Source organism: Chiroxiphia lanceolata, chromosome Z (genome assembly GCF_009829145.1).
Source record: "Chiroxiphia lanceolata isolate bChiLan1 chromosome Z, bChiLan1.pri, whole genome shotgun sequence".
NCBI classification, from domain to species: domain Eukaryota; kingdom Metazoa; phylum Chordata; class Aves; order Passeriformes; family Pipridae; genus Chiroxiphia; species Chiroxiphia lanceolata.
In genome coordinates this window covers 11,173,703-11,462,060 of record NC_045671.1, presented here as the reverse complement: position 1 = coordinate 11,462,060, position 288,358 = coordinate 11,173,703, and the positions used below count along the sequence as shown (strand labels likewise).

Sequence of the window (288,358 nt, the reverse complement as noted above, 5' to 3'; positions counted from 1 at the left end):
TTGCACATTCTGAGGCAAAGGGGCTCTGCAGGAGGTACAAGAGATTACATTACCAGGCTTGTATCCTTCATGCTAAAGCATGCTGATTTTCAAGATCCACGTGAATTGGAGGATTTTTCACTTCTTAGGAGAACAAATACTAGAACTCAGTTCAAAAGCAGGTTCCTTAATATGTTAAATACTTTACAGTTAGTTCTTCTCCAGTGTGATTACTCAACCATTTGACTCAGAAATCTGTCCATAATAGAGATAGATTTATCTACAGAGAGTTGGAAGGAGGATGGAGTTGGGGGTGCTGCCACCAGCTGTGTGCCCTGAGGAGCCATGAGCTGGGGCGGAACTGCAAGTTCTTCCTGCCCTCTGCCTAAGCTCTCTGGTGCAGGTGCAAAGCCTGGGAAATTTTGGGATGGACTTCTTGTGCATCTGCTTTGCAACCATCTCTGAGACAAACTGTGGTGCGGGGAAACAGTTTTCCCCCCCTGAAGTTATAAAATAGTAAAACTCCAGGGGGTGGTAACCCTTGAAGTTTTGAGGTTTTACCCAATGAGCACTTCTGCAAAATATAAGCATATCACAAGCAGAACAGAAGAGAAGGTGGTTGTAGCTGTTGTTGAAGAGGTAGCCACATTGTGAAAGCCACGAGGAAGAGGCTCGGAGCCCCTTTGGGCCTCTGGGCCCCCCCAGCCCTCGGCAGAGGGGCTACAGAGACTTGGAACAGTTTAAAGACTTGGGCTAAGTATCTGTAGCTAAGAGCTGGGGGATGTTTCTTCACTGTGAGCAGCAGCAGCAGCAGCAGCAGCAGAACTGCACTGACCGAAGAAACAGTGGCAGAGAACCAGAAGAGATAAGACCAAGCAACAACGACAGGCATGCAGCAACACAGAGAGAACTCCTGGAAGGAGAGCCGAGAGAGAGCCAGCAGCAGAGAGAGAATTAGGCTCTACAGAGAGAGAGAGGAAGTTGGGGTAAGAACTGAAATAAAACCCCATACCTCTCTGAGACCTCCAAGAAAGGAGGAGGATGATGAACTCTTACTTGAAAGAGTCTTGAAGTACTACAGCACTTGCAGAAGGGAGCTGTAAAGCTCAGAAGGAATGTGGAGGGGGTGACCTTGGCCCCCCCGCTGCTTGAGACAGAGCACAGAGCTCTGCAAAGGGGACTTGAATCCCCTGAAGATAAGGACCGTCACAAAGACCCCTGTGCTTCATGGTATGATGTGGTGACGCAACCGTTGTCTGGGTGAACACAGCCCACGAAAGAGAAGACCCTCGCTTGGAGATGAGTGGCTGAGGGGCTTGGATACCCTCTTGTGTGTACTGGCAGAGATCTAGCTACAGCTGCTGCATGGAACAGAGAGACAGAGAGCCTGCTGCCTTAGAGACATTGCTGCTCTGAGAGTGGAATGGGATTTTTTCCTTCTTCCCTCCTGGACTTTTATTTGGAAGGGAGAAGAGATTTGATCCATTGTAAATACTTTTATGTCATGGTAGAGATAGTTAAGATTGTATATAATGTATTGTAGTATTTATTTTGTACAGTCATTATAATATATATTCCCTTTCCCCCATTTTGAGTCTCGTGTAGTGTCTGGAAAAAACCCATCTCACTTTGCATTGAGATGTGGGAGGGGGCTTGGACTAGGGAATTGGATTTTGGAGCTCTCAAACTATGACACAAGCCTGCTCTGTTTCCCCTTGTTCTGTGCCTGTAAACTCCTTTTGACTGACCTTAATGCTGGATGGTAATATTCTCAGTCTGAACAGTTAATAATACCAAACTGGGTAAGGTTTTATCAGTGCTTTGTGGAACATCTTTAACACTTTCCACTCTTGAGGCTGCACCTGTGTGTTCATGCCTGCATTACACTAATGACTTCTACCTGTCTCATCATGGCTAGGCTTCGCAAACAAAGATTTGGGAAGGCACTATCCACATTTGCTGCAGGCACGCTGGTGGCTTATGAGGCCAATACGTGACAGACATATCCGATTGCAAAAGGCGCAGCAGAAAGACTCCTTAGATGGTGTATTTTGCAAGATACGGTTCTTTCTGTGTTGCCTTTTTTCCTCGAGAGTGATCCTGCGTGAGTTCTCAAAGGAGACAGCAACGTTATAGATGGTGTGTCTCCAGGCCTCCCGATTGGAGGCCAGAGTAGACCAGTTATGGTGATCAATATGGCCAAGGCTGAGATGTTGTTTCAGGGAGTCCTTGTCTAGTGGCTGGCTATTATACCCAAATCCTTCACTTGCTCTGCTTCCAACACCCAGGCTCTCATTTGTAGAGAGGTAATGGATTTTATTTTCCTTTGGCATGACTTTGCAGTTAGTGGAGCTGAATTTCATCCCTTATGCTGTTGTGTCATCCTTGGAGCTACTAGTTTTGGGCCAGCTGTCCCCTTCCTTCTCTACAACAGTGATAATATCTAACAAATCTCAAACCAAAGGATCCTGCTTTTTGTGCTGAGGTCATCCAGGAACACATTAAATGAATCTCCAAAGTGATCCTTGATGTGTTCAGTGCCTTGTTTTGCTGAGCACCCACCTCTTGTTCAGCAATCCTGATGTTAGTTCACCTGATTGCTGTTTCTTCTGAGAACAAACTGTGGCTTTCCTGTGCCTGAATCAGAAGACACTAATGATACTGAATACCTAAAATGTTTTTAACAGAAATGTCTCAAGGTAAAGCAATTGCTAAAAAGGTCCTCTTCACTGTGATCTCATGGGGTCCCTCTGAAATAGGCAGGGTCAGCAAGGCTTGTAATCAGTTCATGATGGTAGGACAGTCTACAGTGATCACTTCTCCCTATTGTCATGTTTTACTTAGCTCTCAAACACACAGTGCAATCAGAGTAAATATCATAGATTCATAGAATATGCTGAGTTGGAAGGGATCCATCAGGATCATTGAGTCCAACTCCTGGCTCTGCGCACGACAGCTCAAGAATCCCACCATGTGCCTGAGAGTGTTGTCCAAACTCTTGAATTCTGTCAGGCTTGTACTGTGACCACTTCCCTGGGGAGCCTGTTCCAGTGCCCCAACCACCCTCTGGGTGAAGAAACTTTTCCTGATATCCAGCCTAAACCTCCCGGACTCAGCTTCAGGGCATTTCCTCAAGTCCTGTCCCTGGTCACCACTGAGTGAAGAGATCAGGACCTGCCCCTCTGCTTACCCTCGTAAGGATGTTGTAGACTGCCATGAGATTTCTCCTCAGTTTCCTCTTCTACAGGCTGAGAACAAACTGAGTGACCTCAGCTGCTCCTCACAAGGCTTCCCCTCAAGGCCATTCACCATCCTCATGGCCCTCCTTTGTACCCTCTTTAATAACGTAATGCCTTTTTAATTGTTTTTATTTTTCTGTGTGTCGTTGATTCAAAGAATGATCTACATGGTTCAAGAGTTAAGACATCACGAGAGACATGCACTGTTCATCTGCTAATTTTATCCTTATTTTTTGTAATGGTCATTTTAAAATGATTCCACCTCACAGTACCTGTGAAAGATATTCAAAACCCTTAGGTATTTGAAAAAGTAATTACTTCATTAAGTGAGACTTGTTTAGAGCAATGATATTTTCTCTCTATGGGTAGATATAAAGTTCTGAGTTGTCTCTGGATTGTATCAGAAACCCCATCCACCTTTATTAATAGTAACGCAAAGAATCAGATCATATCGTCCCTGGAAAAAAGTACTTTAAAACATCTGTCTTCCTAGGCAACAGTGATTTTAACTTTAGTTCCTGGTAATGTTAGTGAACTTCACAAGTTTCATGTCCATCCAAGTGTTCTGTAGGACAAGAGCTCATGTCTAGCAAAGAGGTGAACTTAAGCAATTTTTCTGTGTCTTTTTTGCCTCCTGTTTGATTCCTTTTTGTTAGCAACAACACGAAATAGCAGATGCTCTGTTTCCTAAAGAAACACCTCCATGTGTGGTTTTGACTTATAGCATTAAAAGAAAATATTTGTTTTCCTATTTTAAATCTCTCTGTCTCAGGTCACAACAGAAGAATTCATGAACTACTATGCAGGAGTCAGTGCTTCAATTGATTCGGATATCTACTTTATCGTCATGATGAAGACTGCTTGGAAACTCTGATAATATGGTTAAAGAAGCAAAACTTGACTTCCACCTTCGGTAGGTTTCTTTGATTAAGTGTATGCACAACAACACCCTCATGTTCCATAACAACAGTTTTCAGTAACTATGCCAATTACAATCAATCTGCAGAATTAATTCCCAGATGCTTCAGTAGGCTCAGCTTCAGGGGATTGGAGAATAATCAGAGAGCAGATCTGGCATCCAGCCACCCCACACATCTGTCCCTTTTCTCCCCTACATCCTGGCATGTCTTTTCTTTTCTCAGATGAGCTGCTCCTTTCTTTTCAGACAGCTGCAGTAGGTCCCTGAGGCTCCTGAACATATCCCCTCCTCCAGTGTTAGATACAGCTCTCTTTGACAAGAGGAGAAAACCAAAATATTCTGAAAGTGTGGTGGTCTTGCAGGAAAAATCCTTGCTTCCAGTTTAAGAAAACGGCAAAAATACCTGCTGGAAAAGGAAAATTACAGCAAGAAGTTCTTTATTGTAGCGCTGGATGCAATCCTAAGTCACATGGGCCTGGAAAGCACACCGCCATTTGAAAAATGCGCCTTTTTGTATTCTCTTGGTTACATAAGCTGTTACATATTCAGTAGGTGTCAGGTATTTTACCTTAAAAGGTAATTTTTCAGACTCAGGAGGGGGTCTTACCCTCCCTCTTGATTGATTTGTGATATACACCCCCGTACATTGTACAGGGGGGGTTTCTCTGGACACAAAGACCGTCCACGTGGCCGAGAGTACATTTTTATTTTTATACTTTTCCCTATTCCCAGCCACAAAGTTTCCCTGGTGCCAGGCCCAGAAAGGACCTTCCACCTTACAGCTTTCATGATACGCCTAAAAACACCTTGGAATTAAACGAAAGAAAAGAAAATCCCACTCCTTTCTGTTTTCCACTAAATTCATTTTGCTTATAATAAAACCAGATTATTTATTTCTCATAATCCCTCCTTTTTATCCTTTTTCATGGTTTTATTATAAGTCTTTTATGTCAACTGTCTCTGGGCCTTTCGAGTCCATTCCCATTCGGTAATACATCTTGTGCTTCATCCATTCTTTCTGTTTGTTTGGTAAGTTCCCACTCAAGTAATGCTTTCTGCGCCTTTTCCATGACTTTAGTTTGCTTGGGGGCCGGCCGCAAGATCATGATTTTTTTGGATTCCCAGGCCTCTGGTTGTAGTGGCCTTTGGATCCACTGGCATGGCAGTTAATTGCATTCCTTGGACAACACTAGAAATTAATCTCATAAAACATGAGATTAGATTGGGTAGAAACAATAATCCAGAGATAGCACATAATGAGAAAAACCCCACTTGCTTCCACCATGCCCCTCTGAATAAGTTAGTCCACCACCCTCCATCTACTATGGAATTCCATTTTTGGACTGGTACATGGCCTATTTTCTGGATGTTGGAGGCTATTTCCATTACGGCTTCATAATTATCCTAAATCTGTAAACAGCAGTCTGAGGTGTTAAATTGTTCACAGACTTCTCCTTCTTCTGCTAAAAGATAGTCTAGGGCTAATTTGTTTTGGTATATGGCTGCTCTGCTTTGACACTGTTGTTTGGCTATTAATTCTAACCCCCTTGCAGTCTGATTTATGACTATTTCAACTACAGTTTGTAGCCATATGATTCGATTGAGCATATAAATAGGTATATGATAACCTCATGTCTCGTCCTGTGCCCATGTAGCTGGTCCATAATAATCAATAATTCTCTCAGGATGCCACTCCTCCTCTCCTCATTTTTGGGTTCCTCCTATTGAGTATCCCTTAATCCTGATATAGGGTATTTTCTCTTTAATTTGTCTTTTTTCTCAGTTAAGGGAGTCGTATAACAGGACTCCTAATTTGTCCCCGCTTTCTAAGGGTAGTAGGAAAAATCCAGGCAAAATTATTCCTATGGCACAGCAGCCTTTCCAATTTTCTGGTAAGATTGTGTACACTCTTTTTCCACAAATCCAAAAGAGCCCATTGGATGCCTTCAAAAAGTTTTTGGACATGTTATCAATGTTATCCCAAAATTTCGATATTTCTTTTATTCTGGAAAAAGGGTTTATTTTGGTTTTGTTGCATTGGTAGAGTTTCTGGTTTACATCCCACTCACAGCTGGGCTTCTTTTTCTTGACCAATAGTCAGTTGGGGCTTGTGGAAAATACTCACTGTGAGTGAAATTAGTCTTTAGAGTTCGTTTGCACAGGGTTTCCCCAACTGGATGTACAAAATGAGTTTCTGTTCTCAGTGTACAATCCCTTACTATCACTGTGGAGCTTAATATCCACCCTTCTGGCCTATTTGTTTTATTATGAGGGAATGTATAATTTCCCTTGAGTATCTCTCGAGCATCTAGACTAAAACCTCTCCAGGGCCATTCTTCTGCCATTAAAGGTCCCCCACAAACCAAACAGTGATTCACTCTTAACCCTTTAGCAATTTTCTCTGCTAGATGAACAAGCAAATTCTGCCCCACTGCGGGGAGTTCAAAATCTCTGTTCTCCTCTCTTGTTAGTTCAGAATATAAATCACTCAACTCTGACAGTAGTAGGTGATCTTTAGATGTTTTTTGTTCAGTATCTGTGATGATTTCTTCTATTATTAGGTCAGGGACTCCTGACTCACTGATGATGTCCCAACAAATCCATACCTCACCCACAGGGCAGTATGATCCTAATCGTGCTCCTTCTGACCCTAAATTCTTTGCCACTCCATAGCACCTGTTACCTACTACACAGGTTTCCAATTCTTTCTTATCATAACAAGCTTTGTTCACGTATTCATAAGCCATAAGGGTGGTTACCACACCTGTCTCAGTACGCATTTTGGTAACACTTCTCGCAGTGGTCATCTTCTTGTTATAGTGTTTGTTTATTCATTTCTTTAATGGTAGCCACCATTATTTCGATCTTATTTCTCTGTCTTTCCTCATCCCTTCGGACATGCACCTTTTGAGCTTCTTTCAACAACTCGTTCAACCCTTTTTCATTCCAATCCTCTGTCTTTTCTGATTTCTTCCTAATATCTGGCCAAGAATGAGTTACAAAACAAACTTTTAATAATTCTTGTCCTGCTCGACTGTCTAGCTGTATTCCTGAATATTGTTGTATATGTCTCTTCAGTCTTTTCAACCATTTTGATGGTGACTCATCTTTATTTTGCTCTTATCCAAAGCTTTGGCTGTGTTTTGCCCCCAAAGGACCACTTCTTTAATTCCTTTAATGATATAATTACAATAATCGATCATATTTTGCCTTCTTTGTCCAGCAGGTATTTTTGCCGTTTTCTTAAATTGGAAGCAAGGATTTTTCCTACAGTCTTGGGCAGGCTGTTATAAATGGGAAGTCTGTCCCAAGAGGGTCACATAGCCCTTTCACCTGTAGCACTGCAGGCTCCTGTAGCTCTTGGCTCCTTGAGGAATGCAGCAGCTGCTTATCTCTCTCCTGGGAACATTTGAGTTCCCAGTGCTGGGAGGCTGAAGGGAGAAACAAATCAAGAAGGGGAGACATGGACCAGAAGTGCAAAATGCTCTTTAAAGCCCTGTTTTCTCCCTGACTCACAACTAAACATGCAGGCATCTTTCCTCTGCATACTTTTTTTCAAACCCCTGTGGGCCTGCTTATAGATTTCCACTTGCCTTCTCCTGCTTTGATTCCTTTATTTTTGTACTGTGAGATCATTTTACTAATATTTTTCTTAAAGGGGATAAACGTGTTACAGTATTTTTTTCTCTATGTTCCTGGAACATTTGCTGGCTTAGTAACTGTTGTCTGTACATACCTACACTGAAAATTGCTTACTACTTTTTTGTATTTACAGGGGTTTATGACCAAGCTGTGACTTCTGGGAAGTACAGAGCTTGTAACTTGTCCACCAGATGAAAATTCTTGAGATATCTTTGCTTTTCAGTTCTTTTTCTGATGCTGAATAAAGATTGGAAACCTGTCTTCGTAGTCACACCAATGAAGCTATCTTGGTTTGTCTTTTGTCCTTTGCCCATGGGGAAATCATGGCTGGGCTTCGCAAACGAAGATTTGGGAAGGGCTCTACCCACGTTTGTTGCAAGCAAGTTGTTGGTGGCTGAAAAGGACAATACGAGACAGGCATGTCCGGTTGCAAAAAGCACAGCAGAAAGACTCCTTAGGTGGTATATTCTGCAAGGCACGATTCTTTCTGCGTTGTCTTTTCTCCTCAAGGGTGATCCTGCCTGCGTTCTCAAAGGCATCAGCAGTGTTATAGATGGTGTGTCTCCAGACCTCCCGATTGGAGGCCAGAGTAGACCATTTAAGTTGATCAATGTGGCCAAGGCTGAGATGTTGTTTCAGGGAGTCCTTGTATCTTCTCTTGGGGGGTCCTCTCATGTGGCAGCCAGTGGCAAGTTCTCCATAAAGCAAGATCTTAGGGAGGTGGTGGTCCTTCATCCTGGAGATGTGTCCTGCCCAACGCAGCTGTGTTCTCAGCAACGTGGCCTCAATACTTGTGACTGCTACTTGTTCTAGAACAGACGTATTGGTCACATAATCTGACCAGTGGATATTTAGGATTGTATGAAGGCAGCGTTGATGGAAGCGTTCTAAGAGTTGCAGGTGGTGGTGGTAGATGACCCATGATTCAGATCCATATAAGAGAGTAAACAGCACTATGGCTCTGTAAACACTGATCTTTGTACTTTTCTTCAACATGTCTATCTCATATTGGCCTTATTAGCCACCAGCGTGCTTGTAACAAATGTGGATAGAGCCTTCCCAAATCTTCATTCGCGAAGCCTGGCCATGATGACTTTTCTTCAAGTGTTTATTTTACCAAACTCTTTGCTAACCTGTTGTCTATCTCTCTGTCAATCTTAGCATCCAAGGAGATGAGGCTACCTAGGTAATTAAACTGTTGGACTGATTTGATATGGTGCACATGGGAATGGTGCACAATGGTGCAATGTGAAATGCTGCACAAAGAAAACTGTTAAAAAACCAAACAAATAAACAAAAAGAACACTATGTGTGTGTGTTGTCTAATTATCCCTGCTTTAGTTCTGTTTTTCTTCTACTTTCTGCTTCTCTCTCGTCATTTGCTGCTCTCCCAGACTGAGAAGCTGCTGCTGTAGCAAAGAGTAACTGGCTTGTGCATGGCAGCATTTGCTCCATTTCAGGCTGGCAGCCAGCTAAAAGCAGTACAGGGTTATAGACCAGACTTTCAAAAGAGCCTTTCTGATGAAGTCTCACTCTTACTTGGTCTGGGTTGTTAACAGTTCAAACACTGAAGTCCTGAGTGCTTGCTGCAGTGATCCTGTGCAAACCCTGTTTTTGTTTTGTCCCATCATGATCTCAGTATAAGCAATAGCTGCTTGAAATTCCTTAGGGAAGGCTGTGCAAATTCAATTATTTTCTTTGACCTGTAAGCCTCCAGAAACTTGCATACTGGCTGACACTGGAAGCTTGTAGAAAAATTCTCCTTATGATTGCCATCAATCATAAGAGGAGCCTTTACTTGCAGCAATGCTGCTGAAGTGCCAAATACATAAAAAAACCCCTTACTATCAAATAGGAGCTGTACATGTTTTGGCAGCTTCAGTAGAAGCCATTTATTTCTCTTTTATTAATTGATTTTACAGCATGCTGTCGTGCTATCTCTCTTTCAAATAAAAAGAAAGTATTGTGGATGGACTGTGAGAATCACAAAATGAAAAAAACATTTCCTTTTGACATGCTATCTCATGTCTTCAGACCCCACAGTGATCTGACAGGCTGATATTTAATCAAGTGCAGTGGAAGTTTTAATCTGAATAACTGCAACCAGTTTGTCTTTGATTACTAATACCTTCCAGTTTTACTTAATTCCCCCAAAATATATATTTTCAGAAAGGAGGAGTAGTACATAAAGCAACTGCTCTTTTTTAAAACCAGCAGAAGCTTTGTCACTGGCCTCTGGGAGTCTTAGCAGAGCCTTTAGTGGCTGGGGAAAGCCAGTGCTGGGGAAAGTGCTGGGGAAAGCCAGTGCTTCAGGACAAGATCTCTACGCTGAGCTTGACTAACAGGGTTTGTGTGGGGATCTGAAGGACATGAACCAGGAGAGCTCAAACTCCCTCATCCTGGTGGTGTATCCCTGGTGCTTTCAGAGCAGTTCCCAGCTCCTCAGGTCTGCCTGTGCACGGACCTCATCACTTACTGGGTAAGTTTCTCAGCATAAGAACATTGTTCACAGACAAGGCATTTCAACATTTGTACAGAACCATGTTTCCAAGGGCTGATTTCAGATTCCTTAGAAGTCAGTGGCAAAGTTTCCTTTCACTTCTGTAGGAACAGAGTTGCTCTTGGAGCAGTCTGAATAAAAACTGGTAACTGCAGAATAGGTATAGTTTTTCCAGGAGAAAAATTAATTATCTGAGAAGGAGTAACATGATTTTTCACTCTTAATCAGATGATGTCGAAAACAAATTGGAATCTGTCCTGTACAAAGTGTAATTTGATTTATGTGTGTACAAATTCAGGGAACAAACAGAGGCATTGCATCAACTGCTAGGTAGGAAAATCTCTCCTGGGAGACATGCAACCATAATGACACACTGAGCAAACACACTGGAGTTTCAAAGGAAGCACTTTTCAGGGCTTAATGGTAGGTTAAAGGGATTTTAAGCAGACATGAAGGATTATCAGGCCTAACAGCAAGTGCCCTTCAGAACCATCCTTTAGCACTTCACTGTCCCTGTCTGCAATCGGGGAGAGCCAAAAATTAAGCTGAAATGCCTGTGTTCAGCTGCAGGCTGCTGTATGCTGGCTACAGACCCACCAGATGCAGGAGATAGGTGGAGATGCAGGCTGTCCTGCCAGCCTGTGGCTGCACAGCACACACAGCAGATTTTGGGAGATAGGTGGCAATGCACACCATCATATCTAGTGCTAACATCAAGATTGTAGATCTTGGTTGATGCTTCATGTTTGAAGCAGTGTTTCTTCTTTCTGATTGTGCAACAGATGCTAAACAGGATGGCACAAACCACAGGAGCATCTGAGTCTGCAAGGCTGTGGGGCAGTCCCAGAGGCAGAGGTTTCACCTGCACCTTGAGATCCAGCCTGCCCCCATGGTACAGTGCTTTGACAGGGATAAGTTCTGCCCTCCCCACCAGGCAGCACCAAAGCTTGCTCCAAAATTGCTGGTAGAGCCCTGAGGAAAAGAGGGAAAAGCCACCCTTACAACTCCCCTAAAACTCTGCCCCAACTCCCTGCCTCTGCCTGAGCCATCAGAGCATCTCTGTGACAACATCCGACCACCCCCAAAGAACACAAAGATTGAGGGCAAAGAGGTGTGGAACAGCCTTTTCTTCTGGTGTGTTTCCTGGGAAAGGTGGCACTTCTGTAGCATGCTTCACTGCATTTTGATTTTGCTCTTTTTGTGCTATTGGTGGCTTTGTGTTTTTGTCCTGGAGAGGAAATTTTTGGGTTGATATGGTACAGAATTGTTGTTTGGCTTATACTGTCTCCTGCAGCATAAAATTCTGCTTCAAGCAGCTGAGTTTAATGCAAGCCCCGCTCTCAGCCATATACTCTTAAAACTAGATCACAAGATATATTCAGTGATCTGATTCATTTCACTGCCCTCCTGGCACAAAGCTCCTGGCAGAAGCAAATGGAAGCAGCTGAAGTTTTGCAGATGAAACCACCTGTGCACACTGCTGTACAAAAGCCTTCACGTAACTCCTTCTACACAGTGCCTTCTCAAACCTCTGCAGATGCGTGGGCAGAGCACAACTTTGCCATTCCAGAGCTGGGCTCATGGCCTACCTTGTCAGCAGCTGGCAGAAGGAGTGAGACCAGTGCTTTCAGGGATTCTTGCCTTCCAGCTCCTGTCCTGCCCGCTGGGAGCAGCAGCAGCACCAGCACACTCAGCTTTCCCCAGGAAAACAGATAATGCCGAGAGCAGCCTGCCACTGTCAGCAGCTGCCCACTGCCCGTGGCTTTTGCTGTGATTACAGCCCACTCTGTTTCTCCAGCAATCCTCTCTCGCAGGAGGACAGGGTGAGCAGAAAACAGGTTTCCCGGTAGACTGTACTTAACACCAGGTCCTCGGGCGGCTCAGAGCAGCCTCACTACTCGCAGCAACCCCTCGACCATCCTGGTTTGCCTCAGCTAGGTTTGAAATCTCCGTGATTCCGAAGTGAGCACTGGTTTTGGCTCCAGAGGCGTTTCCACTCTCACGCTAACGGCGACTGCAGGAGGAGGGAGCGCTGTAGGGCAGAAGGTCTTGAGCTCCCTGGTCTGCAGCCACCCCAGACACGGCAGCCCCGTCTCTGCCAAAACCTGGATGTAGGTTTCTTCCCAGCTCACAACACTGCTGCTGATCCCAACAGGAACTGCAGCTGAAGCCTGGGGACAACATCCAGACTTTTTGAATGTCTTGACAAGTAGGAAAAAATGAGAAAGAAAGGAAGCACAAGGTATTATGGAAGTTAAATTGAACCTGTTTTTCTGTAGAAAAGCAGCGGTTGTGGTAAAATGTGAGAAGTGTTTATTTTCCAGAGATGAATCTCTTCTTTTTTTCATTGAAAGCATGGGGGTTTTGCCAAAAGCTGAAATACATTTTTTTTAAATTTCAAAATGTACAGATTGGTTTTTGGGTTTGGGGGGGTTTTGTTTGTTTGTTTGTTTTTTTAGCTTCTGTACGTTTCCTGGAAAACCAAATACTAGCTTGTGTTAGAGAAGCTCCAACTTTGTGTCAGAGATTTTTTCCTTTAGACATTTCCATCAATGCATTTCTGCTTTGTGTCTCATTTTTTTGTTGTCTGACAAACCTTTGAGGCTTTTTACATTCATTGTGATGGTGATGATGTTGGACAAATCTAATTTCACTGTGACATCTAATTTATGCAGTCAATATTTAACAATAACCGGAATAACTCTTCTTATATTATTTTTTTTTAGGACAAAGCAGCAGATCTGTTTCCCAACGCAAGAAGCTCAATCCTTTATGTGACGTTTTAGCTGGTTTTAAAGGATAGTTTCAGAAAGCCACAACTACAGAGATAACTAGCTTGATTCAAAAGCATATTGTCTAAAATCCAACTGCTGCTCCCCCCCAGGCTCCAGCACTGCAGCATTACTGAATTAAGTCAGGTCTTCGACTCAATAAACACTTCTGCTAAGTAGCTGAGAAGGGGCTGCACTCCTGCCCTGCAGAAACACCCTGTCAGCGTTGCCAGGTCCCTTGCTGACAAAAGAGATGGCTTCCTGGTCAGCTTCTGCCTGCCAAAAACTTACCGAATTCAGCCACATGTCCCTGTGGCAGTGGAGGTCAAGCCACTGCTACACCATTTGTTTCACAGCCTAGACTTCACATCACATGCATTTAACCATCCCTTCACCCTGGCAGAAGCAATTCTCCTGCCTCCCCACACTTATTGGTTTTGTGCTGCCCCACTGATACACAGAGCATTTCTGTGTGTTTTTTCAACCCGTCTGATGAACATGCACAAGAGGAGTATATTTGGTAAACAAACTGACAATTTAAGCAGGGGATAATGTAATTAACATTTTTCAGTATCATTAAAATTAGTCCATGACTCAGTATTGTAACTGACAACAGTCCAAGTTTATTTGTGTATAGCTAGGAGACATTTGCATAGTGCAAATGAGCTGAACATAGATAAGGGGAGAAATGAAGATAGGAGAGCATCTGTATTGTGCCACAACTGCAGAAGAGCTGTCAAATTCCATCAGGCACATGCAGAGAAAGGAGCAAGCAGCTCCTGTGTCATAAGGCAGCTACATACAAACCAGGGTCACCAACTTCTTTTTGGATGTGCAGCCGAGTAAGAGCACCAGAGGCAGAAAGTGGGGAGGACGAAGATTATGCTGAACTAAAGAAAGGGCATGGAGTATGTGAAAGCTAAGCAATACTCCTGTGTGGATACTGAGGCAGATGGGAGTTTGTGAGCAGCTATAGGAAAGCTCTGTCCTGTAGAATAAGGAAATTACTCAATAAAGTGTTGTCCTATATTTAGGACGTTAGACAAGAAATGCTTGTGGTGCTTCTGGCTTTGGTGCAAATTTGGCTTTATTTTTTTTCCAAAAAGTGATTATATCAGAATACAACCATCAAATTTGTTGATGGCTATAAAATTGAAGAAAGCATAGCACATACCATAGAGAATTTTCCTGATGTGCTTTTACTTCTTCTTCTTCTATCCCCTTTTTTGTTTGTCCCTGTTTTGCTGGAAGAAGATATCTTTCCAGTACAGTCTGTCTCTATCTACAGTCACACTGTGCAAGTCTACACAGTATGAGCATGACCAGCAGCTCTTTTGAAAAAGAAATATAAGCGTTGTAAACCAAATGAATGTCCAGGGCTTTCATCTTTTTCTTCTGCATCAACCAGTGCTTCATTCAGCAATAAACAGCAGTAAAAACCGTTCTGTAAAATGTCACTGGAATGCTTTGAGCCAAATATGAGGCCCCATTACACACAGTGACTATAAGTTCTCCCCGTTCGAAGGTTTTCCTGGTGCTGAGTGGAGGTGAAGAAGGTGGAGTACTGTCTTGGGAGGGCTGGTTTTGGCTTCATATGGTCCAGAATTTTTTGTATTATACTGTCTTCTGCAGCATAAAATTCTGATTCAAGCAATGCAGTTTAATGCAAGCTCCACTCTCTGCCATATCTTCTTGAAATTAGACCACAAGATATATTAATTTTGATGTTCTCCTGGCACAAAGCTGTCTTGGCAAAGGCAGATGGAAGCAGCTGAGGTTTTGCAACATCTCTGTGACCATTACCAGACAGAACAAATCTGAGCAGCTTTGAGCATGAGAGAGGACTCTTTTCACCCTTAGACTCTGTGAATACAGTTTGGTAAAGGAGAATTTCAAACAGCTAGAGGAACTGAGACTGCACAGTGAGGTGAACCTGAATCCCAGAGGGCAACAAAGCAGTTTGGATTTCCCAAGGCCACACTGCTCTGCTCTCATGCAATCATGTGGCTGTAGCAGCTTTATCTCCAAGTATGTGCTCCACAATATACAGAATCTAAGGAGGACTGTGAAGTGGCTCAGCCATAATGTAAAAGAAAAAAAATAAAATGTGATACTGTAAAAAAGAAAAAAGTCACAATGCAAAAAACCCCCACAAACCCCCAAAACCCCAAAACCAAACAAACCACACTCCCCCTCCAACAAGAAACTAAATACTATCTCCTGCCAATTTACAAGTTACTTTAAAAAAGAAAATAAGTCTTCTGATCACTGGCAGAATTCATGACATTCCATTCATTTTCCTAAGTCAGATGTTGCATGAGAACATTGCCTCTCCAAATTCATAGTATTCATATGCAGTCACAGCCATTGGGAATAATGCTAGTAAACAAACATGGTCAGCTCAGCCTCTGCCCTGAAAAGTACTTACATGCTGGACTAATGCCTGCACAAGAGCTGCAGAGAAAGACAGCACTGTGCATTTTACAGTCCTAATTCAGTTTCTAGGAAGAGAAAGGACTTCGATTTACATAGTTAGTACGTGAAATATTGAAAACGTTAAAAGTATTAGAAGTATCTGTGGATCTTGTAATTGGCTCCAGGGCAGATCTTTACCAACAGCAAAAAGCAGTGGCATGTAGAGTTTTGCTTTGTTTTGTGTCTCAAAAAAAAAACCCAACCAAAACCTAAATCAGCCTCAGGAAACATCTTTCTAAAGTGGGTCCATGTACCATTTCTCCTGAGGAGTCAGCTTAATCTATTTGTGGTGTTCAAGATCCTGAATCCCCAGGCAGCTAATGCTTGATAGCAACTCTGATTTACTGTCTTTTTGCAAACTCATGAATTTACTCTGACTGTAGAGGAATTACCCTTGAGTTACTACTGTTTAAAAGGGATTGGGTTCTGTTTAACTTGAATATGTTGCCATATTTCTTGCTTAGGCATTAGTAAGAGCGCAGCTCTGTAACCAAGAGAGTAAGAGAAGAGTTCATTAACTTTTACAAGACATGTTGTGGTCCTCAGCTGGGACTGCACTCTTGTTACTCCAGATTAATCAGATTTGAAGATTAAAGTCAGGTTGAATTAAATTTAGTTTCTGCTGCAGTGGAGACTGTGAGCAGTGTACTGAGTGCTGAAGTTAGGCTACTTCTAGCTGGAACGTAGGAGAACCAACTTTCTTGCAGATACAGCATTGCACTGTGAGCAGGGTGAGGGGAGGAGGAGGGAACTCGCAGGATACAGGAAAACAAAACAGAAAGCTTCAATGTCCTGCTTGTGTTAGAGAAAAAAAAAGACATGTCGTCATTCTTGCAAGGTTTACTGAATTTTGTAGAAGCTGGACATTGTTACATAGGCTTCCTCGTTGTTTGGTGATCTCATTTCACTGTTAGGCAGCATCTGGGATACAGTGTCATCATCTGGGGGCTCTGGACTGGGCTGGCCAGAGGGATCCAGGGGAGGAGCAGAGGAAAGGTTGGAACCTCTGCTGTTGTGCAGGGGCACGCTGTTGCCGTGGCACACCTCATACGTGCTGGAGCTGCAGTTTCCTTCCGTGACTGCAAACTGGCTTGTGCCCAGGAGTCTGTGTGGGGCCTCAGCCAGCCAGATGCCTCCATAAGTCACAGACAGATTTAGGTTGCTTTTGTCTGTCATCGCAGGTATCATCTTCAGGTCTGATCCCTTCCTGAATTTTTCTGGAAGACTTGTCTCTGGAGCAACTGATGGCTGCAGAAAATTTTCCAGTTCAGCTTTTGCCTGAATACCGTCCACTTTATGGATATGAACATAACCAAAACTCTCTGGGTTAAAGCTTATATCAAAATTCTGTGTGGCAAAGGGAACAGCACAGTTAGTTAACAATGGGTAATAGCTTAAGAGAAAAGGTACTTTGATAATTTATTTGTTTTTAAAAAGGTGTTCTTTAACTCTGGATGTAACCTTGAGCACACTGAACAGTAGGTTAGCAGAGAATAAACTATCACATGGCTGAAAATCTCTTTCCCTATTAATCTAGATCTATACTGTGTCCTCCTGAAGGCAGCATGTTTATGCTGCAAAGTGTTTCGTACTCTACATGATGTGGTGGGAACTGGAGTCTCAGAGACTTTTCTGACACACCCATCTGTTGCATGCCTGCCGTTTCACAGGACTGAGTGTGTCCACCCAGGCAATTTTTTTCAGTTTTACCTTCTTAACTTAGCAGAGAGGAAGTAAAAGTTTGCCATGACTTTCTGAAACACATCAGAAATCCCTGCATTGGGGAGCACAGGGGGTGGGAGAGTTGTCTTAGACCTCCTGTTAAATTAAGAACGCGCTGATAACGTACCAGCTGGAGAGAACAGCACTGATGACTTACTTTGCGAAAAAAATGAACTAGACATACAGCTTTAATGCAACAGGTTAAACCCACACCTTATGGTTTGTAGCGTTTGCCCATCAGGCTTTTAACTGGCTGAGCAGTTCATGTACTGCATGTATATGTACAATTCTGCTGACCATGTAAGGGTACATGGACATCACTAGGGATGTTTGCAAAAGGTCTCCATCCAGCCCTATGATCACAGTTTCACAGAATCAACAAAGCATCTTGATTGGAAAAGACCTCTGGAGTCCAATCTTGTGTGAGAAACGTGACCTGGGTTGGGTTATCCAGAGCCCTATCAAGCCAAGCCTTGAACATTTTCCCAAAGGATAATCTACCTTGTCTTTGGGCAAACTACACAATATTTAATTATTCTCATGAGAAAGATCCTTTACTTATATCCAGTTTCTATTAAAAAACCTTAATTATTTCAGCCTTTCTTCATATATCAAGTTCCCAAGCCCTCTGTAGTTACTTTGTATGAGTTGAAGCTCAGCCACTATTTGAATTGTCTGTTATTTCCATACCCTTGGCTGGCATCCGCCTGTGCAATTGTGGGCTCTCTTCAGTGAAATGTAGCAGAATTTCTGAAAGATGTCCTAATTAGTGCAGAAAATGCATGTATTGTCTCTCATGACTGTTAGTTTTGTTCCCAACATTCTATACTCAGGTGGAAAAAAACAGTGGAAGAACATACATTTTTTGGCTTCTTGCATAGTTTCTCCAGTGTTTTTTTATGATCAGAAAGGTTTGGCCACACAGCAGGCTTGATCCTGAAACAGCAACAGCAGATAAAAAGCAGCAAAAGAGGAATATGTTGAGGTATCAGAGGTTCATATTGCATCATTAGTACTAATTCTCACAAAGCTTTAGGGCTGGGTTGCATTACCCGGAATAACAACAGAAAAGTCACAGAATAAAACAGACAGGAGAAGAGGAGTTGTAAAGGCCACCATTGCTCTCTTGAGTGCACAAATTGTCATAGTTAAAGAAAGACACTTCACTAAGTACTGGAAAAGCAGCAAATTGTGCTGGCAAGGAGATTGTTTGCATCTAGCTGTGTTAACAGGGCTCTGTGTGGTGAAACCGGTTTCTGCCAGTGCAAGAAGATGCTGTGGTTAAAGTACAAATTTGCTGATATTTGCCGCTGCATGTTTACATAAGTCAAAGAACAACATATTGCCCTACTCCTTGGCCAGCTGTTTGTGCCTCAGATATCTGTTCTGTAGCCTTGTCCCACAGGTCTTATTTTTACTCCTTGATTAACAAAGTTCTCATGTTGTTTGTTCTGCTGCATACCCCCAGCTAGGATGCATCTAGAGAATATTGTCCAACTGAAATTCAGTGTTGCAACGATATAACTGTATGTGTATATGAATATATATTTCATTTTATTTATGTGTCTCTATACGTGGGTGTATATACACACATATATAAAACCCTCTTTTTTTTAACATGGAAATATCTGGGATCCAAAAGTCTCAACTGGTTTTGCTGCAGTTTTACATAAGCAAAACTTCTAGCAAAGTTAGAGAAGTACAGGTTGCCAGCAACAGTAAAATGCGAGAAATAGAAATCTCAAGCTACGTCTGTACTTGCAAATGAAACAGCACTAGGGCAGATAACTCCAGTGTCTAAAATGTTTAATTATTAAAATTGTTCTTGGCGTGGTTTGGCTGATGGCAAACCCCATATTTAACTCAGAAGTTAGCACAGCCCAAATGATGTCCCGAAAAAGCAGCTCCCACACAGCCACCTCTCTTGAGGTGGATGTTGTGGACAGGCTGCTCTGAAAGCCATTGAACAGTCCTGGGCTTTCTGCCTTGCAAGGAGTTAATCTTCTATATTTAAACTTGTATTTTTTCACTTTAGATTCTAGTGCCACCAGATTATCTGCATATCTGTTCACTTTCTTAAATTTGTCAGCTCTTAAAGCCCTATGAGTATAGCCGTGTGGTTGAAATTGTATTTACAGTTATCTGTCTATTACTGTATAGCAAATACATAAAGAAACCCCAATGCAGACAAAGGACTTCCTGGGTAATGAATCTATCTCCAGTCCCACTTCTGCTGTAACTGCTTTGGTGGAGGATGTGGAGCCTGGTTTCACCACATGGCTGGCTGGATGTGGATCTGACCGAGCTGGTGTCTGACACCATCAAGCTGTTTTTGCAGAAGGCTCTGCCCTGCTGCTTCTGAAAGTGCTGCAGAGCAAACACCCCGCTGACTCAGCCTGTGAAAGGGAAAAAGTCAATCTCCCTGGTATGCTGTTTTCACACCTCTTGGGACTTTACTAAAACCTGCAGGTCGCTTTCTTGCTCTGGATCTTGCTTTTGAGTCAAATCTGCCCCCAGCGGGACACTGACTCTATACATGTTTTGTGGTGACTTTGGCTTGCAAAAGTCCCAGTGTTTTGGGCTCAAGACTGAACTCTGCTCAAAGTGGCAGTTCATCTTCTGCCTGCCAACACTATCTCCTGTATTGCCCATTTCTGCTCTTGGCCTCCCTTCAGCCTGATAGAGAGGTCCAGAGATGGAGAGTGAATAGTTCACAGGTACAGCAGGGAAAGCAGTAAGACTGTCAGAACAGGATTGGCTTCCAACACCTTTTCTGATATTAAGAGAGTTAGATTACCTGTTTTCCCAAAAAATTATGATCAGTGCAATCATAACAATGCACAGCATGAATCCCAGGATGGAGAATATAGTCATGACCACGCTGCTATCTGAAGGAAAACAAAGAATATCAGCTAATGCATGTAAATGTCTTACTGTTAAGCCATTGTAACTAGGATGTCTTTTCAGATCATAAATTGGAAATTAATTCCAAGAATTGCACTTGCCTATCGTTGGACTGGTGCAATGATCCATTTCTCCTGTCTCCCTGGAGGAGAAAAAGGTAGGCTGCCAGAGTATCAGCACTTGGCTGAGCTCCAGACTGGATTTCCAGACTGGATTAAAGCAGTTTGAAGTCTGCTGTCACCTCCAGTGCATTGAAACCACCACTTGCTGTGTCCTGACAGCAGCACTGAAATGACTTCCAACACACGTAATGCTGAGGTGCCTCTGGATACTGAAGGGACCCAAAGGACTACAAGGATTATTCACATTTACAAGGGCAATGATGAGATTTTAGCCGGTGTTGCGACTGTGATTAAAGTGCCATGTTTGCACACAAATCCAGGGCCCTGAAACAGGTCATGTTTCACTGCTCTTTGTGCCTTACTCAAAACACTCAGTGCAAGATCTTCCTTCTCCTGCAAGCCAGCTGGCAGCAAACAGAGAATCAGCCTTCAGCTCCATCTGCACCCACCCCCTCCTGCGCTTATAGCAGCAACACCTTTGAATTTATTGCCCGTGAGTGAGATTTAAATTCACGTGGAGGGTCAGCCCCAGTCCAGAGCAATACAGCTGCTTTCTGAATCCCCTCCTCGGGGTGCCTGGCGTCTGTGAGGGCTGAACCTGCTGTGGCTGTGGGATCTTCCCTCCCCATGCTCTCATCCCTCCTGCTGCTGAGGGTGTCCAGGGAGCCCAGGACCCCCAGCTCTGCTTTCCTCCAGGTAGACCAAAGCGTTTTCTGCCCTTACAGCTCTCTGTGGAGTGCTGCTCTCTTGCTGTCCTGAAGTTCTTGGAAGTGCTCCACTCACTCCATGTGCCCTTAAAAAATTTTCCGTTGGGTTGGGAACGTACTTTCACCTCATACGATGCATTATTTTCGAGATTTTGTCCCAACAATCTTACGTGATCGTGTGGCGATTCTATTGTCTAAACACACAAAAAAATCCAGTTATTTTTCCAGCAGACAATGGAGAATTACCTTTGAGTTTCAGCAAAATGTGTGAGATCAGGTGCATCCCTGCAATATTGTGCTGTTTGTTCCATGCCTTTTGTTACTACACAGGTGTTTATCAGGGCATCAACCTAGTTTAACAGCAAGGTATGCCAGACAGTATTGACAAGAAGACAAATGCTAGGTAAAAGTTCTTTGGAAAACAGCTGGGACTATCAACTGTGCTTTGCTACTGTCGACACTGCAGTGGGAAATACATGCTTCCCTAAGAAGGCTCAGAAGAGAGAAAGGTGAAAAAGTACATTTGTGCAGTAGAAAAAGACAACTTCTGAAAGAGCAGTTACAGGGAACTCTGAAGCTGAAATCCCGCAGTACAGCTCTGGTGCTCTTCATTTCAATATATTTTGCTGCCTGAATCCCCCCCTTTTTTTCTCCTTCTAGTTACAGTTCTCCTGTTTTTGCAAAATGTGGAGTATGTAAAACTTTCTTAAGAAAGGTTGTCCTTTGATCTTTGTATATTTTCAGGCCTAATCAACAAGAAAGGAGACATAATCCGTGAAACAGGCAGCTAACAAGCTCTAAGTGATGCCCAGGTGTTAGAAAAACTTGTTGGTAGAATTGCCTTGTTATGACTTAGGGCTTGGCATGTTTGAATTATCTCAGACTTAGGAGGAGGTTAATAAAGCCTGGGAAGAAGGATGTACCACTGATAGTGGACACAAAGAATCCAGAATTTACAGCCACAAGGACATCTGGCAGAACTCCCAAGATAAGGAAGAAACTGGGAAAAACAACTCAGCAAGGGTGCTGAAATTAGCTCCAGCTGGGTAAAAGCTATTTCCAGCAGGGCCAGATCATGACCACCAAGTCACAAGCAACTAACCCAAGAAACTCACCAACCTAGAATAAGAGAAAGACTGAACACACAGATTAATTAAGAGGAGAAGTGAGAGAATTATTAACCAACAGCAAATAGAATACTAATTAATAAAAGAACTATGTAACTTGTAGTCAACAAACACTAATTCCTTTGTTTGCTAAAATCTGTAGTAACATAGTGTATAGTAATATAGTATATAGTAATATAGTAAAAGGGTAATATAAAATAGTTAAAAGTTTTGATAGTTGGGTGCTTGATTTGTGGAATACCACCGGGCATCCAGGCTTGCACAGTTCTGAAACAAATAATCAATGTCTCTCTCTTTCGTGTCATTATTGGCTCATTGCACACTGTGTAACAAATCCTATTTGTTCCCTCCGTAAAAACTGTGGACAACACTGTGTTCCCTCCATAAAAAACAGGTGTGGCCCATGCTTTTGTGACTTGTATTTGCATGGCTGCCTTTGTCACAGGGACACAGATGTCCCTGCAGCTGGGCAGCCCAAACCAGACCCAGTTCACAAGCAGCTGTAGCCTCAAGGAGTTTGAGGGTGGGAGAGCTGTGGGGCCACACCCAAAGCCTGGAAAGACTCAGTGAAAAGGGGAATGTGAAGAAACTTGCTAAACAAGAAAAGAGGTCATACATTTTACTGGCTGATGAGCACAGAAAATAAGAGCAAAAGTGCCACAGCAAAAATCAAACCATCGAAACACTTAGAATGCTTCACCACATTATGTCTTTTCTTCTCCCTGCAAAACCTAAATGAATGAAACTTTGTTAGCCCAGAGAGTGTCTAACTGAGAAGGGTGCTGCTAGCCCAAATTGTTTTGACTCATGAAATTTATAAGTGCCAAACATTGCACTTTTCCAAGTTTTCAGCTGGAGAACTGTAGAAATGTAGATTTGAAAATATTTACATGCTACTGGTAATTTTGATAATGTTTAATTTTGGAAATTAGTGCAAACCACAGCAATACATCACTTACCTTCCAAGTACCTTCTTTCTGCCGATAGGCTATTTGGTGCATTAATTTGCCCTCTAGGTATTTCTTCCCTGAGTGTGGTGTACGGTAACGAATAAGATATTCATTTGCCTCCCTTTGATAAGTGATGTTTATAGCAAATGGCACTTCAGGCTTAACTGCAAATGACAACAAACCAGGATACAACAGGAGTCGAATAATGTTACTAGAAAATAGGTTTTGAAAAGTAAAAAAAAAAGTCCACTTCAACTCAAAGCCCCTGCAGGGTGACCTATCCTGAGCAAGCAAGGGTTGTCCTGGGCCAGGCATGCTAAGCCCCAGCTCATCCTTACACCCTGATCCTGCAAGGGGCTTGGTTTTGGCCTGCTGAAGCAGCAGTTTGACTAGTAGGGAAGGTGCTTGTGATAGATGTGACATTTAGCCTTTGAAAGCAATTCCTGAGCGTGCCCACCCCTGTGGTAGCACTGCTTGAAGGCCTGAAATTCAGTCCCTCTAACCAGTGCTCTGAGATAGAGGCCCCATTGCAAAACCCATCTGGGAGGAAGGCACTGGGCAACAAAGGTTCCTGGGTACAGGAACCCTTGGGGCTGGCTGTGAGGGCAGTGGGTCTGAGGAAGGGACAAAGTCTGACAGCGTTAGAGCAGAGTGGGCTGTGGCTCCAGACCCTCACTATGAGCCCACACCCAACCTGGTCTGCAGGACACTGGGTCAAAGGCCATCTGTGCAAGTTCATCGAGTCTGATACACAGCCCTCAGGACTCTCCCCAGACAGCCTGAGCTGGATGTGCTTGAGATCTTTAGGGACCTTTGCTGTGACACTGAAGCTTCCTGAATTCAGCTTGTAAAGTACATCAGCTCTCACAGGAATGGAAATGTGAATGCCCACACCTCCCTCCTCTCAAGAAAATGCATACAGCCATAAATTGTGCTCACTGCTTCTACAAGCCCCAAATACTCAGTCCTTCCATGCAGATCCCACAGTTTCTAGAGTAGGAACCACCAGAGATGGTCCAGGCTGGTCCATAAACTGAGACGTAGTGTAAGATTATTACAAAGCTATTGAACTGAGGCAAAAATGTTTCACAAGAGAAGGCTGTTGCAGTCCTTATTTCAATGGAAGACAAAGCCATCTGGCACCAAAGAAGAGCAGAGAAGAATCTCTCCTACATGGGCTTCTCTGCAGACCTGGAATGAGACCAGTTCCCAAGAGGGGAACCTCTTCCTCTTGAGTTTCCTATTTCTTGGCTCAGGCAGGTCCCCAGTTGGTGTTGACAAGGCCATTCATGGGTTCTCAGTGCAGGGTGCACCTTGTTCAGACAACAGAATGCACCACAATGCAAGGTGTGAAAAGTTAGATCTTGCAACCCTGTGGTCCCTGTGCTACCGAGCTCATGTTGTACATGGGGTGATCAGTCCCAAAACTGCATAATCCCTAATAAGAGATGAACAAGATGTCCCTGCTTGACAGTTTATCTACACTCAGGAACAGCTGCTTCACCCATGGAGGGGATTTGGTCTATGCCCAGGTCTAGGCAGAGTGTCACAATAAGCCAGAGTTCAGCTGCACATTTTGAACAGACCTTAATCTTGTTTAGCTTTGAACCAAGGGAAACACCACACTCCGACAACACCCCAATCCAGGCTACATGCCCTGCTAAGACACTCCTTTATACTGCCTCTATGTCATCCAGATTGATGTTTAGGCTTTGTGCTGGGCTAATTTTGCCCCAGTAACCCCTATATCTTAAAAATATCCAAGATGTTAAGTGTCTTACCAATGTGAGTCACAACCAGACTCCTGCAGACCCTTCTCTTTGTCTCAGAGAACACGCAAAGGTCTCTATTTGAGAGTATATCAGTGAACTGTAAGAAGTATGCATCTTCCTGTTTCTTCATGTTGTTGCACATGTACTTGTTGTCTTCCTTGGTACTGTTGGCCAAAGTGATATGACATTAATTTCTTCTCAGTCTTACTATAAATTAACTACTTGCTATAAGGGATGAATCCTGATTGCCCATTTCACTTCAACCAAAGTGAGACTCTGTATGAAATAACAGAAAATGCCATGCAAATAAGGAGTTTGAGAGACTGATAGGTTTTTTCCTTGTGGTCTTCAAGCACAATAATCAAGTGATGTGAATCACATTAGGAGTCAGGGAGCTCTCAAAGAAAAAATGTATTATTTAATTAGAGATATATGTGTTTAAATATTTTTATCTTTAAAAATTATCGCACTGCTGCTGTGTTTAAACATAGGGCAATAGGTTTTGTACTCAGTGAAGATAAAGAAAAATTTCTTATTGATTTAAGTGGTAGCAGATACAGGGTCAACAGTCAACCTGGCCATGAAGGAGTCATATGGCAGTTTCAGAGCTGTGTTTTCTCATCTCTGTGGCTCCCATGTTTGAGGACTGTCATAAAATTTCAGCCAAAATCCATAATAAATCCCATGAAATAGAAAAATTCTAATAAACTGGGGGGGGGGGGGAGGGACAAAAAAAAAAAAGGAAATAATTAATGGTTAGAATAACAAGAGTTACAAAAAAATCCATTTCTTTTGCTTGCTGTCACAGAACTTTCCCTTTCAGGAAAAGGGAAGAGCAGAAGTATGCTAAAGAAACAAAATTTAAGCTTCTTCAGGTAGGTGCAACAGTGAAAAAAAAGGTGGAAAGAGTTTCAAGGATAAGAAGTGGAGATGACTGATTAGTGCTGTCACTGTTGGGGTTTTGCATACTTGTTCTAGTGTGTTTTTTGCATGTCTGTGTGTCCAAAGACAATAACTTAGTTTAGTCTTAGCCTAGATAAAGACATTTCCTGTGATGTGGAAAATTAACCTTCTTGCTAAAGAACTTCCTGTGGTAAGGATCTGTGTCTTCACAAACATGTTTTACTTTTCAGTTGATAAAGGCTAGGTTTGAGGTTTTTTCCAAATATCATTTAATTTAAATAAAAAAGTTCTCAGTTCATGCTGGGCTGCATTCATAATTACAGGTGTTCCAGAACAACAGAGGCAAGATAGAACTATTGGAGGTGTTATAATCCCCTTTAAAGACCGTTCCAGCTCTTCTTTTTTTCTTATAAGGGAGTTATGTTCTGTTTCAGTAAACTCTTCTTCCTTGCTGAATATAATATTCAAACTTGGCAAAACAGTCTGAATAAGAATTTTGTCTAGCTCTGCTGTCCCTGTTTCCCAGCATGTGGCAACATGACTCACTAGTGCTCAGGATTTCACTTCCCAGAAGTTTACCAAAGGACAGACTGACAGTACTTACCACAGAGACAGGGTATAGTTAGTGTTGTGAGGAGGCAGCTCAGTAAAATTGCAGGTCAGGCTGCTAAAGGGATCCTTAATGTCCAGCTGGCTGAAGCAATCAATGTCAAAATTGTCTGGTTCATCGTCTCCAAGAGTCCCTAAGGAGAGATTCACGGGATGTTACTGAAGCAAACCTGAGAGTGTATTTGATTTGCAGCTGCATTGTATAGGAGGTTGTTGCTTCATGTGATTGCCTAGAAGGAAGAGGATCAACCCACCTGCTTAGTAAGAAGAAAAAAACCCTTGTTTAAAATTAAGTTAAATCCATTTGCACTTTCCAAGGTTGCTCTCCCTCCATGACAGTGAAACCCACCCACTTGCAAGAGTATTTGGTGCCATGAGGCAACTAAGCCCCATTTTGATTGTACTGAACAGTTTTCTGAAATGTCACAAATTTGGGCTCAAGAGGGAAAGCTCAGACTTGCTGCCAGAATGCATGGTTTCCTGCCAATTTGCTTCAATGAGTAATAACACAATCATGATTTGACTAAGAGTATAAGTCTTGAGTCCTACACTTGACAGGTATAAGGTCAGTGACGCAAACACTGATGCTTCTGAGAGGAGTCCTCTCCAGCAGAAACTGCAGCTTCAGCCTCACTTCATAAAATCTCATCCACCACAGCAGAGTGGATGAGAAAAGGGTAATTGCCATGACCCCTTGAGTGGATCCTTGGGGCAGGAATGCCTCTGTCTTCTTTCACATAAACCTCTTCCTTGTGTCCAGGGACTATGCTTGATCCCCCACTCAGTGTTCTGCTACCCATTCCTCATATGTGTCCTTGCCATGTGAGGCACCTGATGCAGTGAGAAAAGAATCAAATCATAGAATGAGTGGATTGGAAGGGACCTTAAAAATCATCTAATTCCAACCCCTCTGCCTTGGGCAGGAATACCACCCAATAGACCAGGTTGCTCCAAACTGGCCTTGAACACTTCCAGATCTGGGGCATCCACAACTACTTTGGGCAGCTTGTTCCAGTGCCTCACTGCCCTCTGAGTAAAGGATTTCTTCTTAACATCTAAACATCTTCACTTTTAGTTTAAAACCCTTCCCCCTTGTCCCGTCACTGTCTGCTCTGAGGATATCAGTGACTCACACTCACAAACACAACAGGGAAATACTGAAACATTGAAATGTTTCCAATGGAGAATTTCTTCCAGAAAAAATGATGGTCAATGCTGCTGTAATCCAATTGGATCACTGAGATGTGATCACCTCTTCAGATACTGTGATTTATAGTCCAAATTGTGATATCCTATGAACCCTGGACAATCCTGACAGTGTGCAGGGAGACCCAGACCTTGTCTAGTGTGGAAGCATATCTGAAGATCCAAAAGCCATATGGTTTGACAGCAGGGAGGAAGCAGAGGAGAGTTTTTTGATTGCTTTAAAATGTAAGTCAAGAGCATCAGCAGTGCTTCTTTCTGACCTCACTGCTGAGCTGCATCTGAGGGGTTTTGAGTAAGAGAAGAAATTCGAAAGTCACTCAGGAATGCAGAGTAACACACAAAAGCAGTTCAGGCAGAGGCTACGGAGACTGCTGCCACCAGCACCCAAGATGGGCAGCAGAAGGGATGGGAGCATCTGATGCTGCACTAATGCAGAACCCACAGGCAGATCTATGCCCTGTGAGCTAAGATTTGGTGCCATTTGTTGCCATGAGCAACCAGTGCTGAGAAATTACTACTGATCTTCTCACTTCAGCTCTGGGAGCCCAAATCTCCCTGAAGGACAAGGAATGCAGTGTCTTCTACCAGTGTTGCTGCTTTGAAGGGAGAACCTGTGCAGCACAGAAAGCCTCAGCATTTGACCATTGTATTCGAGAGAGACACAGAAGTCAGCACAACTTTAGAGTAAGCCTTGCAGCAGTTTCACACAGCTGAGAGTCTTGTCCAATGCAGCCACATGGGCAGACATACATGTACAGAAACCTGTACCACACAGAGTTGCATATTTGTGGGTAGAAGTGCGGGCATATAAATCTATGTATATTCAAAACTCGTGAGATAACAAGTAAGCTCAAATGAATATGTGTAAAATGGATAAACCCCCCATATTTCATATAGATATATACACCCAAAGTTGACATGCATAGTTATGTCACATTTTAAGCCTGAGATTTTACTTGCAACTGCCAGGAGTCTTGCTAATGTATACTCCAGGCAATATTAAAATTTATAGATTAGGATGACTAATCCTCCTTTCTATAAGACTGCTTGGTGCTCTCTGTATACGCAAACTACATAAAGCAGATTTTACAAAAATACACAAAACAGATAATCATCCTCTTAATAAATTAATTCATCATCCTATTAATAAATGGCTTATCATAAAAAAATCTTTCAGCTGCCCACTCCTCCTTTGTTGAAAAGTTACAGAAATTGGAATTCATTCTCTATCAGGCTGGTTGCAAAATGAAAATAAAGATTTGGTCTCGCAGTTCAAACAACCATTTAAGGCTTAACCAACACACCACAGCTTTGGTGCCACACTGGAAGGAAAGCTTACTTTACCTCTTTGACACTGAACTTCCACATTGTGATTACATGGTTCCTTATTCATGGAAATAACATACTAATCGTAGAGTATATGGTAATTAAATCTCATCAATAGTGTGATGTAAGCAATTTCAAGTGTGTTTTCTGTTATGGGTTTTCCATGGGCTGACTAATTTTTTTGTCTGACATAAGTATGCATGCATCTTCAGTCATAATTCTTCCCTAAACCTCAGAACCACCATGCGCAAATGTGTTTGCTATGTGAATGGTTTTGATGACTCTGACATGACTCATACCGCTAAGGACTCTTCACTCAATTAAAAATTTACAAGATTACAATACTTGCCTTGAGAGGCCCAGATGAGGCAGAGCCATGAGCCCAGCTCTGCTGAAATCAAGGCAGGGCTCGGAAGGGAATGATTCTGCTGGGATAAAAGCTGCTATCATAGCTACAGCCATGACAGGTCCTTCACAAAAATGGCTTTGGACAACATCCAACAGGATAGTTCGAACTACAGCAGGAATCTCAGGAGCCTTTACCAAGAGTGTTAGCAGAGGCTATGGACACGCTTCAGCTTCAAGCTCTAAAGCTGCCAGGAGTGACAACAACGTGTGAAACGGAAGGCACTGTTAAGCACTGAAGAATCAGTGGCCAAATTTCCAAAGTCAACAAAGTGACTTTCTCCATGGACAGAATAATGTGGGATCTTTAGCGCTGATGTGATTCAGACAGAATTCATTTTAATCACAACAGTTTCAGTGTGGGTTGGACAAACCATACCAGTGTGCGTAGCAGGACCACTGAAGCCATGGGACACCACAGCCCACAGACCTGCTGCCTCCCACTCCCCCTACCCATGCCCTCTTGCCCCTCCCTGGCTTCCCTTTCTTAGCTCTGCTTGCAGCTCTCTCAGGTCTTTTGGGGGCCTCCACCACTTCTGCCAGGCTGGGGGACAGTGCTTGGGAGGCTCAGAAAAGAGGAGGAGAAGAAGACAAGTGCTGCCATTATTAGCTTTTCCCTCCTCTACCCATAAGAGTGTTCATAAGCGTTAAGTTCATGCCCAAGTTGGTGGGTGGCACTTTGTCAGAAGGTGGGGTGAGTCGGAAAGCAAAGAGTGAAAACTGAGCATCTGTCGATTTTACCAGGGTGATTTTACCCTGGATTGATTAGTTCATTGGCCAAACCTAGGAGATTCATAAAGAAATCGTAAAAGCTGGTAATTGCTCAGTAGGGATTTTCTGAATCTATTTGTCTTTAATTCTAAGTAAATTATGATTTACTGGAGATAGTGACAAAACATGTAAAGGTCTGATCATATCCGCTTTTGGGAAGCCCTGAAGATTTCAGTGACACCAACAATAAATCACTAGCATTGAACATCCTACTGCTTGCCAGAGGCTGCTTGCCAAAGCTGCCTCTAAGCAGCTGCAGATTGTATGGATAAAAGGCAAATAAAAAACCCAAGGTGGCTAGATGCAGTTCTGAGCCAGACCTTTTTTTCTTTTAATTAAAAAATCTGTCATGCATATCTTATCTATGTATATATGTACAATTGTCTACACACACGTATGTTACATGTACAGTACAGGACACCCAGGGAAAAATGAGATTCCCTAACTCATAGGAACACAGCCATTCTCTTTCTAAAAACCAAAAACTCTTTTGTCCCCAAACAATGGAACTCTAAACTGCTACTTAGCAAATGTCCGTGTCCTTCAGGCATAGTGCACAAACTCTGTCACTGATGTTTGTTTAGTATCAGACAAATAAAAGTTTAGCAGATCTGGGACTGAATCTCTAAATCATATTTTTCATCTCCCTTTTGAGAAAAGGAACAGCAGCCTGAAACAGTAGTTTTATTGCTGCTTTTTAGAATTTTGCATTTGATCTTGATGCTGCTAAATAATTTTCACTTCTCTAAATGAGATAATGAAATCTACAATAATTTATAATTATTTGCTGAGTAAGGAATGAAGACTACTAGTGATGGCCTGTGAGAACCCCCTGGCTGAGTTGCTGCATCAGCTGTACTATGAGGGAGACTGAAACTATCCCTCAGATCACACCTGATGTAACAGCTTAAAGAAAATGTAAAGGTTTGGCTTTTAGAGCAGAACAGTTTCGGTCAAGTTTGAGTTACATGAAGACATTTTATTTGGAGGAAATTGCCAAGAGAAAAGGAGGCCAGAATCTCACCCCTCTCCAATGGCAACTCAGAGTGACCATGAGCTGCAGAAGGGTGAAGTGGTTCCCTGCTCCCAGGCATATGTCCTCACATGAACACTAGATACAACAAGAGAGGATTAACAGGTCTAACCCTGCATGCCCTGTGCATACAGTTATAATCTCCCTCAGTTCATATGGATTTATAAGGACAGCAGATTTGGGGATAAAATTACATAGGTATCCTCCAGCTCCACCTCCACGTCAAGTTCTGGCACTGAAAGAGAGACTGGAAGTTAAAACATTAACATATTTAACCCAACAGTTGCATTTTGGAGCTCTTAACTGAGGTTTTTCAAGATCACCCAGGAGTGGAAAGATGAAGATGAAATGACTCACCATCACCGTCTGCTGAGGTGCAACCACTTTCCCCAAATGTGGTGTGAAGAAACATGGCAAAAATGCTCAACACTGTACTGGGCTGTGTCATTCTGAGCACGCTGCATGTGTGCAGTGCATGTGTGTGCGAAACCCGCACCCACTGCCTTTATACCCGGCGCTGAGCAAACCTATCGCCTGACAGAGAGACCTCAGGCGAGGGGAAATGTAAACATGCCTACGCAGAGGATGGCTGGTGGCAGAGGGCAGGAAGCCAGCCTGAAGATAATCACTGAGCTTTTACTTTGAAACTGGCTTCCCCACTTCAAAACTAAGGACCTTCTGGATCAGACCTGTCAACCTCTTTGGGCAAACCTGGTAAAGTCCAGCGAGAAGGGAGCATGTTTCATGGACAGTACTCCTGACTCAGCTACTGTGATTTGTGCTGCTGGTTTCCCTGAGTTCATGGTTTAGCCCTTGCATCCACTTTACTCCCCACAGAGGTGCACAGGTCCAAGAAAGAAAAATCTTCCAGGTATGAAACATTAAATGTGATTGCTTTTGTTTATTTTTTAACTATTAGTCAAAAACAGCACTGCCAGCAGCTCAAGGCAGTTGATTCTTTACTCTTTGAGATCCTGCCTGGAGTACTGCATTCAGCCCTGTGGTCCCCAACATAAGAAGGACACAGACGTGTTGAAGCAATTCCAGAGGAGGGCCACTAAGATGATGAGAGGGATGGAATACCTCTCCTGCGCAGACTGCCCGAGAGAGTTGGGGCTGTTCAGCTCAGAGAAGAGAAGGCTCCAGGGAGACTTTATTGTGGCTTTTAAATATATAAAGGATGCTCATAAGAAAGATGGAGAGAAATTACTCACCAAGGCCTGTAGTGACAGGACGAGGTTCAACAGTTTTAAACTAAAAGAGGATAGATTTAGATTGGACATAGAGAAGAAATTCTTTACTATGAAGATGATGAAGTCTTGGCACAGGCTGCCCAGAGAAGCTTTGGATGCCTCATCCCTGGAAGTGTTCAAGGTCAGGTTGGATGAGGCTTTGAGTAACATGGTCTAGTGGAAGGTGTCCCTGCCCCTGGCAGGTGGATTGAGACTAGATAATCTTCAAAAGTCCCTTTTAGCCTGAAACCTGCTGTGATTCTATGAAGTTCCGCATAAGGCAGTGCTGACCCAGAAAAGCTGTGATTTAAAAGACTAATCCTGCAAAACCTGGCTCCTGAGAACAAAGTGGTGCGTCTCACATTTGTTCAGGCTTTGGACAAAGCAAAGGCAGAAAGCGAGAGATAAAGAGGTGTTAAATATTTCCTTTGCACACTTTCTGTGGCTGTAAACACCAACGCACACCAGATCGTAAAGCAGAGCCGTGCACACAGCTGACTGATGTGGCTGACTACAAGTGAGCTGAAGACCTGAAAGAGAAGAGCAAGCTATGGCACAGGCCTGGCTACACCAAAAAAAAGCTTTAGGTTGGAGGCATAAAGGAAACTGAGGGCAAAGTTAGTAACAGTGCCCAAGCAAACAGAAAAGTGATGACATTACAATAAGAAGGCTCAATATGGAAGCTACATCAGCTTTCTCATTTGCAAGCAACTAATTCAAAGTGCTCACCAAAGTGATGAAAGTTCAGGACTCATGTCCAGAAGAGTGGCCTTGCCAGAACATCAATGACTGTCCTGCAATGTCAATTGCTACCCGAAGCTGGGGGCAGTGGGTTGTCAAGGTATTGCTTCTGGGCTCCCCTGCCCTTTTCTAATGGGAAGAAATTATCCCCTTTCCACAAGATTTCAAGGAGACTGCCTGGAAGATGGGCATCTCAAATATCTGCATCAAGCCCCTTGTGGTAGGACCCTAGGGCTCCCCACTGAAGTGTTCCCTGAAGTTGCACTAAGCCTAGGTAGACGCAGAAGAATGGATTTGGGTTCACTGGCCAGTGTGCAGGCATTTACGGGGTGTCCTGCTATGTTAGAACTCTTCATGCTGCGCCTCTGTCTGGCCAGTGAAGAACATGATTCACCTCATGCCAAAACAGACATTAAAAAGATGAAGTCTAAACCTCAAAATATATTTATTTCTCTCCACTGAATTTAAAAAGAGCCCAGGGCGTGGCAGGGATAGATATCTGCTTGGCAGACCTCTACGATACCTCCCACACACAAACAGGAGAGGGACCTGCCAGGCCACAGTGACCACCCACACAAAGAAGAGCAGGAGCTGGACATGGTATGGGGGGCACGGAGCCACTGACACTGGCACCAACGTGGCCTGACTGACCCTCAGTCAAGAGACTGACTTCACCTACAGAATTACTTGGGTCACTGTCAAATTCTCATAATATCCGTCCAAGAAACTCTCCCTTTCTGAGTCAGCTGGTGGAACTTTAGCAGGAGTTTGTCCTCGTCTCTCTCTCCCAAGTTTTCTGTGATTGATCCAAGCTCATTTCAGCCAAACTTGAATTAGTGAGGTTGGGCCCCCATGACTTTACATCACTAAGGCCTACCCCTCGCTTGCTTTAGAGAAGTTTAGTAAAGAATTTCAACACTTTCTTCATACTCTTCAATACCATATTCTTCTAGAAACCCTCAGGCTAATTTCTACCTCATTTTCAGCCAGAAATGTCTTTAAAGGAGGGCTCTCCTGTGCAAATTGACCGCAATCCAGAAATGACACCTTCTCACTTTAAATTTGTCTTGTTTATAATTGAGTGGGCTATCACTTTGATCTTTTTTTTTTTCTTTTTTCCTGTTTCAGTTGGAGCAAATTAAAAGTCTTTTCAGACATAATATTTTTCTTGAACCTGAACAATCTTATTATCAGAGCTGTACTGCTCAGGGGATTTCCATGTTGTCATGGTTGCATTTTGTCTGGGTGGGGAAACGAGGGACCACAATGAAAAGAAAAAAAAAAACAAAACAATTGTAGAGAAAAACCCTGAAGCAAAAGTACATTTTGTTTTACTTCTGCATCTCTGCTTCAGAAGTTGTTTGATTTCTAAGAGATATTTGAGTTCATTTGTCTCACCTTGTTGCCTTCCACTAATGCCCGGGAAATAGGAAATGAAATCTTTGAAAGTCTAAATCTTAGGACATCTGAAGGGTTAGTGCCCAGGAGAGGCTAAAAGAAAGCTGTATTACTTTTCACTTGCAATAAATTTACACTGCTTCTGCCTCTTGGTTCAAGTTTCCACAAAAAAAAATCCGAAAATAACAAAATCTTCTCACAACAAAAAACCCCTCCAATTTAAACAGATGAGTTTTGAAGGTCCAGAAAAACTACTTGTACTTCATCCAATGCTTTCTTGGATTATCATCTTTGTTACATCTGTTGAAAATGACTAACCAGGCAAGTCATCTACAAGTTAGCATTTCTGTTTGCCTTTCATACAGTTTGTTCACTTATTTTTTATTCTCCTGAGGACACAAAAGTATTTTTTTATTCTGTTTTGTCTCCAGAAAAATGCAAAAGGCTACTACACGTATGCTAAATTTAAATCTGCTATCAGTATCTATTTAGAAAGATGAAGTTATAGATCCCTTGCTTCTACCAACAATGCTTTTCAAATGTTCCAATTCAGGGAGTTCCCAGGATGTCTGTTGGAGACAAGCGAATTGGGTCCTCCAGATACATCCCAGTCTGCAGCACTGGAGACAGGATTGGTGCCTAAGACTAAAAAATGTGGAGATTACTATGTTTAGTATTACTTTCTATTGTTGCTGTTAGCAAAGAGTTTGGTAAAAGTTAAGGCAAGTAATAAACCAGAATCTTATTAGAACTTGTATTACATGTATGCTCAGATGTCATACTTAGATTTTTATTTTTTTAACCGGATATGTCAGGAAGCAGAAATCTGCCTGTAAGCTTCAGATGTGAGGAGGAGGACTTCTACCTCAAAAAGAAAAAGGATTCAGAATTTTCTTTTTTTGTTGTTTCCTGAAATTTCTTTCTCTAAACTGCTTTGTAAACTTTGTTCCACGTATCTTCTCCACGCTGGAGTCATCTCTTGACAGCTCCTCAGCTGAAGGTCTGTGGGTTGGCCTGAGGCTGCTGTAAGAAGTGTTTTGCTGGCCCAAGAGCAGCATTATGTGGGAGCCAGTATTGCTTAAGGCAACATAGCCATGGACAACATAACTTGAAGTCTTGGGTGGAGAGAGTGAACAAGAGCAGATACTGCAGTAAATTGCTGAGAAACTCCTCTCCCTAAGTAACCAGTACAGCAACAGCAGTAAAGAGAACAGTCATATTAACAGTTTTGGGCTTCTTTTGTTTGCTTGCTAGTTTCTAAGTCTTCTGGGTGCTCAGGATATTTTCTGCAGTTCTCTACATCAACCAGAGTAAAAGCACAAAGACATGAAAGCTTAGATTGCTTTCACATTATTTGTTTTAGGTCTGAAAGAAACATAAACTACTGCAAGATATGTTACTCACTGTCGAAATCTGGTAGGAGAGCATCTGCCAGTACTGCTCATACACATTTTTCAGGCGCAATGTTGGGCCAAACCTCTGTAATTTTGGTGACAGTGAAGTATTTTGTGAATGTATTTTAATTCTGTGAAATGTTCCATTCTGATGCTTGCAACTTTTAAATTAAATGTTTGAATTTTCATTCTTTTTAATGAATTTGGTTTTAGAATTGCCTTTAGTTTAAGAATGAGAATTACTAAAAACTGATTTGATTTCATCTGAATACTTTCTGTAAGAATCTGTCCATGACAGCTGTGGTTATTTAATATTTAGCCATAGTGTTCTAGCATGCAGACCCCATTCCAAAAATAAAGGCCAAGGGAATGTAGGAGGCTCAGTTCCAATGACTAGTCCATGACTCAGGCCTGGACTCTTTCGTAAGCTTCAGATGAAAAACAGGCATAGACCTCAACAAACAGGACAAAGGGAAGGAGCAAACAGAGGCAACATGGTGCCATGTCCCTATAAAAACAGAACAGATGGACAGCTTGAGAAGCTGAGGCTGGTGGCATGTATGAAAGAGCATGAGGAATGTGAAATAGCATTTGTAATATCAGTGTTTAATGTGCTCTGGATGTGAGGCTTCACCACCACCAGGTAAGTAGGAGAGAGGGACAGTGTGCACCCAGTGAGCGTGGCAGCAGCCCATTACTTCTCCCATTCCTTCCCACTTGGGCAGGCATATGACCCACATTTGGCTGGGCACAGTCCAGTATGCAAGTAGTGCCAGTAATAGCTCCTGCAGTTAGGAAGGTGGACAACAATGGAAACTGAAACTTCAAGGAAAACAACTGGTGTCAAACACAGGTGGTTGTGGCAAAGCCAGGGTGCCCATGGGCCCAAGGGAGCGAGGGATAGGTGGGATGGGAAGGACCATGGCTGCTGTGCTGAGTGCCCTGGCAAGAGGTTGGCACTGCCAGTGTTTGTCTTCTTGTGCCATTTCCATGGATTTTGTTCTGCAGTTCTTGAATGCCAACCCCAGGTCCTCACTGCTGTTTGTAGAGAGCCTTCAGGGAGAGGCAAGTCCTCCAGGGATGGGCTTTGAGGAGGATGATGGGTTTCTAAACCAAGATTTGTGCTGTTTAGGTGGATGTGAAGTGAACTCGGACAGCAATTTGGGTGGATCAGGCTGCTGAAGGCAACCTTGAATATCACCATAGATACCCTTTGCTTTTCCTTGCACATCTCAGTCTTCTAGTGGCGTAATGGGCAGCAATGAAGAGGCAGCTACAGCCCTGCTGACTGTTAGCCATAGGGATGACAGCATTTATTGGTTAAATTTACCATGGTTGAATGTAGCTTCATCAGTAAGATTGAACTCATTAGAATACTTCTAAGATTTTTTTATAAAGCATTTAGTGATGCTTAAGCAAATGAGGACTAGATAGACATTAGATAACGAAAGGTCACAAAGGAGAGTGATAGTTAAATGTTTTTATATTTCAATAGGTTTTAAAATCTCTTTCCTGATATAAAACTTATTTGAAAGTAGAGGAACTGAGAAAATCAGACAAGAAAATGAAATTGGAACTGAAAATAAGTATTGTAAACAGATATTATCAAAGGTAACAAAAAGATACATATTTAGTGTGATTTGTTTGGACCAAATTTTGTGCACTGAAATGTTTATATGTTCAAAATAAATTACGTCTATCTCATACCAATTATATAGGAGTAATGTTTCAGCTATCGTTAGATTGATGTATGTAAACAACAGGAACATATATGTGATCAACCTGAAAGATTATCCTCCTTTTAAAAAATGAATGTGGGGGTAGGGAAATCTCTATAACAGGGAAAAATAATTACACATTTTCTCTCCAATCATTATGCCAGATTAGCAAAGAGAAAAAGAAATATGCAAATAAGGCATTGATTGCAGAGGGATATATGTGAGATGTGACAGGACCCCATCTGGCAGAGCTGGCATGCAGAGCTTTATTGTCATTTTGTTGCTACAGTGAGCATTTAAAAACTACCCAGAGATGGTTCCACAATTCAAAAGAAGAGACTCCATCAGATTTCAAACACTGTCCAGTGTATTTGAATGGTCCCAACAGGGACCATTCTTCAGGCTTGCTCTCAGCCCAGCTACCAGCAACAAGCTCCACTCTTCCGTCCATGCCCTTTGGAAAATCTTTTTCTTTTAATCTCTATTAAAGCCTGTTGCTGGCTGCTTTTGCTGTCTCAAATTTTCTCCCTGCTCCTCATGCTCCATGTTTCTCTTCAGTCAAGCTCAGGGGCAGAACTGCTCTTCCCTACCACCTCCCCAAAAATAGGGTGTCACAACTGCCACAACAAGGCCAACAAGGCAGTGCTTTGCTCTGCTCCTGCCAGGGCAGGGAACAAAGAATGCTCTTCAATCACTGAAATAAAAATGGTGAGCTTCCGAGATAAGGCAGAACTGTTGGTCACCTCCTTCACCCCAAGGGACACATTCTTACTTGCTTTATATTTTTTGTTTCATTTTTAACTGGCTCCTCCTCTGTGCTGATCAAGGCAGTCTAAACCCCCAAACTGAGAACAATTGGCCTTGCCTTCTTTCTGTAGAGCATTAAATTTGTTAACAATGTGCAAAATGAAATGTGACCTAGGACTGAAATCTAGAGTATGGTGTCTGCTTAATGGAAAGCTTTGAGTGTGGAATCCACGGCACAGCAGAAGACTGACACATTATTATTATTAGCAGTAGTAATAGCAGCAGCAGCAGCAGCAGCATTTACATGGCAATTCTTTATGAGGGATTGCTGTGTCAGTGGAGTGTCTAATGTGTAGTAATGTAGGACTAAAAAGCCTTTCCAGTTCTTCTTTGCTTTACACTGAGGTACAACTGCAAAATGACCAAAGAAATAGAGGGAATTTCACCACAGCAATGTGGTGTAAGAAAGAATATAATCTGATTCAGTGCATTCTTATCTGACTTGGAAAACTGGGTGAAGGGTACAACGAAAAAAATTGCTCCCAAATAGGCTGAGCTAGGCTGAGCTTTCAGTATAACGTGAAAACTGCACTCTCTGGTCCAGCAGTATTCTCATGTCACAGTCCAATGAACATTATAGGTACAGCCACCATTCAGATGCTAAACACCTCTAGTTATGAAAGCTATATAGCATTATTAGCATACAGCTCTGATTCACTCAACCTGCTGTCATGAGAGGTGGGCCTAGAGGACTGTGTGTCAGCACAGCCATGTCACCACTGCTGTTCACTCCCTACATCCAGACGAGCTGTCTCTAGTACAGGCTGCACTGTGTGCTGTGAATGTAACCTGAGGTTTGATAAAGTAGAACAGATTGTCCTATTGCGTTCTGCCCTGAAGCACAACGTTGTCCAAAGAATATCTCTCTCTCTTTATCAGGTGTATTTGTGATGCCTGAGTTACTACGTTGCTTCTTCTCAGGACCTGAGCTGGAAGAGGAACTGCTGCACACCTGTAAGCTTGTTTAAACATAACTTTCAGTGAGCAGATCTTGTCTGCTTTGATTTATAAAAATAATTATGAGAAATCCTTTCTCATGAAGTTAATTGCAGCCAACAATGAAATTATCATTTTATCATGTTTTTTAACAAGTAAACTAAATATAGGGCCTTAAACTTCTCACTCAGTGAGATAGGTCTTCCTGACACCAGATTTTCCTTCAGCTTTTTCCTGAAGTTCTCAGAACCAGACACGATACTCTCGTAAGAGTCTCACTAATCCCTGTGTGCAGGGAAATTGTCACCATTGCAGTTCTTCATATTCTTGTGCTTATACATTAATTCTGGATCACAACAGCTGCTTCAACTGCTGCATTTACTGGTACCACTTGCTGAACTACATGGCCACAGCCTTACCTAACTTCATTTTGGAGCCATTACCTCCATAAACTCAGAGCTTTATCCAATAAAGGGGGTGAGAGAGTGCAAATATTGACCAGATGATATACAAAAACTGACTTCTGGGAATGTGAGGCTCAGTGCAGCTATTATAGTCAGATCCACTTGGGACACTAATTGCTTAATTTCATGGTGGTGTAATTTGACTTCCTCACATGCCTTCCCTACAAGCTGCAGTCAACCTTCCAGCTGCTTGGTCTGCCTACCTGGGCTGCCCAGCATTGGCTGAATGGGCATCATCATAGCTAAAAATTTAAATTGTCAGTAGGGAATACATTAACCAAAGTGGTTCTGATGAGCAAAGAAAGGGTCATTATTCTTTTCAATTTCAGCACTATGGTTTAACAGACCATAGTGGAGGGAGTAGAAGAACAAAAATGAAAGGAGAGTTGGAAATTATAATGCAAGACAGCCCTCAGTGCCTGCAGGGGCAGAAAAAGCAGGACAAAATGACCTGAAGTGGGACAGCTTACCCATCTTATAGTCCTCTGCATGACCAGCATGGTGCTTGTGGAGAAGTTTGCCAGGAACTGTGCAATGTCAGCCCCACCTGAATAGGAGCCAGTGTCCCAGAGAGAAGGAATACAAGAGACCTGACCAATTTTTGGATCCCTACACATAGCCATGGTGCAAAACATACTGCCCCTGAAGTTATGGCTTCTTGTAAATAAAGGGATGATTTCACCTCCAGCGTTATAGCACCTGTCCCTTGCTGTGAGTGCAGTGTAGGCCAAGAAGGAGCTCTTTGTTTGCTATTCACCTCCCTGAACAATATTATAGAATCATAGAATCATTAAGATTGGAAAAGACTTCCAATATCACTGAGTACAATCTTTGGCTGAACACAGACAATGCGAACTAAACAATAGCACCAAGTGCCACATTCAGTCATTTCTTGAACACTTCCAGGGATGGTGACTCCATCACTTCCTGGGCAGCCTGTTGCAATGCTTAACCAGCTTCTCAGTGAAGAAATTCTTCCTAATGTCCAACCTGCATCTCTCCTGGTGCAGCTTGAGTCCATTTCCTCTCATCCTGTTATTGGTTGCCTGGGAGAAGGGGCAAACACTCACCTGGCTACAATCTCCTTTCAGGGAGTTGCAGAGAGTGAATGCAGTTGCATTTCCAAACCGAACCCCCACAGCTCCCTCAGCTGCTCCACATAGGACTACTCTTCTAGACCCTTCCCTAGCTCCTTGCTATTGTCTTCTCTGGACATGCTACAGCACTTCAATGTCCTTCTTGTTGAGGGGCCCAGAACCGGATGCAGGATTTTGAGGTGTCAAGTACAGAGGGACAATCACTGCCCTAGTCCTGCTGGCCACACTGTTTCTAATACAAGCCACGTACCACTGGTCTTCTTGGCCACCTGGGCATACTGCTGGCTCATGTTCAGCTGGCTGATGACCAGCACCCCCAGTCCTTTTCCTCTAGGCAAATTTCCAGCCACTCTTCCCCAGGCCTGTACTCCTGCATGGGGTTGTTGTGATCCAAGTGTAGGACCCAGGACTTTGCCTTATTGAACCTCTTTCCATCTGGCCTCGACTCATTGATCCAGCCTTGACCCATCAATTCAGATCCCTCTGCAGAGCCTCCCTCCCCCCAGCACATCAACACTCCCACCCAACTTAGTGTTGTCTGCAAACTGACTGAGAGTGCACTCGATCCCCTTGTCCAGATCATCAATAAAGGTATTAAACAGGACTGGCCCCAGTACTGAGGCCTTGAGGAAAGCCACTAGTGATCATCCAACAACCAGATGTAAATGTCAATTCCCCTGGCAGGATGTCTTTGCAGTCAGCAGAGGTTCATGTGCTGCAGGAGGAGCCAGCCACCTGCAGACCCTCAGAGGGGCCAGACAGTTCCCCTCCCATCCCGGCTCCTGCAGCAGCTCCCTGCTTGCACTCTGTCTTTCACAGCATCACTACACAGCATCATTTCTATCACTACACAAAGCTGATTTCTCTCCACTATAATGCATACAGGGAAGTTAAGCATATGCTGGCTCTTACTCTTTACCATGGGCATGGATTAAAATCACATACTGCTGTCTGGACTTGTGGGAATGGCACTGAGTTTTGTATAGAAGACACAATTTTTAACTTGGCTTTCACTCCATAGTGGGTTATATGCAAGGAGTGTTTCCTTAAAAGTCAAGGAAATGTCAAAGCTCAGTCAGAAAATGTTCACAGTCCTGTGAACCTCTTCCTAGGCCTTTTAAGAAAGGTAAGCTGGCGAAAACAATAAACATGGATTGCTGGCAGGTAATGAAGGCTGCCCAACCTTTCAGTGACCTTGGCCTGAGGTTTGTTTGTTAGAACACGAAACACACATACCTCCCCTGGTTTCACTTTCCAAGGCAAACACAAGCCCAGCTCCAGGGCAGCTTAAGTATGACTGCCATGGGAGCCACCAGGTCAAGGTGTTTCTGTTCACAGCCAGAATGTTTTCTGCTAAACTAAGGCTGCACCAAATTGCCTCGTGCTGGAAAGGAAAAAAAAGGAAAAAAATTGGGAGGAAAGTAAAATTTTGAATATTGAGCAACCAAAGAAAAAGACCGAAAGCACAACAGACAGCAGCTGCTGAAATGCACACTTGTTAGAACCCGAGGTTCAAGTGATCAGTAAGGTACTAAGCGCAGCTACACTAGAAAACAAAGAAAAGGCTCTGACCCACTTCTGGACGGGACAGTGGTAATGTTAGTGTCCACTATTTCTTCCTGTGGTCATGTACAAAGGGAATTAATGAAGTGCATACTTCTTTTCCCAGGGAGATGGTGGTGAAAAGCATGGACCAGTTGGTGGTCTGGAGCCTCTGGTCTCTGCTTGCCACAACACAGCCAGTGAGAGGAGCCAAGCTGTTGCAGTGAAGGAAGCCATCTGCACCTGGACATAGAAGGAGAGCAGGTTCTGGCCCCTGTGAGGAGTAGGAAAGGCCAGGACTGAAGTGAGACACAGAGACACTGAGACAAAGGGCCTTTCCACCCAGCCTGTGTTGCTGCCTGGCCCAGGGCTACCCAGAAGGCATGTGCACCAGAGCGCTCATGGCTTGCCACCTGCTCTAGTAACAATACACTAAACTCACTAATTAGGGTGCAATATCAGTGTTCAAACATTTACCCATGTCATGGAACCCTAGAACCATAGGAGAATAGAACCACAGAAACCTTAAGGTTGGAAAAGAGGTCAACTTCAGCATTTGCATTTCCTTCCTTGAACATTTCCATTTCCCGTATGTTTCATTTCCCTTCGAGTCTCAGATCCAGCAAATTTTCCTAAACCTACCTCCATGGACTCAGTACACTCGAGGGAAAGCCAGAAGTTTTAACTGCTGGATACTCTAACTATTGAGAGTCAGGAGAGTATAGTGAGATCTTCCACAGCCACAGATACACCCCTTAGTGGTTCAAGATGATTATGTTTATGTGTACATGGTAATATTATAATTCTCTATGCAAACTGCATCACATTTACCAGTGAAAATCTTTAGTGCTTGCCAATGCTCCATGTGTTGGCTTCTCCTGTCAACACCCTTTTTTGCGTGCTAAAGCACTCATCATTTGTGTATACTGTTGCCGTGGGATTTAGGTGCTGAAAAAATCTCCAGAGCAGTTAATTAGGGGTGAGATAAGAAAGAGTTTATTTGCCAAGGCAGTAGATGTTACAAGACATGTGCCCCTGTGCCCGAGAGGTTACGTTTTATAATACCATCCATCCAATCCCAGATGTGTTCACCCTGTGGCCTTTGCTCTGGTCCACCCCGGGTCCACCCCCTTGAAATGGGTCTGGGGTGCATTTCGGGACCACCTACTTCATCATCTTCACCATCATCAGAGCACAAAGGGTACATAGTTACCTAATTCTTGACTTCATTCTGTAGTTTAGGCCCAGATATGCTGTTCTGTCAACTGCCTAGGCCTTGCCTTGACAAAAGACTAAACATTTCTATTAGATTTGGGGCTATGAGTGATACAGGGAGGATAGAATGGGGTAAGAGGGTTAAGGAATGTATAAACAAGGGTGCTAGAGAAAAAAGGATAAGGGACAAAGGACAAAGGAGGGAGGTTGCTGCTTTTAAAACTTACAAGTCTTACCAATATTAGAAAAATAAAAAAAACCATTAGGGGCTTAAGGCATCAATACTTATGTGAACTTTGCAGGGGAAAGGGATTTACATTGCCAATGGAGCTGGAATCACAACTTCACACCTCCTCAGCTGTTACATTTAAATTTCTCAGCGTTCTGATTATTACTGAGAAAAAAGTTCAAAGTGGTATCATCCAGTTTAACTCCAATTCTAGGAAAATATTTCTAAAGTCATAAATTAAAAAGAGGGGAAAAATAATTTCAATGGTATTTGTACTTCTCAGTCACTGGAAAGCTTTCGAAAGTCCCATGATCAGCCTTCTGTTACCTAAAGTTTATCTTGATTTTCACAGCTGATCAACAGCTTACATTTATCTGTTAGAAGTTGTTAATTACCTCTAAACAGTTGACTACATATTTGAGTAGCTAGAAATGGATTTCTGCACCTAACTTTAAGGAACTATTTTGGAATTGACTGTCCATATTTTCTTATGCAGAATAATGGTCCTTCCATTTCACAGCTCCTTTGCCTAACTATTGGGCTACATGGGGCAGTTTTATTTATTACTGTGGATTACCATTCAGTAATTAAGGGAAAATGTGTGCATAACATTTTGGAGAAATGCTCAGAATTGGGAGAGATAATATGTTCATTCATTCAGGACTTAGAATATGCACAAGGAGTACTGATTTCCTTCTACAAGAAAAGTCAGAAAAGGATCAGCAGTAGATGGAACTGGGTGCTCATTTGAAGTGTTAGCATTGGTAAGTGCAGCTTTGAAGGCACGCAGAGGTTGCAGCCATCCCCCATCCTAGGGCAGGTTGGCTGCACAGGTTCCCTGTGTCTGTTGCACTTACCTTCAGCCTCGCAGTAAAGAGGATGTAGGCACCATCAAAAGTATGCTTTGAAAAGACAAAGTGGAATCAAGCTGTTTACAGCATACTGATTTGGAGATATTGATAACAAAGCCCACAAAATCTAACTTTTTAAGATAAGTAAATAGTAGCTTCGTTTCACAGAGAGGAAACTCAGCCTGCAGTGTGAAATATGAATCCTGCCAGCATACTGATCCTTCTGAAACATTTTTTTTGTTCACTTGCCCATCAAATTCAAGTACCTGAAATGGATGAGAAACTTGAAAGAGGAATTGAACATTCTTAGTTAGAAAAGTAGATTGGAAAGAGCATCAACCTTTTAACAGAACCACATGGTCTGAAGGCCTTTGTACTTCTCTACTGGAAACTCAATGAAGGCAATCTCATTAACAGTAATTTGCAGCTGAAGGCACTAAATGAATGAATATGCATTTCCAGTGAAGTCATGGTAGCTGTCAAACAGTATTTAGGAAAGTCAGGGTTTTGGCTGACTGCAATGCTACCTCATGAACCATGATTTTATACGTTGAAAGTAAAAATAATAATAAAACCTTTCATGTCTTCTCCTTTCTGAAACCACAGAAAGGCCAAACAAAAAAAAAAAAGAAGTGACTTTTTAATCTTGAGAATTTTTCATTTGCACTTCTTTGCACTTTTGTTTCACTTTATTTTCTCTAAAATTGCTCACACATGTAAAACCATGATGTGAACTCTGGATTTAATTAAGTAACTGAGCCCAGCAGCAAGGCATGTAGGGTGGGAAGTGCACCAGGAATCAGAACAGCACACAGTTACATTCTGTCTCTTCTACAAATATGCAGCTCTGTGTCCTATATAGGTGTGCTGAATCTATCCCAGGCACCTTGCTATCTGACAGTGGTTTACACTGTCACAGAAGTGGTATTTTAACAAACACATGCAGAATCTAGAAGTTTCCTGACAATTGACTCATACGCACATACAAATGAGAAAATGGTGTTCAGATAGGAAGTTATCAAAAAACTATGCTTTCCTGTTTACACAGTGGAGCCAACATCTAGAGCTTGAAAAGTTTACTGTGGTCCTAAATACTATTGAAATGTTCTTAGTAATATAAAAATTACCAACACTTCATGTACACGGAAATTTTGTGTTCCAAGGTAAGAATGGGCAGCTGATGAAACATTAACTAACAACAGTGAACATACCAGCACTGGGGACTTATGGAGAGTTAAACAACTTTAACTGATTTGAACTGATTAGTTAGTTCAGCTAGAAAGCCTGAGAATAGAGATTTTGGAAAGAGAAACAGATTTGATATCTGATTTGTTGTTAGTGGTCAAGGTCTATAAATGTTGCTTCCTCTGCTCAGAGGCAGTGGAACACTGCTGCAAGGGGGATGTCTTCCTGCACAAGTTGGATTTTTGTCACAGCCACCAGTGAGGCAAAGGTAGCTTCCAGCAGTCCACCTCTCTTAATCTATTATTAACAAATACTTGTAAGAATAACGTTCTTTTTATATAACCACTTGAAAATTGCTGTTTAGTTTAGTTGCTACAAACAACTGTAATTGAATGTGCAAGGGCGAATTATTATTAACGTATGAATCAGAATACCTGTAGCTCATTTCCCTCCCTTTTGTCACCCCACATTAACAGGAGTGTTATAGTAATTTACATTATCCATGAGAATTACTAAAAATATACAGGACTGATATGTACAAACCTAAAATTTGTATTCCAAAACCTCAATTAAGTGTATGAATCATAAGTACATTGCCACATCTTTGGATCAGTGAATGCCTAGCAAAGATGAAAGGAGCTAAGTTTTTTTAAAAAAATACTTGAAAACAACAATTTCAATAACTGTGGCAATGAGTGATGGATTTGACATCAAGCTCTGTGATTGATGTTTGTCATGCAATTTGTTCTGAAAGCCTTTCATCTACTGTACAACCACAAAAATCTAGTGCCTTCAAATCAGCTGCAAGAATTTACTACATCTGAAGGGATAGTCTACAATAGCTATTTGAGATGATAAGCTCCAGGTGACTAAAACTCAGCTCTTATAGATGGTTTCCCATCTTCAAAGAGATACAGAAATCCATGTTTACCATTTCTTGTTCTATGTCTTCATTTAAACACATTACCAGATAGACTGTTTTGTTGTGTAAAAGTAAACAAAGGTACTTCTGAAAAAAACATTGACTGAGGTAGATTTTTTTATTTACCCTAAAGGAGCATGAGTGGTTCAGATAGGTGTGGGTGCGACGTGACACTTTTGCCTGTGGTTTATGTGCTAGAACTGTTTTATCTAATGAGCCACTAGCATGCAGGCAACCTGCTGCTGGCTGTACATGTTGGGAATGAATGATTGTGGTCTGCATGTTTCTCATAGATCAGCACTCTACAGTTGCTTAATCGCACAAGAGAAATCTCTGTCTTTTGAAGAAGTTTCACTTCTCACAGGTGAACATGGAAAAATCTAATGCTTGGCAAGATGCATAGTCCTTCCCCCTTTCCCCCTCCCCTTGTCCCCCTTCCCCATCCCCCTTCCCCTTTTCCCCCTTCCCCCTTCCCCATCCCCCTTGCCCTTTCCCCCTCCCTCTTCCCCCTCCCCCTTTCCCCCTCCCCTTTCCCCCCTCCCCCTTCCCCCCTCCCCCTTTGCCCTTCCCTTCCCTTCCCTTCCCTTCCCAAACCTTCCCTTCCCTTCCCAAACCTTCCCAAACCTTCCCTTCCCAAACCTTCCCAAACCTTCCCTTCCCAAACCTTCCCAAACCTTCCCAAACCTTCCCAAACCTTCCCTTCCCAAACCTTCCCTTCCCAAACCTTCCCTTCCCAAACCTTCCCTTCCCTTCCCAAACCTTCCCTTCCCAAACCTTCCCTTCCCAAACCTTCCCAAACCTTCCCAGACCTTTCCTTCCCTTCTGACTGCACAAAGGCAAGAATCTATGCAAAAAAATAAGTTACTAATTAATCTATTGATTCTGCAAACCACATAAGACTGTGAAAAAGAGGCTGAAGAGGTCCTCCAGCATTGCACAAGTCCGACAAACTATATCTTTGCATCTTTTCACATAGGAGGAAAAAACCTGACCTGGAGTTTCCTGGTGATATTTCAAATGTTTAAAACATGGGTTAAACTCAAATATGTAAATTATTATATCTGAGTCACTGCTGCTACAGCAATTACTGAGACAGTAATTTCATTTGTTTTGTTTGTCTGAAAAGTTTCCAAAGCCCTTCACTTTCAAATAAGCCTGACAATGAATGTAATGCAGGGACCTTTTAACCACAGTAACACGTGATGACCTAAATTAGGTCAGTTTATATTTGTGAGTGTGTTAGAAGTGCAACCTACTCAGATCAAATTAGGTCAACTCGCAGTGTCCTGCTTAGTGAAATGTGGCTCTAGAGCAAGAGATGCAAAACCTGTCGAAGCATTAACTGAGAAAGCCAGAGCAAGTTGGGAGTACACCATCTTCTGTTTCAGGTCAGCACACCTGCATTTGGCCCTTGTAAACAGAAATGAGAAAACATACAGTGACATACTTTTCCTTGGAAGTGTAATTATGTATCTCCCCCTCCAATACCATTTACCTGTTTATTTCAATTGTATGTCTGGCTGAACACAATTGTTTTATCAGCCGGGATATTCCAGGAAATTCTACAATATATTCTCTGTTTGCACAGAAAAAACCCCAGTAATATAAAACTTGCACTTTCTTCTTCATTAATTTTACAGAAGTATTCCAGTTTTTCCAAGTTATTTTTTCATGCCCATGCATTCTTTGGCTAAGGAGAAGTAATATACTGATACTTTCTTTTAGGTATACAGATTCTTTCCTTAAACATGCTTTTGTTTACCTAAATCATCTGTGTGCATGCTGTGCTTACTGTGTATTTATGTTATACTCTGTGTTCCTTTATTGATTAACACCTCTCTAATAATACATTTCTACTAGAATAAGATTGATTTATTTATCTTGCAGCTGCTGCTTAACTTCATTAAATCCCTATCAACACTTTTGATGCTGACACACCAAGTCTTTAGTTTATAAACAGAGGAATGCACTTCACTATAGAAAACACGTGGCATTCCTTACATGAAGGCAAAGTATTTAATATGCAAAACATTTTATGCCTGTGATAGAAATTAACAAAACCTTTAGCCAGTCATCCCAAAAACCTGCCTGGCTTCTGTATTGTGTATGCAACTCTCATTTGTGCTAATAGCCTTTTCAGGAGCAATAGTTTAACACAGCCAGCTCCACTAAAAGATCAATGCATATTGATGATTTCAATATCTTGAAAATCTCTGGTAAAATAGTTTTAACATACTGTGCAACTCCCGCCAAACAAATCTAATTCAACCTGATTTAATGTATGGATTTGTAAACCTTTGTTATGTCAGGCTGCATTTTCATTTCTAAATAGAGAGCAGGTAAGTAACTTTGTTCAGTACTGGTACCAACACTTGCCTGCAGATTAAAATGGGCAAATGAATAGAGCAGATCTGAAAACACAGTTTACAATTCCTAAATCCATGTAACAGCTTAGACTGTTCTCCAACTCTGAGAATGCTTAGACCACTTATATGAAGATACAAAACTAACATAGATGTGAGATCAGTGTTTCATAACTAAGCCTCCAAGAGCATTAAAGTAATAAAGATCAGCTGTAATACTCACTAGCAATGAATTAAACTGCTTTTCTACATTAAATAGTTTGCCTTCATGTGTTCGGTAGTGAAGTGCTGAGAATCATGCTCTCATAATACATTCCTGTATTTGTAAGCTAAAGACTTGTATGTGTCAGCATCAAAAGTCTTCATAAGGAATTAGGGAAGTTAAGCTGCAGCTGCAAGATACTAAGTCTTATTCTATTTATATTATATTATTAGACAGATATTAACCAGTGAAGGAACACATGGTATAACATAAATATCCAAAATGGCACATCTCGCAAATCCCCCGAGTCCAAGCAGAGCACAGCTGATGTCAATAGCATATCTTAAAGAAAACTGTCCATATTCTGCAATAATATGGACTCACTAATTTTCTAAGGGTGTTTTAAACCTTAGTAACATATTTGTTTGTAATTGGCTTTTTCTATTTTAAAAACACATCTGAAAGCTTTGTTAGCAATTTTTCGGGGAGATAGAGTAGAAAATGGGAGAGGAACAAGTAATACCTCATTTCTAGATAGGCTTCACATAAATTCAGTAAAGTCTGACCAGATGCCTGGGATGCTTGATTCCAGAATGTGAACTCAGTAATATAGAGAAAAGTCTATATAGGCATATGGTGAGAGGTATCAGAACTTGTTTCTCTATAAGTGAAAAATTAAGAAAACATTTGATCACTGCATCTGGCTTTCCAAAAGAAAGAAGGCTTTTCAGCTTAGAACACAAAGCGTAACAAAGGCATTGGACCATGCAGTTAGAATTCAACCTGAATAAGAGGGGAATATTTTCTGAAAGGAGAGCATTAAATTAAATCAGTGTCTGATGTTCTGCATGCTCTTTCTCATAATCTCTTGCAATCATAAATGAACACTTTTCTAAAAACTGCCAAGAATAATTACTAGGCTTTTTGTTGAGACCTTTAGGATGAAGTTTCTTGCAATCAAAGGTCAATCTCCAGATGTAGACTTGGTTTAGTTTGAAATCAGTAACAAGCAGTCCACTGACTTTAGTAGAGACAAAAATTCACCTTATGAATATAAATGCTCCAAAACAAACTCATGGTAGGAAACAATTTTTGATTTTATCTGAGTACTAGCTCTGTTTTTTTTTCTTTTTTTTGAGTTTGTCCTCATTTTGTTCCTTACCTTACCATTGTTTTTGTTGTTTGTATGTTCAGATGTGGGTAGTGGTAGAGAAGAGGAAACCTGTTTCTTACTTCTAATTCATCTGTTTCTGAGAAGCCACCTTTTAGCCCTTCCTTTGCTCAGTTTTGGATCTTTTAAGGAGTCTTGCATTTTAACCCTTTAGGTTTACAATTGAGCATGGAAAGACTGAAATAAGAGAGATTTTTCTTCTTTTTCCTCACAACCGTATTGAAGAAAGATCAATCCAAACTAGGATAGTTTGCCTGGGGAAAAGAAAACTGTGCTGATTGTTGAGTAGCCTCTGTTTGTGTTAGCAAGATTCCATTGTCTGAACCAGCTAATTAACTTGCAGCGAGTTTTGACACCTCCATATTTCTCTTGATTCCATCTCAGGCCCAGTGCTCTTAAATGTCTTCATAAGCTACTTGGACGCAGGACTCAAAGGGATACCAAGTAAGTTTGCAAACAATACTAAACTGTGAGGAGCTGTTGATTCCCTCAAGGAAAGAGAGGCCCTGCAGAGAGACCTCGACAAATTAGAGGTCTGGGCAATCACCAACCATATGAAGTTTAACAAGGGCAAGTGTTGGATTCTGCACCTGGGGTGAGGCAATTCTGGTTGTCTATACAGACTGGGGAATGAAATGCTGGAGAGCAGTGCTGTGGAAAGGGACCTGGGGGTCCTGGTTGATGGCAAGCTGAACATGAGTCAGCAGTGCCCTGGCAGCCAGGAGGGCCAACCGTGTCCTGGGGGGCATCAGGGAAAGCATCATCAGCCAGTTGAGGGAGGGGATTGTCCCACTCTGCTCTGCACTGGGGCAGCCTCACCTTGAGTCCTGTGTGCAGTTTGGGGCACCACAATATAAAAAAGACATTAAGCTCTAAGAGACTGTCCAAAGGAGGATAACAAAGATGGTGAAGAGCCTTGAGGGGAAGCCGTACGTGGAGCCACTGAGGTCACTTGGTGTGTTCAGCCTGGAGAAGAGGAGACTGAGGGGAGACCTCATTGCAGTTACAACTTCCTCAGGAGGGGAAGAGGAGGGGCAGGCACTGATCTTTCTTTCTGGTGACCAGTGACAGGACCTGAGGGAGTGGCCTGAAGATGTGTCAGGAAAGGTTTAGATTGGATAGTAGGAGAGGGTTTTTCACCCGAAGGGTCATCAGGCACTGGAACAGGCTCCCCAGGGAACTGGTCACAGCACTAAGCCTGACAGTTCAAGAACTGTTTGGATAACACTCTCAGCACCATGGTGTGACTCTTGGGGTGCAGAGCCAGGTGTTGCATTTTAATGACTCCTGTGGGTCCCTTCCAATTCAGGATATACTATTATTCTATGATTCTGTGAGACATATCCTTACTACAGAACCCTAACCACAGCCTCCCTTCCTCCCTTTTAGGCTTCTCTCAAAAAAAATGTGAATGACATATCCAATTAAAAAAATTCTGATTTCATCGTGTCCCTACTAATCATTATGAGGTTAAGAACAAAAACATGATGCTAAATCAATTGCAACATGTACTATCTGAATGTCAGCTGTCACAGTACTGCAAAGTTCTGTTGTATGTTTAATCTAGGCCTGAGTATACTAATCTTGAATTCCAAGAGATTTCAGCACATGCAGTTTTTAAAATACCAGCAATATTGATTTGATTTTTGTGCATGCTGTTATTTCCATTTACAAATTAAAAATGCCCAATGAAAATCCTACACTGACATAATTAAGTATTATTTATGTTGAACTGGAAATACTTCCACAGGACCAACTATGATCAAGACCTTCTCCTAAACCTACTTTATGGTAGTTGTAATAATATATGTGAAGTTCTCCAGTGGATCAGATTATGAGTTCAACAGTTACAATGCTGTACATTAAAAAAAAAAAAAAAAAATTCAAAAATCATCTTGAGCACAGAATGTCATTTGCTGGAAAAGCTGCAATTAATGGTTAATCAGGATGCAATTAAACTTCTTCAGGTGAAAATTTACTCCCATCTGTAAGTAGGCAAGGAAAGCTTTAGCTTTCTCTATGTACATATGTATTTATATGTGTGTCCATATATATATATGCATATGTATGTATAAATATGTACATATATGCTTATATATATATACACACACACACACACACACACACACACACAGAGGTTGGAAACAAAGAACAGATGAACCACTGTCATAAGAAAAAAGAGGAAAACTGAAGGTTTTGCCTAACTTGAACTATGAATTGTGCGTGGGCACATTCTTTGTTACTGACAGGTACTATTACTACTTTTTATTTAACAGGTATGACATTCACAGTGCAAGATAAGTACAAGTTTCTCTCAAAATACAGGCACACACTTTTCTTATGTTAATGTAGCAAGGACATGAGCTAGAAGCTTGTCAAGCCTTGCATTACTAAGTCAAAGCTCTGCTGTTCTGAAGGGTAAGGATGTCCCAAGCATTGTTACTGAAGCCATGACACTGAAAGGTCTTGAATGTAACGTCTTGAATGTAAATGAGAAGTCCTGATTGTGTCAATGTCTTTCTGGTAATGGGAGGTCCAGAACTGGACACACACTGTAAACATGATGCATGCTAACTGCTTGAGGATAAGGACTTTTCTCAATCTACTTCTAGTTGTGCTCCTGTTGATACATGCCAAGATTGCTCTTTGCTCCCAGGGCTCAAGTTCAGCTTGGAGTCCACCAATATCCCCTTTCCAGCAGAGCTGCTCCCCAGCTAGAAATGCCTCCAGCATTTATATTGTGAGAGGTTGCTCCTTTCAGAGGGACAGCCTTTTGCACCTTCCTACTTGAATTTTCAGGGATGTCCTACAATAAGGTGTTGAACTGCAGAATTTTCATTACACATAATATTTAAAAACAAACAGAAAATATTTGATTTCCCACTGTCAAGGACATTTTGTTAAACTGAGAATTAAATGCAATTGCTTTTCTACTTACAAATAAGAGTATTTGCTAAAGAATCTATCAGAGGTAATAAAAGTAGTATTAACACAGGTAATTTTTACTGATAAAGTGAACTATATTACATCTTTTGAATTTTTCAGATTGATATTCCTTTAATTTCATAACTATAATACTGCAAAGAAGTCTGTGCAGTATACTTGATTTTTAGATCATATCTATCATTCTATGCTTCTTTCAACGATTTGGAGAACTTCCCTTTAGCTGTCTTCACACATTAAGAAAATTCAGCAGACCTAAGAGGTTTTTAACGAAACAGCTGGCTTCACTTATGAAGAATACAAAAAGAAACCATGTCTGAACCTCATGCTCAGTGGAAATTTTGAGGTAAGGACCACAGAGCAGATTGAGGAACTTTTCTTGCTATTATGGTGACAAGGTGATATCACACAGCCTCATTTTAAAGCAAAAAAAACCAAAACCAAGCCAAAACAAAACTGTCTTTAAAAGTGTTTTGGTCACTTGCAAAATTTTGCATCTCCCTGTACCACACTCTGCTTCCTGAGGAATGAGCCTGGAGGGGTTTTACTTATGTAAAGGAATGGGTCATAGCCCTGAAACAGACTAATATGGAGCCTGAATTGTCTACAGAATGAAATGTTGAGATTTTATGCAAGTTAATAGAAGTGTAGAAAATATCCTAATTCAGCAGAATCCCTTGGTTTGGTGGATTTTTTGAAAGATTTTTGCAGGGATGGAATACAAGTAATTTTAATTATTATAAGAACACTGATAATGTAAGCTTCCTTGCAGCTTTTCTAAAGCAAACTATCCAAGCATTTCTATGCAGCATACACAAGAATACCTGACATAAGTGAAGTTAAAGAGTAAACAGAACATTAAAAGATAGCAGGCTGTGAAAACAGGATCAAGCACGTTGCATACAATTAACTGAAAGCAAAACTAATCTTTCAGGTTTAGTTTTTAATTATGTATTTTAACATCAAGTATGCAGTTATTTATTCTTTCAGTTCCTGTCACAACCTGGATCTAAAAGAATTATCTATCTTGATTTTATAACTCTGATGAGGAAAATGGCATGTTTAGCTAGTTGCTACAGCAGTCAATCTACTTCCTATTAAAAATCTGCTTGTTATTTTGAAACCTGTTATTTTTGAAGATGCCTCACATGGAATTTGTAAAAGTGATACCTGAAACCCCATTACATTCTCCTTTGATAAAGTAAGAAGACCAAGTTCCTTGAATTTTCTTATACAAAATATGATTTCCCGTAATTCTTGACATTATTCTCTGAACACTTTCCAGTTTCCAACATCCAGCTTGAACTGTAAACAAGAAAACTGAACATGATATGACAGTAACTCCACTGCCAAATCTGAATGCAAATCTACTCAGCATTCCCTCTTCATAAAAACAAGAACCTCTTTCACACCTGGGTACCAGCATTTGGCTGGGAACTCCAAGTCTCTTGAATAATTATTGTGATACTCAGTTATATTCAAGTAGTAACTGTTGACAAAAATGAGTGGTTATTGTCAGGGGATATGTCCTTTGCTTTTGAAATTATACCCTCCTTTTCCCATAGAGGAGTATGTGAGCAGTGCATGAAGTTTGACATTTCTTGGAATCCACTTTACCGTTCATTACTTGACACCGCACAATCTGTACTTAATTTCAAACTTTATCAGTAATGATCTTATGTCCCATTCTAGGCCATAGGTAAAATGTATAAATAGTGTATGACAAAGGAGTAATACTTGCAAAATCTTACCTAAATAGAAATTTATGATTTCCAGTAGCTGAAGTTCCCTCTTCCCTCATTCAGGTTTATGGACTGTAGGCAAGCTTTCTGAAAATAATGCCTTTTTATTTTCACATGGAAATGTCCGGCATGCAAAGTCAGAATCTAACACTTACTAATTAGAGCTGGCTTTCACTAAGAAACTATTTAGTTAGTTTCTTAGTTAGCCTTCTTTAGTTTTATTTGGAACAAAAGCACAATTTAAAGACTATGAAACATGCAAGAGGTAGAGAGCTGCATTGCAATTCTTTTCTATCCATGTAATATTTTCATATGAGCAGTAAAAACCCAGAGTCTTGTATGAATATAGATAGACAGATACATACAATTTTTTCAAAAATGTTGGGGACGAAATTTTGACCAACTTGTACATGTTATGTGAAGAAATGATTCTGGTAACAAAGCAGATTAATTTGTACGCATCATAAAGTCTGTTGTCACAAGTAAAATGAGGATGTTGAGGTTTCAGCATGGTTTGCGGGGGCACAACAAAGTTACATCTGTTTCTGTGCCGGTGTGGTTAGACAAAATAGGTAGAGTGAAGAGACACAACATTATTTGCCTGAAATGACAATCTCACTGGGTTCTATTCTGAGATTAGTATATCACATATAAATGCTTTGATCTGCTACCTGTAGACTAACTTTCCTTTCAAAATCTTACTCTCTTTAATCAACAAAGAAATAAACCCACCATTATTGACATCAGGTTCTAAGAATCCGACAAAATATTTACTACCAGATAAATTTATTTATATGGTCTGTTAGTCACTGTCTAACCTTAACTATGCCAGTTTATCTTTTTTTTTGTATGCTACTACTGTTTTTTGAATAGATAATTTTTTTACATTTCAAGAAGACAGTCTAGAAACCTCATAAGGGACATCAGCAACTGTTATGCAAGTACTACAGTATCATACATACTTGGCTAAAAACTAATAAAGACAGATTAAAAATGTAAAAAACATTCTCTGCAGATGGCATTCTCAACAAAGGGGAAAGGTTTGTAGTTCCCTATGTGACTTCAATGGGACTATTTGTATTCTTAGAGAACATCATATGCTTGAATGCTTTGCTGAATCAAATCAGGGAAAGGAACATTTAAATATTTTGTGCGATTTTTACCAGGGTAATGCTGAATCCAGAAAAAAGTATACTCCAGAATGAATGAGCAGTGTTCAGATATGACCAGGCATCTTGGAATTATTTACTTATTAACAACATTTCTAGGCTAGTAAAACAATGTAGAATGCCCAATGTTAGCTACCATCTTGGGCAGCTGACAGACTACAAATTAGATGCTATACTGAGTTCAGATAATCACAGGTACCTGTTTCCTATGTTTAGTCCTCAGAAAACTTGAAACGGTAGATCAGAAGAATGAATACCACTGAAAACTGAAGATTTATTAGATATCTCGATTTTTAATTCAGGAGTGTTCTGAAATGCATGTCACAAAGTTCCATGAAAAACTATCATTTTATAGTTATCCATCACCAGACACAAGAGAATGGGAAAGTTGAATAAAACTACATTGAAACACAAACATCCTAACAACAGGAAAATTTATTTGAAATCTATTCCAGAACAACTTCCAGAAAAAACAGTGTCACACTTGATATAGAAGAAGAAACAACCACTTCAGCCATAAATGAGAGCATTTGACCAAGACTCTGCTTAATCTGCCAGAGAAGGCAACATCTTCTAGGTGTCATGGTATGCCATAGAGAGTTTTAGACAAATATGCATCACACATGAAAATTTGCAACATTTGTCTGGAGAACACGGTGCCCTTGAATATACCATGTGAATAAAAAAAAAGGACTCTTGGTCAATTACTGAAAACAGTGGTGTGGAATCCCCCTTACTCTTCCAGCCACTGATGTGATGTGCAAAATTAGCAGTGGAACCACAAATGGTGTACGGCTTGCCCCGCTGCTGCATGTCTGTGCCACATGCTGTGAGGGGAGGTGATCCTGTGCCACCCACACCACTGGGCTCTGCCTGGTGCTGCAGTGGAGGAAGAGCCTGCAGATTTTTAGTACGTAGTAGCAGAACAGAGATGTAGTGGAAGGTTAGAAATAGAAAGGTTGAATAGCAAGGAGTCATCATCTCTGCTGCCAACAGGCACCCTGTTTTCATGCCCTTTTGGTGGTTGATGCTGATCTTTAAAAAAGCAGTGTTTTCATTTACTTATTTTATTCGCTACAAATTGCAACATGTTTTAAAGAATTGATTACAACATTTAATTAACTAAATATTAAACTATACACATAACAAAAAGTGAGCAGATATCTTAGTTTACTTAGAAGAACTGGACATCTCCTTTTCTTAAACCAACTCTTAATGAACACATTACCATCTTTATTTACATTCAGAAATTGGTTTAATTTTATTTAGAAATATCATTATACTATTTGACATGAGTAAACCATAACTTTTCCTGTTGGTGGTTTTGTTTTTTTTTTAAATTTAAAGTAACAGAAAATGTGTAATTGCAATGGGATTTTGCTCTCACAACAATAAACAAAAAAACCTCTCTCATGGAACAGAGGACTGGAGATGTAAGACACATTTCTTACTAACTTCAAAAAAATATTTCCTAATGTTCATGAACAACAGTTTTTCATACATTGACGTTTTTAATGTATGTTTTAATGATGTTTTAACGCTTTTCCCCCCCCATCAGTAGGATGTGCTTGTTTAGGTCTTTGGAGAAAGATTTTAACGTCCTATGAAAAGGAAAAAGAAGTGTTAAAAGGTCATTACATGTTGCAGCCTGATCCACCTTAAAACTTGTAATAATAACACCCTGGGGTGAGCTTTCTTTCCATGGGGTGAGCTTTCTAACTCGTGACTAGAAAATTGTGATGAAAAACTAACTTCAGTGGAGATAAGTTACATGTTCTCCAGGTTACAGAAGTTTTCTTCCAGAAGAGCACTAAAACCAATGCTGTCAATCAGCTTAAGTACTAATATCACTGAGATGATGTTTTCATATTATCCCCAGAATCTCATTGCCTTTGGTGGCTTTACAGAACTGCAATGTGCTAAAATGCAATTCTTAAAGTAAACAGAGATCTTAAACATCAGCTTAAACATGTCCCTAAAGAGAGGTATTAAAACTGTTGTTTAAACCAGTAAATGTTATTCAGAACATACAAAGACAAACTCTCCAATAAAGTTTCTTTTTTTTTTTTTCACATATGTCATATTTCAGGCTGAACTTAAACAATTCCAGAAAATGGATATAAAAGAAAATAAGTAATTAACATTTGGAAGAATACATACCCTCATTAGTTTGATTTTGTGTTCAGTTCTTTATTGTTCAGTTTGTTAATTTTCAATAATTTTGTATTAGCACAATCTCTTCTATTTCCAATTTTAGCAACTTTATTCACTGTCTTAGTTGGATGAACAAGGAATTTTTCATTTAAAAAAACCCCCAAGCTGAATGTTCAGTACAGAGATAAATAGTAATTTAACTTATTAGCATTTTCCAATATTGTCAATAAACATATTTTTTCCTTTGGAAAAATAATTAACAGTCAGAATTTTTATAAAATAAATTAGTTTAAATTCAGATATATAGTTCAATATATATTTTGTGCATATTTTGAAGATACAGCCTTTTTTCAAAAGCAAGAACTGCCTGTATGGAAAGGATGCTTCACAAGCTTGCAAAACATCAGAAGTATTTCAGTGAATACAGCAGAATCATGTTAAAAGAAAATTTTACCAGTCATTTGACTTAGAAGGCAGGACTAATGTTTATCTTTGACTCAAAGAAATACTTCAGTAGGAGAAGGCCCTTTTCAGCACATTGAGTCAGAAAAAGGAGTTTCAATTCCAGTTCCACAACAGTAAATATTAGCAAATGTAATCTTAAATACTGTCAAAACACTGGAGATACAGTAGTTCAACTGATTTACTTTATGTTTAATGAAGCAAACTTACTGTTCCAAAACAATTTTTTTTATATTTTTTGAATGTAAGAAATGATATTGTTCATGTACATTTCATTTTCTAAGATTTTTTAGTGATGAAATACATGATAAAAAGAAGCATAACACAGGTCTCCTCTTTAAACTAGGTATTTAAACACTGTTAAATTTTCCTTTTCTTGCACACTGAGACATTTAAAACACCACATGAAAAAAGCTTCTCAAGTTTCACAAGTATTACAACTACAGCCTATGACTAGACAGTGATTCAGCAGTGCTTTTTTCTGTCAAAGCATTGACTATGAACTATATGGTCCAGGTCATAAGATGTACTGAATATAATCTGTATGAACAGGTTACTTCGTTAAGTTATATGTGGAGTTCTGAATGTTTGTTGAGTCTTGTAACATCAAATGGCTGCTGTGAGTATAAATAGGTTTTGTAATAATTCCTCAGCACACTAATAAAACTTTTTGATATAGACGTGTTAAGTATACATTAATAGAAATCTTATTTCAGTGGAATTCCTATTTGAATAAATATCTGAGTTATGTTATTGAAATGATTAACAGAATTAACAACAATAATATGATAATTAATTTAGAAGGAATAAGCATAATGCAAGGGCCTATGTTAAATGTATTCAAAACACAGATGTATAGAAAGACAGTGCGATATCCCTATCTTCAAAGCCAGAGCTTTTTAAAAAGGACTACTCAGGATTTGAAAGCAGGATAAAACATGTAACATCATTTATCCAATGCATAATATTTCTATATCAATAAACTGAATTCTAATTATCAAGCTACCTTGTTATCCTCAGTAATTATAAGAAAGTAGTTCACTCAAATTAACAGATTCTGCACTAAGCATTACAAATTGGAAGAATATATCCCAGGCTCTTCCTTTAAATTTATTGGAATCAAAATGCAGAGTTACTGAAATGTGTGATTGTTTCTCTAGTTCTGTATCTGTGACAGTCTCAGAACAGATGAAACAATTGTAACAATAAATAATATAGGGCCTGAAGAAGACCCTTTAATTGAACAAACCAAATGGACAAACCCATGCAGTGGAAAAGGCAGAATAGCTTGTTTCTTCCTCCTGAATCAGTTGGTCTAATAAAAATATTGTCTCATTTATTATCAAAGGTATTTAAAGAAAATTTAATTTGGAATGTAATGAAGTGTATTCATAAACATACACATATAGGTGTCATCTAACTACTCAAGTAACAAATTTCATGTGATAAGCAGAAAAAATATGTGCTGCTAATGGCAAACCACTTGACAGCTCTAGTCAGGACCAGAAAGATTTGTAATCAGGACAGGAAAGACCAGATGAAAAAGTCATAGCATTTCCAAGCTTTTTCTTTGTTGGCATTTTTACTGAAAAGGCTGAAAGATCAGAAAGGTCATCATCATGTAGGATGTTGACAGCCCACTGGTACCTGAACTGAGAAAACAAAATCCCTTCAAAAGACAAGAATATATCTCATCTTGAAAAAATATTTTTATGAGAGATAGTATTGGTTAAAATTGAACAGATCATCAAGATCCAAAGGAATCAAGTGTCCTAACTCAAAAAAATTGTAAGCTAGGTATCCCACTTATAGCTTTCAGCAAAAGACTTTATTTTCTGATATTTCTGACTGCATTAGTAGAAACACTTTAACTTTAGAAACCACACCCTAACTTGCTATATTTATCTTGTAAATGATCTCAAAATAACAGCACTGCGGTTGAATTTCATTTTTTTAGACATCTCTCAGGAGAATTTCTGAAGAAATAATTGTTGGTAAAAATATTGTTTACTTACTTCAGCAATGTCTTGGAAAGAAAAAAAGTTTACCTGTTCCCCAAATATGGAATTGGCAGAGGAAGACTCTTCTTGGAGTTCATATGTTTTAGACTAGAATTGTAAGGTACTTTTAACAATGGCCCCTGGGTCTCTATGCTTGTTTGCTGATGAATATAAGACTTTGTAAACTTGATTTAAGAACTTGTGGTCATAACTCTTCACCAGTTAGTCAGAACTTGAAAGTAAGACTATGAAGTGTTGATTTCATGCATAAAACAGCAGTCTGTATTTAACAATACAGTCAAGGAATAAAATATTCTGGTTTAAGTATAGAAACCGCAGAGTACTGTATTTGAGATACAGTCAGCATAAGCCTTTTCAAGAGAACATTTTAAAGTATTACAAATGAGAACTGAAGCTCTGCATCACCTAACCGTTGAGTCAGGAGATACAGGCATCAAACAAACCTGCCAAAAAAGCGGAAAAATGTATTATTTAAGTGCAATGATACCAACATATAAACAAGAGGTGAAAACTCCTTTGGGCTAGAATATGTACACTGAAGCCCTCAGCTACTGCCAAGATTCATATACACTATCTTACAGTTTTTCTCACAGAGTGAAAATTTTTATAACTGAAGTGCTCTGAATATATCCTACCAGCCAGAAATAACATAGGTGATCAATGGTAGCTAATAAATTTTCAATGTGTACTACAGTCTACTCTTTAAGCTATATAACAGTTCCTCCTAAAAGTCGTAAAGAAAGATTGGAAATTTTAATAAAGAATAGATGCTGTGCTTTTTATTTGCAGCTCTTGGTTAGTATGAAGAGATTTCAAAAAAAGTCACCCTTGCTGTAAATAGTCAAGCATATAGATACGGCTTTTCTCAGTTTACACCTTAGTTAAGTATTATTTTAGGTTGCGTCACATTTGGTCTACATGAAGAGGTTGCATTATGTTAAATGTAACAAAGTCAGTGAGGTGTTTGTGTGAAGAACAACTCTTGAGATGGAACACATACAGACAACTGGTTCAAGAAATGCTTTGGCCTACAAGAAATTCAGTGAGGATGGAAAAAGAATTCAAATTAGAAAACAAAGTACTAAATAAATTAAAAGGGTCAGGAAGAAGGAATAAGGAAGGAAAGGGAGGAATGACCTAACATTCCATAGTGTCTATCTTCCCAAACTGGCTGAGATGTCAACATAGGCAGGATACCCACTGAAAGTTATAATCTTCAGTTGTGTTGTCTTTGTCTTACATTTTCTTTTTCTATCTCTTCCTATTATAGTAAATTAATTTTTAACCCTCACTTTGACTGAGTAAATATATTCTTTTATTCTTATATCTCATCTTTTACTGAAAATGATTATGAGTGATACAATAAATACCGGGCACTTCACATCCTACAAGTGATGAATATAATTCAGAAAAATGTGCAAGTGACCCCTGAAGTATAATTTATCTTATTCAGATTTTGTGGGATGCTATGTGCCCTTGGTGGTGATCATCTCAAACCTGTGAAGACTGTTTATATTTGAACTCTGGGCATGCAAATGCAAGCAACCTTTCATCTTGTCTCACATTATTTTCTTAGACCCCGTATATCGTGTATTTTTGCCATAGTTTGACACATTAAGTAGGGTTATACTCTGGCCCAAACCTGCCTTATGTGCAACTGTTTTAATGCATGTTTAAGCATAGGTGCAGGTAAGAGGGAAGCTCTAGAGAATGGCAGGGAAGAACACTTGGTCCTCTACTACCTCCGAATGCCCTTTTCCACAGCCTAGTTGGCCTGGGATGGAACACGACCTATCACATATCCTGTAGTGTCATGCAATATGATCCTGTTGGGAAGATAAAACAACCAGTATCCTTCCTATGGGTAAGGAGAAAGGCAATGCTGGATGTGACAAGGCAGTAGAAAACCTGTAGGCAGCTACAGGCCAGCCAGATGTGTACAAAAAATAGGTTAGAAAGCAGCACAGTCTTTCATGGACAAGAAAACAACCGATCTAACCTACAGCTGTACAGCTGATCTACACTGCAAATTGGTAGCATCTACACAAATTACATTTACATTTCTAGGATAAATTTAAATACATATGCTTACAAAGTTCTTGGTCCCAAAAAGCAATACTCACATGAAGTTTATATCCTTGATAGCTGTTGATCAAGTCTTTCATGAAGGAGTGAATCAAAAGGAGTTCAACTGGAATAGGTGTCAGATCTTCAATACCTAATTCTTTGTATATTTTGATAAAATGCTTAAAGAAAAAATAATACATAGCCAATTTATTGTTTAAAAAATTGGTGGAAAAGCAAAGATTATGGCAGGTATTTATATAATATATAATGCAAGCTACAAAACCTTCTTTGAATCAATCTGCCTACCTCGTCATAGTTGCCTGCCTTCTCCAGATCGCTAAATCTATGATTATCTTGATCTTTTCTTCCTCCAGTATGAAATACTTTGAATAGAGTTGCCACTGAAATTACTCCTTCACCGGTGTAATTCAAGACTTCTTTTTCATTTTCTTTTAAAGTCTTCTCATTTGACAATGTTTTGGGGTATGGAGAATCCTAAGAAAATTAATGTATAATACTTGGATATAAATAGTCTATCAGTAGATCATCTGTTTCAGTTAAACATTCATTAAGGATCAATGGATTACACTTCAGACTTAAGTTCCTGCAAAACAAAAATCATCAACTCACACAAAATTATCTACTGCACTGTAGGATGAAGGAATAGATCTAAAGAGTCCAGAAATATCCATAATGTTGGCATTAGTAGAAATTTAATAAACAGCTTTTTCCAGGAATGTGGCCAACATTTTACAGAAAAATTAATATTTCTCAGAGCAACAAAACATAAAAATATTTAATAGCTACAAATTACAATACCAAGAACTTTGTGTTTATATAAGGAGTAAACTTCAGGATTCTGGATGTTCACATGAAAAAAACAGTAGGAATTTTCTAGTCCAAATGAAGGAGTCACTGCAAGAACTCTATTTTGGCCAACAGTTAACATAGACTCAGCAGCTCCACAAAAAAAGATGAGATTTTCTGTTTTATGCAGAAAAATTAGAATTTTATTTAAGCAAGCAACGAGTTAGCTTTGTGGTGATATAAGGGCTGGCCAAAGAGAAAAAAAGCCCAAACAAAACCAAAACCAAACCTGCAGTAGAGATCTGTGAGCACAAAGATGAGAAAGGATCCCACACAGGTGAACAATGCTTTGACTAGATTATGCCACTGTGTAGACTAACAACTAAGAACAACAGGAAATTGCATTTAATTGAACAAACCATTTCTCTCCTCATTAGGAGGGAGAGACTGCTGAGATTGTCACACTTGTGCTACGTGCCTTAGGCCTTAATACATGTAATTTTGAACACAAGAGGAGCAGAGTCATTTATACAGTCTTTTTAACACACAATAGTTGAGATATCCGCACTGAAGTTTTTTATCTCCCACTGCATCATTTACATTTAGCTTTCAGACCTACATAGCCAACAACAACATTATTGAGACTTAAAAGTTAAGCATTTTAAGTGAGAGGGTCTGTGCTATGAAGTTAAAGAAGTCTCAAAAATATGTTTGTCTGAGCTTTTCTTATTAACAGCATGAAAGTTTCAGATGCATTTCTGTAGGCAGTTACCAATGAGAAATCATTACAATTATTGGCATGAAACAAGAAAAAGAGAAGAGACAAATGAGATGCAGCTATATAAATGCCTACGTATAAGCCAGCTACCTAAACTGTATTAGAAAACTTCTTAGAGGTAAACAGCACAGCTCTTTATATTTCACTGATGAATATTCCACTGATAATATTTACTAAATTTCCAGTACTTGTAGTGAAAACTGGGATATTTAGATCACATGTAAACACCCGCAGGGAAACAAAGATTTAGGTTCTTAATTTGGTGCTGAAAACCACTTTGGATGCCTTCAGAATTCTCTATGTTTGATGGAGCTTGGCTCAAACATGACACAATATCAATACACAATTTACTTTTTGCCTGCTTGTGTTTGTGGAACAATTTGCATGAAATGTTGCCTCTACTAAAATCAATGGAGAAAACTAATTTGCTTCAATGGAATGGGATTTCCTTTGTTCTCTTTTGTCTGTATTCAACATTATTGTTAAAGTGCACAAAGATGGAACACAAGGCATAAGAAGAAAGAAAATATTAAAATGATGTTCTATCAGTCCTGTGATTCTGAGCACCAACCTAAAATAGACAGTTCTAAAGTCAAAGAGAATCCACACAAGCAAGATTTAACATTTAATTCTTAGATATTCCCAGGTTTCTAAGAGGGTCCCCAAATGAACTAGGCACACAAACTGTCTGTATAATACATTGTGCACAGGACACAGCACAGATTCACAGAGCCAATGCCTTGAGTGGGAAATTAGGCATGAGGAAATTCTCAGGTTAGATGGGATATAACTCCTTCTGCTCAGAGATATGTTGTTCATTGTAAGTTGAAGGCAAACGTTCACCTTCACTTGTGACTCAGAGCCTAAAGAAATTGTTGACACATAGGTGGTAATGCCAGTGCAGATATATCTTACAAAACTTCAACCAAACAGATCAAACCCAGCAGAAACTGGTAAAGAGGAGAATAGGTTGTGTAGCTTTATATCCAATGAGATGAGAGTTAGAACTTTCCACTGAAATGTGGGAAACTAAGTTCAGGTCCACAGTATCTAATTAGGAGTACACTGGGCTCTGCTTCTTCCAATAAAGTGTGAAAAGGAAATTGTCTTATTCACTCTCTCCAATGTACAAAAACTCTGTTGTGCCAAATAAAATACAGGGAAGTATAATATGTTTTTGTCATTTGAAGTGATAATATGTTGTTATGCTTATGTATATGATTATACTGTGTAGTAAAATAATGCCCTTTCTTTACTGTTTCTAGAGATCTCAGCTGTACCGTAAGTATTGGGCAAATTCTACAGTCACTGTGGTTGTGACAGGGCGATGAAACATTTTATTATCTGGAACAGTATGTTCTTTCCAAGGTGTGTACAGATAAGTAATGTATGTCTCAAAAAAACAACTTGTACTTCAATAATAAGTAACTGATGCAAGCAGTGCGCTAATTGCAATTTTGAGACTTTAAGAATAAAAACATGCTCCAGAAATACCAAAAATGTTCAAAGGACGAGTTTCATTTGATGTGAGAATACATTCATCACAGCTGTAAAAATAATTTAAAAATTATTTTGTATGAAACTAATTAATCTTCTGGTTTACAGGTAAAACTAAACACTTGAAAATAACAACAAAGGTGTATCTACTTCTAAATACCCCAAAGAAACACAGTGGAAAATAAAGTAAGACCAGCAATAATATCAGGTGTTGCATCTGTAGATAACACTACAGTCACACTACAGTCTAATTCCTGGGGACTGACTGGTGGTCTAAGACTAGGCCAAGGAATTACCTTATATTCATATGTAAAAGGAGTAATTACTAGTAAATATCTTAAACTTTCACTATTATTTGGCAAGCAAATTTCCAGACTTTTGGAAGGATACTTCTGAGTATTACTACCAAAGTCAGTAAACTATTTGCAGAGTTCACATGAAGTCAGTGAGATTACTTGTAAGGACTGGAGATACCCAGGATAAGCAAATATACAGAAATATAGCTAATTTACAATTTGAAAGCACTACTACTTTCTCTAGTAATTTACTGTAATACTTTACCGCACATGGATGAGAGGCTTCCTTTTTTCTGTGAACATATGTTCCAGTAGCAATGCTAAGTGCTCTGTATACACCTTCGACTGGATCAGAGTGGGAGGCAAAATAAAGCAGCATCTCAGTATAGTCGAGCAGAGCAGGATCTTTTCTGGTATCAGCAAATAAACTGAAGAAAAACTATAAAAGGACAAAAATATGTAAACCAATTTCCATGAGTGGAATTTAATGGAATATAAATCAAGGACTGTAGAGAAAAGCATGAAATACAATAATTACTCCTAATAAGAGATACTGTGTTTAAAAGCATGTTAATGCTGTGTAAATCCAGATAAATCGTGTGTTTAAGTAATTCAAGGAAACAGAAATTGAATTTCACAGAACATGGAAAAATTAATAAAATCCTTTATCATGACAAACATGTTCAAAGCATTTTTTGTATTCAGGTCACACTATTAGCTCCCTCTTTCATGGAAAGGTCTATGCAGTGATCATTTGCCTCCCATTCTTTACAAAGCTGGTTACTGTGTAGCAAAATTAATGTTGTTCAACGAAGAGCACAAATAATTAATTCTGAATAGACTACTTTAGCAGGACAATTCTTAGATTCCTTTCTACATTATTCTGAAGCACCACCTGACCTCAAAAAACACTGAAACATTAAAGCAATTATGGAAAAAAAAAGACACAAGAAACTTTTGTATGAGACCTCTCAGGTTTGAATAGTGGTCTCTTCAAAAAAACTATGTTTTTAGTTACCTTTATGAGGTGTTTTAGTCTATCTAAAGGCACAGATTGTGTGCAACTTTTTGTTGTGCTTAGATCTTCATCTCCATTAAACCATAAGCCAACCTGATCAAAAAAAAAAAGTTTGTTAATTTTCACACATTAAAATAAGGTGGTCTTTAACTGTTCAACAGACAGGTTACTAAGAGCTTAATTCCTAAGTAGCTGTTTGTTCTTTATAACAGATACTTGAGAAATTACTGAAAATTAGGAAGGAGAGAAGTGAATTTATGCTCTTGAAAATACATAGTGGTAAACTACACTGCCGAAAAAGCAAAATGTGATGTGGAGTTTCAATGCATGTTCTGGTTTCCTCCTTTTAGGATACCATTTGCTACCTCCATAGCTTTTGTCTGAACTGTACTTTTAGAAGAAACTGCCCACAATTCAGGATGATGAAGGATGGAGTCATGGCTCTTCTCATGCTTGCCCTGCTCCCAAAAAGATAACTAATGTAATGCCTGCAGAGCATGTCCTCTAATGCCTACAGAGCTATAGCTACAGCTGTAAATTAAAAGTGCTCAGAACCAATTCTGTAATACTAGACTAGGAAATATCAACTAGATCTAAAACAGGATAGGCATGAACAGACTGTAAGATCCTGTGCACATTCTCAGTCTGCATGCCTTGTAACTGTTAGCTTATTTTTGAACTCTCACACTTCAGTAAAAATTACAACAATAGCAAAATAGGTGCAGATAGACCTGCACTTTTTGTGGAATTTTTGGCTTTGCAGAATTTGTTTCTTTGCAAGTCAGGGATGGGTAGGGATTGGCAGGCACCCCTACAAGTTTGAAATTAATCAAAGTAGTTCTGAAACTGACAGACTTCTGAACTAACACAGCCTTTATTTAGTTTTTGAAGAAAGCCAACACTAGGTGATTGGAAAACAAATTGCAATAAAGGTCCTACGAAATGTATTTAAAACAGTTTGAAAATTATTTTTAATATCAACAGACAAATGCAAACTGGCAGAACTGTACATCTTCTGTGTATACATGTGCACACATACACATATACCTATGGACACATATATATATGATATTCATAGTTAGTATGGACTAAAAGAATGAAACAGCAGTCATTTTAATTATGATTAAGAAAGCAGAGTAAAAGTAAGTGAAAATTTAATGAGCAGAATTTTTCTAAAAGAAGAAAAATGTATTCTTAATACTCCTTCATGAAACTTGCTCGCTGAAAAATCTCGCTAAACTATGTGACAATTCAAATAGAATCTATCTTCCGAGAAAAGATCAAAGAATTTTATAATTTTCCAGGTACTCAAGGTCTGAAAAACAATCTTAATTTGAGGAAATAATTAATGGGAAAAAAAAATCTAGAAATGTTTCAATTAAGTACAGCTGATGAGCTGAAACTAAAATCCTTATTTCTGCTTGAGCAAGTTTTCTGTCTTATTCAGTGTCAAATAAGCTAATAGTCATCAAAGTGCACACAGAAAGGTTTCTTTAAAACCAAAAGGGTTTTTACTTTAAATTAATGGTGAAACTAGGAAATGGAAGTAAAAAGTAAGCTTGATTTGTGGAAATATGGACATCATTAGGCCATCCATTTCCTGAAAACACTTTTTACCAGAAAGCACCCTCAACCCCAAAAACATTTAAAATTCAGACTGAGTTTCTGAATGTGAATTAACCCAATAATACACCATTCAGTTTAGAGAGTTTAGCAAAACAAAACATGATTCAAAAGAGAAAAGATTTATAACCTGCAAGTAGTCTTCCTTTGTAACGAAGCCTGATTCAGCTACATCAACAGCCTTGAAGCTATGCAGTGTTTTGAGGAGTTGTGTCACAGATGGCACTGGCCAAGGCTGTGCTGCTGCTACCAAGAATCTGCGCCAGTCAGTAAATTCTGCGTTCACTGAGAATGCAGATGCCAGATTTTCTAACTATAAAACCAGAATAATAAATATTGTCAAATACGTGCGCATAAACATATGAACATACTCCTTCAATATCCTGTGTATTCTTGCATCTTTTCCTGGCTAGGAAGCACAAGGTCCTGCAGAGAGATGTCACAGTTATATAAAAGGTATGTATCAGTAGAAAAACAGGCCACAGGCCACTCTGTGTCAGTTGATAGCCCTCTAAATAAATACTCTTACTCCCCAAATAGGGCTCTGTATATAAACTGCCTATGAGATATCATCCTGACACCCTAAGCCATGTCCTGTCTGCAAGAGCACCAAGAATTGAACTGACAATTCAGCAGCATAAGCACAAAATCTAGCAAATCCTTGGTCCCGTGCCTTGGCCCTGTTACTCTTAGAGGTGTTGACCAGGTGGCTTTCTCTGCTCCAGCATTATTGTCAGTTAGAAAAAAGCAGTGGTAGAAAAAATGCTTTGTGTCTTTTTACCAATGAAGACATTGCAGAGCTGGTTACAGGGAGAAACAAACAGGAGAACACTCCTAAAATCTCCTGAGACAGCATTAAAAAGGCTGTATTTGACAGGGGAAACCAAATCTGTCCAGTTCATTTCTGCACCGCTGGTATGGCGAGACCCTACTATGCACCTCTACAGAACTTTCTGCCCTACACCCAGATTTCCTTGTCAAGGGAAGTGTCTGGGTTGTTCCAGACCAGAGTTTGAGAAGAATGTATTCACAGGAAGAAGGCCCTGGGGCATCACAGTGAGACAATTTGGTAATACTGTACATGTCATCTGTGCTGACACTGGCTGGAACACTGCCGCTTATTATTAATTGAAAATTTACTGAGATTCTAGTGAGTCACACAATGATGAAATGGTGAGTTAAGCTCAGAATAGCTTGTGCAAAATAAATATGTACCTTAGCTTATGCTTCATGCATTTCCTTTTGTAAATAAGTTCTTGCTTTCATTATAAATTTAAAAGTCTCATTTTAAAATGGCGCTTTTAAAGAAAGAAAATTCAGTTATTAAAATAAAAATAGCATTTATAAGCACTAAAAGTTCTCAAAGAACACAGAACATGGGATACATGCACATGTGGTCTATTAATAGACAATATTTGACTTGCAGTTTTCCCCAAACAATTAATTTGCTGTGCTAAGATTAGATTTATATATACTGATGATGACAGCTGTGGCTAGTTTTCACTAAACTCAATGGAAATACACCACTGGGAAACTTTAAAATGTTTTACTCATGCAGTTCATCTGTGTGAAGAATATATGAATGAAGCTGTTTCCACATGTGAAATCCAGTAAAAATATAAATGTGAATCATGGTTTACTGTCAGAAATAATTATCAAAACATGCTAAAACAAGTAAATAATTTCATTCAATAGGCCTACCAGCAACACCTGAAAGTAAAATTAATCAGACGATTCAGTATGGAAGATTTGGAAAGACTAAATTCTAATTTTCATGTTCCTAAACCTGAAAATCTTAGATAAGTAAGTTTAAGGTCATACAGCTCCAGATTTTAATTTCCTGTGCTGGAATGAAGAACATAAACAGTGTTATTTTAACTCCTGGAAATGAATTTTCAATGGTGCCTAAAAAACCCCATGATTTGAAAATTGTAAATAAATATATTGCTGACAAAAGCATTTTATTTCTGGTGCAGTGTCTTCCAGAATCCTCTAGTGAAACAGAAGAATTTTAAGGAAAAACTGATAATGTCCTATAATAGCTATAATCTTGATTTTATCTTAATAAGGACAATGCTGCATCAATTGCACAATATTGCACAAACCAATATTCCAGTTGAAGAGAAAACAGGAGTTAACTTACATCTGGAAGTTTTAAGTTCATCCATCGATCAGGAAGGCAATTTACTCCACGATTCAAATTAACCAAGCGACTAAAAATGTCAATAAATACTTTCGTTCGTATAAAACCTAATAGAAAAGTCAATACCAAAAAATATATTTAGCATTTTAAATAGACTTCTTCTGTTAAAGGAAATCTGGTTTTTATAATTTTAATAGCAATGTGGGAAACTTATTTGTTTTGCTATTATGCACTATTGATAATGCTAATATTTTCAAAGCTAAACATAAAATTTCCTCATTTAAAATAAATCATGTGTGGCCTATCTAATAGCAAAATATCAAATATTCCAATGCATTGCATTTCTTTTGGTACTTGTTCTGATCTGCATTGTTATCACTAATCCATCCTCACACAGTCTACACTGACAGTTTATGAGCAGTTCAAAAATACCAATCACACAATTTCTTTGTGTTGAATACCTATCAATCTTTTCCCCCACTGTCCTCTATTTTAATCAATCATAAATCTATCTCCACACTTAAAAGCATGCATAAGTTAGAGAATAGGATAAGAAACACAGACCACTGTCTGTTGAAATTTGAAACAAAATCGATCTGTTTAAAAAGCTTTTCAGAACTGACTTGAGGGAGTTAAAAATAGCTCCATTAATTTTATTTTATAGAAATCATTAGACAAGTAAGTCCAACAAATCCTATTTGTTTTTTAAATAGGCATGGATTTGCTTATGAGCAAGCAAACTTTAAATGTTATACACAGTATTAAAATGCAAAATTATGTATGTAAAATGTAACAGACAGACAAAAGTCTTTTCTTCCAGAAACAGACTTTGCTGGCTCAGTGAGAATTCACGGCAAAACCTCTGCATTAACAAAAAAACCTGGAAAATAAGTTTCAAATTATTTAAATTTTGAGAGACAAAGCTGATTTGGTCAGGTTATGATCACATCCACAGCACCAAAACTGGAAGTCTTGAGATTTACTTTAAAAGCATATACAATCAGTGAAATACTGGTAAGACTTACTTATTTTTTTTTCTTTTTCCAGTCGAAAGTCTTGTCCTTTTGAAAAAGCACAGCTGTGCACATTTTATGGCTAAGAGACATTTTTGTTGGAAGCAAAAATGTCTGGAGTGAAATGTAACTTTATGAAAAAAGATGTAAGTGGTAGAAAAATTAAGAATGTTTGAATATTAATTTCATAATGTCAGTATTCAAAATCCAGTAGCCAATTTGAATTGATAGTCTACAGTCTCCATTTATGTCCAATCAGAAAACACAGGATTAATGCCTTCAGCACATCTTAGTACAGCAGAGGAATCCTATACATATATAAGCTTGGAGAGAAGAGGTAAAAAACAGATTTGGGAAGCTTAAATTCTGTTGGGAGAGAAAGAAGGAAGGACTTGAAGCCATATATCCTACCACAATTTCAGCATGAAAGCAAAGGCTGTGGAAAAAATACTGGCAGACTGGTAACAGTGCTCTGATGTCACCTTGTGAAAGTTTTTGAGTTATCAACATTGAGAAAGAATATCTTCTAAAAAACCATGTGATAAACCCTTTGCTGTTTACTGAAGCACTCTGGATTGCTGATGTAATAATTTAAGGTAACCAGAAATTTGTTTTCTGATGAAAACTTTATGCTACAAGAATCAGATAATTTCCATATGGCACAATAAAGCCTGCATAACAAAAGCATCATTACTGGGTGACTTCATAAGTAATTCAATAAACCACATAACATTTTAGTGGTTCATGGGGAGAATAGTCTATGGTCCATGAAGGAGTCAGTGTACACTTCATGTAAAAAACAACAGGAAAAAGTTTTACATCTTCTTTCAGTCTCATTTCTTCTTAGTGCTTTACCATGAAGAGAGCAGTTATGATAATTTTTATTGCATTTTTTGCTGAAATTTGCCTCTCCACATCTGATTACTGGCAATCTAACTTTTCTCACAATAGTTCAACTCCTAATATGATTTCCCTCTATGCCAATAAAGAATGTAGCTCCTGTATTTCCTATGAGCCTATGGTTTCCTGAAATGAAATTTAATTTTGTTTTTCCGCATAAAATTGTAAAAGGATACTAAGATCCTCATCTAATTTTTTTATGAGGCTACATGACTTTAGAAACATACATAAAAAGTATTTGAGAGACAAGGAATTTTAAGAACTTGTATCAAAACTAATGTCCGAAATAGGATTGCAAATCTAAATCATAGAACTTAGATTGGATTATAGAAAATGCTAGAATGCAGTTTTCAGGTAAATATTATGGCAAACATGAATTACTGTGAGATATTTAAGCTCTGCCAAGTGATCTGCAGTATCTACCCACTTTTCTTCCTGTGTGGTAAATGTGAAGAAACACATCCTCTTTCAATCAGAGCTAAACCATTTTCCATCTATTAATTATAGAATTGCTGATGTGCTGTAGGGCAATTTCTTTTACTTTATTACCTCCTCCTGAAACATCTGATGTGGGATATTTCCAAAGTTATAACAGTTCAAAAATTTCAAATGGACTGTGATTTAATTCCTCCTACTGACATATGTAGGAGGAATGATGAGGAAGTCTCAGAGAGACAGAGGAAATCCCTCATAAACATGTAAAAAAAGATAAGAAATACTTTCCTCACTGTGTTTTCAGGTATTTTGTCTCGATTTAATGTATTTGGGTATATATTACAGAGCACGGAATCATTTTTGAATATCTGATTATAATCTGAGACGAAAGGTGATTCACCATTTTAGTTCAAGAGCTGCTAATGCTTTATAATCACGGAGAGATGCCTGAGAGTGGGCAGCTACACAGATGGTACCGAGAAAAGAATACCGGTGTCTGCAAATGGCACTCTGCAAGTGGTAAAAGTAAATAATGTCTTCTAGGAAAGAACAAGGAAAACAATTCCCAGAATTGCCTTTGTCCACGTAACAGGACTCGTTTCAAAACAGGTATGCTCTTTATAAAATTTTTTTGCTAAGCCCAAAATAAAAGAAACCAAACCCAGTAAGTTTTAGTTGAATAATGTAGGAGAATGAATAGAAAATGAAATCATTAAATGTCCAGAAACATTTTTAATTAGAAGAGGTAGCAAGCACTGTGGAAAAAGAATCAGTATTCATGAAGATTTTGAAAAACTCAAGAGATGATGAAGATCAGTAAGTAAATTTCACCAGAAACAGATCAAAGTACTTTGAGGAAACAGACTGACAAACTGATGCATTTATTACACTACAGATAAAACAATTCAGGAAGGAATTTTAAGCATACTGGAGAATAATAGGATTAGAATTCAAAGTGAGCTTTACATGTTGGAGATACAGTCTAGAATAAAAGGACACTATCCAATAAGGATTAATGTCAAGTGTCCCACTGGGCTGAAACAATGAACTGCATAAACGGCACAATGGCAATCTTACTGACAAAGTAAAATTTGTATACAAAAGTATCTAGGGACTACAGCAGATCACAATATTACCAGAAAGTACACATAAAGACATTGGAAATAACCCTTTTTTTTTTTTCTCCCAGTTGTTAAAGCTTCTGCTAGCATACAATTTTGGAATTTGCAGATCTACAAGGATGTACATAAACTAAAGACTGCCCAGAAGAAAGTAGCAAGAATCATCACAGGCTTAGAAAATATGTCCCAAGAGGCAAGGTTGAAGGAATTCTCCTAGTTTCATGGATGAAAGGAAGATTATGAGAAAACATGCCCCCCTGCACCATGGAAGTGACTTCAGTGTTATAGATTCTAAATATACTTTCAGATTTTATTTCTTTTTTTTGTCTTCAGCTGTTGGACATTCTGGGAACACATTTTCAACACATTTTTCTAATCTCAACATAGTTAAAAATTTCCCATTTGAAAATTTAAGAGGGGAAAAAATCCTCTTGGCATTATCTGATTTAAGAGAAAACCCTTAACATCAGCAATGCCACATATCTAATAAGGTACCCTGTACAATATATATCCTGTTGCTTCTTAGGTAAAATATATCTAAACTTCTTTTTTTTTTTTTTTTTTTTTGGTCTGAGAAATCACAGATTAACATATTTCAATGATGGATCTTCTATAATCCCCTGTATAGTTCACAGTACTGATCCTTTTTCTGATCCCTACAGATTAACTCTTCTTGAATGGACTAAAATCCCTTCAGGAGGCACTCATTCAAAACTTACTCCATTTCTGACATACTATTTAGACCTAGATATATGCAAAACTCTAAAAATATATATATATGTGTGTGTATGTGTGTGTATATAGGGTAGAGTTACATGATATAGTATGGTATGGAACGGTATTGTGCAGTTTCTGCTATTATTACACACATTTTATAGCGAAAGTAAAGAGTTGATCTTGATTCAGAAAATGGGTTGATTTAAAGGTGAATGATCTCACATTCATTTCTCCCAAATTATCTCTAGTACATCTTCATTACTGTTAGAAGAAGTAAGAGGGGTCCTTAATGATTTAATTTTAGCTATCTTTTGATACAAATCATTGCTTTTTCTTTGATGGTAAAAATATATTCTGCTGGTATGTTTTATCTTGATTGGAAATTATCAAGTAGAAAGATGCATTTTGAATATGTAGAATTATGAAAATATGAAATCAGATACTTCTCTGAACTATACTTATTCTCAGCTCCTAGATAAAAAACCAAGATAAAGCATTCTTATTACAACTTTCAAAAATATTTTTACAGAGGGGAAAGAAAAGTGGTTCAAACTGTGAAGTATATTGGTCATATCCTGGCTGTAAGAGTACTTGTTATGGGAAGACTGATTTGTGCAATTAATAATCAGCAATGGATCTGTTCTGTCTCTGTAGAGAAGTCTTCAGAAGGATAAGTCTGAGAAAAACTGTGAAGGGTCATGTTAAAGCTTCTTTGGTTTGTAAATTTAATCAAGATCTACAAGGGGAGAACCAGATTTAGCCATAGCATGGTATGTTCTAAAAATATTTTCTACTCTCCCTAATGTTAAGGAGTTCATGCTCTTCAACATCTGCTCAGTAGAAGCTGTGTCTGGTGAAGCAGTACTGGCAGCTTCCATGCAGGTAGCCCAGGCATGAGCTTCACTACTCTGGTGTGTGTTTATAAATTCAAGCTTGAAATCATCAGTGCCAGAACAAAAATTATGAATGTTTTCCCCCAAATCCACGTTATGTTTACGACATGGTACACAAAACATTATTCCCCTTTCATCATCATATTTTAACCAGGAGTATTTTGTTAGCCATATTTTTGGAAATTGACGATTCGTCTTTCTTTTCTGATGTTCCAAATCTTTCTTCTCTTTCCCTTCGTCACCAGCTTCTCTCTTGCTAGAAGAATTACTCTTGCTTTTAAATTGCTTCAGTGCTCTTATGGCTATAATTTAAAAAGAAACAACTAAATATATAATAGTTATTATTCCATAAAATATCAATTGCATATTTTCTTTTTTTTGTCCATATTAATCTTTGGGACTAGACTGTGACTTGAAATAAACAGCCATGAAGGAGAACAAGGAAAACATCTGGAGACTACCCAGGATTCTTGTAAGAAATGGTCAGTTTTGACTTCCATTTCCTTTTGACTATCAGGGGTTTGTCAGAACACGCAATCAGTGAAGGGCAGCAGCATCAACACTATTTTGGAAACAAAGAAAAGCAGAGTTAGGAAGAGGAATTAAGAAGGGTCTTCAAGGAAAAATGTCTCCAGAAGATACTACTGAAGTCACAAACATTACAATGCCTATCATACCTGACATTAGCAGAAAAGTTAAGTTGGAGCAAGTCTGTAAATACATAATCAAAAACCTGACAAAAAAGCGTAAGATGCTCTAAGGCACATGTAGCTGACATGATTTTCTTAAGATGTATTTATACACAGAATGATTTTATTACTGCTTTCAGAACAAGCAACTGCATAAGTTTCTCATTTTGTTCTCCAAATTAAAACAGTCTTAAAACATTGACATTGTTCTTAACATTTCCCAAATTGTTCTGAAGATGGTCTTTCCTGTATTTCGTAGGAGAAAACACCATAAGCTGCAATTTTTGAAAATTTTATCTCTAGAGCTTATGAATCTCCTACTTTTGGCCAGTAATTTAATGATTCTTCTAGTACATTGTTGCCAGAAAGTTAGGACTTTAAAAGAAAGCAACCAGACAAAGATGAGAAATTACACGCAGAATGGAGGCAAGGCAACTAGAAATCTATTTATTCACTGCAAAATAGCAAAAGCAAAGTCCTGAGCAAATGACCTAAACCCAGTCTGACTCCCCGCCCTCCTTATTGTGATGTGTACGTCAAGAGGCAAAATTTGTGATTACATTAAGCTAATCATAGAAGGAAATGCCATTCCTGGTGCCTTAAAAGGTCTGAAGAAAACAAGTTTTTGTATGCCACTCTTTTCTATTTTACAGGAAGGAGCAAATTTTAATATATATTATACAATTTGTGAGAACTCTCTGTTCCCATTGTCGTAAAAAATGACAGTTTGATTGTTCCATTCTATTCTAAGCATCCTGAAAGGCCAAAATATTAAAAAAAGTTAGGAACATGCAGTTTAAGTACATTTGAGTGATCCTTTCAAAGAACTTTAAAACTGAGGTAGCAGCTGTGCTCCACATGGACAGCAAAACCAACTAGACCACAGAAGGTTTTTCCTACGTGCACAGGTACCGTACCCAGGACCCAAAAGATGGGCAGAAGTATTCTTAACATACAGTAAAGATTTAAAATCTTCCCTAACATTAGGAAGCCACAAACTCACAAGACTAGGTGAAAAAGAGTTGGAGAGATGGATTAATGGATCTGCAACTTCAGAAGTCAAAGGGTGGAAGGGACAAAATCATTGTAACATATTTATAGTGCATACTGCTTCTTGAGGGCTGTGGGCACCTGTAGAAATTTCCTGGTGCTTAGAAAATAAGGGTCAGAATAGACCTGTGATCCACTGCCAGGGATAATATTCTCTGTATGACGGACCTTCAATGTTACCAACATTTTTCAGTTTCCATGTAGAAACTGGGAACATAGGAAAAGGTGGGATCTGTTGCAGTAGTACTTTGGAAAGAACACAGGATACAAAAGGAAGCCAGCCTGTACTACTTATGAAGCAGCCTCTTTTTCACATAAAGTTTGTCATCAATGAAATCAAAAAGTAGGAAAAGCTACACAAGATAAAGTTGTTTTTCATTAAAAACCTTTTAAAAGGTAGTATCATTCCCTGATACACAAGGTGACATTAGAAAGCCTTTACATGTTTCAAAAAGCAGTGCAGAAACACCATAAACAAATGCAAAAAGTAATTAGTGAAGAAATTAAGACTATGACCGCAAATGAAATTGAAAACAGAAAAATTAAACATCCAAAAAGGAGCATTAAGAATGATAGTAGTGCAAGTATACACTGGATTTGTACCGTGTGAACCAGGACTGGGACATTTAACCAAAGAGCAATCACCCTGCACAGATATAAAAAAGAGATTTTTTTAATAACACACCAATCAGCAAAATATTTTCATACAGGCATTAAAATATTTCTCTAAACTGAGAAAGTAGTATATCTCTATTAAAGATTCAAATTATAAATTTACACAGGCAACAAACCTATACTAAAGATGAGAATTATGTTAACATTATTCCTTTTTCATAAAATTTTACCAGAACATTTGAACAGATTTTCACGGAGAAAAATATTTCCATAGTACTACCAAGAGGTTTAGATGATGATCCATGCAAATTATGTACCAGACTCTGTAGCATGAGTGAAATAAACCTTGAGGATGAATTATATTCATCTAACTTTAGTAGGCTAAAAGGCAATAATATGGGGTACTTCCATACTTAGATGAAAAAGACAGGCATTTCAAATATATGATTCTTTCCATCCAAGTTATTGAGAGACTCATCACTCCCTCCAGGCAAATTTCACTGTAAATATTTACATCATCTATTTACTAATTATTACTGATTCTGCTATATCTCCAATCCTAAATAGCAAGAATTGGGATTTTAAATTTAGAATCATAAAGAGTAAGGTATTTCTGGTGCTGCGCAGATGCAATGAGGGGTGAGGTCCTCTGTTGTGCTGACTGAAATCTTAAAATTGGAGAGATATATATATATATTCAAATGCACAGAAACATATACAACCATGTCAAATATGTTCCTACAAGTAATTAGATACAGAGATTTATAAACACCATAGGCTAATAGTCGCAAATTTCTGAAATTAAGTAACATACATGATTTAGTAAGAGATATAACAGCAGGTTTAAATGGAACTTTCAGTAGAATTACCAAGTTTTCATCTAGTAAAAGATATGTCCTCTGTCTACAAACTTAACCTTTCTTATTTTCAAGTTTTAAAAAGCACATTGAAAATAAATAGTCTCGAAAAAATGTAAGTTAGAGATGATGAACCTATTTCTATACTCATGTATGAACTTCAATCCCTACATACATCAGTCAGGTCATGATGATTACTAATGTAAGATCCTGAATTGCTTCTAGAGTGCTTGGGAAGAGAGAGCATAATCTATAGACATTATCCAGGGTCAGAATAAAATTCTGATTCAAAAAAATATTCTATTAAAAAGGTAACAATTCAGCTGAACTACACGAACACTTTAATATATCTATTTGTTCCAAATCTAGCAACACAGTAAAATTCAATTGACAAGCCTACAACTTGAAAAGAAATAGCAATACAATTTGGTTATAGGCTGTCCTTTATGTTCATATCTTAGCAGACTACTTAATAATTTCATAAATATTTTAAACTTTTTTTTGTTATTTGATATAGAAATATTTTAAACCTGACTGAAGTTTATTTCTGACGAATAATGGTTTCTATAATTAAATTGGAATGGTTCACAAAGATCATGACTATGAAAAAAAAATAAAATTTAAAATTCCCTTGTGTGATTCAGTCATAAGCTGGAGAACATAGTCTGGGACAGAATCCAATTTGATCTGCTTAGTAATGCAAAGCCATACCCAAATTGCATTTTCTGAAGCATCTTTAGAAGAGAACTAAGACATTCCATATGTATGCTAATTGTAATGACAAGAGATGTGGTCATACGAAGAACATAGTGCTGAAGGGAAGCAAAGGGGATGAGATTTTATAGATGGTTAGTTTAATTTTGTTGATAAGAAGAGCACACATCCAAAGAGACCATAGAAGAGAAAATAAAAAAAGTAAGAGTTAGTAGCTCTACATGCCACAGCTTTTCCTATAAAAAAGCATTCCTGAGGTAACATATTAGAGCACTGTCAACAACTTGATCAAAAGAGTTAGTGAAATCATCAATTATTGGAGAGTCATGTTGAGTTTGGGTAATGGTATGTGGAATAGTAAAAAAAAAAATAAGCATTTCCTTATCAAATGAAAGACTGTCAGTAGGTAGGAAGGTCCAGCATAAGCTGGTTTTTTTTTTGTCCATCGCTGCTTATAATGGAGAGTAATGTGCTTCCATGGAGAACCAAGTGTGCAGGACAGTACAAAGTTGTCTGTGGTGAACCGGCAGTTCTTTAAAACTTTAAATTCCTAGGAAACACAAAACTGTTTACAATTTTTATATGAATTCTTTTGTGAATATCAAAATTCTTTAAAGCATATTGGCACGCCAACTTCTAGCTTTAATTTTAGCAATTTGTTAAACATATCTTGAAAAGACTTTTGACATTTACCACATATCCAGTAAGAAGCCTGTTTACATGTTCACTTCTTCCAACATAATCACCCCTTCTTTGTTACTCTTTATGTGCTTGCTTTCTAAGTAAAAATCTGCTTCATGTAATCTCCATAATGCTTTAAAAAAGCCTAATATGCAATTTTGAGAACCACTTCAGGAATTTTACTATTCACATACTACAAGGAGATTGGCAGGTTTATTCTATTTAGATTTGCCTAATAGCCTATGCCTCATGTGCTTGTTTGAGTGGACTTCCATTAAACACTGAGAGACCTGCTTGGGTGGGTGAGAATAAGAAAAAATAAGATGTTTGGCAGCACATCTAGATCAGTTTAGAGGTTCTCCAAGGCAGGGATTTGTTTGTTAGTTTTTTGTATCTGCTTTAGAGCTGCCTGTCAACAATTTCACTGCCAGTGTGCTGGGTGCTTTAGTGTTTTCCCCTCTTTTGTTCAGTAGAGACTAACTACTAAGGAGGAATGTATTTTATGTCGAGCATTCTATTGAACAAGGAGAGATAGAAAGATATGAAAAATTTTCCTGATATTTTAGGAGAGAAGTGAGTTTATAATGAAGGGGAGCGGTTGCCTTAGGAAATGTAGGACACAATTTATGTCCTCTTAAAATAAAAAAAAGAATGGGAAGAAGTATTTTAAAGATGACTTGCACAACTTGTGATTTTCATCCTAATTCAGCTATCCAAAAAAGGTAAATATCTTGACTTAATAGTCACCAGACACTAGAAGAAAGCTTTCGCATGTTTTTGGGACCTTATTTTAAACAATAATTCCCTCCCATTGTCCCAGACAGCATGCACCACCATTCCTTTACTGTCTCAGGACTACTAAGTCAAGATATCTAGTTTTTTGGGTACCATGCAAGTCATGTTGGGTCATTTTAGTGAATATAATATTATCAAAATGACAAATATTGTAACAGATAAATATTTCAATTGTTTTCTTGCTAATTATTACAAGTATACAAGCAAAGTAGTTGGTCTGTCTTGAAGTTTGTAATAGACAAAATTTTTTGATTTTAAATATCTTAAGGAATGAGTGATTTAAAACCAAAAAAACCCTTTTTAAGTGAAAGGACCAGTCATACTGGTATCTGTGTTCCACCTCTCTGGCACTATCTAATGATTACAAACATACAGATTTTTTAGTTTTATGTGTCATAGTGTATGCAATACTATCTGCAAAATTAGTCTCTACAGAAGATTTTGAAATGCTTACACACACATCCACACTCCTCCACTATAGATGAGATGATATGCATCTCTCTAAGGGAAAACTGTAAACATCTTTCTGCCTAAAATGGTTTCATATGCAAAAGGAAATTGGAATTGCTCTATAAATATTCATAAAAGCATTTCTGAATAAAGAATTAAATTCAACATCATAGTGCCTTTGTGGCCTTATTACATTGGAAGAGTTAGATTTAAAATTGCAAGTAGTTGTTTACACACTGTATTTCACAATCTTAAGGGCAATCATACTAAAATTATAATATGGAACACTGGTAGTAACGAAACACTGCAAATATGTGTGTAACTACTTTCCATCTCAGTTTAAAAACTGCCTTACCTAAATTATTTTGTAACATTTGTACAGTTGTAGGAAGTTTTGCAAGTAAGTCCCTTCAAGTATCCTAAGCCTAAGGTTCCCATAATTAGCAGGCACCCATACAATAAGTGCACATTCAAAGGAAAAGAAAAATTACATATTTGAGTTAACAAATTACATTATCTAAGTTAAGATCCAAAACAGCAGGCACACATTGACTGGAAGAATATAATGGTTAATAGTTATAATAGACCCTTTATAATAGTTTCATAAAAATACTGATTTCTTTAAAACTGTGTTTTAAAATAAATACAGCTTCAGTGTTCACTGAGCTGTCATTTAGTAAACAAGTTACAGACTTGAATCTTTAGCAAGCACGAAACATACCCCTCTAAAAACATATTACAGAGGCAGCTGTTGGAGGAATATTAAATATGTGGTCCTGTGGATACAAAGCCCACAACAAAGCCATTAGAAGCTTTAAAGCGGTCTGGTACTTTACATTTTCAGTATTCTGCACTATGAATTTTCTATGTAGCGAGATCTTTAACTCTAGCACGATCTTCATCAATATGTTTAGTCATACTAATGTTTAGCAGCTCCCAGACAGTTACTCCAGATTGAGAGTAACTAACAGCCCTTTAGGAGTTAAAAGGAAAAAAAAATCTCCTACCTTTAGGTGCCACCTGTAGAAACTGCTTATGAAGATTAGTGAGTTGTGAAATAGTTAGAGTACTTCTAGAGGTTTTTATGCGTGGAACTTGTGGTGCAGGAGCAGGGTCAGGAACAGGGTCAGGAAACATTTTTACATCGCCATTGATGAAGAAATCTGTTTCTTCTAAAGTCATTTCATATTGGATTTTGCTAGAACTCTCAACATGATATCGTGCAACCTCAACCAGCTTTTCAACACTGTGAAAGTGCGAGTGAATAAAACCATGAGTACTTCTAAACACACAATGTTAATAACATAGCTTTAAATTTTAATGTGTTTACACTTATAGAGCTTTTCTGAAATAAGAATTACAAATCCTCTGTGCAAATCCTGTAATCAGCAAAATCATTATGAAGTCTACTCCCCCTTTGGCAGCATGACATCTTTTGACTACGGTAAGAAATTTATATAAAGTCAGATCTAGGACACAAAAGAGACCAGATGGAAAAATATGAAAGCACTTCCTAGGGCAGCATTGTGGAGAGGCATATGAACTCCCATTTCAAATGTAATGAGTACAATTTATACAGGGAAAGACATTAGCTGTCTGTAACATTCAACTAGACACAGGCTTGGAATGTCAGAACAAAGGATATGATGTTCTGTAAATACCGTGTCTTTGGTATTTGTTGTCAGGAGATCAAATAAAACTGGCTGGAAGGCAGAGGCTTTGCCTGCTTGAGCTACTGCCTGTTAAAGCCTTCACATCCTACATTCATGTCTTTCTTCTCGGGCATGCCCTGAGATGGATCAAGTAGCACTGTCCCAGGTATGATTTAAAATTTAGTACAGGGCAGAAACATTTTACAAAGGGAAAAGTGACCCCTTTTCTTTGGAGAGTAAAAGCTCTTTAATGATATGAACATAGGTCATTCTATGCCAGATGGTCTAAGTGTCATACAGTGGTTCAAAGTACATTTCAGTTACTCGGACAGAAAAATTGCAAAGGAGAACTTTTTTAATGGTCCTTGAAATAATTTTGAGAAATGTTACAGAAAGTGGTAATAACAGTAGGTGGAATTTTCCAACATGTGTAAAGCACAGGAAACAAAATGATCTCACATTCCAACGTGACAGAAGCTATGGAAATGATACAGAGCCTTCTACTAAATGGAATAACTGGCTGTCTGCTTGTAAATCTGCCAAAGCTGCAGTCCAATAAACAGACTAGAAATATATAAAAGAAAAATATCAAAACTGATAATTACCTTTACAGTTATCAGCAGAACCTTCTGGGAAATCAGTTATTACCACTCAGGTATTGAAGATAAAATGAAATTTCAGTTCATGAAATAAAATTATTATTTTAAAATTTTTTTCCCAAATTATTTCTCCTTACATAAACTACCATATTTACTACTATAGTCTAGGTAAAAAAAAATAAAATTGTTTAAAATTGGTATACATTACCCAGCCATTTCTGCCAGGAAGGTGGATCCAAGCCACTTTTCCATATCTCTGTAAGCCTCTTCCACTTTCATTTTTAGGTCTTCAAGAAATGCTAAAGCTTTTTCTTTTATAAGTTCTAGTCGAGATTTTGTGGCTGCCTCTGTTTAAATGGTAATGTCATAATGAGTAATATTCATAAAACTTTAGGAAGTTCTCAGTCTTAAGAACCTAAAATTTAGCATGACTGCCTGTTTTTAGGCAGTAAAACACTTAATTTCTCATATTCTTGAACAAGTTATTTTCTCACAATCATCTCTATTGCATCCTGTATTCTACAAAAGTGTGTATTCTATAAGCATCAGAATTCACAAGGCAAGAAATAGCTTACTAAAACTAACACAGTGGTGCAGGGAATGTCAAAGTAAAAAGTGACATTGAACAAAATTAATACAGCAACAGACCTAAAATCTTAATGATACAAGTGTGAGTACTCTGTTATGAAAAAATGTTACAGAAAACACACCTAAATCATTATGTATGTTAATCATAAGAAAAGTTTGCTTTTCTATTTCTAACCTCCAACCCTTTAAAATTAACCTCACTTGTTCTGCCCCATGCTTCCTACATATTCATTTTACACCTTCAAACTCAGGTTGCATTAGAAAAGGGGTTGGTTAGTGAGCACTAAGAAAATAATTCACCTCTACCAAATTATGCACAGAATATCTACATGAAAATTTTAAAAAGATTGAGAATTTAATGATAATATAGTTTAATATGGTCTGCTGGCTCCTCTGGCACCTTATAGGACCTTACAGTATCTAGAGGGGCCTTATTAGAAAGACGGGGACAGACTTTTTAGTAGAGCCTGAGTGAACAGACAAGTGGTGATGATTTTAAGGTAGAAGAGGGTAGATTCAGACTAGAAATAAAATTTAGTGTGAGAGAACTGGTTACTATAAAACACTGGAAGATGTTGCTCAGGGAGGTGCCCCATCCCTTAAAACATTCAAGGTCAGGTTGGGCAGGGCTCTGAGCAACCTGATCTAGTTAAATGTGTCCCTGCCTCTGACATGGGGTGTGACTAGGTGAGCTTTAAGGGTCCCTTCCTACCCAAACATGACACTGTATGATTTTAAGAACAGGATGCCAACTGCATGAAAAGACAGCTAAGGCAATATATTGAGAGGTATATGGAACTGGGAAAAAGCCTTAAAAAAAAAGGCTAAGGAAAGAAGACCAGTAGATAGTGATTATTTTCAATCCTTAAGGCAAATTCAGTATTCAATTTGGTTTTTCTTCATATTCAACCCTCTGTATGACAGAATCTTTTAAATAAATACTATTTTATAGTAATTGGTACAGTGACTTCAAAGTTAAAGACTGTCACATTATTTATATAACTATATTTGTTGCACATTCTATTAATATTTAAAAATACTTAGGTTTGGGAATGAAACCTTCTTTAGGTAACCAATGTAAAAAGATGGACTGCAAAAAAAACAAAAAACAAGGCATTGTTCTTTAAATGTGATATTGCAGTCATAGCATAATGCAACTCTGCACAATTTCTGTTTTGAGCAATAAAGAGTTGATGTTCAACATTTTAAACATTTGCGTCTCACAAAGGGTTTTTTAATTGACAGGAAAAAGTAAAGGTTCTAAGTTGAAAGTACCTTAGAGAATACTTTGTGCCTGTGTAGTCACCTTTCTACAGTACAGTTTAAGGCTGCCTTAATTGTGACTTCTCTGCACATTCTTTGTGAAGCTGCTATCAGTAGTTACAGATTTTTGTTTAGAAGTAGGCACTGCACAGTTCACCAACAAAGCTGCTCTCTTAACAGTAACAGAGTAAAAGGCAAGGTACTCTGATGCAACAGAGAAATCATACATGAAATCAACATTAAAAACTTAGCAACTATCCACAAGTAATGACTTTGCTAGACTCAGTGTAGCTATATAAGCAAAAGAACAAGTTCCCAAAGCTTCAAGTGAAACTATGATTCTCAAATGCCAACTACATGCCTGTGCAAATAGAAAATACAGCTCAACGTGTTTAGCGTTCCTTAGGTTCTTGGATTTTTTCAAATATAGGATAAAAATAAAGCAATGTAAAGAAAACAAAACACGTTAATGAATAAGATGCATCCTCATGCTACTAGGATCTTCAAAGTTATTACTATTCTTCTGCTCACTACTCCAAAACCTTGGAATATTTATTCTTAGACTGCTTTTGTATTAAAACATGTTGAAAGTGGTAGGTGTACAAGCATTTGATCTGATTGGAGCTGAAGAAGCCTTATGAATTTGTGTTTTGTTCATTAACCGCTGTTTGCCCTCTAACTTTCATAACAAAAAACTATGCAATAGTTAGCCCATCAAAGAGGTAACATTATGGTAATGGGCTTGCCAACTGCTGCCAGACAGAATCTGTAACAGCTAGGCTCTATCTTCCCTTTAGTGATAAAGAGGTATTTTTCTTTTAGTTTAAAAAAAAAATTTTCAAACCTCTTTCAATCTAGGACTTCTTTGTTTCAGACATCTACTTTTGGCTGAATTGGCTTGGAAGTTATTGGATAAGACAGACAAAGAGACAGAATAACTGAAAAAATATGCAGTTTTTGAAGAGTCTGTCTGTAAAGGAAGCTTGGAAGAATAAAGAAAATCTGTATCCTGCTGCTTGAATCCCATGTGGCTTGAAGAAGAGGGAATCAGAGAAGAATATCAAGGAAATATACAACTGCCAAAAAATTCTTTCCCATATCAAAATATTTCAAATACTGAACTCAATTCAATTGAACACTGAAAAGTGGCTAGCCACCAATGCTAAGCCTTTACTCTCATGGCAAATATTTGCTTAGTCATGCCAAATTAAATTAGATGAAAAGAAACAGAGAACAAAATGAAAATCACATTTCTACTTTTAATATTTTTATCACAAAAGCACTGGCAATTACCACCCCCAAAAAAATCCTGATTTCTCCAAACACTACTCTCTTCCTTTCTTTTTTCCTTCTTATCCATTCATTTTCTCTAGTGTTTCTGGCTAGTTTTGACTATTACACTACCTAAATTAGGAATAACAATCACCTCCCAATACAAATAACCAAATAGTAACATACCCTCATGTTTCAAGGCACTCAGATGTTCTTGTTTTATTTTAAGTGCCAGTTCTTGTTTCTTTAACTCTTCTGGGTCTAAAGGAACTACACTGACTTTCTTCCGCGATCCTGCAGGAAAACAGACCTTTCAGTCTTTGGACTTTGCTAGTAAATTTGTGTATCAATACACAGGCACTTATTAGCATATTTTTTTTAAAGAAAAATTACACTTTCTACCTTACTTGATGTGACCATTATGAGAATATGCAGGTGGGTGCTCAGCTATCAAATGTGATTTACATCTGCAAGTCATGCTAAGATTAACACTCCATAAACATACCCCAGCATACACAACTGTATTAAAATTGCTCAAAGGACATCCTAAAATGTATTTCTGAATGGAAAATCATGACTGAGTAGGTGTGCCTCTGTTTTGACCCTAGATGGTCAGAATGTCCTGTTTGACCCTAATATCTACCAATTTATCACAACCAGCAGATAAATAAACATCTTTTGAATAACACTTGTTCCTTTATGCCTTTCCAAACCATTCTGTAATCTGCATCATCAGCTTGTTTTAACTTGTTTATCTATGAACAGATACTGTAAAGGTATTTTATAATGTTTTTAGAGATTCTGTAGCCATGTCACTTTGGCTATTACTCAAAAATATTAAAATGTTTGTAATTGCTTTATCCTAGAAGAAGAGCAGATGGGGATGTTACAGAAAAAAAAAATAATGACATCTGCATGATACATAAGGTCAACATAAAGCAAATGGTCAAATCGAGAAATGACAAAACTGCATATGGTAAATTGTATCACTCAGTTACTAGCCCACAGCTCCTTCCCAGGGAATTCTTGAGTCACAGGAACACTACAGTAACATTGTGTTTGACATTAAATCAAAGTTGATACTTCAGTTACAAATCATCAGTTGACACTTCCTCTTCTATCAGGAGGAATGCACAGCTGAGTTCTCGTTGCAGTTCTATCACTTTATGGTTTTGTGATTTCAGGTAAGTTGTCTGGTACCAGGTAGGAACAAAAATTTAGTTCCAAGAAGCAGTCCACAAACTCCGACCTAGCCACTTAGCATACAGCAGGTGATGACTGCTGATTTTTTTCTCACAAAACTTTTCTAGAAGTCTGAACATCTGCTACTCTCTTGGCTGGACTAAATGCTAAACTAAGCCTCCAGCTCTCTGGGGCTCACAATTGGCTAAGTATTTGCAAGGCTATGCTTGTTCGACCTACTAAGGACAGAATCAACCAGAGGGAGAGAACTGAGCAGAGTGCAAATTAAATGTCCATAAAAGAAAAAAAGTCACCTGCTTTATGCACAATAACTCTGCAGTTACAGCTTTCTCACTTGGAAATGGAGTACCTGAATTTCAGGTTACCCTCACATCGCAGGGCATGAGCCCCTCTCTTGACGTGTAGAATGTCTACACAAAAGATAAAAGATTCAGGCTACTAGCCTTGCTTCCTGCTGAAGTTAGGACATTTTGCAGGAAAAAAAAAGTGGAAGTTAAATAAACCACTACCTGCACAAGGAAGTAGTTATGACAAAATGTATAAACAGCCTTGTATGCCACAGTCCCTTCCAGCAGACTGCCTGTTCCCCTTTTGCAAATACATTAGGACAGTTTCTTACCAGGCCTACATTTGAGATCTCCCTCAGTAGGAGTTGCTTTTTTTTAAGACTATAGATGATATTAGATTCTATGTTCTTTATTTACACCACATTGCAGTTACACATAAAAATTATGGACACTGATTGATCCATGCTACTATATGGCTACTAAATTAATTTCAGTCTATTTTAAGATACTGGATAATTTACTCCTTCCATTCCAGTCCCATTATTTTAATTGTTGAGGAATGCAGTCAGTGCAGCTAGTTTTGGGAGCTACAGGCTGAGTTCTGGGTGGTGGGAGCCTGAGACAAGAGGCTGGGAATTGGCACCAACCCTTTGCAGAATAAAGGGCCCGGGGCCCTGTGGCCCTGCCAGGGGACTGGACACCCAGAGACACAGCAGAAGACAATGACCCCAGACTTTTGTGAGCTTGGACTGTGAGAGCATAAGAGCCCAGGGTTTCCTTTGTTCAGGGTCCTTCCTTGAAGGCACCAGTTCATCCTGTTGTTGCACCATGATTAAATTATGTTAAGGATCCAGATGTCTGAGACTGCTGTGGGAAACCTGGGATGGAGCCTGAAAGGAAACCTGGACTGACTGTGCGAGTGTGGGCTGTGTAAGGAATCAGTTGGGGACCTGTCCATTCACTGGAGCCCCTTGCTTTGAAGGGACCTCAGTCCCAGCTCAAGTGGTGCAGAGTGTGACTGCCAGAGTGGCTCCTGGATGGTCAGACAGGGAAATTTCCTTAATATTAATATTTGAAATATTTTGACTTATAGCTGGCAAATAGGCAGAATTTAATAGAATTTTATTTAATTTGATAAACTAGTTCTAACTATTCCATTCCATTCCAATACGGAACATGGAGAAAAAATATTTATGTGCTATTCAGAATCTTTATTCCTACATATAAAGACAACATATATGTTTAAATAAATGCAATTGCCATTCAAAAACCTCTGCCCTTTTTTATCACTACCAGCTTTTTATACTGACATGTCACACTTTGTATTTTAAAAGATAAAGTAAATACAAATTAAATATCTTGGCTTATTCATTTCTGTATTACTCACAGATTTACATTTCAGTAATTTCAAGTACTGCTGAAACAAAGCCTGTATTTTAAATACCTTTCTTCTTAGTAAGTGATTTGGTAGAAGGCTTTCTGACATCTTTCCCAGCAGCTTTGCCTGAGCGTTTCGGATCTTCTTTTAGTTTTTGCTGCTGATGTTCTTCTTCCTCCATTTCTCTAAACTCTATTTCAGCTGTTACCTTGACACCATGTTCACAGAGAGTACAGCACATAGCATCAAGTCTGTGCAATTACTGTTTCAAATTGCCTATATTTGCTAAAAGTACTTAATGATAAGTAGACACATAAATAAAGGAGATACTTTAATTAATTGATTAAACTTTGATTATTTACCAAAAATATAATTGTACATCAAAAATGCAAGACAGAGACAGAGTGGGTTTAATTTTGTAATCATTCCCTGTGCTCAAGGAAAATGTGAGAAATGCAAGAATCAACAGTATAGGAAGCAAGCCTAAAAGTTATGTGGCCAGGGTGCAGAAATTCATTTATTTTTAAATGATCACAGAGAAAAGAAAAATTAAACCTAGAAACCAACCATTTTAAAAGCTCACCTAATTTACTTTTAGCTATATAGAAAAAAGAATGTAACTACAGCTTTTCAAGCTGTGAAAGTTTTGAGCAAACACTGCATCACAGGATTAAAATTCTCCATCTTCTCACACTTCTACAGAGGGGAAAGAGGAGAGTTTATCGTGGAAGTAGATAATACAGAGGCAACATTCAAAGTATTTCTCTCAGTAATGGAGTAAAAGGGTCAGTTATAAATACAGAGATGTTGATAACACACAGATTCCAACACTTTCCTCATAGAACTACAAAAATGTTCAATGGAAATATCAGCAGTAGAGCAAGAGGCATGAAACTGAGATACACAGTGCAAAGATGATGTGTTTAGGCTGCCTGCTGAATGGAGGCTTTGAATGTATGATCCAGAAAAGGTTAAGTAAATAAAATATTCCTTACCATATTTGATACTGCTGTTACTGCTTTTTGCCATGTATAAATAATAAGCCTTTCATCATTCCTGCAAGTAGCCAGTCCATTTTCAGAATTCTCAACGTTAGGACTTGCCTGCAGAGTTCCCTTGTTTTCTGTCCCAGCATTAATTTCTGGTGAAAACAGTTTCCAAGAAACCAGAGGAATCCTCAAAAATAAAATATAAGCAATAATTGACACATCCCTTTGCAAAAAGTGTTAGTAACTATATCAGAGGATATGCCAAAAAATTAGAATGCTGTTTTCAAAATTTCCAATAGCAAGAGAAAATGACCAAAAGTGAAGAAGAGCGTGCATGAGAAGAAAACTGTCCAGTTTTACGATTAACAGTTAAGGAATATGAACAGATGGATAAAACTACAGCAAATGACTCTGTGATTTTGCTGATGAATTCCACATGGGTTAGAAGTACAGTTTTAATACTAAGACATTTTCTAAATGCACTGCAAGTAAGTTAAAAAGCAGGTGTCAATACTGATGGCATTTTTTTATATTGTGAAATTATCTGATGCTATCCCTTACCTTTTAATATGGCATTCAGTTCTGTGCATCTTTGTAGGTTGCTTTGATTTACATTTGTCATTACACAACCCATTTAATTATGCTAATTGGTGCAAATTTTAAACCTGCTAATGTTCCAAAATAATATTTTAACTTACTTATGTGAGGATTGTGAGGGACATAGGAAACATTTCTACAGTAGATTTACTCCTAAGGCAGCCTTTACATTTTACAGTTCAGGGATGCATTAGGGAAAGTGATACAGGTAAATCAGTAAAAAAATCAGGGGTACATGTAATCTATAAGATGATATAAGATTCATCATTTGAGTATAATCCCTGGCTAAAAATTCTTGTTTCCCCATCCTTCTAAGTATACACACATATACTTCCACATACACCCACAAAGTTATCAGTGCATTGTATTTGTTCATATTTGTATAATTTAATAATGCATTTCTACCTTTTTGATTTGTCTTCATCTTTCTTCTGCTCTACAGCTTCCTTCTGCTCTACATCTTCCTTATCTACATCTTCCTTATCTATCTCTTCCTTATCTACATCTTCCTTCTGCTTTACATCAAAAATATCTAACAGTGGGATTCTAGTAAAATCTTTACTGTCTTCTGTTGGGATTTTTCCTTCCATTGACCTATAGTAGTCATGAAGAATTCTCTTTGTATCTTGGAAACGATCCATTTCAACCTCGAGAAGAAAAGACAGAAGAATTGTAATTCAAAATAGGACAGAACAAAGTTCTGTTACTTTTTTAAATACATGCTAGCAGAAACAATTCTAAATCCTAAGAGTTTGAAGGAGAGAAAGAAGCATAACCATTTATAGTGTACTCAATGCATACTTCTACTTGCATCTATACTGTATTCACACTGCTGTTTCTAAGGAGTATTAAGAATCTTGGTTGTTAAAATACCAAAAATAGGAAAAATCCTCTACAATAAATAATCATAGAATCACAGAATAAGCTGAGTTGGAAGGGGCCCACAAGGATCATCAAGTCCAGCTCATAGCCCTGCACAGGACTACCCCAGAGTCACACCATGAGCCTAACGTGTATTACAGTTAATCATAATATATTTTGATGTATATATATTTCTGTAGTAGCAAGTAGTGCCAGCATATTACATGGGTCTTCTTTTTCAAAGGAAATAAAATCCTTAATACCATAAAATAAAAAGGGCTATGGATGGAGAAAATTTTACAAGTCATACAGTTTTTCTGGATCAAAGAAATCAACAGACTTTACACACCTAAGTGTCTTGAAGATCTTTTTGTGTGAATCATCTCAGAAGAAATCAAGTAAGATTCAAGAAACATTTAACACCTGTCATGTTTTGATTTATTGATACAGTATGGTGTTAGTCTCTAACTGACAAAACAGCACTAAATATTCATGGGAAAATGCACAAAACCACATTCACAAAACAAAGGATAAAACCTTTGTGGTGTAAACCAGTACTCATCCATAAGTTAAGGAGGAAATATCTTCTATTATAACTGTGTGTACACAAAAAGATGGAATGAAATCTGATAAATGGCATTTATACAAATCTATATATTCATGCAGTTACAGAGCCACCTGGGGAATATATGTAACTTTCAACAGAAAAACCCAGAGATGGAGAGCTCAACATCAAAGAAGTCTGTTTCTGGCTGTTTCTTAAAAAAAAAAAAAAAGTCATTAAATAAAGTTACAGTTATTATATTTTTAGTTCTGCAGTTTTAGGATTAATAATTCAGTTATTTTGGGGAATATATACTAAGTAAAGAAAGAAATAATGTTTTCCTTTAAATTTTCCTTTATGAAAATAAAAGCTTATCTATGGTTAATACATGTGTTTGTAATTTTAAAGAGTTACTCTGCATATACACACAAGACAGATCAAATTAGATTCACAGTGAATCTCCACTGGACTGCATCATATCTGTCCATGAAATTCTGTTAGAATCAGGATTGCAAAGTTATATATGATTATAAAAGGAGAATAATAAAATATTTAAGCTCTGTAACATTACTTTAATTTGTCTCCTTTATGCACATAAATCAAGATGGATTTTTTAAATAGTCAGGCCTATAAATACCCTAATTACAGGATGAATGTGGTTCAGCTAGTCAGGAGTTATTTGATATTTCAACCTCTCTCTTTAGTCACTGGCCTTAAGTCTTTCTTTCGGGCATTACTTAGACTCTTCGAAAATGAAGTTAACAACTTACATACTGCAGCAACAGACTGTTTCATAAACTTTATATTTAAATTACCATAACACTCATACAAGATAAGAGAGTGGCTCCCTTGTTTATTAAACATATAAAAATCACACAGAGAATTAAAGGCACGAAACCCACCCTAAACTGCTTAGGTCTGCTTTTTTCAGCTAAATCATCATCACAAGGCATGTGTTTAAAGCATTGTTTTTATTGTCTTCTTTAAAGTGCCAAAACTTTCGCAGAATTTTCACTTCAGTTTACAGAAAAGCCTGTCTAGTCTAGTCTATTCCAGTCCAGTTCTAAACCAAATTTATGCACCTAGAACAGAAGTAACAGGGAAATCTTACTTTACTGCTCTTGAAAAATTTAAGGTTAGATATCTGAAAGCTGGGTCATATTTGAATGGGTTTTCTCAAGAGCAACAAATGACATCTCAATATCAAAAACATACCTTGCTTTTTGGTTTTCAGTGTGTAGGTAAAATTTCAAGCCACATTGGTGAAGTTACAACTGAAATAATTTTGAGATACAGGAAATACTGTAACATCAAGTAAGTCTACAACAGAGGTGAATTATGTACTTTGCAAATTAAATGGAGACGTCAATATGATTACAGAAGGATAAACATCTGTAACATTTCTGTTAAAAAAATCAGATGATTCACTGGAGTGATAAAATAGCAAAAAGTAGCACTGTATAATAGAGATTGAAAGTTCTGGGGGGTTGGACAACAACAATGGTATTTTTCTTAACCTTTCCTGCCTGTATGGAATGTCACCTTTTTGTCTCTCAGCTTCCTAGATAAATTCAGAAGAGACATGAAGATTTGCTTAACTAATTCTCAGTCTCTCACACATTTCTCTCAGGCTTACTGTCCTCCAAATCAAAGTCATTGTCCCCTTCCACTGCAGACTCTGTAGTGGTCTATACCTGCATAAGTGAAAAGAAATGGTTCATTGCAATTCCCCTGTGATCTGGCAGCCAGCCTTTATTCATGATATCAACACGTTCCTGCTCTGCTTCTTCCCTTCTGCTGTCACAGATATCCCAGAGAAGATCTCTTAGGTCCTAAAACACAAAATCAAATATGATAACTAACTATGAAAGAAAACTTAAATAACTTAATTTTATATATTTATTATTAAATTTTTCAGGGGCTGTGTATAGAGCATTGTCTCATTTGGGGTTTTTCTTTATTGCCATAAATATCAAAGCCTGGTAAAGTCACATGCTTATAGAGAGTTGACAGAAAGTGGCTTTACAAATGTACCACAGAGAAGAATACAAAGACCTGAGTTCAATGTGCAGGCTGCCTTGCTTTTCCTCAGGCAGAGATAATCTATCAAAGCTAGACAAACATGAGACTATGAATAGCTAAGCTTCCAACTGCACCAACTTTGCAGTCGGATGGTTTGCTAACCAATACACTAAGAATAACACTCTAAGGGGATGTGCAATATGAAAAATTCTGAGAAAATTATGCCAGATTTCAAGAGGTGTTCCAATTTGGATTGCCTCCATGCCATTTTTCTCCAACATTCTTTTAATTAAGGGCTCTTCAACTAATGTCTATATCTAATAGCAGCACTGTGTGCCTCACAGACAGCACTGAAGACCTACTAAGTATAAAACATCCTTGCAAATCCCTTGTTCCCTATTACCATCTCTGCAGGGAAATAGCGTGAACAAACCACTATGTTGTAAGAGGTCATGGGAAGAGATCTGTTAAATGCAATGCTAAGGTAGGACAAGATGACCTGTCTGTTGGGCTCCAAGCAGTTCCGCCTCACCTGACCTGTTTTGGGATAAAAAAGGTGTTCCAGACTACTAGCCCTGCCATGAGGAGCTTAGCTTCAGTTGAGGTGATTCCATATTCACCAGGCCTTGGTCTCAGACTATTATGTCAAATCCTGTTTCTCTCTCCCTGTCCAAAGACTTCAGACAAATTCACTCATCCTCTGTTGAAAAAAGCCACAGAGAAGCTGACAAACAGGAAGCCCAAACACATTAGTGATGGCTAGAAGGTACTCAAGGTGCAGACAATCATCGTTGTCCACATTGTAGAATATACAACTAAAGATATGCTGCTGAATATAAAAGTATATAAGCAGACAACTTATCTGTTTGCAGTGGTGGGTTGACCTTGGCTGGCTGCCAGCTGTCCACCAAACTGTTCTATTAGTACTCCTCACAGGAAAGGAGGAGAAAATATGATGGAAAAGTTCATGTGTCAAGATAATGATGGGGAGATCACTCATGTCTTATAATCATGTGCAAAATAGACTTGATTTGGGAAAATTAACTTAATTTAATGCCAATTAATAACAGAGCAGAATAATGAGAAATAACACAAAACTAAAACCACCTTACCCCACCCATTCTTTTTCCCAGGCTCAACTTCACTCCTGACCCTTCTACATCCCACCTCCTACCTGGCAGAGGGAAAATGGGGAACGGGTGTTTGTGGCGTTTGTGGCCAGTTTATTATACATTGCATTTGCCCTTTCTGCCCCTTTGAATTCTTTCCCTGCTCCAGAGTGAGGTTCCTCCCATGGGATACAGTCTTTCATGGATTTCTCCAGTATGGATTTCCAGAGAATTTAGTAATTGAAGAGCTGCTCCAGTGTGGGTCCTTTCTATGCGTGCAGCCCTTCAGGATTGCACTGCTCCAGTATGTAGACTCCATGTCCTGCCAGAACATCTGCTCCTGTCCGGGCTCTTCCATACAGGCCACAGTTTCTGCCAGGAGCCTGCTCTGATGTGGGGTCTCTGCATGCCCATGGACTGGAGTGGTGAATGAATTCCTTGTTTTTCTTGGCTTGGTCCTTGATTTTTGCTTTACCTGTTAAACTGTCTTTATCTCAGTCCACAAGTTTTCTAGCTTTTATGATTCTCTCCCCAGTCCCATTGGTGGGGGAGGGAGGGAGTGGCTGCATGGGGCTTAGATGCTGGCTGGGGTTAAACCACAACAGCATGTCAAAGGAAGTCTTAGCTGCCCTTTGGGCTTTAGGCCTTTAAGAAAGTTCTCCTACATCACAAGATGGGGTGGGATTTTATATTTTCCAGTTGATATTAGAGAAATTTTGTTTTCAGGTCTTACAGCTGGCCCTTTCTAGTGTTTTAGGAAAGGATCAGCTGAGATGACAGAGCTGAGCAGTCTAGGAGTTTGAGGAAAAACATTCTGAAGATTATCACTCCTTTCATTTCCTTTTTTTTCCAGCATCAAGGAAGGATGGCTGACAGAATTCTTACAGTCAGGGAGGTACAATGGGCATGGCCTAAAAACATAGAGGAGGTATCATCTTCACAATTACCCAAAGCTTTGGGATCTACAAGGAATAGAACAGGTCATTCAAAGAAAACAATTCTGAAAATCATATATTCACTCCAAAATGCTTAGCCTTATCACAGTATCTGAGTCTCACTGCATCATATGGGAGTACCACCTCCTCTTAACAGAATCTGAATTGGACAATGTCAAACATGGATTTCTGTTACGTACAACGGTCCAAATATTTTAATTTCACCTTTCTAAAATATAGCACAGAGTGACTCCAGTCTTTTTATAATTCCATTTAGTAGAAACTAGGACTATGGATGATGATTTTTAAGTCCTCTAATTCATTCTATTGAAATAATTCTACAGAAAAGAAGGTCCATCTAGTGTTTTTTCCATCTCAGTGAATTAATCCACAATTTCACAAATGTTGCCTTTTACTAGCAACGTTGTCAGTATTCTTTTTCCCCTTTTTTGGGAGCATTTTTCCTGATATGACTCAACTAAAAATCATGTCTGCTCTGAAGTGGGAATCTGATAAAATCAAAGATAGTTGTACTTTTGGCTTATGTTAAATCTGGCTGCGAACTTGTCAGAACTTTTACTGTCATGGATTTTTGTGAAGAAGAACACTCAGGACACGTATGACCTACAAAAATCTACCCGAATCAAAATATTTCAAAGAAATTCTCTATACTTTGTATGAATGTTTTAGAAAACATATATTACCATATATAACTTATGGAAAAACTAAAATCTTGCCAAGATTTGTTAGATTGTGATAGAAATGGCCAAATTTGTAAAAATCTCTGAAAACCATAAAATTTAAAGAAAAAAAGAGCAGTGTGCCAGGATACCACAGTGTAACCTAAAAATTGAAGCAAGACATAAGAATATTATGGTCAAACAACAGAGAAATAACTGTGAAGAACACTTTATGCACAAGAGTAAATTAAATAGTTTAAGAGGAGTCGTAAAGAAGGAAAAAGAAGTTAATATCAGTCATGTCATATCAAGCTTGTATACAATGAATAATAGTCTAGGATATATTGCAACTTTTGCCATTTACTTACAGTAACTCTTTGGTGTAGTTCAGCTTTTGTTTCCTCATCATCTCGCAAGTCATCAGAAATCGAATTAAAATCTGCTTGCCACTGAGATACAAACTCCTGCTTAAGATTTGGACGTTTCAAATAATCTTGGAAATTTTCTCTGTAAATTATGGTAAAAATAATTTTGTTGTTAAATGACATACAGAATGCCATAGGAAAAATAAAATACACTAATATTAAAGTAATAAGATACTATTACTACTCACCTAATATCTGCCATGTAATGAATCATCGCATACTGCTCATCCCTTAGGCATCTAAGTACAGTTTTGATGGTATTTATATACGCATTTTCTATCATTTCCCAGTAAGGTACTAAAAAACCAATTATCTCCTGTGAATTTTTTAAAAAACATCAACATTAAATGATATATTTCTTAGTAGCTCATTTATCTGTAGCATTAGTAAATACATGAAAAAATTATTTCATTAAATCATATTACTTTTTTTTCCACTATATATTTCTTTTGATTTACAACTGATCATAGACATTGTAACAGCATATAGTTTTATCCTGTGCATTTCTTTGAAAAAAGTGGCAGGTCTCAAAAGGAGTGGTAGGTTCCAGCAGAATACTCCAGTATCTATGGTTTTGGATATGCTCATAAACTAAGTGATGATACCGAGTGAATACTGAAGTATGAAAATTTGGTCATTTCTGTTTGAGCTTGTAAAGATCTAAGCTGACTGTCCAGTGTTACAAAAGTGACGTTTCACTGACTGACTGTCGTGAAATATAAATAAAGCCCATGGCCAGAGGAAACCAAGCATAAGCAGTCATGAAGGAAAAACTGGTAAATATTAAGACAGCAATTAGTAACAAAATTTCAAGTTTCATTGTCCACCCTCGAAATCTACATCTGAAAAACTGCATGCAGTCCCGGCTTCCCATCTCCAAAGACTTACAAGAGAATTAGAATGGATTATAACCGGACTGGAGAAGAAAAGCACCATTGAGCAAAATGAACATATAAGAGATGCCAGTGATACATCTTAAATACCTTCAGAGAGTGATTATAGAATTATTATTAATTGTATCTCACAATTCATGAATTAGGGTCATCAAATTCAAGCAAAGAATGGTTTAGAACAAAGAGAGAGAAACTTTTTTTCCAAATTAACATAATTATACAGCCTATTGCATGGAGAACAAAAAGCAAATTGCTTCAAAAAAGCAACTACAGCAACTAAAACACAGAATCATGAAAGAAAAGTTTATTGAGAGCTACTAAACATAAGATGCAGATACAAAGCAACTTCAGGGAAGCCCTAAACAGATCACTGGAATCTAGAAAGATGCCTTTGGAGAAAACAGGTAAGGAAAAAGTATCCTAGGAGAACGATTAGTGCACACACTCCCCATTCTTACTCTTTGCATGAGATCCACAGCTGCCCCTTGTCAGAGACAGAAAACTGATCTAGTGAGTCTGTATCAATATATCACAACAGTAAAATGGATTATTATTAAGAACACAGGCATCCGTGTTATAATAATAATTCTAAAGAACTTAGAAAGAAAAATCAAAATTTTAAAGTACGTTCCCTTATTTTATGTATTTTAGTACGAATGATTATTTGTATATTATTTATCACACAGTACTAGCATAAAGTACATTGAAAAATATTGAAGAAAATAATATGCACTGATGTAAAAAGTTTAAGTAGAACATACATAGAATACTAAGAAAAATATGTACTTTGATATTTAAGACGTTTAATCCTGAATTAACATACCTGGGGAAGCGGTTCATCTACATAAATCCATTCATCTGATCCTGGTTCTATTGGTGGTGGTGGTGTCTCAGGAGAGGGAGGAAGCAGATCATCTGTAACTGGTAAAGGCTTTTCTTCTGTAACCGGTAAAGGCTTTTCTTCTGTATCTGGTAAAGGCTTTTCTTCTGTATCTGGTAAAGGCTTTTCTTCTGTATCTGGTAAAGGCTTTACATCTGTATCTGGTAAAGGCTTTTCTTCTGTATCTGGTAAAGGCTTTTCTTCTGTATCTGGTAAAGGCTTTTCTTCTGCTGGTGCTATTTCTTGAGTAGACCCTTGATATAAATGTACAATTAGTACCTTCAAATGTATTTTAAGTATCAGTAAACAGAATTAGACACCTATGCTACTCTGACAAGTTCAAAATAATGGAACAGATTCACTATTTCATTACTTAGATGTTGTTAATCAGAAAATATACTCATGAAATCAGCAGTGTTCAAGGAGGACTGGGTCAGAGAACAGCTAAAACAAACTTGACATCCACAAGTCCACAGGCCCTGGCAGAATGCTCCATGAGTGCTGAGAGAGCTGGCAGACATCATAGCCAGGCTGCTCATGATCATCTTTGAAAGGTCATGGAGATCAGGAGAGATGCCTGAGGACTGGGAGAAAGCAAATGTCACCTTGGTCTTCAAAAGGGGCAAGAAGGACACAGGGAACTACCAGTCAGTCAGCCTCACCTCAAACCCTGGAAAGGTGATGGAGCACCTCATCTGGAGGCCATTTCTACTCACATGGAGGACAAGAAGGTGATCAGGAGTAGTCAGCATGGAGTCACTAAAGGTAAGTCATGTTCCACCAACCTGCTTATATGAACCTAATAGTGAAGGACAGCTTGGAAGCTATCAACATAAATATGAAATTAAACATTATTAATTGGCCACAGGGATTATTTTTCCATAGGGAATAAATAGTCCTTTACAGTACTTCTATACAATAGCTGGATTCTAACTAGAAAATCTCCACTCCATTTGCATCAATAGGAATTTTGCCACCCGCTCCAGCAGGGCTATTAATTATACCAAGCACGTAAAAAAACCCCAATTCCAACTAGGTAGCTTTTTGAAAACACTCCATCCAATTTTCTGTCAGCTGTGGTATTTCAAAGAATTTTTCATGAACTAGAGACCTTATGCATGAGTAGTGGGATAAAATTTTACTGTAAAGAGTACTTTTCCAGTTAATTATTTTTTTTTCCTTTTGGTGGTAGAAGACACATCAAGACTTTCTCATAATAGTTATGAAAAAAACCTTTGATTATTCACAGGTCTACTAATACTGGCCTACTTGATGTATTTGTTTCCCTGGATACTTCACCTTTTTTTCTTTTTTATTATTTTCTGCTTGATTAAGAAGAGAAATGGAATAAAGATGTACCCAAATTCATATCAAAACCACTCCTAGTTATCCATATTTTTATGCTGCTGCTGCTGCTAAAAGAATACATTTTGATAATGGCAAGTTAGACTTTCTTATACCATTATGCTATATACCATTGTATCATTTTCATAGGATGAAAATGCTATCTGTAATTTTTAATCCAGGAAGAAAGACTGAATTTGATGCTTTAACTTAAATTTTATGTGAAATTGGTCCATATCCTCTGAAAAGGTAAAAACACAACAGAAAAGTTCAGGGTTCTGGTGCAGGTATCACTAACTCACACAACTCCAAAGTCTTCCAGGGGCAGCAAAAATGCAGGTTGCCATATAGTGTTATACAGTAATCATTAATTATAGAGAAGAAAGTCTTTTGTTACTGACTTCTAGAAAGTAAGAACATGAAAACTTACTTCTATTCTGGTTTTTCGCAATTTCTTCTATTATAATTTCCTTCACTGTTTCACACACATGACTTTCTTCTGTCTCTGCATTTACACTCACTAGAATATTTTGATGGACTGAAAACCATTTCTCCAATTTTGGCCATGTGTCTAGAAAGCCTGAAATTCTACAAAAATCATATTAATGTATAAAATTAAAATCTAAGTAGTGGAAAATCAAACATTTTCAAAAATTAGTGAACAAAAGAAAAAGCAGACCATCTCAACACTAAAACAACTCCATCCACAACAAACTCTTCATTTTAAACACAGGAAAATTATCAAAGTCCTTCTGTTAGCTAGTCTTTCTTCCTCTTTCTTGTCACAAGCTAAACCTACTTTCCTATATCACAACTAAACCAATAATAACAAATAATAGTCCGAAGTAGTTAGTATTATCAAATATTTAGAAACAAGACTTGTTGTTCTTGATTTTGCTGTTTGTGTAAAGTTAATCATCTAGTGATTTAATTAAAATTGGAAAACTAAGTGCTTTTTATAAATGTAGAAATGGAAAACAGCATTTTAGAAAATCTCTAACTCAAATGTATTTCACCCAAATGCAGTTACATCATGCGTGCCATATAGATATATATAGATACAAATATGTATACATATAGTTTATGCAGTATATATCTGAAGACTAAATTCTACCTGGAAGAGTACCCTGGAAAATCAAAACACATGAATTCTAATTTTCTAGGATTATCTATATTGTGCAAACAAGGCAAATATCCTTTAGGCTCCACATTAGAGAAACACCTAAGTAAATTCTTTACATTAAGCATGTCAGTATTGTCATGGACCACATATGAGATTCAGATTAGTTTTTTGTACTTCATATAACTTACCTGTGTAGGACCTGGTCCTTGTCCAAGTCAATCCTCTCTTCTAGGATTTCAGGATCTGAATTTTGATCACTGTTCTCCTGTTCAGTTTGAGATGACTTTGATTTATCTACTGTGTGGAAAAGAGCATATATGAGCATATATCGAAAAAGGCAACCATTCAGTTATTTCTGCAAAGTAAGACAATTATTATAAGAAAAATTTCAGTGTTCCTTGATCTTAAACTTCTTCATTTAAAAATTGAGTATCAAACTTCCTAAAAGAAAGGAGAAATCAGAGAACATCATAGAAATACAAAATCAAGCTGTAAAGGACCTGAAAACACTGTCTTGCCTCTTCCTTTTAAATGCATAGCCAGTTATAGCACTAACATTTCCTAATGCATGCTTTGCAGTCACAGAAATCTCCAGTTGAAGAGATGGAGCATTCCTGTGGGCAGACCATTTCAGCCTTATCTTCTCTACCAGTTAGAAGGTATTTTCCCTGTCTTATCTGAATCTTCCTTGAAGTACCTACTTCTTTCCACAATGAGCAGATATTCCTGCATGAAACGACAAGGTATTGTCTCTCTCTGAGTCTTTTCTAATTTTAAGAAACCTTTAATTCATTAGAAATAAGCCAAATTTAAAAAATTCTGATATATTGTTCTTTTGACTCTATCACCATAACATGAAATAAATTCTGTTTGTATTTCTGAGATTACATCATGCATTGTCACATGTTCCAATTGTTTTGGCAAAACAAGATCTTAAATTTATCAAGAATTTCAAGTGTCTATACATTTATCTTCACTATGTTGTTAGCAAGAACTCTGAAAATTTTGTCTCATCCTCACTCCTACATCTACATAGAAATTAAATGTAAATTGTGCTTTAATTTAAGTTATATGCCATCTGTGTGCTGCAGTGAAAATGAAGAAGAATCTCCTATAATTTTGGATAATATGGGACATATTAATGAAAAAAACTTATGTTTTGACAAGGTGTGTTAGGGCAATTTAAAATGTGTAGTCCAAAAGTGAAACAACTCTCAAGAGGACTTTGAGGCTTTTGTCTTGGTTGGCCTAAAATGACAATTTCTGATCATTCGCTGACTAACTGAAGACAAGACAAAGGCAGTAATCAATAGGGAATTAATTTTGGCACTCTCAGAGAATGAATATTGGCACATCCCTCTGTTTATAATTTTCTTCATCCCTTTCCAAATGTGTCTCCTGAAGAAAAATACTATTTCTATACATTTATCTATATTGAGGGATATTTCTGCATCTGTTGTAACTTGTGTTTCTCCCAGCTGCTGTTTTATGTGATATCTAACACCAGCCACTGTACTATCTCAGCTCCAGTGAGAGTTCAGTACAAATGCAAAAAAGCATATACACATCCACTTGCATACTTCTGATTCACCTTTGACTGAAACAAACAGAAGTATTTGAAATAATAATTCAAGCCACAATTAATGAAAGTGATACTGCGAGATGTAGAGAAATTATGCAGTAATGCTATTTTTCATTGGTAACTAGGAAACTTACACTTCATGTTAGCTGCACGTTTCAGTACCACAGTGTCTGAAATATCCAATAATACAGAAACATCAAATGCAGGTGAGGTAACAGGAGGCTCATTAGGGGCTCTGGGATCGATAGCAAGTGAGAGCCTTCCAGGAATTGCATCTTTTTCCTCTGGATCATTCCCTGTATAGGCTTTGTCAAATAGTTTTGCCTGATTAATCGTCATTGGAAACCCTTCCACAATCCACCCCTTCTCTGGTGGTATTTGACTAAAAGTAAATGAAGAACCAGAATTATACTGTGAATTGATAGCATAATAATAAAAACTAAAGAAGAGCTTGCTCAAGCAGTCTTTCATTATTAATTCAGTATATTAAATATACTGATGAATACAGAATATGACAGATATTATTAAACTGCAAATCAGAAAAAATAACTCTAAGTCTAACTAAAAGTGAAAAAAAATCAGAAATAAAACTATTTTTGCTGTCTTGATAAATAGAATTTTCAAAACCTGTATAGGAGCTCTTTTTAGAAGTATAATTTCACTGTTTTCTCACTAACTTTTGTACTGAGGTAACAAATAGTAAAATCTGTCCTGTAACTCTGAAGTATACTAATGGCAGTATAACTTAAATCATATTCATGCAGGAACTTCAGTGCTAAAGGCACATCAGGGTAGTTGAGACAATTTTCTGTCAAACAAGAGTAGACAAAACCAAGTGTTTATATAATTTCATACTTAATGGCTTCCAACAAGAGGTCAATTAGTAGTTCATCGGGAATACTTTTTCCTTTCTTCAACCATTTCTGCGATGCGGCGCCAAGCTGGGCACGTACAGACAGCTGTGGAAGAGTGCACTGTATGCTCAATGTTCACAACAGTCATTGTCAAAAAGAGTATGATTTTACTTTTTGTATTACATACTATTTATTTTTTATTTTTTTATTTATATTTAATAAGGTTTCTTTTTCTATTAAGGAGAATAGTTCTAACTGTAAAAAATGCACAGTTTAATTGAAATCTTCAACTGATTTCCATCACTGCATTCGCACAAGAATTGGCACTGCATGCCAAAAGAAACATGGTTGAGAAACAAAGGATATGAAGGCCAAAAAATTAAGTGGTCTGGTTCTAAGCTTACTTTGATTGATTTTCACTACCATAAATCCATTGATGGTTTCCTATGGTAGCATATCAATTCATTAATTCTACAGAGATTCTTTTATATTTTAGCTTTTGAAGTATTTTTCAAAGAGCACTAAAGTCAAAGAAATTGCTGTAGAATTAAGCATTTTTAACGTAAAGGAAAGAAACATTGTCATTGAATAAATTATCTGCTTGGCAGTCGCAAAATCAAGAATACAGTTTTGCTAACTCAGAAATGACACAGAAAATACCGTATCTTCTGTGAATTTGAGATTTAACATGAAAATATAGAACTTTGACAATATGTATAACTCTCTAACCAACATAGAGAGGAATAGATTTTCATATTTCATACATAAAATGCTTGCAGTGAGGTAAAAAATTTAGAATGATGAAAAGGTGTAACCTTTTAATTAATTTAACCATTTTAATTAATGCTGATTCATAAAGTAGAAACTAAAATTCGTTTACAAACCTTGGATAGGCCCTCTTGACTGTTCTATAACAGAAAAAAACAAGACTGTCAATTCAAGCTGACTCTTTGAAGTCTTACATGTCATAATGTAGAATTAAGTTTGAAATTGAGCAAAAATTGAAACATGCTTTCTTCCTTACATATTTCATTCTCATCTACCTGTTGGAGCCAAAATGAAAACTAAGAAAAATGCTTACCTTATTTTGTTCCCCAGAACTCTTTTCATGTGGAATCATACCATGTTCACTTTTCATTTCATTTTTAAGAAAAGACTCGATGGCCTCCCAAACCAGAGTATCGACAGATAGTACCCGAATATTGCAAACTAATACACAAAAAAATTAAATAACTTTGTAGTTTAAGTTGAGCCTACGCACAGAGAAACTACTACAGGCAGTTAAATTAATAGTATAATAAACGTTATTTCCACTCTTTCTTCTCTCTACCCACTGCAGTCTGTATCTACAATCACTAGCCACGTTGCCAGTCTCCTCTAAAACAAATACCTCAAAGTTTACCAAAAGTATTTTCAAATTTGCAATGCAGAAGTAATACTATATTAATACTACTTTCAGGGTTGGGTGTTTCTAATCTTATTTTGGAAGATAATGAAGGAATGATATGCAACCAACCCATGTAAAATACAGATGTACCTGAGGTTCAAGAACTAGTAATTCAAGAATTTGCCCAAACAATTTTTATTGTAAGAGTGAGATTTTAATACAAATAAAAGTTTCAAAGAATTTCAGGCAAAAAAAACCAAACAACCTCTACCTTTTTCAATAAACTTCGCACAGGTAGTTTTTCCACTAAAAATTTTTCCCAAAATACATCCCTTGACAGGAAATGAAGTAAGTACACGTGGTGAAGGTTTGGGTTGTGGAGGATAGAACAACTCCATCAGTCTACGAAGCACATGACCCAATATGTTATTATTAAGAGGAGGTTTGTTTTCACTGTTCTCTTCAGCTGGACTCCATTCCCCTGTCATACTCTGTATAAATGACAAATTAGCAAACCATGTCTCAATATGCCTTGTCTTTCATTTTGCTAGATATATGTATTTATACACAAACATAATACATAAAAAACCCACATTTGAATAGTATTAAATAATAAAATTTCTTTTAGAACAGACCCTTGATAAAAGGTATAATTATATCATAATCATTAAACATGTCTTGATATTCACTAATAACTAGTTAAGAGACAAGTACTCATACAAACACTTACATGGGTTTTGTGATGTTTTGCCTCTGGCTGGATGCCAGGTGCTCACCAAAGCCACTCTATCACTCCCCTCACCAACAGGACAGGGGAGAGAAAATATAACAAAAGGTGTATGGGTTGAGATAAGGACAGGGAGGGATCACTCACCAGTTACCATCATGGGCAAAATGGACTCAGCTTGGTAAAATTAGTTGAATTTATTACGTATCAGAACCAGAGTAGGAAAGAGAGAACTAAACTAAATCCTAAAAAACATTTTCCCCTCACCCCTCCTTCCTTCCTAGGCTTAGCTTTATTCCCAGTTCTCTACCTCCTCCTGCTCAGCACAGTGGGGGAACAGGGAATCTCATGTTGTTTCTGTTCCTTCTTCCTCCTGAGGGAGAGGAGTTCTTCCCTTGCTCCAGCACAGAGTCCTTACCACATGAGCCAGTCCTCCCTGAACATCTCCAGCTCAAGTTCTACTCACGGGCTACAGTTCATGAACTGCTCCGGTGTGGGTCCCTTCTGTGGAGTGCAGCAGGAACAGGCTGCACCAGGACGAATCCCCCATGGGGTCACAAGTCCTGCCAGCAAACCTGCTCCAGTGTGGGTTCCTCACTCCACAGGCCACAGATCCTGCCAGGAGCCTGTTCCAGCACAGGTTTCTCATGAGGTCACAGCCTTCTTTTGGGCATCCACCTGCTCTAGTGTGGGGTCCTCCAGGGGCAGTAAGTGGATCTCAGCTCCAGCACCTGGAGCACCTCCTCCCTGTCATTCTCCACTGACCTTGGTGTCTGCAGAGCTATTGCTCTCACATATTCTCACCCCTCTCTTCTATGGCCTCAATTACTTCTCTGTGCAAAAACTTTTTTTTCTTCTTAAGTATGTTATCACAGAGCTGTCACCACCTCAGCTTTGGCCAGTGGTGGGTCCAACTTGGAGTCAACTGGCGTTGGCTCAGTTGGATATGGTGGAAGCTTCCAGCAGACTCTCAGAGAACCCACCTCTGTAGCTCCTCTGCTGCCAGGACTTTGCTGTGCAAACCCCAAAAAAGATTCCTATAATCACTTTTTTAATTCCATAAACATGAAAAATAATTTCACCAATACCATAGAATTAATCAGTAGCAGATTTTTGTAATAGAAATCCAATATGCTACCATTCTGCCTTCTAAAGCTGGGCAACATTACTGTCCAGTATCCCACATAAATCTTTGAAAATTTTATAGATAGATTTCAAATATATATTTGCCTAGAACACATTCAATAGAGAGAAAAAAAAACCAAACCAAACAACCCAAATCAGTTCAAACAATTTAAGGTAAGGAAATACTGAGTAGAAACTTCCAGTTCATGTACTCTGAGATCAATAGCAATTTATGATTTATCAGTGTACAGTTTAATGAGGTTTTGCTAGTAAAGATACTCTTACTGAGAATCACATCAGAAGAAAGATAAGAACAGAAGGATGTAGTCAAAAGAACAGAACACAGAATTACACTTTTGCCACTCATATATACTCTACTAGTATTGTATCTTGTAGCACTAGCAAAGTTTATGTGCAGTTTATGCTGTAAGAAGTTAAAAGACAACATTTTAATATGCAGGATAATACTAGTCCTGTATTAATATTTATTTGGTTGCAGCATACTAAACACCTGTTTGGAAGATATGTTGACTAATAATATTTGCTATTAGATTCTAGCTTGTCACCTCATTTGGGGTGTCAATAAAGGGTTGACAGGCAAAGTCAAAAGTTTCAGCAAGAGACATGCCAAGTAGGAAAAAAAATGATAAAAAAAATTGCTCACAATGAGAGTGGTTAAACATTGGAACAGGTTGCACAGAGAGACTGTGGAATCTCTATCCTTGAAATACTTGGAAGTTGACCAGACAAGGTGTTGAGCAACCTTATCTGACTCAGAATGTTGGCCCTGCTTTAAGGAAACAGGCTGAACTAAATGACTTTCACATCTCTTTAAATGCAGACAACTGTGTCATTCTATAAAATTATATATCTATATAATATATACAATAAATATATATGTCTATCTCATATATATATGTACACACATACATAAAATTAAATATTTCATCACCATCAACAAAAGAGAAGAGTTTTAAAATTCTACTGAAAGTTAATCTTTTGAATTCATATTCTGGATAGAATATGCAACCTTTTCCTGAATCTACTATCTGAATGGTGTATTGCCACACCATACAGTCTACTAATAGAATTTGATCACTGTTTATTTTGAACATATGTGTATTAGATAGAAAAACACATCATTATCATGCTAAATTAAATTTAAAATAAAATTTCAAATTAATAAAACAAAAAAAATTCTTGAGTTGCACAATATCTCCTTTCCAAAATATCTCAGAAAACATACTTCTTCATATGTAATTGAAAAAACATCCTTAAAAAACCCAAATCTTTGTACTATCTGATGTACTATCTGAACCATTTTTATCTGAACCATTAACCATGTAAGTAGAGATGGATCAGTTGTTTTAAATTTTATTAGACTTCTGAGAAAGATTAATTCCAAATGGAATGGGTTCCCTCACCTTTTGGCTTTCTTGCCCTTTTAACCAGAAAATTGCTAGACTGTACCTGCCCTGAGGTAAAGTAGTTTACCTGTCAGAAACAAGTTTTCAGGCATCCAGGTGAGCATTATATAACTCCTGGTCAATATTTTCAAATGAAACTAGAAATTATTTGCTATTTTGAGTATTATCTAATGTTATGCTTGTTTTGGGTGATTTATTATGTGATTAGCCATGACTGATAATATGGTAGTTTCCAAACACTTTCATGCTAAATCTAATGTCTAATATGCAATGGACTGATAGCACCGCATTTTCTTGTATTTTATCAAATATACTTGATACTTTTAGTCAGTATGTAATGTAAACATAGTATTCTTGAGAGATGCCAAACTGCCTGCCTCGGGCTTTTTACAAAAGGTTTAGGAAAATGAGCATGAACATTGCCAGAATGCCCTGTTAATACAGTTTTTCCTAGAAGCAATACTTTGAAAGTATTAGTTGTTCACTTAGGTTTTCAGAACACATAAGTATGAATTGATGCCAACAATTTTACATGTCATATTATACCAGCTTTTGATGAATAATGATTCAGAAAGGCATAAGACTAACAACATCTGTGAATAAATTAATTACGTGACTGTGCATTTGAAATAGCCTGGCAGAAAAAAGAGGCTTTAAATATGTCAATAAATCTTTGTGACCTTCACTAATGCTACATCTAGAGAGAACTTTACAATATAAACAATATGACTAAAAACTTAAGTTTTCATCAGTGCTCCCCACTGTTTCCTGCCTTTCTATCCTGTGTGTCCTTCCTGTTTACTTTGGGTATGGGCCTTTTTTTCACCCAAAGAAAGTGATCATGAAATTCATTACATGAGTTGGTATGTTGTGAATAAGGACCTTAAAAAGAGATACATCAGAAAAACTTTAAGATTGAAGCCACTGAAACTCATAACTTTTATACTCATTGGAGTATGCATCAAAAGAAAATGTACCAATTGGCTCAGGAAGTGAATAAAAGCACATATATATTGTAGTTATAAATTCCCAACAAGATAAAGACAGGTTATTTGCCATGATTTTGCCACATTCTATTTATCAAGTTATTTGAGAAGTCTAAATATGTAGTGGGATTTTTCTTTTCCGAAGAAAAGCACCATTAATGTAACTCTGAAAAAATTGTACAATATATTTTAACAGGGAACTATTCATCCTTCATCTTCAAATTTTGAAATTACACTAATGTATTGTAAAGTTGAAGAAAAGTTTTAAGGTACCCTGAAAAACTGAAAAATAGTTACTTCTATTCCAACAGAAGATTAAGAAAAATGTCAGCCATTTTTAATAATTTTCACAAACATTACTATCTTAAAATGAATGGATCACTCAAACCAATAAATCTTGTTAGACTGCTTTCACTTGAAATTGCTGAAATTAAGACTTCCAGTATTGTAACATATACAGTATTTAATTTTACTGCTTTTACTTGTTACTTTCTGTTGCATTTTCAAACCTGGTAATATAAACTACACCTCCAAATTCTAATTGGCTGAAAATGCAAGGTGTATTATCTTCCATTATGTATTATCAGTTTGGTGTACCTTGTATTCACCATAATCTTTTTCATCTAACAGACTCATTTTATTCATCTCTACAAGTTGTTCTGGGCCAGGTTCATTTGGTAAAGGTTGAATTGAGGCTTGTTCATATATTGGTTTTCCATTTAAAAAAAATTCCTTCCAATCCAGCATCAGTTTTAATGGAACTCGGCTGCAGGAAAAAGAAAAACAAAACCAAACAGCTCCAAATCAAAAATTAAAGGGTTAGATGTTTGAAAATGGTAGACTCAAATTTATAAGAATCTTAATCATGAAACAAGTACATGCTAAGCTAGTTATAGCTTATAATGCTTTCTGTAATTACTACAGTTTTTTGTAAATGTTTGTTTACTTATAAGACAGCTGTAGGCACTTGTAGGCTTCAGTATTTTCACAAATGTGTTATCACACAACATTTGGCTGGCAGAGCTGCATAGTAACAGTTTTGCTATAGCTATTTTTGCCAGCCCTGAAACATTCTTAGTTTTCCGGGGTAAAGCCTCCTCTTGCCAAAAACCTATAGAATGTTGTTACTGCAAGTTAAAATTAATTTAGAATTGGATGAATAGTTAAACTCCTTTTTTTTTTAATTAGTAATTTCACTAAATTATGTCTAGGCTGACTATTTTATCATGTAACTACCAAGCCTAAATTTATATAATTTCTATAAAATAGATATATTTCATATGGTTAAATAGTATTATTTTAACATACAATTACATTAAAAAGCAATTAAGATTTTGGTATACTTTCTAATACTGTAAGTCTTACCCCACAGTCAAATCACTGAATACTGCTGAAAGAACTACAGCTACAAAGCCCCATTCTGCATTTTTTTAAACACTTCTACAGCACAGGTACTTGGAGATTATTGCCCTTTTAGGGCCTTCTCAGAAACCCTGTGCAATTAGGGCACGTCAGAGGGAATCACAGCATGTAGGACTCAGTAGAATTTGGGCTCAGTTGCCACTCTTTGGACAGTCCAGGCAGGGTTACCTATCTTAGGAAATTCATCCAGTTTATATTACACTGAGGAAGTGTTCAACCACTAGATCAATCTAGAAACCATTCAGGTTTTAACTTTTAACTAAACAATTTGTTCACAAGAAAGGAAATCAGTAGTTTAGCTGTGGCACTAGTGGATTTTGGTCTCCTAAGGATTCAAGTTAGTTGCATCTTCAAGAAATTATGCGAAGGCTGTAGCACTAGTTCACTCTGTATTACACACCAGTGAATTCTCACACAAAACTAATGTGACCGTTTTCCCACACAAATTAATTGAAGCTGCCATGTAAAATGTCTGAGAAACTACATAATTGGTTACAGTGCTTACAGCAGCCCGAATAACGCACCCTAACAGCTACCTTGCAGCTGTTATTTTTGCCTAGCAGCTACCATACTCACTTCTTTGTCATGTGGCGATATTCTCCTACTTTTGTCGACATATCAACGATTTGGCCCATCACTTCCCAACACATAGAATAATGTTTTTTATAACGGGCCTGAGCTCTTTCAGCAGCAATTTTCTCATGTTGTTCTCTCTCTTTCGTTATTTGTTCTTCATTATCAATGTTTTCTTGTTTTGCAAGAGCCTGGAATTTTTTTAAAGAGTAAATTTGAGACTGCAATGAAAATGAAAGTGCAGAGGTGCACAGTCCTGGAAATGAAAATTTAACTTGTTCATTTAAGTCACAAAACAGAAACAGCTCATTTCTCACCAGAGCTGGAGAGCCAGCAAGCAGACTAATATAAAAACTAATCTAAAAACTTTTATTAATTCTATAAATTCCACTTTGTTTGCTTTCTAACTGCTAAAATACAATAAAGGAGAAATGCTTTACTTCTTTAATGACAAACAGATTAAGAACATATTGAGTGCTTGGGGGCAGTGAAATCACAGGTTTCAGTGGAATTACTCATTCAGAAAATGTGACAAATAATTTATCTTACTAGATTCTGATCTTCGAATAATTTTAAATTATTGATGTTGTTCAATCTTCGAAAAAGATTTCTGGTCATAGTAGAAAATTATTCCTGTGATGGTGTGCTGCTTTTGGCTGAAAGCATACTTAAAGAGATGTACTTAAAGAGATCAGATAGCTGCTGATTACACAGGACTCCAGCTGTGTTGGAGGATTTGGAGTTGCTAATTGTTTTTGACAGGATCACGTTATGCCCTACTATGAGCATTGCACTGGGCAGTTTTCCACAGAATTGTAAGTCCTTTTAATCAACTGAAAGCTTCAAGTTAGAAAGTAATTAGCACTCATGAGTGTAACCACTCCAGCATTTGTCAAAAATGGACATTAACATATTATATCTAAGTGAAATTAAAAACATGATTCTTGAAACAAGATCTTAGGCTATTGTCTTTTGTCCTGTTGCCTCTGCAAGACTGTGCCTTTTAAATTCAGTACACAGAGATGTTTCCCTACAAAGTTAAAATTAGTATAGAAAAAAAGATCAAAATTAGACTTTAAGTTGCTCAGCTTTATCCCTTAATATCCCCCTGCCATGGGGGCTGTTCTTCCTCCCTCCCTACATAATTCCCCTAAAGTTTTAACACACTGCAAAATGCTCTCAGTTCCACAATTACAGTTACATGCCTATTGCTTATCACCCACATTAGCTGTAACTGTGAACTAAAAAAATAAAAGAATATATTTATCATTAAATCATCCTGTCCTGAGAAAAGTCTTGAAGTTGACAATACGAATTCCATTTAATAACATTCTAATAGTCCTGCAGCAATTCAGAGAGCAAAACAATCTCTTACCGCTTCTCTGTCAAGAGCTTCCTGGAACTCTTTTTGCCGTCTTTCTTCATATTGTTTTTCCCTAAAAATTCTGTTTTGCCTTAACACCTCTTTTTCATGTCGAACATGCATGAGTTGAGCAGCAATCCTCCGCTCGTGCTGAGATTGTTTCATTAGTCTGTAAACAAGCTGCTCCTCCCGGTAAGCCTTCTAAAAAACAAAAAATAATGCTACTAAGCACAGTTTATAAACTATTTCCTAGACAACTCATCGGTGTCTCATATGAGAAATACGAGTGGAATTTATTTAACAGCATTCACCTGCTTATATGATACATAAATCCAGAACAACAAACATATCTATTTATTAGTACTATTTTTGTAAGAAGCAGTACTATTTATGTAAGGATTTACAGAGCAGTATTTATGTAAGAATTGTAGAACTATAGAAGAGAATTCTAACTATGTCTTAACTGAGATATTCAGTAAAAATACATTTGGTCAGATTAACTCAATTTTAATGTGGTTATTTCCCATGCACAAAGAAACTGCAGCGCATTTGAAATAATGGCTTCTGTATCTAAAGATATACCCTTTCCTCAAATAATTAACTTATTTCTGCTATTCACCAGTTCCCATTCTCAGCCACATTCTACTGGATCCTTGGTCACTCTCTTTTCCACAGGTTTGAAATTTTCCCTTCTTTCTGGGGATTTGGGTAATTATCTTCTCCATTCTCCTCTATTCAGGAGACTGGGAATAGGAGGAACCATTCCAGAACAGAGCAATATACAAGACTTCTGGGCAATAGCTCCAGTGTTCTCATGGATACAATACTCTATTTGGTACTATGGGAAAATCATTCCGAACCGTTGCTTGAGGCATGGTCTGTGTACACAGATACTTTCAAGGCTATGGACTGTTATTTTTCTAAGTACTCTCATAACATAATAGTATCTTATCACTACTACACTTCTCTAGCCAGTCCCTGGTATGCAAACTAATGCTTAACCTAATCTAAAGTTTTGCTTCATTATCACTGTCCGGAACTCCTTCTGAGTCCTAAGCAAAAACATCAGCTTGCCAAACACCACTCCTACAGCAGAATTCTAGATGAAATATCTGATTTGCTGAATATTTGTTTCACATGCAGCAGAACTACTAGGAAATATATTCCAATGTAAGGACCTAAACTGGGAACTGATTTGAAGATTTCAAATTGATTTTCCTAAGAACAGAGGCACAGGTAAAGCCAGTTATTAGTACAAAAAACCCCAAACCAAAATAAAGTCACATCTATTTTCTTTTATCTGGTTTATTTTTTCATCAGCTGTCTGTGACAGAGAGGAAAAACATGTTACATACATACACCTATAACTGAACAATCCAATTTGATTACATATTATCATATTATTTATGAAAGAACTCTACAAAGAGTCTAGATCTGTGCTACACAATGCAAACTAGGACACCTGTAAAAAAATTTTTATGCAAAGCATGGCTATTTGAATTTCAATAATAAAAACAACAACTTTCTAAATAATTTATTTAATATTGATGTTGGGAAGAAGCCAATTTAAAAAAAAAAACCCAACCTCTTTCCATATTTTTAAGTTCTTTTCCCTTCACAATTGCTGGGAATAAAGTACATTCCAATTAAATTCTGGTGACTTGAAAATACTAAACTGATATAAAAATATCTCAACATATTTCTTATTTCAGCCAAAATGTGGGCTTTGCACTCCCCTTTCCTAGCACCAAATCTCATAACACTGCATGATAGTTCTAATGGCAGATGCAGTCATCTCAGGCTTCAATCCCAGAGTGGTTCACCTGCATGCTATGTTGTTTCTATACAAAGCTTTTCTCAAAATGAGGGCCTAATTTTGAATGTGTTGTGTTTTGTACCCTATTTGTAGCATACTGTTGGTAAGCTATTTTTCTATGGAGGGAATTATCATCATGCATGCAACTGAAGTGGAAAACAATGCAATCATAACAATTTTATATTCATTCTATGTGTCATTTGATATAGTTCAGGTGATAAATTTTTCCAATAGTAATGCCTACTGAAGAGTTAGTCCATTTTCTCTTACATTCCTATCTCAAGGCAATAAAAGGAGTAACAGCACCCTTTGCCATCTCAGTTCTATCCACTGCTTCTTTGGACTTAGTATTTCATTAAGGTTTCAAAGAAGAGTAGAAAATGCAAAATTTGTTTCGTATTGCAAGTAAATACCCTTCATTATTTTCTGTAGTTGCTACTGCTTACCTTCAGCCATGGATTATTAGAGCAGTAGGTACTTCACCAGAAGAAAATGGATTTTAAAACCCTAATTCACAGGGAATTGAAGGAGCCACCCTAACAGAGTGGCCACTTCTCATACTCAAACCATCAACTTTATGGCGCAAAAAGTTGGTCCAGTGAGAAATTAAAGCACCTTATTTAGGTGAATGTGCTCTTCCTAAAGCAAAGATGCTCCTTTAGAACACTTTACAGCAGCTAAAAGAGACCTTGTCTTTGTTTACTGAAGTGTAGAGAACTTCAAAATTCTAAGTGATCAAATATTTTGGCATGCTCAGTAGGCCTAAAAAAAGCTAGTAGGAAATTTTTGAGGAACAAGAATAAATGAAAAGGCAATTAACTCAAAGATACACAACAGATAAGTAAGGATTCAGAACACTAAACTCAAAGTTTCAGAGAGGTTGCTTATTGGGTGGGGAATTGAAGCCCTGGTAGCTATCTTTCATACAAAAAGGAATGGACAAAGTACTCAAACAAAGGTTAACAAGTTTTACAACTTTTGGACATGGCAGGAGACAACATAAAAATTGTAGTACCATTTTTTGACCTAAAATTTTACATCATCATCTTCACAGAAGACTATGAAGTGCCTGAAGAAATCATAAATATCATAATTGGGACATCTGTGTAATAATTTGAAAAATTACTATTAAAAGAGTACAACACACACTTTTTTTCTGGTTTACCTACTTGAGGACAACAGTGGCATCCAGTGGCCAAACCATAACGTGTGTATGTTTCATGTTGTTCATACATAATTACTGTATCACCTTTCTATTTCCTTGTTTGATTTACATACAAGTGAAACAATTTTGTGCTGTTGTATGGTCATAAAATTTATGACCAAAACTTACAGTTCAGCATACATAAATCTATTTGGTTGACAAGTAATAATCTAGTAACAGTTAATTTCTCCTCCCATTTTCATGTTCTCAATTTATTGCTGAAAGTAACCTATTCCTGATAAATTTTTAATTCAGAGAGATAAAATCTGAACAGAGCACCTAAAAATAACAAGTAAAAAGCACAAATAATTTGTTGAAATGGTGGAGATAAAGCTTCAATAGGAATGAAGCCATATTACTGTCAAACACTTTCAACACCTCCCTATGAAAATCGGACTGGCATCATGCTGTGCTCTACAAAGAGTAGAGTATTTTGTCTCCCAGGCTTCAACCTGTGAAGTGCCAAAAATAAAAAATTTGAACAAAGTTCTTTTAGTAAGATCTATAAGCATGGATACAAAACAATCTATCGCATTTGGAAGGGATGAAATTCATTTGACTCTAAATGATCCCATGCCATGTTCAAGGTTTATGCTGTATAGGTAAAAATCTGATCCTAATACCTACAGGGCAGCTGCAGTTTCAGTGTGAAAATCCTTTATTGTTCAGTACATAATGGAAGGGAAAAGTAATTTTCAATTATTTTGTATATTCATTTATTTTTTAAAGAAAATACCTTAGTTTGCTTCCCAGTTCTCTTAAGTCAAGCAGTACCTAATTTCTGAAATCTCGAAGTTCCAACCAAACATCTCTTCCTCTGCTAATTTAGAACCAAATTACCACTAAACAGATTCTCTGATCTGGTCAAACTACTGTTCCAGTCAAATGCTCACTTGTCTTTCCTTCTAGTCCCTGCAGTCTGTGACTTCAATTGTTCCTATATCAAAGCTTATTTTTTTTTCCTGGGAATTTAGGAACACTATTGTTAGTTTTGCCTTGATTTGGAGCCTCCCTGGAGCCTGCGTGATTGGCAGCACATTGCTACAGTTCCTCCATCCCAAACTGATAAGGCTTGTCCTAAACCTCAGGTGGACCAGCTGTGTGACCTCACAGCACTGGCTGGCTTTGCTGGCTTACAGCTGCTGTATCCACCAAGCACCCCAGTGACTGACAGCCAGGACTTTTGGAACCCCTAGTCCAGGCTGCCAGGGCTGCAAGAGGTGAGAGCAATTAAAGAGCAAGTTTTGGGACTCCAGTGATTTCAGGCAACTGGATTGCAAAACTTCTTCATGGCCTATGGATATCACCAAAAACATGATATAAAATCTCTTTGAATGAAAACTCAGAGATAGGATACATGGATAGATGCACTCTTGGTCTAAGCTACTACAGGTATTTTTCAAGAATATAGATCAAAGATAGACATTGAGAAGTATCTAATTCCCAGAGGACTACCTCAACAAATTAAATTTTTTCTTAACATTTCCAAATAGTCTCACAGAATCACAGAATATGCTGAGTTGAAAGGGACCCACAAGGATCATCGAGTCCAACTCCTGGCCCTGTACAGGACCATCCCCAAGACTCACACCACACACCTGAGAGTATTATCCAAATGCTTCTTGAACTCTGTCAGGCTTGGTGCCATGACAACTTTCCTGGGGAGTCTGTTCTGGTACCCAACCACCCTCTGAGTGAAGAACCTGTTCCTAATATCCAACCTAAACCTCCCCTGACACAAATTCAGGCCATTCCCTTGGTTCTTCTCACTGATCACCACAGAGAAGAGATCAGTGCTTGCACCTTCTCTTCCCCTCATGAGGAAGTTGTAGACTGGGATAAGTCTCCTCTTCAATCTCCAGACATTACACGCCAAGGCTTAAAAATATATACATATATATAAAATATATGCTACACATCTGAAATGCTATTATTATGCACCAGCAGTGGAGAAAGTCCCAGCTATAGTGGGTTCAACACACATGATCTAAGCTAAGGACTCACAGTGAAACACTAAAATAAATGATAACCAGAAATCACAGAAACCCAGCAAATTACAAGTTCTGTTTCTACACAATCACTATAAAAGAGAAGACATGTGAAATCAGTAATCTAAGAGCTGCTTTTTGAATAAGGAGTATCTGAAGAGAAATCTTAAAAGCCTTGTGCTTTACAGGGCAGGATTCAAATGGAGTAACCTGCAACATCCATTTTTAGACAAAACACAGACATTCTCCAGAGACATATCTTCTATTCCACAACACATCAAAAATCAAAGCTCTGATCTGCAAATTGAGTTTGATTCTTCTCTTTGTTCAAGTTTGGGGCGGGGGAGGTGGGGGTGGCAGGGAATAGAAGGCAGATCTTCAACTGATTTTTTTAATCTTTGCTCTGCTGCCTTCATTAATCTTTTGTAGTTTGTAAGTATGGTGTATGACATAAAGGTTGTGAGAAATAACAGATAACCTTCCCTATTTCTCAAGGAAAGCCAATGGTTGGCATAAAAGTAGTGCATGTATCTTCCTTCATCCTCTCCAAAAGTGTTCTGATTTTATATTTGTAAGCAAATTTTTAGATTGCTAACTGCACATGGACGCTATAGTTCAGCATACAATTTCTCACCTCTTCAGATTCATGTGCTAGTAACTGGTCCATTAGCATTTTTCGTCGTCTCTTTGCTCGTTGTTCTCTAGCAAATGTATCTTCCTCTAAACGTTTTTGAATTTTCCTTATATATTCACCATCTGAATAAACACTTAACAGCTCAGTTTTTGTCTGTGCTGTAGTTTCTTGAGTAGTTTCTTGAGTTGTTTCTTGCAATTTCTGTGTTTGCAATGATTCTTGCATATCACTGATTGAAAAGATTAAAAAGAGAAAGATCTCTGACTTAATATGAATCATGGTTCTTAAAGGTGTTTACATACATATCCCTAACAAATGTACAACATCACTCTGAGGGTACTGTGGCTACTTGGTGCCTTTGTTACTGGGTTACTCCTCAAGATATCACTCTGAGTACAGTTTTGCAGTTACAGGTTTACACACAGAAATATCTACAGCAGTATGGATGACTATCACCTCTTGTCAGTAGGGCATACATATCAATAAAGATGACAGTGACTATTACTTATAATTATTCACAAATAAATCAAAATACAGGCAAGTTTCAAGAAGAAAGTTACTTCTCTCTATTTCCTTTGAAATGTGTTACTGTGTATGCATATTCAGAGCCATTCCCACCTCTCTGCAAGGCTAAATGACCTCAAAGACCCAGTGATTAAAATTAAGAGAAGAGATGCACTTTGATCCATTTCTTGCTGTATATGTGACAAAAAGTAGTGAAGGAAGCTTGAGCCATCCCTACTACAACTAAAGGGAAGGTAAAGACACTGTAACCATGTTGGAATTGAAATATGGGACAATCACTCAAAGAACAATCACAGTTTAAACTAAATGAGACATTACTTTTTCCTCAAGTAGCTGTCTACATAGATAGCAGACACCTGAGGTAGGATCCTGTCTGTTCTTAGCAATCTAATATCCAAATATTACCTGTCGGTCACCTGGCTGTGTAATTCAAAGGTATTTCCTGTCATAGACTTCTCAAACTTGTCTATTTCCTTGTACACGTTCTGAAGAAGTAACACAAAATTTAATGTTTCCTTTCTCTTCACAAAACATCACAAAGAAGGTTCAACAGAACAAGTATTAGGGAATTACTTTTCTGTCATGCATGTACAACAGAAAGGCTTACAGTGAAAATACTTTAAGCATCAGCTAGACCAAGAATAAAGGCAAGACTATTTCCTTCTTCTACGTTTTGCTTCTTCCCTTGTTGCCTGTCCCTTGCTACACCTACTTCCACCAGCCAGAATATCCTAAAAATTTGCAGCTATTCATTCTGCAGGATAATTCTGATTTTGCATAGAACTTCAGCAGTTTACATAACTCTCACCATTCAGGGATTTGAAAGGATATTCTGGGCTATCATCTGCTTTTGAATCAGTAGTATCCCCAATAGTTACTCAAGCAACTATGTTACTACACTCTAAATACATCTGTGACAGTTGCACAATTGTAAAAACTGGTAATATTTACACCCCTGATGATAACACAATCCAAGAACTTGAATTACAATCCAAGTACTCTTCCGTACTAGATAATACAGATTTTTTTTTAATGGTGCATTGCTATCATCTCTTGATTTAAGACAATTGTCAATTTCAGCTACTAGTAACATTTTTAATAGAGCAGACAGCTTTATAGTGTGTTACAGAACAGTTCAAATATTATCGTGCAAAACTTCATCAGGCACAAATGAGAAAGGAATGCTAATGCTTTTATTTCACATATTGAACTCAATAGGCTAGAAGGTAAAATAGTTTTAGAAATCAAATTAGTACCTACCTATGGTATATATTCAATACAAATTTTCTCTTATGTCAAAACAGTTTTTATTAAGAAACAAATGAAGAATTATGATGTGTATAAGTATTCAGCCCATTTCACTGCCTGAGTCTACTATATTTTAATAGTTATATAGCAGCAGCTTTTGCATGATGTAAGTACAGTATTTGTAAGTGTAAATGTTCCCAAAAATCATGTTTTTTGAGTTAGTATAATTAACATTAAAAGAGGATAGATGATAATTACCTCTGCTTCTCTTTTCTTTAACAATTTTTTAGTTTCAATAGCTTTTATGATGGGTCTTGGTGGAGGCTTTGGAACCTTTAAACCAGATGTTTGAATCCTGTGCGCTACTTCACTTTGTCTCCTTCTTCCAATGTGATCCTGAATATTCAATATCTTGTGTTCAGATACATAGTTTGAAACAAAATACAACATATGGCCCTAATATACTACCTAAATATTTCTGAAGTAATACGGTACTTTATACATAGATATAGATATAGATAGATAGATAAATACATACATTTACTTAATATATTTATATGAAATAAACATAATTAAACCAGAAAGAAAACAATCTTTCAGGAGGAAAGAAGAGCTTATCAGGCTTCAGACTGGAGCAAAGGATCAGTGTCTTACAGGTATTTAGGGGCTTTCACTGAATTCTAGTTCTAGTGTGTTACCTGTTTCAGGTTTGAATACAGCACAGAAACTGAAAATACCAGTTTCCTAGTACAGAAAATGAGAATACCATTAGGTAACACATTAGGTAATACTACTGGTGAACAGTGAGTCTCAGAAGACCAAGAAGTAACAAACATATAAATTACACTACAGATACCTGTGGGTAAAGGTTGATATAAGTAGAAAAAATACTTTTTTATACAAAAAGTCAAAGTCAGTCAAAAACATATAATATATCAAATAAGGTACTAATAAATTTTCTTTTAAACTTTTTTTGTTATATTTTGGATATTGTTTGTATTTTCTTTTCTAGATACATGAACTGACTTTTCCTTCTTGTTCATGTAGTGACAATAGAACAGTTAAATAATCACAGCAAGACTCTGTCCCTTAATTAGCCATATAAAACACATACCAAATTAGTCAACTACATCTTCTGTGTGGTTCAACACCTCAGATAGCTCGCCATTTCCTCAATATAAACTGTAAGCTGTACTTTGGATGAGTGTTCCCATGTCTAAACAAATTCCTTTCTCTTTTTTTACTTTATCAGAATGGCTACATAGAAGTACAAGATGTTCTGAGGCCATACCCACTAGGCCCCCTTTCCCTGTCTTTTCCTGCTTTTGAACAATGCTTCTTTTCTTTACAAAAGAAGAATGTCACAAAGCTCTTTTACAAGGACATCTCAAACACATACAAGTTGTGAAATTTACACTTAGTCTTGAAGTCTATAGATATTTTCCACACATGACAAAACATAAGTACTCTCATTTTTAAACTATGTGACTTTTAAATAGTAACGTTTTTAAAGTCTCATAAGAGTATATTGACTCTGTGTCTACATATTAAGGATTTCCACATATAGTCTTTTCCTTCGTTCTTGTATAAATATGACCGTGTAGCACAGAACTAAGAATCCTTCACATTGGCTTTAACTAATCCATTAGGCACATATCCTTAAGAAAATACACCTTCAGAAGTCTATAAAAAGTAAGCAGTCACCTTTTCAATGTCTTGAGTTCTTTGCTCTTCTTGGAGCTTCTGAGCTCTCTGCTGCTCTGCAAAATGTGTACGAGCTATTTTATCTGCTACTGCCTTGGATTTTGTTTCAAAACGCTCCGAAATCTGCTGTAGCTGCAAATCAGCCTGACGTGGCACTGAAGTTTTCAAACGCTAAAATTAAACATCAAGCAATGAAGAGTCAGAAACAGGAATAAACATAATTAAATATGACAATCATAAGATGTTTATTTCAAACTGTGTTTTCCTGTGTTAATGGGCACAGAATAAACATCTAAACATGTTTGAATAGAAAACCAGGACTAGCTCCATTGAAAAGAACAGAGATTTGAATTTGAATGATGCCAAACTTTCTTTAGTTTAGAGAAAAGGACACATTGCTTTGTAGAGCTTCTTGAGGAGGGGAAGTGCAGAGGGAGGTGCTGTGCTCTTCTTCCTGGTATCTAGTGAGAGGACATGTAGGAATAGAAGCATAGAATCATAGGATCGCAGAATGGTTTGGATTGGAAAGAACCTTAAAGATCATCTAGTTCCAACCCTCCTGCCCTGGGCAGAGACACCTTCCACTAGACCAGGTTGGTCGAAGTCCTGTCCAGTCTGGCCTTGAACACTCCACAGCTTCTCTCTTCCAGTGCCTCACCACCCTCACAACAAAGAATTTTTTCTTAATATTTAATCTAAACCTACTCTCAGTTTGAAGCCATTCCTCCTTGTTCTATCACTACATGCTCTTCTAAAAAGTCTCTCTTCATCTTTCTTGCAGGTTCCCTTCAGGCACTCAAAGGCCACAATTAGGTCATTTTGAAGCCTTCTCTTCTCCAGGCTGAACAATCCCAGTTCTCTCAGCCTTGCCTAGTAGGAGATGCTCCATCCCTGCAATCAGCTTGGTGGCCTCCTCTGGACTCGCTCCAACAGGTCAACATCCTGCCTCTGCTGAGGACCCCAGAGCTGGATGCAGTGCTCCAAGTGGGGTCTCACTAGAGAGGAGTTGAGAGGCAGAATCCCCTCCCTTGACCTTGACTGTTTTTGAGGCAGCCCAGGACATGTTTGGCTTTCTGGGCTGTAAATGCACACGGCCAGGTCATGTCCAGCCTCTCACCCCCCAGCACCCCCAAATCCTTCTCAGCAGGGCTGCTCTTCATTTGCTCATCCCCCAGCCTGGATACCAGGGGTTGCCCTGACTCAGGTGCATCACCTTGTACTTGGTCTTGTTAAACTGCCTGAGATTCCCATGGACCCACCGATCAAGCTTGTCCAGGTCCCTCTGGATGGTATCCTGTCCTTCAGGTGTGGCAACCACACCTCTCAGCTTGGTGTCATCTGCAAATTTGCTGAGGGGGCATTTGATGACTTTGTCATTGATGAAGATATTAAATAACACTAGTCCCAACACGGACTCCTGAGGGGCCACCATTTGTCACTGATGTCCATTGGGACTCTGAGCCATTGACTACCCCCCTCTGGTAGTGACCAGCAAGGCAGTTCCTTCCCACTGAACAGTCCACCAATCAAATCCATGCCTCTCCAATTTAGAGAGAAGGAGAGGACTGCAAACTCCACCAAGGCATGATCACTCCAACCCAGGCTGCCTGCAGTCTTGATGTCCCCAATTATCTTGTTTGCACTGGTGACCAACAGATCAAGAAACACATCCCTCTGGGCTATTTCTTGGGTCAGGAAGTTATCTCATGCATTCCAGGAGTCTCTGTGCTACTTTCCCAGCAGATGTCAGGGCGGCTGAAGTCCCACAGCAGGACAAGAGCCTGCGAGCACAATGTCTCCGTAGCTGGAGTAAGAAGGTTTTGTCAATAGGTTCCCTTGGTCAGGTGGACTGTAGCAGACACCAACTACAGGGTTCCCTTTTTTGCCTTGGTCTGTGATTCTTAGCCATAGGCTTTTCAACTGCTCATGTCTATGCCTTGGAGACAATTCTTCACAATCCATCTCTTTATGTAGAGGGCAACCTGTCTGCCTCTCCTTCCTCTTCAGTCTCTTCTAAAAAGCCTGTAGCCATTTATAGTCACACTCCAGCCATGGGATTCATCCCATGCTGCACCAGGGGAGGTTCAGACCCCATGTTAGGAAGCATTTCTTTACTGAGAGTGTAGTCAAACACTGAGACAGGCTTCCTAGAGAGGTGGTATATGCCCTAAGTCTGTCGCTGTTTCAGAGGCATTTGGACAATGACCTTAATAACAGGCTTTAACTTTTGGTCAGCCCTGAAGTGGTCTGGCTGTTGAACTAGATGATCATTGTAGGTCCCTTTTAACTGACATATTCTATTCTATTTAAACTTAAATATAGAAAATTCAACTTAAACACAATGAAAAAATTACTGAAAGGGTGGCAAATAATTTAGACAAGCTGAGAAGCCTCCAACTTTGAAGATACTCAAGACCACACTGAACGAGGTCCTGAGCAACACGCTCTAGTTGGCTTTACCTGGAGCAGTGGGGATGGACTAAGCGATTTCCAGAGGCCCCTTCCAACCTCAACTATTCTATGACTCAAATGCCATTCTGCCTGCCTAAAGACCAGACCTACTTGCAGTTGCTTAACTTCTTTAAGCTATCCCTCTATAGCTGAAGGGATACTTCAACTCTCTGGTACTGTCCTTGCATTTGTTCATAATCTTTCTGCCTGCAGACTATCTTCCAGGAAGTGTGCCAGAAAAAAATGTGAAATTTTACCCAAATGAATTTGATTCATGATATATAGTTTATTAAAAACAGCCCATCCTGCTAATAAATAATGGTTTGCACATGCTGAATCTTACTGCTGAAAACAAGAAGAATGTCTTTAACAGAACCTACTACACCAATACTGACTTCCTCTTAGCTACTCTCTTTTCCTTCTGTTTTTTTCTCTTTGTATTACCCAGCACATGATTATTGCTGGCTGGAGTGTAGTATAAATATATGGAGAGACATGTAACAGAAAGAACCAAATCACTGTGGCACAAAGCCCAACACAGTTATAAACAGGCTTCCTGGAGGGGTAATTAGTCTAAGTTGATACCTAGACCACAATGCAGTCTGCAATCTGCACTGATAAAAGTAAAAATGCAGCTGCTGAATAACTACTAGGCTTTGTTATTATAGTATTTTAAGTCTGGAGACAGCTTGAAAATAGAGCAGGTAACACAGGATGAACCAAAACAAAGGAAAACAGAACACAGAAGATCAATAGCCTACTGAGTTACTGATAAGCTGTGTAATGCCACTGTATAAGACATTGCAAAGAACTGCTTCTTTTCAATGTAAGTGTTGGGTTTTGAACAGGAGATTTAAAAAGTGAGGAGGGGAAGCACGCAATACACTTGAAAAGTACATGTAAACACATGCTACCTTTTCTCTATTTATACAAAATAGGCATAGCTAGTTACCTCTGGATACAAAACACTCTCAATAGACTTAAGATTTGTAGTTGCGGCGGGTCTTATTGCTTCCATGACTACTCCAGGGTGCTTTGCCTTTCTCTTTTTTTCTAAAGCAATATACAATTCATATAAAAGCTTTGTTGCAGCCCCATGTTGTCCTGTCATGATGTCTTGGGCCACATTCTCATTAAACGGCACACCAAGGAGGTGAAGTGTAGGTTCCAGGCGAGAAAAATTGTTAACTTTAGCATCTGCAACCCTATATGATTAAAAACAACAACAAAAACCAGAAAATAAACTTATTTTCAGTTCCAACTTGCTGCATTAAGCATGGTCATGATACTTACCTAATACCAAGACAGGAGGAGGAAAAAAATAAAACCCACAGAGGACTTTCTTAAATAATGGGTTACACAGTTTGGCTTAGGTTTTATACTGCAGTGTATACACACGTTGATTACTAAGTATAAGTTCTGGGAAAAACAAAGATCACATTGGATTATGTAAATCCTGATACATAAATACACAAAGTGCATCTGACAGCAAAAGCTAACCCCAATCACAGCTAATGGTATCCCATCCACAAAACACACACAGAGTTTGAATTAAGTTTCTATAGCTGTATCATCACTTGAGCTCTTGCCAATCAAAACATACATAATGATAAAAAAAGCCTATATTATCCATTAAACCTCACAACACTTTGACATATTTCTTCTCCAATAAAAAGAAATGGACACACAGGTTAGAATTAGCAATTTACATTCAAAGCTAAAATAGTGGCTTGCAGATTACTGTTTTTCTTGATATGTAGATGATATGTAGATTCTCCTGTGGAAGCAGTCAATATCAGTAGATATACAGGGCAAAATCAAATAATAATAAATTATCAGTTTATCACAACTAACACATCAAATTTCATCCAACAAATCCATAACTTCAGTCTGAGTCAGAACATCATGCTTTCTATACTGCTCTATCTCTTGAGTTCACAATAGTTCCTTTGTATCTACCAACCAGCTTTTGAAGTCAGCTGAGCTCCAGCACAATTCTACAAAAATGCCCAATTTTACCTGAAGACCTTCTGGTAACAGAGTATTCATCTTATTTTGTGATGAAACTGTTCAGGGGCTCATTATTCTCTCTATAATAGTCCATGCCTTATTTCTTACCCAATTATATATAACTGCAGCTTCCAACTACTGAACATTTTTCTGCCATTGATTCAAGGTTAAGATGAGCCCTATTGTCACAAACCATCTCACATGCACTGAGAGGCTGTAGTGACACCACCTCTTAACTTTTTATTCTGCGAGGTGCGGCAGACTGGTTTGTACATCCCATGTTCCCCCTTCTTGCATTCCTTGAAGAGAGGAGTGGCAGCTGCAGTCTTCTAGTCCCAGGGACCTCCAAGTTATCAGGACCTTTCAAAGATTATTGAGTGGCCTAGCAGTGATATCAGCCAGGTCCCTTAGCTCGGGTGGGTATATGTCATCAGGTCCCATGGACTTGCATATGTCAAATTTATTTAAACATTCCTTTCTTGCTACAGACTTTCCTGTAAGTCTCAGAGGCTTGGGATATCACAGTCTTATGGATGTCTCAATAGGTCCACATTTTCCCTAGCCTTCCTTTTGTTGTGGAGATATCTGTAAAAGCCCTTCTCGTTGCCCTTCTGCCTAGGCATAAGACAAGGTCTTTTCCCCATGAGGACAGTCAAGAAAATTGAAATAAATTGCCTGGAGAGTTAGTGTAGTCTTCATCCTCGGAGGTTTTCAAGATGACACTGGGTAAACAACTGCTGTAGACTTTCCTGTTAGTCTCAGGGGCTTGGGATTTCAGAGTGCGAGTTTTACCAGTAGAATAGAGTAGGACAGAGAAGCCATTAAGTATCTCAGCCTCAGCATGGCAGTCTGAGAAATACTCAAAGACCTGAGAGGGAGGCTGATCAATGGAGCCATACTCTGCCACCTTTGATGCAGGAAGACAACTCAGCATGGCTGCTACAGAGGCAGGTCTTGGATCTTACCTGCTGTCTCACACATGGGGCAGCTCTTCTTCTTCCTCACCTTCCCAGCCTGTCCATCCTAAAGAGCCTATATCCAGCCATGGCAGCACGCCAGTTGTGTGAGCTAATCCACTGCCTCTGTGATTCCAATGATAGTCCAGCAACAGTTCACAGGCTGCTAATTTCTTCTGTTTGATCCCCATGCTCCATGCTTTAGTATACACGCGCTTCAGAGAGGCAGTCAGTTGTGTTGATTTTAAAAAAATGTAGAAAAATTTAGAAAAGGTGTGAATGTTTATCCCATAACCTTATCTTCTCAGCACTTCCTTAATTGTGTGCATACATTTGGGGTGGAAGGCCTTCTGCATTGTTTTGCTGCTCTTGTTCGTATCACCCTCTTCTTGCTTGCCAGTCCAGGCCATCACTTCCTCACTTGTTTGAGAGTAATCCTCTCCTTCTCCCCTCATTCCTAGTTTACATCTATCCTCATCAGGTTTGTCAGGCTGTTTCAAAGATGCTTTTGTCCATCTTGGCCAGGTGGATCCTATATCTTCCTAGCAGTCTTCCCTCTCAAAAGAGGATCTCACAGCTCTGAAAAACAAATCCCCGCTGTTAACAGCAGCTGCACAACCACTTGTTGACCCGTGGAATCTATCTACTCCTCATCAAGCCCATCCACCTCACCAGCAGAAATAAGAAAAAAAAAATATTTGGGCCCTGTGCTTGTGGCTCCAGGTCTCTCTGGCAATATCCTTGGTACCCACAGAAAAGAGCAGCAGGGATAACAGTGCAAGGGTTCTGGACAAATCTCTGCAGCTCTGGACTGAAGCCCCAGCATGCAGTAAACCCCTCTGGCTAGCATGTCAGGTCAGCAGATGGCACCCCCATTTTCTAGTGCTATCATTTACTTGCTCCCTCTGGTGCTCTGATGTAGTTTAGACTTCAACAGCTCAGATGTTTTGTTGCACAGTGCCACCAGCCTCTCATCTGCTACCACAGCCATCAACCTGTTCTGCAGCTTCACATCAGCAGGTGGAGCAGACACCTTCCTTTTCTTGCCAGAAGTCACCTCCTTGCCAGTCATCTCCTTTTCCCAACCCAACCAGATTCTGCCTGCCTCTCTCTCAGCACAGCTGCGGGTCCAGGTTCCTGTATCTGCAGTGTCTCAGAGAAGATCCAATCCACTGATTTCATTCTGCAGCAGCTTGACTTGGTAACACAGCTCCTCCATGAGCACATACCTCTGCAGGCAAAGCCATCACCTCCCACTCATGAAGATGTAAAGACTCTGGGCATTCCCTTTGGTCTGACACAGGGAGACTCAACTCCTTTCTCTGGAGAGAAATCTGACTTGAGGCCTCTGACATTCCGAGTAGTTGTTCCAGTGGGTATTGGGTATCACGCCCTGTCATGCATCCCCACGCTTGCTGAGCACACATGCACTGTCTCAGCAGAGTTTCTAACCACTTCTTTCATGTACTGAAGTGCATCTTCACTAACTGCACCTCAAAGGACACTTTTATTGGGAAGAATCAAGAGAACTTGTTAGAAGCTGCTAGAGCCTGCTAGAAGTAAAAGCCTGTTATTTTTCCCAGCAACAGCACGTACTCTAAAGTTCCTCAAAGAGTTACCAGGGGTTTTCCAATGATCCCAGAAATTCCTGGGAGATCTAGAAGTCCTAGAAGCAGAGCACAAAAACTGCTGTGCAAAACTGATTTTTGTTGGCTGCCTTTGTTAGCTGTGCTCAAGTTGCTCTCTTGAAAATCGGTGGGACTTGCAGAGGAAAGAGTGTGAATACACAGGAAGTTCAAAGAACATAAAAACAGAGGTTCAAAAGAAAAAGATTTCATGCAGCCTGGCACTCTTGATGCATAAGCCAAGGAACTCCATGAACTGCATCATCAATGTACCAAAGCTCACAGATCTGCACAACACTTTTCAAGTTCACATTTTTCAGTTCTTCTTCATGACAGATACTAAACCAAATTACTTGTAAACCTATACTTTCTTGTATGATTTTCTACCAGGGCTTCACTCAGAGCCTCACAATGTATCTCCACCATTTTCATTTTAGTGAAGATGTAATGGTCACCACCACACCACAACTCTGTATTCCTGGCTCTACACAGCTCACAGGGACAGTGACAGTATTTCCATCCCTAGAGACATCCTTGAAAAGCTTTTTGCATTTTTGGTCTAACCTGTTACTATTGTAGTTACAATCAAAATGCATAATTTTCTTGAAGAAGTATGATCAATCTCTCTCGACATATGACACTCACTAAGGCATCACACACAAGGAGCTTTTGAATCTCTGAAAAATGTTTCAAATCTCACTAAGTTCTACATGGTTTTCCACTCTGCATTAACAAATTCTGAGAAAATATGTATACTATATTAAAATATGTCTACTTTATGTAAGAGACATGTTATCCATAAGTACTAACCTGCTCTGTGAAAATTGTTTAAAGTCATCCTGAAGACCATATTTGTGTAGAAGTTCTCCTAGGAGGTAGCCGTTAGAAAATTCTTCTGGAAATGATCCTGGAACTAAGTTTTGGGGTTTTTTGTTTGAGTTTTTTACAAAAAATAAGAAAATTAAAAGAATTCATACATTAATCTTAATACAGCTTGTTATTATAATAAAACTAAGTCCAAACTTCATTAAATAATTCAGAGGAATTTTAGAAGATTGACCTAGCAGTAACAGTTTTCAACTCACAAATAAATAAACTTTCCGTGTAGTTATTTTGCAACATCAGCTTTAGGTAGTAATTTCTCATTTTCATTGTAAAAATATAAGCATTGTCATTGAGATTGTGGCAATATCTATAAACTATGATTACTACATTTTCCATACAAAATGCAAATGAAAACAAAGCTAGATCTAATGTGCTTCTCTTCAAGAATCATAGAATACGGTGAGTTGGAAGAGACCCACAGGGATTATCAAGTTCAGCCCTGTGTAGGACACACCAAGAGTCACACCATGTGCCTGAGACTGTTGTCCAAACACTTCTTGAAGTCTGTCAGGCTTGGTGCTGTGACCACTGCCCTGGGGAGCTTGTTCTAGTGCCCAACCACCCTCTGGGTGAAAAACCTTTTCCTGATATCCAGCCTAAACCTCCCCTGACTCAGCTTCATGCTGTTTCCTTGGGCCCTGTCACTGGTCACCACAAAGAAGAGATCAGTGCCTGCTCCTCTGCTTCCCCAACATGAGGAAGTTGAAGACTATGATGTGGTCTCCCCTCAGTCTCCTCTTCTCCAGGCTGAACACACCAAGTGACTTCAGCCACTCCTCATATGGCTTCCCCTTAGGGCCCTTCACCATCCCCGTTGCCCTCCTTTGAGGGCATTAAGCTCCTAAGAGCTTAACGTCTTTCTTATACTGTGGTGCCCCAAACTGTGCACAGGACTCAAGGTGAGGCTGCCCCAGTGTAGAGCAGAGCGGGACAATCCCCTCCCTCAACTGGCTGGTGATGCTTTGCCTGATGCCCCCCAGGATATGGCTGGCCCTCCCGGCTGCCAGAGCACTGCTGACTGATATTCAGCATTGAATTGATGACATCGCCACCAACCAGGATCCCCAGGTCCCTTTCAATGGCACTGCTCTCCAGCCTCTCATTTCCCAGTCTATACACACAACCAGGGTTGCTCCATTCCAGGTGCAGAATCTGGTACTTGCCCTTGTTAAACTTGAAATAGTTGGTGATTGTCCATTGCTCTAATTATCAACAGGCAGTTGCTCCCTCTTCCTTACAGAATAAATGTTTTTGCAACGCCAGCACAACACTTGCCATACAAAACAAAGCACTACTTTCCAAACACATTAAAATATATTTTTTATCCTCTGGAGTCCTTATTAGCAGGTGAAGCTCCAGCACGTCCTGTCTCCCCAGAGCACTTGCCCCATGAGGAGACTTTACTTCAGCTTGAAAACTTCAGGTATTAGAACAGGTTGTCCAGGAAGGTGGTGGAGTCACCATTCCTGGAGGTGTTTAAGAGGCGTCTGAATCTGGCACGGGGCGATGTGGTTTAGGGGTCACAATGGCAGTGCGGGGCGGACAGTTGGACTGAGTGATCCTGAAGGCTTCTTCCACCCTCGATGATTATATGATTCTACGACTAAACATGTACCTGCGGCGGTACCTGGGAGCGGGCCAGCGGGCGGGTCCGCCGGGGGAGCGGCCGGGGGGGGTGGGGGTGGGAATCCCCTGGCTCGACTCTGAGGCAGCGCCCTCGGTCCTCCCCGCGCAGCAGGGCCCCACTCACCGACGTGCCGGGAGAGCTTCACCTCCTCGTTCAGCCATTCGCAGAGGATACGCGACATGGCCGGGTCGGACCCGCCACCGCTTCCTCCACACTCCGCGTCCCGTTGCCGCGGCGACCGCGCGGGGCGCCTGCGCGGTTGGGGCAGGGCGGGCGGTGGCCGTGCCGCGCAGGCGCCACGGGCGGGCGGGTCCGCGGGTGTGCCCGGGCGCGCGGAGGAAGGTGAGCGCGCGGCGGGGCGGGGCGCGCGCCCGCCGCCCCCTCAGCGGGGCCAGGGGGAGGCGCTGGGCGGGCGGGGGCCGAGCGCGGCTCCGCCGAGCTGAGTCCCGGAGGGGTCGTGCCCGGGGGCAGGTGGTCGGTCCCCGTCCTGCCCTGTGCCCCTGCGCCGTGCCGAGCTGGCGGCACACGGGGCTGCCACACCTCTCTGCTCCGGCCGCGTGTTCCATGTGTGTTCCAGCCCGCAGTTCCCCGTTCCGCCCCGACCTCGGCGGCGCCGTGCCTTGTTTGCTCCTGAGCTGGTGCGGGTGACACGGGGCAAAGGGCTGACAGGTTTAGGGTGGACATTAGGGAGGCTCAAGGGTGGACATTAGGTAGAACTTTTTCACAGAAGGGGTGTTTAAACGTTGGAATGGGCTGCCCAGGGAGTTGGTGGAGTCACCGTCCCTGGAGGTGTGTAAGGAAAGCCTGGACGTGGCACTCAGTACCGTGGTCTGGTTGACAGGGTGGTGTCCGATCATGGGTTGGACTCGATGATCTCGGAGGCCTTTTCCCGCCCGGTCGATTCTGTGATTCTGTGAAACGCAGCCTAGCAGGAGAAAGAAATTAATCCAGGGTGCTTTTCCTAAATCCGTTCATATAACGGCACAAATTACTGTGTTGGCGCAGCGTGAAAAGGGGGAGGGAGAGCCAGAAGTGCCGAGAAGGGCTCTGGCGGTGCAAATGTGCGCTACACATCGAGGAGGGCTTTTTCCAGCAGCGCTGTCGGTGTGAGGCTGGGGAGCATCCCTGTGCCAGAACAGCTGCTCCTGTGGGAGCCAAGCCGGGCTTATAACGAGCCTTGCCGATACGGCTCTTTGCTCAGCTTTTGTTTGTATTAAGTCATCTTTGTTTTAGAATCTGAAACAGTCATGGGTGGTTCCAGTGCTCCTGTCTGAAGCGTGTGTGACAAAACTGTGGAGCCTAGTGCTACATCTGGAAAATGCACTACACACCATGGGGATTTCAATTGGCCAATTTCTTCTGGAAAAGATTTATGTTTTACTTAGTTTTTGGGTACCCTTCAGTACAATACAGAATCCTAAAGGATTATTTATCCTACAAAAGGCAGGAACAAGAGGATCTAGTGGCTAATGATAGGCTGACAGCAAACTAACTGTAATTTTCAAAAGTGACAATAATCAACAGTTGGCATAACTTGGAATGTTACAAATTCTGTTTCTCTACAAGGACCAGAATTCCTCAGATTAAATCTCTGTGCTTTTATGGAGGGTATGCTTCAGATCAAGTTAAATCCTTGAGAATAAGTAAAAATAGATGTATAACTGACCAGGTATTTATATATCTTGAAAAGGTCAGTATAGAATTAGTGGTACATGAATGAATGAAGTAACAGGAAACTTCAGGAGGGGAAGTACTTTCAAGGCAGATATTTAAATTAATATTTATATTCTTCTAAAGATTCGAAGTTTTGTGTATATCTGAAGGTATAAAAATACCCACACTTTAGGGGGAGAATTTTTAATATTTTCATGCTACTATTTCATAGTAGCATGAAAATGGTAGCAGTAGTATGAAAATAGTAATACTACTCACTAGTAGTGGGTATATCTACTATCGCAAGGGTGTTTTTCTGATATGTCAGAGTGCGAAGAAAAAATGTATTTTAGCTTTCTCATGGAATTTTTTCCTTAGCTCTAGAAATCAATGTATATTTATTTATGTTTATATATAGTTATATGTTGCTGCACATAGTCATTAACTGTTTAAGAAGTTTATGTTGATTTAAAACATGCAAACCAGAACTGATTTATATTAAGTATAGAACTTCTTTCCATATCACCTCTGACTTTAAAAAGCTGGTACTTCCTGTGTCTCTAGGTTTTTTCCTTATGGAATGTAGTCTTTCAACTTTATTATCATATTCAGTGAATTTCTAAACACTTGATTTAGTTTAAAATAACATGGGTTGTTCTATCTGCTGAGATGACATAGTAAATCTTATTCAGATAAGCTAGAATTATGAGAAACATGGAATTTCATATTTAAATTCAGTAGTGGATGGTTGTTTCATTTAAATCTGTCTTAACTCTTAACAAATTAATGTAGCTTTCTTTCAGAATTCTGGGTAGTGATAGGATAATGTATTAATCAAATTTTACTTTATTCTTTCCCTGAATTTAAGACTTTGGAAGATGTCTTTGTTCTGCACTGTGAAAGCTCAGTCCAGACAGCTTTTAAAGGAAAATTCTAGCAGACAACAAATAAGGTAAGTGTTTCCCTAATTCTACCCTTGCTGAAAACACCAGTATTTTTAAATGGGCGTTTTCTGTGTTCTCTTAGTTTTTTAATTTTTTTTACTTATACCTAAATTTTGCTAGGAATTCCAGTTGGAATATCCTGAGCATTCCAAACTGATTTTTCAGAGGACTCTGTACTTTGAATGGTGTAGATTTTAGACAGCAATACTAGATTGTGGCATGCATATGGATTTTTCACATAAAACTTTGTCTTTATTTTAAACTTAATACATCTTCTCATGGATTTGCTTAGAAAGAGGAGAGGATTGTCCATAGGCTGAATTTATAATAGTCAAAGGAATAGAAGACATCAGACAACAATCTGTTGAGCACAGAAATTGAGGTGTTGGGGATCATCTGCATATATGAAGAACAGAAAAAGGATCTTAAAATATAATCAAGCCTACAGCTTTTTTGTACTTTAGTTTTGAATAACATGGACATATAGTGGTATGCATGAAGAACAAGAGGGCAAAATTCGGTTTTAAAAGTGATTATCCATAAACTTCAGTGTTATCACAAAAGGACGATCAAAATTCTTCAACATGTTCAAGATAATAAACTGAAGGGGGAGTTAATTAGGAGGAATTATTTACAATTTAATACAACGAAGATTAAGAAAAGTCAAATGGAACAGTACCTGAATTCTCAAATCAAATTCCATTTAGATTGAATCTGTACAAACAGTAATAGCACTAAACTGATACAGAGTAATTAAAGCATGTGTGGGTTCAGGAGCTTCCTTTTTGTGCACCAGAATTTGTTGCTGCATCAACAGGATTCTTTATAAATATACCTAAGTATAATTATTGCAGTGTTATGGTTCATGTTGTTTGCTTCTTCTCTCTCCTGGGAATTTACAACAGGGCTAAATAGCCTCCTCTCCTCCTAGAGCTTCTTTTCACTTTTCCCTCTCTAGTTTGATTATTCATTTTACTTAATGTTATTTACCCACTCTGACATGATCAAATGATCATGTTCTCTTTGAAACTTAATTTTAACTATATTCATCCCTCACAGACTCTTCTCTGGTCACCTCTGGGTCCTCATACCTGAGGACAAAAAAGGATCAAACTCTAAAGAAGTCATGACCTTGAGGACTGTGCTTACGCCGCATTTCCACAGCTTCTTGCTTCATGCACCTCTCAGCTCTGTTGCCCATATTGGCTCTTAGAACAGCACTACTCTGGAAGCCTGTTCTGATTTCTGCCTTGAGTTTCCCTGTTGCCACAAGAAAACAGCTATATTGATTCAGAGGTCATGTTTGTCTAGTTCAGTCTCCTCTCTCTGACAATGATCAATAACAAATTCCAGGGAAGAAATGAAGGGAAATCTTATACTAGTACTATATACTTGTTAGCATATACAATGTTGCCATACAGAATGTTGTCTCTACCATCACTTTTTGTGATAAAGGACTTTATGCATCTACATAAGATAGTACAATTAATTTTTCCTTCCATTAGCACATGCAGACAGTTCTAAACCTCTGTAAATGTTTAATATTGACAGTGGACTGTGGTAAGGAATTCCATAACTTAACCTGGACTTATATGAACAAATTAGGTTACCCTTCATTATGTGAAGAAGTACATTGTTATTTTGAAGCTGCATCCTCTGCAGTTCTCTAGCTGTTCTGTTATTTTTAAACGAGAGTATGAGGCATCTGACTTGCAGGTTGAACTGATGCTTTAAGTGCTATCTTGCTTCCAAGAGCTATATAATAGATATATTTTATATTCACATTTACTGCCTATCTTTGTTTTCTCTCTACCCCAGTTGTGAGGTTGTGTCTCTAGACACAAATGTGTCTCATATTAACTGTGGTTAATATGACTTATTCTGCTTTTTTTATTATCTGCACAAGGAATGCTGGGGTGTGAATCTGCTGTAGCAGTCCTGTAAAAAAAAGTCCCCCACTTGGCAATGCTGATGCGGCTACATGCAATATATATGCAAGATCCGCAGTTACTGCCTAAATAATCTCTCTATATTGTAAGCAAGTGTGTCAAATCTGTGTTCAAATACTGATGAGAATGTATGATGCAGCCTGGCAAATTACAAGTATGCAGGAAAATACTGTAATGGGTGCATTGTTTTCTATACTGCAAAGTGGATTATTAGTATGTAGGTTCAGTTTGAGTAAATCTCAGTAAATTACTGGGCACGATTAAGGCAAGAGAATTGCAGAGAAGTTCTGCACTACGAAGAGACAGGGCAAAATGTTTCCAATGTGAGGAACAGCTGTAGTGTTGTGGCTGGCTGATGTTTTGATTCTTTTCCACATTGGTAACCAAGTAAGGAAGAAGATAATTTAATCTTCTTAAGTGAGATCCATAACTCGCTTGTTGTATCTGAGACAATATGGTTCCATTTAGTTCAGTTGTAGCAACTGCACATTTAAACCAGGGACTGAAGGATTTTTCAGCTTCAAGTAAGAGTTCAGTGTCTCCAGTGTGATGTATTTGTCAGGAATTACAATCCACTATGGTGGATAGTGGCATATGATATTGAATAATATTTGAATATTGATTGATGCTTTAAGACAAACTAAGTAAAATAGAGTGGGTTTTTTGGTGGTTTGTTTTTTTTCTTTTTTAAAAAAATGCATTACTAACTTCCATTGATTACTGACATTCATTTAAAGTTTTTGAAAAGATTCTGTAACTTTAAGGTAGACAATGTTTCTTAACCATTTCAAGACCAAAGGAGCACTTTCTACAAAAAGCATTGGAACAGTAAAAACTGAGTATAAACGATGGAAATAAAAAAACAAACTGCCTGACAGATTGAAAATTCACATAAGCAGAATAAAAGGAAGTACAAAGATCATTAGACCCTCCCTGAATAATGAATACATACATGTCTTAAGGACACAATAAATTATGGGGGAATTAGAGACTGGCATGTAGATACAGCTTTAAGCAAGTGTGTGAAACAAAAGAATGAGCAATTAAAGACATCTTTGTTTTGAAGACATTACTGGGATGCCACTGAATTTGATTACCTGTTTCTGAGCATCTCATTCTTCTTTATAGTTTATTTTGGGATTTATTACCACTTTCTTTCCTGTATGGTAATTTTTTTTCTATCAGAAAGTTGGAGATTGTGGGTGGGGGGTTCCATGATTCCTCAATGAGATAGTAGGAGTAGTAGGCAGGGGTAAAAAAAGTTGGAGATTAGAAATTGAAACTGAATAAAATTCATCGAGGAATGTGACTGGTACAGATAAGTAGTCAAGAAGAGGATTCTATCAGGGATGGAACAAAGGGAATCATGATGACACAAATTGCCTTAGTTCTATGGCTTGAACAGACTCCTTGAAATTCTGACTCACTGTTTCTCTACCTTAGGAAATTGTATATAAAACGTACTGTCAAAGGATGGGTTTAGTCAACCCGGTAATTGCCTGCATCCACACACACATCTGTGTCATAAAACAGAACTAAAATTATGTGAACGTTTTTCTTGTAGTCATTCCTTTATGCAAAGAATGGTTGCATGCGTGGTGTGGAGGAACGAAAGCTCTCTCCAACTGGCTGTTTAAAAAAGAAAACAAGGCAACTAAGTAGTAAGGAAAGTTCAGATGGTTCATTTTTGTCATGCACAGTTTAATTCAGACTCTGGCATAGTGTTTCTGCTAGGTACAAATCAAGTTAATAAATCAGATTTTTCTAGACAGCTACAAATTGTGAGTATGTAATTTTATGGTTGGATTACTTTATATACAATGGTCTGAAATATTTTGAGTATTATTTGGAATACTCACAAGGCCTCATCAGTTATTATTTTGTCATTCAATAAATGCTTATTAACTGTGCACCATTTGTCTTGTGGTCTTTCACTGTAGCTTTTGTGTAGCATTATGAAAGAATGCATGTAATGTAACTAGAATCTTTTTGGATGCTACTGAAATGCAACTGCTTTTTCTTTTAGAAATAGTACAGCTATTGTGTACCAACAATTCTGTTCAATTATGTTTTTAGGGTATAAAATTAAGAATAATGTGTCTGTTTTGGAATAGAGAAGGAATGCAAGTATGCATAATGTAACTAAGTGATCTGGAATTTGGCTAGCGTCCTTGCAACAAATGCCAGCACTTAAAAGCCTTGGATAGTTGTTCTTTCTCATTATGTTGAATGAGAACATTGGTCAAGCATGCTGTACATTGGAAGAGTTCCTGGTAGAACATCAGGCTTTCGGAAATGTTCTTTAATTCACACTGCTTAGCTAATTAGGGTAAATGTGATCAATTAAATAGTTAAAATTAAAGTGATGTTGATGTAGCTCGACAAAGGAGAGACTGTGGGCTAACATGCCCATTTGCATCTTTTAACAGTAAATTAATGGTACATCATGGCATGATAATGCTAGTACACGGAATGTAGCTTCTTTTCTACAGTAATGATTTACCTTTCAAGTTGCTCATTTCTTTTCTCTTATACCTGCATAAATTTGTTCTGAGGCTGATTCCAACAGATGTTTTCTTTTCTTCTTGAGCATAAGAGTTGCTGATAATGACGGGGATAGTATTGTGCTTCTGCTTAATGGTCACCAAAATACAATTTAGTTTAACAAAATTGTTGAATTATTCATAAGCAGTTTCTTTTTTGATTGCATGCACTCTGACTTGAAGATTTGGTCAAGAAGAAAAAGTCTGTCTTAAGTGAAATTCTGTAAAAAAGTGTAGTTTAATACAGAATGACAGAACACAGGCCCTAGTGAAAGATGCAAAAAAAAGCCATCCAACTGTTCATGCTTTATGTTGTGGCAAAAATAAGCATTTTAAACAAATAACAGAAATTATAATTTAGTCACTGTCATGGTGAAGCATTTACTGCCTTACTATTACTGATGGATCACTTCAAATCATGTAACAATCTAGCATGTTCTGTGTTCACACCAGTAGTAAGACTCTAAAATAGTGCTACTCTGCCTCTGATTTTCTTCAACTGTTCTACCTTTTATTCCCATTTCCAGCTCCTTTTGCTCCATTGATTCTTATTCTCTCCTGCAATCAGAATTATTCTGACCCGTATATTTCCATTTATTTCTTTCTTCATATTCCTCAGGTCTTCACATTTGATGATGTGTCTTCTCCTTTTCATCTACAACCCTAATCCTTTTATCCTATCAAGGCTTATGGGTACATTTTGTTTTGAAAGTAATTTATACACATTCTGAATTATGTGTTACATCAGATTTCTACAGTAGAACTCTAATCATTCTCTATTCTCTTCAGTCTTCAAAGTGTTGGTAGAAACTGTTAAAATTGCTCTTTATGTTCAATGGCAATAGTTTATCCCTTTTGTTCATTTGAATCATCTGGAGAGTGGTAGGCCAGCACCCCTTCAACTGTTCCTTTTGTACAAGCACTTTTTGAGCTCTTTGGTATAAGGATGTTTGACGCTTGCCTATCTAGGCATCTTAGTGTTTTTGTGGATTACAGTTTTGAAATTACTTCCCCAGAGGAATGGTAGATATTCTGCTTAATCCCAGAGAAAGGTCTTGTGAATGAGATTTAAAATTAAACCCCAAGAAAATCATGGTTGGGCTGTCAGGTACACACTAAGCCAGTTGGTGAATGTGTCAGCTTTAAAAAAACCCTCATGACTAGACAGAAAATCTGTTTCCTAAGTACCTTGCAAAACCATTGATTATTTATCCTCAAATCTGCATAATTGTCCTGTGTTTATATCTATATTGTGCCTTATTCTGAACATATGTTACAAGTTCTGATTTATCTTACACAATTTATGTTCAAAGTCTGGCACATCTTGTTTTACCCTTGGGTTTTGAAAACTGTTTTCTCACCTGCAGCTCAACTAGTTGTCGGTGTGTTTATCCTCTTAAACAGAATGAATGCTTCCAAACAAATTATATCAATTACAAGTTCTTTTTTAGCAGCACAGGAACAGCATTTGTCAGAGTGAATCATGAACAATACCCGGAATGCACTGTTTTCTTCCTGCCTCTTCTGAATTTGAAGTAGCATTTTTCTGAGTATATGCTCAGATAGACCTGTCTTCAGTGTCAGCAGAGAGGTGACTCTTGTTTTCACTGGTGGTTTCTGACAGTAAAGCTCATTCTACCCTCTGTCCTTTTTACCTCTCACCATACTGCTACTTCTCTTTTACAATAACAGATACAGATGCTCAAGCTGCGCTATTCAAAACAGCTATTTTGACTGCAGTTAAAATAGTTGGTATCTACTGATATTTGATGTTTTCTTATACAAACACTGGTAACTCTCTAGTTGAATTTCTTCTTTGAAATTCCGTTCACTAGAGGATTTGAAGATTTACTGTAACCTTGAATAAAGTTCTTGCTATTCAATTTAATAAAATCTTACTTATTTTCCATTTTAAACATGAAAATTGTGACATTTTCTGTGACAAGAATTTGCTTAATGGTAATTAATAAAATATGTAAATGAAGTGGACTTAATCTGTTTTTTGGTCTGTTTACCATTGGATAGCAGTAGAAAATTCTTTCACTAAAGCTGATATCTGCTGTAGACTCACAGTCAATTCAGAAGAGTCATGTAAAAACAGAGTAGTCCTTATCCTCCATTTAGAGAAAGGTGTCATTCTAAGATTTAGGTAGATGGTTTTGGTTTCTACGAGCTTATAGTTCTTTATCATATTTGGAGTAAGAAAAGGCTCAAGCCACTAAGAGACAAGTGCATTTTAAGTTATATTAAATCAAAGAAATTCTGTACTTTGGTTTGATTTCTCTTTTTTTTCTTTTTTTCTTTCTTTTTTTTTTGACAGATTAATGCATGATATTACTTGAATGGGCCAGATAAAGCACAGAAAAATAGTTTTAATTTTTAAACAAAAAATAAGCATCCCTGACAGGCTTTAAGGCATCAGATTTATCCCAGTATGTGTATAGGCTATGTAAATAAAATTTAATTATATAATGAATAATATGATACGTGATACCTAAGATTCATATAATTCTGTTTCTGGAGTTACACAAGTGCTTCTTGTGATTAGCTGCCTGGAGATCTTCTGTTCAACAATCCCTTTTAATGAATGTTTTAGCTGTTTCAGTTTCATGGTGAGAGAATAACCAGATATAGGATGGTCAGCATAACCAAAATGCAAATAAATGAAGATTTATTAGAAAAATTATGTGTAGATTGTGTACAGGCATGCACATGCATATGCTTTTAAATATTTTTTAAAACATTCAGTGATTTTGAAAGCTCTTTTGCAAACACAATGATCAGTGTTTCAAATGACTAATAATAAAATAGTTATTGCTTTCTTACTGCTGCAATGTAGTTTCTTTCCCATAAAATTACTTATTTTAATGAAAATAAAATAATTACTTTTTCCCTGAATTTTAAATGAAATTAATAATGCTTTTCTTCCATCGTGATGTTACATTTGAATAATTATACAAATACAACTTCTTGAAATATTTTTTGGGTCTCTTCCAACTGAAATATTCTTTTTGGTTTCTTTCTGTTCCGTTGTCCTGTCCTGTCCTGGTTTTGAATTTGTCATACATGATCTTGTTTCTGCAAAAGGACGAGAGTTGGTCTATCAGTTTTTAATAAGTATCTCTGGCTTGCTTTTTGTGAAATAGAGGAAGTAATATTGCTTTCCTCATGATGGTTTTTGATATTTAGATAGTTTGTTTCTATTGTCTCCATCACTTAGTATTTGTGAACTACTGCTTACAACCTTTTTGCAAGATTAAAGTAGGTATTTCTGTCCTGTGTATAACATGTCAGCACATAGTACAGCAAGTGCTAGAGGTGTAGTTTTTCAGTAATTCTAACATTTTATTTTGTTGCACTTTTATTTTGTTGAATTTTATTTTGTTGAATCTCTCTGTACTATGTCTCTGTCTGTATAACACAATTTTTTTAATATGTTTAGGTTTTTTCCCTTCATCTTTATAGCTTCTGTTTTGTCTATGATGAAGATATCCTTATTAGTGAAGAGGACTTTCTTGTTGATCACTCATTTTCAGGGAGGATCCCTTATGGTGTTCTCAGTATGCAGGTGTGGTTCAGCCATGGTTTATCGTGCTATAAACTGTAATGTGGAATTTAACAAGCAGAAAAAACCACATTTTGCGAGGTGATAAACTGCAGGAAATTCAGGACAAATAATGGAAAAATAAATGAAGTAGTTACTAAATAATAGAGGTGTCAAATCTTTATAAGGAGTTAGCAATTACAGTTTGCCTCAGCAAGAGATATTTGGAGGTGTGTATGTATACTTTAGATACCTAGGTATAGTGTCTATTACAGTTACATTCTTAATGCTGTAATTGGAATTGTCTGGAGCAGTGTTTGGGAGATGAATGGAATAACAGTTTGAACCCTGTTGTGTGAAAGAGCAAAATTCCCAACAATAAAAGTAGTAAAAAGCCCACTGTACTTCTGTGAGAATTTCCATTTCAGACCATAGCTGAATCTCACTAATATTTCTCCAGCCTCTCTTTCTGGTATGATCCTGTCTTCCTCCTTCTTACTCAACTCAACTGATATTACTGTAATTGTTATCGACAACTGTCTGTGTGACTTTCTGAGTACTTGGGAAGCATATTATCTTTATTTCTGTCAGCTTTTGTTTTCTGCTGTACAAGACCTCATCATCCTTCATGTTTCTTTCTTCTATCCCTCATCTTTCCAAATTGTCCTGTTTCCTCACTGAAGAAAGGACTTTTTTACTGCTTTACTCAGCTGAGATTTCATTTCTTTTTATATACATTTCATCTTTCAGAAAAACCAGAAGACCAAAAATTCTTACATATATGTGTCAATCTGTAAAAGTCATTCCTTTTTCCACAAAGGTTTTGTATTGGAGACATCTGGATATGGTACTTGAGCATATGTTTTAGAGATGATTATGGTGGTACTGAGTTGACAGTTGTACTAGATGATCTTGAAGGTCTCTTCCAACCTTGATGATTCTGTGATATTATGATGACTTTTACATCAGGTCTTGGCAATGTAAGTAAAACTCCTAATCTAAGTATATAGGATTCCTCTACAAAAGAAAGAAGATGATGTGTAAGTTTAAGGGAAATAATTTTATCTTAGGATTATAAAGTGTAACAAATACTGTCAGCGGCTCTTTATCAATCTACTGATCTACAGCAGTCAGAAAAAGATATTTACAGTGAAAAAATTATGTGTGAAGTGTAACTTGGGGATCAAAGAAATTAAGCTTAAGGGCCTAAAATGTCATCCCTGTGATTTTGTGAAGTATTGTCTTTATGGGCAGCTTCAAAAGACAGATATATCACAGCAAGTAACAGGTGAACATATTCTTTGCTAACTTTCAGTTTTGTTAAGATAAACAGAAATTTGCTATCATATGGCTTAGTGAACCTAGATTTATCACAATCTTTCAAAAACTACTGATGTATGATAAACACTTTCATTATGTAATATGAAACACATGGATGCTGTATTGCTGGCACATTGAGAGCCTGGAAATATTTCAACACCTTCAAGCTAGAAAGTATGCAAAGCAGTAAGATAAAATCATTAATAATCAGGTTCTGGATAAAGATTACACAACCACTATTGAAGCAACTCTCATTAAAGTGGTTTTTCTGGATGGGACATGCTTTATAGAATAGCAATGCCACTTTCCCAGAGAATGCAAGCAATGGCTAGCAAACCTGAGTGTCAACAAATTAGAAGAAAAGGTTCTGATTAACTTTTTTTGGGAAAAAAAAGGTCACCGTTTTCACTAGAATCTTAGGTATGAAGTTGTAGAACAAAAAAAAAACCAAAACCAAAACACAGTAGAATAAGAAAAGAGAGAAAGCACAGGCCTTTTAATTCAGAGTCCATTAATAAGCAGTAAGAAAACAATAGGTTTTTCTGAGTGAAAAGAGAATTAAAGTGGGGGCTATTCGCTTAGCTGGAGAATGTTGATATATTTGCTTGCTCAATCTTTAAAATGTTTGTAACCTAAAAATCTAAGAAAAAATTTCATGATGAGTTATTTTAACAGAAAGATGGCTACATTTACCGTTTTTGTATCCCAGTCGAACACACCTAGAGGCTTAATGAGACTATGTTTTTCATGCTCCAGTAAGATGTCTGTTTATACTGTTACAACTCCTGACTTGAACAGATACATAGTAGTTTGTTGCTGAGATACAGTGTAATCTATTTACAGTATTTTTATTTTCCTTTAATATTTTGGCTAGAGTGCTGTACCATTTAATTTGAAGATTTACTTTCAGTCAAGTTGCAAACTTAGGAAATGTTTTTCATTTATGTGAGCAGTTTAGTTTCTGTTCTTACACAATTTAGTATTTTTTATTTACAATTTCAAATTGGTTATAATATGAAATTCTGGAGTTTGGGTTGTGAGTTTTTTTCCTCCAGTTTGGGAGCTTCTTTGTTATTTAATTCGCTTTGTGGTAGATCCATTTTATACTTATTTTTTAAAGAAAATAAAATCAAATGCTGGGACACAAAACAGTAGTTCTTGCAGCAAAATGCCAGCTGCTAAATCATTAGGAACCAGTCTGACTTAACATTATAATAAATATGCTGGATCTCATTTGTGACAGGTGTGGTTCTTTGGTGGCTTATATAGGCAGACTATATGTTTAAGTGAAGTAGAAAATTATATGTTGTAATTTACAGTTATTGCTAGTAATTACTGTTTATTGCATCGCCGTGACTCAGAAATCCATTTATTATAGGAGTTAAATACAAGAGATGATGATGCCTGAGAACATGTGCGAAGTGGAGATTAAACCATATTTTCTAGTTTATTTTTTCTTTCTTAGTTTGCAATTTGACTTTAAACATGTTTTATCTGTAGCAGCTCATCAGTTAATATAACATGGGACTAATTATCATGTAAACTAGTATGTGTGCTATCCAAAAATGGAGACTGAGCTATCCAGTTGTTCTGTTGTCCCTACAAAAATGGGATGTAGTCTATCATTTAACTGAGAGACAATCTCTGAAATCACAACAGTTTAAACCAGCAGTTGCAGCCAATGTAGACCGTATTTGTTGCTGCCTAACTGTGATGCTTTGGTGGTCTTGCCCAACAACCTTTTCTTTGGTCTTAACTTTAGTATGTTTGGTGAGATTTCATAAAGCCATAGAATGCTTTGGGTTGGAAGGGACCTTAAAGGTCATCTCACTCCAGCCTCCTGCCATGGGCAGGGACACCTTCCAGTAGACCAGTTTTGCTCAAAGCCCCATCCAACCTGGCTGGCCTTGAACACTCCCAGGGATGGGGCATCCACAACCTCTCTGGGCAAATTCATCGAAATTGTCTTTTTTGCTAACTACAGTGAATATCAAGTTTTTCTTAATTCAGGAATGTCTTCTGAATATTTGATATTGAATTGTCTTAAATCATTGGAAGTGACTATGGTGTTGCAGTCTTTTAAAGCTGTATTCTTTGATTTTAAGTTAGTTTGTAAGATGTTTTCTTAAAAGAAATCAAACTAGAATAGTGTCATCAGTCTAGTGCTCTCCTGTTCTTTCCCTTCTTATTATCTATTGTTATTATCTATATTATTATCTATTTCTCACTTTAATCCCAGTCCAGTCAGTCTGTAAGAGTATTTTTCCATTATATAGCCTTTAAAATTTTACCTGTACTTTTGCTGTTAAATTACTTATTGTATATCTTAAGTTTCTGAATTTCCTTTGAATTATTTTAGATTCAGTGCTAAATTAAATGTTATCATGCATGTTTTTACATAATTTTGGTATATTTTTGCTTGATTGTTTTTGTATACTTTTCTGTAATGGAAAATACATGAACTACCTAGTTTCTGCAAGAATGTGGTTTTTTACACTCTTAACATTAAATTTTGGAAGCAGGTCATCTGATTGTAAAGGCAAATATGTATTTATATCATAGTTGGGGTTTTTTAAACATTGATAGATCATGTGTATAAATGTTTTCAATGTTTCAGAATAAATTTTAGTGAATATATTTTAATGTATATGCGTATCTATATGCAAACATATATAACTCATGTATATACATACATAGTATTACAGATATCTGTACTCTAGAGTTGTGAGAAAATATTCATCATTACTACCTTAGTGTTGTGAATGAGTGTTTTAAGGTCGCTCAAAGAATCATCAGCAAAGGTATGAGCAAAAGCAGGTTTAATATTAAAGCAACAGTGCGACAAAGTTTGTTGGCAAGGTTCACTCTACTTACTAGATGGTTAAAGCACACAGAGGAAAAATTGGACTAGAACCTAAAATCATTCAATCTAAAACTAAAATCAACTGATACCTTAAGCCCCTAATGGTTTTTTTATTTTTCTAATATTTGTAATACTTGTAAGTTTTATAAGTAGGTTTTAAAAGCAGAAACCCTCCCTTCTTTGTCCCTTGTCCCTTTCCCTTCCTCCAGTACCCTTGTTTATACATTCCTTAACCCTCTTACCCCATTCTATCCTCCCTATATCACTCATAGCCCCAAATCTAATAGAAATGTTTAGTCTTTTGTCAAGGCAAGGCCTAGACAGTTGACAGAACAGCCTATCTGGGCCTAAACCACAGAATGAAGTTAAGAGTTAGGTAACTATGTACCCTTTGTGCTCTGATGATGGTGAAGGTGATGAAGTAGGTGGTCCCGAAACGCACCCCAGACCCATTTTAAGGGGGTGGACCCCGGGGCGCACAAGAGTAAAGGCCACTGGGTGGACACATCTGGGATTGGATGGATGGTATTATAAAATGTAACCTCTCGGGCAGGGGGGCGCGCGTCTTGTAACATCTTAGCCTTGGCAAATAAACCCTTTCTTATCTCACCCCTAATTAACTGCTCTGGAGATTTTTTCAGCACCTAAATCCTACGGCAACACAGCCAAAAATGATCTACATGGAGGCTGGGAATGGAGAAGGGGTAGGGATAGGAAAGGTAAAGATCAAGAGGAATAAGAGAGACACTCCCATTGAGTCACAAGATTCAAAGTGGACCATTTGCCAAACTTAGCCCCAGACTTGACCAATACTTTAGGCCTTAACAGCACTTAATCTGTATTTAAACAATCTAACAAAAGTTTCTATAGAATTTACTGTAGGCACAACAGTAACTTACAAATCTAAAGTACTTAAGAATCTAGGAGAGCAACATCCATAGTACATTTACCTGAGATTATTCACACTCACAGACACAGAAACCTGAATAAGTATGTACAAGGTATTCACCTGTGAAAACTTCCCCTCGAATTCACGAAGTATTCACGTCGGATGCCTTTGTGTCTTCTCAATGGACAAAGGGTTGAGGCTCAAAAAGTGGGGGTATCAGCCCAGGATCCATCATAGGCATCTGATGATCCTTCAAGTAGAGCAAACTTGAGAGTTTGCTGGCTCTGAGAGTCATCTCACTCAGAGGGAGATGCTGGTTACAGCTCACTGCAGCCAGAAGAGCTCAGTCACAGAATCATTCAGGTTGCAAAAGACCTGTGAGACTGAGTCCAACCTGTGACCAATCACCACTTCGTCAACTAGACCATGGCACCGAGTGCCACATCCAGTTGTTTCTTGAACACCTCTAGGGATGGTGACTCCACCACCTCCCTGGGCAATTCATTCCAATGTTTAACAGCCTTCTCTATGAAGAAATTCCTCCTGAAAGGAGAGTCTCGCTAAGGACTGCTGTTTATAGGGTTGCAAGAGAATTGGCTTAAGTCATAATAATTTTCATCTTGGCCAAGATTTGGGTCAGTAACTTTCTCTGGTTACAAATATGTTGTTCCAGACAGGAAAAATAAGTTTCCAAGGCTGTTTGTTAAATACAGGAGCTTGTTAGACTGCACTAGTTCCTGGGAGCAGACGGTGGTTTTGATAAGCTCAAGAGGGGCCTAATGCTGGTGTTGTTTGTCAAGGCTGAGGCCTAATGAGCAATTCTGAGATCATAGTGTGGCCTGAGGGGAAGGCAGCAGGGGGATGCACCACCACACTTACTTAATGGTTTCTGCTTACTGCATAAGAAAGACATACTTAAAAACGTACATTTTAAGAAATGAAAATGGGATTGACATGTAACTTTCAATTACTTTTCTTGGCCCTGGGAGAAAATCTTTATCTTCACTTTAACAGTAGTCACTGTCAAAAGAAAAAAGAGCAATAATATTGGAAAGGAAAAATTAATTTTTAACCTACATAAAAATCTGTTTGCTTGTTTTCCAACTTTTTTTTTTAAATGATATTGTAGTGATATTGGGAAAGAAATAATGGCTTCTACTGTGTTTTAAATATTTTAAGTTTGTAAGCTGATACAAGAAATGACTTGGTACTGTGTAATTTAACTGTATGAGCAGAATAACCTGCTCTGAGAGATGATGTGAACTTTGTAATCATTTATGCTGTCTGTTAAGAAGTTTTTTTCTGATTTTTAAATCAAGGTAAATCTTGCTACAGGCACAACCATAAAAAGTGAGCCTTTTCTAAATTAATAAGGAATGGTATACCTGTAAGACTACTGGATTAGCCTCTAAGGAGCATGAAAGGCAGAAGCAGTACTTCTCAAACACTAAACAAAATGCATTTCCTCCCCTCAATACTCACCTTCCCCCCATCACGGGAAGTAATATTCCTGTCAGACATACCAAACCATGCAGTCCCAGAATGAAAAGATAAATAAGTGAATACAGGAATATGAGTATATACAATTAATTTCTATTCATTTCCCTTACTCCTTATTTGCATCATCAAAGATGGTGATTTGATACTCTGATGGTCAGGTCTAAATGTCTTTGAGGGATGTTTTAGTTATAGAGACTTGGTTGCCTCTGCCTTGCTGCTGTTTTCTTACTGTTCCCCGTGTGTGATGAGATTTTATTCTTGGAATCAGAGGAGATTCAGTGACCTGAAGAAGTTATCTTTGCAATTACTCAGTCAAAAATGAATTGAAAATAGGAAAGCATCATGATAACAATCTCAATCCCTGAAGTGTTTGGTCTGGATTTTAAAGAGAAGTATCAATGTATGGGTATACTGTGCCCTGAGCAGATGCCTCTTAAGACTTAGAAGCACTTTTGAAGTATCATCTAGATGCTGAACTGAATTTACTCAGACAGTTATTTTGAAAACTCTGAAAGCCTGAAGAGGTGTATGTAAAACCAACAATGATTTTGGTATATATGATACGGTTTACTTTGTAATGCTGTAGCTTTCTTCCTAAATTCAGCTCCTTCCTTTTGCCTTATTTAAATCTACCTGGAATAAAAACAGAACCAAAAAGGGAATGTGGAACAATTGTATCATTTAACTAATCCTCTCCAGCAATTTTAGTACAAGTTATCAATATCAATAGTGATCTGTAGATAATGCCAATTGTTCTTCAGACATTAATTGGGCTAAAGCTTTGTGGCAGTTAATATTAAAACTAATACTAGTTTAAATCCTTAATTGCATTTAAACGTAGATTTGCTTATGAAACAAACAGCTGCACCTTTTCCATCATCTTTATTAATCTGCCATTTGAAATATGCAGCAGAGATTTCTGCACCAGCCAGTTATCAAAAGTTGTGCAGATGTAATCACACTATCTTTAATTATTTGTTTTCCATTAAATTAGCTTCTGTGATCTCTGAGACAAGAATGACAAAAACTATGCATATCTGTCTTTGCAGATAGTATTATTTGCATTAATAATTAACACAATAGATTAATCAAATAGTGACAGTTTGTGGGTGAATAACACAGCAGATCCATCATCATTACACTTCTGAGTGTATGATTGGGACAGAAATTTGGCTGTTAGCCATCGCAATGGCGTGGCTTAACTAATGTGATCCGTTATGAACCAGACTGAGTCAAAATTTTATTTCCCTGGGGAATAGAAGCCCCAAGGTATGTTCTAGCCAGTTGATATGATAAATTATTAAATAATTTTTGTGACAACAAGGGATGGCAAATATGCTGTTTTGTACCCTTCAGAAAGATTTAAGGAGGTACTTGTTCATTTTTTCTTGAGTTTTTCCATTAATGCATCATTTTCTGTTAATGTTTTCCATCCTTTTTCCAAGATAGTGAGTGCTACTTCCAGTAAAATGATCTCCATGACAGGGAAGCCACCTCTTCTGGAAGTACCGTTTTATTGACTCAGACGTTACCACTAACATTTGCAAAATGCAGGCCTGGTAAAAGCTGAATGTCTTCCTACTGTTAAATAAGAAGAAAAATTATGAAAAGGACCAATACTGCAAGAGTACAATATATGTATTGCACGTACGGAAGTTAATGTACAGGCAGGAGGTATCCTGTCACTTTATATTAAAAAAGTGAAAGTTAAGCCACTTTCCATTACAAGTGTAGCATTTCTATCTGAAAAACAGATTCCATGTAACTGGGAAGGTGATTTCAAGAGCAGAGCGAATGAGAAGGTTAGTATTGGGAGCCATGTGAGGGACAGGAAACAACAAGGAAGCTGGAGGATGATAGAAAGTCACTTGGTTTGAGATAGTGGCAGTGCTAATAGAACTTGGAAGAATGTAGAAGGTAGGGTTTGCTAACCAGAGGGAAAGGATGTAGGCAACAATTACAGAAAGATAGATTGGTAGTGTTGTGGAAGTTGAAATAGAACAGCCTATGCAAAGTGCCCATGAAAACAATGTATTTCCTTATGATACCTATAGTGATTAACTTACGGGAGTAATAAGAGTTTCTTTTTCTTAACTAACCTTAAAATTTAATATTTCCCTCATGTTGAGAATCCTGTATTTCTTATTAAATTGTGTACTTTATCACTCTGTGTCTTGCCTTTAGGCCCACCCAGCTTCTTGTAGATGAGATGGCTACTGACCAGTTGTAAATCTTTTCATCCTTCTCCTTAGGAAGGGATGACCTATCTATCTAGAAACATTCAGAGGACTGAAGCAGGAAGCAAATGTATTGTTGGAAGATCATGTCCTTCTGGTTCTATCACTATTTTACAGACAGTTAGAACATCAAGATTGCAAAAAATCAGTTGGTACAGTCAGCAAAATAGAAAAAACTGTTTGTGGGTTGGTTGTTTTGCAGGTTTTTCGACCATTCATACAGGCTTATATTTTTCATTAGAAGGTCTTTAATATCATTTAAGGTCATTGAAGTCTGACTGTAATCTGATAATGAAAACTGACAGTTCTGAAAAAATGAAAGTAACATAGAAACCTGGAACGTAGAAGGCAATAGTACACAGGAAAATATAAGTACAAAAAACTAGATAAAATGTCCTTGGTTAGTAGGTGGAACTGGATGACCGAGTTGCATCAAGTGCCGCTGCAAGTTGAACTGTACTGTCCGGTTGTTAATACACTGGTGTTGCTAATACACTGGTTTACCACAGTCTAAAAGTCCTGGGAAACGTGCAAGATTGCATCTGTAGTAGTTCTTTTTAAGTATTTGTTATTCTTGATCTATCTTACTTCTGGTCGTAACTGGTGTGAAAGCTTCTGACCAGGAAATTCATATCCAGAGATTATCAAGTAATTATCAAGCTATTAGCTATTTTTGCTTACAATTTCCAGTATTAAAAAGGAAAAAAAAAAGAGTATCCTTGCTCTTTCATTCTCTCAGTATTTGTCATTTTGGCAGACTTTGCCCTCAAATTTATTATGAATAATTATTCTTTGAGTGTATTCAGGTAATAATGTACTGCCTAGGAAAAAGCCAATTCCTGGTCTTTCCAAACACTGAATACTGCTTAACTAATAATCTCTATAACGTGTTTTTTTTTAAAGTTAGCAGCGTGAAATTGCTACAAGTATAATGAGATGGAATTTCATTGTGTTATTTAATTCTGAAAGAGAAAAAAAAGATGTTTTATGCAGTGTAAAGTTTCTCATTTCTAAATAGCAAAATGTAATAGATTTGTTGCACTGTGTTGAAATGTATTCATTGTATAAACAATTATTTTGTTTTAAAAAACAGGTTCAGGAGACTCTCAAACTCTTCAGTAAAGTTATATGTCATTTAGAACTTGTAAAATTTCATCATCCTTCTAGATGCAAATGAAGAAATATAACCTACACAAAGTCTTCTACAGTCTGTAAAATGTGATAGATCAAGTGAAGATCTTGATAGCTGAAGAGTTTGAGACTCTGCCAGCTTTTGTAAGACTTAATCTACTGGGAGAAAAGTGAGGTCAAAAAATATCACTAGATATCTGTGCTTCCTTGTATGATGTGCTGACTGCATTGTCAGTCTTCATTCCTTTGATGAAAAGAGACAAACCATTAAATGTCTTTCTAACTCTTCAGTCCAAAAAATACTGTTGTGTAGGAAAAGTATATAAAAGGAATATATAGAGAAGCAGATAGTTAAACATGAACTACTACTGTAAGACAATTAAGATTACTGAAAATTACTTGAATGTCTGAAAGTAGTTGCTGTAATGAAGGATAATTATGATACAAAAATTGAAATTGGAACTGCTGTGATTGAAAATTTGTTCAACGGGTACATGGAGATGCTGGCAATTTGGTTGTTTCATTTTGCTATTAGATTCTGGTAATTACCTCAACATGCTTGGAAAGAGATCATTTAGTGTGACAAAATGAAAAATCTATCATCATCACATTAAAAATTGCATTATCTAATGCTGAAAGCTAGATCAGATTTTAGGAAATAGAAAATTATGTATCTGATTTTATGTCTGATTTTAATGTCTCTGTCTACTGGTCCCTTTTTAACCCATGCCTAACTTTCCTTTCAGATACTGGAGCCTGAAAGAATACATAGAATTTTTGAAACAAGAAGTGTGAAACAAGTCCTTCTACTACTCAGGCCTCTGCCTGTGCAACGTGATGTAGGTCATTTAACCATTTTTGTCTCTGTTTTTTTCCTTTGTAGTCAATGAAAACGTACTATTTTCTGTATTTTTAAGAAGGCTTTGTTTGGATTAAATTCCCTAACAATCATGATGAAAGCTTTAATTTTACAATTGAAATTAATTAACTACATAAAAAATGTTTGGAAAAGAAATGTTAAATGAAACTTTACTTTTTGACTAAAACTATTAGTTAGATTTGTAACACTTTTACAAATAATTGCAGCTGACCTAAGCCTGAGGTATGTGAGGCTGCTTGTTATTACTTTTTTTGCATTGTTACTTCATGGCTTTACAATGTTTTAAGCATTTACCTAGTAAATGTTCTTACTGGCTTCAGTTCTATAATCTTGTGTGGTTTAAATAATTTAATTTTTTTGGAGCTGTCAAATTATTATTTCAGTGTTTAAGTCCCAGTGATCTGGAAAAATCTATTCACTAGTGCATCCAAGAAAAAAAGTGATCCACAGGGCAAAAATCAACAAATTCCGATATATAAGATGTACAGAATATGGGGAGAAATGAAACAGAGTCCTTAGAAGAAAAAAAATATTTTATTCTCTCTATGAATCAGTGAAGTCTTACAAGTTTCGGTTCAGCATCCATGTTAACACAGTATTAGCTGAGAATTTGTCTTGCAGGTATTATCTTTCAACTGATCTGTGTTACGGTATGATTAATGTACATTTATAGTAACTTAAGGAAGCAAGTAATAGAATTTTCAGAGGAATTTCTCGGTGACCTAGATTGGTAGAACTCTGCAAAGGACAGGGCATAAATGTTTAAGACAAAAAGAGGGGAATGTATTTGGAATCCTCAGTAGCTCATATTTGAAAGCAATTACCACAGCATGTGCTAGGAAAGTCATTAACTTAAGGGCCTCGCTGTAATAAAATAGCGATTGGGGTCAGTATGTGAGTTTATTTTTAACTTGGTTTTTAGTGTAACTTTGGTTGTTTTCCATCCATTAACTTTAGTACAGATATAGTTTAACATAATTTTTATCTTCATTCTTACATGAATACTGTAGGTACTTCAGGATTTGGGATTCCTCTAGAGTGGGTGTAAGCATTTTCTACCATGTGAGAATCTTGCTGTTAAGCGTGAACTAACCTTGAGTATACTTGTATTCTTTCTGATTAGTGCCTTTTCCTCTTTCTTATTCCTTCTTCTGTTGCAGAAGGCCCTATATCCACCTAACTTTGCTTTTACCTTGCCCAATATGTACTAGCCTCCCAAAGGAATGATCTTGAAATCTTTCTTGTTTATTTACTAGTCATTCTTTTAAAAGAATTTTAAGTTTAGATTTGTCACATAAGTCATTATTCTTTTTTAAGCATTTGTAGTTATTTCTTTCTCTGTTTTTCAGCTGGAAAGGTAGTTATGAAAAGTACCTAATTAATTAAATTTTGAGATAGTTATGAAAATTCACTTCCTTTCGTAACTATAATCCTTTTTTTTTATTTAATACAGATGTAAAACGCATTATGTCAATACAACTGTATTTGCAGCTCTCATCTGTTTCAAAATTTCTAAGAATAAACTCTGGGGTTTTATTGTAAGTACGTCTTTTTCTAATAATATTAGGTATCTTTCTAAATGTGGTTGTATTTCTTATAAAAATCTAATTCCTAGGTGAGACGCCTAGTTCTGTATCATTACAGTTTAACATGGCTAATTAATAGTTCTGTTGTGTATTAACATTATTTTTAAAATATACAAAATATTTTATAACCATGATTTCACAGAGCACTGGTAATGCAAGCTGCTCATAGTCTTTACAGACACTCTTTTTAGCAATACTTTAAACAGCCTGTCATTTTCCAAAACCCCTTAATATCTCTTCAATGTCTTAGATTCGCAATGTGCACATTTTCTGTGGTTCAGTCACCTGTGTAAATAACAGCTTTCTCAGAACTGAAATGAGCAAATAATTAATTACTAACAGTTTTGCATAGTCAATATTTTAGTCAAACTAAGTTTTGACAAGTTTACAGAAATTTCTGAGTTTTAGACTCAAAAGCATGGAACATGAAGAGACTAAAGTACAAACAGTATCCAACAAATGCTCTTACTTTTTTTAATTTTTGTTTTGTTACTAGGCCTACAACATCTTGCTTATCACTGGACTATCTTAGTATCTAAGAAAATTGATATTTCTCTCTCACTACATTCTTTCAAAGGTCACAGTTTATGTTATTAGTTATTTATTTAATATGATGTCTGTAGTCAGGTTATACATTCTATGGTTTTTTTTTTTACTGAAAGCGGGAGAATTCATAGTTTTTCCAACTTTCCAGGGCTAAATTGACAAATATGGGCCAGATAGATTAAGAACTCTTCATCATTGTTTGTTGGGAGTTTAAAAACAAATCTAACTAAACAAAACCAAATAAAAAGCCTTCCCAAGCCCCTCTGAAGCCCCACAGTAATTTTCTTTACATTTTCAGCTCCACTGCTCCTGAAGATGGAAATTCAATGTAATGGGAGGTTGTGTTCATAGTTGTGCTAACCTGATCTTCTTTTATCATGTGAGCTTGTACACTTGAGATATTTGAAAAGAAAAACTGAAAACTGAAATTTAACCATATTCAATAGGAAATCAACTATATGAGTAGAGTGATGTATTCTTGGTGACCTGTGTTGCTAAGAGACAAACTGCTGTCTAGTCAATTGATTAAATCCTTCTCTTCTGAGTGTTTTTACTGGAAGGTCCATTGCAATGCCCTGCTCAAGCTCGGATGTTGCACATCCAATAACCAAGAGGTCAAGCTTGTCTCTGCTTCATTCCTAACATCAGTCTTGCTTCATCTCAACTAAAATCACTCAGACGTCTCTCAGTGAACATCTTGTATAAAGTTCCAGTTACTAGTACTGAATTTGCCTCGTGCAAGTTGGGTTAGAACACACATGAGCACATAGCATATTTTTGTTAGATTAACCGGTGCACACAAAAGAAAGATTTTTAACAACATTTTGTTTTCATATTAGATTATTGATATGTGGTCACGTAAAAAGTCTGCCACTAGAAAGTTATCCTATCAGCATTGTTCGAACAAATTTAAACCAATAAAGTAATTTTGTATAGGATCTATTCTATGCATTGTAGTACTGCAAGCTTCTGGTGAAGTGCAAGAAATCGTGTGGCCAGATTTATTGCTTAAGTTCTTTTTGCCTATACTTACTGAAGAGTATTTCTAAAATAGGACCTCCTTATTCAGCTACAGATCTGATAGGTTTGTTTTCTTGTTTCACACTTTGTCTTAATTACTGTAATCTCCCTTTTTTAAACTTCAAGAAACATAGCCTTCTTCCATAGTATTTATATAAAATGTTGCTGCAGTGCATAGTTTGTCACCATCTTGTTTCCATATCCACCTTTAAACTTGTTCCCAGACCTTTCACTTTGGATCCCTAGCACTCCCTCCCTTTCTGTGCTAGCCATTATTAGCCACTTGTTGAATTTTCAAATGGTATTTTTTTTACTTTCTCTCATGTTGTATTTCCCACTTGATAGGAATTTATATAAACATTCAGTAATGCCCTTATATCCCATGGCTTCTTGCTGTGACTTTTGCTCCGTGTGCTCACTAAGAGAGGAACTGAGTTTCAGGAGCGTCCAACCTATGTAGGGAACGTCTTTAATAGAGTGAAGATCTTCACTGCTTTTATTTTTAGCCTTCAATGACCTGTAGAAAATAACTTTAAATAACAGATTTTCCTCTGGGATATACCCTAAACCTGGACATCGCATATGTCTTTGGATGCTGTGGTAACTGCAGCTGTGTTGTCAAGGAAACAGCCTTGTGCTCAGTAGGCAAAACCAATGAGGATTAAGCAAGGCTATATTATGGCTAAGTCCCTGTGACCTTATCAGGGATCAAGATCTGTCTGTTCTTCAGTGTGCAGGTGTCGCTCAGGAGTGAGGGTGATATGCACAGGCAAAAACATACGTGCAGTATGCCCGATGTAAGTATCAGACCTGGATTATTCTAAGAAGTGAATTCATTTCCCAGTTAGATGGATTAAAAGACTCCATTTGTGTAAGTAAAATCTTTAATGAAATTAAATAATAGAAAAGTTTCTCTGTAATCTGTGAAATGAGGAAGAGAATTGAAGAATAATGAACTCTGTAAGTCTTTTTAATCTTTATTGCAAATTCACAGAAAAATATACCAAAAATACCATAATTTCTGAGGGATAAGAAACAAAGTTTATAGAACCCTGAGATGCAGAATAGTTGTCAACTGTTTCCAACACAGTGTTCTTCTTCAGTAGTAAGAAATAATTAATATGTCACTAAAGTACACTGCAACATAGGTGTACATCCCGGCTTTTTGTATCTAAAAGAATGAAAATCCAAATGCAAGTGAGATAAATTAATGCAAGAGAAAAAGCCTAATTGCTGGGTGGAGTAGAAAGTTGAAAAAGTTATTTAAATTGTTCTTAGAAGTTAATTGTTTTCTGCTTAAACTTTAGATTATTTCTACCTTTTGTTTCTAAAGCAAAATAGAATGTTACACATTAGTTAAAGCTTTATAACAAATAAGAATGAGTGAAGGAGAGACTAAATTCTACATGCTTTGGCAGAGTCTCTGAAGTTTATTGTGGTTTTCCTTTGTCACGTCACATCAAAGGTGATTTAATGTCTTTCTTAATTAACCCTAAGTTTTAATTGTTACTCTATTTTCTTTTTTCAGTATCTCTTATGTTACAGGCCCATTTAAGAAAAATTAAAAATCAATGTTAGTTTGTCTGCAGATAATGCCAGACAAACCTTTTTTAATAGTGGTACTGTACCATGTACTGAGAAGAGAGCGACTGAAGCAAACTGTGAAATGAGACACATCTGATTAGGATAATGATTTGACTTCTAACATTATCTTGCAATATATTTTCTTTCTTAATGGGGTTTTTTCCTTTCAGAGGTTAATCTAAACCTGCCAAAACCAATAGATTTTGTTAATTTTTATTATTATTATTTTCTACCATCCCACTGATTATTTTTTTTCAGTTCTACATTTCATTCTTTTTTATACCTGTTTATTTAAAATAACTGGTGGGTTTTTTTCCCAAAATTACTGTCATTACCATTTCATCAAAGTTACAGAAAAATTCTGCGTATGAGATGCTTCTTACTACAGAGAGTTCAGGCATTTTGCCTTAATGTTTAAAGCCATTATAGAAAACTTGAAATTGACGTGATTTCATTGCTTTGTTTCTGAAGCACTCTCCTAAGATATTTCTATCAGAACATTAGAGGATTAAATAAAGCAAGAGGACAGTGAAAAATTGGTCACTTCTGTGAGTTGAATATGATGTCAGCCTTCTTAACTATGCAAAATAGACAACTACGCAATAACGCGTAAATAACTACGCAATAGAAGAGTTAGAGATGAGACCACATTCAATACTTAAATATTTAATGCATAAATATTTAAGAACATAACAACATCAAAGTTATTACAATACATGCAGCAGTTAGCTTAAAAGACTGTGACTTAAGTCCTTAGAGAAAAATCCACTATGATCCAAACATGCTTAGAGTAACAGAGCATTAATTTGCAAAGTAAAAGGATTAGGAAACGCGTTGTACCTTCCCAAAATATTCTCATTCCCATTTCTTCTTTTATTATTAATTTATTACTTTCAATTTGCTGGTCATGTACAGAGCTGAATATTTTTCATAATTTATTATCTCCATCTCGATCTTCTTCCCCTCCTTGCATTTTTTTCTAGTTTTGTACCAATAAATCTGTCCTTATTTTCTCTTGGTCCATCCTGTATTAGAGCTCACTAGTATGAATAACCTTAGCCATTTATTACTAATTTAGAAAACAATAAGTGCAATCCAGCTTCTTTTTTTCTTTAAACCAACTTTAGCAGTGTTAAATTCCTGCAAGTTATCTACTACCCTGCCACTTTCTGGGAAAATCTGTAATCCTGAACAATAATCACAGCAGCAGCAGTCTCTTCAGTTGTCTTGTTTGTGGACAAAGAGGCAGATCAGCCTTTCGTGGCTCATACAGTGAGTTGGGTGAATCCAGGACATGTCACCTCCCCTGTGCATGTGCTGTGTAACTGATCCATGAGTGCATAACAAGTCTTAAGATACTTCTGATGCTGTTGATTTACAGCAGGCCATCTGTGCATGGCCCAAAACCATGTGTCCAGGTGTTCCAATCGGTTTAATACATACCTTTTCTTCCATGTGAAATGCTGGCAAATGTGATTTTCTCGTTCCATTTTAAATTACTGGTAGAACTTTGGCCTGTCTATTCTAAATACCTTGTCCCATAGACATTTCATTCATTTGATCAAATTCAGACATGAATTCAGGAGTAGTCGTTGGAAACATATTACTGTAAAGTCAGATTAATTCTGTAATATGATTATGGAGGAAACCAGAACTAGACCTACAGTACGCCACTCATGTCTGATTTTTCTTCCTCTTTCATCTTATATATCTATTGACAGTGCTGTAAAATTACAAGAACAGTTACACCAAATCAAAATGTTCACATTTGTCATATATTGACAACAAAACCGCAGAAAAAAAAGGCTGTGGAAGACCTTGGGTGCTTAGGTTGCTGTTGTCAAAGGACTGAACAGAGAACTGTAGTTTTAATTAAAATAAATAAAAGCAAGCTCTAATTTAGTCCAATGTTCTTCTCAGATGTATTGCATGTGAATTATATACCCATAGATTATGGAACATTAATTCCATTGTTGTTATGAGATTATGTGTTTATAGGAAAAAACTGTATTAATTATTTCTGCGCAGCATTGTAATGTTTTGAATTTGGTGCACTGTTCATAACCCAACTATACAAATCTGTATGTTGGATGCTTTTTTTTTTTCTTATTTACCTTTAGACTCCTGGTGTATACGTTTAAGAGTTTAGTTTCTCATGAGCGTAACTTAGTAGCCATAAACCACTTTCTGAACAAGTTTTGATGATTGAAACACTCAACCTTGACTATACTTATTCAAGTTGTGAAATACAAATGCTTTGCAGGGTATATTAATCAACAGATGTGTGGTTTCTTAAAAAAATAACATACAGCAATATGCTGTTGCCCATCAGTTTTAAGTCAAAGACTGTCAGCCACAGTAGCTATCTGTGAACAACTGAACATACTTGTAGTACCTATTTTTGTGTCACTGCAATAATAAGTAGCAATTAATAGACAATCCTAACAGAAATCGAGGACACTACTCTAACAACTAACCTGAAGTACCTTATGCTTTTGCAAATTGCTTACCCTGTTTTCCTGAAACTAACTACATTTTTTTTCTATAGAAAATTATGCAAAATGTTTACATTAAGATATTTGTATTCCTCTGCATACTTGGGTGCATCTTTTATTGTTGTTTGCCCCATTAGTATTTATGCTACATGTGTTTTATATACAAAAATAATCAAACAAATAGAAAAATAGCCAGCTTTAGGCTCTAAGATCTGTTCATATTATTTAAATCAATTCACTGTGAAGAATTTTTTTTTGCACATGTATGGTTTACATTCTGATTTTCGATTTACAATCCAGTTTAAATGTGATGGAGAATCAACCCAAAACTTAAATTGTAAGACTGTTAGCACTATCTCCGACTTCATATCCTCCTTAAATTCAAGTTGTCTGGCAGCAGCAGTAGTTAATCATATTGTGTTGAGGCTTACTGTTATCCAGCAAGCAGCATGCAAGCTCCCCTATGGCTCCCTTCATCTTCCAAGAGACAGCAAATGACTTTCAAGTAGTGGGGAGTAGCTGAGTGCCTTCTTCTGTGCTTGTTCACATCGTAGCTCAGAGAGCAAGGAGGCTGCTGCAGACCTATGGAACTGTGAAGTTATAGCTCAGCACTGAGGGAAAGTGAAGAGCGGCTCTCCCAGCTCTCCTCTCTCTGTAAATAGTGAAGGTGTTTTGTTTCAGAACCAGAGTAGTTTGGCTTAATTCACTTAATGTGGAAGCTGTGTGATACTTGCCAGAAGTGCGTGATATACTACCTCATTACTTCATTTTCAAACACCTTAAGCAAGGGGGTGTTTATGGAAGCCTCGGTGCCTATTGGTTGTTTTGATCTCTTGATAAGTGCTGTGGATTTTTTCATATTATTTGGTGAAACAGTGCAAAACATGCATATTTTCCATCACTACTTTTATTTAAAGCACCAGTGTTTCAGCAGTGATAGAACCAAATCCAGAAAATTATTAGTAGAAAAATTTAGATGAAAGGTTCAACGGATTCGCTAACATTTGTTGCTGTCTCCATTTCAAGTCTGCAATCTTGATAAAACCTGAGTAAATACTGATGATGCTGCCACTGAGAGACATTACATTCTTTTAGGAGTAACAATGTTCAGCCTGAGAAAAACACACAGAGGATCATTTGGATTATGAGTTCTGCTTTTAAGGGTATTAGCAGGCTCATATCCAAGAAGGTGATAGTTTCAGTGCTTTTTGCTTAGAATTTATACTGAGGTACATGGTCACTAACACAAAACTGTTCTGCTTCCTTAGGAAAAGGTATTTAAGTCCTTTCAGTCGCAAGAACATAGAAATGGCTGCACTGGATCAAACTTGTTCATTTTTGATGTATTCAGCTTCTGATTGGAGTTGATAACTCATTCTACAGAGAAAAAGGCGAGAATCTGTAGCATTTACAGAATAATCAGCTTACTAAAGAAAATTTCATGTCAGATTCTCCCTGCTTGCGAGGCTTGATTTATATGAAATTACTCTGCTAAGTTGAGTGCAGTGGGGAAAATGAAGAAATGGTGAAAGCTACTTCTTAGTTCTTTTGTGTGAAGGAGAACAGTGCGACTGATAGAAAGGAAAAGACAGAGACCCACAGATTGGCAGTGATACAAGTAGCTGACAGTGTACCCTCAGTAGTCTGTATTTGATGGATACTGCCTGAGCAAGTACAATGAAGAAATTGGGTAAAATTCAGGGTACAGTTTCAGGGATTGGGGATATGATTGTGTCTGTCCTGAGTGTGGTGAGAACCCTGGATATATCATAAGGAGAAGCAAGAGACTTTTGGGATATTGAGTGATGTTACTTACGTTTCCTGATACACAGGTTTGGTAACAGTCATAAAAGTTCTGATGTATGATATCTGAAGAGCTCCGTGTTCAGCCCCTGATAAGACAAGCACCACAAGGCTGAGAAAAAGATGGGTTTTAACATTTCTTTTACCACATTGGAATTTACTGTTTCTGAGTCATAGCAGCCCGGTGTATTTTCGTTGCATCCTAAGCTACAGATTCCAAGACTTTTTCCTCTTTTGTATTGTATTTTTTTCTGTACCTTTCCTTGTATTTTTAAATTGTATTGAAATTCCTGTCTGAATTCCTTCTGTTATTTTTGTATTCTTCCTGGGCTTTTTTTGGTTGGTTTGAGTTGGCTTGGTTTGGGTTTTTTATATAGTATTCTTTGAACTGAAACCAGTTATTACCGGTATAAATATGCCTTTGATTTTTATAGTCCTTATGAACACTGATAATATTGTCTTCCATTCTAAATCTTATGTTTTGTTTAAGCTTTTTTATCGAGGAGATTTTTTTTGTTAGTTGGTTTCTTAGTAGGTGCATTTTATTGCGTCTCCAGTATATGTACAAGTAATTGGTTATTTTTTTCTTTCAGTATCCACCAGCTTCGTAGTTACCCAGAAAATTGTACTTGCTAATGTGATTTTCAAAGTGCCGATGAAATCTGTCTGGGTTCCCTTGGTTGTAGAGCAGAGCTCAGACATGAAGCACAGTCAGCTTGCATGTCTCATACAAAGGTGTTTGTGGAGATGGTTCTTGCTGTTACCTCACTTAGTCATATATTTCTCCCAGTATATTCCTCTTTGCTTGAGATAATAGAATTTCAAAGATTTGAGGTTATGAACACCCTATTTAACACAGCAATGTGGTGTTTGGACAACCAGAATCACAGTTAGGCAAGCAGATACTCTGTGATCCAGTGATCCCTTTAGTCAGGTGTCTGATGTGTTCTTAAGTGTTCAGGATTATGGGTTTCAAGCCTTTTGAATTCCTTAGCCTATGATATTAGGTCTTTTTTTTATAGGTCCCACACTATTTAGTAGGGTACATTCGTTTTGTACATAGTAAATGTCCCCCTGGAATGTCTTCCAAGAATTTTCAACTAAAGTAACTCTTAAATTTTCTAAAAATATACTTATATGCAAGCTTCAGCAGGATCCAACAGAAAAAACCTAATTACTTGTGTATTTTACGGTGTACTAGAAACAAGCTGTACTTACCCTTCTTCTGCAACTTAAACATATGCTTTTCCATTTAAAACTCCTTTCAAATATCAGACTTCAGTTTTGGCTAATACAGAAACTTACAGTGGTTAGAACAGGTGTTAGGTCTGCAGTAATGACACGTATTAGATAAATAGTTCCTGTTTTGCTGACTATGTGAGCCACACATAAACCTTTAATATAATCTGGCATATGTACCTGACTCTGCTGCATCACATTTTCCCGGCAAGGTTCTGTTTAAATACCCCATCTATTCACTGGCATTTTGACCAGAAATGTGTATTACAGGAATTTTTAAAATAAGAATTCTGATCTATTTTATAATGTTGTTGCAATTTGCTTTTTATGTAGTAGTGTTCAACTTTGGTTGCCCATACTGGAGTGTTAATGTCTTTGCTTACTTTATTTGAGCTAAAAATTCCCTCTAAATTTTCTTTTTGTTTGCATGTCTGCAGTAGGTTTCTCCTGTACACTACCTTCATGGAAGGAATTGGGTAGGACATTAATGCCATGCTGGGCTACAAATACTTGCATGGCAAAAATGGCAAGGTTGCTTTTCAAGATTTGCAATTCTTTGATAGAATAATTCAGCTGGAAGGGACCTACAATGATCATCTAGTCCAACTTGTTATCACAGAATCATATAATAGTTTGGTTTGGAAGGGACCTTAAATATCAGCTAATTCCCACACCCCTGTCATGGTTAGGGACACCTTCCACTAGCTTAGGTAGCTAAAAGTTCCTTCCAACTTAGCTTTGAGCAATGTCAGGGACAGAGCATCCTCTGACAACTCCTCCAGGCAACCTGTTCCAGTGCCTCACCACCCTCACTGTAAAGAATTACTCCCTCATGTCTAATATAAACTTACACTCTTTCAGTTGAAAGACACTCCCCCTTTTCCTGTCACTACATGCCCGTGTAAAAAGTCCCTCTCCAGCTTTTATGTACTGGAGGGCTGCTTTAAGGTCTCCTTGAAGCCTGTGCTTCTCCAGGCTGAACAACCCCAACTCTCTCAGCCTTTCCTCATAGGAGAGGTGCTCCAGCCCTCTGGTCATCCCTGTGGCTTTCACTGGACTAGCTCCAACAAGTTTTTGTCCATACAGCTGGATGCAGCACTCCAGGTGGAGTCTCACAAGACCAGAGTAGACCTGCTGCCCACATCATTCTTTTGATGCAGCCCAGGGCACAGTTGACTTTCTGGGCTTGCAAGCACATGTCACTGGGTCGTGTTGAACTCTGCATCCACTTACAACCCCAAGTCCTTCTCCTCACATCTGTTCTCAATCCATTCTCTGCCCATCCTGTGTTTGTGCTTGGGATTGCCGTGACCGATGTGCAGGACCTCCCTGCGCTTGGCCTTGTTGACCTTCACAAGGTTCACACAGACCCACCTATCAAGCCTGTCACAATCCCTCTGGATGGCATCCCTTCCCTCTAGTGTGGCACCATGAGAGGCTGTCAGAAAAAAAACAAACAGAGGGAGGTTTCCTCAGAGAGGACATGTTGGAAAATCAAATGTGTGTGACAGCAGTAGATCTGGAACAGAATAAAAAAAAAATGAACTGTTGCAAATTGGTAAAACTAAGTGAAAAGTACTCACTAGTTTTAAAGGACCATACCTCTAACACAGATGTGCAACCTGTCTTCATTTCAACATTATCCAAAGCAGGTTGCTAGTGTACATGCCTACGTTCCCCTCCTTTAGTCCTGAATGTAAGCTAAGTACTAGTTCTGTTTCCCACACATTTGCAGTCTGACAACACTGCAAATTAATTCAGTTCACCGTGGGAAAAGCTGCAGAACAGAACAGCCATAGCACCATAAGTGAATATTAAATGCCAACAAAACAGACAATTGTATTAAAATGATTCCTACAGTATCTTAGAAAAATAGCAAATCATAAAAAAAAGAAGAAACACACTGAATCAATGACATCCTGAGGCTGAGTAATCTCACAGGTACTGCTTTTGCTGAATTAATGGACTCAATGAACTTAAAGGTCATTTCTAATGAAAACATTCTGTGAGTCTGTGACTAACATTGTGCGTCTTACTTAACTATTAGGATCAATTTAATAGCATTGTGTTTCCTTTTTGCTTCAATAATAACATTTGAATTGTGTCACTAGATTTCTGAGAGGGACCATTTAACAAGTAATTTATAGATGGGAAGTAATCCTCAGAATGGAACACAAGGAAGTAAGCACAGATAAGGCAGATAAAGAACAAAAGAAAATACAATTTTTTTTAATCAAGCAAAAGAATGGAAAAATATGATAACTATATGGAATTATTCTTTAAAGAAGCCATCAAGAAGCCACAATAGTAAATAACAAATATAAATCTGTAACAAATTATTATTTTACTAAGTATACCTGTTTTTTATACCTGAGGTAGCAGATTATTTTCTGTTTAAATATCTTCCAAAAATAGACATGCTTTTTGTAACATGGGGTTTTTTTCTTTTTTTTAAACCTAACAGAACATATTGGCTGCATTGTCTCAAAGTTACTTATACTGATTTAAACCAGATGAAAATTTAGTCTAATAAATTTAGATTATCTTCATATAATACTCCTATTTAGAATAAAAAGGAATGAAAGTCAATACACAGAAGGAGCAGAATGTAAACAAAATTTTATACTGAGTAATCATGGTATATTCATTCTTCCCTTAATAGCAGAGGTTTAATCATATCAGACCCATAGGGTTGTCCAAAAACAAGATCACAGACCTACAGTCTTACCAATTCAATTTTTTCTTCAGAAAAAATGAAATTCACTAAGTATTTAAAAAATATTTAGTATAAATTTGTTATACTGGAAATATGAAAACTTCAAATCATCAGTAAAGACTCCAGTTATAAAGGGTAAGCAAATCAGTATTATCAGTAGATGGTTTATGCTTAAGACTATCAGCACATCCCAGGGAACAGATTCCATGGGGACACAGGAACCATTGGAGAGTCATAAGAACAGCAGTCAGTCTTGAATATCTTACTTGGCTGGATGGTTGAACTCAAAGAGTTGGAATCAATGGCTCGATGTCCAGGTGGAGACCAGTGACAAGTGGTGTGCTCAGGTGTCCGTGCTGGGGCCAGCACTGTGTAACACCCTTGTCAATGGCATTGAAAGTGAAATTGAGGGCACCCTCAACAGGTTTGCTGCTGACACCAAGCTTGGATTTCCTGACTGGATTCACTGAAATAATCCATTATAATATTGTAAACTTTTGCCTCAGCAGTGCACCCCTGTGGAGTTTACCTGGTTGACATGATTGTTTTCTTCTTGCTCTTAGATTTCCTGGTCTCCCACGATATGTCAGAGGCACTGTCATCATCGTAGTCCCCCTGTCAGTATTATAGTCTTAGAAACCCTGTGCTTTCCTGCTTAGATGAGAAATCCCAATCCATACTGATCCTATTTTCCTTATTAGTGCAGTGAACTCATTTATCTAATTTGATTCAGGTATTTTAGTGTTTAACACTACTCCTCTGTTGGAGTGAACAGTTTTTCCTATGTTTGTGTACTGAACACGATAAGCATTCCATTTAGTATTTTTGTTTCACCACGTTTTTATAGGTTTACAATGTTGTTAAAGTAGCTTAAGAATGGTTGTTTGGCTTCCCCCATTTTACTTATTGGTTTGTGCTTGCATGTTTTCATACCTTTGGTACTATTTTTTGAGTTACCATACCCTGTTTACATAGAACTCTGTTCTTAATCAACCAATAAACTGAATCTTCTCATATCTGCAAAACAGCACAATTAATAATTTATTTTGCTCTTGACTTCTTTACCTACCTTTCACTTCCACCAGAAGAATATAAACTGTATGATGTTACTGTCTTAAAATTGAGAATGCCTAAAACAAAATTACCCCATACTTGATGACTATAAGATTAAATGAAAAAGCAAAAACGAAAGTTAAAGAGAAGCAATTAAACCTGAATTGCGGAGTTTGGATGGAAAACCACATCAATGGCTTTATGGATTGTTTTGTTCATGGATTGATGTATGTTCTGTGGGAGGAGGCTGCAATTTTGATCAAGCATAGTAGGGACGAATTAACATTGTTTTTGTAGGTGCACTAAGAAGTGCAATTATGCAGTAGATCATATGTAAGTCTGCACTTTTTTCCTGGTATCTTGAGTCACTGTTTTACACTTCCAGGAGACTGAGAAGACTATGAAGGAATACGATTTTCAATATTAAATAATAAAAGGTCTGTACAAAAATAAGAGGGAAATGCAGGATTTTTTTTCTTTGTAAGTATTTATTAATTTCCTACTTTAAACCTCCTCTGATTTTCTAGGCATTGTAGATGCCATTTTCATTGAGGCTATGAGACTATACTCATTAAATGCTACAGAGATTTTCACTCTCAATCTTATTTTGCATGCTTGGTAGTACTTTAGATCTGAAGTAATGAGGAACCACACACTTCATGTTTTGTTATTTTAAGCTCAGAGTATCTGAGAAAGACAACTTAGATTTTAGCCTGTTTCTGGATGCATAAAACCCCTTTTCCATTACATTCATACACAAAGTTTCTGTTTATATATCACTCTTTGGCTTGATTACAGCCTTCTGGAAATTATTTTGATTTGCTTTCTTTTTTCAGTGGAAAGGTAAAGGCATTCAGAGAAGGATTTTTGGTTGTGTTTTTGGTCTGTTTAATAACAGATGAAAACATCAAAACAAGACACTAGATCTTGACAGAGATAGGAAAAAAATCAAATTACAGGAATTTTCATTATAAATAGATGTCTAATTACAATGCAATAGCCCTTGAATTTATGTAATTACACATACTCAAAAATCTCTATGTCATCGCCATAATGAAAAAGCCATCATTTCTGTTCAAAAGCACTTCAGAAAGCAAAATTAAGTCTGCCAGCACATTCAATTTGTCCATCTTTCACAAAAATTGTATCCTATCTTCAGTAAGGAAATTGGTGTTCTGTCAAAAGCAAAATAGTTATAAGAATTTCTCAGAAACAGGAGCAGAGTTCTCATCACTCCTTGAAATTAAAATTGTAAATATTTCTCTTCCCCCTTGCTCCCTAATCTGTTTCATTTCATTTCAGGGACCTTCATGAGTATGTAGGTCCCTGACCTTGGCCTGATGGACAAGGAAGTTAAAACTGCAAACACTTAGTATTTCTTTCCACACATCAGGGAAGTGGTGTTAGGAATTTTAAATGGATGAACAGCTTAACTAATATTTAATTTATAAAAGGTATAAATGTATGCCATTTTATGGTAAACAATAATATGAAATTTTTTTTTACTGTCAGTAAAAATCTGAAATACTGCAATTAGAAGAAAAAAGATTAATTGTTTTTACATATTAAAGCACATGTTTAAGTATATGTTAGGATTTATTTTATTTGGTTACAGTTAATAAACATTAGTAAACATGAACCTTGAGACTGGTTATGCCCTCCATGCTCCCTGAGCTACTCATTCTAAACCCAGTTTCCTAGGCTTCAGATCATAAACAAGGCTACAGTTTCGTCTACAGTTATGTGCATTCCACATATCAGGTTATAAACTTGATTAGAGAAGTAAAAGTGAACAGAATGTGGAAGTTGCCAAAAATTATTAATGAAAATTGGCAGGAAAACTAAGATTCCTTTTGAATTAAGCATGTAGGGTAGGTGTTCTGTAGATACATTCACAATATTTTTGTTAACTTAGTGACCTTAATATCCATCCTAAGATCCCAGTAAGTATGATCAGCAGTAAATTGTGTTGTAAGAAGACAGTTAAATTATCAGGCCATATTACCTAGCAGTGATTTCTTTAATTCTCATTTGAACTTTTCTTTCTATCTTCTGTGCTCTTTGAAGACTCCTACATAAACAATGGAAAGTGTGTTGGCATTACAGCTTGTGTTTCTTTCCTACTACAATATATAATTTTTGATCCATCCTCAGTCTTTCATTACTATTCTATTACTAGAAAGTATAACCCCATGTCTGATTCAGAGTTTAGGTCCAAGGCTAAAGTTCATCAAGATGAACTTTATGCTGGTTGGGGGGAAGATTCAAATCACTGCAATTCATGAAAAAAAGGGCTGGGTGACCCAAAGGACATGAGCGAAGTCTTCATATTCCATGGGACCCAATGTGGCACATCCCACAGTTCTGAGAGAATTGGCTGATGTAGTTCCCAAGCCACTCTTCATGACATATAAAAAGTCATGGCAGTCGGGTGAAATCCCAGGTGATGGAAAAAGGGAAACATTGTACCCATCTTTAAAAAGGGTAGAAAGGAGGACCCTGGGAGCTTTTGGCCTGTCAGCCTCACCTCTGGGCCTGGAAAGGTCATGGAACAGATCCTTCTGGAAACTGTGCTAAGGCACATGGAGGAGAGGGAGGTGATTCGGGACAGCCAGCATGGCTTCACCAACCCGGTGACCTTTTGTGATGGGATGACTGCATCAGTGGACAAGGGAAGGGCTACAGATGTCATTTATCTGGGCTTCTATAAAGGCTTTGACAAGGTCCCTCCCAACATCCTCTCAAAATTGGAGAGACATGGATTTGATGGGTGGACTGTTCGGTGGGTAAGGAATTGGCTTGATAGTTGCACCCAGAGGGGGGTAGTCAATGGCTCAGAGTCCCGATGGATGGTCAGTGACAAATGGTGCCCCTCAGGGGTTTGTATTGTTATTTAATATCTTCATTAATGACAAAGTGATTGAGTGCACCCTCAGCAAATTTGCAGATGACACCAAGCTGAGAGGTGTGGTTGCCACACCTGAAGGACAGGATGCCATCCAGAGGGACCTGGAAAAGCTTGATCAGTGGGTCCATGGGAATCTCAGGCAGTTTAACAAGATGAAGTGCAAGGTGGTGCACCTGAATCAGTGCAACCCCCAGTATCAGTCCAGGTTGGGGGATGAGCAAATCAAGAGTAGCCCTGCTGAGAAGGACCTGGGTGTGCTGTTGAGTGAGAGGCTGGACATGACCCAGCCATGTGCACTCACAGCCCGGAAAACCAAACCTGTCCTGGGCTGCATCCAAAGCAGGGTGGGCAGCAGGTGAGGGAGGGGATTCTGCCCCTCTGCTCTGCTCTGGTGAGACCCCTCCTGGTGCACTGCATCTAACTCTGGGGTAGAATTCAATGGAAGCTCTTAAATGCCTATAAGGCACTGAACACAAACTGGTTTTCTTTACAGATGTGCTTCTTGCGCCATACTATTTATTAATGCAGACGGTATATATAGATGCACCATTTTCTGATGATGGTAATTAATATGTCTTCATCCTCAAATATTGAAAACTCATACTAGTATATTGCTAAGTTGTCAAAATTATTCAGAATTTAGAATGATACTTTAAATGCATTTTAGAACATCTACTTCTTGATATAAATTTGTGATTTATGAGTACTGTGGCTAAGAATATTTTTAAGTCAAAGTTTAACTGTGGACAAAAGATAAAAAATTTTTTACTTTTACAACATTTTAGTGGTCTACTTTAAAAAAAAATAAGGTACTAGAACTGGAATTCAGTAAAAGCTCTTAAATGCCTATAAGGCACTGCCTGTTTGCTTAGGTGTGAAGCTTGATAAGATCTTCTTTCTTCCTGAAAGATTGTTTTCCTTCTGGGTTAATTACATAGATAGATAGATATTAGATGTATATATTTGACATATATATATATATATATTTAGTGTATTACTTCAGAGGTATTTAGGTAGTCTGTTAGGGCCATATGTTATATTTTGTTTCAACCTATGTATCTGAACACAAGGTGTTGAATATTCAGGATCACATAGGAAGAAGGAGACAAAATGAAGTAGCACACAGGATTCAAACAGCCATTATACAGATTCCTAAGTCACCATCAAACCCCACCATAAAAACTACTGAAGCCAAAAAATTCTTAATGAAGAAAAGAAAAGCAGAGGTAATTACTAGCTATATTCTTTTAATGTTAACTATATTAACTCAAAAAATCATGATTTCTGGGAACATTTATGCTTACAAATACTGTACTTGCAGCATCCAAAAATTGCACATATATAACTGTTACAATGATACAGTAGATTCAGCCAGTGAAAATTGTGCTGAATATTTATATGATCATAATTCTGCATTTGTTTCTTGATAAAGATTGTTTTGATGTAAGAGAAAGTTCTTATTGAATTTATACCACAGGTAAGTACTAATTTGACTGCTGGATGCTAGGCTGCATTCAAAGCAGGGTGGGCAGCAGGTTGAGGGAGGGGATTCTGCCCCTCTACTCTGCCCTCTTGCGACCCCACCTGAAGGGGGGGGTCCAGCTCTGGAGTGCCCTGCACAGAAATGACATTGACCTATTGGGGCAAGTCCAGAGGAGACTACCGAGTTGATTAGAGGAATGGAGCAGAACATCTTTCCTAGGAGGAGAGTCTGGGAGAACTGAGATTGTTCCATCTGGAGAAGAGAAGACTTCAGCGTGACCTAATTGTAGCCCTCTGGTACCTGAAGGGAGCCTTCAGGAAAGATGGAGAGAAACTATTTCCAAGAGTGTGTACTGACAGGAAAAGGGGAAATGGCTTCAAACTGAAAGGCAGTAGGTTTATGTTAGAGATTAAGAAAAAATTCTTTACTGTGAGGGTGGTGAGGCTCTGGAGCAGGTTGTCTGGAGAAGTTGTGGATGCCCCATCCCTAGAAGTGTTGAAAGCCAGCTTGGATGGAGCTCTGAGCAATTTGGTCCAGTGAAAAGTGTCACTGCCCACAGCAGGGGGGTTGGAACTAGGTGGTCTTTAAGGTCCCTTCCAACCCAAGCCTTTCTATGATTCTATGATTTAGTCTCCATAGATAGGCCCATAGAGGGTGTGTGCTTTTGTCCGTGATGATAAGGGTTAGTTACTTTTTTTTTTTTTTAATAAAATTAGTTTGAGGGTTTTTTTCTGAATTTTTTTGCTGTTTGATTTTTTTGCTACAACTCCTTCCCACTTGTTCTGTGATAGCAGTTCTTCAAAGTGTGAGTACTTAAAACAGCCTACCCAGATTCTTTGTAGTAGGGGAGGAAATAGGCACTTCTCAGAGAAATTTGTCTTATCGTTTATTTAAAACATGTAAGATGAGTCACATTCCGTAAGAACCTGTTTCTTTTCATTGACTGTATGGAGACCATATATAGCTCAGCTACAAGCTCAACTATAGGCATCTGGTTAAGTGAGGTTAAATTTGACATTCTGAAAGTGTTATCTCATGAGGAATGCACAATCAACTCAAAGTTCAGCTCAGTTAGGGCCATTAAGGTGGGGACATTACTGCCCTGTTCCAAAATGGGCAAGTTACAGCCACCTTTCTAGTGTGTATTTTACTTGAGTTGAGTGTTTTTCTGCCCTCTGTTCCCAACAGTACAATTGGTCCTTCCAACTACAGATTTCTCTAAATCTCTGGATTTGCTTTTCTTATGTTTATTAAACAAAAATCTTTTTGCCTTTGTGTGTTTTTTCCCTATATGTATTACTAGATCCTGAAAATTTGGTACAGGCTATGATTTAATGATTGAAAAGTGTTCTTCATCTTAAAAATATGCTAATAAGACAAGATTGCATGAAATAGATTTAGGTTCAGTAACAGCTTTCCAGGGCAGGAATGACAAATTCCCTATCTTGTTTTTCTTTCTCCAGTTCTGGCCACAGATGTGTATTGCTTACCATGAGCATACCAGCTCAGTAAAATGTCTGAAAGCTATCTTGGGAAAACCAGAAGCTGTTTAACTCGTTAAATCTTAAGATTAGAGATGGTCTGGATGTTGTATCCTGGACACTGAGACAGGGTGCAGAAACTGTGTTACTAAGGGTTGGAAGGATGGAACTACATCAAAAGCAGGAGGAATAGGGGAAAAGTGAGGATGCAAGACTTCTCTCTTGCAGCATTGTTAGACTGTACTGTCTACTTATAAATTGTACTGTCATCTTCAGATTTAGTACAGCTGCTTTTCACTAAATAGAATCACTGAAGTTCATTTTACCGTAATCTGCTGGTCCTTATTCCAGTATCAGAATGTATACCTGTGTTTTAGCCCCCAAATTCTTATTTCAGGTGTGATTTGTGAGATTCTATTTTAAATTATTACATGTTCATCCTCTATTATTAGGTAATTTAAATTAATTGATCTTCTAACTAGGTCTTAAAAGACACTAGCAAGGTGTACTTGACATAAGAATGTTTATGTTAATGTTGAGCTTTGTCAGTGATATGAACTTAATTCAGTAGTTTTCAGTTATGCGAATATAGTGAGAAATTGACTATTATTAAGAATTATCTCATTCATTGGCTTTTCTTCACCTCTGTAAATTTTACTGCAAACTGGCTAAAGGCTGTTATAAGAATTGAATGAATGGATATAGAACTATACACAAAATCTTACTATTCCTAGTAGGTTTAAAAAGAGTTAAAGAAAATATCAATTTTTCCTATTAAATGAGGAATAATATATTATGATATTATTCTACATAAAGAATTTTTAGGTCCAAGATAAAATCATTGCCTATTAAATTGCTGCAGTAATAAGGACTACTTAATCTCTTCATGAAGCATTTCTAAAAATTCTAATTGAAATGCCACAAAATTATGAAGAATAGGAAACACAAAGGAATCTTCTAGATAGATTCATAGTATTATGCTGAGCAGATTATTTTAATTTGTTATCAGGTATTTCTTTCTGACTTATTTGGTCTCTTCAAGAAGAAGCAGAGATAGAAAATCTTTCCTCAGTAATGCCACCTCTTTATCTATTTTATGGAAAAGTAGAAGATTTCAGTCTCCAAACTGATGACTAAAATTGCAAACCCCATAAGAGATAATGAAAACTCTATGGAAATATTCTTTCTGTGATTATGATGAGTTATAGTACATTTTGTTTCTGAAAGAATATGATTGTTATAAAAGGATATGGTTGTTATAAAACTGTTTCCATTGAGTATTTTCAGGATTTTTATTTGCATGTTAAAGTCTGCAAATGTCAACAAAGAAATAAGCATTTCTGATCATGACCATAGTAAAATGAAGACACTTCTTTCCCACGTGCTGCTCAATGGAAACTTCCTTCCTCAGTGGAATCCTTAAATGCGCAGGTGTTCTTTTATGTACCAGTTTGGCTGTTACTTCTTTGACGTGACATCAGTAGGTTAGCAGTAATTCAGAAATGTTTGTTTCCATTGCAAAGAAATACTTTTGTTCTGCATTTAGGGGAAAATACAGGATTTGCATTTCATGCTAGGTCTGTTCATGGGCTTTTGGTTGAGCAAGCTTTTTTAGTGCATCTGATATGCTTAAAGTTGTACATTTGTAATTTCTAATTCCGTTTTCACCACTATGGTATATAATGTTAGGTAACAGTGACTACATGTAATGAAATACTTGTACAAACTCATCTTCAGGTTTCAAAGAAGATATATCTGTCTTTTATTTCTGGTGCTATCTCGAGGCCCTATTGATGGTCACGGACATGCTGCAAAAGCAGTGTTTTTTCAGTAACACAGTTTTTGACCAGCAGAGGCTTTGGTTGGAAAAGAAAACAAAAGTGTTGATCATGTTGCTATAGCCTTTTCCACTATAATTTCTGGATTCAGTAGTGGTCTTGCTCTGTTGACTCAAACAGGAAATGTGGCTGCAATGATACAAATGAGTTCAAATTGATTCCACTTCTTATTTATCCAGAAACTGCATGCGTGTCACTTAGTTCATGAAAGACATACTTATTCTAGCTAACTGTGAGAGAAATGTGATGAATCGGTTAACCAGAGCAAAAAAAAACAAGGAGGGCTAAATACTAGCAGAAGAGGAAAAGGAGCAAGCTAGGAAAGTCATCAGTGCATAGTCTGGCACATAGAGGGTCTACATATTCTCATAAGTAAAGCTGTGCTCAGAGCAGTAAGCTAAACATGGGGAAAGTGAAGTTGGTAGGAAGGGATCTGGAGGTCAAGAAAAACTCAAGAGTTCAACATCTAATTTTAGTTAAGTGATTTCATGATTGATTGGAATTAAAATCCAAGGTGCTGTGTATGTTAATGAGAAGGTGTTTGCATGCAAATGCTTTTGCAATATTGTCAATAACTGCTAATGGTTAATTATACCTGAGAAAAGTTGGATGCTAGTAGCTGTCTTTTTTAAGTGTCAAGATCATGACTTCATTTTCTACTTCAAAAGAGCTGTTCATCTAATTTTAGGAATCAAGTGTGAATGAGAATTGTTATATACTTATTCATACAGGAAAGATTAATGTGAATTGGTGTTTCTGTGTCATTCTTTCCAATGCAAAAGGGATTATTTTTGAAGGAGGTAGCATTTTAACTGTACAGAACTACTTTAGAGGCCCTTTTAATTAAGGGGGTGGAGATCAGTGAAAGGTGGAAGGTCTCAGTCTTTCAATGCTAAAAGCTTTTTTTGGTTCACTCAACTTTGAACACACGTATGGATGTTGAATCCGTTGTCCAAACGATTACTCTGGGGACTGGATAGTTGAGCAACCAGTGGCCAAAAGACAGTTTGTAACATAATGGTAAAGTTGTACTGGCTGCATAAATAACTATGGAATACTCACCAAGGATGTATAATACCTGTTAATGAGTTCTTATATCTGTTCTCTCAATGTTCTGTGAGTCTGGAGAACTTGGAAATCATGTAACTCAGAAGTACACTTACCTTTTCTTCCTTCTAAGTGTTCCCAGGTTTGCTGTTCTGGTCACTTTACATAATTTTCCCAGTTCTTTGTCACTTAATTTATCAGTTGTGCTATTTCTTTGGGGTATTATGCTATATTCTTTGTCTCATCCGGTCTTACCGAAGAAATCACAAGTCTCACTGGCAGCTACTCATTCTCTTCTTAGATTCTGGGTTTGGTATGGTTACTTTTGCTAACTGCCAGCTGCTTGACCTGCAAGTGGCCTGGTGGCAAAATTGGCTTTTGCTTGGGACTAAATTATCTATGATTAATTGTCTCTCAGTGACAGTTGTTCACTGGGGTAGAAACTGCCACCTAACTTACTCCAGTTTCCATATTCATGTACAACTTGTTTCCTGGTTTTGTTACACTCTTTCTTTTGACAGTGCTGTACATTTAATATGCATGGTTATTCTTATTTCGGCTACATTAAGATAGAATTGAACACTCAAATGAAAGTATAAAAGTAGACTACAAGTGAAGAAATTACAATGAATAGCCAAAATCAAACCTTCTCTTTTTATTTCTTTGTTTGACATTTGGGTTGAATGTATCTCAAGGTCTTGGTTTTGTAATCTTTCTACATGCTTTTCTGTTTCAACAGGCTAAAACTGTTAAGATTTCTAATACACAACCTGGATTAAGCTTTGCATTAGTAATTTTACAGGCTTTTTCTATTTCCATGTTGCCCAGCTAAAATAGTTACTTTAATAAAACTGTGAATCAATCTCAGACAACTCCTTATATTTTTGAAGAGTTTGAATTGAGGGAGGTTTTTTTTATCCAAACAAAGATTACTTTATTGGAAGTTGTGACTCCACTGAGAAAGAGTTTAACCTTTTAAGTAATCGGATTGAAACCAAAGCTCCCCAATGTTTATCTTAATTAGTTAATACATGTTAAATGACATGCTGTCTGGCATATGTCAGCAAATACGTCAGGTTGGGATTCTTTAAAAATCAGCAGCTCTCCTAATGTCAAAGGGCAAACATTTTCTTTCAGTTTCATGACTTTCATTGTCTTGACCTGTAATATCATGGTTTCCAAGTGTCATTTGAGACTGCCTGCAATTTTACCTTTAATGTTAAGGTGGAAGAAAAAATCTTCTTAGTTCCTCAAATAAATCGTAACGAGCTAAATTAAACCTAACCCCAAATCTTTTTCCCTTTACAGAATATCCTAAAATTCAGCTCTTAGAGACATAGTGATGGAGGTAGAAGCCAAGATCCGTTTCTGTCAACACTGCAGATGATAATAGACTGACCAACACTTTTACATATATTGTGCATCTATCATTTGCAGGAGCCTTTCCTGTTGTTGCTTTGTTTAATACCATAACAGGGTGCATACTGAATAAGTAGGATTTTCAGGAAAGTGTGATTTTCTCCATAGAGAAATTAATCATATTTTTCTTATTTAAATATAAATGAGTTTTGAGTCTTTTCTAGAGCATTGTTTTGGTGCTTGGAACAATTTTAAAGGAAGCTGAGGACGGCTCATCTCCTTTTAACATTTTGTTCACTATTGAAAGTGTATGCTTCTAATGTACATGTGTGTACATGACTAAAATTAGGTGGGATTAATTAGGGTCTTCTTTTTCCAGTGGGCAGCGTGGTATGTTTGTCAGACACAAAGGATTTGTAGGGGGAAATAAGAATATTGTAATAATAGATTAGGCTGCTAATAAGTGATATCGTAAGTACTGACACAGTTTTTCTGATGATGATATGGATGTACATGCATGTTTGCATGCATACTCTGATCACTGACTATGTCTTGAGCAGTGCACAGCTCATTCTGTAATCAGATTATTACTTCAGTCGTATTACAGTACTTTAAGCTCTGAGGGTATTCCCTTAATCCCTTTCCTTTAGGGTGCAGAAAAATGGCAAGTAACAATAATGAACATTAGGCTCAAGGGATAGTCCCTTCTCTCCACCCCCATTTCTGCAGCTATAGAGTTAAAAATACTTTGCTTGAGCATACAGTACAAAGAAATCGAACACTGGAACTTAAAATTCACAGTTTTCTCTGCTGCCCTTGTAACTGTTTAGCCCTATTTTGCCAAATAACAATAGGAAGGTTACATTCATAGAATCATAGAATCATTAAGGTTGGAAAAGACCTCCAAGATCATCAAGTCCAAACTTAGACCAAATACCACCATGTCCACTAAACCATATCAGAAGTACCACATCTGCTCATTTTATGAACACTTCCAAGGATGGTGACTCTACCACTTCACTGCAGAGCCTAGTCCAATGCTTAACCACTCTTTCAGTGAAGACATTTTTCCTGATATCCAGCCTGAACCTCCTTTGGCACAACTTGAAGCCATTTCGTCTTGTCCTGTCACTTTTTGCCTGGGAGAAGAGACCAACCCCCACCTGGCTACAACCTCCTTTCAGGTGGTTGTAGAGAGCAGTAAGGTCCCCTGAGCCTCCTATTCTCCAGGCTAAACACCCCCACCTCCTTCAGCCTCTCCTCATCAGATTTACATTCCAGATCCTTCCCTGGCACCACTGCCCTTCTCTGGACACACTTCAGCACCTCAATGTCTTTGTTGTGGTGAGGGCCCCAGAACCGGACACAGGCTTTGAGGTGTGGCCTCACTAGTGCTGAATACAGCGAGGATGATCCCGGCCTAAGTCCTGCTAGCTACACTATTGCTGATCCAAGCCAGGATGCCATTGGCCTTCTTGATCACCTAGGCACACTCTGGCTCATGTTCAGCCTCTGTCCACCACCAGACCTGCAGGTCTGTTGCTGAAATATGCAAACTAGCAGGCAGTAAAGTATCATGACTTACAGATTATTGTACTTTGTTAGCATGTGCAGCTTTTATATTGTATAAAACACCATTCCCAGTTTAATAGTCATAACATATACTTACAAAAGTAAAATACTTGTTTATTCTTTCCAATATATACTCTAAGTACAGTATCAGTAGACTTAAGTTTCAGCCTTTCTGCCAGGCAGTCATTATGGCTGCATCTTTTTTAGTAAATCAAGTGGGCCCAGGAATACTGTTGTGGAGGCCAACTGATATGAAATACAATGTCCATACTTTTAACTTGTCTTGCCCTTGAAAACACTGTAGCTGCCTGCAGACTACCTACTGGGACTAGCCTCTTGTGCAAAATCCAGATTTGTATTCACATCTGCAGTTCTTTAGAAGACTAGCAGATGACTCGGACCAAATCTGTGTCAGGGACCATTCAAAAAATTTAACAGTATGGCTAATCAGGTTCCAGTGGGAAATGTTCCTAGGTACACATTTAGATTTACACATCCTAGATTTACAGGCAAGTATATAGTCACTGCAGCATAGTAGTTTCAGACTATAAAATTCAAGGTGGCCTTGTTAGTGTATGAGTAATATCTACTGTGCTTTTGAATCACGCTGAAGTGCACCTTTTAGATGCTGTTGCTGTGTCTACTGATTTCTCCAATAACTTGAGATTCTGAGGAAAAAATAATTTCATATATTTCATTTGCTGCCTTCAATGTAAATAGAATTGACAACTTTTACTGACACATTTAGAAAAAACTACAGCACCCAGATTTTTTGTGTATGTTCTTGTAAGTCTTAATGGGTGTGAATGAATTTACCTATCCATGATGCTTTCAAATAGATTAGCAAATATATTGTGAAATGTTTTGATTTTCATCATCATCGCAGTAATTGTGCAATGTGTAACAGTCTCTGCTGAATCTTGACTGAGGAACAAAACATAACCTCTCGGTTTTGGCAGTACTTATTTTAGGAGATTTGTACATTAACAAAGTGAATATTAAGCAATATTATAACTGGTACCAGACAGGATTTGGTGATGGGTAGATACCTGTCAGCTTACAGAGAATATTGCTTTATTTAATCCTTGGACAGTCATTTTGGCAGATCTGTAATGGAAATTAAGTACAACTTTACACAGAGTAACTTTTCCAGTTCAAGAGCTGCAGGATTACTTCACAGCATCAAAACCACTTTAAAAACTTGAAAGTGTAACATATTGGTGGGGTTTATGAATTTTTTAGGCATGAAGAGACAGTGGGAGATAAAGGTGTTGACATTTCTTAATAGTTTTTAAAGTGAACAAGAACGTAAACAATTATCATGATGAGGGTCTAGTCAACAAAATTAAGCTAGAAAGAGTAAGAAAAACAAAAGTTCTGATGAGCAACTCGTAGAATCATCCACTATCCCTGGTGGTAATGAATGATTTTGACTACTGATTTTGATGAAAGGAATTCAGCAAAATAAAACCACCAGATTCCAAATCAGCAGACTTCAACTCTGAAATGTAATATGTAATATTTCACAGTAGGAAGGCCTAAGAGAAGACTAAAGGAAAATGTGCATCACCTTAAATACGATACACTCTTATACTGACTACACACTACTCCACTGCAGAGGATATACAGTGTAGAAATCAATAGCCCAGGTAAATCATAAGTTCTTGTTTGACCTCAAATACAAGAAGTAAGCACAGAGAAAGCAGAAGTTAGGTCAAATGGCAAAAGTTGAATAGAAGATAATTATTAAAAAACTCAGACCAATCCAGCACAACCTGAAGTTAATGGCAGTATATAGACAGCCACTGTGTATATAGTGGCATATAAAATGAACCAGTGACAATTCTCTAGCCCCAAGAACATGTGGTGCCACACATTGCATATCCATATGGGTAAATTCTCTGTCCTCCATAACAGTATAACTTTGTCCCATGCTACCTGTAGGGAACAATAGGTGGTTCATGCTTTTTCCAAAACGCTCCACTGCATCCAGGGAGAGCACTGATTTGAACAGGCTAAAAGTGGACCAGGATTGTGCTGTTAAATAGGTTGAACAGATGAATGCTTGGGCTTGAGCTTGGGCCATGACCTTATTTTGTTTACCTTAGTAAATGTTCCAGTGAGTCCTATTGACATTTTAGCGTAGAGTGTTTTTGTTTTCCTTGGGGAGATCCTTATATGCCTTGCCTATCCTATCCCTCGAGGGACCATTTTAATACAGCACATTTATCTTCCTAGGTTTAGACCCTGTTTAAATCCTCTGAATAGGAATTAATCTTCCTTCACTTAATAACACCACTGGGTCTTAGTTTTCTTAAAAACCAAGGTTATCAGCTTTCCCAAGCACAAGACATGACATGAGATGTGACTAAAGGGAGACAATTTTAAAAATATAAAATGCCTCTCTGGTAAAATAAGAGCAGTAAGAGAAAGAACAAGACAATTTTAGTTTTCTCGCAAGTGGAAAGGTCAAAGATGCAAATTATCTTCCGTTAAAGAAGTCAATTTCAGTGAGCTGCTGAATGCTGTTAATACTATACTGAAGACCTAATGGTACTGTTTAATTCTGAAGAGAAATAAAACATAATCAACTACTTGACTATGAACATCACAAAGGCAACAAGGAGATGAGTAACTTAGCAGCATTGTCATGAACAAACGAGTCAAACCAGTTCGATTTTTTTTCTCTGGGAGGGCAGTGGGTCTTAGAAGAACAATAACTAAGAGATATCTTGTTTTCGAGAAAACCTGTAGGGAATAGGCTGTATCCTGTATCTTTTTATGCTGTATTGCATATCATTTTCATACACCAGCAGGGAAACATGGTCAGGATAAATTTATGTTAGGTAAAAACACAGCTAGTTGGAAAATCAGAACAGAGGCAGTTATCAATTGTTCAGCATCAAAAGTTTATAACAACTGGGGTTCTATGTGCATCTGCCCTGTATCCAGTACTACTCAGGATTTCTATTAACATTCTTAAACATTGGCTTGAAAGTAAAGAAATGAAAGCAAATTGGTGTGTTGGAGCTGCAACGGTAGGTAATCCAAAATAGATTTTAAAAATTGAAATTATGCTATGAAAAAAATAAGAGACAATATTAGAAGAATGGATGGAAAGTTACAAATTTAGGAAGGAAAAAAAAGCCACGCAGTAATAAGGTGGGGAACGACTAAATACTGATTCTGCAAAAATAAAAGAAGCCATAGACTGTAGCAGCTCACAAGCTGAGCAAGAATTGTCTGTTGAATGCTGTTTGTGTTTATCACTTCAAGAATCTGAATGTGAAATTTGTTCGCACATTGAAACCATAGTTTCTTTACAGAAGAAAAACTTTCTGTTTTGCCATATGTTTCAGTTATTCTTTGCAGATAAGCATATTTTATCTGAGTTAGACATATGGCTACTTCCTGGTTTACTAGGAAAAACTACCATTTGTCAGAAGAGCATGGATTATGTCAGATATTAAGAGGAGTATAGTTCCTAAGATGTGTGTTTTTACTTCTGTTCTTCAGCAATGTTAATGAATAAACTGAAGTACTTAATTCATTTTTCAGAGTTTTTGTTTCAAAAATAGAATAATTTCAGAGAATCTATTAGAAAGCATCAAGGGTTTGCCAGAAATCCAGAGAAATCTATGACAAGAGAAAATCTTGAAATCTGTGATCTTGAGAAGACAGGAGAATGAAAGTGGAGGTATATGGTAACAATTTTCACATATTTAAAAACTGTTGCAAAAAGGGGCAGGTTAATCTGTTCCTTATCTGTGGTGCACAGAGCAAACAGTACTAGTTCCAATTCACAGAATGGGTGATTTCATTTATAGCAATATATTTTGAAACCATCTGGATTTTGCTGCATTACTCAGTTAAAACTGCTGGGTTTTACCACAACGGAGACTTCTTGAGCTGTCCTTAACTTCCTTGCTCTTTTGCATTTTGATGATTTCTCTTTAGCACCTACACCACTGCATTTTAATTTGAATTTATTTTTCTTTCATCTGTGATTGCAACCTCTGTCACACAGCTTTCCATTACAGTGAGCTTCGGGGCAAAGAATCTTCTATTGCAAGCTGCTGGAAGCTTTCAGTAAGTTGGATTTTGAATCAGCAGAATTCATTAGCTCTTGTATGCTGAGGCAGCCTTCTTTTCTGTCTCTTCAGAAAGTGTATTTATATCTGTTGGTGCATTCCAAAATAATGTGCTTGTATTTCACTGTTCTTCATGTGTAAAATTCATGTTTCCTGTGAATGTTTCTTCAACTTACTGTTCAGGTTATTTTCTCCAAACATAAATAACTGATGACTGCGTTGTTTCAATGGAAAGATTCTGTGGTTTCTTCGTGAGCTCAATCAAACATTCGGGCCTCTCAAGTAGCCAACTCTCCATGGTCTCTCCAGTATCCAGCCAGACTTAGGAACACTCTGGTACTTGACTCCCAAAACTTTTATCATAAAATTAAACTGTGCAGAAAAACTACTTTAGGCTAAATGAAATGTCTCAATTAGAAGCAGAAAATTAAGGAAATTTGCATTAAAGTAAAATGCAGCAAAAAGTGCTATTGTCCGCTGAAATGCAATGAGTTCTACTTGCAATATTCTGAACATTTTTGGTTACCATAGGCTATATAAAAGTGCATAAGTATCATGTGTCTTTATTTTTCCACCGTATTTTCTTGTATTTCTTTGAATTTCAGTACTCTCTAGCTTTGTTTTTTCCTTAATTTTCTTTCTGTTTACTCAGTATTCAGTTGTTTCAGTCAGAATTCTATTCAGGGCATGTTTGATTTTTTTTTGTTCAATAATGGCTGTATTGATAGAGAAAAGTTGTAAACTGCTTAATACTGATCAAAGCAAGAAGGTGAAAATTGGGTCACTTTTAATAAACTTGTTAATAACAAGGTTTGTTACTAAGTAAACAAGGATTCTGCAAGGAAATAAGGATATATAAAAATAAATATGGGCAAGGATCAGTTATTAAAATAGAGCCCCAGAATCAGGAATTTGCTGTAGACAGAGGTAGTACCAGCAATATACTACTGACATACATCATCCTTTGCAATTAATCCTCGTGGGACACACAAACATACAGTTACACAAAAACATTGCAGACCCCACACAATACACTGTGTAAGTACATCAAGGGACAATTACAGCCAAGTGCTGCCAGTGTTTGAATGAAAGCTCCCACCAATTTTTGTCCTTCCAGAGAGCTGAAGGATAAGGCAGGCTACTAGTTTGTTTTCACATTTAGGCAGAAGTATTTTTTCATAACTGCAACTTAAGAAAGTTGGCAATTTCTTAAAGGAACAAGATGAAGGGCACCTACACAAATTACTCTTGAGCAGAAGAAAGACAGGCAGTTCAGTAAAAGACCAATTTGGCTAAATCATGAGTTTTTCAATGAAATGAATCTGAAAAGTGACCTGAGAGATTCACATAAAAGATGGAAAATAGGTGAAAAGCTAAATAGAAAATTAATAGCATATGCATGTAGAGGTCAAATCCAACATACTAAGGTGCAGAATTATATACAACTAGTTTTTATTTTCTCTGCTTCGTTGTCTGAAAAGCCAATGTTATTTCACCAAATTATTTCTGTTACCATTTCATTAACATCCTACTTTTAAAAGTTGACACCTTTTTCCTTGAAAATGGCAGCATATGCGTGAGAAGTATAAAATAATTCTCAGCTAGTACATGTCAAAAAAATTAAAAGATGTGAGACTAATATCCTGAGGGGGAAAATTGTTCAAGGGCTTTTTTAAAAAAATTTGCTGGTTACTATGATCCAATGTGGTTCACAAATATTTTTCTTGAAATAAAAAATTAAACATTATTAAACAAGGCTTCTACATGGAAATCCCTAAATTATTCTGAATTATTTACTGAAGAGCATTGTATTGAATAGTCACTTCAGACAATCTGCAGGAAATGAAAAGACCGTGAGCAGAATTTATGGGAGGAAATATAACTTCTGTCAAAATCTCCCACTGATGTTGGAACCATAGAAGTTTCCTGTTAGAAAAAAAAATACTCTGTTTTAAATTGCAAGTACAGAAGAGAGAAGGACCAGTGAAAAATCTGTTCATCTTTGTATGTTTTCTAAGTATCCTAGTACTTTGGGAGATACTCGAATCTATTAAGAAAATTAATAATCAGGATACTTTCCAAAGCTTTATTTCTGTGATGTATTTTAAATAGATGGTTCCAGAGAATGAATTAATATATTTAGTCCACAAACTATGAATAAGAGCAGTTCTATATAGGTAAAAATGCAGATTTTCCATTACACTTATAAAATCAGACTTAACAAATTGACATAGACATGTAAATACTTTCCTGTGCCTGTGGATCAGGTACACAGAAAAGTAAACTACCTGAGTATTGGGTGCAATAATTTAAGATAAACAGTTGCAGTTTTAATTGTCTGCATCAAGTGCCTGAAAATCATAGTAAAAGGCAGACTTTTTCAAGAACAGTGGGAAAAACTGTCTTCAACATCACTTAGAAACATAGAACCTCTATTACTAGATGTCTTTGAGAACAGTTGAGAGAAATATGTTTTATAAATTGCTTTGGTACACTTGATTATACCTTAGAACTGAAAAGTTATTTGAAGGGACCTCAGAATATTAGCTATACTCTCTGCTTTATTGTGTAAAGGCAAAAATTTTACTCCATTCCAAAGGCTGACTTTTTGCTTTAAAAAGGAAGAAAAAAACCTGAGCATTCTCTGAAAGCTAGATAGACACTAATTTCCTCCCACAAGGAGATTTGGCCTTTGATCATCGATTTCAAAAGAATTTCCTGTCTCTTGTATATATGGGTAAGAGGAGAAGGCAGCCAACTTCATACATCAATCATTTCAATACCTTCATTTAATCACCTCCCTGCCAATGATGTGGTGTGTGTATGTTGAATACTGTGCACAAGTTGTAAAGGGCACTGAGAACAGAATGTGTTGCAGTCTTTCAAAACTGCTGTAAGACTGTGAACATGAAGCTGTGGTTTGTAACAAAGGAGCAAACCTATCACAAAACCCTGTTCATGTCTTTGCCTCCATTTAGTTATCTGTTAAGAGACCAGTATTTTAATTCTCTACAGCAAAAGCACCTTCTGCAGCAGATAAGCTTTTCACAAGGAATCTCACTTATCTTTGTAAAAAAGCTTCTGATTGCACAATAATAAAAGATTATGCAGAACTGGAAAAAAAATATAATCTACCATAAACAGGTACTGGAGAGGGAAACTTGAGATGCAAAAATATATTTGAAAATGAGACTGTGTCCCTATGTATTTACAATATGTTTTCCTCTGCCATTTTGACATACATAGGATGAAAATCTCTTCTCTTGTTTGTTCAACAGATTATTCAAATGAAGATCAGGCTATTAGACTGTTAGCTTTACTATTCTGAAGTGAGCAGCTATAAAAAGAGTTTTAAAACAAGAAACAAGGCTCATTCTTAAGACAAGAATCATTACTAAAAAACATCTTGTTTTGTAACAACAAATTGCAGTTCTAGAAAACTGGGATGGTTACTGGATTGGAGCATACAATGCACAGGTAGAGGCAGAGGGAAGAGGGTTTGTTTAGCCTGAAGAAGAAAAGGTTGATGGAAGATCTGGTTGTATTCTTTGACTACCTAAAAGGCCAGACTCTTGTCAAAAGAGAACAGTGACAGAACACAGTGGTCAGAAGTTGTAACAAGGGAGATTTGGATTGGAATTAGAAAAAAGTACTCGAGAGAGTGATTAAACACTGGGTTGGTTTAGCTAAAGGGGCTGTTGAAATCTCCATCTTTGAAATTCTCAAAGGCATCTCTCTCCGTTTACTTATGAGAAATTAGGAACTTGCTCTCTATTGTTCCTCTCTTAAGGTCAGAATTTTGATTTTAGATTTTATTTGTAGAGAAGCGGTACCTCAAGTGGATTCTTAAATTGAGCGGGGCATGTTTGGCTTTAGGGAAGTATAGTAATAATTTGATTTGAAGAAATTGCTTTTGCTGCCTTTACAGTTTATTTTCTGTAACTATGTTTTCAGTAATTTTGTGATCATAGTTCCTTACCCTTTGCTGGGAATACCTCCGTGAGAAACAGCATGAGCAGACAAAATTAGCATTATTTTTCTATTTGCTTCTAACTGAGGATGATTCATAAATAATCTTACAAGGGTTTGTATTTTAATGATTTTGCCCAGACTTTTTTTAAGTCTTTATGGAGGTTTTTTCAAATATGTAGTTCTATTGAAAAAGCCATTTATTGTTATGCACAAAGAGCAAGGCATGTACATGCAATAAAACTTCTTATTTTAGATTAAAGAAAACAGAAATAAATAAATAAAATAAATAAAAAACAGCTGCTGACCCTACAGATAGGCAGTCTTACTGGGATATTAAAGCTCAAGTACCAAGGAAACAAACATAATTCATATCCAACTTCTGGTTGTCAGAGTGCTGTGACTGTACATTATGCTGTTAATTTACATATGTTTTATTTTTATTGTTGCTCTCCATGAAAGTTTTTCTGATTAGTGTGCTGTGTCTCATGAATGGCTTGAACAAATTATTTGAAGTTGCTGTTTTTCCAGTCTCCAGAATTTTGTCTTTTCAGGTCATATCATTGTAAAGTTCCATATGTTAATTCCTTCTTTTCTCTTTGTGATTTGCAAGAAATTGTCACAAACATTTCCATTGCTAGTTTTCTACTGTGTGGCTGTCTTTTGCTCTTTGCGGAATTTAGTTCTTGGTGCTAATACATGGGAAAAAAAGCTCAAAATCAGAGTAGGGATACTCTACTAGTAAAACCGTCTTACAGTTTTGCGGTACTATAATGGAACAGCATCAGCTAAAACCATCATTTATGCATTGTAACTACTTGTTTCTTGTTAACAAAGTATCACATACAGGACTTGATTGTATATTAGAAAGAAAAGTTAGTAATCACCAAGGAGAGAGACAATTATCATAATTATGGACAAGTTGTTTTCTCTTGCAATTTCACCCATGACTCATAGTGCATGAAGAAGGATAAAAAAAGGAAAGAAAACAAACCTGTAACACAAGAGAGAAAAGGAGAGCTAAGTAAAGATTAATTATTAGTAATTACATCAGTATTAAACTGATAACCTAGAATGCTTTTAATGTATTAGTGGTCTTTATGTGATTTCTTCTAGCTAAAAGGTATGATTCTGATTAAAAGGTGAATCAGTGCCCCCAGATAATTCTGAATAGCAATTAAATTATTTTGGTTGAAAATAATTAAGTGGAAAATTGCACAGAAGGAAATTATTTCAGAATTTTCTATTTAGGACCCAGCTACTTTTTTCACTGGTTTCTGAAAAATCAGGAAGATCAGGTAGTTCATGATGCCAGAGACCTCTTCCTTCAGGATATCTCTATGGAAGATGTTTGCAAATGTCTGTGTGTTGGAGGAAAAGATCTATCATACCTCCTGTTGTTGTAATTTCTTGATGTAAACTGTGCTAAATACTGTTAGAAAAACAGTCATGCTGGGTCATATGAAAGGTCCATCTGGTTTCACTGGCTCCTCTCCAACTGTGGCCAGTAAATGTTACTTGAGGAAGAGAATAAGGTAAAATATAGCAGCTTTTCTCGTTAATCTAAAGAACACTCAGTAGGTAATGAAATACAGCTCATCTAAACCATTTTTCTACACAATGGTTGTTCAGATGTTTAGTGAGACAGCATGTGGTGGGTTGACCCTGCTGGATGCCAGGTACCCACCAAAGCCGCTCTGTCACTCCTCTACTTAGCTGATCGGGGGAGGGAAAATATAATGAAAGCCTCCTGGATTCAGATAAGGACACGGAGAGATCACGCACTGATTACTGTCATGGGCAAAACAGACTCAGCTTGGGGAAAATTAGTTTATTACCAATCAATTCAGAGAAGGATAATGATAAGTAAAAGTAAATCTTAAAACACTTAAAATCCCTCCCTTCTTCTCAGATGCAGCTTCACTCTACCTCTTCCCCCACAGCAGGGCAGGGGAATGGGGAATGGGGGCTGTGGTCAGTTCATCACACAATGTCTCTGCTACTCCTTCCACCTCACAGGAGACAGTTCTCCATGAACTTCTCTGATGTGAGTCCTTTCCGTGGGCGGCAGTTCTTCACAAACTGCTACAGCGTGAGTCCCTTCCATGGGGTGCAGTCCTTCAGGAACAGGCTGCTCCAGCACAGGGAGCAGCACAGGGAGCACATGTCCCCCACAGGGTCACAAGTCCTGCCAGCAGACCTCCTTCAGCATGGCCTCCTCCCTCGATGGACCACAGGCTCCTGCCAGGAGCCTGCTTGAGCACGGGCTTCCCATGGGGTCACAGACTCCTTTGGGCATCCACCTGCTCTGGAGTGGGGTCCTACATGGGCTGCAGATAGATCTCTGGTCGGCTCTAGACCTTCCTGGCCTCAGTGGCCCAGTCTATCTCACCACGATCTGTAGCTGCAGGCTCACCACGGGCTGCAGGGGAATCTCTGCTCTGGCCCCTGGAGCACCTCTTCCCTCTCCTTCTTCACTGACCTTGGTGTTGCTCTCACACATTCTCACTCCTCTGTTCACAATATGGTTGGCAGTCATTTTTCTGCATCCTTAAATATGTTATCCCGGAGGTGGTGCCACTGTCACTGGTGGGTTTGGCCTTGACCAGCAGCAGGACCATCTTGGATCTGTCTGGCGTTGACTCTGTTGGACATGGGGAAAGCTTCTGGCAGCTGCTCACAGAAGCCAATGCTGTAGCCCTGACTAGAAAACCCTTCTCATGCCAACCCATACAACAATATGATTCTTAATGATCATATAACATGATTTTGAATAGCAGTATATTTTTTGAGAGTGAGTATTAATTTCTATTTCATAATAGATTGAATACACTTACTGGAACTATTTCTTAAGGGAGAGTTTTCTTCTAATATGGATACCTCCATTCTACTGTGGTCAGGCTTTAATTTAAACATCACTGAGAGGCCCTACTCTAGTTCCTGGGACTTACAGTGATGGCCATCAATAGAATGGCATTAGGCCAAGTTCATAACTGAATGGAGTCAGAAGGAATATCATCATTACATGGTTCAACCTATACTTTATTGATTCCACATACATGTCAACATCTACTACAATACTTGACCGAGTTCTTGCATTTTTGCATTTAAAAAGGATAAAAAGTAAGAATATACTTCCATAAAATACATTTTTACAGCTAGTGCTCATAAGGCAATCACGTAAGTTAGAAATTAAGTATTGTTTGTGTTTAGTTCTTTTAAAAAGCTATATCTGCCCTACAAAAATGTATGGAACCATTTCTTAGAATATTTTAAGAGACTGAATCAATTTAAGACATATAAATAACTGGGAATCAAGTCCTTTGAAAGCCTGTTTTTATAACCACCTCTTTTTTTATTTGTCTTTTCAAGCAATGTGAGATTTTGTTAGACATACTGTGTTAATTAGATGTAGAGTTTTGTGGAAATGCATTCTGGTTTAGAAATGTAAATAGGCTTTCTGCAATGGTATAAATATCCAATAATAAATGTCTTGTTGTATGATAGTGTAACTTCAATTACAGATCAGAGAGATGAAAACATTTAAACTCTGAAAAGGTTGGCTGGTCTGTCACTTACTGCCAGTACAGAGAGACCATGTTATTGGGTAAATACTGTGTGTTGATACCAGTTAGATCTTGTGTTGTTGACCCAGTGTTTGTATCTGTGCATCTCACATCAACCAAACTGTTGTGATACAGAAATATTTTGGTTTGTAATTTAAGCAAAAAGATTCAGACATGGTGAACATCATCATTATTTCATGAATGTCCTCATGAGATGAAAACATATTTCTAGACAATAAATAGAGTTTATTGTTTTTCTCTTTCTCTGCTTGATTAAGTTTGTAGAGAGAATCTTTGGCACAGAAATATAAGTAATGAATTTAAATACAGATAACGGATGTGATCCCCATTCCTTCCACTATGTTCCAATTTTGTTTTAATAATAACCATAATTAAACTGTGTGCCAACTGCGAATGAATGAGATGCTCAGTGAAGGCATCCATGAAAGCTGTGGGTTTGTTACAAATCCACAATTAAAAGAGATAGGAACATTTCATGAATTTCTTTAGGAGGTAGTCAAGTGATCAAGCATTGCTTAATAAAGTAGGAAGCTGCCACATTGTACAATGATCCCATCCAAGAAGAAAGAGTTATCTGTGTCAATGTATGAACTCAGCTGAATGTGCGAGCCTTCTGCAGATGAATATAAATTTACAGGGGTTTATAGGGCAAGTGATACAAGGCTGAATGTTAGCTAATGTTACTGTTGTTGTTCATTAATTCATTCAGGCTTTATAAAATTTTCAGTTTTCTTCAGCACAGCTAATGCTAGTTGGGTCATCGTATTGTTCCTCATGTACTAGTATCCCCATTTTCTCTATAATGCCAACACAGATCAGGAGCTGCACTGGCTGCAGCATGAGCAAGTGTGGAATACTTGCCACTAGTTGATGGACAACTTTTACACAAAATGTGTCCTCACTTCTGGCAGAAGTCCTGCATGCCACACTCATATTGGCAGGCTTACTCAGAAGGTGTCGGGTCCCTCAGGACCAAGCAGTCCTCCCTTCCTTTGCTTCCATCAGATACCACTTTGCCACCGTCAGTCACACTGTGTGATCTTCAGGCTCCTCATGACTGCCTGGCTTCTGAAGCTGTGCCTGCTTGCCAGTGTGGTCCATGCCCCCAGAGGTCACACTGACGGAGATCCCATTGTGTGAGCATTTGCATATTAATGCAAAGATCATCAGCATGTCTGAGGGTAAAAAGACTGAAGATTTCTGCAGTAAATGGCAGAAATGTCTCACCTGTCCCAAGAACTGGAGTGCAAGAATAAACTGGCCTGAGTGCAGACTACTGTGAAGGCTAGGAAAGAGTTATAGTGTCACACAGCCCTGGCTGTTAAAGAGACTGTGGTTTTCTGTGAGAGGTGCAAAGGATATGTGGAGAAGAATCACAAAAGTAATGGCTAGAAATGTGGTATGTGTTAAGAACAGGTCCTGAAAATAAGCGTCAGTGCATTTTGACCATGATTAAAATCCAGGAACAAGGGAGGGCTCTATTTCTGATGACATGGAATGTACACAGAATGTCCTGGACTTGCTGGCCTAGGAGTACTTCTGGGTAAACAAGAACGCAGCTTTAAAAGGGTGATCATCATGGGCTAAGGACATCACGGTCCTGTGGGTCTTTGTTGTGCTTCTCAGTTGAGCTTGCTATGTGATGAGGAAAGGCGCAGGACTTCAGAGGTACAGTGCTGATGTGAGAGAAAGTGAGCAGCCATAGCACCTGCCATATCTTCTCTTATATTACAGACAGAAGTACATTTTGTCTGTCCCTAAATACAGTCACATCAGGCGGGTTTGGCTGTAGCTTCTTCAGAGGAGGTCATTGTAAGGAAAGTAGGTAACAGCTGTACAAAATATTGTTCTCTCTATGTAGTTCTGTGACTTCTTATTTCTTATAGTTGTTCCTCTACATTTAAAAATAGAGGCTTGCCTGTTTCCCTGTTTGATTTCCTTTGATGCCATTTTGGTTTGGTTTGGTTTGGTTTGGTTTGTTTTTTTTATTGCTGGGGGTTGCGAGGAATGGCGGGGACAAACAGCCACAGCCCCACAACCCCCTCTACAGTGACTCTCCAGGGAAGGCTGGGGGTTTTTTACAGATAAGAGCTTCACGAAAGGGCAAAACAGACTGCTGTCTCCTCTCACATGCCCCTCACTGCCTGACATATTCCTTTTAACATTTTTCTTACCTTTAATATCCTTTCCTGAAAACTTATTGCTTCCTTTGACCGGTTCCTCCAAGTCGTATCTTCTTTCCTGCCTATCTCTCTATATTCTACATGCTTCCTGCTCTGCCTAAATGTCAGAAGTCTGATGTAGCTCCAGTGCAGAGTAACTTCACTGAGGTTAGTGCAGTTATACAAATGTCATTATATTAAACATAAAGTTGGGCTCTTGCTTTCTTAATTTACTAAACCTTCATTTCGTTAAATGATCTGTTGGTGTTAAGGACTTTTGTTTGGAATTTATTAGCTTATTTTGAGAGATTCCAAGCCTACAAACTTTTCTAAGTAAATCAGTGTCTGGGAATGAAATTGTTATGCTTCTAGACCAGCCACAGAGGAATCTTTCTCTGTTGACTATAGGGCTACTTAAAATTGTGACCTAAACCAGATTTTTAAAGCGATACACCAGTTACATGAGATGGGATGAATCAGGTTGATAATCCCTTCAGAGACTGGCCAATTTCTATTCTAGAAGTAGCTGTGCTTTTTTATACACTACTGAAAGTCTGCTTCAATTTTTCATACTTCAGGGGTTAGTATCCTTTTAGTTTACTGTCTGATTTTATGTGTGTTCTGTTTCTACCTATTGTTCTTGCTCCAGCGTTGTTCATTAGCCTAAACAGTTACTGCACTTTTCCAGTGCTTACTCTCTTTTGTATTTATAGACATACAGTACCTTTATAGGAACAAGTAAGTGCCTGTTCATTTTCTGCCTCAACCTCTACCTTGCCACACTAACCCAGCCAAGTTCTGTCAGTCACATTTGAATAGATAGGCTTTAAAGTCTTACCTCATCTTGGTGACCTTTCTTTTCTTCTGTCCTAATTTGAAAGAGTCTTTCTTGAATGTGGGTGACCTGTGCTGTGTGCATATGAGATCTTACTACTACCTTAAAATATTCTCCTTAATCCAGTGCTCCTAGGATCACGTTGCCTTTTCTTGACAGTTTTCCACCAGAGGCTGAGTGTGCTTGTATAGACTTGCCTGACTGGCTTAAATATTGCTGGTAGTGTAGCCACAGGCACACAGTGCTCATTAAAAACTGAAAAAGCTAACTCAAAATCCTAGGGAAATATTTAGTAGCTACCTCACGCTGCACTGCCTGCTGCCACAGTTACCAAGGCTGCATTACGTCAGCTAGCTGTAAACTGGGTAGCACAGGTATAAATGTCTGAAGTTATCATTGTTACTGACACCAGTGGTAATTCTTAACTATTCACACCTCGTCTTTCACTACTAAATCATTAGTGATTTATTTCTTGTTGTCTTTCTCCTGTCAACAACATTCCAGGGCTGTAAAGTCTGTTTTGATTAGGGGGAAAATATACATGCAGACCTTAACAGTATATACTTCTCTTACAGAAATTAAGATGGTGTGAACAGTACTTCTTGGTTCACCTTAATTTTGAAAGTTTCTTCCCTAGGCAGAATCTCACCTTTGTCATCCCCCCACTCCTGTTTTGATCTCCCTGTGTTTAGCACAGTCGAACAGATGCAGAAATAAAGACCAGCTACAGCCTACTGTATCTTTTCTGGATGGTTTAATACCTGTTAGATTCTACCATGTGTTCCTTTTCTCATTTTTGAGGTGATAGCATCTTTTCAAGAACACATTTCCTATTTATCAGGAGTGGTGTCATCCCTTTCAACACAGAGAATCACCAGTAGAATTTGTTCACAGCTGGATGAATGCTATGGGAACGTGATAAATTTTAAGGCATAGTTTGTGATACAATCAGCTGTGTCTTTTCTGAAAGCTACATGTTCTGTTCCCCAGCATGCTGTCGCCAGCATTTGTTTGATCCCAGAGTGAACCTGTTCAGAAATTTACAAATAAGAGGAAAAACAAAGGAATTGTCTTCCACCAGTTTAGCTCTCTAAACTACCTTAACAGAGAGCCAAATGGATAGCGCAGCACACATGATGGGAGCAACGCAGGTGGAGGTGCAGAGTGGAACTGTTCCTCTCAGCAGCAGCTGTGAGCATAGCCAAACCATACTGAAGGAACACACCTGAAGTTTTGTAATCCCTGTGTGGATAGATCACAAGGTACACATTCCTTACCTGAAAATGTTTGTCAAGAAACACAAATGTTTGACAAGAAACTGTTCATATTTTCATATTCACAGATTGTTTCAAATAGTCTGCAGAACGTCCATTTAGTTACAAGATGTGAACAGTGCCGACCTTGGTTGGAGAGACTTGACCCTATTAACAACTTAACATCCACACCAAAGAAATCTGCTTTCATTATGAAAAAGAATCTTCTTGCTCAATCTTCTCCCTTAAAAGAATTTTCGCTACAAATGCATACATTTTATTTTATGTTCAGTTCACTGGCATGAAGATAAAAATGTAATTCAGTGAAAGCATTACTAAAAATATGTAAAAATGTTTTTATTGAAGTATAGATAGATGACTAGTGAATAATTATGTCAGTAAATTTCAAAACCTTATTACATAATCTGAAACTTCTCAAATCACAAGAAATAGCAATCAAAGTTACAAAAAAAAAAAAAACCAAAACTTTTTTTCCTTCTATTTAATCCACTTTTTAGTGTAAAGCCAACACCTTTCACTCTGTTGTAAAAAGAATTTATTTTTTTCTGCTATTCTAGAATATAAAATGTGGACTACTGGTGCACAAAAAGTATTACGGATGCAGTTTGTATTGAAGGGGAATCAGATTTCCCTTGAAAAACAAGAATCATAGACAATAAGCATTTAAAAGGAGCCACAACAACCTGTAGCGTATGTAGCTGATGCTTACAATTATTCTTTTTCTGCTGATGCATTCCTACGCTCTAGAGCACACCTCCCACCTTTAAAGCCGTCACACTCCAAACATTGCTTGCACTAAAGAGAGTCACTGTTTTGCCTCAAGCAAGGAACATAAGTGTTGCAAAACTGACTCCTCCTCTAATGGGGTGAGCATGTACAAGTACACAGAGTTGTATTTCTCCTAGAGCTGCCAGACTGAACATTTTGCAGGCAGAGCTCTAAAGCTTACAGGCTTTTTCTTTGTTTAGCTTTCTTCTGGGTCTTTTCCCCCCCTTTCTTTCTGGATTTTTTTTTTACTTTTAGTATATGTGAAACTCGTTCAAACGCTGGATTTTCAAGTCCTTGTTCAGGAAGCATTCATGAACTGGCATGGGTCAACATACATTTCATTACCAGGCAAAAGTAAGTACTGCAGTTAAACCTGTGTTTACCTTACTGTAAAGGATTTGGTGTTGTATAAAGGACAGAGTAGACTGTAGTTCTATTAGCAGAAATTAAAAACTTAGCAAAAGGTAAAATCAGTTCAGCTTAATGTGGTGTGCTAAGTATCATATGGCTTGCATTCTGAAAAATTAAAAAAGCATTTTTACTTGTGATTCAGTGGTCTCTCTTTTAAAATACTGAAATAAGCTGGACACAGAAATGCCACTCCTTCTGTATGTTTTTTTTTTTAAAAATGAGAGTTGGACTGTGTTTATTATTTTAAAGCATTTTTAATGCACCTAGTAGTACAGATTTCATTATACTACTGCTTTATATCATTTATGTTCACTAAATATACCTCATTTTTGTTATTCATTAATGAAAATATACTGGTTGAGGAAATAAACCTCCTGGAGCTCCCATAACTGCCGTCATATCTTCCACTGCCTTAATGTTCCCTAGCTGTTATTTTATACTTCCTGTGTTACCCTCTCCTCCACTTGTATATACATTCACTAGTTATCAGATTCTGTTTTGTGTTATTATTTTCAGAATTCATTGGTATTAGCATAGATTGGCAGCCAAAGGCTGAAGGGAAATGGATCTCAGAGAGAAAGGAAAGAAAAGCTGGTTACTGAGCTGGCAAGGAGTAAAGAAAACGATGTGATCTGATCCAAAGAGCATCTTTTTAGCCCACTTTTTCATGCATTCTATTGAAACATTGTACTGTCATAATCTGTAACATTTTCACTATTCCAGCAGTCACCTGGGAATTCACGAATACCTTGGAATGAATACAGTTTCCCTTGCTATAAGTTCCCTCTAGAGAGCGCAGCAGCCTGCAAGACAGCTTGTGTGGATTCTGTGTCCGTATTAACCAGTGTAAGATTTCTACTGCAGAAGTGCCGTGCTGCAGCTATCAGTCCTTTCTTCTTTTGAGAGTTGCTTTGCTATTACTGAGCTGCACTAGGCACTCCCCCAAGGCAGGCAGATGGATTGCCCAGGCAGTGAACAAGTTTAGCAACAAGTAATGCTTGAACATCTGCATAATGAAAGGAGCCATTTACCATTTTTGCAGCACGAGGCATCTATAGAAAGTCTGTGGCGTTGAATGCACACCAGTCTGCTGTGACAAAGTACAGCCGAGTTAAAGCACAACACAAGGATTAACACAGATCCTCACTGTGGCTTGGAGCCTGGAGATGTTGAAGGAAAACAAAATCTAGAGAAATGCATTTAGTGTAAAGGCAGCAAGGAGCAAAAATGGATAGGTAAGCCTAGCATTTTTTTGTGTTGTTAAAACTGAACTGGAAATCTGCCGGACTAAAATCTCATGTGAAAGATGCGATGCTTTGAAAAGGGCCAGTTTTCCAGTAGACTGAGCTCAGTAGGATAGTTCAGGTTTCAGAGTTTTCATCTTTGTTTTTCAGAATGGCTTTAAAGTTAAGCTATTTCCATTGTATTATCATCTTTTTTCTGTTGCGCAGTGAAAATGTACTTTTTTTATGTGTTGAGCATTCATGGCCCCGGCTGAATTACCACCTGTAGCAAATGAAGCTCAGCTATCAGAAACAGAGTACTCAGGAACAAAGGTGGCTTTTGAAAGCTCTGGCCTTCATTTAGAGATTGTGGAAGCTTGACTTCCACATGTTCCTTACTGCACCAAAGAAAATTGAGTTCAGCCACTTCATTCAGCTGCATCAGGATTTGGGATGAAACCTCCAGTGTCCCAGGCATGTTTTTTTCACCAGAATCAGACACAGGTTAATTGCAGACTCATAGAACACTAGAAATGCTTTTTTCCTACTACCTCTTGTTTTTGAAATTAATATTCTGGTACTTCCAGACACTGAAATTTACAAACTTTAAGTTGTTCTCTATATATTTATGTACCTGCATGTACATATCAATACTTTTTATCCCTAAGGCAGGATTTTTTATTGTCACAAGCTCTTGCTATGCAATACCCTTCTTTCAAAGTTCTACTTCTCCCTGAAAACCTTAGTTTTCTGTGGCTGCAGCACCACTTTTGGTTCCCATTTATATCTTCAGTACACCTGCCTTTCAGAGAGGTTGTAGGGTTGTTTCACAAGGTAAGATCAAATGGCAACTCAGCCTGTACCCTAAGGTTTTGGTTGTATTAATAAATTGGATTAATCTAATGCTCTAATAACTTCACTTATGAAGACTCTCATTGACCTTTTTCTGGCTGGTCTCCTGCAGTTTTGGGGGGATGCCTTAATTCCCTGGTTTGGTATCCACTCTTGTTGATCCGTGATTGCTATCACATTTCTCCTCAGCCTGGCTCTGAATTGGAAATCTCATGTCACATGAGTCTGTTCGTATTCAGGCTGCACAGGCAGCTAGGCTAAACTTAGTTCATTTGAGGCTGTTCTTAACTCTTTTAAAGAACCAGCCCATGTCATTTTAATATAATTTATTTACTGGTCAGCTGTAGGTTTCCCTAGTCTGCAATCCTCCCTCTCACTCTAAGTTATCATTGTGAAGCAATTTAATTAAACATTTTTAAATCAAGGGTGCAGGGGTTATTATGAGCTAAATAACTCTTGTCATTCCTATCTTTTTTATTGCCTGGCCTTACTGAAGAGGTCATGACCTTGCTCTGAGAGAATAGTATCTCACAGTTCTGGTAGATACAGGTTGGTTATGGTTCTATTTAACATGACTTTCATCCTTCTAAAAACTTACTTGTTAATAAACTTACATATCCAGTCGACTTTTTACAATCACTTTTTAGCCTTAAAACTTTCTCAGAAGTTCCAGTTGAGCCACTGGTAATTCTGTTAGTATAAAAATCTTTGCAAATAATCTAGTTGGATTTTTATTTAACTGATTTTTCACTTCATTGCCAATACTGAAAACTATTCTTAAAGAAACTGAAATTATCAGGTTTTCTTAATTGTGTTTTGGCAAGTTGAAAAGACAAAACTTCAGGCTGAGCAAAGCATTCAGCTAATGCTATCTAATCTGAATGAAAACATTTCATTTCAAAGCCTTTTATAGGAATAAAGGAATTAGGAATTAGGAAACTGTCATTAAAATTGTAAAGGTTTTCGTCGTAAAAATCTATGATGACTCATGTCAGTGTTTCAGAACACTGTTTAGGTTTTCTTTCTCTTCTGAAACACTTTATTAATATTTTATTATATTAAAATCACAACAGCTTATTTAAATTTTACAGCTCACTTTAGCTTTTGTCTCTGGATTAAAGTTCTAACCAAAAATTTCTCTCAGTCTAAATTAAACCATTACTTTTCCTTTTGTAAGGTTTACTATTAATTTTGGTATGTTCTGGACTAGTATAGATTTTATTCTTGGAATCTTGTGACTACTTTTTCAACTGTTGCTTATCTGTTATGGAGAAGAAAGAATACCTTCTCATCACACAAGTACAAGGAATTTATGAGACTTGCAGCTGTTGCATCCACCAGTCTTTCTCCCTCTTTTTCAAATGCAGCACCAAAATGATCTAGTCATCTCATCTTACCTGGAACATTGCACCCTACTTTTTTTTGGTTGAGAAATTACAAACTGTTCAGGTCCTTTAAAGTTCAGTCATATTGCATGGCAGTTTTCTACAGCTGATCTACAGAAGTTTTCTCAAGGAATAATTCAATTCATAGTGTTGAACAATTAACTTCATATTCCCAGAAGAAGCCTGTGCTTGAAAGAATCCTGCGCTGATAGTCATGTTTTCTGTATTTGCTGTATTCTTTTGGAATTTTCTCGTGCAGTAAAAAGTTTCATATTTGAAGTTACAGGATAAACAGTGACCTTACAAAGGCTTTTTTTTAACCTATACTTCAAAATAAAGTATGTAGGTTGTTTCAGCTGAAGATTCAGAAGAGTTTGGATCAGAATTATTAACATGAGAAATTAGGAAGCACTGAACCATGAGGAAATTTATATCTCAAAGCACTTAATAGTTTCTGTAGTCCAGGCATCTTGTCTTATGGGTGTTGGGAGGGACAGAGAATTCTAGAAGTATTTGCAGCATGTGACTATTTCAGAGTAGTACTTAGAAGCTTCTTGAATGTGTACGTTCACGTATCCACATATTGTACTTGTGGAGAATGTGTGAGATGCCTGAGAGGTGCTCTGGTGCCACTGGATGAAGTCTGCAAATTATTCCATGAGGCACCTTGAACCCAGACTACCCCATAACACAGGAACCATTATTCTCCTGCCTGCAGCTTGTACTGGCAAAGTGCAGCCGTGGCTCTGCTTGATAAACTGTCCTTTACTACATATACCCCATACCTACCAGAAGCATCTGACCAACCAAGCAGAGGATTCTGCTTAGATGCCTTTTATGCTGGTCTAACAAAAAGCACCAAAAAGGAGCTAGGGAGTCATTTTACATTTTCTGGTGGGTTTTTTTCTGCCCCAATCAAGGCTAGTGAATTAAAAATGTGAAAGAAGGAGTGTTCAAATTTAACATTAAAAAGACAGTTTTCTGGAATGTCTCTGCTGTTCACGATTGCATTTAGGTTGAGTCCTATTGCCTTTGTATATAGGTTAGATTATTGTTATGATCCCTCTAGCTTTACAGTTAATGATCTCTGAAAAGACGTCATTGAGCATATTTGTTGCATCTGATATAATTTTTTTTCCGTTGTCTTGAGAAATTTTCTAATCTTCTGAATTTCGAACTCCTTATACCCTGAGGTAACCTGAGTCTTTTGACATGGCCATTCTCTTAGCAAATTCATTCTTCCCTCGGGGTGAAGTCATTCCATATTAACAGTACTTCTAAGTTGTAACATTTCCACTTCTGGTGAGCATGTGATACATAACATTCCCTGTGAGCAAGTATGTACTGGTTCATAAAAACAGTCAATAAACTTGGCACTAATAACTTCTGAAAGCTTTCAGACCTCTAACTGGATCAAGAACAATCAGGAACAATCATGATATAAAAATGGAAGTTTTAAAATTCAGGACAGAATAGTCTGTTTGATGAAGAGCACATTTTGGATGCTGCTGTATGGTGTGACCCTTCTTCCTTGGACAGAACAGGAGATCGCCTTTGGAAAAGCAAAGATGACTTGTAGCCAAGTCTACATCTGCTCATAGCTTAATCCAAAAATTGGGTTGCTGCTGTTGCTGTTTCTTCAGCCCTAAACATTAGCGGGGAAATATGAGAGTTTAAGAAAGTCAATCCAAAAAGGATAAGCTTTTCCTTCAAAGATTCCTTTTGTTTAATCATAATGTAGAGAGAAAATAAAGAACAATACACCTCAGTGGTTATAGAGCAAAGTCAATCTGCCTTATGAAAGGTCGATAGATCATGATTTTGTGAATACAGAATAAAGATACCAAAAAACTAAAAGGTACTTACTTTAAGTCAAGAATGAAAATCAGTTTAAAAAACATTAATAGATAAACTACTTATTTAGATGGAAGTGTTAAGTAAACTACCAGGTTTAAATAAACTACTAAATTACCAGGTTCAGTGATAAGGTCTGGGTGTGTGAAGGTAAGATCCTCATGCAACCCCTTTGTTTTAAGTAACAATATAAAGTATTTTTGTCTAGATAAGGTAATTGGATATGATCATACCATTTCGTCTTAATATGAGGGAGATAAAAAATTGTTTGTTGGCTGTTTTTTACTCAAAGTATGTCTTCTAGTCTTCTCTTCAGGAGAAGATCACCCTCACAAGATGATATCTTGTATCATCTCTGTACCCTAGTCATCATCACTATCTGCTTAGCCTGTGTAATGCCAAATTACCTCAAACTGCCTGTAATAGTTACTATTATATGTAAAAATAGTATTCATATGTAAGTTCTCTCACTAATTATTATATACTGCTTCCTGCTTATTTTATGTCTAACACCTGTCTTCATTCCTTATTTGAGTGGTAGCAACCTAGATTTTTATTGATTTAGAAAGTTGAGGAGAGGATGAGAAAAGGCTACAACCGATGGAAATGTCATTAGTCTCAGTTGAAGAACAACTTTGGTACAAAATGGTTCAGGCTACATTCCTCCAACTTCTGCTGGAAGACCTGACCCTCAAAAGTCTGATGACCACTGTCCCCAGAAGCCCTTCTCCCTTTCCCAGCCATATGACCCGTTTAGCCCAGAAGTGCATCAGATCCCTTGGGCCTCAGAAGTCCTCCCTTTACCCGTGAAAGTCAGCATTTAGTCATGGTCATGGCCATACCCCATGTGATCTCAGAACCCCCTGTAACTGCCAGCAGCTGAAACCCTACCTTTTTCGTTGCCACAGGAGTGTGTCAAAGGCCCTCATGCACACACACACACACGCACACGTGTTCGTGTGTGTTCATGAAAACACGTAAAAGTGTGGAACAGTTTAAATGTGTGTTTATACATAGTTACACTTCTTTATAATACACAAAAATCATATTTATAAAATGTGTGTACAGAAGTGTTTAGTAAGATATGATAAAAATAGTTGAAAACGTAAGTAGAAAGAAAGCAAAATAAAAGGAAAGTACAGTTGAATAGTGTGGGAGTATGTCAGAGAGCGAGGAGGCCATGGAAAAATCTGAATATGCACTGGGCAAAGGGCTAAACCTATGAAACTATCCAGGAGGCTTCCACCCAGCCCCAGGTCATTCAAAGAATAGACCAGACCTGTGAATCTGCCCAAGAGGCCCCCTTCACCTGCCTTCAAACCAGCCAGATCACCTTATGGGGCTGTCCTTCAGCTTTGTGCTAGAAAATATAGGTAACATTGCTTACTAAAGTTGAAGACCAGAAGAAAAAAAATAACTTCACAAGAACATGTTTGTAGGGACACCTAGAGCCCAAAAGGTCTTCCTAAAAAGACCATCTGCATTGGAGAGAAGATGGTTGGGCTGGCATTATGAAAACAACAGTTTGTGTGAGGGGGTAGGAGGCAACTTTTGTCTACATCTCAGTGTCCTAACAGCTACTTGTAATACCATGACAGGAATTATGCTCCATGTATTCCCTTACCCTTACGTTGACATGGATTTTATAGCACTTTCTGAAAACTTGATTCTGGCTGATTGCATAAAAGACACAATTATTTTGTGAATTGTTTTTAATCTTCCTTAGAACCACAGGATAAAAAAAAAAATAAACCATTAAAAACACATCTTTGAAGGAAAAGAAATGGTGACAATGAGAGGCAGGTCAACATCACCCAAATGATAAATAAAGTTTTGTTGAACATGACAAATCAGTTGCCTAATGTTTGTTTTTCTGTGTGCATGTAGTAGCAGCATGTTAACAAACTGCAGCATCTGTCAAAACATATTTACTATGCTCCTGAGGAAGTGGGATTCTTTGGGAATGTAAAGCCCCTTTCTGAAACAAGCAGTACTATTGATCTGAAGAGAAAACAGGTGGCCTCATGTCATGTAAACCAAGACTTAGAATATAACATAAGGCTGTGATAAAGTCCTTTAGAAGTAACAGGTATTTGTGGCTTATTCTAAACACAGTAACAGTATTAGTCTCATTTTAGTGGTGGTGAACATACTATCCCAATATGCCTGGACTGTGTGTCTGAAAGGCAGAATGAGTTCTGAAGTAGCTGAGGCTTTTAAACCATTTTTGCCACCTCAGTAATTACCAAGCAGAGAATGGATGTTTTTAAATCAGCCTTCACACAAGTTGTTGAATTAGAATAATTTTCACTTCTTTGTTACTAATAATGAAGTAGAGGCCTCTGTCACAGATTGCTTTAACAGGATGCTCGAAACTGAAACATGGGGATGTTTTACAGCAAGCAATTACCATTTGCTACATTAATGTGTTACTGGAGTTTATAATAAAGAACTGTAACCACAGCTTCTTCATTACAGTCAGAGAATGGGCGTGAAAACTCCAAGCTGTGCAAGGATTTGGAAAACCATGTCTGGCAATTGGTGAAAATTAGAATAAATATGCCTCCACTCATAAAGGAAGACCATGAGGATGTTTAGGACAAAAGAAATATTTGACAGTAGTTATGACTAGATGTTCCCAGGTACTAGTTGAAATTGTGAATGTTGTGGTTTAAGCCCAGCTGGAAATAAACACCATGCAGCTGCTCGCTCAACCTCTGCCTCTCTCCCCCCACCCTGGTGGAATGGGCATGAGAATCAAAGTAAAACTTGCAGGTTGAGATAAAAAAATTCAAGGAAAACTTTAATGAAGTTTAATAATCAAAAATAAAGTAAAATACAGTAATAATAGTAGATTATAATGATAATTAAAAGGGAAAAACAAGTGATGCACATTACAATTGCTCACCACCAGTTGACCAATGCCAGACTCCCCTTCCCTAACCCAGATCAGCTCCTTTGTTTATACATTGGGCATGATGTTCTATAGTGTGGAATGTCCCCATTGGTCAGTTCAGGTCACCTGCCCCAGTTTAGTTTGCGAACTTCCTCACCTGCAGACCGTGAGACAAGAAAAAAAAACTTAGGATAAACATGACTTAGCAAAAAACAAAACATCAGTGTGTTATCAACACCATTCTCATTCCAAATCCAAAATACAGCACCATAAGAAATTAGAATAAGCTACTGAGAAGAAATTAACTCTACCCTAGCTGAAACCAGGACAATATCCACCCCCTTACTCCATACCATTTCTGTCATGCCAAGTTCCACACTTCCCAGTATCCCATTACCTTCCCTAGGTGTCCTCAGGACAGTGAGAAAGGGTCAGCATACTGCTTAATAGACTACAGTCACCAAGGTATAAAGGGGACATTTTATTCCAGTAAACTTTAAAGACCTTTAAAAAGTGAGCGCTACTGAGGACAGTGTATGCAAAATTGAGAAGTTTCTAGCGGTAAAAAAGCAAGTAAGGAAGAAACAGCTGTTTGTGAAGTGGTGGTGCTTGCTGAAGAAATTTAACAGCTGGATAAAAGCCTCTCAAGTCCATGATGTTTAGCAGCTGAAGCCAGAGTGGGAGAAAAAGAAGGATGGTAAACTGTGGTTTTTACATCATGCTCCCCAACAATGCTTACACCAGAATATCCCCACAAAACACCAATTTGAACTTTACCAAACAGCTATTCAAAGCCCCTGGAAGCTGTCAGGCCAGTGGGAGATGGGGTTTGCAGAAATACAATACCCAGGCAGCTGGAATAATATTAATAATGCTGCTGGGTAAGACGTGGCATTATTCTTTGTGACAAGTCCATTATTCATCCATATGCATATTACTGGAATGTATAAACATTTACTAGTTCCAGCAACAGAGCTTTAACTGTTGACCAACCACAGACCTGGTCTTCAGTCCTGCAATTAGGGAACAAAGCTTAAAATGGATGAAAATCCTTGTACTCTTTGTTCAGCTGGGAAGCTAGCAAGTTTTTCTGAAACTTCTCCTGGGGTAGCCAGTGACAGTTTCCTTTTTAATTGACATGCCTGGAAGGTTTTTATCCCAATCTACCTCTACACAAAACCTTGTTGAGTACCAGCTGGTTTGAGATTTATTGGTCCCATTATCATGCTGTGTTCTGGCACATGGTAACAGCAGTGAGCTCATTGCAGCAACGTAGTACAGACTGCTTTATGTGCCAGTAAAACAACCTCACGTAGAAAGAGGCAGCACTGAAATAAACACAAATGAAAACAAACATTTCTTATTTTGCAGTGGAAAGCAGACTCTGAAGTTTTATCTGTTGACCTGAAAGGTTCTGATGTTTTAAGGAAACACACCATCATGTAGTAAAGAATAAGTAGTAAAGGGTAGTAGAAAAATTAAAAGGACCCCTCCTTGTCCATGAATTATTAAAGAGCCCAGGTGGAGTAGAAGCTGTATTCCACAGCCTCTTTTCAAAACCTATACCATTTTTCTAAAAGAGTTTGGAGATTATTAAGCCAGATGTTAGAAGCATGGCCGAAAACATGGTCGAAGATGCAATCAGGTATGTCTCTCAGGCAGTTGTGGCCCAGTTGCAAATGCTGGCAAAGCAGGAGATCTCTGGGGTGTTTAAGAGACACATCACAGCCCTGAAGGGCCATCCTTCCCCAAACTCTTGAAAGGAAAAGGATGGGTAATGCCAGTCTGCATTTCAGCTGCAAAAAGTAAAAGAATAACAAACGCTACTGAAACGTAGAAAACCCCAAGAAATTCAAAGGTGGCCCTTTCTACCGCTAGAAAAGGAGATATATTTTAACGAGGCTGCTTTTTGTTCACGGCTGCTCAGAATAGTGTACCAAACCCATACTAGATTTGTTTGAAGTGGCCCCAGTGCAAACAGGCATCACAAAGAGCTTGTTCAGTGAGATGCCATTACTGTAAGCTGTAACACGGACTTTTCCCTGGACTTGAGTGGAAAAGAGTGTGTAGGTCTGAACAACCATGCTGGATCTTTGCTGAAAAAAATTGTTGAAGAGTGAGCCTGATGAATTACTTGTTGGCTGCTTTCAGCCAGCTGGATGATAACTTAGGAGAGATCCTGTGTTTGTAAGCCCAGTCTGCTATATAAGGTATAGGTGGTTTGGAAGTTGCCTTCAGGGGTTCATCTTTTGTCCTAACAGGAGGCATGTTTACTGCTGCATCGTGTTCAGGGGAAGCATTCACATTAGAGAAGCCTTTTGGTAAGTGTCATCCCTTGCCCTCGTCACACTGGACAATTTGGTTTTGTTTCAGAAATTTCATCGCAGCTGTCATTTATCCAATGGACATTATCCCTTTTGGGGAAAATCCATTGTGAACTTCTCCTAGTGCCCCTACACATGTTACTGTAAAGTTAAATTTTTGTTCTGATTTTCCATTTTAGTAGGCAGTGTTGTCTGTATCTTGCAGCACAGCACGAAGTCCAAAGACAGACCAGGTAATACTGTGCAGCAATCTGGTTGGGATTTCATCTGTCTTAACTGGTAGTTGTATGACTGTATGTTCTACCTTTTTTTTAATTTTCTATTCGTATTTAAACTTTATTTTTGGTACCTCTTATTAAGTAATCTTTTATATGTAAACTTTTGCAAATATAAGTTCATTATTATAAACTGTATGCATTTATAAATATACCCACCTCACTGTATCTATATTTAGAGATATTTACAATGCTTGTATATGACATATATCAAGAATATATGAGAAGCTCTTGAGAAGCTTGAAAAAGGTTTTGGCGTTTATACCATTAACAAAATGGCATCCCCATGCAGGGAAGAGGGAGGACATCCTACTCTTGCTGTGCTTTGAGGTTGACCAAGGTATGGCCTCACCTGCCAGACAGTCCCAGGAAGTGCTGATATCACCCGGGTTACAGCTGGGTTACAGCGGTGGCCTCACATGATGATTACCTAGTTGTGGGGATAAGCCAATCACTGGAAAATGGGTGTGGTTCTGAGGCAGAGGATCATGTCACCTTGAGGTGACCTGCAGCAGGCACCTGCCCTGTTCTGCCTCATGTGAAGCTGTCCTGACCCCAGAATCTAAAATAGGACAGTGGAAAACGGAGGCAAGATCTTTTCTTTAGACAAGAGAAGACCCAGTCAGCAGTTTCTATAGCCTGTTTGCAATTAGTATCTTCTGTGCAGATTTTTAACAGAAGTTTTTTGGTTTTTTTTTAGCTGTAGCCTCTGTGTGTTGATCACTTGTTTATAAACTTCTGTAAGATATTGAAGTAAATATATGGGAGAGCATGGAGATAAGTAGCAGCAACACAGGTTCCCACTGAAAAGAAATATTTTCCAAGTGCTCTAGTTTTCTCCTAAAAAGGTAATAAGCCTCAAAGATAGAAGAGCAGCAGTGATGTAATAGATCTGCACTGTGGTCAGGCTTTCAATACAATTTCATGAAATTTTTGTAAATTAACTAGAAACCCATAGTCTGTATGAAACTACTGTGCAGGATACCCCCGTCCTTGGAAAACCATTTACAACTGGTTATCAGTGAGGCACTATTGGAGCAAAAGGGCAGATTGAAACCAGCTGCCCAAGACTAACTCCTTGGTGTGGCAGCTAATCTGAATATCATTAGTGACATGGATAATGCTATACCACATATTTACTAGACAACAGTGAAAGGAGAGAGACTTCAGTTTACTGGAGAAGAGGAAGAAAAAGAAGTCATATTTATAGGTCATGTATTGTTTCTGATAAATAAAAAGTTGCTCAGTAGAAACAAGACCAAGGTGTTGCTCTTAAACACGGATACATAATTGCACAAATACAAGATTGAGGTAACAAGGATTCAAGAAGGTATTTGGTATAAGTAAGGGGTTCAGTGCTACACAAGAGGAACAGGAGCCAATACTGTCATCCTGCTGTGCAAAAAGTAAATACCGTGCCAGGATTTACAAGTAGGAGTATGGTCTGAGTTGTGCAAAGTGGTTCTCTTATTCCCTTCAATATTTGCAAGACCTCAACTAAAGTACTTTGTCTTTCTGAGGGCACAGTGTTTCACAAAAGATAGGCAGAGTCCGCAGAAGAGCAAGAAGAAGATTTAGAGGTCTGGAGAATGTGTCTTGTGAGAAAATGAATCAAGACTGACACATCTAAATAGGAGAAGACAAGGGTGATATATCTGAAGTGCTCAAAGTAGTGTCTCTTAGCTCTGCAGAGAGATGGGAGCAGTCTGTTGTTTTGTTGCTTTTAGGCTGCAAAAGTACTTGGATTAAGTTGCAGCAAGGAAGATACAGGTTAGATGATAAGAACATTTTATTATTAAAGATACTAAAACAGTAGCTTAAATTGCCTAAGGAGGTTTCAAAATTCCCCTAATTGGAGATTTTTAAGAGCAGTTTAAGCAAATCTTAGGAATGAAATTGGCATTGTTAATCCCTCCTTGGGGCTCTTAAATTGTCGTCTAAATGACATCCTGAAACCTGCTTTAGTCTATAATTTATTGAGAAGCTTTTGTGCATGCAACTATTAGGTTTTGGATTTGCTTAAACTGTTTCCTTTGAAAAGGGAGATATATCTCTGATATTTGTACAGTGCACACCAAAGCAATACAAGGCTACAGACTCTGGTCATCATAGAATGACTTGTAATTAGCATGTTGTGTTGGAATGTAACTGTAAAACTGTGAGTCTCTGGGCTATCAGTGATGGGGGGGGTAGTCTTGCCAGGTTGCCAGGTGCCCACCTAAACTGCTTTGTCACTACCCTCCTGAGCTGGACAGGAGAGAGAAAATAACAGAAGGCTCGTGGGTTGAGATAAGGACAGAGAGAGATCACTCACAATTACTATCAGGGGCAGTTTGGGTGAATTAATTTATTGCCTGTTAACACAAGACTAAAATGAAAAATAAGAACAAAGCTACAAAAAAAATTCTCCCTATCCCTTTCTGCCTCACAGGCTCAACTTCACTCTCAATTTCTCTATGTCTTCTCCCCAGGAAATACCGGGGGACAAGGAATGGGGGTTGTGGTCAATTCATCACACATGTACTGTTTTCTCCTCATGCTCTTCCCCTGCTCCAATGAAGGGTCCTTCCTACAAAAGGCAGGCCTTCTCCAATATGAGTCCTTCCCACAGGCTATAGTTCTTCATGAACTGCTCCAGTGTGGGTCCCTTCCACAGGATGCAGTCCTTCAGGCACAGGCTGCTCCAGTGTGGGTCCCTCTGATGGGGTCACAATCCTGCCAGTAAACCTGCTCCAGCGGGCTCCTCTCTCTACAGTTCCAAAAGCCCTACCAGGAGCCTGCTCTGTCACTGGCTTCTCACAGGTTCACAGCCTCCTTTAGGCATCCACCTTCTCTGTAGTGGGGTCCTGCATGGGCTGCGGGTGGGTCTCTGATCCCCCATGGATCTCCATGGATTGCAGGGGCACAGCTGCCTCACCATGGTCTTCCAATGCCTGGAACACCTCCTCCTCCTCCATCACTGACCTTGGTGCCTGCAGAGCTGTTCTTCTCACACATTCTCACTCCTCTTTCTGGCTGAAGGTGCTGAGGTTTTTTGTCCCCCCTTCATAAATACATTATCCCAGAGGCGCTGCCACCGTTGCCGATGGGTTCAACTGCATCCAGCAGTGGGTCTACCTTGGAGCCATCTGGCATTGGCTTTGTTGGACATGGGGAAGGCTTCTGGCAGCTGTTCACAGAGTAGCTCCTCTACTGCCAAACCCCTGCCATGCAAACTCAACACAACCACGTTTCAGAATTGCCTGGCATCATTAAAATTATCTTGGTTAACTTGAACTTTATTGGGAACTGTAGCAGTAACTGTTACAGGTGAAAATCAGTATGATCTTTACTAGAAATCAGCCATGATAACTTCTAATTTATCACTTTAATATGTTTTTGTCACTGTAGTCACAAACAAAATTTAAGTCAAGAATTACTGTTATCCATATCATGTTTGTGGGGCCTTTAGTGTTTGTTTACTCCCGGGGCACTGAGGAAGAGGTACTCAGATTAACTGGTTAGTAATGCTGTATCCCACTGAACTTAGGGGGTTCATGATGTCCAATCTGCTGTGAAATCTATTCATTAAAATTAATTTTTTTAGGTACTCCTTTAGAGTCTAACTAATAAGAATGTATTAATAGTATAGCCTTTGTGTGCCACTGCCTGATTTATTGGCAGCTGTAGTCTAGAACAAATTACAACAAGGCTAACAAATGCTTTATGCCAAAGAACTACAAAGCAAAAACTTTGCAAACCAGAGCAGTTTAGAGCAGACACTTCAGACAGCAGATGGAAGTGGGAAGCTATTTACAGTACACAGTGATGTTACACAACAGTTTTTGGAAGAAAATGTGGAAAAGAGTCTTTCATTAACTAAAACTGTAAAGGGAATTGTCTACATTACACAATGCTAAAAAGCAGAAAATATTAGCCCCTGTGGAGGGTTACATTAATGCAGTAATACTAATTTAAATGCTTAAGCTAACTGACTCAGAACCAGCTTGATAATATGTGAATGGCACTGATACTGACAAGTAGACAGACCTGAAACAGTTTGTGTTTCAGACACAAGAAATCTGAATATGATTTCAAAGCAACATTGTAAGCCAGGGGTGACACTGATGAGGTAAAGAGGTGCTTTATGGTTTAAAGGAAATGAGTTTTAAGAGACTCAGGTCTTTCGAAAGACACAGCCCTGGAAGCAGGGCAGCACCTGGCCTGCTAAAGAGCCTGAAGGGATAGTACAGCTATTGAATAGGATGTTTTAATATCTGGTTTTGCAAACAAATTCTGAATTCAGTTGCAAGTTATTTTTGTTTAAAAATTGCATAGTAGCTTATTTAAATAATTTTATAATTCTTTTAAGATTAAACTCTTTTCTTTCTAATACAAACTTCCATGTTTCTTTGTTACTTTCACAATATTATCCAAGTTCTTTCAGTATAACTTCTTTCAGTCCCCTTTGCAACCTCCTGGTGCATAGTGGAACAAATAAATTCATGACATATAAGAATAAGTATTAATGTAAAAAGTTGGGAAATTTTATTTGCTGAGGCATGGGGAATATTAAAGGATGTTTTGGTTTTCTTTTAATATTTGGGAGGTGTTTATTACTGTAATTTTTAACCAGAAATTTTAGCTAAAGTAGTTGAGATGCCAGGACATTCATTCTCATAGATTTTTAGAGAATCAGCTCCAGGTACTTACTTACTTTCATCTTGAGTAGAGCCTATATTTGTAATAATATATGTTACAGTTGATTTTCCCCACAAGAGTAAAAGTACTATGATACCAATTTTTTTCCAATTTGAAAGAAATCTGAATGGCTACTATGGAATCATTTCACTTCACATTGCCAAGTAGTTAACTGGTGTTAATATTAAATATTTATGAAAAATAAAATAGTTTCATTTCTTCTGTCAGTAATTCCATTCTTCATAAATAATACAGTGTTAACTGTAGTAGAGATCCTGGCTGTCTAGCATTGCAGATTAATGTCTTTCTGCCAGACTATGTCTTGCATTTTGCTCCCTGGTTCAATTAATATTTAATAAATCCTCAAAGAGTTCAAACAGGCTAAGTTGAGATACAAAAGTTGAGACTTGTCCATAACTCAGTAGTAATGGCATTGGTCAGTGTTTTGAGAGATTATCTGAGGGTCCCTGGACTTTTTAAGTGCCATTCCTGACCTAACCATGCCTACTTTTGATGGAGGCCTTGAAGGGGGGGGTGGGGGGTGTTCCTGTGAAGAGAGGTAAAGAATGGATGTACACAATTAGCTGTGTCTGACTTCATTTCTGCTGGTACATTCTGTGATAGGCATAGAGTGGTGTCAGGAGGAAAATTTCTCTAATTTAGAGAGGGAGGTTGTTTTCCTGCTGTATTGTAGAAAATTGACTCTAATGGACTCTTTAAATCTCAAGAAGAACTAGATTCCTATGTAAGGTTGTTGGGAATGAGATAAGCTAGTGATGAGGCCTAGAAATGGATTAAAAGCATTGAGTATTGTGAAAGTAGGACAAGCACTGTTGTGAATGTTTGGGAGGAACAGAGGAGGAGATACAAAAAGAGGTTTTTTAAAATTACATTCAAGTGGGATTTAGCAATTGCTACAAAAGACCAGTCCAGAAAGCCTGGGACATAGAAATGGATGTAGCTGAGAGATTTTATGCCTGCTAGAAACTGGGTAGTCCAACTGGGTAGTCTTGGAGTATGGAAGCTACAAGGCACCACCAGAAGGATTTCTGAAGGTTGGTAGTTCATAGTGAGGGGTGTTTTCATTTTTCATGTTGTGGAAAGAAGGGACAGTATGAAAGTGTTGTGTCAGGGCAATACAGCATTTTTGAAGGCAATGGAGAAACGTAGCTGGATTGTGCTCAAAGAAGCAGGGACAGGACATTCCAGGGCACCTCACATTCAAGTGTTCGTACATAATGAAGAAGATAAAATAAAGCATCATCAGAACAAGATGGACTTTCTTATAAAAAGGTGGAGATAACTATTTCACCAATGCCAGAGCTCTCCAGATGAGGCAAAGAAAACTTGTATTCAGGTTCTTGATCTGAATCAAGGAGCAGGAGGTCTTGAGCCTGTATTTTCTGTAATCTACTATTATGCTGTTTGAATATTTGGGAAAATGTGCTTTCTTGAACAGAACAAACTTGTAAACATCTTTGTTTTCCTTCTCCTTCAAAACTGAATCTATCAAAGAGCAATGAAATTGCTGCTTCAAGCTGCAGCCCTGCCAAAGGGTGTCGCTTCTCTACATCTGTTAACGATCTGTTCCTCCTGTGTCAGAACTCAGGTTTCTGCAGTATCCCAAAATCCAACCCTGAATGCTCCAGTGCCAGAGTCTTGAAACATTGTCCTTTGCAGTATACAAACTGACAGGTCAGTGTGCAGCAAAATACACTATTCACTGTCACAGAATCACAGATTCAGTTAGGTTGGAAAAGACCTCTGAGATCATCAAATCCAACCTGTGACCAAACACCACCTTGTCAACCAGACCATGGCACGAAGTGCCACATCCAGTGTTTCCTTAAACACCTCCAAGGACAGTGACTTCACCACCTCCCTGGGCAGCCCATTCCAGTGTCTATTCACTCCTTCTGTAAAGAAATTTTTCCTAATGTTCAACCTAAACCTCCCCTGATGCAGCTTAAGATTATGTCCTCTCATCCTGTCGCTGGCTGCCTGGGAGAAGAGGCCAACCCCCACCTGGCTACAGCCTCCTTTCAGGTAATTGTAGAGAGTGATAAGGTCATCCCTGAGCCTCCTCTTCTCCAGGCTAAAGAATCCCAGCTTTTTCAGCCACTTGTCATAGGACTTGTGCTGCAGACCCTTCAACAGCTTCATTGCCCTTCTCTGTCACTGCTGAGCAGATCCTGAAAACAAAGGAGTGATGAACATCTGGTTGCTCTTTTCTGATTCCTGAAAAAAATTAATTAACAAGTTCAGACCAGAACTTGGGAATGCTCCAGAAGGAGAAGAAAAACAACTTTTTTCCTCCATTTTGCTGTTCCTGCAGTGCAAGGTCAGCTAAGCAGCAGGATCCTCAGCTGAATTACAGGCTAATGCCAGAAACCAGGAATATAGGACGAAAAAATTAGTCTGGAGTTTAGGCACTGATCTCACATGAAAGAATCGTCTGTCTCCTTTCAACTGATTTCTTATAGGTGCAAGAGGTAGTGTTGACTTGATTCAGTGTCAATGACTGTATGGGAGATTTCAGATACGGTATGATCACAAGTATAATGACTTTGGGATAAGTGACTTCAAGGCACCCACCACTTTCTTTATTGGTGTTTGATGTGAAGTAAGAAGGAGTATTAACCTTGAATAGGTTCCAACTAAAGACTGTTTTCGTTATACATTACTTTTAATACAGAAAGAAATTACACCCTTAAGCTTTTATTTCCTTTCCCTGTCCTCCCATTCACTATCACTGTGTCGTGCCAATACAGCTGCTTTTTTCGGCAGTCGTATAAGCTGAGTCACTGAGATGACTTAGGCTTTAATAAAAATTGTAGCTTATTTTTTAGTGCAAACTATTTCCGTGATTGTCTCACAGACCCGTAAGCAGCTGGATCCACCCAACTGAATAAGTAGGGAACTGCAGTATGGAAGGGGAGTAAGTCTAGTTAGGAAAGTTTCCTGAGATAGCCATATTGGTGTATTGTCAGTGTGTTGTTGAATTACACCCCTAGCATTTGGAAGAGAGGTCAGTGTAAGCTGCCCTCCTTGTATAAGTGCTGTCTGCATTGAGGACTGTGACCTCATTAGCTGGGAAGCTGCTGCCTTCGTTGTGACTGCTGATAATGAATGGTGCTTGACACAAACTTGGAATTTTTGTTTTCTCTATATGAGAAATCACAACTTTATATGTACTACATGTCCAAAGATAGGTAGATACAGTCTAGAGTATGGGCTAGAACCTACCAATAGGAGAAAAATGTTGCTGGATCTGTAGAACTTCATCCCCCCACATACCGCCATTGCCATTTTTTCCACCTGATCTTAAAACTTTCTTTTTCTGACTGTGGGAAGACCAGTAGCCACAGCTTAAGAATCGACGTCATGTCCACAGATTTTTTACTTCTCAGACTTTGGTCATGCTATCCCATTGCATGGGGATCCTACTGCTACTTGAGAAAAGTTGCTGTTTGTGTATTTAGCTAATTTTAATCTTCTCAGGAAAATCTCTCTTTGATTCCCACAAATAACAACTAACTATTTCCAGCTCATGGAGAAGTGTGTTTTCTGTAATTCTGGAGGCAGATAGTTGAGCCAAAGGTTACCCAGGCTTAGAAACTCTTCAGTTGTGTGATGGACCTTTTTTTACAAATCTTGCCTAGTAACTCCATGGAAGTCTGGTTATGTTATCACAGTTGTACTGGGAATTGTAGTGTGAACTGTCTTCATTCAAACAGGCTTGAGGAATCTTGTTGCAGGTAACAACCAATACTCGTGAGTACCTCAAAAATATGTTTACTGTATTTCCTCTCTTGTGTTTTGCTTTTCAGCTCACTGCTGTTAATGGACTGGTGCTTACTAGGTTCAACAACTGCGTAGGGTCAGCCTTGATGGGTACAAAGAACATCTATTTCAACAGACATATTTTAATAATCCTTTAAGGCAGTAAAAAACTAGTTTTTCATTGGTTTTGACATTATTACGTTGATGCTAACTTTTAGCTACATCCTCATCACTGAATCAAAACTTCACGGGGGTTATCCTAGTGTTTTCCTGAAACAAGGTGCTTTAAACAGATTGGGTTTAAGTGCTATTGCATAAGATTTCAAACCATCTCCACCTCCTGTCTTGTTATTTCACTGATTTGTTCAAGGAGATAAAATAATAACAAATAGCTCTGCAAAAAGAAAAGTGGTTGGTTTTAGTTCTTTAACTGAGTCATTGCAGGTTCGTGTGAGTGCTGTAAATGATGCTACAGAGAAGATAGGAATATCTGGAGCTGATTGGTCAGGATGATGAAATTAGTAAAAGAACTGTACCATATAAACTGACAACTGTTCAGCTGTTCAGTGTCACCAAAAAAAGACTGGAAGAAAATGATCCACTACAACAAAACAGGAAGCTTTGTTTTTTCATATCTTGATTCTGTAATTTATAAGTAGGTTGGAAGTTATTCTAACAGTCTCTGTCTGTACAGAGAAATTCCTTTGGAAGATAGATGTCCATTACGTGTGCTGACCCCCTTCTCAGTTTTAGGTTTGGAGTAACTCTGTGTGTTAAAATCATGTGCCCTATTTTGGTTTATACCTCTACCATGCTTTAGGTGTTTTACTCTGTTCCAATCCAAATAAGGAAAAAGTTAATATTATACTGAGTTTTATGAGAATAGCTTCAGACTGGTATAACTAGAATGATTGCCTCTCCCTTGCTCAAAATGTCTAGTCTCTTTCCTAACTAATAATCTCAATCCTGTTGGGCTGCCAGAATGAAATAAGCACCTATATTGTTTAATCAGCCTCTTGAATGTGGAGCAGTCAGTGTCCAATGACTGATGACTGACACCTCATTAACTCCCATATAAACTGCCTCATGGGAAAAATTAGAGAGATTAAATCAATGAATTAAGGAATTTGTTGCCATTTATTCACTTTTTATTTCAGCTACAGAATTTTAACAGAGTTTTTCCTTCCTGCTAGCATAGGCCCTAGTGAGGGTTAAGATGAATCAAGAAACCTTTTTGTAAATCAGTGTCATGCTACAAACCATTTAGTCAGTTTTGATATAGCACTGATAGATTTAAAACTGTCTCTGTGCTACTTTGTTCTGCTGCTTTCCTCATGGGAAACCTCCCGTGTTTATCTTGGTGGGAGGCTAATTTTCTATCCACCCTGAAACTCAGGTCCAGGCGTCCTAGTTGGCAGAGTGGGTTTTTAATCTGGCAGTGCAATCCTGCTAAACTGCAGAGTAGCATAAGAGTTAGCTCTTGGCTTTGGGCTGGGAGCCCAAAGCCTGCATGAGCATTTCCCAGTACTTGGGACACAAACACAATGCAGGGCAGCAGCATGTGTGTCACTGCAGCCACTGGCCTGCCAAGCGCAGCGTTCTGTGTGGGGCAGATGACGTACATGCCCCTCTCTCTCTCTCTTTTGTTTCCAGTTGCCTCGGCTCCCAGCTGTGCTGGAGGGATTTGCCTGAAGAAGTCAGTCATGTTCTTCTTTAGAGAATCTATTAATGCAAACATTCTCGAGCATTTCACAAAGCAGATATCTTACCATGTAATACTTAAACTGAAATCAAATGACGTGACTTGCACTGAAACTCTCTTCTGTGTTGCCTAAAATAGACCATCAAAGTTAAAAATACATACACAAGACTCTGTGTTAATTTTACAGTAAAGCAAAGGCTCTTTGTGTAGCTGGTTGGACAATTCAACAGGCAACCTACACAATACAGTAAACCATGTCATGACATCAAAAAATTAAGATTGCAGGTGCACTGCAAAGTGCATTGGAAAGTGCAGTTTGTTCAAAAGCCCGGTTAGAGCTGAACACAGAGATCCCCTGGAGGCATACCAAATTAATACTGATTTACAGGTATGCTTTCTGCTAGAAAACTATTAACTTATGTAATCTTAAGTCAATCTCTAAAGCTTAAAAATACCCTAACACTGTTGCAACTGACCAAAAGTCAGCAATGATAAATTAGGTCAGAAGAATGTATATTTAAAAACTGCATTGTTCTTTAAAAAAAACAAACAACCAAACAAAACAAAAACAAAAACAAAAACAAAAAAACCCCCACCACCATATCCTGGTTACTCTTAGAAGCCAAATCATTCTATTCTGAAGATTTTTGTTTGTTGTCACAATTTTTCACCAAATATTTTTATAAGAAAAAACTGATACTCTTCTTAATGTAAATATATTAACTTTTAATAGAAAAAGGGCTTTTCATAAGCTTTTTAGAAGGGACCAGTACTAGTAAAGTTTCATCTTGTTCATGTCCACGAGTGGTTTCAAATATACATTGTTGTTTCTGTATTACATCCTGTAATCCTTTCAGCTCCCACAGAAATTGGACATGATCTAGCAGGCAGAAGGCATTAAGTGTAGGTGTAGTTCTGTTGAATTCAATGTAAGAACACAGACAAGCCAAATTTTTTTGGCAGAATCAGGCTTTGCTGGATCAGAATAGGTCACAGGATCTAACAAAGAACAGCTGAAGTTTAGATTTCATCAGCTGGTTCTAAATTTGATTTTGTTAAACCACAGCAAATCCAAAATGGAAAAGAATACTAAAGCTCTTCTTGAGCTATAGGGAGCGCTTTAAGTCATAAGCACAATTTATTCATAAGGGTTACTGAAGTTCTGAGTTGTATTAATGATATTAAGTTCAAGAAAATATATTTTCTTTGAAAAAAATTCTTAATTTTCTCTTTAGAGTTCTGTTTAAAACAGCAAGTGTTTAGAAATGGATTAAAATGCACCCTAAATCTCCAAAGACTATAGTGTTTCTTTAGAGGTGTTTCCAGAAGATCTCTGGAGAGAGCAATTTGCTGCATTTGCTGCATTTACTTCTGCTAGGTTAATTCTTGATGATGAAAGAAATAGTAAAATCTCACAGAGTACAGTGACCAACAATTGTCATGAAGGTAAGTAAGGATGAGAAGGAGGTGATCATATACAGCAGTTTGGGTCACACAGTAGCTTAGAGCCCTTCATTCAGGGTGTTAGGCACAGTTAGTTACAAACCAGTAGGTAGCAAACGGTGAGTAATGAAGGTAATTTTTACAGAGTGGAGTGTATCAGTGACACTGAGAAGTGCTGAGGCTTCAGAGACAACAAGCAGCTCAGGTGCTGTCAGTTGGATGCTATAGATTAGCATGAGATCTCAACAAGCTTGCCTCCATAACAGGGTAATTGGGTTTAAAATATCTCTGTACACCAGTACAGAATGCATCCTTGCTCATTCAGTGTGCTCCTACATTTTGTGGATGCTGGAGAAATAGAAGGGTGCAGTATTTGTGAGAGAGCCTTTTAAAAATTGTTAAAAGCCTTTTCCTCTGGAAGCTAAAGTCATAGGATCAGATCACCAGAAGATAAAACCAGAAAATGCCATATTAATAGTTAACAACCTTCTTTCATTTCTGCTCAGGATTCTCCCGCAAAGGTGAGTTATCAGGGATGATGTCTAAGTAAGGATTTATGGTAGGCATCTACAGGGAGAAGCAGGGCACAAGCTGAAAATTTACATGACATATTCTTTGTGCCAATTGACAGGGGAAAAGCCGCAACACTGCACTTCAGCCAGAAGATTTGGAGTTGAAGGTTTCTGAAATCAGCAGAGACTGCTTGAGAACAGCACGTGGTAAAATCACAGTTACTTCTTTTCTTTCTCTGGATAAAACAAATGATCTTGAGTTACTTGATTAAGTGGATGAAATGTATTAGCCTCAGATGTGGAAATGGTACTGGATGTTCTGATTTTTCCTTTTGTCCTTGAATTCTGTGTCTGCAAATTACTTGGGGTTTGCTTGTGTAATATGAAGTAGGATAAGTGGAGTGGTTGGATAGAGCGCTACTGTGAGTATCCCATTAGAAACTTAAGCTTTGGACAAACTACTGCTTCCATAAAACTCATATTAGCCTAGAGTTATAGAATATTTCTGTATCATATTGTTACCAAAAATGTATATAATATTTGAACTGAGTTTTAAATGCAACATTAGTCCAGAAAATTAATTCCCAGTGTTTTAAATTAAACTGCGAGGCAGGTGCATAATTTAAGTATGGGAATAAACAACCTAGATGTTAGTAAATATCCAGTAGGTTTTATGTTTAATGAAAAGAGACACAAGAGTTGAAAGACTTCAATGGAAGCACTTGCAAAAACACTTCAGAGTTTGTTAAGAAGCAGACTTCAGATCAAGTCCACTTAAAAAAAAATAGTTGCAAGTACATTTTATTTCATATAATAAAACTCCCTGTAGCCTTCAACTAGATGTGTTAGTTCACTGTTTGCGTTTTTTTTTCTTTCAGGCAAACACAGTGCTACATCTCTATGTGTAGGTAATGTCTAAGTGTTTTCCTCAGGTTTATGGATTGAAGGCAACCAAGAAAAGCCTGAAAAGTCAACTGAAAACCTTGCATTATTTTAGAAACTAGCATCACTAGGAAAAAAAGGGGTTTTTTTGCAATAATCTGTTCTCAAAAAAGCTGTGCATGTTTGCTTGGCACTTTCATTTTGATGTAAATGTGTATAAATTTGTGGGGTTTCTGAGAATTTTGTTCCTTGAATAGAAGAAACAAACCTGGGTTTATAACTTAAATTATATATGTGAGAAATAAGATATTTCAATTAAAAAAAAAAACCAAACAAACATTTGCTTTTAAAGTTGCGGAAGATTTTTGAAGGAGTTGAAATGCTGAGTTGATAAATATCTGGGCTAAAGCCAATCTTTGTAAGACAATACCAGATCTGAGAACCACAAAACCAAGAGTGTTTTAGACACAGTGACAGAAAGCCAGGCTGCTAATACAAAATATACTACTTACAGATCTGAGAACAGTGCCCCAAATTGCTAACACACAGCAACACACAGAGTCGGGTTTCAACATTGTTCTTCATTTCATAAAAGTATACAGATTTCAGTAGATGTTTAACTTTTCTCCAGCATTGATTTGCACAGTTATAAATCACTTGCAATTTGGTTTTTTCACAAGGTTTTACCTAAGATTTCCTTTTGCAAATGATTTGGTGAGTTCCCAAGCCATCTACTAATGCTGGGTAATGGGGAATCTCCATCACATAATTGTGTGGAAGTGGTATAATAGCGAGCATGTAATTATAAAATATCTTCGTTTTCAGATATTACAAGATGACTCAAGAATGTTGTGTATATAAAAGCTGTATTAAAAGGGAGGCTACAAGAAAAAGATGCAGACAGCTATGCATTGGCCAGAGTAATTTAGAAAATGTGTAGAACTTTAGAACAGTTCTTTTAAGCTGAAGAAAAATACAAAATAAAGGGAAAGTAGAACGAAATGCTGAAGGCATTTAAGCTAGACTAACTGATACCTGTCTATGTAGAAGTACGGTAAATCTCATCTAACTTCAATAAACATCTTTTCTGTACAGATAGGAAACTGTGGGATTGAAAAGTTGGATTTAGAAAAGGTTTTGTAGGGCTGTACCTCAGTAGATAATAACACTAGCAATGAAAGGAAAGCTCTTGTATAGGAGAGGGTTAGCTCTGAAATTCCTCAGGATGAGTGTTGGATCTGAATCCTTAATACTTATTTGAATCAACAAGTATTTGGATAACAAAAATTGCTGTTTCAGCCAGAAGCTCATTAGTTGGAAACGCAGGCAAATTACTTTGGCAAGTACAACTCTAGGAGCATTGGCCTGATGTAGCTGAATTATTTCTAGCAAAATTAGAGAAGTGTTAATGATGTTACTCAAAGTTTTAGTGAGCACAGCAAAGTAATTTGTAAAGTTCTACTGATTCGTATTCAAACAACATGAATTAAAATTGGAGGAGGTGCAAAGAAAGGTTCTATTCTTACTATTTTAGTAGCTTTTCTTACAAGAAGATGTCACAAAAGTCTGAGCAAGGAATGAAATCATAGAATGGTTTGTGTGGGAAGGGGCATTTAAAGATCACATCCCTCTTTACCATAGACAGAACGTCAAAGCTCCATCCATCCGTCTGCTCTTTGAGGGGGTGTATTGTATCTCTCCATAACATTGTACAGTGCAGAAAGAATGCCAGGAGGAGGCTGTAACACTAAGGACAGAGAGGAAAAGAAAATGCAAAACTCTGATCTGAACCACAAACAAGTAATTGTAAAATAGAGAATAAACTTTAGTGGGAAATTGGAAGATGATTCTTTTCCATTAAAGCAATTAGAGACCAGATCATCTCTCAGTAACAACAGTCAGAGCCAAAGAAGCAGCTACTTTAAAAATGTATCTAGATTAGCTAATTAAGAGGCTTATGCAATATGGTTATTCATACTAGCAGGTGGCTTGGCTGAATCCAGTGGTTTTGTCCAGCCACTGCTCCCAGTTGTTATCTCTGTAAGGGTGGATCTGTAGAGAAGACTGTGGATGACAGATTGTTGATATATTGCAGATCTACCTTAACTCAAAAATGATTTTTTGAAGGCTGAACCATGATGCCAGTGTCAGCTCTTTGGAATTGTCAGCTATTATTTTGGTTGCCTGCAGCACATACTTTCATTGAAGGTCTAGGCAGTGGTCAGAACTGATTTTTGTATGCAGGGGTATTAAATTTTCTCACTTAGGAGCTTTTGGCGTATCAGTGAGGAATATGAAAGGCTTAATTATGCCTCTGTGAAGCTGAAGTGCTGCCTGTGGTAGGAAGAAAATGTTTTATGGCAGCTGGGGAGGCTGTGGTGCTCTCAAGCACTGTGGTTACAATGGCTGGGCAGCACCAAGCTGACCTACAATAGCAGGACAGGTCTGGCCAATGTTCCTCCTGCTTTTCTGACTGTCCTTCCCAATGTATGCAAGTGAAGGGGTTTTCTTGGGATAAAATGGCAGGAAAGGGAAAAGGCAAAGGGGTGTAATCCCACCCTTCAGATGCCTCTTCATAGTCACTGTTGCCCATTCTCGTGGTAACTGTTGCTGAGTTTATAAAGCCCTGTTTTATTGACCTCTTGCTTAGGTTAGTACAGGTTACCACACTGATAAGTGGGGCAATTGCCTTGAACTTGCACTTTTTTTTCTACGCACTATTGCTTTTCTTTCATGTGTTAACCCCTGCTAAAGGTTTTGGGAGCTTTGCTTAGAGAATGTGTCTCTTTAACTGCAAAACTAAATAGGGAACTGTGAAGGAAAAATGTTATATGTGTTACTGTGGCCCAGCTCAGTACAGTGGAGATAAGCTTTTCACATTGTTCTCTTAGTTTCTTACCCCATTTTTTTATCAGGCATCCAATAACATTCCTGACTGTGTCCAATGCCAGGGAAATCTGCAATGTGCACTCAAGTGGGAGTAGCAATTACAGAAACGCTCCTGGTGTTTATGCATTTCCCACAGAGCTCTTGGATCCCTTGTGTAATAATCTTTTTCAATAAAGAAAACTGTATAAGCATTAATCATAAAACATATCAGTACCCTATATTTTGGTGGGTCAGGCAGCTTGCCTGGCTTCTGCAGAATCCAGTTTGACATTTTTTTGGCATTGGGAAGGCCAGGAAGTGTTGGATTGGGTGAGTGTACTGTGTCTACCTGGGGTGGAGTTAGCTTTCCACATAGCAACCCCTCACAGTGCTGTGCTGTGTGCTGGGAGCCAGAAAGGTGCTGGTAACACACCGGTGTGTTGGGCACTGCTGGGCAGGCTCACACAGCATCAAGGCTGTGTCTGCAACATCCCCACTCAAGGGCCAGTACACTGGGGGTGGGCAAGATCTGGAGAGGGGACACAGCCAGGGCAGCTGAGCCAAGATAACCAAAGAGACATTCTATACCAGGGTGTCTGCTTGGCAATACAAGCTAAGGGAAAGGAGGAGAGGAAGGAGCAGCAATTATTAAGGCATTTGTGTTCCAGAGTAACCTCTAAGCACAGTGAGGACCTGCTTCCTGGGATGTAACCGGGCATCAACTGCTGATAGGAAGTAGAGAATTAATCTTTTTGTTTTCTTTTGCTTCTGTGTGCAGCCTTTGCTTTTGCTTTACTAAACTCCTGAAGTTACTGGCTTATTTTAACTAGAAAGCCTGGTGAGAATACATCCATATGCATTTTATTCAAGTAGCTGAACTGGTTTTTTTCTCTGTTATGTCCATTCATGAACTCTTAGGGAAGTGTAGCCTAGCACAGTTTGAATTTAGAGTGATCAGTCATGCCACTGACTATAGGCTATGTTTGATGCTGTGGCTGAGTTCAGCTGGCAAATGCTTCTGTAAAAATGCTTCTGTTCACCCACTCCTCCTTTCACTTCTTTAATCCTACCTACCTGTGAGCACTATCGCCTTTGCATTGTCTTTGGTGCTCACTGTACCTCTTATGAAGCTGATTTAACTTGCTAACCTGACAGAAGGTCTTTGTCAGGGTAGTTTGTCTGTGTGGATCTCGTCTGGCACATGGAGAAGTGGGAGGATATGTCTCAGCTGGCACATGGAGAAGTGGGAGGACATGTCCAGGAGCAAGGAGGGTGAGGGAGGTGAAGCCTCCCCACTTCATTGGTCCACTCTTCCATGTTGTCGAGGTGCCTCAGCTGTAATTTCAAACACAAAATATGCTACCCAGCAAGAAACTAGTTGGAGACAAAGGTCTGTCATGGTGTCGGAGAGATACGTGTTCACAATGTGTGTCAGGGCACAGCCCACATTGCCCAATTAAACCTGGTGAAGGTAGTCAGGTTCAGCCATGACTCCAGATGGCCAGACAAGTCCATAGGGATGAGGTAGGTTGGGAATAAGGCCAGGAGCTCAGTTCAAGGCTCAGCTCAGGGTCCAGATGAATGGGGTGTCTGGGCAGCGCAGGCATGGCTGCAGCACAGCTCAGGTGGGGCCAGTACGAAGCCCTTGGCCTAAAAGCCACTGCAGAGCAAAACGGGGGAGAGCACTCACAGATGGTTCCTTGCAGACCTTTCTGGAAGAGCTATTTTTAAGGCTGGACATTTGCACCATTATTGAAGCTGATCCTGAAATCAGGCACCCAAAAACCCTGCCAGTGGGAAGGTAGAAAGGGAGTGCTCAGAGCTCTGGAAGCTTTCAGAGAACATGTATTAGGTCAGAGCTGGAACTGCAGTGAAGTAACAAATATTTTGATGGGCTGGGGGGCAGAGTGTGCCATACATTTTATCCCCCAGTACCTACAGTATCTGATTTTTCTATTATCCGTAGTGTAGATAGAGACTCAAATAGTACAATAACTAAACACCATTTAATTTCTCCAGAAACAAAATAATTGGTGTATTTGGAAAAAGATAGTCACTTTCTTACCGTTGGATTTACCCATAGCATTTATGGTATCTTCTTTCACACCGAGTAAACAGAAAATTCCCGTAGATGAGCTGCACTGTGCATTCACAGTATGAAGTCTTGTACTCTGCTGTGTATCAGCTCTGAGAGTAAAAGGTAGACTATAGGATACAGGATCTTCCCTTTCACATATGCATTAACGAGCCTTAAGCAAACATTTGTAGCAGTTCATATGGGACTGTGGTTCTATTTCAGATTCATAAAGCCTTTGAAAAGATCACATGTATAAAACAAGAAAACGCATAACTTTAATAAATTCTGCTTCTATCTTTCACTCAATTAACATATACAGGACAATGACATGGTTAATGAATAATTCATTATGACATTTAAAGAAAAACATGGTCTAAAACCAGCTTACATTGAAAAGGTTCTGGCCTTACAAGAAGAATGTACTTGTCATCATAATACAGTGGAATTATTCTCTTAAGTAAACTAAAATATTATATTTGGTCTTTTGAAATGTCTTTGGGTGATCAGAGCTCTCTATTGGCTTCATTTTACAGAATATTTTCTTATATTTATTCTGTTTTAACATATTAAAACTGTATTTGGTCCACATTAAAGACGAGCAAAGTTTTCAAATCCCACTGTCATCACTTAGTAAATAATTATGTGACTGTCCATCAACAGTCTTGACCTAGTCTTAGAGAATATCCCTGATGTTAATCTTCCTTCATACTGCCTGCCATCCTGAGTCAGTAAGATTGTTTCCAGAACAACGTTCTCTTCCAGTATCCTGCAAGGATACGGACAAGGCCAGATAGTGATGGGAGAATGAAAAGATTATACTTGAGTCATTCGTTACAGCCTACGTGCATAGCTGATGAATCTTTTTTCACTAAGTAAGAAAACAACTAATTTTTCTGTTACACAAGAATAAAATGAAAATATGTCTATAAGAAAGATATATTTCAGAGGTTTCATAATTTTTTTTAAGTTTATGTGTCTCTTTTAAAATGATATTTAAGTAGAAATAATATGTAAATGTGTGTAGTTAAAAAGAATTCCCTTCTATCTATACTTTCCTATACAAACTATGGTCTTGCTTTAGTCACTCATATCTGTTTTAGGACTATGTCACCTGCTAGAGGTAGAACAGTTATACTAGATTAGCAGTGACTTCTATCTGACTCTATCAGACAATTTAAATGAAACTTAAAACACAGATCTACTTTTCTGTTATGCTTCCAAAGATGAAAATATACTTATCTCTTCAAATTCTGTTGCTGTGCATGAGATTTGAATGTATAGGCAAAGGTAGCTTTTGTTATTCTGAGTCTTGTAAGACTCTTGCAAAACTTAAATTTGCAAGATGTCCTGAGTGTGGTGAAGATGTCTGCCTCCATTTCCATAGGAACACCTCTGATTAGAGGTATTCTAACCTGTAAGTGTTTTTCCACAATCTTCTTTCTGTTCCTGTTTCCTTCTCATGTAAGTAACAATCAAAGGTTTTTGTTCGTTGTCTTTCATTGTCTAGCTCAACTCTCTCCATTCTACAGCAATGAAATAATTTTTTCTCCCTTTGAAGTACAAAGTTTTTGATTTTGCTTTTGTCAGTTAGGATCAAATCTTTCATAACCTTTATATACCCTTTCTAAACCGATTGCAAATACCTACTGATTGCTGCCATGCCCTAAATTGACAATCAAATTTGACATGAATTTATTGTGGTACTCAATACCTTTTTTTGCCTCAGTGTTCACAAGCAAGTGCTCCAGCCACACCACCCAAGTTGCAAAAGGCAAAAGTAGGCACAGGGAGAATGAAGAACCACCTGCTGTAGGAGATCAGGTTCAAGAACATCTTTGAAACCTAAAGGTGCACAAGTCCGTGGGCCCTGTGGAGATGCAGAGGAAACTTGCAGATGACGTGGCTAAGCGACTCTCCATCACATTTGAGAAGTCATGGAAGTCCATTGAAGTTCCCACTGATTGGAAAAAAGAGAAATATAACCCAAAGGGGGAAGAAAAGGAGGAGCCTGGGAACTACAGGCCGGCCAGTCTCACCTTGGTGTCCAGCAAGATCATGGAGCAGATTCCTCTGGAAACTATGCTAAGGCACATGGAAAAGAAGGGAGGGATTTGTGACAAGCCAACATGGCTTCACTAAGAGCAAATCATACTTTATGTGCTGTGATGGGGTTACAGTGTTGGTGCAAAAGGCAAGAGTAACTGGCAAATCATCATCTACCTGGACCTATGCAAAGCATTGGACACTGACACACACAACATCGTCTCAAAACTGGAGAGGAATGGTTTTGTTGGATGGACCATTCAGTGGATAAGAAATTGGCAGAATCAACAGCTCAATGTCCAAGTGGAGACCACTGATGAGTGGTGTCCCTCAGGGGTCAGTATTGGGGCCAGAGCTGTTTAACATCTTTGTTGGTGGCATGACCAATGGGATCGAGGGCACTCTCAGCAGGTTTGCTTATGACACCAAGCTGTGTGATGTGGTCAACACACTGGGAGGAAGGGATGCCGTCCAGAGACCTGGGCAGGCTTCAGGGGTGGGCTATGTGAACATCATGAAGTTCAGCAAGGCCAAGTGCAAGATCCTCCACCTGGATCAGAAGAATTCCATGCTCAAATACAGATTGGGCAGAGAATTAATTGAGGTCAGCCCTGAGGAGAAGGACTTTGAGGTGCTGGTGGATGAGAGGCTGGACGTGACCCAGCAATGTGTGCTGCATGACAAGCAGTATGGCCAGCAGATTAAGGGAAGTAGTTCTTCCCCTCTGTTCTGCTGGCATGAGACCCTGCTTGTAGTTCTGCATCCAGCTCTCTGGGTCCCCTGCATAAGAAGGACATGGACCTTCCAGAGTGAGTCCAGAAGCAGCCACTAAGATATTTAGAGGGATGGAGCACCTATCTTACGAAGAAAGGCTGAGAGATTTGGGGTTTTTCAGCTGAGAGTAGAGACGGTTCCAGGAAGACCTTATGGCACCTTTCAGTACCTAAAGGGGCTACAAGAAAACTGGAGAAGGACTTTTCACAAGGGCTTGTAATGACAGAACAAGGAAGAATGGCTTCAAACTGAAAGAGGGTGACTTCACATTAGATATTAAGTGGGTGGTGAGGCTCTATAACAGGTTACCCAGAGAAGCTGTGGATGCCCCATCACTGGAAGTGTTCAAGGCCAGGTTGGGCAAGGCTTTGAGCAATCTGGTCTAGTGGAAGGTGTCCCTGTCCATGGCGTTGGAATGGGATGGTCTATGAGCAGCAACCCTTGCTATGTCTGCCGCTGTTCTTCTTTTCTGTATGTAAGTATGAGTTGTCCCAGTTCTAAATTTTATTGGGTGATATATAGAGGACTGCTGAAGAATGATCTGAGAAGGATGTCATGACTTTATGAATACTGCATATACTTAAGTCTGTGAAGTGCAATTATTACTTATTGGGTTTTGTGAATTTATTGTGAGTGTACATTCATCAAGCTTTAAAGAAACTGTGAGAAGAATAAACCTGAAGACAATCGAGTGTCTTAACGTCTTCCAACAAAGCATTTCATTATAATAATGCACTTCAAAGGTTCTTCCAGAGTGACGTAGTTGTGTAGTCAGGTCTTGGAATTAAATAAAGAAAAAGGACAGTAAAGAAAAAAAAAGCTTTTTTTGGATTAAGAGGAGGGTGTACTTGTCAGGTGGTGTTCTCATTGAAACGCTCTCAGGCCCTGGAGAGGCAGCTGAGAGCAGCTGAGGCCTTCCCTTGCTCTCAGGTAATGATGGGGCTTAGAGAAAGGAAGTGTGTCAATGGACTTTTTAAGATGAGGCAATCCAAGAATTAATGCACTGCTGTATAGAACTTGTCTAGTAACAGCTAACCAAAATCATTGCTTTCAAAGAATGCAGGTGCTATCTCAGTGCTTAACAGAAAAAGCTGAGTCCATGGAAAGACTTATTTCAAGGGAAGACCATTTCCTAGAAATCAAAGTCTCCTCCTGTACTTGAGCACACTGTTTTTGTGAACCTAATAACATCTGCAGATAGACCACATCATTCTTCAGGTGTTGGACTATTAGCAATGAAATACTAATTTTGGGATGTGGAAGATCCTTCTGGGCCTTATTTCATGGATTCTGAATTAGCTATTCTGCCTTTACAGAGCTGTTACAAGGTGTCCCTGCTGATCCAGAATTCAGTAGACATCATTTGGCCACAAGGTACTCGTTAAAGGCTTGGGGCTAATTTAACATTGGCAAGCTCTGTTCTTGTAACCTTTCCTGCAGCAAACATGCTCAAGTCCATCCACTAAGTCTACAGTACTATGGTCATTGCTGTTTTCCATAGGGACAACATGCCCAGCTGGGCCAGAAATATTGTTTAGAAATACATAACTATAGCTTTTCTCTGGAGAAGTCTCAACAACATTGCATCATACTCTGGTAAATTATTAACTATTCTGGACAATTCCTGTTTGGTTTTGTTATATACTTCATGAAACACTGTGATTCACATATTTCAGGACTTCAGAGTCGCCCTGTAGGCTGTGAGTTCAAATTGTTCCATGCAGAGATTTACAGTCAAGAAATGAGTATTCTGACTTGGATTCTTACTTGGATTTTTCTCTTATATTCTTCTTACTTAGCTTTGCTTTCATATGGAATGACACCATATTCTGATGACAGCTTCTTACCATTTACCTGGTTGCACTATCAGATCATTTAAGGCCTACTGGTATTGTCCATAAAATCATATTGATACAGGCCTGGAGAAAATTCCTGGAAGGCAGCTGAATGTTTTGCAGTCCATGAAAGGATAGTAAAGAGCAATGTCCCTGGCTGTTTGTGTCTCCCACATTTAAGCTGCTGCCAGGCCTGAGACTAACTTTGGTTACAAAGCCAGCAGGCAAGCATCACGACTTGCCTTTTCTTTTACCTAGCCTTGAGACTCTAAATCTACTCTCTTCACCCCTAGCAAACTCTTCTCTCATTCTTCTCCTCATCTACAGATTTTCGTAGCTCTTGAGGAACTGCAGCCCAAGCGAATGGATAAGGTGAGCAGAACAGGGGAAAAGCATGAGAAGGAAGTAATGGCAGAGATGAACTAGTGTGTATTGACCATAATCCCCCACTCCATAGTTTCCCCTGGTCTGCTTTAGTGGTGGAAATTATAGGAGTCTGCAAATGAAGGAGTGAAACTGAGGCTGGGAAAAAGGGATGTGAGGAAAAGGTGTTGTTTTAATTTTGTCTTTTTTTTCCTTTCACCACCCAAATCTATTTAATTGGCAATGAATTAAATTAGGTTAATTTCCCCAGATTTGATCTGTTTTGCCTGAGATGGTAATTGGTGGGTGATTTTCTTGTCTTTATCTCAATTTAGCAGATTTTTCATCATAATTTTGCCTCCTGTCTCGTTGAACAGGGGCATAAGAGTGGCTGGGTGGGTGTTTGGCAGCTGGCCAAGGTCACCCACCACAGTTTAAAAAACAATGGTTTTTTCCTGGTTTTTTTTTTCAGTCTTCTTTTGACAAGCAAGATGGCTTGCTTGGATTTGACACTCATGTTTAGATACCCTTAATTTCTGTATGAACTTAAAAAGCTTTCTGCCCAAGGTGCAGTCCAATGGGGCCCACAGGAATTTGGCTGTGTCTGAACAAGGTTTACCTCCATTAGTTTGTGCCAGCAGGGCCTTTCCTTTTTTTTTCTTTTTTTTTCTATTTTTTTTTTTAATTACTGCCCAGACTTTTCTTGCTTGTGTTTTTTTTCTGTCAGCAGCAAATGAGCAACTTCTATAATAGCTGGCATGTCATTAGGGACATACGAATGACATCCATATTTCCCCTTTTCCAGTCTTTATGCTGTGTAACCCAGTTCTACTGCCCTGCATCTTCTTCCTCTGCTTTTTCTAGCATATACAATGGGTGCTGCCCTGTCTTCTATAGGACACTGCAGGCCTGCCCTGAATTCAGCTTATGATGTGCTCACCCAAAGCCAGGGCTCCCTTTTCCAGGCAGTATCATAATAGTATTTAAGTGAGGAGATTATGCCTGCAGCCTGGAATGCCTTACAAGAGAGGATGGCATGATATGACAGAGTCCTTGGCCTCTGTCTGAAATGATTCTCTGGAGAAAGCACAGGGCAAGGCTGCCAGTCCTTGTTGTTCTAATCAGCCTCCTCCATTTGGCCAGAGCATCTCTGACAGCCTTGCATGTGTCTGCTTGCTAGCACACGTGTTTTTCTGTAGTGACTTAAGGCACATTCAGGAAGCATTTCAGTGGAGATTTCACCATGAGAGCATGACTAGGCTTGGTGCTGAGCACCACTGAGGACCTCAGAAGCCACTGATTCAGGATGGTGCCCCATCCTTTGTGACATCCCTAGGGATGCCTTCTTTCCAGAACCATGACCTATCACGCACTGTCTTGCGATCTTTGTCCTCTGTATTAGTCGATAATGAAACAGACTCCCTTGAGCTCTGCTTCTTTTCTCTTGGCTAAAGTTGTCAGACAGATGCTTCCAGAGGGAAGGGGATTTCTTTGTGTGTGAGGCAACACGCTGGGTGGAGGCCAGTAAGCTCAATAGCACTGATATGTTGTGCCAGGAGGAGGAAGGGGTGTCCCAGCTGGATGGATTTAACTGGTAATTGTACCTCGTTGTTTCTGAATTGCAAACCTAGATGAGTTGGTAACTGTGGAAGATTTACTTGGAACACTGGTATATCAGGGTGAAAGGATACTAAGAGCTATGTGAGGAGGTATCTACAGTGTATCTTGAAGGCCTTTTTATATTCTTCTCAATCACGTTATGGCGATGAATTCATGCAGTTACAGGCTTGAGGATCTCGAACAAGAGTTCTTCCTCCCCTCTGCTCTCCCAGTTGTCCTTGTACTCAGATTTGTTACAGCTTCTTTACTTGTGTCTAGTCCATTTATGGCATATGGGCACTGATGTCCACGTAGTAGGTGACATTTTCAAAAACTATATCCTACCTGCACAAATGTCTTGAATAAAATAAGGAAGGTGCTTTACTCCAGCTGTCTTTATTTTCAGCCCTGAAATGATGTATTGCAGCATATTCCCCATTGTGCAGGAGGATCCCGTGGAAAGTACAGTAAGCATTGGGCACTCAAGAGGTTTCACTGGTGCTCTGGGGGAGTGTCTTGAACATGCAGAAACTTGCCTCTCTTCTGAGTATGACTGCCAGAAACCCTCTGGTACTTCAGATGTAGAAAAAGACTGGGCATCCTCCATGGCTTACAGAATTTCTCCTCTTGTTGGCAGTACAAAATGTTCCCTTTTTACATAATTATGAAACTCTCTTGTGTTTATACATAAGCAAAGAATTATATCCTTTTTGACAATGAGCAGCAGGCCTATCCACTCTATAGATTGTTTTACTGCTTTTCTTTCTTCTTTTTTTTCTTAAATCAAAACCTTATCCAGTCCCTCAGTAAGCTTCCATTTTAGCCTGACAGACTTGGGTCATTAATCTTTCTCCTGTGGTCTGGAAAACATCTCCAGACTCATTCCCAGATGTTTTGTTCAGTTTCTTATCCAAAATGTGCACCCTGTTGGTGAATCTAGAATTTTAACCCCATCGTGGTTACTTTTTATTCACAGTGACATTACAAACTGAGTGTTTTCCAGATCACTTGCAAACTCAATGCATAAATAGCTTCACTAAATCATGAAATTTGCCAATTTGAATTGTCTCAATTTGTCTGCTAAATTTATCCATCACCACCATTACCACCACACAAACACATACTGGTTTCATTTTCATATTAGTTTGTGTCTCTGCAGGGAGTACAAGAGGTAATTAGCTTGTCTTGGAGGACCAAGACTACTTTAATGAAGACGCATGTACTTGCTAAGGAGGTCCACTGGAGTGAGATCTAGCCCCAGTTTTGAAATCCTCTCAAGCTTTCATTCAGAGGGCAACTGTTTTCCTGTGGGCAACGTGGGGTCTGCACAATTTCTGCATACCATGACACGGGCCGCAAATACTCACTTCTTAGATATCTGAAGTAAAAAGTTGTCTATGATCTAGAAGTGTGTTCTTCTGGCAACTGGACCCTGAGAAATGCTGGTATCAAGTTAAAAAGGAAGGCTCTTTTATTTTTAAATATTTCAGTCATATTACTTTGATTCACTTCTCTATTCCTTCAGAACAATGGAAAATACTTTAGAATGCTTTAAAATATGCTTGTCTCCTCCATCACAGCACCTCTCTTTGGTTAATGGCTTTTAGAAAGCTGTATGTTCTAAGTAACGTGTAAATGATATATGACATGTAATTTCATCTCTTTAGTTGCTGTAGCAACGTCACACTGAACTATGCATTAGTCAGTCCAGGCAGCAACTCTCTTTTTTTCTGAAGGATGGTTTACACATTATGATGACTATTAGAAATGAATGCTAAAACAGATAATTGACTGTATAAGCAATTCCAACAGAAGGATGTGTATTAGCAAGCATTACATTGAATAGGTTTAGAACTGAATGTGTATATTGAGCTCCATACAAAAAATCTTTCGAGTATCTCTCACCTCCTCTTTTTCCATGCAAGTATATATACCAGCTTTTTATGCATACAATGAAAAAAAAATGCTTCAAAGGTAGGTAAAGCCTGAGAACTAGAAGTTCTTTGTGATGACCTGTGTAATTTTGCCCTTTATCTTTGGTACTCAGTCACATAATGCTGCTGTATTTGCCATGATCTTTCTGTGTGTAATGCAATGGCAGAGATTTTAGGAAAATCAAGTAGAGAGATTGTATCTTACAAACAGCAATCAAAACATCTTTCCCATGAGAAATAAGATGCAATATTAAGGAGCACTAGTCAGGAAATTGAAAGTAAAAATTCAAATGTTTAAATAAGTTCTAGATAAGGGGTAATGTGTTTTACATTTTGGTATGAGAAAAAAGGAAACACCTGTATGTAAAGCTGTAAATTTATTTTAGTAGAAGAGTCTAACCAAAGAATTCTTACTAGTCCAAATCTAACTGCTAAAAAAAAAAAAAATATAGAATTTCAGAAAAAGTCTCAAAAAATTGAATAATACAATGTAAATTGTTGTGCACACTATTCCTTGTAACTGCCTCTTTTTCTCTGCTTATCCTTTTGCCACCTCTGCCTGCTAAGGTCAGCAATGGTAGTCTGCCTGAGTTATTCCATGTCTTTCAGAGGACTGAAGTGTTGATGCTGTGGTCACTTGCTGTTTTTCACTAGGAGGAATAGGTCATTGCTTTCCTCATTCTCTTCTGTAGGATACACTTTGACCCATTGGACCCAGTTTTCTGTGTTTGCTGATGTTCTGCACCTTGCTATTTACTCATTGACCTGATAGTTTACATTATATCAAAGTTTACTTTATGGCTTTTATGTATTTTAGATATTGTTCTTCATTGCTTTCGTTTTGCTCAGCTCATTGTTGCCTGTTGGTGAATTGTTTATAGACCTTGGATTGGGTCAGCTTGTCCCCCATTTCTTACACGTATTCCTCTACACTATGTCATTATGCCATTATTAAATATTTCATCAACTCAGAATAACTGTGTGTTATTACTGTATATAAAATGATAGTTATACAAAAAGAAGTGAATCAAAACCTAAAATAAACTAGAAAAATTATTACTTCACCTAAGTAAGCCCCCAAAAATGGTGCAGGTGGACCAAGAAAAGTTCAAAGTAAGCCTGAGAAGCCTCAGTCCTGTGGACTTGCAAAGCCAGGACAGTCTGTTACCTGTTGCTACCAATGGCAATAGTGTGATTACAGAGCCACAGGGCTACAGTAGAACACAGCTATGCCTTTCAAGAAAAATGGAATTGAATTTGAAATGCAATTTGATCGTAGACCACAGGTTCTGTTATATAAAGTATCTCTAAACACAAATAAAGAAATAGAAAATCTCACATGAAATCAATATGTGGAAAACCAAATACTGATAATTTGAAATGACACAAATGTTTCTGTTTACTTGTCAAGTAAATGCAAGATAACTATGGCAATTATTCAAAGCATGGCCATTCTTGAAAGAAAAGAATTGAAACTGTTGTTCACTTGGCAAACCTTTATATAAATAATCCCTCTATCATTAACTTTTGTGAATTACAGTCCATCAGAATGAGAAAGAGGTTGATGATTTGGAAAGAACTCAGCTTAAAATGTTGCTTTAAATTCCATTCTAATTAGCAAATACTTAACAGTTTTATTTTCAAGGGTGATCCTGAGTGAATTATGTGTGCAGATTTCGCATGGTTTGTTTCATAATTTGTGAGGAATTTTCTTGCATCACATTTTTCCTCTTGTTTGAAGATGTATGATTCCTTACTATGCTAGAATCGTTCCAGTTAAAGTTGGCGCAAGTGACAGTGAGATCAGGGAGATATTCTTGGTCTTCTGTGAAACACTGTGATTTTGTTTTCCTTTAATCGTGCAAGTTTTTCAGGCACTCCATTTCATGGAAAACCTATTAATTTGAGTATTGTGGGCTTTTTATTTTTCCCAATGAAGCAGAAAACTACTGTCTAGAAGTCAGATGTCAGATGTGTATCTTCTGCTTATGCTAAATTCAGTGAGATTTCTCTATATATACTGATCTGAATGTGAACAGTGCAGAGCAGAAGAAGAGATTAAATTATACAGGGGGTTGATACAACAGTTAAAATAACTCAGTACTCAACTAATTGCCATATTTTTATTACTTATCATTGTTAGAGATAAAATAATGGTTAGAGAAAGTGGATTTACAAAAGAAGGATGTATATGATTTTTTTCCTGCCACATAGTATTCCTAAGGGATTGATTAAAACCTTAGTAAGTTCATTATTGTGGACTCTTTACACATTAATTATAAAGTTTAGTTGACTTAATTGCCTCTGCTTACCAACCCCTGGTGTCACTTCTGTATCCTACTTCTGCCAATGGAAAAATAGGGAGCTAGCATTCACAGACACTGAAAGATTGAACCAAAACTGAGAAATAAATCAAATCAAGGCTTTGCACTATAAAAGGGAAAAAATGAGGGCATCAATGTCTTTTGTTTTGGAATTTATTTTATTTTCTGATTCAAAGCTGGAGATCTTTTTCAGGATTCATGGAAAATGTTAGTACTGAATTTGGTGTTTGGCATTAAAAGTAGATCCTGACAAGGTCATGGAAGGAGTAATTCTGTAATTAATAGAGTTTCATCTTGGGTCTAAAGAAATTGAATATATATGTTCACTGTATATGTTCCTAGTAAATTTTTTCCTGTTTCATTTAGAGTTGCCATTTTTTATTGTCATCAGTTTTTATTGCTGCAGAGACTTTCACAAGTTATATATGGAGTCTTACAGGCAACTTGAGCTTCTTGAAGTGTCACTGTTAGAGTGTGCCTGAGCTCCAGTTGGTCCATCCACTATTCTGGTGTAAGAGTACTTCAAAGCCAATGCATCTTTTGTCTGAAGCAATTGTAATATTTAGCTAAATTGGAGAGTGAGCAAGAAGGAGAATCTGTGTTCTTAATACAGAACTAGGAAATAAATGTTATTCACTGTTTAAATGTACTGTTAATAAATAACAGTTGCTTTCACAGATAAAAAGGATTTATACAAACTGTAAAACATTTTAAAGGTGTGTATTAAGCCAAGCAATATCATAATTAAAATTTTTCTCCTTCAAGTCTTCAGCTTCATCTAAGATCAGATATCCTGATCTTGCACCATACCAATCTTAATTTTAAGTATTTTTGATAAGATCCATATTTTTCCTGGTAGTCTCATTAGTACATATCAGTATAATCAAGCAGAATAGAAGAGGATAACGTTTTAAATAATGATCTGGAATGTCTAGAAAGACTGGCTCTATTCAGCATGCTGAAAACTTGCCTCATTCATACCACCAGTATAGCTCTTCTTTTCCCAGTTACAAAATACATTCATTATTTAGGAGTGCTCCTGACCTAAAGTAATTTCTAGACATACCCTTGAAGTTTGCAGATCAAACCTTGAGACCTGAGTCATAGAATCATAGAATCACTGAGGATGGACAAGACCTCCAGTGTCATCAAGTCCAACCCTATGTCAAAGTGTAGCAATAATAGAGCATGATTCTTCTCCCTCATGTACGAGACTCCTTGAGCTCCTCCTTGGGCAGCCCCAGCTGCCTCACAAGCCCATCACTAGAGACCTCTTCCTTCTGGAGAGCATTAATAGCAGGAGTGGCAGGAGGGACTTGATCTGTGCCTGTACCCATCTGCTGAGTCTCTGTCCCCTGCCTTTGCTGCAGCTCTTCCTCTACCATGCACAACCTGTAATATGGTGGAGTACAATCAACACTTGGGATCTAAAGCCTACAAAACTTCTGGACAAGTGGAAACTGAAATTTATCATCCAGGCCCACACCCAGTTAACATCTCTTCCTCTTCAAGAGTATGTGAGATATGCTTTATCAGGCAACAAAAGCTCTTTGTTTCATCATTATATAAGTAGCTGGTATTTTAATTGAAGCTCAGTTGCATATCTATGTATGTATGTATATACATACATACATCTTCATCTAAGATCAGTTATCCTGATCTTGCATCACACCAATCTTAATTACAAATATGTTAGGTCAGGTCCGTCTTTTTCCTGGTAGTCTCATTATTAAGTATCAGTGTAATCAAGCAGAATAGAAGAGGATAATGTTTTAAATAATGACCTGGAATGTCTAGAATCATACATATCATATGTATGTACCCATTAGTACATACATATGATACTATATCAATAAGTCCTAGTTATGTCCTACTCATAATTTTGTTTAAATAAAACCAAGGTTAGCAGGTTACTGATGTTTTTCGAGAATCTTAGGAAGGTAAGGCATCCAATGAATTGTGTATTTTGCCTCTAATAATTCCTCCTTTATTTTAAAGTAACCTTTTTTCTCTTAGCAGCTTGCTCATGTTTTTTGCTCATCTTTTCTGTATGCCAGCTGTCTGTAGAGGAAAAAACAATGCGTGAAGGTTTGCATGTCATGATAATAAAACTGAAATATGTTATAGTACTCTTGTTTGTTCATAGGTATTTTATGTGGTATCACATTCACCTGTTTGGCAAATATCTAGATTCAGAGCTGAAAGAGTTCCTGCACTAAAGCAGTATTCCTCTGCATAGTCTTCAGGGATTTGTTGAGAAAAAATAAATTAGGCTGAATGGATCGATGCATTTGTGACCAAGTCATAGATTGTAGCATAACACTTAAAGGAAATCTTTTGAAAATTTAAAAAAGTCCCCAACAGTAATTACCTCTAATACATTTAATTTTTTTGACAGAACATTTTTCAGCTCTGTGCTTTAGGCAGCAGTCTTCATTACTGTTGTGGGAAGGGCTGAAGTTTGCACTTACGACACAGAATTCCCTGCTGCTGAGATTCATGTTTTCATGTCTCTTTTAGGATACAATCAATCTCGGTTCTCAGTGCCAAGTATACTTTTTATCTACATCTACTTTCTACAAGTCTTTCCTAAGTAATTTTCTTACTGGTTTTCCTCATAGCTTCCTTAATTTGGTCTGCTGCTTTGCTTTCAGAATTGTGTTTGTCTACATAGTCTTCTTTAACCAATAGGGTGTTAGAACAACCAAGACAACCTGGTGGTTTCTCCTTGTTCTTACCTTGTTGATTCTCATTATCCTGTGACGGAGCAGAGGTGCTTGTTTTCCTACAGAGGAGCTTGGATTGGTGAGAGCAGACAGATGAATGTTTTGTGACTGAGCAGGGTTCTGATGCTTCTCTAGAATCACAGAGTGAAAGAAAATGCTTTCTTTGTTAACTCATAAATTTGCTTTATATTGGTGGTGTACAGATAGGGCTTCTGTTCCTGGATGTGTAAATCATTAACAACCACGTATGTGGTCAGTAGTTAGCTTATGGTTTAAGTAAGTGGTGCTTACTTTTATCTTGGACATGTGTATACAGCAAAGCGTAAAACTGGTAAAGTTTCAAATTCAGCAGTGCCTCGTTTCTAGCAGCAAAAATGACATGTGGAATTTTATATTTTATAGGTTCAGTAATTGTTCAAAATATAAAGACTCCTTTTCCTTATAGATAAATCCAGCTACTGAAAAGCAGCTCCTGCACAGAATCTACTTAAACTAATCTTTTCCTGCTTCACCCACTTCTCCTCAAGTCAGTCCACGCAGGCCTTTTATTTCCTTAAGGAGAATTTAAGCGGCTTGTCCTCACCCTTGAGTACTCTACAGTCCCACTGCAGTTACTCACAGAATCCCTCTCTAACCTGTTGCTCCACTCTTTTGTGCTGTCCTGAATCAAGTTTGTTGTTCTGTGCCCATTTCCATCAAATCCATTTACGTCAGCACAAATTTTGTCTTTCTTTCTTCTTTCCTCAGTATAAAAACATTTGAGTGACAAGTTAATACTTCATCTGGCTTGGACAGACAGTGTCTGTCTGAGTTTCGTGATATTCGAGTTTATTGCTTTCATAGAAGTTTTTATGAAAGAGTGAGTGTCGCTGTTTTTGGCTTTCAGGAATACTTTTATTGACAGTTATTTCTTTTAGAAGTTCTTCTAAACTCCTTCTTAATTTGTGATTTTCTGCTTCATCCTTCTTAGCTTGTAAGGCATTAGCCATAGGAATGCATCTTAACCTGAAATTTGAAAAATAACGTGTAAAAATGCAATGTGACACAAATTATTTTTATCAACAGCTCATTTAAGAATATTACGTTGTGCAAAAATAGTTAACATTAGTTCATTTAATCCTTAAAAAATCTAAGTATATATCGTCTTAAAAACAGAAATGATTTTTAAAGGAAAAGTTATGCTTTTACTTCATCTTTCTTTTTTTTTTTAATGAAAGAAGTATTTGTCATACAAGCTCTAATGGTGAAATAACCTTCCAAGTTTTATTTTCAGCTGTATTAAATGTATTTCACTTACTGTGCTATCACAGAATGTGGAAATAATAGTAATTTCTCTACAGTTCATGAGATGTGAAAGAAATTAGGAAATTTTTAGGAAATTTGGCAGGCAAAATTTTAAGTTGTCCTAACTTTTTTTTTTATTATTGGAATTACCTCCATGGAGTTGAAATGAACTGTTTACTATAAGAGATGTACAATTTCTCCACTTATCAATAGTCCCTTATTTATCTGAATAAGGGGAAGCATCTGAAAGTTTATACCAGCTGATGCTATAAGTGTCTTTTCAGAAAATGTAGAGTAGAAAAATACAACCAGAGAATGGAAAGAACAAGCACGTAGGTACTGACATTCAAAAATGGGGCAGGGAGACGTGTCAAGAGAGGAATCACGAGGGATCTCAATGGTTTATCGGTTGTGACACTGGAGAGAGATTAAGAACTTGGATTTGAGTTTTCATTTCAGTTTATACACAAAAATAGGGAGATTAATATTGTTTTTATCTTCAAATCAGTTTAATAACTGAAGGTACTACTGGAGCCCTGCTACATTATCATATTAGAAAATGTCTAAGCCCGTTACTGGAGTTATTCCATATAAACAACCTGGTTTTATTTAAAACTAAGATCTTAAATTTTGTGTGATCAAGAATACATTCTGAGTTGGAGTGCAACTTGTTTAGTTTTTCTCAAGTATTCACAAGATACTTACATGCAAATGTGTGAGAAAAAGGGTACTGTACTCCCCGTGCAAGTGCAATAACAACATCAGCAAAACTTGCAAGGCTTATACCACATAAGCAAAAACAAAAAGAAAAAAAAAAAGGTGGAAAAGCACTATGAGAATTTCAAAACCTTACTGTATTTTCTGTTGCTGAGTAAAGGCAAGATTTTGGCTTTTCTCTACACATCAAACTTTGTTGTATCCATCCTTTAGGAAGTAGCACCAGTCTCTTGCCATAGTCGAGAATCGTTTATGTGCTCCCAGGGCCATGAGTAGGTGTTTCTAGCCTTAGGATCCTAGGGACTAAGAAAAGTTAACTGATAATTCGTTGTTGATATAACTGCATTCATTTCAAAGGTTGAAAACATAGACATTTGTAATTTAGTGGTCTTATTTAACAGGCAAATGATCTTTCTCTAATAGGTCAGTAGACCATGTGGCATCTCCTCTAATAGGAAATGGCAGCATTAAAAGGAACACACTAGAGCTGGGAACATGGAGCTCTTATGAAAATGACAGTGAAAAATTAATTCCCACCTATGCCAATCTTTTTCATCTGGAAAGTAGGCAGCTGTATCAAGCTAAGCTCTTTCTAATCTTGCCAATTTCAGAATTACTTTATCCCCAAGCATGAAATGTTCTTGAACTATTTCTTTAGCACACAAAGTTTGAATAGGTTTTGTTTTAGCAATGAGTTGGCTTTTTTTTTTTTTGTGCTGCTTGTTGTTGGAATGTTCATCCCCAATGTTCATCGCTAGGGAAGGCTGATAATATTACACCAGTCAAAATGTACAGTCCTTTTCTGAGTCTATACTAAAATCCCAAATTTAAAGGCTGATTTTCATTCATATAAGTGTTCCAAGAGAGTAAAGGGTTTGGATTATAACCAGAGAGTGACAACGGGATGGTAGAGCCATAAACAGAAGGGAAAATGTGGGCCTGCATTTTCCTGATGGCAGTCTTCCACTACCTGCAGGGAAGTTACTGGGAGGATGAGGGCAGGTTCCTGATGCAGTGCATGGCGGTAGGACATGTTGAAACAAGGGAGGTTCTAACTGAATATCAGGTACTATTTGTAGTTTGAGATTTTCCAGCTGTGAATAGATAAACCCAGAGCAATACTGTCTGGTCTCATGGGTAACTGCCTTCAGCAGAGAATGGATTATTTGACTCCAGCATGAATTATTCTTTCATTCTGTGATTCTGTCCTGTTCTACTTAACCTTAATAGGCCCCTTGAAATTCAGGTGACCCTGCTCTGTCTTTCTACTGCTTTTGTTTTCCATTTTTAGTGCATGTATTTACAATCTGCTCCCATTCAGACACAGTCTTTTTCAGTGTGCAGCATTTTCTGCATTGAATTATTCCACGTCCCACACAGTTACCTATGCTTTTTGAATCCTTCATTAGCAGTGCCCCCAGTAAAAAGTAACAGTTCAGTAGCTTGTACTTAACTGGTCTTTTTAGTCTTGGCAATAAGATTTACCTGACATCTAACTCAGTGTAACTTAACACATGCTGGAGAATATATGGATATCATGCTTCCTAATCTTGTGGGTTTGTTTACTCAAACATTTGGTAGTTCCAAATGTTCACAGCATTTCATGGAGTTCTGAATGAATATGTACTTGGTTTTGCACTTTCCTGTCTTAAAGACCTATTGTACGTCTAAAGTTAAGGTCACCTACCTTTTTTGGCTTTCTTACTTGTGTTCAGGCAAGTACTATTGATTTGTTCTTCAAAAACATTTTTAGAGAATGTTTTTAGAACATTTCTTTTGAAAGGAAAGTTAAACAAATACATGCTTCTGCATGTCTAATTCGACAAAAAGAAATAGTTGGCTAATTTCGGTCTTCAAGGATGGTGACTGCACCAGTTCATATGCAAACTTTCAATTTTTAACACATAGCTTGTGAAATATCAATTAATTGCCAACTATTTGATTTCTCTCTAAAAAATAAGCTGTTTTGTCCCCTTTGCCCTACAGAAATCTTCTCTTCTTTCTCAGCCTCCACTCCCTTCTGCATGCACACATGTACAGACACACACATGACAGGAGACAGTTTTATCTTTGTCTTCCACAATTCTCCTGACTACTACAGCACATAGTAGTCTCTATTCTTTCTCTGCAGGGTTCTGCTATTGATCATCTTTCATTCTCCCTTCACATCTCATTGTGCATCTTATCTGAACAGACAACTCCATCTGTCTTCTCTGTAGTGATTACCCTTGAGTCTACATCTACAAACCTTTCCTGTGGACTTTTTTCCAAAGAAAAATACTAACCTGTCTCTCTAACATTTCTTTGTGGATTTGTCACCAGCAAAGTAAGATAGGCAAGGATCAAAGACAGCTCCTAATCAGTCACACAAACCTCTTTCTTTGTCCTCTTTGTTTCTCCTCATCTTCTTTAACTGCTGTAGCAGTCTGAACCACCCTGCCAGTTAAGCTGCAAATTGCTTGTCACATCCAAATTCAGGTCCAGGCTATCTTGCACACTCCTTTGCTATTCTAAAATATTGTGTTTCGTGCCTACCAGATCTCATCATGTATTAACATGTATTAAACAGTCACCTTAAAATAAACAGAAAATGGACAAGGAGCAAACAAACCTCATTCCTTCCCATCCAAGTACCTTAAACACTAAACTGTAGTTGGATTCTGTCCTGATTATGTTTTTTCTGTCACTTTAACTCTTGCGTTCTTAGCCAGAATGGAAACAAGAGGAGTAGAGAACAAGTCTAACCCAAATTACTCTTTGCCGTAAGAAATAAGAGATTTGGGACTGATTTCCCCAGGATGAGATGGTAACTTAATTTATGCTTCCTGGTTTTTAGGCAAAGGACCAAACAGGTCCATTTTTGTCCAAGTGGGACAATAATTTTTAGTCCACACAGTTTTTAAAAGCCTATGCCCTCTTTGCTCAGGTGGCAACCCATAAAAAGTGCACTGCATGCTCAGAGTGAACAGAAACACTGTTACAGACTCACTAGAAAAAAAAAATTAAAATACAATGATTGGAGATTTTGAAATTTGAGACTGCTCTTGGTTTACTAAGGAAGCGAAGCTAATTGATCTCACAGTCTATAGGCCCATTCCTTCAAATATTGGACTATACTGTTGCCCAGTATAAATCATTTTTAGAAGATAACATTCCCAGAGTTAATAGAAACATAATTTTTTTCTAAAAATTTTCAAATGAATGGAAAAGAGACACTCCAGTTACTATTTTCTGCTCTTGTGAAAGGAAGATTGTGCAGAATTTGTTTAACATGGGTTTCCTTTTGGCAAAAGCCCATTAGACTGTCAGCATATGCACAATGGCCATTCAAGCTGACTTGTGTAGAAGCCACCCATTTGCATAAGTTTATCTACAACCCAGACATAGCCTTTCAGTATAATAGAAGATGTCAGGAAGAAGGAAGCTGGTATTGAAGTGGCAAGGTGAAACAATTTCTTAGAAAATCAGGCTTTTTTAGATCCACTGCACGGAAAAACATGGGTTTTTTCCAGGCTGGTCTCAGCTTTAATCATGTGTTATTGCCACGTTTTAGAGCTTAACTTCTGTTGAGTCAGTATTGCAAAACTGTTCCTGAAAGAGCTTTTGTTCTCACAAAATTACAGACTTACTATATTCAAGGGCACAAAGTGTTAGCAGTGGCCGAGAAATGTTTGATGTAGCTGAGGGTGTAAGGGATCAGCAGTGTCCAAAGCTACTCATCACACTCTGACACCATCAGCATAGGTCAATACCACTGTGTAGAATGGAGCTATTTGAAAACAATTTTGTTTCGTTCCAGCTGTCTGTGATTCAAACCTCATCTCCTGGCTTGAGAAGAAGAATAGTACGTTAATCATTACAAAAACCGGGATGAGTGTTTTCTTCCTCTGTGCTGCCGTAGTAGAGCTGGCACAGTGCCCATCTCCTCAATTCACAATGTCCTTAGCCAGTGTAGTGGGTTTGCTTGGCAAGGTTTTGGTAGCAGGGGGCTACAGGAGTGGCTTCTGTGAGCAGTTGCCAGAAGCTTCCCCCATGTCCAACAGAGCCAATGCCAGATGGATCCAAGATGGACCCACCGCTGGACAAGGCTGAGCCCACCGGCAGTGGTGGCAGAGCCTTTGGGATAAAAACTGCTGCAAAACCACAACTAGAAGAGAGGAGTGAGAACATGTGAGAGGAACAGCTCTGCAGGCATCAAGGTCAGTGATGGGGAAGGGGGAGGAGGTGCTCCAGGCGCCAGAGCTGAGATTCCCCTGCAGCCCGTGGTGCAGAGCATAGTGAGGCAGCTGTGCCCCTGCAGCCCACGGAGGTCTACAAGTGAACAGAGATCCACCTGCAGCTCCTGGAGGACTCCACTCTGGAGCAGGTGAATGTGCCCAAAGGAGGCTGTGGCCCCATGGGAAACCTGTGCTGGGGAAGGTTCCTGGCAGGACCTGTGGCCCACAGAGAGAGGAACCCACACTGGAGCAGGGGAAGAGTGTGATGAATCCTTCCTGTGAGGAGGAAGGAGTGGCAGAGACATGTCATAAGCTGACCAACCACAAGCAAAATTCCCTGTCCCCCTGTTCTGCTTGGGGAGGAAAAAAAATAGAGAAATTGGGAATGAAGCTGAGCCTTGGAAGAAGGAGGGGTGGGGGGAAGGTGTTTTAAGATTTACTTTTTATTTCTCCTTATCCTACTCTGATTTGATTGGTAATATATTAAACTAGTTTCCCCAAGTCGAGTCTGTTTTGCCCCGGCAGTAATTAGTGAGTGATCTCTCCTTGTCCTTATCTTGACCCACGAGGCTTTCGTTGTATTTTCTCTGCTGTGTCCAGCTGAGGAGAGAGGGGAATGACAGAGCAGCTTTGGTGGGTACCTGGCATGCAGCCAGGGCCAGACCACCACGGTTAGGTGCTCCACCAAGACTTCGTAACCTAGTACTGCTGTCATCATGTAAGTAGGAGGCTTTGCTGGGTTTTAGTGTCAAACATAATTGGGTAAGTAAAGCTGCAGGAAAAACATATCTGCATATTTTGTAGATGCTATAAAGAACAAATACTCATGTTCCCCAGCAGTAAGAATTGTGCTATCAGTCTAAGGCTTTTATAAAGTGGTAATCATTAAAATGTTCTGGGATGCAATTTCATTACAATCACTGAAAATGGCAGTCAGATAGAAATGCCAGGCATCATATTTGGGTTACCAACCTGAATGATAATTGAGGGAGAGAAAAAGATACCAAGAAATGACAAAGCTTTTATTTTTCCATGGAGTTAGCCAAACACAAACAGATGAACTTTCTGAAGAGTGACAGTTTGTTCCCAGGTTGAGAATTTATATGACTTATTTAATGGTTTGGCTGTAAAGTCAAAAATAAAGTGGTTTGTAAAGGAATTCAGTCATTGGCTGTTGCTTTTGTTATGAGCACAGTTTCTCTAAAAAAGGAATCAGATTTTGACTAATGGAAAAATATCATATAAAGGAAAATAGAAAGATATTGAGGATTAGAATCAGAGTTTCCTGAACCTCAGTGCTAGTTCTTATATAAATACACTAGTGGAAAATGAGCATGGTGGAGTTTTGAAGCAAAGTTCTTCTCAGAGCTGGCCTCATTATCTCTCCCTTTCTCACTTAGTTGTATATTTTAGCTTTGTATTCCAAGTGTTGTCCTGAAAGGTTAGATAGTCTTTTGAAGCACCTGGAGTTCTACCTGGGACTCCCTGGTAAAAGAAAAACAACTATGGGCATACCACAGTAAGTCCAGCAAAGGATTACTATGGTAAAAGGTACTGGAGCATCTCTCCTATGGAGAGATGAATCTGTTCTATCCGGAAAAGAGATGGCTTGGGGGAATTTCATCAGTGGGTGAATTATCTTCTGGGGGAAGTAAAGTAGATTGAGCTGGGCTTTTTTCGGTGGCATCCAGAAAAAGGACAAGAAACAGTGAGCACAAACTGAAGTATAAGAAAATCCACTTGAACATAAGAAAAAATTATTTACTATGAGGGCAGTCAAACAGTGGAAAGGGCTGTCTGGAGAGGTTGTGGAATTTCTGTCTTTGGAGATTTTCAAAACCCAACTGGCCATCACCCTGGGCAACTTGCTCTAGCTGACCCTGCTTTGAGCAGTGGGGTGGGACTAGCCAGTCTCCAAAGGTCTTCTAACTTCATCCATTCTGTGATTCTTTGAAATGAGTACTAACATTTCTTGGCACTTGGATTTATTTTTATTGTTTACAGCAAAATAACTACTACCAATAATTCATCTCATGAATAATCCCTTCAATCTAAATTGCGCAAAGTATCTTGGAAACATCAATTCAATCAATGTGGAAATTATAAGTGTCATTAAAAAGATCTCAGTGAGATGTCCACCCATTTTGCAGGTGGACAAGAGATGTCCAAGATGTCAGAGACTAAACTACTGGTGGAGCTGAGTTCATCAGAACATACATGTGCTTTCTGTTGCTCACTTCTGTCTTCCCAACCTCTTGGAGGGTACCTGGAAGACTTGGTGTCCTCCATGACTCTCTACCCTTGATCTTTTCTTTTCCTGCTCTTATGCACAGATTTCTGCTCCAGAACTTTTAATTCTACCATGGATAATACTAATAATATCTAAACTGAGACCCTAGTTTCAAAGCTTTTGAACCAATGAAGATTGCAACCAATTTCACTTGCAGACAACCTGCAGAAATGTGTCTGATTTTAACATTTGCTCCTTGTATTTCTGCATTGTTTTTTAATATAATTATTGATATTATTGGTACTAGCAGTGCTTTCTACAGCTTGTTTACATATCCAGTTGATGGATTTACCTCAAAATCTGGAGTATTTGCTCTGTCGTAGTACCAGAAGCACAAACTATTTCCTATCCCTTTTAGTTTCTAGTAATGGGTTGATTATATATAAGTATTTAATTCACTAAATGGAGAAAATATGTGAATTCAGTGATATAAAATTGATTTCATATCAGAGTGCATGCTAATGAATTTAACTCCATAACAAAACTGACCTTGGAAACTGCTACTAGGCTTTCAGATATCTGCAGGAAAATGCTTGATTCCTGAATAATTTGAGCAAAACTTGTGTCAAATCAGGAGTCACTCCTTAAATTTTTTCAGTAATTCACATTCATTTGCTGTGATACTGTTTTAAGACTCCAACTGGTGCTATGTATTTTACATGTAGTTAATCATACTTTGTAGGTATGGTATTTTAAAAAGTCTTCACCTGCTATGATACTTGGGTTTAAAGAAAAGCCATTTAAAGTGTGTAAGTCCCATTGCATTAATCCCAAAGACTGAGAAATCTCAAAAAGTTAAGTTGAGTTGAGATCAATGAGACTCTCAAAAGAGTAAAAGCACCCATACACAGTAGTGGAGAACAGTAGTGGACTGAGGCCATGTGCTTGGTTGCTGAGGCTTGTAAAGTACAAACATGCCTTGAGAAGCACAAACATATGTTTCCTATAGCAGCTCCACCGAAAAATGCACCCGTATAGGCTGTGAAATTCTCATAAGAGGGAGTACGTTTTAGCAGGTGGAATTATCAGATGTGGAGCATGTAAAGAAAATGTAGTAGTAAGTATATGAAAATCCATCACTGGAAGAAAATAGGATAACAGATGAAACGCCAGTGGTCTCAATAGCCTTTTCTTGAGATGAAGAGTCTTGCCTTTGCCACATAAAGGATCTTAAAACTGCTTTCCTTTTTCATTTGCATTTGTCCCATGATCACATCATGGACACAGAACAGAGCCTTAACATTATGTTCAAAGAAAATGTGCATGTATATCTAGTTTTACAAATACATCTGCTCAGCATGTGATCCTGTAAAAGGAATAACAGCATCTGTTTACTTTTTTGAGTGTTCTAAACTACTTGAAGGACAAGGTGATTGAAGGTTGTATGTTAAAATTAAATGGAGTAAGCTTAAGCTGACAAGTAAATAAGTTAAGAATAAAGGGTCATAGTATAGCAAAGTGGTCATTACTGTGCACTTTTTGGCTTGGAGATTAACTGTTTGTCTATACTGTTGGATACACAGTTATGAAAATCTTCTAGGCATACACAGGTATAAAAAGTAAGGACTCTTGCTTAAGTCAGAGGTTCTGGGACCTAAAAAACAGTCCATGACCTTTTCCTTTCATATTCTTCTATGCATACATCAGTGTTTTCAAGTACCAGCTTCACCTTTCAAAGAATGAATTTTGTTTAAAGAGCAGATCAGTTAAAATGGGAAACTGAAATAGTGGAGCAGACTTTGAAATACAATGTGCATCAACAATTTGCAGAACCACTGTTCTTTTGCACCACTGGAGGAGGAGTGTTCCAGAAATCTCTATTGAAAGCACTGTCTCCTTGATTTGGTTTCCGTATTGAAGACTAAATGGACTGTGAGAAGTGGCTAAATGTTGCTGTGTTTATTTAACCTTCCAACAACTGGGACCTCTCTCTTATCTGTAGTGGATAACGCATCATTCTGACTGCACTTACGGATGTATGTTTACATCTAAAGATTTCAAAATGCTTCAGCTACCCATCTAAACTGTCTGCGATTGATTCACCCTCTTAAAGTACTGTGGCTGTTGGTGCTGTTGTGAAAGATCACCTTGAGCCAACCCTCGAAACCTGTTCTTTGTCCAGACACCAGCTTTGCAAGCTGAGTCCCCTACTCTGTCTGAGCTGCATGTGGGACAAAACTCTGTGAAGCAGAAGGAAAGTTGCCTCTCCTAATCACTTTCCTGGCTGGTTCTTAGAGCCTTAATATTTTCTGTGTTCTTGAGTCCAGAGTAGAGCAATGGAACCGGGGAAGGGTCTAGAGACTAAGTCTGGTGAGGAGTGACAGAGGGAGCTGGGGGTGTTTAGCCTGGAAAAAAACGAAGCTGAGGAGGGACCTTATCACTCTCTACAACTACCTGAAAGGAGGTTGTACCCAGATGAGGGTTGGCCTCTTCTCCCAGGAAGCCACTGACTGGATGAGAGGACATGGCCTCGAGCTGTTCCGGGGGAGGTTTACGTTGGACATCAGGAAGAATTTCTTCATGGGAAGGGTTGTCAAACACTGGAATGGGCTACCCAGGGAGGTGTTGGAGTCACCATCCTGGAGGTGTTCAAGAAACAACTGGAAGTGGCACTTACATGGTCTAGTTGACAAGGTGGTAATCGGTCAAAGGTCTTTTCCAACCTTAATAATTCTGAGCTGCTTTACATCTGCTTTGTTCTGTGTGCTGATGAGGGTCACACAAGACTGGTATCTTGGCAGCTTTGTCAGAGGTGTAACCATCTGCAGGATGCACAAATTTCAATTGGAAGGAGACCTTAAGGGAGACAGAGATCTGAACTGTTTCGGCTCAACATTTCTACCACGGCCAGTTAAAATAGAAAAACAATCTGAATTGCATTTGGAAGGCTAGTGCCAGCATCTTTAACAATGTCCAATCATATATTCAACATACTGTCAGTGGAGCAACTCAAGGATTAAATTAAAAGATGAGTTTAAAACATGGTTGTGTTATTCTTCATTGATTTTTCCCTTTAAATTATATAAAATGTGCTGTGAGCTAGAGCCAAGCAAATTCATACATATGAACATAAAAGGCATTGCTGAAAAGGCAACTTGAAAAGATGCAGGTAACAGTAATGACTGAAGTATGGATCCAAGTTTCAGTAGAAATTACTTTTCTATCAGCTGAAAAGGTCAGCCTTTATGCAAGCAAGGATTTAAAAGCCTTGTTGTTATTACCTAAAGTAATACCCACAGTTACAGCATTTTTTCCTCCTGCCATTTCATAAATGTCAGCATAAGGTTTTTATTTCAGGAGTTGTGGAAGAAATATAGTGGATTACACACAAAATTAATGTTTCTACCATGTGAAATATACTTGGGTAACTGGGTGCCTACAAAAAACCTACAAATTGAAGTTGAATGTACTGACATATGAAACAAAATGGGTTGATGTTAATTATAGAGGCTGACAGTTGATTTCTAGTGATCTAAATTACCATGCTTAAAATTATTTCAGCTTTTGCTAAAATTTCCTAGTTTGCTGCAATGTCTCGTGAAATCCACCCCACAGAGGGCAAGCTGTTCTTGATGCTTATGCCTTTTCTTTCATTCCTTGTAAATATTAAATATTTCTAAAATAAATGTCATTGTTATTTCAGATTCAATAACTTTGAATTGGGGAGGTTTATATTTTTGTGAGATAGCCTTTGTCTGATTAAAAGATGCAGGTCTGACATTTCAGATGCTTGGGCATAAAAAAAATTCATCTTTGTCTACCTGCAATTATTGAAACTTTTGAATTTTTGTCAGTTTCTTTTAGGTGAAAATCAGGTGGGTTTGCTTGCAAGTAGCTCCCACCTTCACACCTTCCCCTAAATTGAATGTATTTTATAATCTTGAAGAAGCATGTCATTTCAAAGGCAGAGGACTCTGGTGTTGACGCCAGTGTTCCAAGGTTAAGTCATTACCAAGTATAATAAGGTCTATAAAACTTAGCAATTACTGTACAGACTGTAGGTCCAATCTGATATTGAGTGCAAAGAAGGAGAAATTTCACAGCCAGTGAAGCTGTACAATATACAGTAAATCAAGAACATTCGCTGAAAACAGAGGTGTAGCCCGATGTATTGATACATGCTGTAACCAAAACTCCTTCATTTCATTCTGATTCTTTTTTTCACCAAATAGCAGAAATGAACTGAAGAAAAGTGTTGAAGTAGATTTTTCTCTAGTACAGAATATATTTTTTAATCTTCAAAATGTTTTCTTCTTCAAACTCTGTTAAGTAGCTATTTCTTCATTATGTAACCAAGAAGTGTGTCAACTCCACAGAGGAGTAGGGCAAACTGAAATATTCATGTGAAATCTTACTTCAAATTTGGTGTTACAGAAGAGGTAAGGGAGAGGCGTTCTTATGTCCTTAGTTTGCTAAATCTAAACACTACCCATAATCTGAAACCTAATATCCCATATTTAGTTGATCTGTTTGTGAAGCTGTTTGTTTGTCTTTGCTGCACTATAAAGCTTTCTTTTTCTTTGCAAAATTAATTTCTTCAAATAGATTCTTGGCAGATGCTTATTTTCTGTCAGGGATGCAATTATTACCTGTCAGAAACATTCAGCAGTAGGAGACACAGTGTTGTCATTGCAGTTTGTAAGGAGCTGAGCGAATGAGTTAATGAATGAATGGGTTAATGAATGAATACATTAATAAATTTACCTTTAACCTCCAGAGATTGCAGTGTTAGTCTTTATTCTGTAAACAAGCACATAAAAATCTCACAGTCTGCAACCTCAGGGTCATTTCCTTAAACTACAAAAGAAAAGAAAAATCCAAACCACAATTCACTGTGGCTGACAATCTCCAAGGAGTAGCAGCCTGGGATGAAGATGAGGAGTAGATCAGGTTAGTGCTCTACTTCATTCAGTTTATATATACATCATGAAGAAATCAGACAGGAAATTTGTACTCCTGATCAAAGGGTGAATTCAGTTCCCTCAGAATGCAACTTTCAGGAGCTTCGGTTTTCTTCCACTGCAAAACTAATTTTTTTTATTTTATTTTTTTTTTTCCTGGAAGATGACCGTCTACGTAGAACTTAGCAGGGTTGTGATAGAACAGTATTGATGCTATTACTGGTTTAGCACCTAAGTTTGCACATTTAACTTTCTGTGATAAGACTCTCCTCACGAGGAAACTGTGTTTTCCACTGACATTAGGGATTAATGCCAACTAACCAAACTCCTATAGAGAATAATCCATTATGTGTTAAACATGAGGCTACTCAGGAGTTAGGTACTGGAGGAGATCCACAAAATGCCACCAAGATTTGAGCTAGGCATAATAAAGATACTTCTCTGCATATCCACATATTCCAGTATTAAAGGCAGTATAATGCTTTAAAAGTGCCAAAAGATTAATTATTTTAAGCTCAATAAACTGAAGGCTGAATGTTCAATATTGTGGTACTCCCATTACTGTCAGCAATTTCTCTCAAATAATTAGTTTTAGATTATCAAGATAGCATTGTTTCATTCCGTTAGCTAACCAGTGTGCCACTTATCTGTACATGGCATTAGTGATGGCCTTTAGCATGCAACCACAAAGCTCTTTTATCAACAAGTTTGAAGCTTGGGGAATATGTTTGAAAAATAATAGGACATTGAGTGTTTTTATCAGTTTGATTGGAGTGGTAATTTTTGGTAATTGTGTTCTTTTACAGAATGACTCTACAGTCACTTAAACAATTCAAGTGTAAATGTTCAATATGTACTTGGAAACAGACAAAGAAACACCTTCTTTTACAACCTCATACTGAGGACCTCCTGAAAAAGAGAACACTGAAACAGAAAAACAGTTATTATTCTCTGCTCCCACTGATATTGTTAATGGCTGAGCATATTTGTGATTGAAGAAGAACGTTTTCTCCCCTGCAGCCAGGTTCTTTCCCTTAGAGTCTTTCCACAGTCATAAAGCTTTGCGTAGAGACTCCAGACTCAGACTCAGCCAAAATGGGCTGTCTCAGTGAGAGAGACTAAAGAAACTGCTCTGGAGCTAAGGTCACATCCTCCTTCAGCATTACTCTACTGATGCTTGCAGGCACTAGGATCCAGGAGATGCTGCTCCTCCACTCAACCCTATCACTTGTGTTCACCAAGAAAAGTCTATCTGGGGGTGGCATTCAGTGGGTGGAGCTTTGCAACTCAAGTGGAATAATGGAGTACAATCAAAATTACTTTACTGCCTGGTGCAAACAGATTATTTGCTCTTTCCCCCTTCTGTGTCCTTCCTTATTGTCTTGTTCCGTCTAACCTCTCACACTTTTCTCCATTACTGTGTTCCCTTTACTAGTTTCAAAGTCCTGTTCCTTTGCTTCCTCTAAAGTGTTCGTAATTTTAGTCTCTCTGCAATAAACCTCCTCACCTCTACACCACCATCTTCTCTCAGAATTGTCAAAATAGGAAGAGTTTCATGTCATTGCATTACTCATTGAAATTTTTGTGTATAATTAAAGATTATCAGAAATTTTTCATCACAGCATGATTTCACTTGAAAAAAAAGTAGTTGAAAAAATACTGCAATTATTTTATTAGGTTTTATAAAATATTCTAATGGTAAATTTCAAAACAAAATGTTTTATGTTGATATTTGGTGATACTTATTCATTTTGGAATTTTGAAAATTTGGGTGCATTGGTTTTGGTTGAAAAAGAATTTGTGGCATTCTGAAATTAATTTTCTAAAACTGATCCTTCATAGACAGTTTCCAGTTTATGGGATATTTTGAAAATATTTTACAATTAAAATAATTTTTAGTCTCAAACAAAAAATGTTCAAGTTTTGACCTGCTTTTTAGATCCCTGTCTTCCATTCTGTATTATTAATTGGCTACTTACATTTTTGGATCTTAAGAGCAGAAACTCTTCTTTGTACAGCACCTAAGACAGTGGGATTCTTTCTTTGTTCTCAGGACTATCACAATAAATATTATTTGAAAAATGATTATTTGATGTGGAAATACTTGGATGAAAGTCATTGCCCTGGTTATTGCAGAAGGTTAGGGTGTGTTCTACCATGATCATTTCCAGTCAGTGATAAGATGAAGCCAATGCTTATGGTACTATTGCAACTTTAATAAAAAACGTATTTTATGTCAGTCATATTGTGTAAGGATGTATCACTAATTCACAAAGTCGCTTCTTGATGAAGGCAGTCTCGAAAGCAGAAAAAAATTTGCTAGTAGGATAGAACTGTATGTTTTGATGCAGTATCAAGTAGTAGAAACCAGAAAAAATGTTATTTTTATTTAGTGATCATAACCATACCTCCATTTGTTCTTAGAACTAGGCTTCCCTTTAAGTGTTAAGCATCTGCATTATTTTTAAAATGTCTCTGTGAAGCAATCTAGATCTGAGGCAGAATTTTGAGAAAATTCTATTTAGTCCATTTCTAGTCAGTGTTCCCAGCATGCACACTGTCAACCCATTTTTCTGTACTCTCTAAAGCAGAAAGCATTTATTGAGCTCCATCTTTAAACTACACTTTACCTTGTGTCATGGTTGAGTAACTGCAAACATTATTTCTGCCATATTCAGTTGTATGTTATTGATGCCATTTTAAATATGCACATAAAAAAGAAACCATTTATCGCCCTCAATTAAATCCGTTCCTCTGTAATGGCATAATGTCTAGCTGCCAAATAACTTCATGGTATTTTTATTGCTCTCATTAGCTTTACTGAAATGGAGCCAAACAAAAGAATACCGTGGTAACTGAGTAATATGTCTTTCCACCTGGTCTCCAGGAGACACAGTATATTCTTAATGTTAGTTAGAAAATATTCTACTTTATTTCAAATTGTTTATGGAGAGATTTCTGTCAGAAATAGTATGATGAAGTTAGTAGTTTCAAAGCTAGTAATTTAATTAATTAAACAGTTTTTGTTACTCTGTCAGATAAGTTGCCCACTGAAGTTCATCTAAGTTCTTTCTTCACAGAATAGTGTGTTTGGAAGGAATGACAAAGAGCAAGTAGTTAAACGTGGTGGGGTATTTTTTGGTGAAATGTTGCATGTCAGTCTGTTAGAGCCAGTTGAATCAGATAATCCCATAAATGTGAGGCTGCTTTAGGTCCATATCCTCAATTTCTGCCTGTAGCAAAGCTGAGCAGCTGCTCCCAGAGGGTGGTTACATGGGCACAAAAACCACACAGAGGTAATGCACATCAGTGAAGCCGTAACATTTGCATGTAACATATACATTTACACATATGTGTGTGCATCTGCACACAAAAAATGGATTGCTCTAGTAGCTGCTCCTGGATGCTCAGGTGACCCAGTAGCTGGCCCCAGATCCCCTGGTCTCCCCAGTTGCAGGGGACCTGCGTTTGAGCCTGGAGGTTTGCAATCCCTCTCTTCTCCACTGGCTAATCCAGCTGAAAGTTTCGTAGCATCCAAAAGTACCACTCAGAACAGTCCATGCAGACAGAAGATAGTTAGAAATAGGATTTAATGAGAGCATAGGGCAGACCACAGTGATCAGGCACACATTTCAATCTGACAAGCCACCGGTTTTCCCATGCTTGTTTCTCCCCAGTCCACTTTGATCCTTTCCTTTCCTCCCTACATTCTTTCCCCTCAGGCATCCCTTAATGTGTGCTATATCTCCTTCAGTCAATGAGGCATGTGGGGAAGGGAGTTTGTTTGGTGGATTCCGCACAAGGACTGTGCTTTATTAGTCAGGTGAAGCTCATTCCCTGCACCCCATGTTCACTAATTACGCTGCTAGAGCTGTCAATTTTTATCTGATCCTGGCCCGGCCTGTGTAGATGTTGATTAGCCTTTGAGTAGCCTAGCACAGTCTACCAGTAAGTTTAAACTGCGTCTGAAGTTGCTACAAAATTCTCTGCTTTTATTGAAACAGATAAAGGAAAGCATATACAGTAACACGGTATTTTACCTCAGTCTCTATTGCTCTCAGTGTTTGAATGTATTGACTTAGGGTTTCAGTGTCTACAGCAGCTAATACAAAGAGTGACCTTTTTTCTCTCTATGTTTTAGGAATAAAGTAGTGATACATCCGGCAATATACTAATCTTAGATTTCTTTTTCTTTTGCAGCCTATGAAGTGATCTGACATATATGAAAGAGAGGAATAAAAAGCTTCCTTACATACATGAATCTTTTAGGTAGGAAATTCAACTGTATATTTCATGACTATTCTATATATGAAGAATATTTAAAATTATTATAGGAAGATAACTGTGGAGTTGGGCTTGATAATTGGTAGAGATTAATTTCCATCATATTTCAAGTTCTAATGTAAACTCTAGCTTTCAGACTCTAAAATTTTACTCTTTAGAACTTATGATTTTCTTTTCTGTAGAAGACAGCTGTAAAAATAATAATCCTGCAATCATGGCTAAACATTCAAACCACCAGGGAAGAAAGTGAAATATTCAGGGGCTGTGAAACTGGTAGATAAAGATTGCTATTGTTAGGTAAATCATGTTTTAGTAGGAAAACAAAGGCAGTAAAGGTGGTATTTAGAAAAGAAAAGAAAAATTGTAGTAAATGATCATTTTTTAGCTTCTGTTAAACTTATGAGTCTGAGCAAAGCACTTGATTATTCTGTGTTTTAGTTCTGCATCTGTAAAGTAAGGATAATGGCACTTTCATCTTGTCATGGCTTGCTTTTTTTTTTTCCTTTGTCAATTTAAATGGTGAGAATTTTTAAGAGAGTTTCAAGCTCAGTTCTGTAAAATAAATAGGAGCTAAGAGCATAAATACTATGATGGAGAAGGTGAGGGCCTAAACTATTTTCAAGAATTTGTGTTTTCATTATTTTTCTTTTTCAAAAATGAATCAAGTCTTTCAGATGGAGAAGCATATCTCCATGTGTGAGGGCAGTTGTTCCATTCATCATCACATCTTGACTGCTAATCAAAGGAGGGGTTCCAAAGAGATATTAGGAGGTCAAGGTGGTTTGTTTAGGAGAGAAATTTAGGAAAAATATATTATAACCCATGTATAGGCTTTTCAGAGGAAATCTAAAAGACCTTTACGTTGCTCCCATTTTATGCAACGCAGAAATATGAAGTCCTTAATCCCAATAAATTAACTGGATGTCAAGGTTCCCTTACATAGCAAACAGCAGGTACTAAGCATCCTCACAAAGTACTCCACAGAAGCTATGTGCTAAGTAGCCACCTGGAATCAGTCACAAGAAATTCGGATCAGAGATATGTCTGAATTCCATAAATTCTCTGGAGCCTGTACATCACCATGAAGGCCATACTGGGTGCCTGAGGGATTCAGAGTTCTGAGACATCCAATTAGGGCTCATTCAGAGAGGGAAAGCAGAGCTCTTGTCACACTGCACACCTACAATTTTTAATTTACAGTATGATCCCAACCATCACTGTCATTCAGAAACACATCTAGCAATAACAGTGCTCAAATCGTGGCTAGGAACATGTATCTGTGTTGACATTTGAGATCTCTGTGTGGGAAGGCAGACTCATGCAGTATCCACAGTATAGTTGAATGTTCTGGATGGTCAAACAGACTGTCACATTCTTGCTTTATTCTGCTCTTTATCTGTGCTTGGTTTCATACAGCTGTAGTTAAGCCTTTCAAATGGTAATGAACTCTGGTGTTCTGCAAACTCCTTAATCTGCCTTCCTCCAGGCTGAAAGATGAACATTGTTTATCATCATGACTAGTGAGAATGTGAAACTTTTTCAGTACGTTTTGGTAAAGTACTTTTGGCTTTTGATTTATTTAGCCGCAAAAGCAGAACTTATGATGGACATAATGTCATTGCCATTGGCTGATACACAGTTGTTCCTGTTCCTGCAAGCCTGAAAGCATTGCAGCAAGAAAATTTTTCCATCTGTGCAGAACTGAGTAAAGACTTCTCTGACAATCTCAAGAAATTTGTCCATCAGCATAGCCAAGAAAGAAAGAAAAGAATGCAAGAACTAAAAGTCAGTTAGGACAAGACCATTTGTCTCTCAACCATGCTCCACAGCACCTGATTTCAGTACTGGTGTTTAGCTTTCAGCTTCATCTAGTAGCATTGTCAGCACAGTTTTCAGACCTACAATTTCATTATATTATCAGTTCCAGAGCAGCATTATTTTATAGGAACATCTAACTCTTCTGTGCCTTTTAATGCTGCTGTAATAGTTTCCATTTCCATCAAGGAGCACTGTTTTCTAGTGTGTGATGTGCAGCTGTTGAATACTATATAACAGCTGTGTTAAAAGGGAGAAATTCAGCTGGAATGTCAGAATGCAATAACTTGGTTGGAATTAAATCAAAACCTTCAAAAGGAGGCATATGATCTTTTAATTATCAGTTATTCAACCCTTGGTTTTGCATGATTTTGTGGCAAATCAGTGTCCACTGTATCCCTTATAAAAGAATGCATTCAGACCTAAAAGTGAGGCATTCCCTCACAGCATCTTCAGAAATGCTAGTTGCCCTTTTATGAAAACATTTTCGTGTCATACATAGAGAGATGTAGGGAGATGATGCATTTTTGATACAGTTTGATACAGTTATGATGAAGGGGGTGTTATCTATTTTGTTTAAGCAAGTATTTTTAAAAAAAAGAAAGACATCTCTTCAGAAGCCTTATAAACTCTATTTGAATCACAAATTCCAAATACCAGGCAACCATGGAAACATTCTTATTTTCCCTCTTTTGATGCTTATCTCCTGCTACGTTTATAGGCGACAACCACCCTTGCACGGAGTACGAAGCCAATTCTTTTAAATCGACATCATGAGACAGCCTCTGTGTCATGATTGTAGCTGTGTTCTAAATCTGTTCTAAATCTGGTCTGGTTTTTTTCCAAGTATAGGTGACGAGAATTGTACGCGGAGCCTACTGTGTGGCACTAATAGGTCCATATTCCTCCCCTGTATATCCCCTGTTGGTTTCACAGCCACATTGCAGAAGTGATTCACAATCATCTCATTTTCAAATGCTCCCAAGGAAGAAGTACTTGATTTTAAATGCATTAATTTCTTCCTCTTTCTATTAATTTGGTTCTTTAGGTCTTAAGTTTCCAAAATTATCCCATTTTACTTGCAGGAGTGCTCTAATAGAGATCTTTTGTGATACCTCTCCTTTGTTGTATTGAAAAATTTCAATCTTTTAGCCAGTATAATCAGTTTTTCTTACCTGTCAATTCTTCACACAGAAAAGATGTGTCTGTAAAAGTGAAAAAATAAATCATGGTACCAGTTACCTTATAGGGAATCACATTAAGAGTCTGAGTTTGAAAGTGCTGTATTTTGCAAATGTTTCAATTATTTTTAGAAATAGTGAAATATTTTAAATGGTGTCATATGAAATAGCTACTGTTTATAGTTCATTATTTTACCTTCGCGTGAGAAAAATGTGGCTTGTATTAGCACAGTCAGCTGTGTCCCTCATTATATAACACCAAGTTTTCAACTAATTTCTAAAAGTAAACACTAATATTTTTACCTGCCATTTGTTTACAGTACTAAAATTTTCATGTGCTTACTCAAAACCTGCCTGCATATGCACAGAATGCTCTGAGTGAGTCTAAAACTAGCCCATATGTGATTTTCTAGCGTGTACCTCAGTTACGGGTGTGAAATGTGCCTGGATATTCGGAAGTGGTAATATGGAAATGTAGCCAGCTGTTGTTCTTTTCCTCATTGTCCACAGTAAACATGTTTTAGACTCAGTTAAATTAACTGATACTTCATTTACCTTTGTGCTGGAAAAACATTTGAATGATGATGGATTATAGTTTCTTGATACAGAAAATGAATTGCGTGCTGAAAATTGAGTCATCTGATGAACCGCAAAGAATTTTTCCTCACCAAAGGCACAGCTTGTTCCCATGCTGTGCTACACTGGATGGGTTGCAAGCATACAAGTACCTGTCAGATGTGTTTGGTGGGAGTGGAAAGCTGAGATAAGGAGCCTGCTATTTAGCTGGTAAATTGTTCTTCTTTAGTTTCAAGGAGTGAGGCTGGCTACTGAGAAGCTAATAGCCGACTGCAGTCATCATCTCCAAGCAGGAAGCATATTGGTGGGAGAAGCAGCAGGTTTGCCTTAAGTGGTACTGTCTTTCCTTCAGGCTAAGCAAACAGATTTAGCAACAACCGTCTCCAGAGCACCCAGAGTTATAGCCTGAATTCTGAGGACATCTAGTGGTGCCAGCCCACTGCAGGGACTGGGTCTTTGTCACAGCTGGTGGCTTTCCAAGTGCACGTGTTTTTCTGCCGTTCTACAGCATTAGCCTTTACAGGTTGAAGAAAGAAGGATAATTGCATCCCATCTTGCATTTTCACACAGTAAATTAGCTGCGACATTACGTCACTTGTTTCTTTTCTTGGTTTCTTTTCTTTGATTTTGACATTTCCACTTCACTGCAAAATCCAATGCAGTAAAAACAATGAATTAAATGCACAGAAACAGTAGCATTCTTCAGCTCAGGTGATCCTGAATTCAATATCAACAGTCCCAAATATTCAGAAGTCATGAGATTAGATCAAAAATCAAAACCTTCTAAAAAAATGTTAGACTTTTTCTATTTGCCTTCTGTTCTCAGGAGTTTCAGTGTTCTAATATGTTGGCATCTTCTTTGTATCAATAGGGATAAAAGTGTATTTTTGTTACCAAAAAGCTGGTTTCTCTGGTGAATTAATGACTGTAAAAGTTAGAACTCTAAGATAAGCACCAGGAATCCCAAGATGTCAAATAAATATGCAAGATTTGTTAATGCTATGAAACTGTAATCCTGGCACTGCTAACCATTCAAGGACCTTTGGGAAAACCTTCTTGCTACTCGGAGATTCAGGTTTTCACCTTCTGAAGTGGAACTGTAGGTGTTACCACACCTTTTTGAGAGAACAAGAATCAATTAGCTGCAATTCAAAAGGGACTTTGATCAAGTCAAGTAGTACATATTATACGTTAGGCATTGTTATTGACTGTTGCATGACGGTGTGTTTTTCAGTGAGCCTCTGATCTGATATTTCCTCCTGAGGAGAAGCAGACATCATGAAGCAGAGATTCATTTCATCAGTTCAAATTATTTTGCAACTTGCTCTGACTACAGCCGGTCTGACAGGTGAGTACAACCCTTCCTGAAACACTTGTTTTTCCTTAAAACACTTTCTTTAGAAAAGTATGAGACTTTACCCAATCTATCCTGACCACCAGTGGAGCCTGGACCTATTTAAAGTACTTTCTTCTGAAGTTTTTTATGGCATTTTGAAAATGGCTCTAGTCCTTTTTTTATATATAGCATTAATTTAAGGACTGTGTGGTAGCAATGATGAAAGACGCTCACTCCACCCCTACATTTACTTCATCCTTGTCACCTTCTGGGAAATTAGCATCGTATGAATAGTCACACTATTTGAGATAGTGATATGGAACTTTAGCGAAATAAAGGTAAGCTTAAGTTGAAAGATCAGATGCTTTTCATGTCAAAATACACGTAAATTAGTGGTCTGTGCTTTTGATATAACCTAATGACAGGTAGTCTTAACGAGAAATATTCTTAAATGTATTTGGATTACCAGTGAATATCCAACTAATTAGTGAATACATTCAGTTTGCTAGTACACAAAAATAATCATCTAGCCTGTTGATTTCTTTCTTTTTGTCTAACCTGTAGTTTGCCCTAACTATGCATAAATAGTGGAATTTTAGTCCTGTTGCAAAGTTGAAGGTGAAATTTAATTTTAAGATGATCTGAAGATTAAAAAAATCAATGTTTTAGGAAAAAAACTGCAAAGGTCATAGATTTACTTCCAGTCATTGCAATTTACTTTGGAGATAAATATACACTTTTTGAGTTTAGGCAAAAATTAAATTTTCATATTAAAAAGAGAAGCAAAATAATTTTATTAGTTATTTTAGAAGTTTGAGGTAAAAATATATTTTTATATATTTTTATATATCTATATATACTTTTCTGAGAATTTTGATCCTTTTTCCAGGCAGATTTATTTGCCCAATTCGGTCGATAGTTTCGCATAATTTTATTGTCTTCAAAAAAGCACTCCTTGGTGGCTGGGCTTGTCACTCAGCAATAACAACCAAAAACGTTGTCCTCCTCTAATATAACTAACTGGATTTCTGTACTTCCCTAGGTCAGTCATACCCTGGCAAACCTAAGATAATAAGATGTCGTTCTCTAGAAAAGGAAACCTTTTCTTGTTGGTGGAAGCCTGGCTCAGATGGAGGCCTTCCTACCAATTACACCCTGTTCTACAGCAAGGACAGGTAACGAGTGGTGCATACATATTCTGTAAGTGATCAAGTGATGGTTATGACAGAATAAGGGAATGATAACATTAATTTGTAAAGTTGTTTTTATAAGTCTGTGTTAACCTCAGATGGCCAACACGGGCTGCATTAGATGAATGGCTTCCCTTGTAAGAAGAAAACATGACCACTGCCAGTCTCAAAACTTCAGCCTGTCCCTACTAAAACTCATCCAACCTGAAATCCCACTGAAGAAGTGCTGGAAAAGGCATATTTGTCCATCTTATCAGGAGGCACACAGCTTTTAGCTGAATGAGATCTTCTCTGAGGAGTGGAGCATCAAGGCATGGAGCAGTGAGTGTCCCATCCAGAGCCCATCACTCCCCCTTGGCTAGGGAGCAGGGCGGAGTGGGGGGACAGGGATAGACTGAGACCAGGCTGGGCCAGTACATCAGCACATTGGCTGCACAAGCTGGCTAGGAGGGACCATGGAAGCGCAGGGCTGTGGGGACCTGGAGACCATCCCTGATGCAACAGGCTGGAACAGGGACAAGGGGCCCTGGGGGTGCCTGGGGAGGCTGGGCAGAAGCAGTCAGGGCTGAGGGTTCCCTTGGGTCCCTGCCAAGGAGGCTGTCCATTAGCATGCCCAGCAAAACCCCATCTGGAGTATAGAGAGTAATTGTTTCCCCTCTTGGAAATGTAGCCAATTTCCTGGTTCCCAAAATGGATTGAAATCAGATCTGTGTATCACTTCTCAAAGTTGCTGTTTTGGTAAAGTCTGTGACTCCTTCATCCTGTTTAGGAATAAAATGTGTATATGTTTGGCAACTTTGCTTAACCTGTGTATCTTTGTATAACTATACTTTTTTCCTGAAAACAAGAGGTTTTTGAACAGGGCCAAGCAGGCAGGGAGGCTCAGAGATTAAATTTCTTTGAATAAATCCAGTGAGGTTCAGAATAGATAAGGTAAAGCCTCAGACATCCCTACTTCAATTAAATAAATTCCAAATCATTTGGTATTAATTGAGCAAAAAAGATGCAGCCTTTAATAAAGTTACTACACTCAACAATGATCTAAGAGCTTTTATTTTATTAAAGCCCTGATGTTTCAGTCTTCATCAAAACAAATTTTAATGAGCATTTCAAGTTATACGTATCATTGCCCAGAACAACCCTGTCTAGGGAGGGTTAGGAGTGCTTATCCATTTCATTAAATCTGCTGAACACAGACACTGCCAAGCATTCTGGATCTGGGCCACAACTGCATTTCTAGACTCATTGTCTCTCAGGTACTATCCTCTTACTCACATCTTTTCTTCGAGAACTGTGACGAAATTGCCTGGAAACTAGGAGATATTATTAGTGGTGTCTAGAGCATAAGAGTGGGACTAACGTGCATTCTTGCACCACATCAGCTGGTGCTTTCGGTTGTGTAATTCTTCACACTTGGGGTATGCTGTGAGTACATCACCCTGTTCAGCTTTAATTGAGTATAAAACTATCCCTCTCCTGAAAAAGCTGAAGACACATATAAAAATAATTTCTAAGAGACCGTGAACTAATAAGATTTTTTTTCTTTTGAGATAGTTGTGATAATGATCGTGTTAAGAATCAGGTAAATTAACATCAGAAGTCATAGAACAGATCATCTTCAGTGTGACCACACAGCATGTACAGGACAACCAAGGGATCAGTCCCGGCTACCATGCACTTAGGAAAGGCAGGTCCTGCCTGACCAACCTGATCTCCTTTTATGACCAGGTGACCCACCTGGTGGATGAGGGAAAGGCTGTGGATGTAGTCTGCCTGGACTTCAGCAAAGCCTTTGACACCGTCTCCCAAAGATACTCCTGAAGCCCATGGCTTGGACAGGGGCACTCTGTGCTGGGTCAGGAACTGGCTGGAGGGCCGGGCCCAGAGAGTGCTGGTGAACGGTGCTGCATCCACTTGGCAGCCGGTCACTAGTGGTGTCCCCCAGGGATCAGTGTTGGACCAGTCCTGTTTAATATCTTTATTGGTGGTTTGGACAAGGGACCAAGTGCGCTCTCAGTCAGTTCGCAGATGACATGAGGTAGCAGGAAGTGTTGATATGCTGGAGCGTAGGAAGGCTCTGCAGAGGGATCAGGACAGGCTGGATTGATGGGCCAAGGCCAATAGGATGAGGTTCAACAAGGCCAAATGCCAGGTCCTGCCCTTAGGTCGCAACAACCCCAGGCTACACTACAGGACTGGGGAAGAATGACTGGAAAATCTCACAGCAGAAAAGGACCTCGGGATGCTGGTTGACAGCGGCTGAACGTAAGCCAGCGCATGCCCAAGTGGGCAAGAAAGCCAGTGGCATCCTGGCTTGTGTCACAAGCAGGGTGGCCAGCAGGACCAGGGCAGTGATAGGGTGTTGGTGAGGCCTCACCTCGAGTGCTGTGTCCAGTTCTGGGCACCTCAGTTCAGGATGGACATTGAGGTGCTGGAGTGAGACCAGAGAAGAGCAGCAGAGCTGGAGCTGTAAGGAATGCCTGTAAGGAGTGGCTGAGGGAGCTGGGGGTGTTTAACCTGGAGAAAAGGAGGCTTGGGGGTCCCTTATCACTCTTACAATGACCTGAAAAGAGTTTGTAGTGAGATAAGGGTTGGCCTCTTCTCACATAACTAGAGACAGGATGATAGGAAATGGCCTCAGGCTGTGCCAGGGGAGGTTCAGGTTCACCATCAGGAAGAATTTCTTCATGTAAAGGGTGTTTAAACATTGGAATGAACTGTCCAGGGAGGTGGTAGAGTCACCATTCCTGAAGGTGTCCCAAGAAATGGTGGCACTCAGTGTCATGGTCGAGTTGAAAAGGTGGAGATGGGTCAAAAGTTGGACTCAGTGATCTCTGAGGTCTTTTCCAGCTTAAATGCTACTGTGATCTTGCTGAAAACAAACAAATCAATAAAACAGTCCTCTGCCTTAGGGTCCATCTGCTTAATTTCCAGGGGTAATACACAAAGAAGATGTTTAGCAACTTTTCTTATTTAGTCCAAGTGAATGTCTTTACTTTTCCTTTTACTTGTTTATAAATATTGTTAAAATTGCCTTGTGCTGTCTCTGGAAATTTCTCTTTCCATTCTTTTGTTGACATTCCTATGTATAAAAAAAAGGAGTGAGAGCACTCATCCAGAAAAACTACAGTAAAAATAGCAGTGAAGCACTTATAGCAATAGCATTTGACACCAAAATGTTTCCTGGAGTTGAGATTATATGTGTTATATACAATTATTATATTGTCATGTAATAGAATTATATTATGTATCTATATATAAAAATAATATGATTATATATAACCATTTCAAATTTCTCTGCTGAACCTAGACCACTACTAGAATATTGCCTGCTTTGCTTTATTTTCTGAACTTTTAACTTTTAAATCATTTTATTTCAGTGAAGAAAAAATCTATGAATGTCCAGACTACCAAGCATCAGGTCCCAATTCCTGCTACTTTGATAAAAACCACACTAATCCCTGGACAACATATATTATCACTGTAATGGCAACGAATGAGATTGGAAGTAACAGCTCAGACCCTCAGTATGTGGATGTAACCTCCATAGGTAAAAAGAGAAGAATAAAATGGAAAACAAGCTAGTTGGAGATGTATGCAGTTTTTAATGCCAGAACAAGTAGTGGTGAAAGATTTCTTTCCTCATGATGTGAAACTTGATATGGAGAAGTGTTTATCTACAGATGATCTAAAATATGCATTTTAAATTTATGTGAAAACTGCATTTTACTTATGAATTAAGTAACTACATATTTTATTGCCATTTTAACTTTGGCTTAAAAATTGGCTGCAGTTTGTAGCTGTCTCCAGTATTTCAGTTAGACTCAATGCAGATTATAAAATTTTCATTAGGTTGAGCTACCTAAATTTTCCAAATGTGAACATCTTTATGGCTGCTGGCATTGAAGTCTCAGGAGGGTAAAAATAACTGCCTAAGCTTTTTGTAGTATTTAATATTCCCAACTCTGTTCTACTTTCTGCATACACATGATATACACCTTATAATGATAATGTACTTAGTTGTTTTAGCTATGAAATATTTGATATTTTAGTTTTGCAAGAGTGGCCTAATGAAATTATGATTTGATTTCCTTAGCCTGACAAGTTCAGAGTAAAGTCTAAGATTTGCTGATACTGGTGGATCAGGAGCTGGTTAAACTTGCTAGGGAGAAAGGAAAAATAAAAGGCTATTGTACTATTCCCTTACAGAAGTGCTGAATGATCTGAAATTAATGTGATGAAATACAAAACCATAAAGGAGGTGCCTCTTCTGAGAGAAAATTAAGTTATTAATGGCACGCTTTTCATTCATTTATACAGTTCAGCCAGATGCTCCTGTGAACCTCTCTCTAGAAACAAAAACATCTGCTAGTATAACATACCTTTGGGCAAAATGGTCTCCACCTCCGTTAGCTGCTGTCAGCTCTAATTCACATGTGTATCACTATGAGCTACGACTTAAACCTGAGGAAAAGGAAGAGTGGGAGGTAATTGAAAAGTATATTTATTGTATAAACGCTCTATTCAGTGAGTTCTCTTATCTCAATTTAACTGACATTATAAAAATTTTAGTTTCTGTAAGGGTAGAAAAATTAATGTAACCAAATCTGATTAAGGAAAGAAAAATACTGTAGTGGTTTGTAGAACAGTGAAATTCAATGTATTTGCATAATCATCCTAATGTCATAAACTGCAAAACCCTATTTAGTCCACTGATCTAATATTTATTTGTAATGATCCCACATGTCACAATAAAAGTTCATATAGTTTAAAACAAATCCAGATCAAAACAGTTTATTAATTCATTAATAAATTAATCACTTAACTATGCAGCACTCAGCAATCACTCAGCAATACAATAGTTGAATCACAATACTGGGCACTCAAAATTGTTACTAGGCATCTACAAATTTATAAACAAATTTCTATAACTAGTCCCAGACATATATACACTATATACAGAAATTCCCCTCTCCCAGGAAGGGTAGGTTACAAGCATACTCCCCTCCCTCTCCTATTTATACCCACTTCTGTGGGTGACATGGATGCTTTAACATCACGTGAACTCATGTCCCTTCTTACAGTATCCTAAGACACGCATCAGTGAGAAAGGAGCCACATGGTCACATGCAGACACCCAGGTGTGGCTTCCTGCCTGCTGCAGCCCACGCTGTCTGGAGAGCAGCTACTCACAGCATCAGAGAGGGAGGCTGCTCTGGCTGGCCCAGGGAGAGGTCATGATGCTGATAGAGCCACTTTTGAGAGCATCAAACTACGTTTCAGCTACTGCTGAAGTTTCCAGTGCCCCGCCCACTATTACAAGTTTTCTTGTTTATTTATTAGTGGTTTTCAAGTTTAACCTTGAGAAGTCTCTCCATTGCTCCCTAGTTATTATTTATTTGGGCTGAGAGTTGTCATCATACTCTTCAATGTAATCAGTTGGAGGCAACCCGCCACTCAGAAATTTTGGTGTGTCCTACTCGCACACACCATTTCCATTGACATTCCCCACCATAGGAATATTCCCACAGCTGAGTTTTCAGGATAAATTATCATTCTTAAAGCTATAGTCAGATGTCCTCAATGCTACCTAAATTGTCGATGCCTTAATGATGGAGAAAGCTATGTGTTTTGAAAGAGTTCTGAGGAGAAATTCAAAGGACCTGAAAAATGCACTTAAAGCCACTGAGAAGAGTTACACAAGGGTTTATATGTGAGCTGGACTACCTAATGTGTTCCTGGTGGTGTGGATCTGATGGAGTACTAGGAAGGCTACAGTTAAGTATGTTCTTGAGTATCAGAATCTCAGTGTTGAAGTGAATTTTTCTGCAAAGTCACTACCTTTGTTCCTCTGTAATTCACGTCTTATAAAATACCAACTGAAATTCTAGACTTTCAGAATTCAGTAACTCAAGCCTATTCCTTTATTGTTACTTGTTAAAATGTCCCAATTCTTTATTATTTTCCCAGTCCATTTTCTTTTCCAGACAATATCTGTTGGACTGCAGACACACTACAAGGTGACCGGGTTACAAGCTGGGGTGAAGTACATTGTTCAGGTCCGTTGCATGTTAGACCTTGGAGAATGGAGCGAATGGAGCTCTGAAAAAAACATCCAAATCCCCAATGGTGAGTTGGGGATGGTGATTGCTGTTCTGTAAATTGTTTTTAAGTTCTGTCAGGTTCAGTGTTGTGAAAGGTGCCTGAATGGTAGCCCTGAAAACCTGGCTTCTCACACAGATACTTCATAGTGCTGGAGGAACAGCTCAGTGCATTTTAATATACTTTCTGTACAATTGCTTGTTTAGTCTTTTTGATTCACTCAAGATCCTCTGCTGAAACGGGCTATGACAAATAAAGTGGTATGAGGAAGTCACTTTTGATGCAGGTGTGCCTAAATAATTTATTGTTCCTGTCCCTTAATTTAAAAATTACATTGATTTTATACATAGTACAGATGTCAGGTAATGGTTTTTGTGTAAGAACCTAGACTGAAAGCATTGCCATGTCTAACAGAGCACGACACTTGCAGATACTACCACGTGGAATTCATTATCTATGTTTTCTTGGATTTGAGCAGGCACACTAAATATGCATGTCATTGTATCTTGTTGCCAGACACTTTAGCCACGTTGTCTCAAATCTTCTTCTTCTGTTCTTAGTTGTATTATTCATTACTTGACATGAAGGTTGCTGTTGATCATGAAGTACATGAAGTACTGTTAATAGAAAAATGTCCTTTAAATTACCCATTTTCGGATCTGCACCAGGCAATTAGAAATTTGGAAAATCAATGTCTCTGCTCTGCATAGTAGGAAATATTTATTATTGATGTAATAGGATCGTATTTTTGCCACAAGTGCATAATTGCAAAAGTTTCAATCACATAAGGGTTTTGACTGGCAACATCCTATTCAAAATTTAAGTATTTTTCCCTGCCCTCCTCTTAAGCGCTTTGCTTGAGTCTATAAAAACTTGCTTGGCAGCAATCAGGTGAGCATCCTGAGTACTGAACATAACAACACTACAAGGAGATATGAGAGCTGCTTCTTTTATCTTTGGAGACAGATCATAGGTACTTCAGAAGAGGATTACTGGAAAGGACATAAACAAATGGGCAAACATTTACATTCTTCATTTTTCTTACCTGAAACCCAAAACAAATGACAGCCTATTTTTTAAACAACCGGAATAATCTTCAAACACACTTTTTGAATTAAAAAATGGTTTTTGTATGTTGTGGTTTAAGCCCAGCTGGCAACTAAGCACCACATGGCTGGTCGCTCATATCGTACACCCCACCCCAGTGAAATGGGGAAGAGAATCAAAAGTAAAACCTGTAGGTTGAGATAACAACAGTTAAGTAATTGAAACAAGTGATGCACAATACAGTTGCTCACCCCAACTGACCAGCGCCAAATCCCATCCCTACACCCTGATCAGCCCCACTTCCAGATAATTCCCCAGTTTATATACTGGGGATGATGTTCTATTGGTGTGGAATATCCCTTTGGCTAGTTGGGGTCACCTGTCATGGCTATCCTCGCTCTCAGCCTTTTTTATCTGCTTTGTACCTCCTCACTGGCAGAGCAGGAGACACAAAAATGTCTTTGGTTTAGGATAAACATGACAGTAACAACCAAAACATCCGTGTATTGTCCACATTTTTCTCATACTGAATCCAAACCACAGCACTATACTAGCTACTGAGAAAAAATTATCTCTATCCCAGGTGAAAGGAGGACAGCACAGAAAATAGATTGTATAGCAGAGTGTATTTTAAATAATTTTATAGAGGCTGCTGTGGCAGTATTTGAGCACTCCCTAGGATATTTTGGGACAGAGAAGAGCCAGAGTCAGAGAAATAAAGCAGTTCTTCAGCATGGCTGCAGTGAGAAAGGATTCTGAATCCAGGTGAAAGTATTAAGCTGTTGCCTGAACCACTGAACAGCCCCTCCTTTCCTGTGCTACTACAAAGAAAACTTTTCCTTTCTTTGTATTTTCCTGTGCTCTGCTTGACATTGTTTTATGAATTCAGGGTGGACCGAATACATGCAACTTACTAATTAGTTTATTTCTTTGTCCTTCCCAGGAGAGTCACCTCCTGAAAAGCCTACCATAATAAAGTGCCGTTCTCCTGAAAAGGAAACATTTACTTGTTGGTGGAAACCTGGTTCAGATGGAGGACATCCTATTAACCACACTTTGCTTTACAGCAAAGAGGGGTAATAAACTGTATATAAACAGTGTTTTATTGGAAGGACCTGGAAAATCCATCCTGATTGGTTTTGCATTTAGGGAGATGTCATTTGGGGGACGTGGTTTTGTCCAGTGGCATATTCTGAAAGAGTGCTAAAGCAGCAATGTATTTAAGAGTGAAATAAGATCTCTTTATAATGTTACTGAATTACTGTGAATTACTGCGAATTACTCTGCTCAGAAAGATGGATTGTCTTGAAAGTTGCCATTGTCTAACAACTGCATATTGTTAAGCAATACAAATCGCAGTCCTGTAACTCTTCGGTCACGCAGCCCTAGAACCAAAACTGTCCAAAGTGACCAGTGACCAGATACTAAAATCTTCATCTTCTGATAATGCTTATTTTGCACTAGTATTCATAGGCCATGAATACCCTGTGGCTTCTGCAGTAATATTTCTTTGGAACTTAGATCAAGTGCTAAACATTCATTTTAAAGAAATAGTCAATATATATTTTTAGGTTCTGTGAACTATTTTTGGTTCACCTAGCACTGCTCAGCCTTGCACTGACCTAACTGGATGCTAAATTCTGTAATTGTCAGCTCTGAGCTAGATCTTACTGGAAAAAGACAGGTACTGGTCCATCCAAGTAGGGCAGAGTATGAGGTCCACATCCACAACTCTCTCTTTTGCCACTGTGCATCTCAGAGGAGTTTGGAAACAAGTGCTACATACTTAACTTTTTCTCCTGTCCCTGCTTTGACTTTGGGAAACTTGAGAATGGATTTGGAGGACAGGTACAAAGTAGACCTTTTTTTGAAAAGTGATGAAAATAAAATAAAAATAAAAATTAAAAATAAATTCTGAAAGCATATTAGTGTAATATGCAGAACTCTCTGTAAATGTGAAATCAACATTGGAAATAGTTTTTAACAGATAGCTTAGAAAACTTCAGCAATCACTTCTACTTACTCTCTGGAAGATGTAAGAGCTATGCAGTGGACAGTGGCTTTCTGAGTAGTAAGAGCTTTACTCTACTAGCCCACTACTGCATCTACAAAAGCCTAAATTCTACAGGCTTTGTTGTCTTTACTTTGGGGGAGAAATGCTTACTACAGTCTCTGGAATTGTCCAGTGACTATTTAGTCTAGTCTGGAAGAAGTTTTCTGATTTTCTTCACATCGCCAGGCATGAAAAATCAGATCAATAATGCTGACATACTAGTAATCAAAGTCAGGTGTTTTAGTCTGTGTAACCTAATCACTGCGATTATTCCATTTCAGAGAAGAAAAAGTTTATGAATGTCCAGATTACAAAACTGCAGGCCCCAATTCGTGTTACTTCGATAAAAAGCACACCTCTTTCTGGACCATATACAATATTACTGTGAGGGCAACTAATGAAATGGGAAGTAATGTCTCTGATCCTCATTACGTGGATGTGACTTACATAGGTAAGAGTTAAAATTTTTGTGCCAAAACCCATGATTCTGAATTATTTGTTTCCACAGAAAATACTTTTTAATTCCAGCTCTTCTCATATATGGTATTATATCCATGTTAAAGACTTGTACAAATAAGATCTTCTCTGATATAAGAACAAATCAATATTCATCCCTTTACCGTTTTATTTTCAAAGGAAGTATAAAAATGCTAAAAGCTTTAAAACTATGTTCAGACAACCATTTATTGTTTTTCTGTATTTCTTTCAGTCAAACCCTAAGAAACATCATCCAGCTAAAATCTTTTTTTCCACTGTACAAGCAGCTGAAATCAAATTGATCTTTTAACAAATAACACTTAAATTTGATTACATAAAAGGAGTCTCCAGACCCAAGAGGAGCTGCATTAGTGCTTTTTATAGCAGTGTACTGATAATCTCTTTCTCAGACTTTTTCCACAGAATGACTGCGTACAACTATTTGGGTTTTTTTTTTCTAACAGAATGGAACATTATCATTGATAACCATTTTGTTGCCAAGGATCTGGCTGCCAGGAGTCTGGCAACTGGAAAAGGGCTGCTGAAGGGCTGCTTCATATTTTATCTCTATGCCATGGCTGCTTGCTTAATGAAGCTTTGCATCAGACAGTGGTAAAATACACACACAATATATGCAGAAGCTCTACCTTTGAACTGAGGAAGCTGCAAGCCTGTCTGAGCAGAAACCATTGTTCCATTCTGGTTTGTTTTTGAGATATAGACAGAACTTTAATATTGCTGTTTCAGTTTACTTTTAAATACTTTACATATGCATTTGGGATTACACTGTTGTGTTTTCTGAATGTAAAAGATGGAGGGGCAAGTTCTATCAGCTACATCTGTGTTTTCAGCATTTCGAAATATTTATGCCAAACCTTGACAAGGTTATCATTAAACACATCTTAACATTAAAGATGTTAACTTTGAAACATGATTGTAGGGAAAACCAGCAATAACTGGTAATGTAAGAAAAAAACATTTTTGCTGATTAATGATTAAGGCAAATCTCAACATGAATTCAACATATTTACGATTCTTCAGGGTTTTTTTCAAATTATAAATCCGTACTTACTTTATCTGGAAACTCTTGATTTCTGTATTCCAACATCAGTTCTAAATTACTGGACGCAATGGAGGTGACAACTCTTCACTCACATAATTTTATATTTCTTCCTAGGATGCAAGGAAAAAATAAATAAAACTCTGTTTGACAGTTCTTTATTTTAACAGTACAGCCAGATCCTCCTGTGAACATAACTCTGGAATTAAAAAAGTCAGTAAATAGAAAACCATATCTGGTCCTGACATGGTCTCCACCTCCACTAGCTGATGTCAGATCTGGATGGCTTACTCTTGAATACGAATTGCGATTTAAGCCTGAAGAAGGAGAGGAATGGGAGGTAAGGATGTTGCAAGTTTTTGCTAGATAATGTTTTCTGATCAGTTAGATTTTTTCAGCCAGGTTCCATGCACGAATGCAATGAAGCAGAGGCACTGAATAGTTCATAATTTTTCAAAAGCACTTGTATGATTTCCTACTGAGAGCACTGGTATTTCAGATGTTATTGTATGATAGCAGGTGGTAAAGTACTTGTTTTTAATTGTGGTCATTTTATATTAATCATATTGGCATGACAGTTTAAATTGTTTGTTCTCATTTAGTCAGGTTTCTTTTGTGATAATTTGTTCTTCACCATGAGCACTTCTTAGGTGACAGAAAGCTCAGTGACATTATGAAAATAATTTAAATTTATATAAATGGTCATTAGGTGGTTGTTTTAATGGCCACAGAATAGTAATTGTCTATAGCCAGAATCTGCAACTCGGACAACTGAGTGGCAAATGAAAGACTCCAGCTTGGTATTTGACTGCATCCTCTTCTTGTCTGCAATCCTTCCAAACCATCTCTGTATCTTCTCCTTCCTTCCCCCTCCCACAGCACTTCCCAGCCCCCTGGCCATTGAAAGACCTACTTTTTACTAACCTGTGAATTTCCACCAACTCAACATTCCCTCTTTCTCTCTGCATTTTCTTCCCCCATCTCTGTTTCTTACCTCCTGTTGCTCTCACCATCACAATTCCCACCATTACCACAGTTCCTTCCTATGTACCATATGTTCATGATGTATTTTTATAGTTGTTTAATTTGCACTGTATACCAGAGCCAGATCTCATTCCCACAGATGTTAGAAAGCTAAACTTTAGAAATAAAATACGTGTGTCATTATTCCATGCCTGCTTAATAATTATTAGGAAATGCTATCCAGACTCATTCTATATTCCTGTCTTGGTTACCAAAAGCTTAGCTGTGATTTTTGTTTAATTTCCAGACTATTTTTGTTGGACAGCAAACACAATGTAAAATGTTTAGTTTAAATCCTGGAAAGAGGTACATTGTACAGATTCACTGCAAACCAGACCATCATGGATCATGGAGCGAGTGGAGCCCAGAAATGTACATTCAGATTCCTACTGGTGAGTGGCCAGGCATTCCTTCAGCAATTGTTATTACATGCAATTGTATTTTTGTTTGTTAGCTGTTTGTGGCATCCATGCAGATCCCATATTTTCCCCAGGACAGGCAAGAACATCGTTGCTAAGATAACTGGATTATTATCGCTCCTGCACCATACCCAGTTAGCTTTCCCCTTCATTACTTTATGGTGTTAAGAAGGTGAATAAGTTTCTTTGCTTATTTAAACCATGCTCTTTCTGTCTATTGCCTCATTTGTTCTCATGATGGTAGTTCTTAATTAAAAGAAGACTGGTAAGTGCTTTTAAACTGTGACACAGGCAACAAAAAGTGACTGCCTTCAGACAGTAACAGCTTTTATTACTCTTTATATGGAATTAATTTGAAATCAATGCTTCCATATAAAAAGTGTTATTTTACAATAAAAATACTTTAAAATAGCTAGTCCTAGGTCATTTAACTCCCTATTTAATGAGTTGCATGATATGTATTTGATAATGACATGACTGTGGGTTTGGTACCACTGGATTTGAACCTAATTGCTATAAATGGCTGTGACAAAATTTTCCTCTTCATACATCTTCGTATAACTTCTCCAAGACACTTTATTTCCTGTGCAGTGCCATTAGTAAAATTTATATTCATTATTAGATATTAAAATGATTGTTGACATCCATATATGCTAGTAAAGCCCTCTAAATTCAATACCAAGTTTGGCAGTTTAGGCCAATTTTTAAAATAAAAGTCATCTCTGACTTCTTGTGCATGCTGACTATGCATATACTAGATGTATGTCCTTAAATAATTCTGTTTGTTTCTTAGATTTTAGAGCAAAAGATATGGTTGTGTGGATCATTGTTGGTGTCCTGTCATCTCTAATATGCTTAATCATGAGCTGGACAATGATTTTGAAAGGGTACAGGTAAGTCACCAGTTTCACAAATGCATGGAGTTCAAAATGGCAGAAAACTTTTCAAAAGTAGACTTCAAATATTTGACTCAATTTCCTGTAGCATTTGTGTTCTCTTACAGACTATTAGTTACACTGATAAAGAAGTATTTCTGCTCCTTAGGGAAACCAGGCTAAATTCTCAATTGATAAAGACATGTCTCTGTTAGATCTGAGAATCTTGGTTAGCCATGTAAATAATTCAGCAAACATCACTTGGAGTATCCCTGCTTCTGTAGAAGATATGCCTTTGGGTCTTGCTGTAATTTCCTAAAATGAACAAGGTTGTATTATGAGATTGTCTTTCTACCCGCCTGTCTGCCAATTCCCCGAATAATTTATTACAGTGCTGGCTAATTTCAATCAAATTTGAAAGAGAAAGATGTTACTTTTGTACAAGTCTTGCAAAAAAGTACTGTCTGAGTAGAAGAAAGATAGAAACTGTGTTTGGAAAAGCCAAGACATTCGCCATAAATCCTGTTGAGCAGTAGTCAGCTGACAGTCAAGTATGCAGAGACAGGCCCCCTAGTCCTCCTGAACTGTGCCCCATTTCACTGTTTCTTGGCCAGTGATGAATTTACAGTGGTATTAGAGAATCAGAGGTTAAGGGACTAAAGACCATAAAAGGACATTAGCAGTGTTACATTTCCAGTTGAATAACTTTGTACTGTTTTTTTCCTTATAAATGCCTCTAAGAGTACTTTGTGGATTTGTGAATTATCTGGCTTGAGGGGTAGACAGGAAACAGAGGTCCAACAGGGACATATCGGATATGGGAGAAGCATTTAAAATCTCAGTCACATTCTGAGGAAATGGGAGAACAAATACTGAGATAGGGCCCATACTTACACATGGTGTGTTTGTTCTGGTTTTTTTTCAGAATGATGGCCTTTATCCTACCACCAGTTCCAGGACCAAAGATAAAAGGCATAGATAAACATCTGTTAGAGGTAAGTACCACAGCTAACATGAAAAGAATTCACTATTACTTACTTTTCCAACTTACGTACTAGCAACCACAATTACCCTAGTAAAGGATGAAATTCCTTCAGTTAATCAATGTTTAAAATTGGTAACACTTTCAGGTTGATCATGTGGAGGGTATGTGTGAGACAGAGTTTTACCTCATGTTTGTAGTAGGAGAGTGTTTGAAAACAAGGTTTGTGACCATGGCTGCTTCCTGGGACACCAGAGGAAATGCCTGTGTGGTCTTCCTAACAGTTCTTATGGAAGTCCTACTGGTTCTTACCATGCTGAGGTGGCAGGACATGGCTGCACTATTATTCCATTTCCTTCTTGTTAAACTCAGGAGACCCACACCCATCAAAAGCTCCCAGGTCATCCCATTTTCGAAATTTTTTTCCTTTCTGTCAGTGTTTTCTGCAGCAGTAGAAATCCAGTTTAGGTCTAGTGATATAACTATTTAAGTGTTTGTATAGCAAATATGTAAATTGTTCACAATTGTTCTAGTCAGATAAACCCTAAGGTTAACAATGAAAAATTATATCCTATTTATTATTCCCTTAGACAGGAAAATCTGAAGAATTACTGAGTGCTCTTGGTTGCCATGGTTTCCCTCCAACATCAGACTGTGATGAACTACTGATAGAATATCTGGAGGTAGAGGACAGCGAGGATCAGCAACTCATGCCAAGCCATGACAATCCCAGTAAAAATACGAAAATGATACCCAAGGAAACAGACAGTGACTCGGGCCGAGGGAGCTGTGATAGCCCTTCCCTGCTCTCTGAGAAGTGCAAGGAGCCTCGTGCCCTTCCATCAGCACTTCAAACACAAGATGTAAGAGCTGTCCAAGAAAATAAAGGAGCAAAAAGGAGCTGGGAAACTCAGTGTATAGCCTCAGAACAGGAAACACTCCTTTCTAACAATGAGAGTACAAAGTCATCCACATGGCCTGCAGTTCAGTTACTACCTAATAATCAGCTTCCTATGTTTGCCTACCACAGTACTGTGGAGGCACACACAATAATACTGAGTACCACAAATGTGAACATTTCACCAGTTTTGGTGGGAAATGAAGAAAAGCATCAGTCACGATATCCTGTCACTGAAACTGTCCATGACAACATGGAAAAGCAAAGAGAGATGGAGTATTCCATAACTGAACAAACTACAGTGCAGGTCAAACAAAACAGACATAATGACAAGCCACCTTTCTTGAATCCTAAACTAATGGACTATGTAGAAGTTCATAAAGTCAGACAAGATGAGGAGCCAACAGTATTACTGAAACATAAAGATAATAATGGAAAGACGGAAAAATACACTGTTCCAGGAACCAGCAAAGAATATACCAAGGTCTCAACAGTTGTGGACCATAATATTCTAGTATTAATGCCAGATTCACGCATCCAGCACACACCTGTATCTCAAGAACCTGCAATGGAAACATCACAGAACCCTCAGCAAGGTCAAGCTGAGAAAAATATGAGCTACTACCTGACAGCTCCAAGTGACTGCAAAAGAGAGACCAGTGGGTCAGAGTATATGGACCCATCTTCCTTTATGCCCTCCTTTAAATAACCAGTTAATACAGTACATACTTATATATGTCCAGTAAAACAAAATCACATAGCGAACAGTCCTTCAAAAAAGCCTAGCCTCCAAAAGCCTAGTCTCCTGTGTGTATTGTACAGATAATAAAATAGACAGTGGGTTGAGGTAATAATCATGGAAGTAAATCATGGAGCATTAACACACATTTCTGACACAATGAAATGAGGAAATGGATATTGTCTGCCATGAAAAACACATAGTAAAATAATTATTCAGTTCTGCAAAGCTGTTAATTGATTAAGCCTGAGGGAGTACTGCAGGTTCAACAAAGATGAAAATTGTTACGGGTCAGTCAGCACACCATGGTGATCGGAGCAGTTCCTATGTTAGATAAATCATTGCACAGCAGTGTTGTTATCTACAGTGTCTTTTCTTCTGAATGCATTCTGACATTAGATTAAGATTTCTTTATATTTTTTTCTCAATCCTTGAGAAAAAAGGAGTTACTGTATATGACAAATCATATATAAAAAGAATATATTCTACAAATGACAGTAAAATAACAAATTCTTCTAAGGATTTTTTTGCTTTGTTTTAACGTGATAGAAAACTTTGCATCCCATTCATATCCCAGTCCAGGCAAACCAAACATGAAAAAAATAGCAGGATAATATTTGATATACTGCCTTACTGTATATAATATACAATTCTACTTTAGTATAAGCCCATATGTTTAACAATGTATTTTTAAAGGCTATTTTTCTATTACCAAAAAAAGAGCAAAATAAAATATTTTTTAATTTCCCAGTGTTATTTAGCTACTTAGGAACTTTTCTGTTTCCTTCTGCTGAGACAGCAGTAACAAGTAAAGCTACAATTTCTATACAAAGCATGAAATTAAACTTTATACTAATTAAGAATATGAAGAAATTTTTAGACTATATTTCTAATATATTACAGATATATTACTATTTGAATTGTAAATTATTTCTTTCACACCTTTTTTATCACCTCTAATTATATAATTAAAACGGAATCTAGGTTTTGAGAGGAAAATTTCTTTCCCTTTGAATTTATAGTCTGATGCCAATAGTGAATGGAATGGTGTTCTGCTGCATCCTTAGTCATTGCACTTTTCTCTGAGTCTGGAGGGAAAGTTTGAAGTAAGATTTTTCATAATGAATTTATGAACATGAGTTTTGGAAATCAGCCTCTAAATTCAAAGATAAGAGGCCTAAAGTCTGAGTCATAGAGCTGCTGAAATAGCAATGAGAATAAGGAAAGGAGTCCATGTACTAGAGCTGGACGTGTGTCCCCAGAACAGCAGTGGGAACAGTAAGGATTCATTGTATCCCATTTAAACGGAGACAGAATCAAAATTGTACTGTAGTGGCTGTGAACTTATTGTGGTCCTCCCTTCTTGAAACAAAAGTTTAATTTACTCCAGAAAAGTACGACCAAGTGATGACTGATTAAAACTGGAACCAAATATTTAGCCACTCTCACTAGCTTCAGGGGAAACTGGAAATATAAGGTAAGGGAATGGTTCTGTACATGTGAAGGAAGGTGTATTTGATAAATGGACTGGCTCTCTTTTGTTCTTCTCCTTCCTGAACAGTTATACGTTTCTCTATATTTTCATGATTTTATGCACTGAACCAGCCTTCCTGCAGTATCAGGTACCTGCTGCAGAGCCAGCCAAAAGAGAATTTCAGATTTTGAAGGTCCCAGAAGGCCACATCTATTTTGACAAATCAGATTCTCACCCTTTACCTCCAATGCCATGGAACTGCTCAAGTACCGATTAGTTGAGCTATCTAGCCTTTCCACAGGCAGGACTTAGAAATTTAACTGTTTGTCTGTGTCTATAAACATATGTGTTAGTATGGACTGTAACATTTACTTCAGGCATCAGATTTGGAGCCTAAGTCCTCTATACAGGTAATGTACTGCTGACTTCCAGAGGCTGATCAGAGCAGTCTGGCTGCTCTGATGGAAGTGTGGGGAGATATCTTAGATTCTTAATACATCCACTTATTTAGCACTTGAAGACATGAAATGGCTACTCCAGAGAGCAGCCAGACATAAAACTTTGTTCAGTTATGGTTAACAGAATAATTTTACTGTAGATATACTTTTCGTAGTATATCTTACAAATTTCTAGAGATGCTAAAAGTACTGCAAAGAAACTATTGAGTTATCAGGAAAAACTGGAATGTTTTGCAGGACAGCAGCTTGTCTGTGTGCAAGTATGTAAGCTGGTTATATACTACGTCTGACAGTGTTTAATTTACACTACAGTTTTCTGACTGAATCTGACAGAGCTAATCCAGACCAGACACATTCTCTTTCTTTACACAGATAGTCACATCTGTGTTGTTTCCTACACCTAATGCTGTACATAAAGACATGCTGCTACAGGCCTTCTGGGAGGCATCTAGTGATGCACAGAAGGATATAGAATCTTACTGAGCCACAGCCTAAAAATGTTCCTCATACAGTGGATTTCTTAGATTAAAGCACATGTGACTACACAGACCTACAACAGCAGCAGACTGTTGCTGTGACATTGGTTGCTTTGTACCTGAGGCAAACTGGCACAACTTTTGGTAGATTTTAAGAGTATGATTCATCCCATAGGCATGTGTGCCTCCAGTGATCCACAGAGAGTCAAAGGGTTTCTATGTTTTGTCATGAATTAGTACTGAACTGCAAAATAGCTGTAGCATAAACTACATCATGTGGTGTTGATTCTATTCCACCTTTGCTGATGAACATCTGAATATGCCAAATCATCGTGGCTCTCAGTGAAAAGGTAAATTCAGCCAGAGTGGAAAAGGGGGACATTTGCTCACTACATGAAGTTTTGAGGGATTTGCTAGTTAAATATAATATAAACACAATTTTTATAAGTATACTTCATTCTTTAAGCTGGACAAATGTGCAGATTGATTATTTTTTCCTTGGATTTGCTTATGTTTTCCAAAATACCTTGTTACTCCCAAGGGCAGAGCAACACCTTCTGAAAGTGACCTTTAACATCTGAAAGTATATGACAAAAATAATAAACTATTGTTCTGTGAAATCAGAATAACCTTCAGCTAAGTGTTTGGTCCTTTGAATGTTCAAATACTTAATTCTTTCTGTTTCTGATGATATTTTTGCTTGCAGTTCTTAAGCTTTTTATTAGGAAATAGATGAGCTTTTGCAGCAGTTGTACACAGTCAATTGGTGTAAAATTATGACACACCAGTAGGGAATAACAGGCTCTTGACACCTCCTTTGATATCCAAAGGGATGAAGTATACAACAGAATTTACCCCAGAAACAGTGATTAGCCCAATAGCTCTTGCACCATAAGTCAAATTTCTCACTTCGAATAATTATTCTGAGTGCGAATGATGTTTTCAATGTCAACGCTATGCATGTGTCATTCATAGTGTGAATTACTTTGTAATAGCGTAAAAGCCCTAAAAGGAAGAATAAAGACTCTTCAAAATAATTAGTTTTATAAAATTCATAAAATTGAATATATATTTTTAATTAATTACCTTTCCTTTTGACTCAGACTAATTTTATTAACTTTTTTTCAGTACTGACAAATATGATTCATTATTGTACATTTTCTAATTAGACCTTTTTTTTTAGCAAGGACATATTTGATGTACTATTTTAGTATCTCAGTGTTATATTCCAGACTTCTAAAGAAATACGTGTTATTGAATTGGCACGTGTGCTCACAAAGCTCACTGTCACACATAATGCAGCCTTGAAGAACGGTCTTGATAACATCATGTAACTACAAAGATTATTTCATAAAAATGCAGTAAACTGACCTTACATAATATTAGTAAGAGGATATATGTGTTTATGGAATAAACTGTAAAACAAATATGTAATGATGATTTATGTTAAAGCAGTGAATTTTGTAGTATATCTGTCTATGTGTCTATGTTTAAATGGCTGAAAAATAGACAGTTGCTTTAAATGTCATTTAAGTATTTGAAGTGTCGTGGCAGCAGGTGTTCAAAATGAATAAGCAGAATTTTTTTGTGCTCTCTGAAGCATTGTATGTGTGGGGTTCACCTCATGAAACCTGTAAGTGTATTTCATAATTTTATAGTATCTGTAAACGATTTGAGGGTGTTATGCAAGGAAACTGAAGTCGCTTAAGCCAGTTGATAGATACCAGACATCTTCTACAAAGCCATAAAGACAAATGTAATGAAAAAAATGTCATGAGATCAGGCATCATATTCTCAAATAATTGCTACCTCAGATTTTTTTTTCTCCCTTTAAAAGGCAGGCAAAACCATTTTGATTTTTGTACAAAATAGTCTATCAAGATTTAAAAAAACCTTATTTTTAAATCCAAATTATTTTTGTTAACAAACAGCTTGTCATAGAATCGTCACTTGTTTTGCACTGATAGTATGAGGATGGGCTATTTGAGATGTGTGGCAAAATTAAATGTTTTTAATGTGAAAAAAAAAAAAAACACTGAAAATTCCATTTTGTAGGAAAAGCCATGTTTCCCAGCTTGGCAGTCAAACATCAGTCCCTTTCCTGATCTGAAAAGTTCATTGCCACTGCCTGTGTTGCCAGGTTGCTAGGACTGAGTGAGCCAAATTTCCAGAGATGCCCTCATTCTGGATCTAAGCATTTATCAATACTTGCTATTTAGAAATACCTGTTTTCAGCTGAGTTCCTAGGAAGTAAATCTTTTCTGTCTCTAAATGAGCAAAAGTGGAGACACCTACTCTCAACTATCTCAAACCCTCATTCTAAATTCAGACTCCAGTTCCCTTGGGTGTGGAAAGATGGACTGAATTACAATTTGAACAAGCTTGTGATCCTGCCTTGAAAATGATTTTGAAACAAATCAGGGAATTTCTTCATCTTTCCTGTGTATGTCAAGCAGGAAAATAAAGATAAGTGGATACATAAATACATAATATATGGGGATATAAAGAGCTTAATGATCATAGAAACATAGAATTGTTTAGGTTGGAAAAGATCTGTAAGATCATAGAGCCCAAATGTTATCACAGCACTGCCAAGTCCACCACTGAGTGATGAGAACAGGGACAAGGTTGCTGTATGTGGCAGAATGGGAAAAGGAGTACAGTCACTATAGCGCAGTACATGGGTAGATGATGAGAGAAAAAATGCATTTTGACTACTACTGAGAAGGAGGGAGAACAGAAAATGGAAGTGAAAGAATCAAAGACAGGAAAAAATGAGAACTAGTAGAGCTGAGAGGAGTGATAAATGAGTTACTGCGGAAAAAAAAAAAAAAAAGAGAGAAGAAAATACTTCTGTATCAAAAGTGGGAATAAGCACAGCTACTTGATACAGTCCACAAAAGTAGTAAAGCCTTATTAAATGCTAAAGAGCTGGCAAAATGCTGAAATCAGCTACTATGGATCAGCTATTACATATGAAGGAAAAAGTCCTTCAACAACATGAGAAGTTGTCATTCACTTTCTATCAGTTACAGGGTTTCCTTCCACATATCTGATATTGGTCCCAGGCAAATACAATACTTGAAGAGCTAGACTCTGCATCTGAGTGCTATTGCATTTCCTACATTCCTAGGGAAAAAAGCTCCAGAGGAATAAAGTGTACCACACTGCTTTTAAAAGCAACCTTCAATTTTTCAGACAGATATACAGATTAGGTGTATTTATCCATTTACTTTGTCCCACACATACACCTACCATTCTTAAACATTCTTCTGGTTTTATTTATTAAAGATAATGCAATGACCTAGAAGCTCCAAGGGAAAAAATATTTTGGGGATATTAAAAGAGTCTCTCGGCATTTCTGGGCATTGTTTCAGTTTGTACCTGGGACAGTGTATCTGTTAATATTTTCCTTGATCAGAAAGTCCGTCTTGGTGATAAATCTGGAAAATTTTGGAAAATTACCAAGAGAGGCTTAAAATACGTATCTTCAATTTAAGTTAAGCTTTTAAGAGACACTATTATGTCTGTTGAAAGTAATGAAAAATACTCAAATTAGTTGTGTGGCCTCTTACAGTGCTGATATGCTAAAAGCTGATCTTATACTCAAGATATTGGTGTATAGAGCAGTTAGATATGAGAAAGTCCTTTTTTATATATTCCTCTTTTATTTTTGGAAGGTTTAATGTCCTTTTCTACTTTGTGATGCTGCTTGTCTTGTATCTTGTCTTTATTTAACTTTTTTTTGGATAATGCTGCTTTTGGGTCTATTTTTATGAGTTGTTGAGTACTTTCACCTCATTTTGACATCAGTAAAAATTGAAAGATTTCACTTCAGTTCCTGCAATGATCAGTTTTAGAGACATAGCACTGAGTGGAATTTTTACGGGACGCTGGAAATCTTTGTACAAGTCACTTGTAGAAAATACTCCTTCAAGAGGACGGAAAACTATACATGTCTGGGAAGAGGCATATTTTTCTACAGGCAGAAATATAATGATGTCAGATCATATTTTATAAAATTCATAACACTGTAGACTACTCTTAATTCTCATCTATGTGTCCTTTATTCCAAAAGGAAGAGGAAACTAATGCTCAGTATAATCAGAAAGAGCTTTAGTGTTTATTTTTCATCTTAGGTAAGTAATTTTTTTAATTCTGACTACTAATACCATTCACCATCTGAAATAACACAACCATCAGTTCCATATATGCATTATATTGCTCAGACATACTCAGCATTATCTTTGCTTCTGAAATCTTTATATTGTGCTTTGTATATTTTATAGTCATTGTGCAAAATATAGCAATACTGAGGGCACTGGTATGAAAAAGTACAGCCCAGAAAAAATATGTTAGCACTCCTTAACTAATCATATTTCTTAAAATTTTTGCCACCCTGTTAAGTGAAGGGAAAAGTCTCTGGAACTTCCTTGCCTTTAATTGTGCCAGCAGTCTCTCAAAGAAACATAATTTGCATCTTCTGAATAATATACAGAATAAACAGTGTATTTTCAGAGGTGAAAGAGATGATCCAATATTTAAAGCCAATGTGTTTCCATTTGCATAATCATTTCATTGGTAGCCTTGCAATACAAGCTAGGCATTTTCCCACTAAAATTTCAGAATTTGTATGCAATCTGGAACATCAGTGTTGTCGCAGTAGCAACAGAATGCCTTTAAGCACAATTATTCTGTGAACCGAATCCAAATTTTTTTGAAATTTCTAAAATATAAGAAATTGTAAGAATTAGATTTCATATGTAGTATGTACATTGGTTGGAGAATACTGGTATAAAAATAGTTGCTCAGGAATTCTTCATTGTTTCTAAGTGAATCTGAAGGAAAATGCTTTAAAACGCATTTTTTAAGTTTGTAATATTGAAAATGCTGGCTTTATTAAAATCTGTTAGTGTTTTCACTTGTAAGATCAATATTGTTCTGAAGTCTGTAGCTTTCTGATGGAATTTTCAATCTTTTGTCATTGTAAAATCTCTTTGCAATGGTGTTTGCATTTCAATTTAATAAAAATTCTTGAATAGATTTCACAGATTCTACCTTTCATCACAATATGTAACAATTCCAGTATATAATACATAGAAAGAAAAAGGAAAAGCCAGACATCCAACATAATCTGTAGCATGGGATCCTGCTGACAGATGTGTTTAACCTACTTTGCAGGCACTCAGCAACTGAACCCCTTAACACAAGTGGGTCACCCACCAGGTCACGGCTTTTATGCTTCTTTATGAGTCTTGTATTCATGAAAATTATCACTGAAGTTAAGGGATTTCAAGATAGTGAAAGTAAAATTTGATTGGGAAGGGCTGAGCATTCGGGCATCCTAAGGTATGTAAGCACTGCCCTGGTTAGTAGAAGGTACAAATCTCTGATGCATTGCAACAATATCACGCAGTTTTCCTGCAGAACTGGGGCTGCCCTTCAGGGTAGGTGTCTTCTGCCTTCTGCTTTAGGAGCAGCCAGGGTCACCAAAATCTGTGAAATACCTCTCATTGGCAACTGTGTCTAGTTACATTGTATGCCAATTGCCATTCTAGGAAACCCATTGTTGAGCCTTAGTTCTTTTAGTATTACAAGGATGTGCTGGTTTTGACTGGGGCAGAGTTCATTTTCTTCGGACTGGCTGGTATGAGGCTTTTGTTATTGTTAAGCAGGGCTTACACAGAACCAAGGCCTCTTCTGCTTTTTGTACTGCCATACTGGCAAGGAAGTTGGGGGTGCATGGAAGGCTGGGAGGAGACACAGCTGGGACAGGTGATTCCAACTGACAAAAGGGATATTCCACACCATACGACATCATGCTCAGTATATAAAATACTGAGTAAAGAGGGAACATTTGGAGTGAAGGAATTTGTCTTCCCAAGTAACCATTATGTGTGATGGGGCCTTGCTCTCCTGAAGATGGCTGAATACGTGCCTGCCCACGGGAAGCAGTGAATTAATTCCTTGGTTTGCTTTCCTTGTGTCTGTGGCCTTTCCTTTCCCTATTAAACTGTCTTTATCTCAACCCATGAGTTTTCTAGCTTTTACTCTTCCAATTCTCTCCCCAGTCCCGCTGGTAGGGAAGCAAGTGGCTGCGTAGGGCTGAGTTGATGGCTGGGATTAAACCACCTCCATTACTAGAAGGTAATGAAGGAAGGCAGTAGAGCTTCCCATTTCTTCCGTCCTTGTAGGAAATTGTGTTAGAACTCTTTGCCCATGAAGCAGAACCAAAACAATTAAGAAATGAGTCAGCAGTGACCCTCTCACAATGTCTCTCAGTTTCTCCTCATCCACCTGGCTCTATTTGACATAACAGGATCACAGAATGGGTCAGGTTGGAAGGGACCACAGTAGATCATCTGGTCCCACCTCCCTACTCAAGCTGGGCCATCCTAGAGCACATTGCACAGGATTGTGTCCAGATGGTCCTTGAATATCGCCAGTGTGGGAGACTCCCAGAGTCTTCCCTCTGGGCAACCTGTTCCAGTGCACAGTTACCCACACAGTAAAGAAGTTCTTCCCCATATTCAGGGGGAACTTTCTGTGCATCGGTTTCTGTCCACTGCCTCTTTTTCTATCTGTTGGCATCACTGATCAGAGCCTGGCTCTGTCCTCCTGACACCTTCCCTTTAGATACTGATAGACATCAATGAGGTAGGTTGTCTCAGTTGTCTCTTCTTGAGGTTAAACAGTCCCAGTTCTCTCAGCCTTTCTTCACAAGAGAGATCCTTCAGTCCCTTAATGATCTTTGTAGCTCTCTGAGGGACCTGCTGCAGGACCTCCATGTCTCCCTTGTACTGAGGAGCCCAGAACTGGACACAGCACTCCAGATGTGGCCTCTCCAGGGCTGAGCACAGGGGCAGGATCATCTCCCTCGACCAGATG

The 288,358-nt window shown here is 38.0% G+C and overlaps 4 protein-coding genes across 26 annotated transcripts in view; 2 read left to right on the top strand and 2 right to left on the bottom strand.

Annotated features, from left to right (window-relative positions):
- CAPSL (calcyphosine like) overlaps nt 1-8,039 on the top strand; it is a 14,207-nt gene extending 6,168 nt beyond the window's left edge. The window contains exons 5-6 of one of the 2 annotated variants that reach the window (XM_032676299.1): nt 3,991-4,131; nt 7,913-8,039. In XM_032676299.1, coding sequence (XP_032532190.1) covers nt 3,991-4,092 — 102 coding nt within the window. In that variant the 3' untranslated portion in view covers nt 4,093-4,131; nt 7,913-8,039. Of the gene's footprint in view, nt 1-781; nt 951-3,990; nt 4,132-7,912 lie in introns of those variants that run through there. The other variant, XM_032676297.1, reaches the window with a different exon arrangement.
- A 6,101-nt stretch (nt 8,040-14,140) lies between these two features.
- IL7R (interleukin 7 receptor) lies at nt 14,141-31,583 on the bottom strand. Its single transcript, XM_032676296.1, has 8 exons — nt 31,440-31,583; nt 26,337-26,475; nt 24,839-24,993; nt 23,067-23,221; nt 20,997-21,174; nt 20,045-20,135; nt 18,108-18,183; nt 14,141-16,872 (listed from the first exon to the last, which is right to left on the bottom strand). Exons 1-8 carry the CDS (start codon nt 31,528-31,530, stop codon nt 16,366-16,368), a joined length of 1,392 nt encoding a protein of 463 aa, XP_032532187.1. The 5' UTR covers nt 31,531-31,583; the 3' UTR covers nt 14,141-16,365.
- A 25,237-nt stretch (nt 31,584-56,820) lies between these two features.
- On the bottom strand, nt 56,821-133,200 carry SPEF2 (sperm flagellar 2). 14 transcript variants are annotated; one of them, XM_032675009.1, is made up of 34 exons: nt 133,086-133,200; nt 131,261-131,363; nt 126,812-127,064; nt 123,409-123,579; nt 121,963-122,100; nt 120,862-120,941; nt 119,932-120,160; nt 114,302-114,490; nt 112,930-113,117; nt 111,529-111,697; nt 106,938-107,157; nt 106,361-106,488; nt 106,164-106,187; nt 105,281-105,384; nt 104,560-104,807; nt 103,032-103,140; nt 102,151-102,308; nt 100,320-100,630; nt 98,792-98,919; nt 98,547-98,685; nt 95,127-95,264; nt 92,433-92,674; nt 91,437-91,617; nt 90,508-90,649; nt 87,760-87,867; nt 84,662-84,797; nt 83,207-83,448; nt 71,270-71,376; nt 69,257-69,439; nt 67,504-67,596; nt 66,751-66,924; nt 63,414-63,602; nt 63,164-63,286; nt 56,821-58,004 (listed from the first exon to the last, which is right to left on the bottom strand). In XM_032675009.1, exons 1-34 carry the CDS (start codon nt 133,141-133,143, stop codon nt 57,927-57,929), a joined length of 5,283 nt encoding a protein of 1,760 aa, XP_032530900.1. In that variant the 5' UTR covers nt 133,144-133,200; the 3' UTR covers nt 56,821-57,926. The 14 variants fall into 14 exon arrangements, 11 of the variants coding, with proteins under 11 accessions (XP_032530900.1, XP_032530904.1, XP_032530902.1 ...); XM_032675013.1 differs by lacking the exon at nt 69,257-69,439; XM_032675011.1 differs by lacking the exon at nt 106,164-106,187.
- A 225-nt stretch (nt 133,201-133,425) lies between these two features.
- Nucleotides 133,426-286,511, top strand: PRLR (prolactin receptor). Of its 9 annotated transcripts, XM_032676670.1 has the most exons (18): nt 133,426-133,600; nt 135,484-135,567; nt 154,282-154,374; nt 220,291-220,378; nt 221,050-221,079; nt 257,206-257,274; nt 262,096-262,209; nt 263,240-263,372; nt 266,768-266,937; nt 267,708-267,874; nt 269,375-269,516; nt 271,480-271,612; nt 272,871-273,040; nt 274,297-274,466; nt 275,397-275,541; nt 276,362-276,461; nt 277,369-277,438; nt 278,016-286,511. In XM_032676670.1, exons 7-18 carry the CDS (start codon nt 262,140-262,142, stop codon nt 279,030-279,032), a joined length of 2,487 nt encoding a protein of 828 aa, XP_032532561.1. In that variant the 5' UTR covers nt 133,426-133,600; nt 135,484-135,567; nt 154,282-154,374; nt 220,291-220,378; nt 221,050-221,079; nt 257,206-257,274; nt 262,096-262,139; the 3' UTR covers nt 279,033-286,511. The 9 variants fall into 9 exon arrangements, with proteins under 9 accessions (XP_032532561.1, XP_032532565.1, XP_032532563.1 ...); XM_032676674.1 differs by lacking the exons at nt 133,426-133,600; nt 135,484-135,567; nt 154,282-154,374 and adding exons at nt 196,933-197,185; nt 207,714-207,773; XM_032676672.1 differs by lacking the exons at nt 133,426-133,600; nt 135,484-135,567; nt 154,282-154,374 and adding an exon at nt 196,933-197,185.
- The last annotated feature ends 1,847 nt before the right edge of the window (nt 286,512-288,358 follow it).

What these genes read in the sequence shown, in the direction of transcription:
- IL7R (XM_032676296.1), bottom strand. Translation starts at nt 31,530, where the DNA reads ATGACACAGCCCAGTACAGTGTTGAGCATTTTTGCCATGTTTCTTCAC. An exon ending in AGAAAGAAGGTACTTGGAAG is followed by an intron (nt 21,175 to 23,066) that starts GTAAGTGATGTA and finishes TTGTGTGTTTAG; the next exon opens with ACAATAGAATCGCCACACGA. An exon ending in ATAATTTTTTGGGAAAACAG is followed by an intron (nt 18,184 to 20,044) that starts GTAATCTAACTC and finishes TTGCTGTTTCAG; the next exon opens with GATCAAGCCTGCTGTGTGGC.
- SPEF2 (XM_032675009.1), bottom strand. Translation starts at nt 133,143, where the DNA reads ATGTCGCGTATCCTCTGCGAATGGCTGAACGAGGAGGTGAAGCTCTCC. An exon ending in TATCGCCACATGACAAAGAA is followed by an intron (nt 111,698 to 112,929) that starts GTGAGTATGGTA and finishes TTTTTCCTGCAG; the next exon opens with CCGAGTTCCATTAAAACTGA. An exon ending in CAAAGGAAGACTACTTGCAG is followed by an intron (nt 67,597 to 69,256) that starts GTTATAAATCTT and finishes TTTTTTGATCAG; the next exon opens with GTTGGCTTATGGTTTAATGG.
- PRLR (XM_032676670.1), top strand. Translation starts at nt 262,140, where the DNA reads ATGAAGCAGAGATTCATTTCATCAGTTCAAATTATTTTGCAACTTGCT. An exon ending in TTGCTTTACAGCAAAGAGGG is followed by an intron (nt 271,613 to 272,870) that starts GTAATAAACTGT and finishes ATTCCATTTCAG; the next exon opens with AGAAGAAAAAGTTTATGAAT. An exon ending in GTACATTCAGATTCCTACTG is followed by an intron (nt 275,542 to 276,361) that starts GTGAGTGGCCAG and finishes TTTGTTTCTTAG; the next exon opens with ATTTTAGAGCAAAAGATATG.